The sequence below is a fragment of the Archocentrus centrarchus genome, chromosome 24 (genome assembly GCF_007364275.1).
Source record: "Archocentrus centrarchus isolate MPI-CPG fArcCen1 chromosome 24, fArcCen1, whole genome shotgun sequence".
Lineage (NCBI taxonomy): Eukaryota > Metazoa > Chordata > Actinopteri > Cichliformes > Cichlidae > Archocentrus > Archocentrus centrarchus.
In genome coordinates this window covers 34228768-34517125 of record NC_044369.1, presented here as the reverse complement: position 1 = coordinate 34517125, position 288358 = coordinate 34228768, and the positions used below count along the sequence as shown (strand labels likewise).

The following is a 288358-nucleotide window of genomic DNA, read 5'->3' as shown; positions in this document are numbered from 1 at the left end:
ATTTTCAACAGTGGCGACTCCAGAAATATTTTTCTGCATGTGCTAAGGGGGGGGCTAAGCATTTTACTGAGGGTGCTATGAAGGATCGGGGGTGCTATGACTTTTCCAGGGGGAGCTATAGCACCCCCTGGTACCGCCACTGATTTTCAAATTGTGGGTTTTATTAAACCCCCAAAAAGGCAAAAATGTCATGAAAACAAGCAATTCTCAAAAATCAATGATGTCAACTAAACAAAATTTACAGAAACCATTCAACAGAACTCAACTAACTGACCTGCCCAAATGAGAGACAGCTCAACCTATATAGTAATGGAATAAATGCCACGAGGGGAACCAAAGTGTAACTATATTTTAAAAAAAAACACAGGAAAGAACCCATTCCCCCCATGAGGTTACAACAGATGGTTAAGTCCACTTGATTGGCCTTAAACCAGCACTTAAACCAGCTCCACCCTCTGCATCCTCTTTTGCTCAAACAGGGAAGAACTGGAGCAGCAGGCAGGTAACTCAAGGAAAACAGAAAAGAATTACTGGAACTTATGAGTCACTGAAATCAATGTTAGCCAAGTATGCACCATTATTTAAGGTCTCACATTATAACAGCACAATAAACTACGTTCAACTTCAGTAACTATAAACATTAAGGTATAAAACCCTACTATATTAAGTTTATACAAATATAAATAAATATTTCAGTTGTGTGGGTGCAGACAACCATCACATGGCTGTACGCACTAATTGCAATCTATCCAGCTATTCTGAATTGATACGTGGTACGAGGCAGGGGTGCCCAGTCTCCCCACTTCTATTCGCACTTGAACTGCTTGCTGTAGCGTTGCTGCAAAGTTCGGTGATTAAAGGTATAATTCGGCTTGGCAGTGAACATAAAATTTCCTTACACCGACGATGCGCTTTTGTATATTTCATACTCTTTGTCTAGTCTTTGTGAGTTACTTATTTTACTTAAAAAATTTGGGAGAATATCTGGTTATAAGATTAATCTTCAAAAAAGCTTCCTGAGCTGCCTGTGGCATCTATAGATTGGAAGCCTATGAGCGCTGTTTCTTTTAAAATTAGTTCTAAAAAATTTAAATACCTAGGTATCTGGATAACTCGATCATATAAGGACCGTTATAAGGTGAATTATCTACCACTATTGGTGAATCTTAGGCAGGACACTGCTAGGTGGGAATCCCTACCTCTCTCCCTTGCTGGAAGAATTAATTCAATCAAAATGACAAAACTGCCTAAATTTCTTTATCTATTTCAGAGCGTGCCAATGTTCCTCACTAAGTCTTTCTTTTCTAATTTGGACAGCGAATTATCAACATTTGTTTGGAATAAAAAGCTCCCACGGATTGGCAGGAAGAGGCTACAATTACCTCTTAGTCTTGGAGGCATCATGTCATCTCCTAACTTTATGCACGATTACTGTGTGGCTAACATTAGAACCTTATTATATTGGTTAAACAAGGAAACTCCTGTTCCAAGTTGGGTGGCCTTAGAAAGAGGCTCAATTGTATCTAGTTTTCTCTCTGCTTTACTCTTCTCTAAGTTACCTTTTAACCAACCAGTCTCAACATATACAGTGATCCCTCACCTATCATGGGGGTTACATTCCAGAGACTCCCCGGGGATATGTGAAAAGCTGCAAAGTAGAGGTGTTATATTTATTTTATTTTTTATATATATTTTAAGGCTTTATAAACCCTTCCCACACTCATATAAACCTTTCCCACTCTCTTACTACAACGTGAATGATGAAGATGATGAATTTTGTAGCTGTGCAGTACTGATGGCGATGAAGGTGGTGCAGTATCTTCGCCCTCGGCCGTAACTTCTATTTCCACTATTGGCGTAGGTGTAACTGATCTCTTCATCTGAGTGATGAACATAGTTATGTGTTACAGAAATATCTATATACCGCAAAATCCCGCAATATAGTGAAAACTCAGCAGAAAAGAATTAGTAATTTTTTTTTCATCCACGATACAGTGAAGCCACAATAATTGAACTGTGATATAATGAGGGACGACTGTACTTCTAATCCAGTGGTAATTTACACAGTAAAAATCTGGAATCATTGTAGGAGATCTTTCAAAAGCACAGTTATTATTGGCTGCCCCAGTGTCAAATAATCACATGTTTATTCCTTCATTAACTGATACAGCTTTTAGTACCTGGGCTCTAAAAGGAATACATTTATTATATGATCTATATGTAGAAAATAAGTTTGCTTCATTTGAACAGTTGGTACAGAAATTTGACATTATTAAATCACAGTTTTTCAGATATTTGCAATTGAGACATTTTGTAATGTCCAACTCTGAGTGTTTTCTCTCTGCGCCCTTCTACCTCTGTTGTTGATACAATTCTGGAGTGTAGGTCCAACACGAAACGATCCATGAGTAGAGTTTATACACTGCTTAATTCATACCATGATACCATTTTGGATTCTCTGAAATACAGGTGGGAGACGGACTTGGAGGAATCCATATGAGATTCAGACTGGCAAAAGGTTATTCAGAATGTTTATTCTTCCTCAGTTTGTCTAAGGCAATAGTTCATTTCAAGGTGGTACACCGTCTACATTGGTCCAAAGATAAAATTTACAAGTTTAAAAAGGACTTGGATCTGACATGTGATCGCTGTAAACAAACTCAAGTCACACTTTTACATATATTCTGGACCTGTCCAAAACTACATGGGTATTGGCAATCTATGTTTAATACTTTATCAGAAGTATCTGGACAAATTATTCACCCGTCACCACTCGTCGCTCACTTCGGGGTGGCCCCAGCAGATGTTTTTCTCAGCAAACATCAGAGGAATATGATAGCCTTCTGCTCTCTTCTGGCCAGGAGACTGATTCTGTGTCAATGGAAAAATCCACTTCCTCTGGTATATGGACACTGGATATGAGAGGTTATGTGTTACATTCATGTGGAGAAGATTAGATACATGGTCAAGGGATCTTTTAAAAAACTCCACACAAAAAGGTCAAATGGTGGCTTCAAACCCAGGGACTTGTAGCTGTGAGGCAGCTGTGCTAACCACCACACCACCATGCTGCCCTGATATCATTTATTATTTATAATAAATAAATAAAAAGCTCATTTTAAATTTAATGTCAGCGAGATATCTCCAGCTTTAGGAGCAACATCTGCAACCATCCAGAAACATGTGTTAGAGGGAAGCTCTTCTTCAAGCAGACAGTAAACAAACCTCACTGAGCTGCAGGGCTCCGTGACTGACCTGAACACAGCCCAGACCTTCATTGAAACATGTGGAGCTTCATGGAACCAGAAACACCACAAAGGAGCAGCTGGAGTCCCACATCCACAGAAACATCAGCAGCTGGTCTCAGTTCAAACACTGACAGGTTCAAATAAGGGGAAATACATCTGGGGAGAAAAACGTCATCAATTTGAAATATTTTCTCTAGTTTATTTCCTGTGAATGCACTTTAAATGATTACTAATAACCTGGATAAACTGATCTGTAATTAAGCATCCACACTCTGATGCTCTGACGCTGAGGGTGGGGCCTGAGGACAAGCTGTGATATTTTGGTAAATGCAGATGTTTCCTGCAAACAGGAAGCAGTAAACAGGATTTTCAGGTCATTAACTGAGGCATGAAAACATGTGGCCTCTCCTCCTTCCTGTCAGACAGGAAGTGTTTCTCCACATCAGATTCCAGGAGCTCGGGGGAGATCTGACTGCATCTCTCTGCTCTCTCCTTTGAATCCTCGGCTTCATGAATCACAGACCCAAACAAAGATGGCTGCCACACAGATGGGATTTTCCAGAGTAAAGGGATGATCAGATTTCAAACATCAAACAGGAAAATTATATATGAACAGCTGATCTTTAGCACCTCTCGAGGACCCTGTTGTATATAATATACAACTCCAAAAAAGTTTGAATGAAGTCAAAAATAACAGAATGCAATGATTTCAAGTCCCAAACCCAGATTTTATTACAACATAGAAAATATATCAAATGTTTAAGATTTTAAGCAAAATATTAGCTCCCTTTGAATTTGATGGCAGCAAAGTTGGGACAGGAAAGGCTCCGGGGTCTCTGTCTCTGTTTAGCTCTCAGTTTCTGGGCCTTCTGCAGTTTGGGGTTCGTGTCCATTCTGACAGATTTCCTGATTGGTCTCTTTGTGTTTACATTCTCAGGCTTTGGTGGCAGTTTTCTGAAACTAGCTCTGAGTTCTAGTTTGTATTTAATCCCTGTGTTCCCATGTGTGTTTTGTGCTTTTCCTCTCTGTGTGCATGCCTCCTTGTGTGTCTGTGTTTCTGTTTCCTAGTTTACTCATTTCCTCTTTTATTCCCCTTTTATTCCTTTGTGTTGTACATTGTTTTCAGTTTGCTGCCCCTTCGCTCGTTAATTCTGTTCACCTGTTCTCCCCAGCTGTCTCTTTCTTAGTTTCCTTGTAGCTGACGTCTAACCAGCAATAAAAGCTGTACATTTCTGAGTTCACACTTTACCTGTTGAGTCCTGCATTTGTTCATCCAGCCAGCCACTAATTGAAGAAAATAAGAACAACCCCAGGTTTGATTTCAGCACCGTAGCCAGGCTGACAAAGAGTCAGAGCTCTGTAGAGCCGAGTATTCCTTTCACTTTAACTAGCAGTGACTTCATGGATTTCTTTACAAATAACATTTTAGACATTAGAGCACTGTTAATTTTGACAGAAAATTTTGATTTAGTTTTAGTATTAATTTAGTATCTGAATAGTTTTAGTTTTAGTCGACAAAATTATGGTAAGAATATAGTCGACTAAATCTACAGTCAATTTATTCGACTAAAATATAAAGGGTGTAAAATGTAAATGCTTTTTCTTCAGTTCCCTTGAATTAGTCATTATGCACACTTACACAAAATTAAACATTTATTAAAAGTTATTCAATATTATTAATAATATTAACGTTAGCGTTTTACCTGCTTCCCACACACCTGATCATTAACACCACCTTACTGAGATAATACGAGTGTTTTACAGCAGGACGCTCTGAAAGGTACAGGGCAGTGTTCAGGACTAAGATTATAAAGGCTAATCCACCGCGGTGTGGAGATTTTCTCTAAACACAAACTGGGAAAAACACTTTACCCTGCATGACATTAAAATGCTGACCTTTGCATGGAGATCTGGGTGACTGGTTTGCAGATGTTTAAGATTTGTGGTGTTTTTACCCGAGATAGTCGCCCCACATGGTTTACACATCGTTTTTCTTTGTCACTGCATCAAAGGACAAATGTGTCCATACATCGGCTCTTCTCTTTCTCCCTGCTGACATTGTTTACATCACTTAGTTCTAGTGGAAGGAACGACCAATCACAGGCTAGTTTGGTCTTCCCGGGTTTAGAGCAAATTTGTGCAACTGTGCATTTGATTGGATGTTTTCCTGATTTGTCCCGCCCTGTTACAAAATTAAATCAGTTCTGATTGGATTTCGTCCCCGCCAATCATTTTTGTCTCGTTTTCATTCGTTGATGAAAGTGTCAATTTCTTTATCGTTTTTATCACTTTAGGTAATTTTTATTTAGTTGTCGTCTCGTTATCGTCATGAAAAAAAGGGTCGTTGATGAAAACTATGATGAAAATATTTCGTCAATGAAATTAACACTGCATTAGAGAAAAAAAATGATTCATAACCATCTCAAAGATTTATCTTCATGTTCGGCTGCTTTCAGCACTGCTGGTATTTGTTTAGACTCTTTGGCTCCAGTTGATCTTTCAGAGTTAACTTCAATAGTAAACAAAGAAGGAGATGAGAAAACAAGTAGAACTTTTGAGGAAATGTAGTTAAAGTATGTTGAACAAGTGGCATTTCCTTGGGCAATTGCCCAGGTGCCCAACTGGACTGGCAAAAACAAGCAAAAAAGTCATCTATTTCACCCGGAACCCTTTTCTGAGTTCCTTAATTCCAATTTTATGCTTTCTACAGAGGTAATCTTCCCCAAACACACACACCTGTCCTGAAATAATAGGAATATGGCATTAAGTGGTCTCTGAGAGAGATCCTGGCATCATGGGAGGACTTTCAAATGTGAATTCTTTTATTGTCGCCTGTAAAAATATTGGTTTTTAAGGGTTAATAACTTGAGAAAGAGAGAAGATACAAGATTCTGAAAGTCTTGGTCAAAATTACCCCAGACACCAATTTTCAGGCTAAGCATATTATTCATGTGTTAAATATTGCCTGTTGAAATATTAAGAAATTGAAACCCATGATTCACAAGGTCAAATATTGGGCACGGCACCCAATGTTTGGAGGGCCATATCTCAGAAAACCTTTGGAGCTGAGGCCTATAATTTTGCATGTGTTCATTATATACATAGCGGTACACTCTAAAAGGTAATACCTATTCTTACTTAAATTACGTTTGTGTGCTTTACTTAAGTCTCACTATACTGTTGAGTTAACTCAAGCAATGTGAGTAATGTACATGTTTAGCCTGAGAAAGGTACAAGACTAAGTTCTAGTGTGTAAACTGGACTTGAATATTTTTGTTACTGGAGTGAATGCTGGGGTGAGTTCAGCAGTGCACATGCGCAGTACAGAAGTGCGGGAAGCTTCCAGAAACCCTGTGGACTTACACACTGGAAGAAGCTGATCTTCTCTAAAGGTGAGCTTTTCATCTTCATTATATTTTTATGTGTCATGACTTTATTATTCAATGTATTGTTACAGGCTAGTTTTGCATGATGATGCATAAACGTATTTGCAGACTAATGCTAATGTTAATGTTAGCATGGGCTTATGGGGCCAATATTAGCTAAAACTGCCATGTACTGTATTTTACTTGAGAGCCTTTAATGTTTTGTCCATGATAAGAGCTCTTAACATTGATTACCTGTATTTCAAATGCAGCACGTTAGCATGTTTGTAAGCGTAAACCAGGCCTGCTAACATTCGTGTAGCCTTAATTTCACTCGGTCATGCGGAGGGTAATGTGACGTTCAGGAACAAGCCTCGAGTGGAAAAACTGCTGAACGGTTCAAATACTGGCACCAGAACCCCGCCGGTGGAAAAGCGGCCAGTGAGAGCTGTTCTCTGTTTTTTTTACGACTTTGCTTGCTTATAATGCTCTGGACATGGAAGCGTGGAAGAAAAAAATACAATGCATTCCACTAAATAAGTGCTCTCAACGAGCTGAACAATTATTTTGTATCACTTATTGTGAAGAATGTGATTCATTTTCTTCAGAAGATGCTTTTGCTTACTTTTATTGTTTTTCCCTTCTTGTAGACTAATGATGTTGTTGCCATGAGGACTGCTGTCCTGCGATGTCTCTCGGTTTTCCTCGGGGGTGATGAAAGAGACTGCTACAATGTCTCTTTTGTACGTATTGCAATTTGGTTTGTTAGAGGTTCTGCACTTGGAAATCAAGATTTTCACCCCATTCTTTTTTTTTATTTTTTCTTAATATCCACAGGATTCAGATGCCGTGGCAGACTTCACCCAGGTTCCTGTGGGATTATTGCCTGTTATTCCTGAAGTCAGTCAGCAACCAGGTCCGAATGCTCTTCACCTTGAACCATCCAGCATGTTATCATTCTGGAAGGTACAATTGTCATGGTTGACACTGAACGCCACCATCAAGCTGTTTGTCTCATATTTGGGCTGATCTATGCCCTTCATATTTGGGCTGATCTATGCCCTTCATATTTGGGCTGATCTATGCCCTTCATATTTGGGCTGATCTATGCCCTTCAAATTTGGGCTGATCTATGCCCTTCATATTTGGGCTGATCTATGCCCTTCATATTTGGGCTGATCTATGCCCTTCATATTTGGACTGATCTATGCCCTTCATATTTGGACTGATCTATGCCCTTCATATTTGGGCTGATCTATGCCCTTCATATTTGGACTGATCTATGCCCTTCATATTTGGGCTGATCTATGCCCTTCATATTGGGACTGATCTATGCCCTTCATATTTGGGCTGATCTATGCCCTTCATATTTGGACTGATCTATGCCCTTCATATTGGGACTGATCTATGCCCTTCATATTTGGGCTGATCTATGCCCTTCATATTTGGACTGATCTATGCCCTTCATATTGGGACTGATCTATGCCCTTCATATTTGGGCTGATCTATGCCCTTCATATTTGGACTGATCTATGCCCTTCATATTGGGACTGATCTATGCCCTTCATATTTGGGCTGATCTATGCCCTTCATATTTGGACTGATCTATGCCCTTCATATTTGGGCTGATCTATGCCCTCCATCCTGACAGTCCTAAAAAGCACCTTTGACTTCATTCAGAGACTGATGCTCAGTCTGGTTTCTTTTTTATGCCATTACTTGTATTTCTATGTTTTTTTCATATTGTGTATTCATTTAATATATTTTTTTTAACTATCACATTTTAATTAGATTTTTTTTTTCGCACTGTATTATCAAATAAGTTGGTAAAGTTCTTATTTTGTATTTGTTGGATGCAATGTTTGGCACAGGAATTACTTCATCAAGCTATTTATTTATTTCTGTTTATTGCCAAGTATGTCAGAATCTGTCCTCCATATATAACTACTTAAATCACTTTTTTTCAGGTAAATGTTACAGTGCTAGAGTGCCTACTTGTTACAGTTCAAAATAAACTGTTTCAGTTGTTGCTCATTCAGCCTGTAAGCTGACTTAAGCATCTTTCTGGTATTACTGTTATTGAGCCCTGTGGAAGGTAAAAACGTATTTGTATTTGTTCATGTGTGGCCACATTGGCCTTTTGTTAAGAAGCTAAGGATAGTATTTTGTTAAAAATAAAACATTGAACCTTGTGAACTTATCATGTTTTGTTGTAGTTACTTCATTCATTTAAGGCAATCGGTTTCCTAGAGTCTGCTAAGTAAACTGTACTGTTCATGTAAGTTGGACTAACTTGATGTAGCTAAGTTTAGAACAGGTCAATTTACTTGCTATTTCTGAGTTGAACAACTTCACTAAACTAAGTTAATTTAACTTAACACGATTAAGTTGACACAACAAGGTCTTAAGTACACTGAACAAGTATATGTTAAGTAAACAAACATAAGACTTAATAGTTATACTTACTTACATTTTTCAGGGCAATCGGTTTCCAAGATTTTCTTAAGGTCAACTTGTCAAATTTTACAGTGTACTTTCAAAATAATTTTCACTCAAATCGGAGATGGTGACCTGGGGACCCATTGGTTGAGTTCATATAGAATGACCCAAAGACATAAAGGCCTGGATGACTTCTAATTTTCTGCTTCTAAATTCAGATTAAACTGATGTTCTTGTGCTCAGCCCCACAAATCTGGCTTACTTGTGGTTCCTCGGATACTTAAGAGTAGAATGGGAGGCAGAGCCTTCAGCTTTCAGGCGCCTCTTCTGTGGAACCAGCTCCCAGCTTGGATTCAGGAGACAGACACCCTCTCTATTTTTAAGATTAGGCTTAAAACTTTCCTTTTTGATCAAGGGTATAGTTAGGGCTGGATCAGGTGACCCTGAACCCTCCCTTAGTTATGCTGCTATAGGCTGCTGAGGGGGTTCCCATAATACACTGATTGTTTCTTTTCATTCACCTCTTTCACTCTGTTTATACCCCACTCTGCATTTAATCATTAGTTATTATTAATCTGTGTCTCTCTCCCCTCACAGCAGATGACTGCCCCTCCCTGAGCCTGGTTCTGCTGGAGGGAGTTTTTCCTTCCCACTGTCACCAAGTGCTTCTACTGTTGGGTTCTCTCTGTAAGTACTGTAGTGCCAGGTAGAGGATAGATGGTAAATGGTAAATGGACTAGTTCTTATATAGCGCTTTTCTACTCAGATATGAGCACTCAAAGCGCTTATACAGCACGTTCACATTTACCCCATGCACACGCATTCATACAAGCACTTCCATGATTAATTAATTAAGCTAAGTGCTTTAATCGTCTAACATTCACTCACATTCATATTCCGACGGAACGGTCGGAGAGCAACTTGGGGTTAAGTATCTTGCCCAAGGATACTTTGGCACGCAGGAATTGAACCACTGACCTTCCAATCAGTAGGTGACCTGCTCTACCTACTGAGCTACAGCCACCACTAGATAAAACAGGTTGTTGAGTTTTACAATTAGGGAGCATACAGTTCTTCTATTTAATGCTGTAATGACATGGGAAAACAGAAACATATATTGCCTCAAAATAAGAACACCACTGTTTCCCATCTTATTACCTTCAGTGCTTCAAACTGCTCTGTGGAACAGGGACTGATGGACGTCTCTGAGTTGGACTGAAGTAAAAGTTTTCCAGAGTTTGGTATGCATTTAACAAACACATTTAACTTTTTTCTCAAATTAAGCATAAAAAATTCATTTATGGTTATGTGTGTAAATGCACCGTGCACAGTCAGCTGGGTGCAACAAAGTCAGAAATCAAAAGAGCTTCAAACTGTTTATTTGATGAGCTGCACACAGATCTGCACTGCTTTCCCACTTTGTGTCTCCATCAGCTTCTTTATTCGAGAGCCTGACGGAGACAGAAGAACTCATTTAACCCCTGACCTACGAGCCATCATCAGTGACACAAACTTCACCAATCAGAACAGGATTTTTTTAAAATTTGGCAGTCAGGATAAAGATTTCCCTCTGACAAATCAGAGTCAAAAACTCTTCACCTTTTCCCACAAATACAGGCTCAGTTTTCAGGACTGAGATGCAGAAGAAGCTTCATCTTAAAGAACAGCAGTTTGATAAGATTAGATTTCACAGATTCAGCTCCTCCCTAACAGCTCATTGAACCTGGAGTTTATCTAACCTGGAGGGGATTGTTTAAGATGAGATTAGGGAGAAAAAGGGGAAGAATCCCAGATGGATTATTCTGAGAATGGCGAGGAGTAGGAAACAACTAAAAAGTGGATAAACGCTCCAACACTGAGGGATTAAAGGGCTTTACCTGGATTTAAAGTGTGCATTAAAGTCTATGTGTCCTTATTAAAGCTGTTTCTGGAGAAGAGTGTTGTGATGCATTCAGCTCAGTGAAAGTGTGCCTGATGGATGTCCTCCTGTGAGCTTCTTTGTGTTCAGCAGTTCATATTTCTCATTCATAATGCATTCATCCAAAACAGCTACAGCTCAGGCTCCTCAGCTGTAGAGTTTGTAGCCTGAACTCTGACCCCTGCAGACAGAAAGCAGGAAATGAGCAACATGAACCCAACACCTCCTCAGGAGCACCTGCCTCAGGTGTGATCACATGACACAAAAGGAGAGAACAGCGGGGTCCACAGAAAATTATTTATTGTAGAAATGCTGTCAGAAATCAAATAAACACAGCCTCGTTTTTTCTAAACTCTGACGATCAATAAAAAAACTAATCATCAATAAGCACAGCCAATATCAGGTGATAGGAGATCAATAAGTGACTGATGGAAGACTGCGTCCACAGAAGGTTTTATTTTGAAAGGGTTGACTAGTAGCCAGTAAAGTCCTCGGACCCGGACCCGGCAGAGTCCGCCTCCGGCCAGCCGGCAGGGAGCGTCGGGTCCCGGCCTCGGGCGGCGCGGTGGGTCGGCAGGTTGGACGGATCCTCCGCGGTGACAGAGGGCGGGTCGCCGGTACTCACAGCCTGCCCGGCCTGAGGGGTGCTCAGAGTGGTGCTCAGAGTGGTGATGGACAAGTGACCGTCAGCAGATAATCCGTTATCAGTGACGTCATTGTCCTTGTCGACGTCACACTCTGAGGGGTTTCTCCTGCTCCCCTCGGCACAGGTGCCGGTCCGGTTGCAGCTCGGTCCGGGTCCAGCTGCGGGCTTCCAGATGAGGCTGTAGTAAACAGCCAGGACGATGGCGGCCATGGACACGCTCAGCACGTAGGCCACCACTGTGGCCAGTCTCACCCACTTCCTGTTGGCGTTGGCCGCCAGCTGCGCCTTCTTCTCCCCGGTGTAGGTGACCGGTCTGCCCCGTTCCGCGTGGCCGAGCCTCCAGGTCCAGCTGCGGGGGTCCCGCATGGCGGCGGCCGGAGGAGGAGGAGGAGGAGGTGTGTGTGGTCAGTCAGAGGCGCACGGATCCGTTAGCCTCCGGGGCCCTCCATCATCCACATCTGGACACACAGCTGGAATCCAGAGGTTTATATCCACACTGCCAAGCTGAACCGAGGCAGCCGGGACCGGAAATAACACACACGCCTTCAAAATAAAAGCACGATGTTTGAAATTAAAGTTTGCGTGATTTTTGTTTCTGTGACGGATTGTTTGATGTTTTACTAAAACTAGAAAAGGAGAAAAACACATTTTACTGAAAGAGAAAAAATAAGGCAGACAGCTACAGCAGTGGCTCTCAAATCCAGGCCTCGTGGTCCGGTGTCCTGCAGGTTTTAGATGTGTCCCTGATCCAACACACCTGATTCAAATGGCTGAATTACCTCCTCAGTATGCAGTCAAGGTCTCCAGAGTTCTGCTAATGACTCCTATATTTGACTCAGGTGTGTTGAAGCAGAGACACATCTAAAACCTGCAGGACACCGGACCACGAGGCCTGGATTTGAGAACCACTGAGCTACAGACTGGACAATCATACTGCACATGCTCAGTTTGACCCTGAGAGCAGGTAGATGAGACTTGTACTGCTGCAGGTGTGGAGCCAAATCTCAGACAGATGAGCTCAGTGTGAATAATGCAGCCGAACACACACCATTGTTTTAGCACAGCCGTACTTCCCAGTGGGCACCGCTGATCCTCACTGCATAATGAAGACAGCAGTCGCACACGTTAAAGACCCAGGAAGGCCAAAGTGCTTCTGTGTTAAAATGAGCTCCTATATCTGTTGTGTTACTCTCTAAAAATGGAGAAAACTGAATGATGTAACCTCAGAGTTTGTGTTTAATCTCAGTGCAGCTGCCTTCATTATTACTGCCTCACAGAGGCTGAAGAACATCTGTAACATCTGCACACTGACTGCAACAAGCCTGCTGATCTCTGAGCAACAGCAAAGGTCAGTACTCAGTACTGCATTAAACCAGAAATAATACAGTATTACTGAGAACATGCATATTTTCAAAAAACTCACTGAAACAAAAACTAAAGTGAAAAACAAAAAAATGACAAAATAACAGAAAACAGCTGTAATAAAATAAATCTATAAAAACTGATGCTGACGCTGCGTGATTGATGAGTGATTCAAACAGGAAGTCACACACACATACACACACATTTAAAAGTTCAGTTTTGTTGATATGAGAAGGTTTCAGTGAAACCTGATTCTTACAGGATGCACTGAAACATCACAGAGCTGCTGAACATCAGATCAAATGAAACATGTTGAGTTAAAGAGACGTTTTTATTTCTCACAGAAAGACAGCATTTCATTAAAGAAAGCCCAGAAGCTCCACACCCTTTACTGACGGCCTTAAAGGGGCAGCTCACCCAAAGTCCTCTGTGGTGCTGTTCATCCATTCAGAGAGATCTGAGCATGATGTCTCTGCAGAATTCACGTCAGTGGATCGTTACTCAAGAAAAGCTCTGCAAAACTTGCTGTGAGGCTTTCATGGAGGCACTTTTCTTTCTACTGTCTGCATCCGCTGACCAAACTGCACCAGTGTGGAGACATGAGAGGAGAAACATTAACAGCCAAGCTGTTATCTGAGAGAGCTCCACAGTGGACAGAAAACAGTTCCCACATGCACATGCTCACTACAAGGCGCAGGGATGTTTTTAGTAACTGATTCAGGAAAGATTTTTGGAGCTCTGCAGTGACACTCACTGCAGAGCTCCATTGTACTAAAGAGAAGGCAGACCACTCTCACCAAGACTCCAGCTACAGGCCAGAGGTCAAAGTGTAACGAATGTTAAAGTAAAAAAGATCAGATCGGTAGATTTGATCTTTTTTGCACATCTGTAAAAGCAGATTTTCCTCTTGGAGTTGAGATGGAGCTCATTCAGAATAATTTTAGATATCTGAATTCTGGATCAATAACCTGATCCATGGATGGGTTTGTAAAAACAGAAATGTCATCGCACACTGATGGGTCTTAAATCAACAATAAAACACATTTATTAAGTTTCCAGATGTTTCTGTGTAAAAATCTGAACTCGTAAAGGAAAGAAAAGCTGTGAAAAAGTCACATTTTCGCCTCTGAAGTTCAGAAGAAATAAAAACATAAGGAAGTTCAACAGTTCTCAGCCGCAGAGCCACAAATTTAAAGCAAAATAAATAAATGGTGCTTGAGTGAGCATAAACATATCAAACATCACGTGAGTGACAAGCTTCAGATAACTGATGATCAGCAGAATAATTAACAGCTGCTGTTCGTTGATCAAAACGGTGATAAAAGAATCTTCGGTGTTGGTTCCACATCGACCGCAGGAACATCTGTCGGTGGAAACAGAGTCAAACATTAAGGACAGCAATAAAACATCTCTGTGCTGCTAACGTTCCACCGAAGAGATGGAAATGCTTTCAGTCACATCAAACACAATATTAAACCGTGTGTTTTAATGCGGTACATACATTTGTTTAAGATCACATGGTTTTAACTTAAAATAGAAAACTTCATGAAAAGACAGAAATAAACCCAGCAAGTATGATTTCTAACCCGTTACTGTGTATAAAAACATGCTGACTGTTGAAGCTGTGGATGAAAAAATCAAACATTACTGAACGTTACTGTAAAGCTTTACAATAACATGGAAACAAATGGTATACCTGTTAGGGTAATAGATGATTACTGGTAATAGCTGATTGGCTAATAAATGGATCATTGTTGCAAATGAAAACTGGTGTTCATAAAAATTTGTAAATGTTTGATTAAAACTGCATGAATCATTTCTAAATGTTATTTGGACATTACTGTGATTAATAATAATTGAGCACTAAATAAATTATATAAATGTTAATGTGTCCCAATCAGAATGTAATGTAATAAATATAATAAAAGATTTAATGCACAAAGTGACAGAGTGAATATTGAACATCATAATTATAATGTTATTGTGTGTTTACAATAAATTAACTTTTAATCTGAAAGTTTAATTAGCCTTCAATTTATGAGAACATAGTTTGTTTTTGAATACTTTGATTTATTTATTTTGGTGGGTCCATAAAGCTTCATAGACTTTTCTCACTGTGTTTACAAAGATTTGACTATGATGTCATCGACTCTTCTCACCTGTGATGTCGATTTCCTGTGATGTCATCACTCATCCAGGCCCTTTTTGGATGACCCGTCCCTGGTCTTTGCCCTCAGCTTGTTCACCTGCGACTCTGCGATGTCGGCTCGTTCCTCCGCCTCTTCCAGCTCATGCTGCAGCTTGCGAAGTTTTGCCATGTTGGCATTGGCCGCCTCCTCTGCCTCCTCAGCTGCACGCTTGTAGGACTTGACCTTCAACTGCAGCTTGTCTACCAGGTCCTGGAGGCGGGAAATGTTCTTGCGGTCTTCCTCGGTCTGGTAGGTGAGCTCTTTGATTCGGCGTTCGTACTTGCGAATCCCCTTTATGGACTCAGCTCCCTTCTTCTGCTCTGCCTCCAGCTCATTCTCCAGTTCTTTGATACGAGCCTCCAGTTTCTGGAGCTGCTTCTTGCCGCCCTTCATGGCAATCTGTTCGGCCTCATCCAGACGGTGCTGCAGGTCTTTGATAGTCTGCTCCATGTTCTTCTTCATGCGCTCCAGATGGGCACTGGTGTCCTGTTCCTTCTTCAGTTCCTCAGCCATCATGGCTGCATCCATGATGGCCTTCTTTGCCTTCTCCTCAGCATTGCGGTTCTCCTGTATTGCCTCCTCCATCTCACTCTGCAGGTGAAGGAGGTCTGCTTCATGCTTCTTCTTCTGGTTGATTAGGCTGGTGTTTTGGGCGTGCAGGAGTTGCATTCGTTCTGTTGCCTCGGTCAGCTCCTGTTCAGCCAGTTTTCGACTTCTCTCTGTCTGCTCGAGCGCGGCTCTCACTTCCTCCAGTTCAGCCTGGATCAGGTTGTTTCGGCGTTCGAGCAGAGCAATGTTTTCTCTCAGGTCATCGTTGCCATGCTGAGTGTCATCCAGTTGCAGTTGAGTGTCCTTCAGAAATGCCTGGAGGGTCTTCACCTGTTTCTGGGCTTCAGCTGCCTGCCTGTTAGCTTGGCTCAGCTGAATCTCCATCTCATTGAGGTCGCCCTCCATTTTCTTCTTGACTCTCATGGCCTCATTTCGGCTCCGGGTTTCAGACTCCAGAGAGGACTGGAGTGATTCAAGCATACGCTGGTAGTTCCTCTTGGCTTGCTCCATTTCCTCGTCCTTCTCAGCTAGCTTGCGCTCCATGTCAGCTTTCACTTGGTTGAACTCAAGTTGAGCTCTGAGGATCTTGCTCTCTTCATGTTCGAGAGAACCTTCAGCTTCCTCCAGCGCTGACTGCAGCTCAACCTTTTCTTGTTCAAGCTGCTTCCGGATCTTCTCCAGTTCGTGGGCACTGCGGCCACCTTCTCCCAGCTGATCAGTGAGGTCAGAGACTTCCTCTTGGAGATTCTTATTCTCTCTCTTCATCGTCTCAAGTTGATCCAGAGATTCTTCGTAGGCGTTCCTCAGTTTGAAGAGCTCAGTGCTTAGAGATCGAGCCTCCTTCTGAGATGCCTCTAATTCACACTGCGATTCCTCAAACTTTTGCTTCCACTCTGCCAACACTTTGTCAAAGGTTCTTTGTTTTTTGTCCAGCGCTGCAGATGCTGCATTAGATCTTTCAAGGTCCAGCATGAGGTCTTCAATCTCATTTTGGAGGCGGTGTTTGGTTTTCTCAAGGGACGAACACTTTGCGTTCACAGCCTCGATGGCCTCCTCAGCTTCCTGCAGTCTCTGAACCAGCTTCTTCTTTGCTTCTTCCAGCTCCTCTGTTCTCTGGATGCCGTCCGTTTCATATTTGGTCCTCCATGCTGAGACCTCAGTGTTGGATTTGGACAGAGCTCTCTGCAGTTCAGCCTTGGCTTCCTGTTCCTCTTCAAACTGCTCTCGTAGCAGATCACAGTCGTGACGAGCAGACTGTACAGCATGGGCGAGAGCATTTTTTGCCTTTACTTCCTCTTCCAGCTGCCTGCGCAGATCTTCCACCTGCTGGTTATACGAGTTCTTCCCTCGGGTCAGCTGTGATATCAGACACTCCTTCTCCTCCAGCTGCCGTCCAAACTCACCATTTTCAGTAAGAAGCTTGGCCCTCTGGGTTGTCAGGTCATTGATAGTCCGCTGGGCCTCCTCATATTTACTCTTGTACTCATTCATGTTGTCTTCCATTGTTCGACACATCTTCTCAATGTTTGCCTTAGTCTTCACTACACTCTCCATGTTTGAGCACAAGTCATCTAGCTCTAGCTTCAGCTCACTCTTTTCCTTCTCTAGTTTTTGCTTCACACGCTGCAGGTTATCAATCTGCTCTCCCAGTTCGGCGACGCTGTCGGCATGTTTCTTCCTCAGCGAGGCGGTGGTGGCCTCGTGTTGGAGGGTTGATTCTTCCAGCTCCCTACGCAGCTTCTGAAACTCAGCTTCTCTCTTCTTATTTAGCTCCACCTGAGCTGATGTAGCTCCTCCAGCTTCCTCCAGACGTTCACTGATATCCTCAAGCTCTCGGGAAACATCGGCCCGCTGCTTCTCCACTTTGGCCCGGGCTGCTCGCTCAGCATCCAGCTCCTCCTCCAACTCCTCAATTCTGGCCTGGTTTTCCTTGAGCTTCTTCTGGAGCTGAACTGATGCAATCTGCTCATCTTCCAATTTTGAAGTTATTTGAGTGATCTCAAAGTCTTTTTTCTTGACTTTTTCCTCCAGCTGCTGCTTGTCATTCTCCAAGTCCATCAAGTTCTCCTGGATCAGTTTCAGGTCTCCCTCGAGCTTCCTCTTTGAGCGCTCCAGGTCCATCCTGACTTTCTTCTCTTGCTCCAGCGAGCCCTCCAGATCATCCACCTGTTGTTCCAGCTTAGCTTTAGCTTTAGTCAACGTGTTCGCTTTGTCTTCTTCACTCTGTAGGTCATCCAGAGTCTGCTGATGTGCCTCCTGCAGCGCCCTCTTCTCTTTGGTCAGCTTCATGATGTTTTCATCCTGTGAAGCCATCTCCTCCATCAGGTTTTTGACTTTATTCTCTGTAGCATGTTTCTCTTTTTCCACCTTGGCTAAAGTTAGCTCCAGGTCATCTATGTCTTTCTTCAGCTCAGAGCATTCATCTTCGAGCTTCCGTTTCTTCGCTGTCAGATCAGCGTTCAGCTCCTCTTCATCCTCCAGTCTTTCTGTCATCTCTTTTAGCTTGGCCTCCAGTTGAATCTTGCTCTTTATCAGCTGTTCACAGCGTTCCTCAGCATCTGTTAGGGTGTCCTGTTCAGACTGAATTTGCAGGGTCAGATCGTTCTTCTCTTGGAGAAGAGTGACTATTTTCTCCTCCAGTTCCTTTCGTCTTGCCTCTGACTTCTCCAGAGTTTCCTTTAGCTTGTTGAATTCATCCTTCATGTTGGCTATCTCTTTCTCAGACTCGGCACTCTTCAGCAGGGGTTTAATCTTGAAGAAGAGCTTCATCCAGGGCCAGTTTTTCACCCCAAGGAAAGACCGAAGGTTCCATTGGATGACCATCAGGGCATCTCTACGTTCCACAAGTTTAACAAACTCAATTCTCATGAGAAGCCCTCGGGCATTGGCCTGGATCCTGGTGATGATTCGAGAGAGTTGTTCATCTCGCATCTCCTCCAGTGTACCCAGCAGGCCGGCTTTGAAGAAGACTTTTGTGTGGCCAAATTTGTACTGAGTGTGGTCAATGTCCAGTGAGCCTAACAGTTTTTCAGCACTTTTCTTGCAGTCTATGAACTGACCCTCTGGGATGGCAGATGCATTCAAGATCCTATACCTCTGTTTGAAGTCTCCATAGAGCACCCTATTTGGGAAACCCTTTCTACAGATCCTGATGCCTTCCAGGACACCATTGCAGCGTAGCTGGTGCATCACGAGGCAGTTGTCCATGACGCCTGGAATTTTCCTCTCATTAGGAATCAGACAGCGGACAAAATGTGGATGAGTGGTTTTCAAGTTTGTCATCAACTTGTTGAGGTTTTCTCTGTGAAGAGCAGACACTGTCTGAAAGGATGAGCCTTTCTTCTTGGCTCCTTTTCCACTTCCCTTGTCTGCTCCATCAGCTCCTGTATAGTTTGAAAACAGAAGACTCAGAAGCTTCAGAGAGGACTTCTGGTAAAGACCAACCACTGTTTCATTCAGGGGGTCTTTGTTTTTAACCAGCCAGCCAGCGATGTTGTAGTCCACCGTCCCGGCATAGTGAACCAGGGCAAAATGAGCCTCTGCTTTACCTTTTGCTGCCCTCGGCTTCTCAAACATCTTGTTCTTGCCCAGATGATTGTCATAGAGCTTGGCCTTGAAGGTTTGGTCGCTGGCTTTGGGAAACATGCATTCTTCCTCCAGAATGGACAGGATCCCTAAAGGCTTCTCAATCAGATCAATACAGGCCTGCAGGTCCATCCCAAAGTCAATGAACTCCCATTCAATTCCTTCTTTTTTGTACTCTTCTTGCTCCAGAATGAACATGTGGTGGTTGAAAAACTGTTGCAGTTTCTCATTAGTATAGTTGATGCACAGCTGCTCGAAGGTGTTGAAATCAAAGATCTCAAATCCAGCGATGTCCAGCACGCCTATGAAATACTGACGGTGCTGTTTGGTGTCCAGTGATTGGTTGATTCTCGCCACCATCCAGTTAAACATCTTCTCATACACTGACTTTGCCAGAGCACCAATGGCATAGTAGACTTGGTCTACATTCTGCCCTTTGGTGACATATTCATTTCCTACCTTGACTCGGGGGTGGCAAAGGCCCTTGATGAGATCAGCAGAGTTCAGCCCCATTAGGTAAGCTGATTTATCAGCAGCCTCGGTTCCATCAGGTTCAGCCTGCTCTTCGCGCTGCTTCTGTTTGAACTTCATGTTGCCGTAGTGCATGATGGCACCAATTAGCTTGTAGACACTCATCTTCTCCTCTGGAGTGAAGCCAAGCACATCAAAGGCACCATCGGTGGCCATCAGCTCCTCTGAGTCATTGATGGAGGGGACTGTTACCTCTCCTTGGGAGATGTAGGAGTAGTCGTATGGGTTGTTGGTGATCAGCAGCATGTCCAACAGCTCTGGCTTTTGATTGGACAGGATCTGGTAAAAGATGTGATAGTTCCTTTCTGCTTTCAGCTGAAAGGTAACTCGTGACTTTTCCAGCAGATACGTCTCTATGTCAGCAGATGACAGCTTGCCGCTCATGCCGAAATGGATTCGGATAAATTTTCCAAAACGGGACGAGTTGTCATTTCTTAATGTTTTGGCGTTGCCGAAGGCCTCCAGTGCCGGGTTTGCCTGAATGATTTGATCTTCAAGAGTTCCCTTGCTGGTGTCTTTTTTGCTTCCACCCCCAACTGCAGCAATGCTGGCAAAGTACTGAATGACTCTCTTGGTGTTCACCGTCTTTCCTGCTCCGGATTCTCCGGTGATGAGGACAGACTGGTTCTCTCGGTCTGTCAGCATGTACTGATAGGCGTTATCAGAGATGGAGAAGATGTGAGGAGGGGCTTCGCTCCTCTTCTTTCCCCTGTAGGCAGCCACCACTTCGGCATCATAGACGGGAAGCCATTTGTAGGGGTTGACGGTGACACAAAAGAGTCCCGAGTAGGTATAAATCATCCAGGCTGCGTAACGCTCTTTGAGGTTAAACAGCACGGCGGGCTCATGGAGGAACGTAAACATTGCCATGTCTTCAATTTTATCGAATTTGGGTGGATTCTGGGGGTGAACATCAGATTCCTTCACAGTCACCGTTGTTCCATCCTCCTTTTTAACAGTTGCCATCCCACCATCTTTGCTCAGGATTTTTCCTTTTACGTATTCCTCTTTATTGTCTACTACAAAACATTCGGTCTTAATGTCAAAGGGTCTGGTCTGAGCCTCCAGACGCTCCTTCTCAGACTTCCTCAGGTAAGGAGCAGCCTTCCCAAATTCCGCCATCAGAGAGTCACCCATGGTTTAGGGTGGAGGACGTCAGCAGTCAGAGGAGAAGAGAGAAAGTTTTCCTGCTGAAGCTGATGGAGAACTGCAGCCTCCTCGCAGTAGGTGGAGATTTATAAAGACTCCCTGTGGACCAAATTAGGAGATCACAGCTGAACTAAATCTGTCTGATCATGTGACCGGACTGTGAGGGCAGATTCAGGACCTTTGGCTGTTAGAATCCATTTTAGGAAAAGTGGAGTTTCACTGCCTATCTGCCTGCTGATACAGAATCCTGACACATCTCCATTTAGACTGTCTCCCCTCTGCAGCTCATCCAGCATGTCCTCCACTCAATAACATCCACCTTCAGTTAAAACAGTCACTCGCATACACTGAAGAATCATCAATCATCTTTATGCTGAAAATAATTAATTGCTTCAGAATTTCCATTTAACAACAATTTATGAGAACATTTTTAAACAGTTACAGAAACTGTTGCCATCTGCAGACATTATTATAAGATCACCAGAGCAAATTTATTTTACTTCAATCTACTAAATATCTCTCAGTAATGTGGGCGTCAGAAACAGCTTTACTTTAATATTTAAGCATTTACTTCTGATATTAATTTATTTATCTTTTGGTCATTGAACTAACATTTTACCACATCTTACATTTATGATTCCCTTAAACTTTCTTTCAGCCTGTTATGATGAAAAAAAATAATGTAGAAAATTCCTGAAATAAAGAAACAGTGAAACATGAACTGAGATTTGATTTCTTTAGATTTAAAGCAAACAGAAAAAGTTCAGTCTAATTTTAGTTATATAGCACCACTTCACATCAAACAGTCGCCTTGAGGTGCTTTATACTGTAAAGACCCCACTGCAATACAGAGAAAACCCAGCAATCATGTGGAAGAGAGGTTAATAATAACTAAGAGTGGAGTATAAACAGAGTAAAAAGAGGTGAATGTAAAGAAACATGGGAACCCCCAGCAGCCTAGGCCTATAGCAGCATAACTCAGGTAGGGTTCAGGGTCACCTGAATGTGGTCACTGGTCACTCTCCACCTTTACCCCGAGCTCAGCTCACCGCTCATTTATTGCTCTTTTCTGCTTGCATCTCTCACCGTCTCTCATTGGTCCTATTAATCTCTCTGAGCTGCAATCATCTTCACTCCAGCTCTCTCCCTCCGCATCTTCTCTGACCATGTCCCCATCATCCTCACCCTTCATCCTCACCCTTCATCATCATTCTTCATCCTCACCTGCTCTCACTTTCTGCTTTCACACCTGAGTCCCTGTGCAGCACATCACTCTGTTACTAGTGTGTGTGTGTGTGTGTGTGTGTGTGTGTAATTCTCTGACTAAGCAGCTGATCCATGCAGCTGTTTGTTTGTTTGTTTGTTTGTACTGAGGGCCACTTTGATTTGATTTTCTGTTGTCTCCATGACGTCTTTCAGATGAACACTGTTTGTTCTTCTTGGTTTTTAGGGCATTGATTCAAATTATTTCATTAGTCTGGGGCTCTAACTGTGATATGTCATAATGAAATGTTGACACTGTGTTAATGATACACATATGATAACAGTTACTGTTACGATGCACTTGCATTTTTTTGTGCTTCACTTCTGGCACAGATGCTCCTTCCACATGAATGCATATAGATCATCATTATTGTGATTTTTTTTAAGACCACAATAACTGAAGTGAGAACCTGAAAATGTAAATGAAATAACTCGTTTGTATATTTCAAAGCATGTTTAAGAAAACTTGGTGATCTGTTCAATAAATAAAACAGGAGATGTTACAACATATGTATATAAAGGTCAGTTTCTACAAATAAGAACTTTCTTGTCCATTAAGTGAGAAATCTTTACATCCACCAGAATTCCCAGTTTGATTCCCGTCTGTATCTGAGGAGCTTTTACAGAGCAGTGTGATCAACTATCATCTGGAGCCTGAAAAGGTTTCAGTACTTTCTGACTTATAAAGTCATAAAAATGGATTTTTGAAATTCACTTTGACTCTCATGACTAAGAAAGCAGATGAGTTTAGACAGAAACACCTGAAACAAATAAGGAGACACAATTCCTGAAATGTGTGCAAATAATATTCTACAAATTACATAATTAGAATAATCTAAAGTCTCAGGGCTATTTTTATGACAAACTTTTCACCTGTCCAGTCCAATCAGATAAATATCAAATGAAAACACCTGTCAAACAGGTCGACTCTGAATGGCACCTCACTTCCTGTTCGTGAGCCGAGGTCACAGAGGTCATTTTCATCAGCTCGGCTGTTTCGAAGAAGAAGTCAGGCCTTCGTCAGAGCCTCAACTTTGGCCACAACTCGAGAACAAAAAATCTCAGGCAAGTTCAAATCTCTGTGACCTTGGCCTCAAGCTAAAGGTCAGAGGTCAAGTTTTCTGAAAATTTTGTGAACCTGATAACTCCAGAGCGATCTCTCCTATGATGGCCAAATTCACACCGTATACTGTTCAAGCCGGACCCATCAAAGTTCACACACTTCACTGACTTTACTATAACGGCACTTTGACCCCACCCCACCCTGACCCCCACCCCTGTTACAAATTCAAAACAGCCGTGCATTGGCGCCCGCTCAGCGGTGCTCGTTTTATCGAGACAGTTAGCATCAGTGAAGCTGCCATTAAAGTCTAACAGCACGAATAATTAAATGTGTACTCTGAACAGGACTTTGAGGAGGAGCAGTGGAGAGGCAGGGAAATAAAATGATTCTGCTTTAATGTGACTGAACAGCTGACACAAAGTCCTGCAGCTGGTTTAACCTATGAACTCGCGGTTAATGGCCTGCAGGTTATGCTAATCTCTGACAGGGAGGTGAGCTGTGATGGGCTGAAGTGTGTGTCTCTTTATCTCTGACGGTCGAAGCTCCAAATAGAAACCGGAGACTCTGGAATCAGTTTTTATCTGTAACACGAGGACGGGGCAGCGTGAGGACTCGCTCTGAACCTCAGCGAGCTTTAAAAAGAACTGCAGAAGCTCACATTAACAATCCTGTCTGTAATGGGGGAAATCCAACACAAATCAACAGAAGTTTCCCATCGAGAGCTCCTGAAAAGACTTGTTAGATTTTTGTTTCAGAGCTACGGAGGCTTATAAAGGCCAAACAGCCACAGAGGAGGAAGGCACATGAGCTAAAAATCTGCATGAGGTTTGGCTCTGATTGTTTATGTGCCATGAACCGAAGCTCCGGCTGAAGAACGGTGTGCAGACGAAGCTGGAACGTTCAGCTTTTCTAACCTTTAAATCCTCACAGAGGAACGATAAAAGCAGCATCACTGCGGCTGATCACCTGCACGTTAAAACAGCTTTCAGCCACTGAACACATGAACTCATGAAATCACAGTCTTCATATTTTAGGTGTTTTTTAATCTCATCTGCTCTGATCTTTTCTCACATTTATGTGCTTTAAAGGTAATTAAACATTAAACTCATAATAAGTAGACTTCTTAGTTTTAGTCTTTGGCATAAAACTTTCTCTGTGGGAATGATTCTGTAACTAGGAAGAGGAGCAGCTGTTTGTTTTTCTGCACATTTATGAACACTGGCTGACAATTCAAGCTGCAGGAGGGCCTGCAGTCCTGTGTGTAAGGAAGCCTCTAAATATGACGCTTCTTCATTATGATTCAGCATTTTTGAGCCCGTCATAAATACAGGCGACGCCCACATGAAAGTTTCAGGGCTGAAAAATGCATTTAACCTGTGTTAAAACAAACTCACTCCAAGACTCTCAGTCTGAAGACTAACCCTCTGTGTGCAGCTGTGAGCATCAGTGTGATGATCCACCACAGTCTGAATGAGCTGCAGTTTGATGCCTGTGACGGAGAGCAGCAGGAACCAGCGTCAGTACCTGGATGTTTGATCTGCTTCTGATGGTTCATGGAGGAAACTTCACGGTGTTTCCATTAGTATCTACTCAGCGCGGGTCAACTCGACTCGCCACGGTCTTGTTCTGTTTCCATTTTAATTGAGGACGACCTCGACGTGGGTGGAGACGATATAGCACTGTGGGCAGTAGTGTCTTGACGTAATTTGTATGCAGCTCAAAACACAACACAACAATGGATGAGATAGAGGCAAGCTAACAGCTGATGCCAGTTTAATATCATCATCATGCATATGTCCCAATGTTTCTGTCATGGTCCGGGGTCCTGTGGACCCCATGTTTTGTTCTGCTTATTTTGTCTGTTCTGTTCGGGGTTTCTTTTGGTTGTGGGGTTTGGTTATGTTTTGTTTTCTGGTTCTTTGTGTTTCTCTGTGTCAGGTCTGCGTCTTTGTTCCCCCGTTTGGCTTCCCGTTTTATTTTGATAGTCATCAGGTCACCTTCAAACTGCGCCGAGTCAAGTCGAGCTGCGCTGAGTAGATACTAATGGAAATGCAGCAAAAGTGCATTGTGGGTAAATAAAGGACAGATGTCTGCTCAGAACAGGTGAGAGCAGATGAAAGGTTTTCTTTTTAACCTACACGTGACACCAGGACCGTCTTCCAGCTGTGATTGGCTGTATATACAGTAGCTTGAAAAAGTGTTCATACCCCTCAAACTTTCTCACATCTTGTCACCTTACAGCCACAAACTTAAATGTATTTTATTGAAATTTTAAATTATAGACCAACACAAAGTAGCACATAAGTTTGAAGTGGAATGAAATGATACTGGACACGATTTCCAAAATTTTATTCAAATAAAAGTCTGAAAAGTGTGACATGTATTCATTCCTCTTTTCTCTGATACCCCTAAATAAAATCCAATGCAATCAATTGCCTTCAAAAGTCACTCAATTTGTTAAGAGTCCAGCTGTGTGTGGTTTAGTCTCAATATAAAAACACCTGTTTGGTGAAGGCCTCAGTGGTTTGTTAGAGATCACAGTGAACAAGCAGCATCATGAAGACCGAGGAGCTCACCAGACGCTGTGGATCAGGGTTAGGTTATAAAATCGTGTCCCTAGCTTTGAGCATCCCAAGGAGTACTGCAAACCTACCAAGACATGACTGTCCACCTATACTAACAGCTCGAGCAAGGACAGCACTGATCAGAGGAGCAGCCAAGAGGCCCGTGGTCCCTCTGGAGGAGCTGCAGAAATCCACAGCTCAGGTGGGAGAATCTGGCCACAGGGCAACTAAAAGTTGTGCACTCCACAAAAGTGGCCTTTATGGAAGAGCGGCAAGAAGATAACCACTGTTGAAAAAAAGATGCGAGAAGTGTCATTTGCTTTTTGCCAGAAGCCATGTAGGGACACAGCAAATGTGGAAGAAGGTGCTCTGGTCAGATGAGACCAAAGTAGAACTTTTTGGCCCAAATATAGGTTCCGGTGCTGTGCCGGTATTTGAAGCATTCAGCAGTTTGTCCACCGTTAACTCACTCGGTGCTCGGCTGAAAAACGGGTTCTACTCCGGCCCCGCAAGCCAGCTGGATTCAAATCAAGAACGCGTGACGAAGGCGGCAGAAGGGCGTGACTCTGCCGTCTCAACATCCAGTTTTCTACCATATTACATGTGTATTACAGGAGAAAAGAGAAGCGATTTTCACAGCTGTGAATTAGGTTGGGCTCTAAGGCTGAACTTGCTGCTTTGTATCAGTTCATATCACAGATAGAAGGACACAAAGTGCGTACTTGTCGTCTAATCTCTGTCTGTGTTTCCCTCTGTGCTGCACACAGATGCTGCAGTAGTTTGGTTTGGACCCTAAAACGTATTCGCAGCACAGAAAGGAGAGCGTGTTCTCCCACGTTTGTGCGCTTCAGCTTCCGTGTCCAGACGAGGACCCGCCCACGCTCATACGTAAAGGAGCAGTTCACAAAGCGCGGTGGAAACGTGGGCCCGTTCTTAAGCGGATCGCCGGTTCATTGGAACCAGCACTGGCACGAGCACCAGCTCCTCAGCGGTGGAAACGTGGTCTGTGTGTGGTGGAAAAGTAACACTGCTCATCACCCTGAACACACCATCCCCACTGTGAACCATGGTGGTGGCAGCATCATGGTGTGGGAGGCTTTTCTTCAACAGGGACAGGGAAGCTGGTCAGAGTTGATGGGTAGATGGATGGAGCCAAATACAGAGCAATCCTGGAAGAAAACCTGTTGCAGGCTGCAAAAGACCCAAGACTGAGATTCACCTTCCTATGAGACAATGGCCCTAAACATGCAGCCAGACATGCAGTGAAAGGTGTCTCTACTGATACAGGGGGTGGATACTTTTGCACGTCACACTTTTTAGATTTTTATTGGATTAAAATTTTTAAAACTGCATATAATTTTCATTCCGCTTAATTATTTTGTGCTGCTTTGTGTTGGTCTGTCACTAAAAATTTCAATAAAATAAATTAGAGTTTGTGGTCGTAAGGTGACAAAATGTGAAAAAAGATGAATATGAATACTTTTGCAAACCTGTCCACAACTCTCACACACATGTAAAATATTCACAGTGAGAAGGTCAGCTTTTGCATGTGTCATAATTATGAAGAAAACAGACAGCCCTCCTCCTGCCGCGATGAAGCAACTCCAACAGCAAAGAAAGCAGCTGATTCGTTCAGGGTCCAACCAGGCTGTCTGCAGAGCTGCACACACACGCACGCACGCGCAACGCACGCACACACGCACACGGCTAAGTGTTGCCAGGTTGTGGTGACAGATGGCGTTTGTTTGTATAGAAACTTCGTGGGTTCAAGGGTCATGCAGGAGGTTTTCAGGAGAAATGAGATTACGGTTGCAGGCATTTCTCTGAGCTCCTCCCACCAAACACATACCTGAGCTTCACACAGCAGCTCCAGGAGATAATCCTGAACAACCTGATTCACCAGCTCCCACCTCTCCCTGAATCTGGTCTGAGGATGACCTCTGCTCAGTCTCCCACTTTTAAACGCTGAAAGCAGAGGAATCGAGGTCAACTCGTTATCCTGGAATGTTACTCAGGGTTCTTTGAATGGTGGCTGTATGTGGATGAAAACTGAAAAATCACTTTGTTTGGGAAAAGATGAATATTTAATCCTCAGCTGGTGTTTAAATTAAAATCATGGAGTTAATTTTTTTTGGTAAGAAACCAAAGAAAAGCATTTAAGGGTTATTAGAATATTACCGGAGCAATCCAGCCACTTTTATTTTCATTTCCTTTCATGATATTTTGAATCAGTGTGATTAGCATAAATGAAAAAGGTTAGTTGTATTTTCACATCTGAAGAAGTAAAAATGTTTAGAACATCTGGATCCTCCTGCGCTGTGTTTCATGATAAGCTTTAGTTTCAAAAATAGATTTTCTACCATTCAACCAGGAAACAAACAGAAACGAGGTTAAATAAAAATTTAATCTGCATTGTGTACAAAGTCACATTCAAACTGTGCAAAGCTTCAACAGGAATCCTGAGGAAGAGCTTCTCATCATCATCACAAGAGAAAATGATCCATCCATTAGCTCAGTACCAAAATGTGCCAATTCCTGATGAAGAGCTTTAAATCAGCAGACTGAAGCTGATTTCTGTTGGTCAGCAGTGACATAATGATCGATTCATTGATTGTTTTATTAGCTCTGATACAGAGAGAAACTTCCTGAAGTCAGAGGTTCGTCCTCGGCTCCGCTGAAACTAATAAATGTTTGATTTCACACGTTTGTGTGAAGCTGCTCTTTAAAAGGAGCTCTGAGCTGTGATTTTATGATAAAGGGTTGAATTTGTCTGCTGAAATGTTTTTATAAACAACAATCTTTGGAAACATGAAGGAACCTGAAAATGTAGCAAAGTTTGAATTCTCCATTTAAAAGCTACAGAACTGGAGGTCAAAGGTCAACCTGGGAGCAGAGACCAACAGGTATTCAGGAAATCTGACATCTGCAGCCAATCAGAGATGAGCTAATGTTTCACTGTGTGTTTCAGTGAGTTTCAGGCGTTCAGCAGAGCGACATGCGTTTGCGGTGCTGCTCCACCAGGGGCACGAGGCAGCGCGGTGACCCCGCCTGTAACATGAACGGGTGCTCCAGCAGGTCGGCGGCGCTGCTCCTCTGCACCGTGTCGCGGGTCAACATGCAGCCCAGGAAGTCCTTCAGCACTGGAGACACCTGGGCACAAACGTAGTGAGGACCTCATCAGCCACCGTCAGTATGGAGAATTATATCATCAGCAAATGCCATAACCAATCAGGGCCCCACAACCATGTGTTAGCTGGTTAGCTAGCATTTGAGTAACTGAGCTTCAGAAAAAAATCTGATGTTTTTAGATTTAACTTACAGAAAAATGAAGATCTGACAAATAAAAATTTGAATGACTGCATTCTAAAGTCCTCATAATGCATGTTCACACCTCGGGTCCTCCCTACACATAAATAAATATAAGGCTGAGTGTGTGTGTGTGTCTGACCCTTTGGATGTTCTTGACGCCCGGCGCTGCTTCATCTCGCAGCTTCTTCATGGCAGTGATGGGTGTGTCACTGAAATATGGTGGCTCTCCATCAACCATCTCCACCACCATGATTCCCAGAGACCAGATGTCCACCTGAGAACAGGAAACAGTAAGAATTCACCTGTATTAAGATATCTTAATGCTTTTATTTTGAAATAAGATCTAGATATTTATCTATTGGCTATTTTCCTTTTTTGTTTCTAGTTTTTATGCTAATCTGCACTATGATTTGATTGTTGATTGATGATTTGAGTGTGATTAATAGTTTGAAATGACTTAAATACTAATATATTTGTTTAACCTCATTTTCTAGATTGAACTCAGTTTGGACTCTTTTCTGACTCTTAAATAGTAAATTAGTTGGCAGGAACATCCTTGATCGTTGTTACCTCTGTGCCATACGGCGTTTTGGCGATAACCTCAGGAGCCATCCAGTATGGAGTCCCAACCAGAGATTTCCTCTTTGGGACTTCTTTGCTGATCTGAGCGCAGAAACCAAAGTCTGACAGTTTGATCTGCAGCAGGACAAAAGAAAAAAAAAGATGATAGTTTTACTAAGAGAAAACCATTCACTGAACTTCAAGAAGCTTTCTGAACCAGGAGCTGTCACTGAAAGTGAGAACTGGGCTCTAAACATCATCTTCCAGCTGTCTGCTTAGACTTCTGATCGTCCACATGTTTCTGTTACCGATAATCAGTCGGCAGGGTTTAAGTTGTATTTGACTGACATCTGGTATCTGTGGACAGGTTTAATCAGTCAACACTGGTGGGTTAGGATTGCCTAATAACCTGAATAAACTGAAAAAACAAGATGCTTGAACGTGACTCTCCAGCAGGAGGCGCTTTCTTTACTGTAAAGTGTTTCTTAATAACAGTAGTACTATCGGTCAGATGAAATCTGGTGCACACCATTAGGAACCTTTGTTGGTCAGGTAAAATATTTACTTTATTTATACATGTGTCTGACTTTGACATGATGAATTGCCCTTTATAAGTTTTTATTTATTTATTTTATTTTATTTTTTTACATGAAAAATAGGTTGCAGTATTTCACCAAAGGTGGTCTCCAAAGCTGGTTCTCACAAACACTAACCCCTCGGTCTAACCGTTTCATGGGTTTTATGAAAGGTGGTCCTCATCAGGCATGTAAAAGTCTAGGGTCCTCACCATGTGATAAACACAAGTTTGTGTGTGTAGGATCAGGTGGGAATTAATTATGTCAAAGAAGAAGAAAGGTGTTACCCTGCCGTCCAGTGTGAGCAGGATGGAATCGCTCTTGATGTCACGGTGGATGACGCCCTGAGAGTGGAGGTAGGACAGCGCCTGCAGGACACCCTCACACACCGTCGCTATCTGCTCCTCATTCAGCCTGAAGCACACAGAAACATGATGAACACTGAGAACATATACCAGACGACACATTTGAGTGACTTCCAGCTCACCTTGTCTCACTGACGATGTGGGTTAGAGCACCGCCCTGCAGGTACTCCATGATGACCCACAGCTCCTCCTCCACCAGAGCACTGCGGTACATCTCCACCACATTCTGATGCCGGTAGTCCCTCATGATCACCACCTGAGACATATCAAATCAAGATGAGTGACCCTGAAAACAGGTAAATTGCCGCCCATGTCCGCACGCCGTACCTCATTGAAGAGCAGCTCTCGCCGCTGCTGTTTCCTAAGATCCATCATCTTCACCGCCACCTGCCGCCCACTGTGCTTTTCCCGGGCAATGCAAACAACGCCTGTGGACCCCTCTCCAATTTTCACAAAGTTCTCCAGAGTCATCCTCGGGTCACCAGGGTCCACCACCATCTGCAGCGCCCCCTTGAACTGCTCGTGAGTCACTTTTGGAGGAGCGCCGTCAGGTCCCACCTGCTGGGGGGAGGCGGCGGGGTGACCTGGAGAGCTGGTGGGGGTAGGGTGGGGCTGGGAGAAGACGTCCTGAGCTGTTGGGTTTGGAGATTTCATAGGAGATTTCACAGTGAAGGCAGAGGATGGGTGGGGCAACCGCTGAGGTAAGGTTCTACCTGTGATAATGGGACTGCTGGTGCCATTAGGAGGGGGCAGCAGGCGGGAGGAGGGGGAGGCCAACTGGGGGAGAAAAAGAAGAGATGCCAAATTAATGCTTCTGTTTTTGATGTTTTCCTGTTTCCCTTTTTATGCTGAGCTACGCTAAGCTAGCTGTTTCTTTCCTGGATATATCTGTATTTTATATTTATGCTAAGTGAGCTGTTTCCTCTATTTGTTCTAATCTGAACTCATGAATATCTCTCATGTCCCATCTTTATGCTTAGCTTAGCTCTTTCACCTTGTTTCATGTATCAATGCTAGCCTTTTACTTCATATATTTCAATCTGTCCACAGGGGACCCATTCTGGATTAATTCATTAAAATATGGAAGCGTTCCTTTAAACGGTGAGTCTCACCTGGAGGTCGTAGGATGAGTGTGGCCTTCTGGAAGTTTCTCTGGAGGAGGACAGCAGGTCAGGTAGGTGACCCACACCTTGTCGTGGCCTCACCTGTGGCCTCCTGGTCTCTACAGTCTGTAGAATGTAGTGACAGGGAGTTTTCCTGTTTCGTAGTTCTGCCCCCTCACTGTGGGCATACTGTCCACTTGGTTCACCTGTCCTCTGAGGTGTCTCTGGTGTGAGGGGCTTGGCCTCAGATGGAGAGTCCACCTGGCAGGTGGACTTGGCTCTCTGCAGAGCCCCATTCAATTTAGGGCTGCTGCTCTCATTGCACACCTGTCGGATCCGGTCCTGCCAGTAGGTGGAGCTCCCACCAGTTTTTACGCTGCCGCCACGGCGAATCAGCTCCTGGTACTGGTATGACTCGTCCTCAGCCAGTTCTCCCAGCCGGCCCATTGAACGAGCACGTTTCCGTGCCGACGGACTGCTGCGGCGCAGAGAGTTGGAACTGCTGACGGACACACGGGTCATCTCAGAGATCACATGACTGATGTAGTCTCCATGACCGATGAAGCTGCCTCGAACGATGGTCTGCAGGAAATAAAACAAAAATAAATAAAATTGATTGTTTTTAGAAAATAAAAATCACTGCACACCTCACCACCGTCTCACTGTCCTCATCCATGACCTCCATCACAGACTCCTCTGCCACTCCTGACTTCCTCATGCAGGACCACAGTTCCTCTCTCAGCAGCCTATCACATGCTTTCTCTATCAGTCTGGCCCGTGACTGGCTGCTGACAGCACAGCGGCCATTTTTTAAATAATTGCTCAAAATTAAAATAATTCACACATTTTCCCTTTGATCATGTGGCAAATGCTCAATAATTCCTCATAACTTTCACAAAGGAAACTATTGGCTGGTTATGGCCTTAAAGTTCTACCACATCATCAGTTTTGACAGCTTCCACCACTGCTGCTGAAAAAGCCACCGCTGCTTCGCTGCACTTTGGAGATGGTAAATGGACTAGTTCTTATATAGCGCTTTTCTACTCAGATATGAGCACTCAAAGCACTTACACAACACGTTTTACATTTACCCCATGCACACCCATTCATACAAGCACTTCCATGATTAATTAATTAAGCTAAGTGCTTTAATTATTTAACATTCACTCACATTCATACTCCGACAGAACGGTCGGAGAGCAACTTGGGGTTAAGTATTGTAACGTTGTAAACACACTTCCACAGTCGCAATATTCACAACAAAGGTCGTCTTTATTAACAGAAAAACGGCTGCTGTAGGCCACAGCCACACCAACCACAACTACAACAGCGGAACAGCAACACACACACACAGGCAAGCTCTCGGTCTTTTCTCTCTCTCCATGCTGCCTTCACGAACCTCCCGAACAGTCCGAAATCCCACAACATCAACACGCTCTCTAACTAAGAGAATCGCTACATTATCTTGCCCAAGGATACATTGGCATGCAGCCTGCAGTAGCCAGGAATTGAACCACTGACCTTCCGATCAGTAGGTGACCTGCTCTACCTACTGAGCTACAGATGGCTGAGCTTGTGAAAGTGTGCACTTTGAGAATTATGGTGGAGATTTTGCTGGTGACAAACACAAAGATGACATCGTCACCTGTGAGATCAAGTAGCCCTGTTCTAGCTCCAGAAAGACACAGCGAAGCTCTTTCTGACCTCCTCCTTACTTCTCCATCAACACTTTGAAAGCAACATCACATCTGTAGTGCTCTTTCTCATCCCTCTGCAGTTACTACAGCTCTGCACATCAGCCTTGTTCTTAAATATCAATAGCATGCATGGTCAAAAGTCCACTGCCCTTGCTCTTTTAGACATCTCCAGACCTCCACAGGTGTGCCATTTATTTATGTATTATTTCAGGATTTAGGCATATTTAGCATCCCAGCACATCATAGCATTATTTTAAATTGCTTTTTATCCAGCAGAGCCTGATGATGTTAAAGTTTATGCTAAAGAGTTCTTTTAATGTTTCTATTTAGAGGATACCAACTGATAAACTACAACTACAATACTAAAGTAAAAAAACTCAGAGTACAGTGGAGTTTTGACCAGTTCAGGTTGGTACAAACTAAATTAAATTAAATTCCCATGAAACATGCAGGAAATTCTTAGAAACACTTCATTTACCGCCACTACACTGAAGTTAGAAAACATGTTTCCAACAAAAGGAATCAGGAAGTTTATTTGAGGATCTAAACATTTCCTGGAGATGACTGTTTGCGTTGCAGCTGAAAGACCTGCAAAGATCCAACTCGATCTTGAAGCCTTTGCCTTCAGGATCATTTCAATCAGCACCTTTGGTGGGCAGATGGCTGGAGTTCTTCAGGCTTGATTTTTATGTTCTGTGCAGAAAGCTGTGATCGTGTTTAATATCTCTTAGTGTTAAAATTTATTCTGGGCAGCTTATTATAAGTCGTTCCAGCAGTAATCACATGCTGTAATATCCACAGAACCTAGCTCCTTAAAGTTGTTCATCCCAGCTCATTAAAGTGGTCAGAACATCATCACTCCTTCTGTTCCACCTCCTGAGGAAGACCGTGGAACATGGTTGAAGGTCTAGCTGTTTTTTCACACATAAATGTGTCACTCCCACTGACCTGACAGTAAAAACAATAATCCACAAATCAGTTTTCATCTGTAGCTCTGACGTTAAAGTAGATGCAGATGTTGGGCCAAAACACAAACAAATGTGATCAGTAATTTCTATTCATCTGACATGGTGCTGGTATCTGCAACTGAACATCAGAACTGATGGTCAAAGCATTTCTACCATAACGTTTAATGATTTAGATCAGGGCTCTTCAACTCCAGGCCTCGAGGTCCGGTGTCCTGCAGGTTTTAGATGTGTCCCTGATCTAACATACCTGAATCAAATGGCTGAATTACCTCCTCAGTATGCAGTCAAGTTCTCCAGAGTCCTGCTAATGACTTCTATATTTGACTCAGGTGTTGAAGCAGAGACACATCTAAAACCTGCAGGACACCAGACCTCGGGGCCTGGAGTTGAAGAGCCCTGATTTAGATAATCCCTCTCACCTTTTTGGGTCCAAGTTCAATATCAGTGATCCTAGAGGGGTCCACCAGGGGGCGTGGCCTCCTCAGTTTGTCAATGACGCTCTGCCATTGCGGCGGCAGCCCCACGTAGCATCCTGTGGAGACATCAAATGATGTGTGGACACGATGCTGGAAGTCCTGTGGTGCCGAGATCTCCAGCCTGTGCTTCTTTTTCCTGCGCCGGAACATTGGTACAGCAACTTGGCGGCGACAACAGCTGCAGTAGCCAGGTAATGAGAGCTGAGGGAAACAGCAATGATACTGGTAATCAGACGGCAACATGATGGAAGTCTCCAAAATTCACACTGAGCACACACAAGGAGTCAGAACACTGATAGCTCCTCTTCCTGCTCAGGTGGATCACCTGAACAGAGTCATATGATCTACCCCTCCCTTTTCAGCAAAACACAAACCGACCAAACAGCCCAGGTGACATCTCACCTGCGTGCATCATTGACAGCTGCAATGTGATCAAACGGTACTGAGCTGAAACTAAATCTGAGTCTCTCTTCAGTTTAATTTGGTGAAACTTTATAACAACAAAAACATCTTTGTGCTGACTGCAATTTGTTCATGTAAATGGGGAGTCTTCTTCACACACTAAGGTTAATTATGGAGTTCCACAGGGTTCTGTGCTAGAACCAATTTTATTTACATTACACATGCTTCCCTTAGGCAGTATTATTAGAAAGCACTGCATACATTTTCTTTGCTATTCAGATGATACCCAGCAGGTTTCTTCCTATTAAAAGGGAGATTTTCCTTCCCACTGTCACCAAGTGCTGCCCATAGAGAGTCGTTTAGATTGTTGGGTTTTCTCTGTCATTATTGTAGGGTCTTTCATTTACAATAGAAAGTGTCTTGAGGTGACTGTTGTGACTTGGTGCTACATAAATAAAATTGAGTGAATGAAACTGAAAACAGATATTTTCTGCAGACAAAGGGTTAATTGATAAACGTTCATCCTCCTTCAGAGTATAAGAAGTGTTGGATGTTAACAGGCCAGCAGGACTGAGACTCCTGTAGAGATTATTGCCTCAGAGTCAGTGTTTTTTAGGGTTTGTTGTTCAGATATGAATGAATGTTCCTGCAGCCGTTATTTAACCCCTTAACTGGCAGCAAAAAAATCACCTGACAAAAACTACATAACACCCTCTGGTTATTATTGGCTCTGAACAACCCATTTCATAGCCTATTAACTGGCTGCGTCTGGTCCGCCGGCCGAATGAAGTGCATTTATATGGCAGGCTAGACCCGCCCATTTTGACTGACACCTCATTCGGCCAATCATGTTAAGAAATGGGTTTCCCAGAGCCAATAATACTCAGAGGGCGTCACGTAGCTTTGTCAGGTGATTTGGTGCAGCCAGTTACATGATTGGCCGAATGACGTGTCAATAAAAATGGGAGGGTCTAGCCTGCCATATAAAAGGGACTACAAACGGCCCGTCACCGGGCCCTTGCCAGTTAAGGGGCTACCAGGGTGTTCTTTTATTTTGGTGGGAAACTGTTCTAGGCTTAAATGTTCAGCACATGCTAATAAGAAGAAACTGGACTACAGTTCAACTGTTGCTCATTTGCAAGTTTTCTGAACTTCACATCAATAATAACTGGTTATAAGTCAGTTTCTGTGACTGTGTGCCACACATACACTCACTTCATTGGCTGCATATGTTCAAGTACTCATCATTCAACTTATTAATGCTTGTATATAATCATATATAGCCAAAACATGGCTGATTATATACAAGCATGGGGACTGTGGATGGCTCGGGTCCCCTTGGTCTTTTTCTTGCATTTTTTTCATATGTATATATTTTTCAGATGCAGTTTGTTTTGTGCAGAGACATTCAGTACCAGTCAAAAGTTTAGACACAGCTTTGAAATCAGTGTTTTCTCATTATTTAAAATATTTATAGATATACATATTTATAGATTTATACTAAAGTTATCCAAACTATGCAGAAATACATATGGAATTATTTAGTAAACAAAAAGTGTGAGAAACACTGCTTTTCTGCATGTGTCTTGGTCACAGGGGCAGCAGCTGCAGTGTAAATTTTCACTTTACTTTTATTTCCTCTCCCCGTTTTCTTTTTTTCTACCTGCTCTTTTCCTGCCTGCCAGCTCTGGTGCTGCCATATTACACTTGTGTGAACAACCGTGGATGAATAGAGAAAGAAAAACACTAACAAGAGGAGCCTACAGAGAATTTATAGAGCTCATCTTTGAAAAGCAAATATGTTTGGCACAACATTCAGATCATAATTCTGACTGCAAAAGCTGCCAGACAGGACAGGCTTAAAAAAACAAACATGCATGTAGACGACCTACTGAAGGTCAAACTGAGGCACAGTCCACACAGACTCACTGGTCTCAGTCTGTGCAGATACATTCAGATGTAGGGTCAGAATCCTTCCTGCCTACAGTTCAGGCTGCTGCTGGTGTGATGGTGTCTTGACAATCAAATTTTAACTTTAGTCTTGTTAAATTTGCAGAGGTTTTGTTTCAGTCTGTGAGTACACTGTCCCAGCAGATACCACCACGATGCAGTCATGTATGTACCATCCGATCGCCTGGTAAGACAGCACAAACCATAACTGCACAGATAGATTTGGTAGATGGCTCTTTAGATGCCCATCAGTGGCTGTGGCATAATCATCGCATAGGAAAGTTTCTGTGTCAGAAAACAGGGTCCACTGGAAGACTTACAATCAAGTTAAGGGATAAAGAAAGAGAGGAGGTTATGATTTTTAACTTTTAGGAATCATTTCAGATTCACAAACAACCTAACATCCTCCTTTAATCAACCTCTGACAACAAGGAAAAGAAAACTCCTGTTTGGTGGCCTCATACCTCAAGAATATTCTAACAGCCTCAGAGCCTCCTTCTAGATCCATCTAAAGACAATCACAGTAAACTAAAACCAAACTGAAATAAAAATAAAGGGCTGCATTTGTCAAATAAGTAAAAGCTGAACAATATTCTGCATTGAAAAAATAGAAAATAGGAAATAGAAAGCTTTTACTGTCATCACACACAGAGTATGATGAAAATCACAGTTTGCTGCCTTCATAAGAAACATAGTGTAACAGCAGTTTGTATGCACATCAAACAACACAAGGACTTACACAAATACACAAAAACTAACCAAAATTCTTCATTTTTAGTCTGATATCTTCAGATGTATGAGCAGATGGACCATCAGGAAGCACTGATGCAGATGCTGAGTGAAACTGGGATGCCTGCTTGGCTCAGACTCGGAGGTTTTTACTCCAGTACCTGATCTGATGTGAATGTCCCCTACGACAGTAATTAAAGACTGATGAACTGGCTCAATGGACAGAATTTGTGGCGCAGTGAAGTAGGCCTCAGGATCGTATATTTACTTTTTTCTGATGATGTGGTTCTTCTGGCTTCATCAGGCTATGACCTCCAGCTCGCACTGGGGCAGTCCACAGCTGAGCGTGAAGGGGTGGAATGAGAATCAGCACCTCCAAGTCTGAGGTCATGGTGCCCACTCCGGGTGGGGGAGGAGTTGGTGCTCCAAGTAGAGGAGTTTAAGTATCTCAGGTTTGAGTGGACTGACAGATGGATTTGTGCAGCATCTGCAGTGATGTGGATGTGTTACCATGAGCTCTGGGTAGGGAGATACAAGTGTCAGAAAAAAGCTTCCTCTGAAGGGTGACTGGGTACAACAAAACCCTTAGAGACAGGAGGACGCTGAGGACATCTGGAGTCATCCAAGGTGATGGCCTGGGAACGCCTCGGTGTCCCCCCCAGAAGAGCTTGAAGAGGCTGGGAGAGGGAGGAGCATCTGCTTAGCTTGCTGCCCCTGAGACGCAGGTACGCAGGTACGCAGGTACGCAGGTACGCAGGTACGCAGGTACACAGGTACACAGGTACGTAGGTACGCAGGTACGCAGGTAAACAGGTACGCAGGTACACAGGTACGCAGGTACACAGGTACACAGGTACGTAGGTACGCAGGTACGCAGGTAAACAGGTACGCAGGTACGCAGGTACGCAGGTACGCAGGTACACAGCAGAAAATGGACGAATGCATCACAAAAACTGCTAAACCTAAAATAAAATTAAACATTTTCAAAGCATAAAAACTAAAGTGAAACAAGTAAACCCACTGTGGAAACTAAACTGATTACATAAATGCTGTAATAACTCTACATAAACCATCACACTGTAGATCTGAATTTGGATAATCAGCATTCTCCAGGAAGGCCCGAACACTGAAATCCTTTTTTAATGATTTCACAGTGTTATAAATGTTATTTTTGGGAGTTACAGTTTAGTTAAAGGCCCTCATGTGTGTTTATTGGAGTTCACACAAAACTAAAACCAGCTCTAAACCCTGAGCAGCAGCATCAGTTTCATGGAACTATTATTTTTAATGAAAAATAATATAAATACAGAAATATAATAAGTATACAAACTGTTCTTTTTAAACAATATGTGATGTCATCAGGTTTATGTCTCTTTTATATTTGTGTTAATAAAGTTTATTGAATGGAAGCACAAGCAAAGTGGGTGTGACTCACACGGGTAATGTGGACATGATGAGGAGCAGCAGGCGTCCAAACTGACCCGACTCAACAGTTAGGTCACCTTCATCAGCCTCCTCATCATCACACATATTTGAGACTAATAATCACATCAGTTAGGACCGATCACAGGGTCCTCAGAGGGTCTAAAAGTCAAAGTAGTCTACACACACACACACACACACACACACACACACACACACACACACACACACACACACACACACACACACACACACACACACCCCTGTCTCACCTGTGTGTAAGTTGGTGTATCTCCACCTCAGGTAAACCAGGTCCGGTTCAGTGCTGATCAGATTGCTCCACCTCAGCCTGAAGGGAAAAGCAGAGGTGATTCCTCATCATCATCATCATCATCATTTGCTCACCTCCTCTGACTGACCGGATGAGATCACTCACATCCTCCTCCACACCCACTCAGCAAACAGCAGGAGGAGGAGTTGCTTATTAACCTGTCACCTTCCAGGTGTTCCTGTCTCAGAAAGGGGGTGGAGCTCAGGTTTGACCACGCCCACACAGAAAGGGCTTGCCCACTTTATAAAAGCCACCTGTACAGGTAATGTTTTAATACTGCCCTCTTTTATTATTCACTTGTTTCTTGTTTTTATTTTAAGTATTTCCTCTTTCAAAGCTGTTGAATGCTTTAAATTCTGTGAAGCACCTTTAGAAGTAAAGTCTGTTATCCTTCTTATCATTATTATCTTTGCTCTTCTTCCCAGAGGGGCCCATTTAAGCCACTCGGTGTGCTTGGTGAACAGAGCAGCTGCCCGCAGCCTGAGGTTACATTTCCATCAGGAAGCATCAGACTCCCCCCCTCACCAAATTCACTGGGAGTATGTCTGTGTAGGTTCCAGGTCGTGGTCGTCTCTAGAGCTTGAAAAAAGCATCTGTGATGAGAGGTGAAGGGGCTTCAAATAACTTGAATTGACTGCAGGTTTCTTCCTCTTAAAGGGAGTTTTTCCTTCCCACTGTCACCAAGTGCTGCTCATAGGGGGTCGTTTGGACTGTTGGGTTTTCTCTGTATTATTGGAGGGTCATACAAAGTGCATTGAGGCGACTGTTTGTTGTGATTTGGCGCTATATAAATAAAATTGTATTGAATTGAATTGAATCCCAACCTTCCATTATTGTAGTGTTGTGTAATAATGGTTTGAACAGACTGTTTTGTGTGTAGTAAAGGACTTCTTCCTGACTGCAGTCATCGTTCCTCCCATTTCTGAAGTGACATGCTCGCTAAGGGATCATTCACAATAATCGACATTTTCCAAAACGTACAAACTGTACGCCAAGGGGGAAGGGGATTAATAGCCAACGTACTCTTTTTAAATAGTTAGAAACTGTAGGTCAGTCTCTGGAATTTGAGCGCTGCTGCCTGGCTGCCAATGCGTGAGGCATCCACCCCACTGCGCCGTTCTGTGGTCTGCAGTGATATGGCCTCCGGTCTGGTCGATCAGTTCAAAGGCCTCATTGAATTCTCTAAAATAGGCCATCATTGATTCACAAAATGACTCTACTGATGATATTAGACAGGAACAAGCTGCGAGTGCGGCGCAGCAGGTGTGGAAAGCAGCCAAAGCCGCCGGAGATAAATTCAACAAGAAGCATTGTTCCAAAAATTTAAACCGTATGCAGTAAACTGCAGAAAACGATGATGGATTTATTCACAAGGTCTGTACCTTAATTCTACACGTCCCTGGTGTGTTTTCATCTATGCTGGCTCTTTGTGTGTAATCTAGTGATTGGTGGCTGGAACTGTTGCCAACTTTTGTGTAACAAAACTTGCTGTCAGCTGTCTCAAAAACCGCTAGAAGTTGCTAAAGGATGGCTCGAGGTCCGGGGGCGTGGGGGTTGGGATGTCCCCCTTGGTCCCAAAGAGAGGTCCGGGAGATGCCGTAGCACCCTCCTTGGCCAGCTCTCTCAAAAAAAAAAACACATTTTTAACGTCAGTGGTAGTTTTTAATCCTCAAGAGTTTTTATCCTCAGAGAGGACAAAGGAGGTCACACCAAACTCTGACTGTAAACTGTTTTTGCTGCTTATACTGCATGTCCATGTATGTTTGCACATAAATCTCTACACCTATGTCCCATGTTGCTGCCAAGTGTAAAGAGATAAGGATGAATGAAGACCTTTGTGCAGCAGCGTGAGTCTGCTGTGGATCGTTACATCACGGCTCCATCCATACAGAGAATATAAACCGGATTTTTTCTTCCAGAACCTCACTGGTGAGTTCCACCTTCCACCATCTTCCTGTACCACAGAAGCTAAAAACATGCTGATTTTTGTTAGAGAGCGCCCTCTCTGTTGACTTCCTGTTCCACAGAGGGCGCTCTCGGACTCATCCAGAATGGGTGGAAACAGGTGCCTGTTCTGAATCCTACACCCACCAATCAGCATGCATTGGCAGAGTCCCAGCGTTTTATGGGTAAAATCATCCTTCAGTGTGATTCACATCTTCATGAGTTTCTGTTCATCAGCTGCTCATTTCCTGGTTACCCTTTGGCCTTGTAAAGTGTCCGGGCAGGTGGAGCAGTTATAGTTTTATTTGTAGGGAATTATTTCTGTGTTGCTGTGAGTCCCTGTGACCTTTGACCTGTGATCCCATGTGCACTCTAACGCTCGCTCTACATTGATTCATTCTCATTAAGCAGCTCTCTGCCCACTCACTGTGAACACAGCCGTTAACGTGTGTGTTCCCACTGTGATTCCAGCTGTTTCAGCAGCTGTGTGTGTCAGGGTGTGACCGACCTGCTGACATACCTGAGGAAACAGACATGACCAGGCAGCTCCCCTGTGACTCCTCTCTGACTGGAACCACATTCATCCCCATCCACAGGCAGGCTTCCTGGAGACAGCGCCCCCACTGGCTGCAGGAACAATGACAGATCACAGCAGGAAGTCAGGTGACCCAGTCACACTTTTATGCAGGTACCAGGAAAACTCTAATATTACAAATTCATACTATATTTAATAAAACTGAGTAGTGCTAACTGCTCATTTATTAATAATCACAATAAAATTATTACAAATTAAAGTGAAATAAAAATAACAAAAAATTACAGGAAGTCAAATGAAACCACAGACACAATAAAACTGTTAAACACTGACAGAAATGAACCAAAACAGTCACATTTAAACACTCTGACTACAGTACTGTGCAAAAGTCTTGAGCCACGCCTCATTTCCTTCTTTGACTTTTGTGATTAAAGTGCTCTTGAGCAACAGTTCTCCAGCTTTGGGTTTGTTTAATCCCGGCACTGTGAATCATTCCAGCTTAAAAAGGCTCCAAACTCAGGGACGAACCAGTTCAATTCAATTCAATTCAATTTTATTTTATTTGTATAGCGCCAAATCACAACAGACAGTCGCCTCAAGGTGCTTTGTATTGTAGATAAAGACCCTACAATAATACAGAGAAAACCCAACAGTCTAAACGACCCCCTATGAACAAGCACTTGGTGACAGTGGGAAGGAAAAACTCCCTTTAAGAGAAAGAAACCTCCAGCAGAACCAGGCTCAGGGAGGGGGGGTCATCTGCTGAGGGGGGAGACAGAGATTAATAATAATTAATGATTAAATACATTAGTGGGGTATAAACAAAGTGCATTATGGGAACCCTCCAGCAGCCTAGGCCTATTGCAGCATAACTAAGGGAGGGTTCAGGGTCACCTGATCCAGCCCTAACTATAAGCTTTATCATAAAGGAAAGTTTTAAGCCTAATCTTAAAAATAGAGAGGGTGTCTGTTCCACAGAAGAGGGGCCTGAAAGCTGAAGGCTCTGAGTTGTTTTAGATTTGTGTTGACACATAAACAACTGAGCAAAGAACCAGTTTAAACTGACTGTTTATGCTCTTTGTTACAGCAGCCGTCACAGAAACACATCATTTGTTCACTTTAGCTGAATCTATGAAACATGCCAAAGAGAACTCAGACCAAACAGCGGTTAGCTGCTAACAAATCTCAGCACGTGTGCAGCGTGTCCTGATAAAATCAGAGGAAACTGGACACGAGGAGGACAGAAGAAGAAGAAGGCCTAGCAGAAAGTCCCAAATCCAGCAGACCTGATGCAGGACCTGAGAGACACATAGAAAATATAAAGAAATGAATGGAGAGCTTTGGACAGCAGTGAATGAGATGGAGCAGTAAAATCTAAGTGAAACATGAAGTGATGCTTAATGAATGCAAGCAAATGAAACTGCACAGAAATCCAAACGAAGTAAAATTAGTTGAAACAGTAAAGTAAACATTATTTTCATGAAAAATGATGAGCTTTAAATACTGCTGTATCTTTGCTTTGGTGCTAAAAGGTCAAAGTTCAAACTATAAGGTGGGACCTCACAGTGAGACTGATTGTGAGCAGGTCTGCTGAACCTGAAGTCAGAGTTTTCAGCCATGAAGGCGTCTTTCAGTTGCTGTGGCAACTGATGCTGATCAGTGGGTCCTTGGTTCGAGGGTGTCAGTGATTCAGATCCTCTCTGCCTGCATTAAATCCACTCAGTTATCTGACTAACAGCACCGAGTGAAGGTGAGCAGGAAACTTACAGCACCTTTCAAAATAAAGGCTTTTATGTTTGCTCCTAATCTTCTGCCAAACAATCAGCAGTCAGAGCTGAATCCACTGCGCACCTTTAATGTCTGAAAGATTCAATTTTAACTCAGGTCAGGTCACAGCATTAAAGATTTTCTCTTCCTCATATGTTTCATGTTCTTCAAAGATCTCTGTGCTCCTCTGAGAGTCTGACTGAAGCAGAAAAAGAGTGAGAAGATGCTTCAGATGCCTCTTTTTATGCACTCAGAGCCTGAAGCAGAAAGGCTTAATGGAGGACGTTAACTGCAGCACTGATCCCCATTATCCCTGCCTGGGCAGACACTGCTGAATCAGCTAAAGCAGTAAGAGCCTGGAGGTGGTGAACGTGCTCCAAAGTTACAGCCCTGCAGAGAGAGCAGAGGGACGCCATGTCAGCTGGACCATCAGAGGAGACACAGCATCACCAAAGACCTGATTCACTTTACAGTAACTCACATCTGAAGTCAAGATCCAGAAAACTGGAGCAACGTTTTTCAACAGCAGCAACACCAGACGGGCAACTAAACACCAGGGGGCAACTGAACGTCAGAGGGCAAAGAAACATCAGAAAGCAACTAAAAACCAGGGGGAAACTGAATATCAGAGGCAACTGAATATCAGGGGGCAACTGAATATCAGAGGGCAACTGAATATCAGAGGGCAACTGAATATCAGGGGGCAACTGAATATCAGAGGGCAACTGAATATCAGGGGGCAACTGAATATCAGAGGGCAACTGAATATCAGGGGGCAACTGAACATCAGAGGGAAACTAAACACCAGAAGGCAACTAAATTGGCTGTGGGCGTGTATGAGTGTGTATGAGTGTGTATGAGTGTGTATGAGTGTGTATGAGTGCGTATGAGTGCGTATGAGTGCGTATGAGTGCGTATGAGTGCGTATGAGTGTGTATGAGTGTGTTCTCGCAGTGTGAAGCGCTTTGGGAGGTCAGTGAGAGCAGAAAGTTAACTCCAGTTCATTTCAAACAGGAAACATGTTGCTGTTCACAGATCAGTTATCCTTTCACACCAAACCACCATTCATAAAGATCAGCTTACCACACACACACACACACACAGAGTCAGGTGCACGGCCAGCCTGTTGCCTTTAAACAGAACAGAAACGTTTCTGTGCTTCAACCAAACTCCACTCAAATATTGTCTGATTTAACACGTGTGTCAGACGTTCTGTCAAAATGGGCCTTCAAACCTGCACCGGACTAAATAAAAGACAAAGGAGCAGACCGATCCTCAGGAGAACAAAACAGAACCAAGCTGGAGTCGAGTCGGGAGTAAAACGGTATAAGTGAGTGACTCTTTAATAGTGTGAATAAAGGCAGAACTGAAGTCAGGTGTTGTTTTCAGTGTGAAAGCCTCCACCCAGAAAACCGTGTCTCAGATCTCCAACTGCAGCGGTGATCATGTGAATTCTGCTGGAATAAAACCATCAAAACTGGCCTTAAAGACGCCAAAGAGTCGAGTGAATGTTGTTCTCAGGTAAAAGGTTTCCACCTTAACTGTGTCTGCACAGCTCTTCTTTCAGCGAGTGTCCCCCTCTAGTTCTAGAGAGAATGCTTTTACGTAAACATTGAATCACCTGATATCACAGGGTTATGGTACCATGAGGAAACTTTAAGAGGGATCCCCTCCTGTTCTAAGGACTGTATACTGTGTCAGAAAGGTTCTATAGAGAACCCAAACCTGGGTTTAAGTAAAATTAGACTGCTGGCAGCAAGAAGGTCTTCACAGCTCAGGTAAAGTTCCACGTGGAACCTTAAGAACTGGGTTCTGTAAAGTACCTTTAGAACAGGTCTCTTTAAAGTCACAGTGCTGGTATTTGACACAGGCTGTTATCTAGAACGAGTGTGGATGAGACCTGTGGAGAACCGCTTAGTTTAAACTCAAAACACACACACACACACTCACCTGGCTGCAGAGTCCAGGTGCGTCTGGGTGAGTCGTTCCTGTTGTTGTCCTCCTCAGACAGACTCTCTCTCTCTCTGCTGCTCCTCTTCTTTCTCCTCCCACCGTGTCTTCCTCCCTCCCCCACCTCGCTCGTCCTTGTCTCAGCTGGTTTCAGGTGGAGGAAGGAGGAGTTTGAATCTTTCACATTCAAAGAAGCTTTATTGACAGGACACACTGCAGCAGCAGAGTGAGAACTGCAGCCCATCGGGGGTAAAACGGTATAAGTGAGTGACTCTTTAATAGTGTGAATAAAGGCAGAACTGACAGGTGAAGTCAGGTGTTGTTTTCAGTGTGAAAGCCTCCACCCAGGAAACCGTGTCTGAGATCTCTGCCTGCAGCGGTGATCATGTGAATTCTGCCGGAATAAAACCATCAAAACTGGCCTTGAAGACGCCAAAGAGTCCTAGAGTGAGGAGACAAAGAGGCGTTGAGGTTTGTGAGTGTGCAGGCTGCAGCACGCCTCGCTCTGCCCTGAGGCGGGGGAGGAGTGAGTCAAACCGCCAGACTCCCTTCACTTTACTCTAAACTCTGCCCCACAGGATCAAACAGGAACCAGTTTGATGTCACGTAAAGCCAGTTCACTGTGTTTAAACTGAGGTTTGATTCAGACTCACTGTGCCAACTAAACCAGGGTTCACATCATCTTCCTTCAGCTCAGTCACATGACACCAAGATCATCTCATTTACCTGCGCTCCCTGTTAGATTCTCTTTTAGCCATTTCAGGGTCATGGGGGGGTGGGGGGGTTTGGTTGTCCCAGCTGTCATAGGGCGAGAGGTAGGGTACACCTGTACAGGTCACCAGCCTGTCACAGAGCTAACACAGAGAGACAGACAACCATTCACACCTATGGGCAGGTAGCCTAACCCCACTCACTGCATGTCTTTGGAAAACCAGACATGAAGAGAACTTCTTTCAGAGAACAAATCACCAGTTCTCAGGGGAACAAAAATCTCAGCCTTTGAGATTCAACACTCAGATTTGGCTCAGATACACCGACACAATGAACCAGGCTTAACCCAGAACCTGAATCCACTTTAATTGCAGCAGTGTGTGTGCCAGCTGGGATTGATAACCCATCACACTGTAGAACAAAGTTTGAGAGGAAAAATGTAATAATCAGCTGTACAGGAAGAGCATGCAAGTATTTACTTTACTTTATTCATTTTAAAAGCACTTTAAAAGCAGAAACCCCAACAAAGTGCTGTACAATAAAACAAGAAAAACATCAAGAACACAAACAAACGCAATAAACAGACAATAAGAATCTCAATGTGTATTAAAAGCCAAAGAATAAAAATGTGTCTCAAGAAGGGTTTTGAAGGTTGACAATGAAGAGGCAGTCCTACAGTAATATGTAATGGCAAGTCATTCCATAATTCAGCCAAGCCAAGTTTATTTATAAAGCACCGACCAAAGTGCTGTACATAAAACACATCAGGACAAGAGAAGATAACATTTTAAAAAAGGTCATTTAAAAATTCATTGTTACGCAGATGATACTCAGCTTTACCTATCAATGAAGCCAGATGACACACATCAATTAGTTAAACTGCAGGAATGTCTTAAAGACATTAAGGCCTGGATGACCTCTAATTTCCTGCTTCTAAATTCAGATCAAACTGAAATTCTTGTTCTCGGCCCCACAAATCTTAGAAACATGGTGTCTAACCAGATACTTACTCTGGATGGCATTACTTTGGCCTCCAGTAACACTGTGAGAAATCTTGGAGTCATTTTTGACCAGGATATGTCCTTCAATGCACATATTAAACAAATATGTAGGACTGATTTTTTGCATTTGTGCAATATTTCTAAAATTAGAAACATCCTTTCTCAGAGTGATGCTGAAAAGCTCATTCATGCATTTATTACTTCTAGGCTGGACTATTGTAATTCATTATTATCAGGCTGTCCTAAAAGCTCCCTGAAAAGCCTTCAGCTGATCCAAAATGCTGCAGCTAGAGTACTGACAGGGACTAGAAAGAGAGAGCAGATTTCTCCCATATTGGCTTCTCTTCATTGGCTCCCTGTTAAATCTAGAATAGAATTTAAAATTCTTCTCCTCACCTACAAGGTCTTGAATAATCAGGCACCATCTTATCTCAAAGACCTCATAGTACCATATCACCCCAACAGAGCACTTCGCTCTCAGACTGCTGGCTTCCTTGTGGTTCCTAGGATACTTAAGAGTAGAATGGGAGGCAGAGCCTTCAGCTTTCAGGCCCCTCTTCTGTGGAACCAGCTTCCAGCTTGGATTCAGGAGACAGACACCCTCTCTATTTTTAAGATTAGGCTTAAAACTTTCCTTTATGATAAAGCTTATAGTTAGGGCTGGATCAGGTGACCCTGAACCATCCCTTAGTTATGCTGCTATACGCCTAGGCTGTTGGGGGGGGTTCCAACAATAGACTGTTTCTTCTCATTCACCTTATTTACTTTGTTTATACTCCACTCTGCATTTAATCATTAATTGATATTAATCTCTGGCTCTCTTCCACAGCATGTCTTTTCTCTCCCCTCAGCCCCCCCCCCCCCCCCCCTCTCAGCAGATGACCCCCCCTCCCTGAGCCTGGTTCTGCTGGAGGTTTCTTCCTGTTAAAAGGGAGTTTTTCCTTCCCACTGTCACCAAGTGCTGCTCATAGGGGGTCGTTTTGACTGTTGGGTTTTCTCTGTATTATTGTAGGGTCTTTACCCACAATACAAAGCGCTTTGAGGCGACAGTTTGTTGTGATTTGGCGCTATATAAATAAAATCAAATTGAATTGAAAAATTAAAAAAAAAATTTATACATTAATAGAATAAAAATAAATAAATAAATAAAAACAATAAAATACACAGTTTATCCTAAAAATAAATAAATAAAATAAAAAACAAAACAAAACAGTAGCTCATACTAGTCAAAGGCCAAATGAAAAATATAGGTCTTCAGAGCAGATTTAAAACTGGCCAGTGAGGAGGCCTGTTTGATGCCCAATGGCAGTGAATACCAGAGTTTAGGAGCTGCCACAGCAAAGGCTCCGTCTCCTCTAAGCTGTGTCCTCAGCACAACCAGGTGCAGTTGGTCAGCTGATCTGAGTGGCCGGGAAGGAGCATGTAAGTGCAGCAACTCGGAGAGATAAGGTGGAGTAAGGCCATGTAATGACTTAAACCAAATAAAAGAATTTTAAAATGGACTCTAAAATGGGCGGGCAGCCAGTGCAGTGAGGATAAAACAGGCAGTAAGATGCAGGATCTTACTGCCTTGTCAGCTGGGATAGGCTTCAGCCCCCCCCACCCCCACACAACCATGAAAAGGATAGGGGGAATTGATTGATCAAAGGACATTTTATTTTTTCATGAACTATAAAAGATAAGTTTGGTCAATTAGAACATGCAATTTAGTTCAATTGGAAATGGAGTAGTGCTTACTTAACAGGCTGAGTTAAATAAACTGTTTCTTTACTTAAAAAATTTAAGGCAACGAGTTACCTTGGTTTTTTTTAAGTAGATTCAACTTATCCGAGTTTACAGTGTAGTACTTTAGAAATAAAAGGCAGTTTAGAAATGGGGCTTAAATTTGCCAAGACAGTCTGGTCAAGGCTGGCTTTCTTAAGAAAAGGCTGCACCTCCACATGCTTAAAGCTCACAGGAACAGCACCTGACAACAAGCTACTGTTTACAGTATTAAGAATAGACTGACCAACACTAGAAAAGGCTTCCTGAAGAAAATGAGGACGAATAGGATCACGAGGTGAGATATATGACACAGTATTATTAAAAATAATAATTCTCAGTATTTTATTGATAACTTCATAAAGGACAGTGTTGCTGATGTGGTCGATAGTTTTTACAGTTATTTTGTAAGTTTTGGACCAAATCTGTCAATTCCTAAGCCGCTGCATCTGGAGACGGTGAGGACGGAGACAGACAGGAATCCTCAGGCAGCGTTCCTCACAGCAGGGAGGGAAGAGAAATAACAGACCGTCAATAAGCCTACATATTAAACACCCACCGACTGTAAGGATAAAACTGAAGAAGGTGACAGAACAACCACCAGGATCTGAGCTCAGCAGCAAACAAATGAGAGGATGAGTTGGGTGGAGGAGGAGGAGGACCAGAGTATGGGTGGGAACAGGTACTGAGGAGCAGGGTCGTTAACAGCCTTGAAAGAAAGAAGCTGGATCCTGCTGATGTTGCTGTATTTTATGGGAGCCGATGGATGCTGTAGGACAGGTGCCAGCTGAAGTTATGGATGAGTTTCTCAGGAGGACCAAAAGAAGAGAACTGCAGTAATGGAGACAAGATGTGTGAACGAGAACAATGGTGCCCAGTGTGACATTACTGACATGGATGATGGGGCGCCATCGAGGAATACATCTGCAAATGTACTTGAAGGCAGCATCCTGGCCTCTGAACCAGACTCCTCCAGACTTCCTGATCCGTACCACAAACCTGTTTGTTCTGCACGTGTGCAAAAGGGATTCTTCCTTCACAATAAAAGCCCTAAACACTGCTAGTGTGTGTGTGTGTGTGTGTGGGGGGGGGGGGGGGGGGGGTTACAGAAGTATGATGAAGCATTTTATGGCAGATTGAATGATTAAAATCTCATCTTTGGTTTTAGTAGTTGTGAAACAGAAATTTCATTTTAATCGATATATTTTCACAGGACATGCAGTTAGTGGGTTGACTGGTGATTCTAAATTGTCCACATGTGTGAATGGTGGTCCGTCTCTTTGTGTTAGCCCTGTGACAGCCTGGCGACCTGTACAGGTGTATCCTGCCTCTCGCTATGTGAGAGTTGGGATAGGCTGCAGCGGGGTGTGCGTTTATTACCCAGCAGGCCTTGCAGGATCCGACTGGAACTCGTCATATATGTGAAAGAAGACAGAGGGAGCGGTCCAGGTAAGGAGGCAGGAAGCAGCTGCAGGGAGAGCCACGGTTACTCTGAGTACTTTCATGTACTCGAGTACATCAGAGCCAGAGATTACTCTAACGTCAGAGGTCGTCAGCATTCAATCAGTGAACCCATGAGTCGAAGCTTGACGGCGCTTCATTTGCTCTCCTGCGCCATCAAGTGGACAGCCAATGCAAAACAGGCAGAGATTGTTTGAGATGATTTCGGCTGCTTTAGAAAATACCCTTTCACAGGGCACAGATGAAGCTGCGGTAATAATTTATTATGTGCGCACGTTATTAGGAGAGATCAGCTCAAATGTTCCCAGACAGGGAAATCTCCTCTTTCTGGCTGATCCCAACACTCAAAAAGGGTATCTCCTCCTCCTCCTCCTCTGGCAGCTCAGTTTCTCTGAAGACAAACATTCATCAGCTGATCATCTAAGACCTGCAGCCATTGAACGCTTCATGAACATTCTTGGTCAGTGAACGCACCCTCCACCTTCTCCCTTTTCTGGTTGTAATTTTCAGCCCCTCTCCTCCGCGCAGCAGCTCTCTGCAGTACATCACCTCCTCCACCATCACTTACCCGAGAGGTGGAGGACACGAGCCAATCAATAATCACCCATCAGAGCTGATCAGATAATCGATCGTTTGATTTTCTTTTAAATCAGTTTAAACTGAATATTTAGAGTTTTCATTTTAACACAACTGTAACTCAAAGAAACTCATCCGCAGACAGTGAAAGTCCTGCGGCTTCAAACAAGTTAATTTTGGGTGAAAGTCAGCTGAACTCCGAGCTGCCAAATCTGATCACAAAACAGTTCTGCGCGTTCTGACCGGCTCAGAATAACAGCAGCATCACATCTGCATCAGCGCTTCTTCGTGTCCGTGCAGTGTGAAATACAGAAAGAGTCCCGCTGTTTGATGCAGACCCCTGAAATGTGTCGTGAGTCACACGCGACAGCCTAGACTCACGTTTAACGGAAAACTCGATCGTTTCTGAACGGAGCTTGTCGGAGCTCTTAGGCTTCACCAGCGAAGCAAACAATCAATAATCTGATTTCTTACCTGAGAAATGCTGAAATACTCATTAAATATTAATGAGCATTAAATAATCATTAAAACCAGATCGATAAGCTTTCTTGCAGCGCCTCTCATTCAGATGCTGCTGCAGCGCCCCCACTGGTCGGAGAGTATAGAATAGAATGCCTTTATTGTCATTATACAGGATGTACAATGAGATTGGAGAAAATTGCACAAAAACTAACAAATAAGAAATACAAAAAGTACAAAAAAAGAGCACCGAAAGGAAGAGCCGTGAGCCGCTGCGTCTGTGAAGCGCTTTCTGACGGGACTGCACAGATTAATCGATAGTTCATTGAGAAACAATTTAAACTTGATTAGCGACTGAAAACTGATGCACTGACCTACACAAATATGATTATAAACATTAAAATGTTTAATGTCTGCTGTGCAGTTACAACAGGTTTGAATATGATGTAAACTGTGCAATATTATATTTTTCATACAATATCAATCACCCCTATAATGTGCAATATCCAATATTCATTCATTAGTAAAATACTCACCTATCTTCATTTCTTACTTACTTACCTATTTAGTTTTTTATAATATATTTTTTCATATAATCTCACTGATCCGTATCATTACCAGAAAAAGGTATTCAATTCTATTCTGTCAAATCTCAGAGTAAACACACACACACACACACACACACACACACACACACACACACACACACACACACACACACACACACACCAAAATTCCAGCTTCAGGAATGAAATTAAATTTCACTGGGTGGTTTTATTCAAACTTAATATCTGTTGATTTTTCTCAGCTTCGTGTTTTGTTGTTTTAGTTTCAAAGGTATTTGTTTATTTAGCCTGAATATTATTTGCATTTATTTGCTTATTAAAAGTTCCGCACAGGCGGGAGCTGGTTGTGCGCTTCAGGTGTGTGTCCGCATGGGAATGAGTAACGTCACGGTGCGTCAGCGTCACCTGTCTGAGGGAGGGTTGTCGTCCTGGTCTTCCTGTCAGAGAACAGGTAAGGCACACTTGAGCAGGTAGCTCAGAGTTCCGGGGAATTTTCTTCTGGAATCCGGACCAAAGTGAAGCGCAGCGCCGACGCGCTAGGCCGCAATAAACGGGCTTTCCTCCTCACGTTGAGACCGGCCGCAGCTGGACATGTCTAAGTTCTCCTCTTCCTCCCTCTTCCTCCTCCTCGCGCTCCTGCGGCCTGGCGCAGCGACAGAGGACGCGCACTGCAGCGGCGCGTTCCACTCCGGGAAGGACGACTTCGTGCTGTACACGGAGGACTCGGTGAAGGAGGGCGCGGCTCTCCTGGAAACACCAAGCTTCAGCACCGACGCCGAGTGCGAGCGCGCGTGTTGCAAGGACCCGCGCTGCAATCTGGCGCTGCTGGAACCGCGCGGCACCGCAACGCAAAACCGCACGTGCGTCCTGTTCGACTGCGTCCAGAGAAACCGCTTCGTGTGCAGGTTCGTGAGCCAGGATAAATACCAGAGCTACATCAGAGAGTCCGTGTTCCAGAAATTCCTGGGGACCCGGCAGAAATCAGGTGAGTCCGCACCCTTTACACCTGTAATCACCGGGCATCGGCGCTCAGGGGTCACGTGAGACCGCGCCTGATATCGGTGTGTTACAAAAATAAAATGTCACTCTTTGCAGTTAGATCTGAATCCCGTGCCGACATAAAGTGCATGGAAAAACTTGCATTTTGATATCGAAAGCACATCAATAGTCCCCAAATAACGAAGTTACAGCCAACAAATCCGCCTTTTCCCGACATCAATGAACTTTATGATCAAGAAAAGTGGATGAAACCAAGTTTTAGGCTGAAACATGAAGTTACCGTCCACGTTCATTAAATTTGTGTCCAAATGTGCAATCAGCAAACAGGTGAGCTCGGACCACCTCGCTGGCTGGTGATTGTAACGTAGCTGATCTCCTGTTCCACTGTTCACATTAACGTGACCAAAGGGTTGATGATGGCCTGTGTGTGTGTGTGTAAGTAAGTAAGTAAGTAAAACTTTATTTATATAGCACCTCTTGAGGCAGCTGCCACGAAGTGCTTCACAACAGTAAAACAAAGTACAAAGAAAACATTAAGCAAATGCAATATTAAAAAGATGAGTTTTTAACTGTCCTTTAAAAGATGCCACCGAATCCACCGCTCTCAGGGAGACAGGGAGAGAATTCCACAGACGGGGGGCCACAGAGGCAAAGGCTCTGTCTCCTTTCGTTTTGAGTCTTGAGGGATGTATAGCCACGAGACCCTGGTCACATGATCTCAATGATCTGATGGGAGTATATGGATGCAGGAGTTCACTGATGTAAGAAGGTGCTTGTCCATGGAGTGCTCTAAAAGTAAGAACTAAAATTTTAAACTGGATTCTGAATTTCACGGGGAGCCAATGAAGCTTGATCAGAAGCGGGGTAATATGAGATTAGAGGATTTCATAAGAAGCCTTGCCGCTGCATTTTGACCAACTTGTAAACGTTCTAAAGAGCTTTTGCTAAGACAGTTAAACAAGGCATCACAATAGTCCAGACGGGAAGATATGAATGCATGAATGACAATCTCAAGTTCCGAGTGTGACACAATGGGACTCAATTTGGCAATGTTCCTTAGGTGGTAGAAACAAGAATGAACCAAAGACTTGATGTGAGTGTCCAAAGTGAAGGCAGAATCAAATGTGACCCCAAGGTTCCTAATGGAGGACTTAGCAAATTTTGCGAGGGGACCTAAGGCTTCCATTATATTGGGCACAAATCTATCTGGGGCACAGATAAGTATTTCCATTTTATCCTCATTTAGTTGGAGAAAATTGTCTGCCAACCATGTTTTAATAGAGTCTAAGCACAAAGATTGCACCTGTAGCCTAGAAACATGTTCGTGCTTAAAGGAGATATAAAGTTGAGTGTCATCAGCGTAACAGTGATATGAAATTCCGTCAAAGGTACCCAGGATGTGCTTTAATGGGAGTAAGTATAAAAGAAACAATAAAGGCCCCAAAACAGAGCCCTGGGGGACACCACAAGAGAGATAAGCACAAGAGGACCTGAAATCAGAAATAGCCAAATGAAAGGATCGTTCAGATAAATAGTGTGTGTGTGTGAGCCTAAAGCTCAGCAGGTCAGTTTCTCACAGTTTTCCTGCTCCTGGATCTGTGTGATGTCACAGGTTCTGCTCACATTGCACGCAGAGGTGGAACTCTGACTTTTTGTGTGAACAGCTCAAACCGCAGATACTGTGATGTTCTCGGTCCTGATTGGGTGGTCCTGCATCTCTCACTGCTCTGACCGCAGTGGAAACGTACCAATGAGAATTCACAGGACTGCTCAACACAGACTTGCAGCAGTTTGTGAAAAACTCAGAAAATTTCAGCTGATTCAACAGGTGTCATATCTGCTCATTAGATTAGATGAAACTTTATTAATTCCTTTAGGAAGATCCCGTCAGGAAAATTAAAGATCCAGTAGCACCTTTTGCAGATAAAAACACAGCAGAAGTCACAAATAAACATATGTTAAAATAATAAGACAGACAACAAGGCAGAACGGTAGATATAAAATGTCTAGCAGATGTGCCAAACCAAGGTGCGTTACCACATTTTCCAGTTTTCTTTGTGTGGTGCTGTGGTCAGGCTCAGGCTGCTGCTCCCTCCCTTCATTCCTGCTCATTTCTGCTGATCCGTGTCCACGTGCAAGGAGTGAAATCTTTCCAGGTTTGAGAGTTTGTCCCATAAACCAGGAAAACATCTGTATTGATGGAGTTTTGAGGCACTTTGTTAGGTTTAGTCATTAAAAGCACTGAATGTGAAGGTTAGAGTGGATTTTCTTCTTCATTTTCTTTTCTTTCTTCATTTATGAATTATGAAAACACTTGTACAGGATACATTCTCAAATGTTATAGTTTATAGTTCCATAATTACATGCAGGCTGTGTAGAGCTGTAGGAGCTACAGAGGGATGAAGCTGATGGGCCACAGCATGAAGATCTGGAAAAGTGTTGTTGAGAAGAGAGCAGCAGGATGGCTTCATGCTGGGAATGAGTGATGTTTGCTTTGAGACTGTTGATGGAGAATTGCATCAGGGATCTGCTCTGAGCCCCCCCCCCCCCCCCCCCCCCCCCCCCCCCCCCCCATCTGCAGTGGGGATGGACAGGCTGACCGATGAGGTCAGCAGGAGTCTCTGTAGGTGATGTGATCTACAGTGAGAGTAAGGAGCAGGTGGAGGAGAGCCTGGAGAGGTGGAGGTATGCTCTGGAGGAATGAAAGTCAGTAGAAGCAAGATAGAATGTGAGTGAATGAGAGGGAGACAAGTGGAGAGGTGAAGATATGAGGAGCAGAGGGAGTGAAGGTGGATGAGTTTAAATACCTGCGGTCAACAATCCAAAGAGAGGTGAAGGAGAGAGTGCAGCAGGGTGGAGATGAATATCAGGGGTGATCTGTGACAGAAGGAGAGCAGCCAGAGTGAAAGGGAAGGTTTACAGGATGGTAGTGAGACCTGCTGTGATGGATGGTTTGGAGATGGAGGCACTGACACAAAGACAGGAGTCTGAGGTGAAGATGCTCAGATCTTCAGTGGAAGTGAGCAGGATGGACAGGATTAGAAATGAGTCCATCAGAGGGACAGCTCAGAGTCAGAGAGGCTGAGATGGTTTGGACGTGTGCAGAGGAGGGATAGGGTGAGATGGAGGAAGATGATCTGTGGAGACTCTAAAGGGAGCAGCTGAAAGAAGAAGAAAACCTTCAGTCTATCTCCCATCAACTATAGCAGAGAGGAGAAACAACCTCAGAACCTGATGGTGTAGATATAGCTGTCACCTGGATTACATTTCATTGTGCGTTTAGTGTGTATAACTGTGCATGTGGCAAATAAGGCTTATCTTATCTTAACAAAGCAGCTGGTGGTGCATTGGTCACCTCACAGTGAGAAGGTTCCAGGTCTGAATCTGTCCAAAGACCTCGTCAGGTCAGCAGGTGATTCTGCTGTATGTATCTGAGGACACGAGCCAATCAATAATAGGAATTCTTTGACTAAATCAGCAGCAGGTGGATGTTAAGAGTGTGAAGCGCACAGGGAACATATGGGGAACTTCAGCTGTTCTACTTTAAACCGAGAAGCAGAAGTTTTAAACCCTTAACGTCAGGCGAACACCGCTGAAGCGCCAGTTACTTAGCAGCAAACAGCTGATTAAGACGTAGCGTATCAAAGAAACATTGATCAGCTGGCTTCTTATCATAACTCCACAACCGTGTGTCCTGTCGGAAAAATTCAAATGGTTCCTGAAAGCACAGAAATTGCACTTCACAGTCCACGAACAACGGCACTTTTGAAGCACACTGTGTCGCATTCGACACGTTTAGAGGTGTAAGGTTGTCTTAGACCAGGGGTCTCAAACTCGAGGGCCACATCCGGCCCCGCCCCCAGGTTCCGGTCTGTGATTTGACGTCAAAAATATGAAACAATTTGGCCCTTTAAGTTACTTTTTTGACATTTTGCTAACTCATCTTAATTGGTGGGGAAAGCGAAATGTCAAAAAAGTAACTTAAAGGGCCAAATTGAGGTTGCTGTGATTAGGATGCCTCCTGGGCCCCTCTTGGGTGAGGTGTTCTGGACATATCCTACCAGGAGGAGGCCACAGGGCAGACCCAGGCCACGCTGGAGAGATTATACCTCTCGACTGGCCTAGGAATGCCTTGGGGTCCCCCTGGACAAGCTGGAGGAAATGGCTGGGGAGAGGGAGGTCTGGATGGAAAATGGATGGAAAAACTGAAAATTTGAATGGCTAATGGGAATTTTTTTCAAGGAATGACTTTAAGAGGGACAACATGGAAGCTTTGGTTTTTGTTTCCTCCAAGTTGGTTCAGTTAAACTAACTAAATAAATAAATGAAATCAATCAATAATACACACAGACACTGACCGGTACCTCCTGTATTAAGCCATGAGACAGCATGAGAGCTTAGCAGACTTTAAAATCTTTAATGAGCAGAGACAACACATTGTATATTTTTCCAGTTCTGTGATGAAAAAAGAGATTTTCTGCTTTTTGGTCCTTGGGGTTTATGCATCACCAGTGTAGCGCTTTGTTACAGTGTTTTCTTTTCCCGACAGACCTCTTCTCCTCTAAACTTTCTGATTGCAGTATCTGGCGCTCAGTTTTGTGTGAGAGGACACATCAAATGGTCCCTTTCATGTGTTTGCACTCAGAAAAAGTTACAGAGGAACCTGATAACCACCACCGAGACACCCGTTATTTGTAGTTGGGGTTTTAGGTTTAGTCAAAACCTGCTTGACTTTTGCTCTCACTGCAGTATTGGACCACTTCCTGTTCCTGCTGCAGTCCACTGCAGTGCTTTTGTTTGGAAGATGCTCCTTTAGCCTGGAAAAAGAGTTTGTTGCTCTATAAAAAAGCCCTCCGTAAAGCTAGGACATCTTACTATTCATCATTAATTGAAGAAAATAAGAACAACCCCAGGTTTGTTTTCAGCACTGTAGCCAGGCTGACAAAGAGTCAGAGCTCTGTAGAGCCGAGTATTCCTTTCACGTTAACTAGTAGTGACTTCATGGATTTCTTTACAAATAAAATTTTAGACATTAGAGAAAAAATTATTCATAACCATCTCAAAGATTATTCTTCATGTTCGGCTGCTTTCAGCACTGCTGGTATTTGTTTAGACTCTTTGGCTCCAGTTGATCTTTCAGAGTTAACTTCAATAGTTACTTCCTCCAAACCAGCAACATGTTTGTTAGATCCCATTCCTACTAGACTGTTCAAAGAAGTATTTCCAATTATTGATGCTTCAATCTTAAAAATGATCAATCAGTCTTTATTAGTTGGCTATGTACCACAGACCTTCAAGGTGGCTGTAATTAAACCTCTACTTAAAAAGCCATCACTGACCCAGCTGTCTTAGCTAATTATAGGCCAATCTCCAACCTTCCTTTTCTCTCAAAGACTCTTGAAAGAGTAGTTGTAAAACAGCTAACTGATCATCTGCAGAGGAACGGTTTATTTGAAGAGTTTCAGTCAGGTTTCAGAATTCATCACAGTACAGAAACAGCATTAGTGAAGGTTACCAATGATCTTCTTACAGCCTCTGACAGTGGACTCATCTCTGTTCTTGTCCTGTTGGACCTCAGTGCAGCTTTGATACTGTTGACCATAACATTTTATTACAGAGATTAGAGCTTGCTATAGGTATCAAAGGTACTGCGCTGGGGAGAGGTGGGAGACTGACTCACATGTAGCAATTGATCCAGAACTATGGTCTGAATTATGTCAAAAATGTGTAAATGTAACCATTAATAGTAGCTACAGGTTGACCCATTATAATTTTCTCCATCAAACCTATATTACACCACAAAAAATACATAAATATAAACCAGAGTTATCACATCTATGTTTTAGATGTGGCATTGAAGAGGGTTCATTCCTGCATAGCACATGGAATTGCACAAAGGTAAGCACATTCTGGCAGGATTTCTCTGATATTATGTCAAAACTTATAGGCGTGTCATTTCCATCTGATCCTCAAGTATGTTTATTAGGAGACTTTACAAATCTGGGTACACAATTAAGAAAATGTCAACAGAAGTTTTTGGAATTGGCTCTATGCATTGCCAGAAAGTGTTTAGCTATTACGTGGAGGTCTGACTCCCACCTCTCCATTTCCAGGTGGTTCTCAGAGATGAATAACTGTGTCCCACTCGAAAAGATTACCTACTGTCTTAGAAACGATTATAAAACCTTTGCTAAGATTTGGCAGCCTTATTTGACTCATGTGGGCACTATGCTAGTGCCTCTATTAGATTCTACATAGTACATTTTATAATGCTGTCAGTCCAGTCACCATGGTATTGTCTTGCTTTCCTGGAGATCTTTTTTTTTGTTTGTTTGTTTGTTTGTTTTGCTTTTGTTTTATGTGGGTTGGGAAGGGAAAGGTATATTGATATATTGTTTATGTTTGTTAATGTTTTGTAACTTCAAAACTTATAAATAAAGTAAGGGGGGAAAAAAGTGGTTTGAATCATATTTATCTCATAGACTCCAATTTGTTCATGTAAATGGGGAGTCTTCTTCACACAGTAAGGTTAATTATGGAGTTCCACAGGGTTCTGTGCTAGGACCAATTTTATTTACATTATACATGCTTCCCTTAGGCAGTATTATTAGAAAGCACTGTATCAATTTTCATTGCTATGCAGATGATACTCAGCTTTACCTATTAATGAAGCCAGATGACACACATCAATTAGTTAAACTGCAGGAATGTCTTAAAGATATTAAGGCCTGGATGACCTCTAATTTCCTGCTTCTAAATTCAGATAAAAATGAAGTTCTTGTTCTCGGCCCCACAAATCTTAGAAACATGGTGTCTAACCAGATACTTACTCTGGATGGCATTACTTTGGCCTCCAGTAACACTGTGAGAAATCTTGGAGACATTTTTGACCAGGATATGTCCTTCAATGCACATATTAAACAAATATGTAGGACCACTTTTTTGCATTTGTGCAATATTTCTAAAATTAGAAACATCCTTTCTCAGAGTGATGCTGAAAAGCTCATTCATGCATTTATTACTTCTAGGGTGGACTATTGTAATTCATTATTATCAGGCTGTCCTAAAAGCTCCCTGAAAAGCCTTCAGCTGATCCAAAATGCTGCAGCTAGAGTACTGACAGGGACTAGAAAGAGAGAGCAGATTTCTCCCATATTGGCTTCTCTTCATTGGCTCCCTGTTAAATCTAGAATAGAATTTAAAATTCTTCTCCTCACCTACAAGGTCTTGAATAATCAGGACCCATCTTATCTCAAAGACCTCATAGTCCCATATCACCCCAACAGAGCACTTCTCTCTCAGACTGCTGGCTTACTTGTGGTTCCTAGGATACTTAAGAGTAGAATGGGAGGCAGAGCCTTCAGCTTTCAGGCCCCTCTTCTGTGGAACCAGCTCCCAGCTTGGATTCAGGAGACAGACACCCTCTCTATTTTTAAGATTAGGCTTAAAACTTTCCTTTTTGATCAAGCTTATAGTTAGGGCTGGATCAGGTGACCCTGAACCATCCCTTAGTTATGCTGCTATAGGCCTAGGCTGCTGGGGGGGTTCCCATAATGTACTGAGTGTTTCTATTCATTCATCTATTTTGTTAGTCTCTAGTCATTATTAATCTGTCTCTCCCCTCAGCAACCCTGGATGTGAAAGTAAAAATGAAATATGACTTGCAAAACAAATAAAGAAATTTTGTTTTTCCAATAAAACCTTTGAAGTCTCTGCTAGAAACCTCCTCTTACAGAGAAATCATCTTAGGAAAGTCTGCAGGAAGCTTGAAGCCACGGGATTAAATGGAAAAGGAAAACCATCAAAGATTGATTTTAGGAAAATGAATCTTGTTCATGTGTAACATATTCTGTTATTTTGATACTATGGAACACGCTCTATGAAGGGTGCAGTGTAAAAACAGTTTATAGGTTTTTGTTTGAAATCTGGAAATGTCTTCAGGTCTAAACTCACACATGAATCACATTTTCAGATACAGTGACGCCTCCTTTCTGATGAGCTCATTATCTCTGGTGTCCATCAGAGGAAACCTCCAGAAATCCACTCAGGAAGCACAGAAGGAGTCAGTCTGATCGCTGTGACCATGTCTGAGAATCTGCCTGACTTTGGCTTTTCTTCACTGTGTCTCCAGATGAGAAGGATTCGCCCATCGCCAATGCAGGCCGTGATGTCACCGTTCAGCCTGGAGAGACTGTGACGCTCAACGGCACCGAGAGCCTGGCAAGGGGTGACGCCGAAATCAAAGACTACCGCTGGAGTCTGGAAAGTGGTGGCAACAATGTCAAGATGGAGGTAAAACCTCACAGGGGGAGGAGCTTAGCACCGGTAGATCAAAACAGCTGTGTTACAGGTAGATCTCACCTAGAGTCAAACAGGTAGTATCACTACAACAGTTACTTTGAACATGCCTTGTTCTGTTACATTCAGCAAAGCAGCATCAACCCCCTTCATTCATAATCCCTCCAGCTTTCAGTCTGCCTTGATTTTTTTTTTTTTTTTTTAATTTATTTTACTTTTTTTGAAGGAAGCAGTCACAGGGAGATAAAACTAGGCCCTAGGTTTCTGTACAGGTGTCTGCAGGTGAATCAGCATCTATGTGATTCTTCCCTGAGCTCAGGATGTCATTTGAGTGCATCTCTCAACCTCTGCAGCATGCAGAACCTGTTACTGAGAGTCATTTAACTTTCATATGCTGTTATTTTTGAATGGGATTCTGCAGAAGACAGATCTCCCTGACCAGGTGCAGCTCTCCAACCTGCAGCCGGGCTCATACGTCTTCAAGCTGACTGTCACCGACTCCAACGGCCAATCGGATAACGAAAAGGTCACAGTCCTCGTCCTCAACCCACAACAGACCAGCTGTGAGTGCTCATGAGAAATGCAGTCCAATGAAAAGCCTGCAGTGAGGAGCGCACTGTGCCAGAGTCCATAAAGAAATCAGTCAGGTTTAGTTTTAGAATAAATCTCATTAGTGTTTGTCTCAGAATCTGAGTTTACTGATCACTGAACTCCATTACCCTCACTTTATCAAATCCAAACTGCTGAATCATTGATGTATTGATCCCTTAACGAGTGTGGTAGAAGCAGAATGATCTGATTGGCTGTGTTGCTGTTCAGTTAAGTGTTTGTTTCTCTGATGATCTACACCTCCTCTCAAACGGGTCAGACTGGAATACCTGACACGTGCGCACACACAGGACACCCCCACACTCTCAGCAGAAACTCAGCTTCATTTCATTTCACCTCCTGCTTTCAGCTGATTTCAGGGTCACATGACTCACTCACTGATTGTGTATTGATCACAGCTCTGATCAGGGTCAGTCCGACTGTTGACTCTGGAAAACTGCTGCGTAACATGTGACTGTGTAAATACCACAAGTGTTGACACAGTGGCACGCCCTGTAGTGTAACACATGGACACACACACACACACACACACTGCTGTGGCTTCATGTTTATATTCAGCACACAGTGCAGTCAGCTGTATTTCTCCAGGTAGAAGTCTGACAGGAAGTGATGCAACTACTGCTGTCCTCCTCCCCCTCAGTGTACTGTCGGGCTCCAACAAAGGTCGGGCCGTGCCGCGCGGCGTTTACTCGCTGGCATTACAACGCCACGAAGGGCGACTGTGAGCAGTTTATGTTTGGAGGCTGTAAAGGAAACAACAACAACTTCCTGTCCAAAGAACAGTGTCTCTCTGCCTGCAGAGGAGTCACAGGTAACACGCACGCACGCACGCACACACACACACACACACGCACGCACCTTTAATCACTCTAACATCATTTCTGGGGTTTTTTTTCCATAGTGACGCCAGAGAGGAGCATCACTCTGCCATCTACAGGTCAGTCCTACAATGCACCTCATCAGTCGCTCCACAGTACAGCCACAATGCTCAGGATGTGTGTGTGAGTATGTGTGTGTGTGTCTGTGTGTGTGTTTACAGAGGTGTGTGACTCGCCGTGTGGTCCTGATCAGCTGACCTGTGACAGCGGCTGCTGCCTGGACAGAAGTCTGGAGTGTGACAACGTGAAGCAGTGCAGCGATGGATCAGATGAGAACCAGTGCAACAAATGTAACCCCCCCACACACACACACACACACACACTCAGTGTGTTTATGTGAGAATTAGACAGAGTGAGTGTAACACACCTTCCTCCTCCTCAGTGAATCAGACCTTGAGCCTCCTGCTGGACATCAGTGTGAACCAGAAGAAAGGTTTGTCTTTATTATCCAGTAAAAAAAATACACTCAAAGCTAACAGGCTACATACTAATTAACCCCTCCCCCCTTAGCTCAGTGCACGGAGCCCCCCCGCACCGGTCCATGTCGGGCAAAATTCACCCACTGGTACTACGACCCACTGAGCAAGAAGTGCCACCGCTTCACCTTCGGCGGCTGTGACGGGAACAAAAACAACTTTGTGAAGAAACAAGAATGCATCGAGGCCTGCGACGGCGTCACCGGTACCCAACACACACCTGACACTGCACCCTTTACAGGTTCACACCAGAGCTTCACTGCGGACCAACCGAACACGAGCCTCGTCCCGATTACACCGGTCTCATAAAATGAGTAGAGCTGGAGTCTCTAGTGACTCGAGCAACCTTTGCTCACAAAATGATGTAAGAAAACAAATCATCAGGGTCCTTCCTGAACACATCAGTGAACGGCAAATTCCACCAATCAGGGACAACATTCTGACCGCTGACAGGTGAAGAGAACAACACTAAATATCTCTTCATCATGGCACCTGTTAGTGGGTGGCAGATATCAGTGAACAACTGAGCATTATGTCCTCAGTGTTGATGTTGGAAGCAGGAAAAATGGGCGAGTGTGAGAATTTGTTTGTGATGGCTAGATGACTGGGTCAGAGTGTCTCCAAACTGCAGCTCCTGTGGGGTCTGCAGCGGTCCGTATCTATCAAATGGTCTAAGGACTGAACAGCGGTGAACCAGCGACAGGGTCATGGGGGGCAGAGCCTCAACGATGCACATGGGGATGAAGAGTGGCCCATGTGGGCCGATCTACTGTAGCTCAAAGTCCTGAAGACGTTCATGCTGTGTCAGAGTAGACAGAGCATTAGGGTTTATTGTGTGTGGGGCTGCAGACCAGTCAGGGTGCCCACGCTGTCCCATGAGTGCCAACAATGGGCTCATGAGCCTCAGAACTGGACCACAGAGCAGTGGAAGTGCATGTGTGTCGCTTACCTGGGGAACACCTGGGAGCAGGATGCACTATAGCAAGAAGGCAAGCTGGCAGAGGCAGTGTGATGCTTTAGGCCGTGTTCTGGCCTCAGATCCTGCCATCATGTTGATGTTAATACCACCTACCTAAGCATTGGTGCAGAACATTTTTCTCACAAGGTCTTGAGACCCCATAGTACCGTATCACCCCAAAGAGCACTTCACTCTGTTTCTTTTCATTCACCTCTGTTTATACTTCACTCTGTATTTAATCATTAGTTATTATTAATCTCTGTCTCTCCCCCCTCAGCAGATGACCCCCCCTCCTTGAGCCTGGTTCTGATGGAGGTTTCTTCCTGTTAAAGGGAGTTTTTCCTTCCCACTGTCACCAAGTGCTGCTCATAGGGGGTCGTTCTGACTGTTGGGTTTTCTCTGTATTATTGTAGGGTCTTTACCCACAATGCAAAGCGCCTTGAAGTGACTGTTTGTTTTGATTTAGTGTTATATAAATAGAAATTAGCTGAATTGAATAATTGAACTGTGTGCACCCTTTCATGGAAACAGTATTCCCTGATGGCTGTGGCCTCCTTCAGGAGGATAATGCTCCCTGCCACAAAGCAAACATGGTTCAGGAATGGGCACAGTGAGCCTGAGGTGTTGGCTTGGCCTCCAAAGTCCCCAGCTCTCAGTCCAATCGAGCATCTGTGGGATGTGCTGGACAAACCAGTCCGATCCATGGAGGCTCCACCTCACAGCTTCCAGGACTTAAAGGATGCTGGTAACACCTTGGTGCAGATACCACAGCACAGCTGCAGGGCTCAGTGGGGGCCATGCCTCGATGGGTCAGGGGGATCAGCACAATATTAGGCAGGTGGTCATCATGTTACGGATTAGGATATGTGTGTGTACATTTTTCGTCATGACGAGGAACAGGAAGTGAGAAGTATGAAGTAATTTCTGGGTTTTAGGACTCATTCCTGCTCCTTTTCTTCTCTCCCCACAGAAAGTGACGTATTCCCCAAAAGTTTGTTCGAACGCTTAGACCCCGAAGAAAATGAAAACTCAGGTCAGAAATGCACCCTTGGTTCTCAGATGCCAAATGTTCTACCAGCTGAAAAGGAAGTGACCTCACTGTCCTCTCCACAGGCTCCATCACGCTCGCCGTGATCCTGTCAGTGGGCATCATGGCTCTGCTGGCCATCCTGGCCTACTGCTTCCTGAAGGCGCGCAGGAAGCGCACTCACAGGCCCGTCAACAGCACGGCCCACGAGGCGCTGCCCGAGGAGGACACGTCCGTTTACAACAGCACCACCAAACCTGTGTGATGTCATCCCCGCTGTGACCAATCTGCTGCCTCCTTCTTTGCTTTGATTGAACTCTCCTTCAAATGTGTTTGTTTCTCAGCTGTTTTCAGTCAGAGCTGCTGCTGTCGATTACTCACAGTTCAGGTGACGCTGCTGCTGGATTTTTAATGATGTGTCAGCAGCGTCTTTACTGCTCTCTGTTTCAGTATTTATGAATTCAGTGTCTGGGTCTCAGGTTTTTTTAGTTTTTATGTAAATATGAAGTTGGTCTCAGAGTTTTAAGTTCTGCCGTCGTCATGTTTTTAAATTTGTTAATAAAGTTTGAGTTTTCCATCCATCCATCATCTTCTCAGGTTTCAGAAAGCGTTTGCATTTTTCTGATAAGACAAACTGTTGTGTAATAACAATAATACAAAGTGTGCCTGCACAGATGAAAGTCAACAGTGAGCTGGGTGTTAATATACTGTAAATGTGTGATTTTATTGGTAGTGTTGGTTTTACACCTCCAGTGGTGAGGTGACCTCAGTGTTCACGCTCAGGATTTCCAGAGGTGTTGCTGTGTGTGTGTGTGTGTGTCTGTGTCGTGTCTGTGACACACACACCGTGTGTCTGTTGTACTGATGCAGAAACGTCCCATATGGTGCACAACTTATAAATGAGTGTTCCTGTCGCGCGTGGATCACAGAACAAAAACTGAGATCTGATGACTCAAAATGTGAAGTCTGTATCGTATTAACTAAAACGAACCGAGGCTCAGTTTATATATAATAGAATTTATTGAACTAAGGTCGCGTAAGGTGCGTTTAAATGACGTCACTAACCGTAAGCCTTAAGCTCCTGTGACGTATCCTCCTCAGTCAGAGCCAACAGGCTGGAACAGCTCAGCCCTTTAAGTTTGCTCTGAGTCAAAGTTCTATTTTTAAAGCAAAGCCAGCTGCAGGAAGCAAACCCTGGACTTCAGGACAAACTCACACAGTGATGCTGCAAACCTTTGACAGAGGGCTGTTAATGAAGGGGTCATAAACTAAGACTGGGGGGCACTGCCCCCCTCCCTAAAGCGTTTGTAAAATCTTTAAAAATCAGTTTGCTGGTTTCAGATTGGGACCTTCATGTTCTGCAGATCTCAATCAGATCACGTCACTCCACCACAAAGTGAAAATATGTGATCACCGCTGTGGGCCTCTGCACTCCCGCGGGGACAGGCCGCGACTCGCCTCTCGTCTGAGGCTCGCTGTTGTGTAACTGACGGTTTTCTGACTCACACAGAGCAGATGTCCATCTGATTGTGCTTCAGACTGAAGGACCGGCTTTGAATGCACTGATCGTGTTTGTGAGGACTCTGAACCCACAAAGCAGCGAAAATAAACCATTTAAAAAGTTCAGACTTTCCCTCTGCTGCCCCCTGGTGGTCAGATCAGTGCACACGTTTACCCTGTGCGTGTGTATGTGTGTGTGTGAGACTGTGATTAATGACTGTGACCTGAAGCTGTGCTGTCATGTTCAATGTTAAGCACATTCATAGAAACTCGTTATTTTCAGCATTTCCACAGCCTGAAGTCCTCTTTGCTCTGTTTCACTGAGCTCGTTTCTCTGTGTCACTGAAGCTGGATACTGAAATCTTCTTCTCTGATGTCGAACTGAGATTAACTTCCTGTTTCTAGTCAAACATTTCAAAAGAAAAGCCCAATGAATCCGCGCTGATCTGCTTTGTGTTTCTGCCGGCGCTCCGAGGAGCTGCTTTGCTTTGGCAGCCTGATGTTTGCATGGACGTGTTCAGAACGCACCGCTGCGGTTTGACTGTTTGCTCCTGCAGGTTTATGCAAATGTGTTTTGCCTGCGTGCTCTGCGGAGTTTACCTGAGCTGTTTTACCTGCGGCGCTCTGCTCAGCTCGTCTTTAGTTCTGTGTGAATCCGCTAAAATAAACGGATCAAAATTAACTTTTAGTTTTTTTCTGACAGCTCTGACCCTCTGCTGGTTCTCTGGCGGACCTCAGACTTCAGGGCACAGCTTCAGTCGAGTTTCTACTTTTTCTAATTTTCAAAAGGTGCGCATGCGCAGTGGCCGCAGACTGAGGAAACCGTGCAGCAGTTTTTTTTTTTTTTCCTCCTGTGAAGTGCAGCGGCAGCTGGAGCAGTTCTGCCACCTGTAAATGAAGCTCAGGTGAGTCCACACTTTGACTCTTTTCTGCTCACACAGTCACAAAAAGTTCCGGAGTCCTCCGGGAGCGGCTCGGAGTCCTGTCCGGGTTCAGGTCACTTTCCCCGGCTGTGCTCCGTCCCCTGAGCCGTCTGTCCACACGGAAGTGTCTCTGATCTGGTCTGCTTCGCTTTTCACTCCAAACTCTTCATCAGAAGAAGAGCTGAGCCTTCAGCTCCGCTCCTCGTCATCAAAGCTGACTCGGAGTTAAATCGCATCACAGCGCCGCAAAGGCACAAGTTGAAGCTCGCACAGCGTGTAGGTGGGGCTGCGGGTCGGAGCTCCATTAGGAAATGTTCACATTTAAAGACGGCCTGATTAACGCGGTGTTATTAAAGGACACTCGGGGTTTATGATGGGGGGTCGGGCTGTAGTCCGGCGCGCATCACACGCACATTCCTGCGGGCTGCTTCGGGAGAGTCACATTGTTCCCAGTTTGTGCCCGAGAGGGTCTGAACTCCTCACAGATGGTGATGAAGATGATGCTGTCCGGTGAAACACCTGGAGCCCAAAACCGCAGCAGGCTCAGATGTTTCAGAAAAACCACGCGATCAAGTTCACGCGTGTTTCAAACTGCAGAGAGAAGCTGGAGATCTTTACACGGAGGTCCGTGCAGATCAGCCCTCATCCTCATCGCTGCCGTCTGTTTGTTTTAGTTACACTTTAGCTCATTTTAAAGTTTCAAACAGCAAAACTTTATTCAAATCAGGAAACCTGGAAAACCAACACAGGAAAATCAATCGGAGCGCGTTCACGTGTTGCCACGGAAACCAGTATAGCTCCTTACCTGAGCGGGGCTTCACTCTGCGCATGCCCAGAGTACAGCCTAGCCCGAGGCATTCCCACTCATTTTCTGTTTTATTAAGCATTTTATTGAAACTCATAGATTGTATTGTTTCTGTTTATTAACGAAGAGCCGTCAGTTCATTCATCAACCACCTGAGAGCGATTAAACAGATGCGTCATTAACTAAACAGAGTATTTAATTCATTTATAGAGGTTTTCTTAAAACAAACATGCATTCATTCAATAATTATATTTTTAAATTATTCAGTATTCATTAAAGGCTGTTGATTAAAAAACCTGAAATCAATAATTCAGTTCTTTGAGTAAGTTTTTCTTTAAATTCATGTTGTGGTGTTTGTAGGTTGAGCAGCTGTGAGCAGGTTTCAGAGCAGGTGGAAAACATTAAAAATAAAATCAGGAATAATTCTGCTGCAGTTTCTGAACAGGAAGCTTTGAACTTCAAATCCAGCAGGAAAACCCAGAGAGAAGTCAGTGAATGCATCACGGCTGAGCCTGAAGCGTGTCACTTCCTGTCGTCTCTGCAGGTTTCTGTCGGTCCGGTTCTTCGGTCCTTGCTCTGCACGGTTTCTGTTTTGCCCTCATCGTCACTCTGCACACTCAGGTGAATCTGATCACATGACCTCACTTTCCTGGTGCATTGGAGATGCATTCATTGATTGCTGCTGTTTACGTTAAACCGCTGAAGGTCTTCATCAGTCGTGTGTGTGTATGTGTGTGTGTTCAGGTGATGCCTGAAGGATCTCTCCACTCCTCCTCTGACGTCCCCATGGGTGAAGGTAAGACACTTCCCTTCCTCCTGGATCCTGGTTTTAGTTCTGAGTTGATTGGACTTCCTGTCCCATAGGGGACGCTCTCGAGCACATCCAGAATGAATGGAGCTCTGTGGAGCTGCTGGACCAAAATGTGAATTACAGTTTTTTCCTGTTTTTGATAAAAGGGTTCGAGACATTAGCTGTAGCTCCAGATTCAAATATCTTTGAGTGTCAGGGAGGTCACAGCACCACAGGCCTCTTTATGGCACACGCCACGATCATTTCCTGCTGATGGAAGATGGACCGATGGCTCGTTAATGAGCTGATGAACCAATCAGAGGGTTCCCTGCTGTCAGAACTGTGATTGATATGAGCTCCCTGCTGGTGGTGAACATTGGTGATGCATTTCTTCTTCTGTGGTTATAAAACAGTTCAAATTTCACTTGCAGAAACTTTATTTAACCTTCAGAGGGTTTGTCCCTGTGGGACTCCTTCAGGTGGACCTCAGGACTGTCTTCTGGTCCCGGTCCCGGCTGACCACAGATGAGCCTTTGTTGGCGAGGGTGGATGTGAGGCGTCTTTCTTCTGCGTGCTGGAGCGAGACGGCGGCGCTCTCGGAGGACAAAGAGCGTCTGTCCTCAGAGTGACGTCATGCCTGTTGTTTCCTGTTGAAGCTGCAGCCGGACGCTGAGACTCAGAGCTGCAGGAGCGTCGGCTCAGTAAATAATGATCGATAATCGATAAAAAGAAAGCAGAAGGATCAGATTAAAATCAGCTGAGTGCACAGCAAACACAAAACCCAAAACATCCTTTTCTGCTGTTTCATGATGACAAAGAAATAAATTTAAAAAGATGACGAGCACTAAAAAAAAATTCAAACATTAAAATATATAAAATAAACCTGAATAATTAGAAGAGCTTCAGAAATGCAAAAAGGATTTTATTGATTGTAAAGTTAACAAACTCTAAATGTTGAGCAACATAAATGTACATCCTTAAAATAAATAAAAAGTCTCAATAATGACAAATGCTTCAGAAATGTAAATAATTGAATACATTTTTTAAAAATTTAAACAAAAGCATTGGGGGCGGGGGGGCGGGGGTTCTGTGGTGTAGAGTCCAGCAGGTGGCGTCCCACCTGCTGGACTCTCTTAGGCTAATTGGATTAATTGGACTGCTGGGCGATCAGTGAGACCTGGACAGTCGTGAGGAGACTCGGTCTGCGGAGGTCCTGGTTCTGCTCTGCGCTCCCTTTGAGGTAGGCTGGGATTGGCTCAGGTGTTTCCTGCAGGTGACAGAAAGGCTGAGGCTGCTGGGAGTCGGTGCAGACAGAGATGTTTGTCCTGCAGAGGGGAATCAGCTGATCATGTTTGTGTACAGAAACCTGATCTCTGCCTCGGCTCAGCTGCGTGAAGGTTACCTTTTAAATGTTTTTGTTCTACAGCCAATCAGATCGCTCCGTGTTCTGGGATTCAGACCAGCCGAGTGGGACAGTTCTGCCCCCGAGGCTCATGGCAACTAAATTCTCTAAACTGTTTAATATTGATTATTGACTATTAATCAGTGTTGATCCCAGCAGCAGTAGGAAGTGTGTGCGTGTGTGTGTGTGTGTTTTGTAGACTCAAAGATGATCTCAGGTCACATGACTCTTAATCGCCATGGGAACCAGCTGATGTGTTACATAAGGCAGGTCGTTGCTGGTGGGGTTCTTCGCAGTGAGGTGACCTCATCACTGTATCGTTCACTCTGCGTTATACTGGTTTGTAACTGGTTTGAGGCTGTGCTGGTCTGCACGGGACTGGTTCACACTGGTTCCAGTCTCAGACTCTGGTGGTTTCTGGTGGTCTGGATGTGCTGGTGTCAGGACTCAAATCTGGACTTGATGAAAATGTAAAAATACTTCAGTAAAAGTCGCAAAGGTTAAATGCTACTTTAAAGTGGAGCCGTTTCACTTCCTGCTAATCTCAGCGTACAGGAAGTGGAACAGCATGGAAAGGACACCTCAGCAGCTCCTTCCTCCTCACTTTCCTGTGAGCTCGCTGTTAAACATGAGGAGGTGCAGAGAGTCCCGCTGCTCGCACTCAGACGGCTTCATGATGGTGGATGTTGCTGACGTGGGTCTGAGGTGGAGAAACTACAACATCCTGAAGATGGACTACAAACAGATCATCTTACAGACTTCAGCACATCAGCACTCACTGTGTGAAAGGTTAAAGGTCATGACAGCACAATTAGAAACCGACTGAACCAGTCTGGCTGTTTGGAAGCGCAGCAGCAGAAAGCCTCCTCTCTCTGAGAGCATGGCAGCACAGCTCAGGTCTGCAGAGCTGCATCTGAACAAACCACAAAGACTTCTGGAACTAACAGTGCAGATGTTTGTCCATCATGCAAAGCAGCAACACCTCAGAGCAGCTGTCAGCACGGTGGAGGAGGGAGGAGGATCTGGGCTCCTCGCAGTCTCTGAGTGGACCATGAACTCCTCTGTAGACCAAAGTGTTCTAGAGGCTCACGTGAGGCCGTCTGTCCCACAGCTGAAGCTGGGACCAAACTGGGTCACCAGCAGGACGATGATCCAAGCACAGCAGCCAGAATGAAGCTGCTGCGACGGCCCTCAGAGTCCAGACCTCAGTCTGCTGAAGGCTGGGGGGGGGGCTTCAGAGAGCTGTGCAGGAATGAATGCAGCAAACCTCACTGAGCTGAAGCTACGCTGAAGGAGAGTGGACCAAACTCCTCCACAGTGATGTGACAGACTGATGAAGCCACACAGGAAACATCACTGCAGCTGATTGCTGCTGGATCAGGGGAGGACTCAGCGTTTCTTTTCCACGAGTCCATGTGAAGTTCAGGTTTAACTATCGTTCAAACGCCTCAGCAGGTCAGGAAAAACGCTGACGGTGAACCTTCATGTTCCTGCGCCGCTTCTCGCTCGTGCTGACTGTTTGGATGGTGCTGCATCACTTTGAGCTGTGGGACTGCTCTCTCTTTCTTTCTCTTTCATGCAGGAAGTTTTGAAGCTCCTTTCCTGAGTATTTAGAGTTCATTCAGCTCTGAGTGTTTTTGCACAGACTTCAGGGAGATCCAGTATTCCAGCCACGACGGGTTTCTGTCATTGTGTTTGTTTAAAACAAACTGCTCTGAGAGGCCTCTGTGGAACAGTGTGCAGGGCCACTTTAATTAAATCCTATCATTAATCCTGTAGAATCACACATAAACATGTGCTAACATGTATTATTAATGTGTAATAGCTGGAGGCTGCTCCATAACACAAAATTAATATATCAGTTTCATCTCAACTACTAAACACTGATACATTTATAAATTATAAAATCTGACAAGATGGCTTTATTTATTTATTTATTTTTAAAAAAAGGAAAAATGTAAGTAATGCCATCTGAGGAGGGCCGTTATTGATCGTGTGTGCAGTGATAAAGGAGAAGGGAAATGACATCACAGCTCCACATCTGCACACGAGCACTGAGCAGCAGGCATTAATCACTGATGGCCTGTAAACACCTGATCAAACATCCTCAAGAGTCAAAGTCTGACCACAGCATGTCTGAAATATTAATAAGCAGTGGGTAAACATTAACGGTGTAGAGAAGAGATTGTTAATGACAGGAGAGCAGGCTCCGCCTGCTCAAACAAGACTGAGACCATTTTAATCAAAGTGCTTCATCAGGACGGTGTGAGTCAGTCAGTGAGTGATGTGTGTGTGAGTGTGTGTTAAAGGTGTTTGACTCACAGTAGCAGATAACCTGGCATTACGAGGCCCGCACACACCCGAGCAATGTGGCTGCTGTGCTGAATGCAGTGTTAGAGTCGCTCAGGTCTGTGGTGCTCAGGTCCGCGGCTCGTGTTGTTGATGTTGTTGTTGTTTCTAATGTGTAATCTGTGCTGGATTAACGCACAGCTTAATCCTCATTATTCCAGATTAAACACACACACACACACACACACACACACACACACACACACACACAAACACACACACACACACACACAGCCTGTAAACGTTTACAGTCTGATTGTTATTGGCTCTGAACTCTGTGCAGCTGCTGATCGATCACACTGACAGCTCGTATTGATTATAGATTGTTTGCCTCCTCGTGGTCTGGTTTATAAGGTTAAAGGGGCTGCTGGGAAACGAGGGGTTAATCCTGTCAGTGTGAAGCATTCGAGGCATGCGGGAACTCTGATGCTCCTTACTGATAATCCTTCTCCCTCCCCCACGGAGGGCGAGGAGATATGAATGTTTTGTTCTGTTTACCTGCTGTTTGACTCACCACACTGACAGGAAGTGATGCGTCTCCTCAGACACCACTTTATAACTTCCTGTGTGAAACCAGCCAGTCATGAGTCAGATGAGGGTTAGATAAGGCGAGAGCTGTGCAGAACTCAGTCCTGGTTTTACTCAAAATGAGAAACTCTAAGTATTAGAGTTAAAGGAAAATAAAAGGAAGCTGCTGCTACTGACACTACATGGCCATAAGTATGCAGACACCCCTGTTCATTTTTAATGAGAGAAAATCTTACAACATCAACAAGTACAAAAACATTTAGGGTAAATCTTATCTTAACCTGATGGGTTGAAGACCAAACGAGCAGAAAGAGCCACACAAACAAACACAAAGGAGGAAATCCATCCTGAGCCCACGCCCACGGCTTCATCCACACTCTGCAAACAATTCAGAGGCCTGAAAATCACCTCTTTGTTTCCACCAGGTTCATTTGAGCCGCTCAAAACAGGAGACTGAATTCATCAACCCCTTGAATGAAAGCTGAGAGTCTGTATTTAATTTTCAGTTATATTTTTATTGTGGAGCTACAGAGAGCAAAGATAAAAAAAAAAAAACGGCCTTCTTGACCTAGCTGTCTCATTTTCATACATCCGCTCATAGATATATTTTTATATGAAAATATCAGAGGACCCAGGACCAAGCCCTGTGGAATGCCACATGAGACGGATTCAGCCAATCACCTTGTCAGCATCCTGCACTGTCTTCATCTGTGACCAGAAGGGTTCCTCTAAAAAAGTGTTTTCTTTCTTTTAATGTTGACCCCATGCAGCAGCACGCCCCGCGGTGTGGACACCCACATCCAAAAATAACACTTGCTATTACAGCCAAAAACATTTTGAACATTTTTTTCATCACTGCATACAAGAAAAAATTTGAATTCCTTTCAGCTGAAGCCGTTAGTCTCTGTGAGCTTTACAGGAACATTTTAGGCCTCGTATAACCCATTTATACCCGTTTATGCAATATATACAGTTTTTATTGAATAATCACATGACTCCTCATTTAGTCTATAAAATGTAAAACATATTGAGATGATCCAACAGCTGAAGATTTTAATTTTAATTACACACACAAAGAACCAAAAATTAAATATTTGTGAAATCTGAGATGCTGGAAACAAAGTTATTATTAAAGAAAACTGAAGTCCAAAATTATTAATGGATATTAGTCGTTTCATTTATTGGCTCCATCAGTGTGTAACTGCTGTAAAATCTGCTTCCTGTGTTAATTATTTTTATGAAATCTGCTGGACGATCATGTGCCCACATACTTGAGGCTGTACAGTAACCACAAACCTCCCGACAGTCACATTATAAACCAGCCTTTTAGGATTCAGATGAACTTCATGTTGCAGTGAGGTGTTTCTGATATTTTGTCCACGCCTGCTGGTTACACACAGTGTGTGTCTGTGGCATCATGGCGAGACATCGTGGTTAAACAGCTCCGTTGTGTCTCAAGAACAGTCGGCCATTATTCTGGAGTGTAGCCCCGCCCTTCTGAGACGCTCTGGGACACAAACAAACACAGCCTGTACAATATGGGGGGGGGGGGGGCTGAAGCAGAAATACAGACATTCAAACTGGAGCCAAACCATCATCACTGAACGCGTCAGTAGCAGTTGTTGAGAGAAGCCTCACAGAGAGTGGAAGGACGGAGCCCCTCCTCAGCAGGTATACTGATGCTGATTCTCTGGGAGGTCCCTGCAGGTCGCATGGAGATGAAAACAAAACCAGACCACACCCACCTGACTGTGTGATGTCACCCTTTTTCTCGCTCTGGGCAGGTCACGGTCTCAGGTGTGTTCAGCAAGAAACGTTTCTGCAGAGGACTTTTGGGGCTGTTAAAAGGAAATCTTTGCATTGTGAGAATAAAGTTATAATTTAAAGAAGGAAGTGAGCTGTGAAGCAGGCGTCCCTCCACACAGCCCTGAAACCTCTGACTGCTGCAGGTCATCGTACACATCAGCACCACGCTGGCTGAGACTGTGCATAAAGACCTTCTGATGACACTGAAGTCAAAGTGTTCATAAAGTGAACTCACATATCGATAAAACGTGTTTCAATTCAGTTTTATTTATATAGCACCAAATCACAGCAAACAGTCGCCTCACGGCGCCTCATACAGTAAAGACCCTGCAATAATACAGAGAAACCCCAACAGTCAGAATGACCCCCTATGAGCAGCACTTGGTGACAGTAGGAAGGAAAAACTCCCTTTTAACAGGAACAAAAGTGTTTTATGACTCTGAGCACTCAGGTTTACACTTCAGGAACATACGCACGTGCAGCTGTGACCTTCGACCTCCCGCCCCCTGCAGTTTGTGAGTTCTCCTTCAGATGAGATGCAGTTTTATCTCCAGAGGCCTGAAAGGCCTCAGCGTGTTCTCCTCACTAAAATCAGGCAGCTGTGCACCAACAGCAGCACTTTATCCTCACAATGCATTCTGCTGTTTTCTCATCATTGTTGTGCTGTCCTGTCTTTTACTTTGAAAGGTGAAAAGCTCACAGAGCATCGTTGTGGTTTTGTGGCTCCGTCTCGGTTCGGGGTTTTGGGTCCCCCTCTGCCCTCTCCTGTCCTCCTGCTGCCGTTTCTCTCCTGCAGACTTCAAAGCTTCCTGAAGATCAATCAGGAAGTGAGTGAAGCTAAAGGTCACCAACAGCAGGAAGCAGCTCTTCATCAGAGGCAGAGGAGGGCGCCTTCAGTTCCTGTGGAAATGTAGCGGTGAAGCGGCTCGTGTTGGCTGAGCCTCGCTGTGAGCTGTGAACACTGATGGCTTCTGTCGGCGGCGTCTGCAGCTGTGATGGTGCTGCCCACCACACTTTCCTCTCCACACAGCTCACCACCATCAGCCCCACCTGTCTGTGTGTTCATGGGGTCAGTTGTTCCCTGAGTCTGTCCTGAAGGCAGAATGGTATGGAGGCAGTCGTCCTTTTTCAGGTTCATCCAAAAACTTTATTAAACTCCCTTTAACAGAAGAAACCTCCAGCAGAACCAGGCTCAGGAAGGGGGGGTCATCTGCTGAGGGGGGAGAGACAGAGATTAATAATAACTAATGATTAAATACAGAGTGGGGTATGAAGAGAGTGAAAGAGGTGAATGAAAAGAAACACTCAGTGCATCATGGGAACCACCCAGCAGCCTAGGCCTAGGTCTCATTTTGATTTTCGGTCGGTCGGTCGGTCGGTCGGTCGGTCGGGGGGGGGGGGGGTAGAGAGTACCGTTTCTTGAGATGCAGAAAAAGTAGTTTGGTATCAAACTCCAGCTGTTAAAGACGTTGAAGTCTGGTTCTAACGTGATCAATAACGTGATCAGAAACTGTGATAGTGTTTCTGGGCCTGGTTATAGAGGGACGGTTTGATATGAGAGGCTGAGAATAAGCAGTTTGAATGTGGGAGCCTATCAGAGCCGAGCTGAGCCGCTCCCACCGTGCTTCTCTGGCTTCCTCCTGGTTTTTTTATTCATTTGAAACCAAACAAAAAGGAGGAAGGGCCTTCGTCTTCCTCACTTTTTAAATCTCTGCCTCCTCTCTGTGACTCCTCCTCCTCCTGCTGCCCTTTCTCCTCCTCCTCCTCCTCTTCCTCCTCATGTTTCTGAACCTTCAGCTCTGCAGTCACAGCTGCACATGTGGGGCATTCAGGGGACTTTAAGGCTGCAGGAAAACTGAACTTCTTCCCCTTTTAGCCTATTTTTTTTTATTTGAAACATTTTTGAGGACATTTGTTCAGCAGGGATCATTCAGGGGTTGATGGGGTATCAGAGGAGCATGTGGCGCAGTCTGGCTGGAGGAGGAGGAGGAGATGTACCTGTGGTCAGGTGTTTATGCTCAGAGGAGCAGGTGAAGATCTCCTTTAGGAGCGTTGGGGACGATCGGCGGCTCAGACGAGTGTTTGTGCGCCGCTGGTTTGGTGAGTCGCTACAGCGGTGGTCAGTCAAAAGTCTTAAAGGTCATAGAATGATTGATAACATTTTTCCTGATGAATCTGTTTGGAAGCTCTGCACTCAGAGATGATATTTTCAAAGATGATAAAAGTCTGATTCTGTCTGTTTGCTGGTCTCAGAATCAAACATATGGCTAAAAATCCTTCTTGTATTTTATGATTGTTAAAACAGTGAACAGATTGGGTCGTAACATGATTTAATTTAAAAGATGTTTTGTTATCAGAAACATTTGTCTGCACAGATTTAGAGTCTGGAGGGTTTTTGCTGATATTCGGCTGTTTTCAGCAACATTTTTCTCCTGTTTTGCTTGAATTTGTTTTCTAGTTTCAAGCTAAAGTCAGTGTCATAGAAAAGCTGCACTTCCTGTTGGTCCAACGGCTACAGAGGTCAAAGGTCAGCCCTGTGTGTGTTTGAAGGTGTTTGAATGTAAACTCTGAGCTGTGACTGGCCCCCCGGCCCCCTTATCACATCCATAAACTCACTCCCTTCCTGCTGGGTCAGTGAATGCCTCACTGGCTGCAGACTGGCAGGAAGCCAAACGACTAACGGACCACAGAGTGTGTGTGTGTGTGTGTGTGTGTGTGTGTGTGTGTGTGTGTGTGTGTGTGTGTGTCTTTGAAGCTGTTTTCATTCAAGCACACTCTTCCATCTGAGGTTCCCGTCGTGTTGGAGCAGCCGCAGCGTGAAACCTCTGAGCTGCTCCCCGGAGAGTCTGTCAGTGACTCATCCTCGTGGTGACAGCTCTGCAGGGTTTATACATTTGGATTATTACCAGAAAAAAGTTTCCTCCAGCTGCAGCTTCACATTAAAAGCACTTAACTGACTTTTATTCTGAAGGGATCACAGGAAATGGGTGGAGTTTTCCTGTGAGCTGTGGCTCATTAAATATTTGTCTGTAAAACAGACAGCAGATCAGTTTGTGTATTAATTTAAGACTTAGTCAAACGTGACCTGACCTTTCATAATTCATGCGTGTTGAACACATTATGGTGAATACACAGTATATAAAGTAGGAGACTTTAATGGGGTTTCTGCCAGAGACGCGCTGCATCGTGAAATCATCTTAAGCTCAAACCCAACCCTGCCAGCAGCTCCTGTGTGACCTGCAGCTTCCAGTCACTGAGGAGTCTTTCTTCATGTGTGCTTTAGAGTCTCAGAGAAGAAACAGCAACGATGTCACATCCAGGCACACCTGTTTAAAGGTGCTGCACCAGAAATGTGTGCAAGGAAAAAAAGTGTCACTCTGATGCAGTTTGTTTAAACATGTCAGTTACAAACAGTTCAACATGAGGACAAATAATAGTCTAAAAATTATATTAAAGGTGGCGTACAAACAAAATCCTTCAGACGTTTGTACAGCAGGATCATCATCAGGAAGTTTAACAAAGTGACTGAGAGCCAGAAACATGCTGTGATCGGCTGTAACCGACTGATCTGCAGAGATTAGCTGCACACACACACACACACACACACACACCTTTAATGAGTGTGTGGGCAGCCAGGTTCTGATGAAATGTCTGTTGTGTTTCTTCTTCTTGGGTAACATCAGACAAACAGGCAGGCGGTGCTGCGTCAGCTGCTGTGTTTTTCCTTTTTAGAGCTGGTTCGGGCTTTCATGGGTGACTTTACAAACTTCAGCATGTTTAAGAGGAACATCTGAGAGCGTAACATCGTGTACACGACCGAGAACAAGGAGCAGAACCTTTCTGTGTGTAATGAACGCAGTGCTATCCTGTTATTACACGTGTGTGTTTGTGTTTTGTGTCTCAGGCGGACTGTCAGTGTCTCTGCTCTTCAGATATTTAGCTAAACCCTCAGAGGACTGGTTAGCTGGTATGTTCGCCAACACCGACCGAAATCTCACAGCACGCGAGTCCCAAAAATCTGTCAACGAATCTAAACCAATAAATCAAAGAGGAATCAGTCCATGTTATCCTGATCAGGACAATGATTGATCTGCTTCATGATTTCACTGAATGAATCTGAGGCAACCTGCTGCTTGGATGTGATTGGCTGATTGGACAGTATTAAACGAAGGGAAAATCTTGACTGAGATCTGATCTATCAGTCAAAGAGGCCACGCCCCTAATAATGCAAACTTTAAACAGGTGAGTTATAGAAGCATCCCCCCCCGTACAGCTGTTATGAGGGGGGAATTATCTCCAGAGAACAAAGCAGTTTCTGTATCAGGCTGTACACGTTTATGTTTTAACGTGGCAGTCTATGGGCACTGACTCACTGTGGCGCCTCTGCTGGACGGCAGAGGAACTGCAGCTTTGGCACATCCATGAAGAAATGGATGTTTCAGCCGTATTTCACGTTGAATTTGAGCCCCTGAGCATGAACACGTTGCAGCTCTGAATCACCCGATGCTTTAATTCCTGAACATTTGATTTCCTAACTGAGCTTAAAGCAGATGACCGCCTACATGTCTGTGTTGAAAGAAGGTCGTTTGGTTGCTTCACACTGAGTTCAAACTGTCTCCTCACTGTAAAGTCATCTGAACATGTCTGGATTCCTGACATTCCTCAGGTACAGAAACCTGAAACACAGAAACAGACTGCTTGGATGATTCACTGTCTGAGGGAAACTTAGAAATGACTTCATCAGGTTTAGATTCCTGTCAGGGAGGCTCTTCTCTGAGATAAAGCTATCACGTCCTGTCTCCACACGCTTTGATTCAGACTCATGGATCAAAAAACACAAACATCCATCGTGGTGTAATGTCCCCTTGCATGAGCTTTTGTTGTGAAAGTCTGCCCTCAGTCTGGCAGTGGAAAAAGCTGTGTGCTTTTATTGTGAAAGGGAACCTGACATTATTAATAAAGGCAGTGTGGTAAGAGTTGAAGTTCCTGTCTCACCTGATGGTGGCAGTGCCACTGTGAGATAGTGATGTAGAAGTTTGCTGTCAGTGACATCATTTCTCTGTCTCCCCTCCTCAGAGTCCCCCCGCCTGTCCACTGCCTCCATCAGCAGCGATGAGCGTGCTCCTTCGGCCACGCCCTCCGACTCCTCTGACTTGCTCGCATCTCACCGGCGCCCCGTGAGCCTGATCTCCACTTTGTCCTCCGGGTCCGGATCCTCCAGAGACGACAACCTTATCCCGCCTCCATCATTCACCAGTTCCTCCTCAGACCCTGACATTAACCTCAACCTGAGCCCCGAGGGGGGCGCCGCAGACCACCAGGGGCCGAGCCCCCAGCCCAACAGCAAGGGGCGGAGCTTCATTCATAACAAAAACAACAACAACAAAGACTGGAAAGCGAGTCGTGCCTCGAGCCGCCGGCAGCCGGCTTCACCATTTATCAGAGCCAGCATGGCGCCCAACCCGCAGCTGACCTACCTGGACCGTGTTGTCATGGAGATCATCGAGACCGAGAGGATGTACGTCAGAGATCTGCGCATGATCGTAGAGGTGAGTCAATTGACCATGTGACCCTACAGGTGTCAAGGTAAGAGGTGTGACCATTTTTGCTGAAAGGGCGTAAGCTCCGTCCACATATGAAGGGATTCAGTTATCACTACTGAACTCCAGTTGCCCGGTAACCCTCTGATTTTTACGATGCCTTATCCGCCAACTACAAGCATCATTCGCTCGCTCTGGTACTCACTTCAGTCGTTTGAATCTAAAGTTAGAAAGGTTTAAGTCAGGACTCCCCACAGTGCCACATCGCTGCTCGTCTCTTCCTGTGTTCACGCCCAGTTAACTGCTAATTGTTCATATCTTTTTTTTTTTTATGCATTTTATTTTAAGTTTTCAAGGTTAGAACATACAGACAAACAGACAGAACCCAGATGCACAGGGTATACATAAAACATTCCAGTTGACAAATGATGTACACACATAACAAATGTATACGAAGTCACATACATGAGAGTACATGCACCCATTAAGGGGCGACCGAGGGGAGAGTCCATGGCAAAGTATGTTCAGCTTAATCTAGTCTGTGAAAAGTGTTCCAGGAAGGGATTCCAGTAGTATGAAAAAGTGTCTTTGGAGCCTTTACGAAGTCTTTCCATCTGTATTATGGACATCATGTCCGTCACCCAAAGGGAAAATGATTGCTAATTGTTCATATCTGACAAAGTCCGGATGAAGGCAGGCGTAGGAAAACTCATCACGCTCTTTGTCTTTACGCTTCAGCCTGAGATTCAGAGATTTTAACGTAGCACATGTAGTCCCTAAAAATAATCCATCTTCTAGCTATGAGCTGGTTCACAAACGTCCAAGGAGGGATTTCTGAGGAAAAAATATATTAAAGGACACTTCGTAAGAACGTCCACAGAGGATGATGGTGGGGGATGATCACGGGATCCTTTCCATGGTAAAGAGAGAGAGTTACAATCATTTTTACCCACAGTCCCGTACCTTCAGCAGCTCAAACACAACTTGACAAATGACCATAAGTCTCAAAGAGCAGTTGGCCTTCAGCCCAGGTTGGCTTTCCTGCATCAGGCTGCAGCTTTCTCACTTGTTTGTTTGCAGCTCTAAAAGTTTGGTTTTAATTTGAACTCCCCAAATTAAAGCTGTCTGAATTCGAGGGCTTCATTTCTTTTCTATGAGCACTGAGAAAAAGATACAAACACTTCAGGTTCTGTTCATATGAAACGTCGTCCTGAATAAGTCTCCATGTCCGATCCAGTGGACAGAGGACACGTAAGAAAGCACAGAGGACAGCTCGTGGAGTTATCGCAGTAACCTGGCAGTGACTCAGACTATAATTAACAGGCTAAGACGCTCTGCAGCGATGGGATTAACTGCTTATGTAACAGGCAGAAACACAGACTTGGAGCAGGAGCAAAGACCTGGACTCACCTGAAACTTCAGGTCCAAAACGTGTTTAAATGGTTGAAGCACAACTCGGTAATAAAACCAGAAAATTACAATGTAATAAAAGAGCAACAAGCACGATAGAATATAGCTGATGATTCACTATCTGATGAATAAGGTTACATTAAAAAAACATATAACATATATACAAACACAAATGTGAGGATTTATTGTATATAAAAAACAATAAAATCCTACAGCACACCTGACACCTGCACGTGTCATTTAACATGAACTCTGTGTGAGGTCATGTACAAATTAAATACTGAATAGAAAATTCAGTAATCAGTAAATGTCTCAGGTTAAATCATGTGAGCGTTTCCAGTTTTAAAATATTTAGAATAAAGTGATTGTGAGAATGTGAGAGAGATTATTAGTATTGTTGCAATAAATATCAATGTGTGTATGTAGTAATCAGATTACTGTGGTATAGATCAGAGTGAGTTCAGTCCTCCTGCTGGACAAATGGAGACATTACACATTAAAACATAAATTGGTGTAATGTGATTTCTTTTTACACTTGAATCTAAAATGTATTTTATTTCTCTGAGGAGTTCTGATCTCTTCTCTCTCACCCCTGACCTTTGTATTACTTCCTTTTATCCTTCCTTCCTTCTGTTACTTGATCCTCTGTCCTAACCCCTCTTTCCTATCCTACAGGACTACCTGGCTCACATCATTGATCAGTCAGATCAGACGGATCTGTCGATCCACCCTGAGCGGGTCTGCGCTCTCTTTGGAAACATCGAGGACATCTACGAGTTCAACAGGTGAGGAAGAGAACGTTTAACGTGTCTGCTCTGAACCGTTTTTTCCCGAACCGTTAACGCTGATGTTTCGTCTCCTCCGTGTCAGCGCTCACAGTTTCCTGTTGGAGGGTGAGTTTGTTTTGCAGAGCAGCGCCGCCCTGCTGCCCAGTGTGAAGTGCTCTGTTTGCTGTGCCTTCATGTTTAAATATGGACCTGTTAAATGACCCGTTTTCACTCCTGAGCCGTGCAGTCAAACACACACGAGCTCTGTAGCACAAAGCATTGATTGCATATATAAAAGATGAACATAGCTGCCATGACGTCAGCCTTTGGTTGATGCTGGACAGACTCAGAGTATTAGGAGCGACCTGATCGTGGGGCCGTTGAGGGTCCAAAGAAACGGTGAGTCTGCGGTTGGACTTTTAGTGCATGTGCTTCCTCTGCGCTCCTTTCCCTCCTTCCTGTCTGCCTTCGTTATGACTGTACATCAGAACATCGTCCCTCACATCAGGAACGTGTTCAGGTGAAGGCTCTGTGGAAACTGCTGAAATGACAGAAAAGCTTTGGCAGAAGTTTGTTGCTGCTGTTGTCACGGTGATGGTGTTTCCTGTTGACAGTGAGCTGCTTCAGGATCTCGACCAGTGTGACAACGACCCGGTCGCCATCGCCAGGTGCTTCGTCATGAAGGTGAGACTGAGGTTTTGATGAGAATGTTTCTACGTGAGGCCGGTCACAGAGCATCGTAAAAATCATGATTTGTATTATTTCAGAGTGAGTACTTCGACATCTACACACAGTACTGCACCAACTACCCAAAGTAAGCGCCGACACTGTCACTCTGCTTTCCTGAATGCTTCATGATACACACACGTTTTAAAAACCTCATCTTGCTCAGACCTCTGATTTACCTGTTCACCTGTCCACGCCTGCCATTCTTCTTCTTCTTCCCTATCCCGTTGCAGTTCGGTAGCGGCGCTGACGGAGTGCATGAGGAATAAATCTCTTGCCAAATTTTTCCGGGAGCGCCAGGCATCACTGAAGCGTTCACTGCCTCTGGGTTCATACCTGCTCAAACCTGTTCAGAGGATCCTTAAATACCACCTGCTGCTCCAGGTACCACACCTGACACCCAGTCACACCTATATTTAAACCTGTGAAAACAGACCTGAGGACTCGCCGTGGACAGCAGAACTGAGATGAAGACAATGTGTCTGAATCTCACTGAAACATCACATTTTGTCTTCTGTTCTGTGCCAGAGTTTCACACGAGGTTTCAGACCGATTCCAGGAGGAGCCATCAGTTCTATTTCTGCCTTAAAAGCCTTCAAACGTGACACTGATTCTTTACATATTAAATAACTACTACAGCAGCATCACAAGTCTGACATTTATTTCTCCATGTCTGGATCTTAAGTGCAAGAAGTCCAGAAAAAGCTGTGAGGAGCAGCTCTGGCTGATGTTTGTTAGCCATGACAGTGTGCAACACTGCATTTCATGAAACTTGGTGGAGAGGTGACGCATGGACACAGATGAACCCAATAAATAAATCCAGTGCAGTGTCTGGAAAAAATGTGCAGATTTTGATGATGGGTTTGGCTGCAAGCAGGAGAGGTCTTTACTTTTTTAGACTCTATGCTCCCCTAGCGTGTGTTGGACAGTCTTTTCCAGATTTTTGAGTTATTATTGGGTTTGAAGTGTGTATCTTTTACATTTGCATAAAATTGCGTATTTTAAATTATATTTTAAACTTGTCCTTAGGCTGACTAGTTGTTGTTTGTGATGATCTTCTTTAGGAGATAGAGAAGCACTTTGACCCAGCAGAGGAGGGTTACGAGGTGGTGGAGGAGGCCCTCTACACCATGACGGGAGTGGCATGGTACATCAACGACATGAAGAGGAAACACGAGCACGCCGTCCGCCTGCAGGTCACCAGCAGCACAAAGCGTTTTACCCCACTCCTCCTTTCCAGTTAGTGCTAAAACACAACCTTAGTGGAAACATTCGGCTGTAACTTCTGTGATGGTTAAAGCTGATGGAGAATTCATCTCCAGAGTTCGGCACAACGATCCATCTTGTGTGGTTCCTTTAATTTTTTAAGCAGCATACAGTACATAACTTTATTTGAAAAACTGAATTAGCTCATTGGGCTAAATTTTCTGTGGAGTTCCACAGGGTTCAGTTATGGATCCTCTTGTGTTTCCATATAATTTTGTTTGTATAAGTTTGCAGATGACCTGCCGTTTTATGTTTCTGTGTCAGAGAGACAAAGTTTAAATTCTGAAATGAACGTTTAAATCATAACTGGTATTCTTTAAAATTAGGCTGTATGGGATGAAGTTCTCTGCACAGGGTAAATGTAAGAGATCCACGTACCAGATAAGAACTTTTTATTAACTCTGATGCCAGTGGTGATATGCTAAGACAAGAAATGTCCAGTGGAAGTCCTGCACTGGATTGTTTTGATAAAAGTAATTAAATTGGACGCGTGTCCAGTAAACCTGGAAATTTGAGCTTTCTTCTTTGAGGAAATCTTGGAAGTTTCAGCATTTCCTTCCTAAAAAAAAACTAACTAACCCAAAGCCAGGAGATGAATATCCACAGCATCGGACCAAACAGGTGTCTCAATGTTTTTGTCTGTTTCTTCAGGAGGTTCAGTCACTGCTGCTGAACTGGAAAGGTCCTGACCTCACCACGTACGGAGAACTGGTTCTGGAGGGAACCTTCAAGGTTCACCGAGCCAAAAATGAGAGAACGCTCTTCCTGTTCGACCGCATGCTGCTCATCACCAAACGCCGCGGAGAGCATTATGTCTACAAGACGCACATCTCTGTGAGTGGGGGCAGACTGAGTCTGAGAGCTGCAGGTTTTTGGTCTTAAACTGCTTTAAATGCAGATTTGTATTTCTCCCTCTGTTTTTTCAGTGCTCCACTCTGATGCTCAACGAAAACACCAAAGACTCTCTGAGCTTCAGCGTCATGCATTACAAAAATCCCAAACAGTCTCACACCGTCCAGGTGAGTCGGCCTCCGCCTGCCGGCCAACAGGTCAGAGGCTCAGCGTTCACACCCTGTTTCCTCTTTTAATGTCTCAGGCCAAGACAGTAGAGGAGAAGAAGCTCTGGGCTCATCACATCAAACGCACCATCGTGGAAAACCACCAAGCCATCATCCCACAGAAGGTCAGAGACCAGAAACCTCAGTATGCACACCAGTTAACCAGTGCAGATGGCAGTAACGTTTTGTTGTGTGTTTCAGGCCAAAGAAGCCATCCTGGAGATGGACTCCATCTGTGAGTAAACATCTTTTCTGCTTTATTTCTGCTAAAAATAAAATGTAATAAAAATGAAATGCATCTCTTTATCGTCACTGTTTCCCTGCAGACCCTTCCAAGTACCGTTACAGTCCTGAGCGCCTGAAGAAAGCCCCGTCCTCTCAGTCGGACGAGTTTCCACGAGATGCTCGGCATGGCCGCCGACAGTCTGGTAATCAGATTACCTGGATTATTGATCAGGGTGTCCTGTTTTTATTGATATGTAACGTTTGGCTTTGTTTTCTCTGCAGAGCCGATCAAACAAATCCCAAAGAGCAGCAAAGGTACGGACAGCTCACTTTTCCCCTCATCACTGATGTTATTAATGAGTGATCACAGCAAACGGAGCCCCGGCTGACAGTGGACGCATCCTGAAACATCAACAGGACTGCTTCATGCAGCAAACGTTATTCACACACCCCACTGGATCATTAATATATGGATTTAACATTAAAATATTAAAAATATTAAAGATTAAACAATGAGGAAGAAAAGACTGAAGGAAAAATAAAAGAGAAAACATGAGTGTTATGGAGCAGCTCACACAAAACAGGTCGGACTATGAATGTAAAACACCAAACGGTCAATAAAACACCAAACGGTCAATAAACAGGAAGTGAGTTCATGAATTAAGCGCGGTGGATCTCCCCACGTTCTCCCTGTGTCTGTGTGGGTTCTCCGGGTTCCTCCCACAGTCACAGACATGCAGTCAGTGGGGTTAGGTTACCTGCTGATTCTAAACAGCCCATAGCTGTGAATGTTGTCCGTCTCTCTGTGTTAGCCCTGTGACGGCTGGGATAATGCAGATAATGATTATTTTATAGATCGATCGATCAAAGTAAAATGTCTGAAAATGGCCTCAAATATGATGTGATGGAAAATGAAACAGCAGCAGCAGAAACAGAACAATAAAACATCTTGAATGAATTCATGAAAAGTTTAGTTGATTATTGGAGAATAAAGGTGAACTTAGAGCTGGTTATACGCTCGTCTTTCACTTGTTTGAGTATCACTGCAGCTAAATAAGGAGCTGGAGGAGACGAACGTGCTTAAACATGTAATTTAATTTCTTTATAAAAGCTGACAGCATACACCAAAAATCAGCTCTTCTTCATTGCAAAATTAGATTTTCAGAATAAAGGAAATGATTATAAACTGCAGTCAGTGAACCCACCGAAAATAACAGACATACAGATGATGAGCTGCTGTGCGCTCACCTGTACCCCACAGGTTTTACCTTATCAAAGCAGGAGCAGCACATATGTACACCATCATGTTCCAGCATGTTTATACCTTCAGGAGAAAACAGGACATCGACCCTGTGCTCTTCTTCGCTCGTCTCCATCGTTTCCCTCCCTCCTCTCTAAAATTCATACCTAACAGTGTCATATGAAGGAACCAGCTGACTTCAGGGTGCTGTAAACCGTTAGTGAGCAGGTTCAAGATAGAATAGAATAGGAAGCTTTTTTGTTATCAAATATGGAGTGTGATGAAAATGTGGCAGCTGCCACAGTTCAGTGCCTTTCTTTAAAAAACCTAAACAAGGAGGTAAAAAGCAGAGGAACCTGTGTATGTGCTGCAGAGAACAGTGTAAAGATCAAAGAAAGACTTACAGGGGAATAAATAAATGTAACAAATATACCAAATATTGCACAGAGACCAGTATGTACCAGATATTACATTGCACAGGGTTGAGGGAAATAAATAAACATATTTGCAGTTAACAGTGAGTTAGTGAAGCTACTGTTGTGTATTATTGTGTAGTGTTCAAGATTCTGATGGTCCAGAGGTCAAAACTGTTCCTCATCCTGTTTGTATTATTATTTACTTTGTAGTTGTTATTATTAATTTAAATAATGCTATGCACACGCACACACACACACACACACACACACACACACACACACACACACACACACACACACACACACACACACACACACACACACACACACAAAGCTGCAGATGGAGTCTTTAACAGCTCCTCAGATAAGCGTGTTTTCTCGGTCTAACCAGTCCTTTTGTCTGCTCTTCTTCTTCTTCTTCTTCTTCTGCTGCTGCTGATCATCCTACTGAACCCTCAGCACTCCTGGAGGTAAGTCAGAAAAACTCATTCAACACAAACTATAAGCCATCTGCTCACTGCCGCTCCTCCTCCTCCTCTTCAGATTTAAAAACTGTTTCCTGTTGTGTGTTTCACGGCTTTGTGAAGTTTTCTGATGTGTTCTTATTAGCGATGTTTCGTGAGGGTTACTGAGGCTTCAGTGGTGCAGCCCCGCTGTTAAAGCAACACTTTAGTTTTAGGAAGCAGAAACAGGATGACGGTGTGTGACGTCCTGCAGCACTCAGATGGGGAGTTGGTGTTACCAGCCGGCAGGCGCTCGCTGCAGCTCGCCGTCAGCAGCAGCACGCTGGGATCCAGCAGCCTGGGTGAGTCTGAGGGTCACCAGCCTGTCATAGAGGTGGAGGAGGAGGAGGAGCTTGGCAGCAGGAAGGACTCACTGGAGCACCTGTTGTGTAGCGAGGAAGAAGAAGAGGCGGGTCAGTTGGATGATGCTCTACTGGAGGATGAGCAGGTAGAGGACTTTGCCAGCTCGGTGCTGGCTGCCATCTCCTGCTGGCACATCCGGGCCTTCCTTTCCTCCACGGTGATGGTGAGGCTTTCTGGTGCCAGCCTGGTCTTCATCGCCTGCAGCACCTGTAACTTTTGAAAGGATGCTGCGCTGGAGCTCTCAGTAACTGCTGCATGGGCTTCACGTGTGGAACTAACACAGCCAAGCTGCATGTTTGGGTTCAACACACTAAACTACAGCAGAGAGACCACACAAGACAACGTTCAAAAGAACATTCAGATGTTTGGATGAAGCTTCTTGTTTTTTCTCCTTGAGAGTCAGAGCATTTCAGATGATCAGTTTCTTTCAATAGCTTTAGCCTAGCTTAGCACAAAGACTAGAAGCAGGAGCAAACTGTGAGCCCAGCTCTGTTAAAAACTTCAGCTCTATCAAATCAGGAACATGTTGAGGTCTTATTACCACTCGTGACCTTAATCAGCATCTCAAAAGTCTTGAATGCTGTGACTCTTATCTTCAGTATGTTGCTCTTCTGTCTGATGGCTAATTGGTCAGCTAACATTTGGAGTTCCACAGGGTACCATCATGGGTCCTCTATTGTTTGACTGTAAATGTGACCTTTGGGTTTTTATAGCAGAAAATATGCTATAAATGATATGCAGCTCCACATTTTCCTACAAGAGAAAGCAAAAATTAACCAAAGTGAGGTCATCCAAATGTTCATAAAAGCATGAAACACTTCCGGTCACGGTGGGCTCGGACTGTGAGGCTACCATAATATCAGTATCGGTACCAGACGCCAGTGCTGGATCGTGATGGTCGCAGCTGTACAAATGATTACATCAACAAGAAGAACAAAACTACTTTTACTCAGAGTGTGAAAACATTTTTAACTATGTTTTCCAAAATAATGAGATATTCAGTGTCCTACATTTTCGTATTGATAAATAGTGATTGATGTGTCTCCTTCAGCTCATTTACATTAACCGTAGAAGTCAAATAGAAACACGAACTCTGTCTCAGAGCTGTTACATAAGCAGGCCAATGAGGCATGCCCACAGTTTTTCCTGGATCCAGTGTCTGTGCTAAGCTATGGTTGTCTTGTTGTTGCACTGAACACACCTGACTCTGGAGAACAAAACCAACAAGCACCTCCTAAAATATGTTCCTCTGATGTATCAGGTTATGAATTAGAATGCTCTTTGAGTTTCTTTGGCTTTTTTTCTTTGCATTTAGTTTGATGGTCTTTTACTTTGTTTTTTCTGGGAGCTTCTTTGGAAATTCAGCCTTCAGCTTTTCATCCGTCTTTATTGCTGTGAGACTGAATATACTGCATAATCAAGTGTTTCCAGGTTCTCTCTTGATGAACTGGACATTTGCTGTTGCCTCTGAGTTTTGTTGCATTTATTTGCATGTTTAGTTCAGACTGACTCAGTTTGTGTTTGCAGTGAAGCTGATAATGAAACCTGCTGCTTATCCCTGATCTGTTGTTTAAAGTGGAAGATGGCTGCTCTCTGTTCTGTCTGTATTAAATAAAGGGTCAGTTCGCACAATAGAAATGCACTGTGGGTGAGGTGACCCTTTGAAATCAGTGAGCAGCTTTTCCACGAACACGACTAATACCGTCTGAGTTTTTGGTTTTAATCACATAAAAATATTGAAACTTTTCCTCTGGCATTTATTTGACTACCTGTTCGATTTGTTCTTTGCTGAAGGAGGCAGAGGAGGGCGGCGTCTCTTCAAACAGCTCGAACAAAGAAAATGGACGCCTTCCTGAAGTAGAAGAACCCGGTGGAAGCATGCTGACACCTGAGCAGGTAAATAACACTCAGTGGCTGACTCGCAGGTTTGAGGGCAGCTCCAGGTTTCCAGCTTTGCTCTGATTTACAAGAATAATTAGACAAATCTTTGGCTGTCAGGAAGTGCTGGTTGTTGTTTTGTTTTTTGGTTTTTTGGTTTTTTTTGGGGGGGGGGGTTGTTTTGTGTAATTTTTTGATATTGTGATTTTATTTTGCAAATTTAATTTAGTATATTTAGTTAAAAATGCAGCTTAGCATGACGGCTTGGAACTTCCTTCCTTGTTATTGTGTTGTAGAGTTCTGCACAGATATCAGTCATGTGTATGTGTTACTGTGGAAACCTGGCATTGTAGGGTCCATGTTAAGTACTGCAGCACAAAGCACCAGTCTGAACGTCTCCATTCCTGGTTTCCTCCTACCACCTCCTACGGCTCCGCAGTTGTGTCCAGTTTAAGGCCAAAGAAAATCCTGAATTTTTGTTTCCTTTTCACAGCCAGCAAGTGTGTGCTGGATGTGGAGAGAAGGAGCTTTAGTTGCTGGACTGATGGTGGCCGCTTAGAACAGCTCACCCATCCCTAACTGTCTCATAGTCCAGACATCACTTCCTGTCAGCTTCTCCTACTCGACAAAGTCTCTCAGTCAACATTTAGTACCAGTTAAAAGTTTGGACACACGTACACTCCCAACTTAACTAGTACTGTATATTACGGGCCGTTATTAAAAATGAAGCTTGTTCCTGGAGTTTTCTTTCCAAATTCTAAGAAAAACTGACTCCATTGCAACACTCACTCTGCACTGCTTATTAAATAAGAATTCAGAATCAACTGTTATGTATTTATTTTTCTTTTTTAGCCCACTGCAGAGAAGCTACTGCAGGAGAAGCCATCCGAACCAATCTCAGAACCAGAACTTTCCTCTGATCCAACCTCTGCCAGCATCCTCATTTCCCCTCAAAAGTCAGAAGACCTGAAAGCTGAAGTGGATCCAGAGCTCACAGAGGAAGCATCCTCTGCTACACCTGATTCAGATTCGAAGACCTTGAGCAGTGGAGAATCCTCTGAGGATGAGGAGGATGAGAAGGAGACGGGAGGGAAGGAAGGCAAAGCCACCAGCATCCTCCCGTCCTCTGTCCTGGACAAAGCCAGCGCTATTGCTCAGCACTTCACTAACAGCATCAAACGAGGCAGCACGGTCCAGGATGACACCCGCTCCCTTGGTTGTCCTTCACCTCGGTTACCCAGCAGGAGCGGCAGCAGTCTCAGCCTCTGCGCTGAAGCAGAGGACCGACCTCCTAGATTCAGCAGCATCATTGGTGATTCTGCAGAGACATTTGGTGGGATAGATTTGACCATGTTATCTCCTCGAGATGACAGCCCCTTTGACAATGACAGGGGTATTAGGCGAAGGCGGGACTCCACCCTGTCCAAGCAGGACCAGATGCTAATTGGGAAAATCAAGAGTTACTATGAAAATGCTGGAACTCAGGATGCCACCTTCAGCCTCCGGCGTAGAGAGAGCCTCACGTACATCCCATCTGGACTGGTCATGAGCTCCGTCAGCCGGTTCAACAGCATTCCAAAGGATAAAACTGTCCCGACAAATACCTCCACCTCAACCTCCTCTGCCACTGTGGACCCTACTTCTGATTTACCCCAAAATACTAAAGATCATATGGTCTCTAGTGACTCTCTAGACTCCTTAAAGTCTGATCAAAGAAGCACTGATCCAGAAGATTCAGAAAATAGCCAGAGGTCCAGGTCTCGAAGTGTGCAGGATAATCTCTCTGATGATGAAGAGTTTAGATCTTCATCTGAAATGATCAAGATATGGCAGGCGATGGAGCAAGAAATCACAAAATCCCAGAGTGAAGATGGAGGGTGCGATCGATCCAAAGAAGCTCCGGTAACCTCCAGAAGCATCGGCCTTTCTATCCCAACCAAGAGCTCTTCCCAAGAAAGCAGAGCTTCTGATCTCAGCACCATCAAAGAAGAATCGACAAGCCCTCTACCCCTCAAGCCCAAAGCCCCGGGGGTTAACCGGACAGGAAGCGTGAGGGACACTCTGAAGATGTTTGGGGAAGAGGCTGTCATCCTCAGGGCTCCAGTGCCTCGAGTCACCCAGCTGAAGGTGGAGGCAGAAAAAGAGAGGCCCAGTGAGGATTCAGGCCAGATGGATGAAGTGGACAAGGCGACGAGCAAAGTCCTCCATCTGGCTCGTCAGTACAGTCAGCGAATCAGAACCACCAAACCGATGGCCCGTCAGGGCATCCTGATCGGAAAGAAGAGCTTAGCCAGTGTGGTGGAGGAGAAACAAGGTTCAGGTACTTAACATCGCTTTACACACTGCTAACGTTTCCAACCAGCAAACCTCCATCCAGTGACTGACTATGTGACTGTAGGACCATTCAAAAATAATGTTTTCAAACATGTCATAAGACAGCTAAAAAAAAAAAAAGTCCTTGAAGCAACCTTCACAGTTCAGAGCCTGTGTTTAATCCTGTTCTAACCTCTTGCCATCCACCAGGTCACTGGTGACCTTTGTGATAGGGTTAGAGTTAGGGTTACATCTATCGAGCTTATATGGAATTTTCATTTAGAAAATCATATAGAAGACCTGGAAGAGGCTTGATTTTAAACAATATCATCTCCTAGTTTCTATGTTTTAGCTCCTCATTAAAATACCATGTGAGGGGTAGATGTGAGCCTAACCCTGAGCACACCCCCCAGTCCTGCACAGGCACCTGCTGGATGTTATTGTTGTATTTGTTCTGCATGTTTGGAGAAATGGGCAGATATTCAGTCCTGTTTAGCCTGAGCCTGTCCCACCTTCAGCAAACACTAAATCTTCAAATAATTATTTTCCTGTTGAGCAACCATCCAGTCCAACCTGCCTGCACATGCTCAGTCTGCTCTCACTAAAAGAAATTTAACAAACAACGGTACCAGATGTACTTATGGCATTTTGCTGCCACCTTCAGGTAAGCAGCAGAGCTTACTTCAGTGTGGGCCTGTTTATAATCTGCCCCTAAGGACTCAAATAAAGTCAAATGTGTTTTGGATTATTCTGGTTTATTGCAGCTTTTGTCTCACTGCTCATCATTCTATCAGTTATTAGAACATTGTGAAGAAATATGTGATATAATTTAAGATTGTTACAGTATAAGATGAAATAAGTGGAAATATACCTTAAGTATATCTTTTCTTTTGGCAGGTAAATCCAACCTGACTCTGCCGCTGGTTTCTCATAAGCAGGCGACTTCTTTGCCGCTGAGTCCTGTAGACCTGATAAGATCTCCAACCCTGGGCCTGACCTCCAGCTCAGCAGGCAGCTCCAGGGGGGTCTCACCGGGCCGCCTTCACTCTCGCAGCCCCCTCAGTCCACCTCCTCCCATTGAGGGCTTCAACTGGCCCGATGTCCGTGAACTACGGTCCAAGTACTCTGACCACGGCTGCTCCCAGAGGAGTGGAGTCAGTCGGAGTCGCTCCATCCCGGAGCAGTTTGACGGCAGTCTGAGGAGGCACTCCAGCTGCTCCTCCAGCCGCTCCCCCGATGATGAAGCTTCCAGCGGGGTTCCTTCACACAAATCTCACAGAAACCGGGATGCCAGCCGGGAGGAACGCAGCAAACGGCTCCTCAGAGCCAATTCTCTGGATCCTCGGCTGAGTGATTCCCAAATGACTGAGCTGCAAAAGCTCCAGGACCAGGTGGCAAATGCCAGCTATGGTTACTACATTGCAGCCGAGGCTCCCCTGACAAATGACCCAGAACACAAGATCATTGTCATGGAGAAGCTTCCAGAATCAGGAGAAACAGCCAAAGAACCTAAAGAAAAAGAGGACGAGGGTTACGTTCAGATCCGTTCACCAACCAGCAGGGAGAAGATCTCCATCATGGCCGTCATCGACCGGTGCCGGGCCTACCAGGAGTCCGATGAATACAAACAGAGGGAGGAACCAAAGGACAAAACTCAACAGAACAAGACATCAGCAGCATCTGCTGAGCAGGATGAGTCCCAGAAAACGAGATCAAACTCTGGACCAAAGGTGGAAGGCGGTCAGCAGAGCATCGTGAAGAATCTGAGGGAAAGGTTTCAGAGCATGAGCTGAAGACAGAGCAGCCCTGAACTTTCCTCCATCGGGACTCTGAATTAATAACCAAAAAGGGGCAAAATAACAGGCTGTTAAAGGTTTTAATTATGAGATTATTTAATTTATTTTGACAGGGAAACCTGTTATAGCATGTGGCAATGACACAACATGTTTAAAGGGGAGATGAAATATTAAAACAACCCAAATTATCAGGTGTATATATAAAGTCAGCAGTTAGAAGATGAATTGTTTGATTTTGTGCAAAAATCCAAGAATACCTTTTCCCCGTCTGCTGTCTCAGAAAAAAAAATCTAAATATCTGTAAATATCTTCATGCAAATCTTGATTGAAAGCACCTTCCTGTGCAGGTGTAGTACATCACTTCCTCTTCAGGTGTTCTCAGTGAAATCAGGACTACACTAAGGGATCGTTTCTGTTAGAGCTTCAGACTGCAGCCACTCTGTACAGATCCTCTGTGTGGACTGCCAGAGGACTAACCACTAAACCCGACATCCTCACCCTCACTTTGTTCACTCCCAGTGTCAAAAACACCCTGAAGGTTTAGTGTGTGCTATATTTAGAACATCTCACCCCTGTACCTGCTGTCATACCAGCCTTTGCAGTGAGGGACTGAAGCCCTCATGGCGCCTGCAGACTCCTTTGATGTAGAGGTCAGACTGATGCAGTGGTTCGGGTTTGCTCCAGTACTCGTTCAGTAGGTGTTTGATTTTAAATTTCAGGATATCTGTTTTTTTGTTTTTTTTAATGTGGAAATCTGCACCATCAGCACCGGACTCACCACGCTGCAGTTCACCTCTTTGACACATTTCTGTCTCGATGTTCCACAACAGCAACGGAGCAGAAGTAGCAGCATCAGATTTATTTATGGTGATTTTATCACACATCACAGTTCTAAAACACCCCACCCACCACCCCACCCACCTGACCCACCCACCACCCCACCCACCTGACCCACCCACGACACCACCCCACCCACCACCCCACCCACCTGACCCACCCACCACACCACACCACCCACCTGACCCACCCACCACACCACCCCACCCACCACCCCACCCACCTGACCCACCCACCACACCACCCCACCCACCACCCCACCCACCTGACCCACCCACCACACCACCCCACCCACCTGACCCACCCACCACACCACCCCACCCACCACCCCACCCACCTGACCCACCCACCACACCACCTGACCCACCACCTGAGCAGCAGGGCACCAGCACCTCCTGCGTTCTCTCAGCTTAGATTGCTGTTTGTGTTGACGGAGTCTGCTGGATTTGAAGGCAGCTACGTGGCAGCTTTAATCCCTTTCTGAGAAGGGCTGAGTAGTAACACACTATTGATAGTACCTCGAACAACACAACCACAAAGAGACCAAACATCCTCTTAAAGGAGCCGTCTGACATTTATCAAATTCTCTGTTGCTGGATGCATATACTGACTGTAGGAGGAGCTGCTCGCTCTCAGAGGAGGAAAACCACCCAAGTTTGTGTCATTCACACTTTGAACGTTGTTAAATGAGTATTTGTAGGAAGGACTTCATGTGTTGGTGCTGTTGTGTTTAGGGTTTCCAGTGATCAGATCTCACAGGAGCAGAAGTTTAATGAACCCAACATGAAACTCAACTCATGTTTCAGCCTGAATGTGCATCAGACTTATTGATCAGCAGCTTCTGGTCACATTGATTGATTGGTTGATTGATGTTAGGCTTTTCCTTTACTGTGACTTCCTTCTGATTTTATGAAAATCCAGTAATTACATATTTATAGACATAAACATCGTTCACGACAGTCAGATCTGTGAACGGAGCACCGAACCGTCTGATTAAGAGAAAGATCAATAAATACATGATTCAGAAAATCACATTATCTACTGAATTGAACAATACTGAAAATAGGTTTGTGGTTTCCACTGTTAAAAATGAATATCTTTTATTTTTCTCCCCTTAAATAGAAAAGAAATGAAATATTTTACAGTCACTGTAAAATATTCAGAGTAATTCTCGTTTTTTGTGCCTTTTTATTTTCTCATATGCTTTGGTCTCTGTAGACACTGGGAGTTCTCACTGTTTCTAGCACTTTGCTCAGAGGCACAGTGGCAGATCCGACCATCTGTAACTGCTGGTCCACCTGCACGTCCTGCTCCTCAGTCAGTCCACTGTTAACACTCATGATGTACCTGCTATTTATTTAGATACAAACACATCAACTGTCTTTCTGTAACTGTGTGTGTAACTGTGCGTATGTGTGTGAGTCTGAGTGTGTGTGTGTGAGTGTGAGTCAGTGTGTGTGTACAAATATGTTTGTATGGCGTCTGTTCTACATTAAAGCACATATATAAGAATAAATGTGTGTGCATTGAGTGTATCCAGTGTTGTGTGTTTGTATTGTGTATACAGTTCTCACCACTGAAACATTTCAAATGGTCAAACTCTCCATCCTGTTGGTCAGAAAAGACTCTGAGCTTCTTCTGCATGAAATGAACCCTGCACCCACCAGCTACAATAGAATAGAATAGAACAGAATAGAATACCTTTATTTGTCATTAAACAGAATGTACAATGGCCACTGCTGTTCAGTGCTATGCTGTAGAAAGTCACACTTTCTAAATATATATATATATTTTTTTAAATTCTAAAAATATACTAAAAATAAAATAGAATGTTTAAAAAAATATACATTATAAAAAGTAAAATAAATAGGTAATTGTATACATATAATAATGAAGATATGAGTATTGCACTTGGTGAATAATTATTAGATATTACATATTATAGAAGTGATAGATACTGTTCACTATGAATAATACAATACAGTGGGTACAGAAAGTACTCTTTGTTTCATTTTCTGTCAAGATGGGGTGCTGAGTGAACATTAATGAGAAATAAAATGAACTTTTTTGATTTTAGCAAATGGCTGCAATGAAACAAAGAGTGAAAAATTTAAAGGGGTCTGAATACTTTCTGTACCCACTGTATAGCACAGAGATGTGGGTGTTGCACAGTTACAGTGGGTGAGTGTGTGAGTTCAGGGTGGTGATTGCTCTGGCGAAGAAACTGATTTTGAGTCTGTTCTGGCTTTGATGCTCCTGTAGCTCCTGCCAGAGGGCAGGATGGCCACATCCATGGGTGTAAGGGTGCTAGGCCAGGGTCTTTCTGCACTCGTTGACATGAGTGGCATGATTTTGCTTGGTGCTCGATCTGGGAGTCGATGCTGGGCCACCAAACGTAGCTACGAGCTAAGCTCTTCATCCTTACTACACCTGGGTGTGCTGAGTGTAGCTCTGTCAGCACCCGGGGGCGCAGTTTTGGTGACACAATCACTCTCAACCCCCACAAAAGACATCCGTGCTGCACAGTGAGATCATGGCGGCGCTGGAGATAGGGAGACAGCTCACCTGCGTCCTTTGCAGCTGGAAAACGACCAGTTGTGACCATTTCCATGACACGGGACAGGGTGGAATCCGACATGGTGTGACGCTTGATCTCGGCGTTGCTGACTGGCAATGTGTCCAACTGTGACGTGTAGAACACCTCCACTGCATCTTGTTTCTCACTGGGGGCATGAGGGAGCGGTAACCTTGACAGTCCATCAGCGTTGGCATGTAGGGCCCCCTTTCGGTACTCAATGGTGTAATTGTGAGCGGAAAGCATGAGCGCCCAGCGTTGCATGCGAGCTGCAGCCATGGATGGTGTGCTTTTCACTGGACTGAAGATGGTTGTAAGCGGGCGATGGTCAGTGAGTAGCGTGAATGTATTACCATACAGGTACTGGTGGAACTTGCGTACTCCAAAGACTATCGCTAACGCCTCCCTCTCAATCTGAGCGTAGTTTTGTTCTGCTTTGCTGAGAGTTCTGGATGCATAGGCGATGGGTTTTTCATCGCCATCCGGCATGACATGCGAGAGAACAGCTCCGACCCCATAGGGTGAAGCATCGCAAGCGAGACGGAGCGGCAACTCAGGGTTGTAGTGTGTGAGCACCTCTTGTGATACCAGGAGTGCTTTGGCTTTCTGGAACGCTGATGCACAGGCTGACGTCCACTGCCATTTCTTTTCTTTGTTCAGCAGTTCATTCAACGGCTTTAGCACAGTGGCCAGATCAGGGATAAAGCGTCCATAATAGTTAAGCATTCCTAGGAAAGATCGAAGTTTACTTACATCGCCTGGTGCTGGTGCTTCCACGATGGCACGTACCTTCTCCGGTGACTTGTGGAGCCCAGCAGCAGCGATGATGTGGCCCAGGTATTCCACGGATTCCTGGAAGAAGAGACATTTCTCTTGCTTGAGGTGCAGGCCGTATTCCTCTAGCCTGCTGAGTACTGCATCCAGAGTTTTCAGGTGTGTCTGCTTGTCAGGACCACTGACCAGTATGTCGTCCAGGTAGCAGTGAGTGTGTGGCAGTCCGAGGAGCACCTGGTCCATTGCCTTCTGGAACAAGGCGGGCGAAGACGCTACACCAAACGGCAAGCGGTTGAAGCAGAACAGTCCTTTCTGTGTTGAGATGGTCAGCAACTTCTTGGAGCTCTCTTCTACTTCCATCTGTAGATATGCATTGGATAGATCCAGCTTACTGAAGCGTTGACCTCCAGCGAGAGAAGCAAACAAGTCCTCAATACGTGGAATTGGGTACTTGTCGATGCAGAGAGCTGGGTTGATGGTGACTTTGAAGTCCCCGCAGAGTCTCACGGCGCCGTCCTTCTTGTTCACGGGCACCACTGGCGTAGCCCAGTCACCATGCGCCACAGGTGAGATGACGCCAAGCTCAGTGAGGCGTGTCAGCTCAGCTTCCACTCGCGGTCGAAGAGCATATGGCACATTGCGTGGTGGGCAGAATTTGGGTACACTGTTTGGTCTTAGAGTGAGCCTGGCTTTCACTGCTCTCATGGTGCCTAACTTATCGGAGAAAACAGCGGAGTGTCTCTTTAACACTGTCTCTAAGCTGTCTGTCTGTCTATACTCAATTGCATGTACAGTCTTTAAGTCTCTCCAATTTAGTTGAATGGCTCTCAGCCACTCCCTGCCAAATAATGGTGCAGCATCCGCCTTCACCACATACAGTGGCAAGACAGCGTGTTGCTTGTTCAATGCCACTTGCACTTTAACAACTCCTTCTGGTGCCAAAGGCTCTCCTGTGTATGTCTTTAGTATGATATCAGTGGGTTGCAGAGGAAACTTATACAGCTTTCGTTTGTACAGTTCCCAAGGAATCAATGACACTGCAGCCCCTGTATCCAATTCCATCTCCATTTTCTTTCCGTTAACTGTTGGCACTACTGATATGCGTGAATATTTCCCTTTCTGAGACACTGCATACAGTCCCAAGTCACTGTCACTATCCGATTTCGTTCCTTCACTTTCACTTTCATTCGCCTCGACGTGATGGATCTTTTTCTTTCTATCTTTCACGCTGCATTTGTGTGCATGGCTTTTCTGTTCAGGCTTAATATCTTTGTGTTTATGTTCTCTTTCATGACTGCTTTTTGATTTACTCCTGCACATTCGTTTCGTGTGACCCTTCCTCCCGCACTGGTGACATTCGCGGTCTTTGTACCAGCAGTCATCATCACTATGATTTCCCTTCCCACAGCGGCGGCATTTTTCACCTTGCGAAAACACTGCGTTTACTTTCAGGGAATTACTTAACTGCTGTACGTCGCGTGCTGCTGTCTCTGCTGACACTGCATGTTCAACAGCTTTCTTGAACGTGAGGTTTTCCTCAGTCAGAAGGCGTTTCTGCACAGCTTCGCATTTCAATCCGCAAACAAATCTGTCCCTCAGAGCGTCCTCTAGGTAAGCCCCGAACTCACAGTGTTCCGATAGCTTCTTGAGCACTGCTACATACTGTGCTACCGTTTCTCCTTCCCCCTGATTTCGCTTGTGGAACCTGAACCTCTCGGCTATAACAAGCGGTTTCGGTGTGAAGTGATCTTTAAGCACAGTCACAGCCTGTTTGTAAGTCATTGTGCCAGGTGCCACGGGAGCTACTAAGCTACGAAGCAGTCCATACGTTTTAGGTCCCATCACACTGAACAGTACTGAAACCTTCTTAGCCTCATGAATGTCATTAGCCACCACGTAATGCTCAAAACGTTCAATATACGTTGCCCATTGCTCACCAGACTCATCGAAAATGTCCATATGTCCATATATTCCAGCCATCATACGTCTTTCTGGGATTACTTGCACTGTAGATGAACTCGAAGCACTCGATGTCCTTGTATCCGCAGATGTAACACTAGCTGCACTCGGGTCCTCCGATGATGGTTGGCTCATAGTTGATCAGCACATTAGCTATCCAAAAACGCGGGTGTTCATTTCGGTCCAAAAACTTGCACAAAGCTGACTTAACTTTCACAGCCAGTCGATGAAAAGTATTCCGAAATACACGACTCGTCGCCAATTTATGTTATGTTGCTCCCTTATAGTGTCACTAAGTAAACATTATTACTCGACACACAGAGCATGGAGGACAACTTCTTGCTGGTTCACTCGTTTGTTTATTATCCTTCTGTTGCTATGGTTACATTCAGAACCCCTGTATGCCCTAGTGGCGGTCTGCCCCTCTGGTGGTAAGTATTGGTAGGACATCTCTAGGTTCATACATCACACAGTACGTCAGCAGGCTCTCAATGGATGAGCGGTAGAAGGTCAGCAGCAGGTTTGAGTCCAAGTTGTTCTTCCTGAGGATCCTCAGGAAGTGAAGTCGCTGCTGAGCCTTCTTGATAACAGCTGTGATGTTATCTGACCAAGAGAGATCAGCAGAGATGAGGACACCGAGAAACCTGAAGGTGTGGACCCTCTCCACACGCTCGCCGTTGATGTAGAGGGGAGCTGGGTCAGTCCTGTGCTTCCTGAAGTCGATGATGATCTCTTTGGTTTTCATGGTGTTCAGTGCCAGGTTGTTCTCTGAACACCAGGCTGTCATTCAGGACCTCCTCTCTGTAAGCTGCCTCATCTCCCTTCGAGATGAGTCCGACCACTGTGGTGTCGTCAGCAACTTTGACGATGAGGTTGTTATTGTGGGCCGGACTGCAGTCATGGGTGTAGAGGCAGTACAGGAGGGGGCTCAGCACACAGCCCTGTTGGGAGCCAGTGCTCAGTGTGCGGGTGGAGGAGAGATGGGGGCCAAGTCTCACAGTCTGGGGCCGGTTGGTTAAGAAGTCCTTGATCCAGTAACATGTGAGAGGGGGGAGGCCCAGGGTGTGCAGTTTGGTGGTGAGAATGTCCGGGATGATTGTGTTGAACGCTGAGCTGTAATCCACAAAGAGCATGTGAGCTACACCCATGGTGTCCTCTGTGGATCTGTTTGCATGATATACAAACTGGTGGGGGTGTCACATCTGTCACATCACAGCCTCTGAAGTTTGTGATGTTCTGAATGCCCTGCCACACCTCTCGTGTGTTATTGCTGGACAGGTGGGACTCTTTTTAATTCCTCTTTTCAGGTGAGCTCGAGCAGCACTGTACAGAGCTCTGTCACCTATCCCAGCTGTCATAGGGTGAGAGGCAGGGTACGCTGTACAGGTCACCAGCTGTAGGGCCAACTCAGAGAGACAGACAACCATTCACATTCACACCTATGGGCAATTTAGAGTCACCAATTAACCTAACCCCAGTAACTGCATGACTTTGGACTGTGGGAGGAAACCCACGCAGACATGGGGAGAACAGAAAGGCCCGAGCCAAGGTGGAATCGAACAGAGCTGTGAGGTGCAGTGCTAACCACCACGCCACCGTGCTGCCCATATTTGTTTCTATGTTACACAAATATAAAGCGTGAACCTGCTTGGGTTAATATTTAGTTGGTAATCTTGTGATTATATGAGAGCTATAAACACAGCAGCATGAAAACTTTGGAATGTTAACGTCATAAAACTGAATGATGTGAATAACCTGACGTGCAGATGTGAGGACTGAGTGTCTGTGAGGCCTCAAAGGTCACAGCTCTGCTATCATATTCCTGTAAATTAGTCTCAGATTGAAGATTAATCCAAACGTCTCTGAGTGACGCTCCAGACGCCTGAAAACCTCCGGCTGTCGGTTCCATGTTGGTTCTTTATCTGCTTGGTTCTCTGCTGTCGACTCATCTCACCTTTACTTTGTAACAGCATGAAGATGATTTTCTCCATCAGAAGGTAACGTAACAGCAGCTTCCACCACGGTGCTGTCAGTAACCGTTAAACCTCTGAAAATGTACTTTAATGTATCAGATAAATATGTAATGACATTTTTAAAGCTTGCTCTTTGCAGTTTGTGGGATGTTGGACAGAAAGAGAAGCTGAAAGTGGAAGTTTGGTTTAGTTAGTGAGGATGTGAGGTAGGAAACGGCTGATAGAGCTGCTGCTTCTGTCCATCAGCACAGCTCGCTTCAGAGATGACTTAAAATGACATTAAAAACAGTTTGGTGGCATTCTCATAAAGGGAAATGACTCTGTTACAGTTACAGGAGAACTGTGAGCTGATCAGGGTGGGTACGGGAGCACAGGTCAGGATCTACAGTTAGAATGCTGCACATCTCTGTATGAGTGTCAGTGTGTTTTTAAAGGGTTACATGTGTCTGCATTACATTAGAAAACTTGTTCCATTCAATCATTGCTGTAAAGTAAACACAGCAATGATTTGCAGCCACTTTCTGTCATTTATGACTTAAAGTGTTGTTTGATTTCTGGGCTGCAGAAAGTGTCTGCTGTCTCTTCTGAGTGGTTTGTGCATCTGTCTAAATGTGTGTATCATCTGAATGTGATTTCTAACTCAATATGTTGCTGTGGGTTGAAAGCAGCTGCTCAGAACTGCTGTTAGGATGAGAGGAAAGAAATTCACGATGAGGCAGTTTTAATCACCTGCACAGAGCTGTGTGTACCTGTCTGCTGCAGGTGAGCTACAGAACGTTAATCACAGAGATTCACCTGCTGCCTCATTAAAGAAGGGACGGAGAACCTTTGCAGCTACATGCATATGCAGAGTAGGGTTTAATATTTTTCCCGAAAATGACATGAATCAAATCCCAGGAAAAGACGAGCCATTTCCCAGAATTATGGAATGGAATGGAATTATACCCCTTTAATCATCTCCACACAGCATTGATAAAGGCTCAGCCACGGGCGCTGTTGTGCACACTGTTCCACCAGTGGAACGCTGTAATAATCATTGAAAAGTGAACTACCGTACTACACTATAACATGACATAACACAGGGCTTGAGTAATGCACTACGACTTGGTCATTGCCATTCTGGCAACAACAAATTTATAACACCGTGTCTGAGGGTTAAAGTAGGTTCGTTGTGAATTGTCTTTTGAAAAACTGGCCTTATAGCCTAAAAAATATACATTTTACTCAACTCCATTTTAAAAGTGAAATATGTTAAAGCATCTATTTCATGATACTTTCTTCACACATTAGGCCCGTATCCTAATTCATGATTGTTAGTAAGTGACTGCAAACGAGGAAAAGAAACACTCGAAGTTAAACAGATATTTCTTTATTGTTCAGAGCAGCCATATTTTATAGGCTATATGATGCGACTTTTTTCCTGGCTTCCCGTCTTAATGTTTCCCGGGAAACGGGAAATGGTTCTGATCGCATTTCCGGGTCCCGGGATGAAACCCTAATGCAGAGTACCTTCAGTGTTCAATGATGGACAAACATTTACTGAAACATGTTCCTTTTTTCCATCAGCAGGAACTCTGGAACAAAAACTGACTTCCTGTTATCTGGGTTTAAGGACCATCGATAAATACACGGCTAAAACAGAAATGCAGAGATTACTTAAACCACACACCGGCTCCAGATGAAGTACTCAAGCTCACTCTGGTTCACTGAGAACAACATGATGTAACAACAGTCAAAGAAAACCAAAATCGATACTTTGAGGCTGATTTAAAATCAGTTCATGTAGTTCGAAAAAATGAAAAGAGCGACAAAAAGTGGACAACCAACAATTTTTCATTTTTGGTCCACAACACCCCGTGTAAAAAGCGGAAAAATCAAAATGAGGTAAATGTAAATGTATTGTTAGCTGATGAGTTAATAACTATGCTGCTGTGTATCAGACACACTATGAATACCTGTTCAGGTACTTTAGCTCCGTTAGACCTGCTGCTCCTAATCTGACAGAGTCAAAGAAAAAGAAGATAAAAGTGGTTATTTGCACACATGCGGCTCAGTACAATACCTGTAATATGTAATACACTAAACTCATTAACCAAGTATATAGTTTTACTCAAGTGAACACACACATAACATTTTATGTATTTAGTTAATAATGACTAATATTAGTACTGATAACAGGACTGAAGATGAGAGTCCCAGAAGGTCCAGGATGAGACTCGTTATATTTCAAACACATCAAGTTCAAACCTTTTTCTCTGCAGAATGTGTTTAATAGTAAAGACTGCATTAAACTCTCACATGCTCAGTGGAGAACAGACTGCTGTTTATTATATTTATTATATTTGGCCAAATTAAAACAGTTTCTTTAAAAGTTAAATGAGGGGCTGCAAAATTGGTAGTAAAATAAAACAGGTTCATGAAAGATATTTGTTACTGTTGGAAGAAATGTGAAAAATGTAAGCCTTTTCTTAATTGTTGAAGGTGCAGAGTAAATACAAAGAAAGTTAAATAAATACATAGTAAAAGCATTACAATGTATTTCTAATACAGTTAACCCAAAATCTCCTGAATCCTTTTAGAAAAGAAAATGATTTAATAAATTCAGTCATTTTCCCATTTTAGGCTGATGAATGAAATTCTTGTATTTTTGCCAGTTATATTATGGAGCCATGTGACTACCAGGGGACCCCAAGAGTGTGTGACATAATAAAACTGGCATTTAAAGGGTTAAAATCCTGAAAATGATTGATTGTTTGGTATTTTTGAGTAGGTCTGAAGTTGATTAAGTGATTTAGGAAAAAAGCAAAAAAAAAAAAATATTGATGTATGATGATTTCATAGCAGGTTTTAGGTGCGTGTACATTGTTGCCACAAAGGTGTCCAGAGGGTGCAAAATGCACCACGAGAGTATGAATGACATGTAAGAGTAAAAGACATTAGATTTCAAAAATGTCATGAAACAGATTTCCTGGAAAAAAATCATGCCACTAGATACACAGTCAAAATGATTACAAATGAAAAAAAAAAAGTTGGAAACAATGTACAGAAATGGCCAAGGAGGGCATAAGGGTTAACCCCCCCCCCCAACGTTGGACCCAAAGTTACGCCCTTGGATTACAGAGACACCAGAGAGTGAGGCAGCACTCACAGGAGTCTATGAGCCAGAGAGTGAACACTGTGGTAGATGTTTAACTGCCAGCTTCAAACTTTATTTTGGAGAAAAATCAAACTTTTTGACCATTCTTACCATATTTGTCTGGTAATTGTGCTCATACACTTTGAGGATTGCAGTGATTCATGACTCAAAGTTCATTTAGATAATCAGTGTCTGAATAAACTGGCTGCAGGTGTATGTGCAGCAGCAGCTGGTGTGTTAGCAGCTGCAACCTTGAAAGATCTTTTCCAATAACTACAGAACTATGTGGATATATTCCTCTGATCACAGCTGAGCTCTTCACTGTTTTTCTGCACCAAGCATCAGCCAAACAGACTGAACCACAGTTCTTTCAGACCAACCAGGAAGTAACAGTACAAACAATAAAACAACTATAAAAGATGAGGACGCCTGCAATAAAGAATACTGTAAGGGTTATGATTTACTCTCAGTATTCCATCTTACTGGCAGCACCAACATTAATGTGGGGGTTTCCAGTGTGTTTATTCAGGCTTTGAATATCAGAACATTTTTATATTCAGGCACTTCCTTCATCAGAAGGAGAACAGATAAAACAATCACCTGGATTTAAAAAGACTTTCCAGTAATTTTGAGATTTCAATCAACAATTGAGACTCATGAAAACTAGTGTGAAATCTAGATAAAGTACTAGTGTAATCAGTCTGATAGAATAAACTGATCTGGAACTCTGATTAATAACTGAATTAGTTTAGAACTCTGACATGAACTTTCATCCACTCTGTGTCCTTTGGCTGATGTCTTGTTGCATCAGCTGATGGTCCCTGACAGTCTTCTGCAACAATTCTCCACATACTTGTTCCTTAAATCACTGAAGGCATTCAGAGCCCGAGGCAGCAAAGCAGCACCAAACCATGATGGTACCACTGCTGTGCTTCAAAGTTGTGATGAGACTGTTGTTGGTGTACAGTCTCTTTGTTTGTCTCACGTGTCCACAGAACCCTGTTCCACTGGGACAGGTTAGATTCAGCTACAGGTTTCTGCAGGTGTTCTGTTGGTACCTTCTCCAGAACCCTTTCTTTGATCTTAACCCTGTACACTAGCACTCATTAGGCTCTTTAGAATTGCTTTTGCAGCCTTTTACAACATCTCTCTATAAAGCTGCATTTTCTAAGGTCTCAATAATAAAGTTGTTATTATTGAAGTATGGTCCAATGATATGACCCAGTGTTCTTCTATGGGAGGAGCAGGCTTCACATCTTTATTTAAAACTCGTACTTCAGGTAAAATGTTGTCACAGAGGTTCAGTGATGTTTCCCAGCCTTCACTGTGACTGATGGCTCTGTGTTCAGTACAGACATGCAGCTGTTTGTGTGTTATTATGTTCATTTAAATTATGAATAGATTAAGACTGAAACTCATCTTATTTAGTCACAGAGGAGTCACATACTCAGCAGCTGTAGTTATGTTGTTATGTCATTGTGGCCCATCAAGATTACAGTGAAACAGATATTGTAATCTGTGAGATCTCTGACACCTTTACTGTCCTGACTCTCTGCAGCTTCCTCCTGCTGTGGAGCTGAACTCTGCTCAGCAGATTGGAGCTTTTAATAGTTTACTGGCATCTTGTTTCCAGACTTTGACCGTGAAGTTCTGAGAGCGTGACACAGGCCTCAGTCCCAGGATGATGATGAGGGACTGATGAAGAATCAGCTGAGTCTGCAGCCAAAGGTAGAACCACTCTGTGACTGGATGTAAATCACACGAAAGGTGAGGATTATCTTTATTCTTCCACATGTATCTGAATATGTGACCAAATGTAGCACAGTGGTGTGGTGGCTCGTACTGTTGCCTCACAGCAAGAAGGTCCTGAGTTTGAATCCACCTTGGCCGGGGCCTTTCTGTGTGGAATTTGCTCATCTGTGTGGGTTTTCTCTGGGTACTCCAGACTCCAATTACCCTAACCCCACATGTCCAAAGATGTGTAATTTGTCACCGTCTAATGGTAGAAACCAGAATGACACTGTGACAGACAGCAATCAATGTTATGCTGACTGAGTGTGTTGCTGTGTGTGTGTGTGTGTGTGTGTGTGTGTGTGTGTGTGTGTGTGTGTGTGTGGTGTGTGTGTTTGTGTGTGTGTGTGGTGTGTGTGTGTGTGTGTGTGTGTGTGGTGTGTGTGTTTGTGTGTGTGTGAAGGTGTGCGCTCTGCTATGGATCAGTGTGAGGACAGAGAGAAGGGAGCCCCTCCCTCTAAGACCGCTCTGTGTGGGGAACATGAGAGCCAGACCAGAGGTCAGAGGTGAGATGACCATCTCTAACTGTCCATGACTCTTCTCCATGTCAGTCAGATCACTGCTCACTCATGATTCACATTCAAACCTCAGTGTGTTGTGTTAACAAACAAAGCAGAAGCACAAACTGAGGGATTTACTCTTTATGTGTTCTCTCTTCTTTCTTCCATCCAGAACCCACAATAACAACACAGACTCTGATGGACCTGAGCGCAGACTTAGCCATGTATCCATAAAAAGTCACGATTCTATGGATAAATACATTGATTTAAAGGGACAAACTTCTTCAAATAGGTACGTCTCCCTTTCTCATATCTAATATTGCTGTATGCACGCATCCTTTCCTCATGTCTTTGAGGGAATTCAATTCACTTGGTGACAGAGGAAAGGAAAAACTCCCTTTTAACAGGAAGAAACCTGCTTTCAAATAATACTGCCCATATATAATGTAAATGAAATTGGTCCTAGCACAGAACCCTGTGGAACTCCATAATTAACCTTACTGTCTGAAGAAGACTCCCCATTTACATGAACAAATTGGAGTCTATGAGATAAATATGATTCAAACCACTGCAGTGCAGTACCTTTAATACCTATAGTATGCTCTAATCTCTGTAATAAAATGTTATGATCAACAGTATCAAAGCTGCACTGAGGTCCAACAGGACAAGCACAGAGATGAGTCCACTGTCAGAGGCTGTAAGAAGATCATTGGTAACCTTCACTAATGCTGTTTCTGTACTGTGATGAATTCTGTGTAGCGCTTCCTATGTACCCCTTGAACTGAGATACAGCGCCCTGGGTCCGTTCCCTTTAATAACACACAACTAGGGAAATTTTCACTCTCTTGGATCTGACAACTGAACGTAAAATTATCTAGCAAATTGTTGTGTGTTTTTACCTTTAAGTTCTTGCGCTCACACTCAAATAAACCTCTTATTAATGCCACAAATGAACGAAGGAAATAGTGCCCAAAGTAGAGTATTTATTTACAAACGTCAGCGGCACATTAACAGGAAACCCACCCACTTAAACAAACTGAGGGTGAAACTCCATACAACTGCAAATATTTGTGAAACTTCAAACACATTTACCTGTGTGGGCCCACATGAAGTGAAAAACAAAAGAAAACATTAAAGAAAAAAGCCGGCAATACCCTAAAATAACCCGTTGCAGGCCTGATCGCCAGATAATGGCGGATGATCAGAGTTAGTGAGTTCACAGTCTTGGCTAGTGTACGCGATGTGAGCGTGCGGACAGGGTTACTCACTCTCGGCAGTCCATACTCCCTTGTTGCTGCTAGCAGTCCCACAGGCCACGTAGGAGCCTCGTGGTAAAAAAAAAACATTACCTCCACAAAAGCCCAGTCCTGTACACAGCGGCAAAAACTTAATCCAACTCTGCGTCGGCAAAAAGTAAATCCCAACTCTGCGTCGGCGACACAGTCCAGCTCTTTGTCGAACAAACCAACAGCCCCAGCCTCTTACTGACAGGAGAGGCTACTGTATGTGATGTCCTCAACGGGAAACAGTCTCTCAGCAAACTGTTAGCTAATCGCTATCAGTAGATATTTGACATGACACTTAATGTCCGCCGGAGAGCACGAGCTGCTTCTCGCTTCCCCCTCACATTCGCTTGCCGATCAGCCAATCAGAGTTCACAAGGTATAACTTTAGACCAAACACTTCACAAACATTAACTTAATCCATCACAAAGTAAATACTTGCAGACCAGTGGCGGATGCTGGTCTTTCAAGGAGGGGAAGCTCAATTTCGGCCTACATCATAAAATGTGTCGGTTTATTTATTCTACCCTCCGTTCCTTTTCAAGAAAATGATCTGTGACCCTGTCTACCAACAAGGCCTCTTTTCCAGGGACTTGACTAGTGTCCTCTCAATGGCCAGCAGAGGTAGGCTGCTTAAACGGCCTTGGCCCATGGTGTTGTGGGTGTAAGACTTGAGGAGAAGCTCCTCTCTACACCTGCAGATGTAGCTCCAATCGTTGCCACTAATGACAATAGTTTGTACACCTGAGGCATTGCACTGTCCAACTCCGGTCCACAACATTCAAACTGTCTGCCATTATGTGCAGCTTGCTACCCTAGCTAGCTTGCTAGCTGGGACTGGCGCGAGGCTAGTGTTCAGTGTGTCCGCCTGTGAGTGCTTTGTGACGGTGGAGGGGCTCAGCAGCACCCGCTGGACAGAAACTGCGATAGAAGTCAGAAAGAGTGACAGAAGTCAGTCTCCAAACACAAGCAGCTACAAAAAACCACCAGAAATAGAAGCTCGATTTGTCGCTAGTCGTTTTTAACAAAGAAAATGCCGCTAAGAGGGTTAGGAAAGTCTCCGGTTCAACTCAGAACAGAATGAAAATTTAAAAATGCTCCCACGGATGTTTACACCAAAAGATCGCTGATTCGCTCATTTCGCTGTCAATCAAAAAGGGATTCAGCCTCAGACAGATCATCCAATCATCATGCAGAAGCTGAGCGTCCGGGCCAGCCGAGGCCAGCCCACTGCCCCATAGACCCCCAGAGATGCTGAGCGTCCGATGGGCGGGACAAAGCCCAGCATTTATCCAATGACTCGTCTCGTTTCGCTGCACTCTTTGCTTTGCTACTGAACTCTGCGGACGCTCAGCGTCCACACTGTTTAAAGCACTGTGAAGCTGCGGGAATAAGAAAGAGGAAAGCCGCGTTGTTACCAGTGATAAGAAGCTGATTCTGAACAAAAGTTGAGCGCATTGTAGCGAATATTTAGTCAATGACATGTACGCACAACAGTATATGTTTGATCACTTATTTTTTGACATTTTAGGGGAAGCTGAGCTTCCCTTGCAGTCTTAGAGCAATCGCCTCTGTTGCAGACAGTATGCATAATACAACTTATTTTTATACATTGACACCCACTATGAAAAATGGAAAAATCTTAACACAATTTATTAGGATCTCAATCAAAATTTCACATTTTCACCAAAACTTTAACACTGGGGGGGTTTACCCCGGGGTTACATCTGAAACCTGACTGAAGTCACCAGTGAAATCATACAAACAAATCAAATCAAAACAAACATCTGAACAAATAGGGAACTAATAGAAAGAAGAAGGACTGGTCTGATATGGAACATTCTGATAAAGACAGTAAGAATTCAAACTAGCTGAAGATCAGAGTTTGACTTTTTATTAATATCAGAGAGGAGAGAAGTACAGTGACCTATTATTAATAAATTAAAAGCATGAAAACCTTTTTCCTGGTCTGAGAGTGTTGAGTCACTTGGTATAATTAAAAAAGGGGCCTAGGACACTTTCAAACTGAGTGTGCTTGTATGACTGAACAAGATTATTCATAACCTGTACAGTATCTTGTGCACAGCTACTTTCAATACTACTGATAAAATTTTAGTCATTAGACATTTTAGACTCTCTCTGATTGATCTTTCTGAGTTAACTTCAATAGTTACTTCCTCCTACCATCAATGTGTTTATTAGACCTCATTTCTTCTAGACTGTTTAAAGAAGTCCTTCCATTTAATATGATCAATCTGTCTTTATTAGTTGGCTGTGTACCACAGGCTTTTAAGACGGCTATAATTAAACCACTACTTTAAAAGCCATCACTGACTCACTACCAGCATGGCTTCTTCTCCTGTCTCTCCTGCACTTTCCTGCTCTGGGTGTCACATGTTTAGTTACTCCTCGGCCTCCTTTAGCAGTAACGGTACTTGTAATAAATGTAGTCTGTTTGTAGCTCTGGAGGCCAGGCTTTCTGAATTGGAGACTCGGCTCCACACCCTGGAAAATCCTGCATCTAGCCAGGCCCCTGTAGCGGGTGCGGACCATGGTAGCTTAGCCGCCGTTAGCTCCCCCCCAGCAGATCCCGAGCAGCAGGGAAAACAGGCCAGCTGGGTGACGGTGAGGAGGAAGCGTAGTCCTAAGCAGAAGCCCCGGGTACACCACCAACCTGTTCACGTCTCTAACCGTTTTTCTCCACTCGGCGACACACCCGCCGAGGAACAAACTCTGGTTATTGGCGACTCTGTTTTGAGAAACGTGAAGCTAGAGACACCGGCGACCATAGTCAAATGTCTTCCAGGGGCCAGAGCAGGCGACATTCATGGAAATTTGAAACTGCTGGCTAAGGCTAATCGTAGATTTGGTAAGATCGTTATTCACGTCGGCAGTAATGACACCCGGTTACGCCAATCGGAGGTCACTAAAATTAATATTGACTCGGTGTGTAACTTTGCAAAAACGATGTCGGACTCTGTAGTTTTCTCTGGGCCCCTCCCCAATCAGACCAGGAGCGACATGTTTAGCTGCATGTTCTCCTTGAATCGCTGGCTGTCTGAGTGGTGTCCAAAAAACGACATGGGCTTCATAGATAATTGGCAAAGTTTCTGGGGAAAACCTGGTCTTGTTAGGAGAGACGGCATCCATCCCACTTTGGATGGAGCAGCTCTCATTTCTAGAAATCTGGCCAAATTTATTAACCCTCCTAAAAACTGACTACCCAGGGTTGAGACCAGGAAGCAGAGTTGCAGTCTTACACGCCTCTCTGCAGCTTCTCTCCTCCTGCCATCCCCCCAAAACCCCATCCCCATAGAGTCGGTGCCTGCTCCCAGACCACCAAAAACCAAAGCTAAAATCAGCAAAAAGCTATTTAAGCATAAAAATTCAAAAACAATAAATAATACAGCTTCATCAACTGCACCAAAAAATAAAACAATTAAATGTGGATTGTTAAACATTAGGTCTCTCTCTTCCAAGTCCCTATTAGTAAATGATTTAATAATTGATCAACGTATTGATTTATTCTGCCTTACAGAAACCTGGTTACAGCAGGATGAATATGTTAGTTTAAATGAATCAACACCCCCGAGTCACAGTAACTGTCAGAATGCTCGAAGCACAGGTCGAGGAGGAGGAGTAGCAGCAATCTTCAATTCCAGCTTATTAATTAATCAAAGACCCAGACAAAGTTTTCATTCTTTTGAAAGCCTGACTCTTAGTCTTGTCCATCCTAATTGGGAAAATCAAAAACCTGTTTTATTTGTTATTATCTATCGTCCACCTGGTCCCTACTCAGAGTTTCTGTCTGATTTCTCAGACTTTTTATCTGATTTAGTGCTCAGTTCAGATAAAATCATTATAGTGGGTGATTTTAACATCCATGTAGATGCTGAGAATGACAGCCTCAACACTGCATTTAATCTATTGTTAGATTCAATTGGCTTCTCTCAAAATGTAAAGGAGCCCACCCACCACTTTAATCATACTCTGGATCTTGTCCTGAGATATGGCATAGAAACTGAAGACTTAACAGTATTCCCTGAAAGCCCCCTCCTGTCTGATCATTTCTTAGTAACATTTACATTTACTTTAATGGATTACACAGCAGTGGGGAATAAGTTTTATTACAGTAGAAGTCTTTGTGAAAGTGCTGTAACTAAGTTTAAGGATCTAATTCCTTCATTGTTATGCTCTTCAGTGCCATGTGCCAACACAGTGCAGAGCAGCTACCTAAACTCTGCTCCCAGTGAGGTCGATTATCTCGTCAATAGTTTTACATCCTCACTGCGTATAACTTTGGATACTGTGGCTCCTCTGAAAAGGAAAGCTTCAAATCAGAAGTGCCTGACTCCGTGGTATAATTCACAAACGCACAGCTTAAAGCAGATAACCCGAAAGCTGGAGAGGGAATGGTGTCTCACTAAATTAGAAGATGCTCATTTAGCCTGGAAAAAGATTGTTGCTCTATAAAAAAGCCCTCCGTAAAGCTAGGACATCTTACTATTCATCATTAATTGAAGAAAATAAGAACAACCCCAGGTTTGTTTTCAGCACTGTAGCCAGGCTGACAAAGAGTCAGAGCTCTGTAGAGCCGAGTATTCCTTTCACGTTAACTAGTAGTGACTTCATGGATTTCTTTACAAATAAAACTTTAGACATTAGAGAAAAAATTGTTCATAACCATATCAAAGATTATTCTTCATGTTCGGCTGCTTTCAGCACTGCTGGTATTTGTTTAGACTCTTTGGCTCCAGTTGATCTTTCTGAGTTAACTTCAATAGTTACTTCCTCCAAACCAGCAAAATGTTTATTAGATCCCATTCCTACTAGACTGTTCAAAGAAGTCTTTCCAATTATTGATGCTTCAATCTTAAAAATGATCAATCAGTCTTTATTAGTTGGCTATGTACCACAGACCTTCAAGGTGGCTGTAATTAAACCGCTACTTAAAAAGCCATCACTGACCCAGCTGCCTTAGCTAATTATAGGCCAATCTCCAACCTTCCTTTTCTCTCAAAGATTCTAGAAAGAGTAGTTGTAAAACAGCTAACTGATCATCTGCAGAGGAACGGTTTATTTGAAGAGTTTCAGTCAGGTTTCAGAATTCATCACAGTACAGAAACAGCATTAGTGAAGGTTACCAATGATCTTCTTACAGACTCTGACAGTGGACTCATCTCTGTGCTTGTCCTGTTGGACCTCAGTGCAGCTTTGATACTGTTGACCATAACATTTATTACAGAGATTAGAGCATACTATAGGTATTAAAGGTACTGCACTGCAGTGGTTTGAATCATATTTATCTCATAGACTCCAATTTGTTCATGTAAATGGGGAGTCTTCTTCACACACTAAGGTTAATTATGGAGTTCCACAGGGTTCTGTGCTAGGACCAATTCTATTTACATTATACATGCTTCCCTTAGGCAGTATTATTAGAAAGCACTGCATCAATTTTCATTGTTATGCAGATGATACTCAGCTTTACCTATCAATGAAGCCAGATGACACACATCAATTAGTTAAACTGCAGGAATGTCTTAAAGATATTAAGGCCTGGATGACCTCTAATTTCCTGCTTCTAAATTCAGATAAAACTGAAATTCTTGTTCTCGGCCCCACAAATCTTAGAAACATGGTGTCTAACCAGATACTTACTCTGGATGGCATTACTTTGGCCTCCAGTAACACTGTGAGAAATCTTGGAGTCATTTTTGACCAGGATATGTCCTTCAATGCACATATTAAACAAATATGTAGGACCGCTTTTTTGCATTTGCGCAATATTTCTCAAATTAGAAACATCCTTTTTCAGAGTGATGCTGAAAAGCTAATTCATGCATTTATTACTTCTAGGCTGGATTATTGTAATTCATTATTATCAGGCTGTCCTAAAAGCTCCCTGAAAAGCCTTCAGCTGATCCAAAATGCTGCAGCTAGAGTACTGACAGGGACTAGAAAGAGAGAGCAGATTTCTCCCATATTGGCTTCTCTTCATTGGCTCCCTGTTAAATCTAGAATAGAATTTAAAATCCTTCCCCTCACATACAAGGTCTTGAATAATCAGGTCCCATCTTATCTCAAAGACCTCATAGTACCATATCACCCCAACAGAGCACTTCACTCTCAGACTGCTGGCTTACTTGTGGTTCCTAGGATACTTAAGAGTAGAATGGGAGGCAGAGCCTTCAGCTTTCAGGCCCCTCTTCTGTGGAGCCAGCTCCAAGTTTGGATTCAGGAGGATAAATAAAATTGAATTGAACAATAAGATTTTTGATTCTGAGGTATTTAGTAAAATGGTGCTTAGGTAAATGCATTCTTTATGTGTTCTCTCTTCTTTCTTCCATCCAGAACCCACAATAACAACACAGACTCTGATGGACCTGAGCGCAGACTCAGCCATGTATCCATAAAAAGTCACAATTCTATGGATAAATACATTGATTTAAAGGGACAACCTTCTTCAAACAGGTACACGTCTCCTTTTCTCATATGTAACATTGCTGTATGGATGCTTCCTTTCCTCATGTCTTTGAGGGACTTCATCAATCTCTTATCAGCCTTATCTTCTTAGTGTTCCGATGGCAAAAACATTGTTAGATTTAAGCCTTAATTATAAGGCTGGGAACTGGATCATATAGGGACAGCATTTCTGCTGTGTAGCTCCAGAGTCAGTTATTCTCAAAAGTCAATTCAGTTCAGTTTTATTTATATGCAGCCAAATCACAACAGTCGCCTCAAGGTGCTTTATATTGTACCACTTGGTGACAGTGGGAAGGAAAAACTCCCTTTTACCAGGAAGAAACCTCCATCAGAACCAGGCTCAGGGAGGGGCAGTCATCTGCTGAGGGGGGGAGACAGGACAAAAGACACGCTGTGGAAGAGAGACAGAGATTGATAATAACTAACAATTAAATGCAGAGTGGGGTATATACACATAGCCGGTGAAAAGAGGTGTGTGAAGAGGAAACAGTGCATTATGGGAACCCCCCAGCAGCCTAGGCCTATTGCAGCATAACTAAGGGAAGGTTCAGGGTCACCTGATCCAACCCTAACTGAAAGCTTTATCATAAAGGAAAGTTTTAAGCCTAATCTTAACCAAATTGGAGTCTGCAAAATTATGAAGCATTTGTAGACCCCAATTTTATCCTAACAAATAGACAAAAAGCTGCTGCTTTAACTGAGTAACATGAAATTTTTTTTGTTAACTAGTCTCCAGTGCCTACATCATCTCAAGTCTAACCTAAAGAAGAAGTTCCAACATGTGTTTGAGGGGACTGATAAAGCAGGAAACCCAACCCTCCTGAATGAGATCTACACAGAGCTCTACATCACAGAGGGAGGGGCTGCAGAGGTCAATGATGAACATGAGGTCAGACAGATTGAAACAGCATCCAGGAAACCAGACAGACCAGAAACAACAATCAGACAAGAAGACATCTTTAAAGGCTCACCTGGAAGAGCTGAACCAATCAGAACAGTGCTGACAAAGGGAGTGGCTGGCATTGGGAAAACAGTCCTAACACAGAAGTTCATTCTGGACTGGGCTGAAGGCAAAGCCAACCAAGACATCCAGTTCATGTTTCCATTGACTTTCAGAGAGCTGAATGTGCTGAAAGAGAAAAAGTTCAGCTTGGTGGAACTTGTTCATCACTTCTTCACTGAAACCAAAGAAGCAGGAATCTGCAGCTTTGAAGACTTCCAGGTTGTGTTCATCTTTGATGGTCTGGATGAGTGTCGACTTCCTCTGGACTTCCACAACACTGAGATCCTGACTGATGTTACAGAGCCCACCTCAGTGGATGTGCTGCTGATAAACCTCATCAGGGGGAACCTGCTTCCCTCTGCTCGCCTCTGGATAACCACACAACCTGCAGCAGCCAATCAGATCCCTCCTCAGTGTGTTGGCATGGTGACAGAGGTCAGAGGGTTCACTGACCCACAGATGGAGGAGTACTTCAGGAAGAGATTCAGAGATAAGAAGCAGGCCAGAAGAATCATCTCCCACATCAAGACATCACGAAGCCTCCACATGATGTGCCACATCCCAGTCTTCTGCTGGATCACTGCTACAGTTCTGGAGGATGTGCTGAAGACCAGAGAGGGAGGAGAGCTGCCCAAGACCCTGACTGAGATGTACATCCACTTCCTGGTAGTTCCGACCAAACCAAAGAAGGTCAGGTTTGCAGAACAAGAAGACATACCCATTTGCAGGAGAAAGGTGATTGAGTCTCTGGGAAAACTGGCTTTTGAACAGCTGCAGAAAGGAAACCTGATCTTCTATGAATCAGACCTGACAGAGTGTGGCATTGATATCAGAGCAGCCTCAGTGTACTCAGGAGTGTTCACACAGGTCTTTAAAGAGGAGAGAGGGCTGTACCAGGACAAGGTGTTCTGCTTCATCCATCTGAGTGTTCAGGAGTTTCTGGCTGCTCTTCATGTCCATCTGACCTTCACCAACTCTGGAGTCAATCTGCTGGAAGAACAGCAAACAACATCCTGGTGGTCTAAAATATTTAAAAAAAAACCTAGACTAAAATATCTCCATCAGACAGCTGTGGACAAGGCCCTACAGAGTCCAAATGGACACCTGGACTTGTTCCTCCGCTTCCTCCTGGGTCTTTCACTGCAGACCAATCAGACTTTCCTACAAGGCCTGCTGACACAGACAGGAAGTAGCTCACAAACCAATCAGGAAACAGTTCAGTACATCAAGAAGAAGATCAGAAAGAATTCTTCTGCAGAGAAAAGCATCACTCTGTTCCACTGTCTGAATGAACTGAATGATGGTTCTCTAGGGGAGGACAACCAGCAGTCCCTGAGATCAGGAAGTCTCTCCACAGATAAACTGTCTCCTGAAAAAGGTCCTGAAAAAGCCTAATAATTACGTTGTAATTATTAGGCTTTATAACGGTTACATTCACAGTTTGAAGACCAGTTGGCAAACCTTTTGTATCTCCATCTCCATTTATCTTGTATCATCATATCTCTATGTGTGTATTCTTGCTCTGTCATTTATGTCTCGATTATATATATAATAGCAATATAAAATCTATAATCTATTATTATTATTTTTGATGAAATTTTTTTTCTCACCATTACCCTCTTCAGACTGAATCTCTGTAACCTCTCAGTGAGAAGCTGTGAAGTTCTATCCTCAGTTCTCAGCTCCCGGTCCTCTAAATTGAGAGAACTGGACCTGAGTAACAACAACCTGAAGGATTCAGGAATAAAGTCTCTTTCTGTTGGATTGAAGACTCCACAGTGTCGGCTGAAAATTCTTAGGTCAGTAAAAGGTTTTAATTTAATATTTGATGATTTAAGTGTTTCTTTATATATATTTTAATTTCATGGAATATGCATAATGTTTCTACATTTTATAGTTAAAGCCCATTCATATGTTATTTCCCCCTGCACTACATTCTAAAACATTGCAGCATTAACATTGTCCTGATTTCAGACTGTCAGGTTGTATGATCAGAATGGAAGGTTGTGCTTCTCTGGCCACAGTGCTGAACTCCAACCCCACTCATCTCAGAGAACTGGACCTGAGTAAAAATGAACTGCAGGATTCAGGAATAAAATCTCTGTCTGTTGGACTGATGACTCCACACTGTAGACTTGAAATCCTTCGGTCAGTAAAAGGTTTCAAATTAATATTTGATCATTGAAATGTTTCTTCATACATTTTGATTTCATGGAATATGAATAATGCCGCTACATTTTATAGTTAAAACCATAGGCGTAGGAACCGGGGGGGACAGGGGGGGGGGGTGGGGGGGGGGGGGGGGGGGTTGTGTCTCCCCCAATATTGGGGACAGGCGCATTTGTCCCACCCAAAAATTACACCACGGAGGAGATAAATACTTGATTTTGAAATCACTGCGCTCCCCCCACCCCCCTCTGAACGGCTCTGAGCAGGGGTCTCAAACTCGCGGCTGACGGGCCGCATCCGGCCCCGCCCCTACTTCAGATCCGCGATTAGATGTCAAAAATATAAAAAAATTTGGCCCTTTAAGTTACGTTTTTTGACATTTCGCTTTCCCCTCCAATTAAGAGGAGCGAAATGTGAAAAAAGTAACTTAAAGGGCCAAATTGTCTTATATTTTTTACATCAAATCGCGGATCGGAAGTAGGGGGTGGGGCCGGATGTGGCCCGCGAGCTCCGAGTTTGAGAGCCGTGGCTCTGAGTGTTTGGGAGGCGGAGACAGCGGCAGGAGACAGAAACTCTTTGAATGAGGTGAAACGGTCTGTCAGAAATGTTGCCGTGAATATGGCTTGTTTATAACGTCTTGTTGTCAGTTTACTTTCATATATAGGATAAAGTTGACTTACTGGACAAGAAGTCAGTTTGCAAGCTTTTGTTGCTGAAAAAGAGAGGTGGAAAAACATTTTGGCTCTTTTGCCTAGGCCAATGGGTGTAAAGTGCAACAGCACACTGTGTTGTCAGTGAGGCACATAGCTTGTCTATTAAATGTGAGAGGTATCACTTTTATTTATTTTGTTGGTTATTATTATTTTTTGATATTTATTTATTAGTTTTTGTTTTTGTTGGCCAAACAAACAGAATTAAATTTTCGACCAATAAAACATATCAAACTTTGCACTTGTGTGTACTACTAAATTATTTTTGTGCTACTGAAATACTTAGCTTGCTAGTTACCAGTGTGGCCACCTGACAAAGTAAGCATACAGCCCTGGAATGACATGATCATTATGCTTGATAAAAGACTCAAGCCATTGTGTTTGGTGGTGTGCCCACGTCTTACGATTATAAAACATATACATATGTAAATTATACATGCAATAATATAGGTGTACACAACACTATTTTTCCAAGAAACATTTGAAAAAGAAGAAAGTAAAAGATCAAATGGCATTTTTTTATGGTTTGTGGATCTGTCAGGTTTCCGATATGTGTCCCCACCAACAGTAAACTCATTCCTACACCCTTGGTTAAAACACTTTTATTTATTCTTTCCCTCTGCATTGCATTCTAAAACATTGCAGCATTAACATTTTCGTAATTTCAGACTGTCAGGTGGTATGATAAAAGAAGAATGTTGTGTTTCTCTGACCATTGTACTAAGCCATCTCTGAAGCCATATCATTAGTCGAACCTCGGTTTCAAGAGGAATAATGCGGTTGTTGCCCTGGTGGTGAAACGCTGGACCGCTGGGTGTTGGACTCTGCCCTTTGTCACAGATTCTGTTCATAATTTTTATGGACAGAATTTCTAGGCGTAGCCATGTGGAAGAAGGCTTCTGCCTTGTTGGCCTCAGAATCTCATCTCTGCTGTTTGTGGATGATGTGGTCTTGTTGGCTTCATCAGGGGGTGGCCTCCAGCTCGCAGTGGAATGGTTCACAGCTGATCGTGAAGCAGCTGGCATGAGAATCAGCACCTCTAAGTCTGAGGCCATGGTCCTCAGCCGGAGAAGGGTGGAGAGCCCACTCCAGCTCAGGGACAAGTTGCTGGCCCAGGTGGAGGAGTCCAACTATCTTGGGGTCTTATTCATGAGTCATGGGAGAAGGGAGCGGGAGATTGACAAATGGATTTGGGCTGTGTCTGCAGTGATGCGGATGCTGCACTGGGCTATCATGTTGAAGAAGGAGCTGAGCACGAAAGGGAAGCTGTCAATTTACCCATCAATCTACGTCCCTGCCCTCACCTATGGTCACAAGCTTTGGGTAGTGACCGAAAGAATGAGATTGTGACTACAAATGGCAGAAATGCGCTTCCTCCGAATGGTGGCTGGCCTCTCCATTAGAGATCGGGTGAGGAGTGCAGCCATTCGAGAGGGGCTCAAAGTAGAGCCACTGCTCCTCCACATTGAAAGGAGACAGTTGAGGTGGCTCATGCATCTGACTAGGAAACCTCCTGGGTGTCTCTTCGTTGAGGTGTTCCAGACATGTCCAACCGGGAGGAGGTCCTGGGGTAGACCCAGGACACACTGGAAAGATGATATCTCTTGGTTAGCCTGGGAACACCGTGGGGTTCCTATGGATGAGTTGGTGGAGGTGGCTGTGGGGAGGGAGGTCTGCGCTTCTCTGCTTAGGCTGCTACCCCCCACCCTGGAAGAATAGAATATACATAATGTCTACATTTTATAGTTAAAGTATATTCATGCTTTCCCCCCGCACTGCATTCTAAAACATTGCAGCATTAACATTTCCCTAATTTCAGACTGTCAGATTGTATGATCAGAGAAGAAGGATGTGCTTCTCTGGCTGCTGTACTGAAATCCAACCCCACGCATCTGAGAGAGTTGGACCTGAGTGACAATGACCTGCAGGATTTAGGAGTGACGTCTCTGTCAGTTGGACTGAAGACTCCACACTGTAGACTGAAAATCCTTAGGTCAGTAAAAGATTGATCATTTAAATGCTTTATTTAATATTTCTTTTGATCTCATCAAATATGCATAATTCCCCTTCATTGTGTAGTTATAGTTATTACTACATTTTGTAGTCAAATAATCCCATTATTTTCTTCCCTGGACTGCATTCTAAAATATTGCAGACTTTACATTATGCTAATTTCAGACTCTCAGGTTGCATGATCACAGAGGATGGATGTGCTTCTCTGGCCACAGCACTGAGGTTCAACCATTGTCGTCTGACAGAACTGGACCTGAGCTACAACCATCCAGGAGACTCAGGTGTGAAGTTGCTAACTGCTCAAATGAAGGCTTCGCACATCCTGAGGTATGAAAAAAGGCAGCGTTCACATCACTGACTTGGATTGAATAAACTGTATAAGAGTTCTGATTACACTGAATATGTCTAACTTCTCTAAATTGTTTTGATTTGCTTTGGAGTTATTATTATTATTATTATTATTATTATTATTATTATTATTATTATTATTATTATTATTATTATTATTATAACCTTTATTTATCCAGATTTGTCCCACTGAGATCCAAGATCTCTTTTGCAAGAGACCTGGCCAAGAAGGACAGCATATAAAGTTTCAACAGAGAAATTACATAAATATACACAAAGAAAAAAAATACAAATAATTGAATTTTCAAAATTAGTTAAAAAGAGTCTGCAAGACTAATCAAACATTTGCACTCATATTAAAAAACTTTTACACTCCTGGAGCCTGGTTGTAATGGAATTTATCATGGATTTGAATACATTCAGTGATACCAGACTTTGGAGCTTAAGCTCTGATTGTAAAAAGTTCCATGTACTTGGAGCAGAAAATCTAAAAACTTTCTTCCCCATTTCTGTTCCGACCTTAGGAACAGTGAAATGATAAAAGTCCTGGGAGCAGAGACTGTAGGCCCTATTGTTGATGATTAAAAGGGATGATAAATAAGATGGAGTCATCTGAAGAATAGCCTTATAAATCAACTCGTACCAATGGCCGAGCCGGCGCACATATAAAGATGGCCAATTTACTTTACTGTATAAGACACAATGATGAGTTAGAGCTCCACAGTTTGTAATAAACCTCAGAGCACCATGATACACACTATCCAACATGTGAAGAAGAAACAGCCTTTATTGTCCCACAGAGGGGAAATTTGGGTGTAACAGCAGCCGCAGTTATTATAAATATAAATAAAAATATAATAATTTACACTATTAAGAAAAGAATATATATATATATAAAATCAACAAACAAGATTAACCTTAATACTACTAATAATAACACTATATACAATGTACATGATGTGCCTGTGTGTTGAACCTTAACAGGCCGGACTATTTACAGTATATTATATATTATCCTACAATGTGTAGGTTATTGTGGTTTTTGTTGGGAGCAGTGATGTGGAGGCATTGAGCAGCAGCATTCGGGTACAACACATCACTGTAATCAATAACCGGAAAAAAGGTTGGCTCCACTAGTTTCTGTTTCACCCTAAAAGAAAAGCAAGACTTGTTTCTAAAATAAAATCCAAATAAAAGCTTCAGTTTTTTTACAGTATACTGAATACCGTATTTTTCGGACTATAAGTCGCTCCGGAGTATAGGTCGCACCAGCCAAAAAATGCATAATAAAGAAAAAAAAAACATATATAAGTCGCACTGGACTATAAGTCGCATATTTGATAGAATCCGAGACTCAGAGCAGAAATTCCATCTTGAAAGGCAATTTAAAATAATAATGGATTAAAGAACAGGGCGAACACGGTTACGCCTACGTTATGCTAATGTAACACATTCAGCTACATGACGCACAACAAATGGAGTACGTGTCTGGTATGTTAATGTAACATTAACAGTTATTCAGATAACCATAGCATAAAGAACATGCTAACAAGTTAACCAAACCATCAATCCATTGAATTCTTCATCCTCGGTGTCACTTCTAAACAACTCCACACACTCCGTACGTAGACGAAGCGCCGCTTCCTCTTCTGTGTCCCTTTCATCAGACTCGTCGTCAGCTGCAGTTCCAATTATTCCAGCCTTTCTGAATCCCAACAGGATGGTTTCGGTTGTCACTGAAGCCCATGTTTTGTTGATCCATCCAATGACTTCCAGGAAAGTTGGGTGGCACATTCTCCCAGTTGCCGTTAAGCTGTGCTCTCCATCCATCATCCACTGCGCCCACAGGTTACGCAAGACTGCCTTACAGCTGCAGTTCATGGAGATGTCAAGTGGCTGAGTATTTTGGTTCATGTGTTATAAATTTCACATATAAGTCGCTCCGGAGTATAGGTCGCACCCCCAGCCAAACTATGAAAAAAAGTGCGACTTATACTCCGGAAAATACGGTATGTGCCATAAAAGGCAAGTGGTCATCAGTCAGGAACCCCAAATATTTAAATGTAGATACAAGTTCAATTTGTTGACCTTTACTGGTGACAATGACAGACTGACTTGATCTTGCTGATTTAGAGTTAGTGAAGAACATAAGTTTTGTTTTATCAGCACTTAGAAAAAGCTGCAGTTGACAAAGCTGTTCTTGCACTTTGTTAAATGCATTCTTCACATATGCATACACTTCCGCAGGCGTACAGTAGGTGCAAACAATATATGACTGTGTCATCAGCATAAATATGAATTGCTGCATTTGAGATATTCATTCCAATATATTTATACACAAGGTAAATAACAAGGGCCTAGTACTGAACCTTGGGGCACCCCCTTGTGGACAAACTGTTAGTACAACCAGCACTTTTCACAAATAATAAAAACAGAAGAAAGAATTTCTTCTGTTTGTACCCCGACTTCCGTCCCCTACTCAGCGTTGGTTGGCTCAATCCTTTTGCAATGGCTGAGGTGGATCCACGTGGATCTCTCTGCTATTTTGACTGCAGTTGGTGTGGTCAGTAGTACTTTGTAGGGTCCGTCCCACCGGGGTTGGTTCCAGCACTTCTTCTTAATCACTCTGACCAGGACCCAGTCTCCCACTGCCACCGGATGTTCCTGTGGAGAAGCAGAAAAACCTTCCGGCAGTTTATTTGTATGAACAACATTTTTGCTTTGGAACAACTTTCTCATCCGATCACTCAAGTCTGTCTCTTCCTCTGCTTGTTGTTATTCTGTGTACACAGGGAGTCTAAAAGGTCGGCCAAACAATGCCTCATAGGGGGTTATCCCTGTGTTGTTGGGGGTCACATGCATGTATGTTTTTACTGTCTATGCATTCTACCCAGGGCCTTCCCGTTTCTGCCATACATTTCCTTAGAACGAATGGCACAGTAAAAAACAGACTTTCAACGAGTCCTGCGCTTTGCGGATGATAAGAAGTGATTTTTTTAGCTGTACCCCTGGGTTTTGCGACTAAGCAATACTTATAGGTCTTACTCACTATCCCCCCCTGTTGATACATGTGTTAAACCATGTATCAATATGGCTGCTGTTTTGAATAGTGACCTAGGAAGTTGTTCCACTTCAATTTTAGGAGCTTGCTGCTGCATATCATGCAGCACTTCGGGCCACAATGGTTCCACAATTGTTGTGTAATTGTTGAGGTGCCACATTTACCACTTGCAGACAGCTTTGCTGCTTTGTCAGCGTAGTTGTTTCCCAATACTATCAAGTCTGTGCCTGTTTTGTGTGCCGCGCATTTACAAATGTCCAGGGCTGATGGTAGTTTTATGGCTGTTAATAGGTTTTTTTAACAGTTCAGCATGTTTCACTGGCTTTCCTGTAGAGGTCAGCATTCCCCTTCTCGCCCACTGTGCTGCAAACGAACGTACGGCAGAAAAGGCATACTGGCTGTCAGTGTAAATCGTGACTTCTTTACCTGCATGATGCTTGCATGCTTCAGTTAATGCTCGTGAGACTGCATCTAGGCGTTTGGAGTAATAAGCAATTGGCCTCAATTTATCTCCAAAAGACTTTAACAGAGCTGAGGTCATAAACCCATCCTTGCAATCTACAGTCTGGACAAAATCTTTTTTGTAATTTGGAAGCGGCAGCACTAAGTCTGTTACCAGTGCTTCTTTTACTCTTGTGAAAGCTTCTCCAGCCTCTGTTGTCCATTGTATGACATCTGTCATTGCCATGGGGTTGTCGTATATTAGGAAGAGCAATGGTTGGGTCAGTTGGGCATAATTAGGGATCCATGCTCTGCAATAATTACACAGGCCTAAGAAGGCCATCGTTTGCTTCTTGGTTTGTGGCTTAGGTGTTTGTGCTAGTGCTGTTTGTGTGTGTTAGACGCCAGTAATGAGTGTGTGTGTGTTATCTCACTTCCCTTCTCTGCTGATCAAGCAACTTGCCCTCATCTGACTTGTCTGAAGTCCTCCTCTCCGATCAGTGTGACACAGGCTGGTTAGTCCGCGTTCCCTTCACCAGTTGTGGACATTCAGTTCACCAATGACCCGTCAGGCTGCAGTTGTAACATCTCTCATCTCGATGCACCTGGAAAAAAAAAATCATCCCTGTCTTCTTCCACATCCTCGTCCTCTCCCTTGGGAGCAGTGTTGAGGGCTCTTCTGAGGTGGAGCTGTTCTGCTTGTCTGCAGGTTGTGGTGCAGCAGCGACTCAATGAGGAGGTGGAGGTGGTGGATCTCGTGTTTACCGACGATCATTCTGGTCCGGACGATGTCTGATCGGAGGGCAGGAGTCCAGATCTGGGTCAGAGATTTTCAGCGCTTATAAATTTGCCTGCAAAAAGGGCATAGAAAGATGAGGTATCACAAGTAACAACAAATGGAGGTGGCCCCAAAACCGCCACTCCATTAATTAGGGCATCAGCTGTTCTGCCACTCAAAACTCCGCTAAGATCTCGCTCTACGCAGAGTTCTTTATTAATTTTCTACTCCTGAGTTCCCATCTCCATTTTTTCCTAGTGAGACGTCTCTCACAGGTTCTTCTACATGTAAGAAAACAGAGAAAAAGGACACGTTCAAGGAGGCCTAATCACCTTAGGTTAAACAACACAATTTGTCTTTAACCTCTTTTACATGCGACCGAGTCTGCGTGCCACCCATTCGCCGATGGGTGTTACCCTTTTAAGCAGACTCCCAATGTCTGTTTGGCTCTGACAGTGACAGATGCAATTTTTGATTTACCTTTTAAATCAAACTTTTTCCCATTTTAAATTATTTGGAATCTGTCTCACTCGATATGTGTTACGGCCGTGCCTCTAAGGCAGGGTCCTTGAATCCAGGCGGCTGTCCAGCAAAGGGTAAAAATTCGAGTTCCTCCGTAATTTGCAAATGCAGGAGGACTGAAGCATTTTTTTCTTCAGCTTGGCCAGAAACTCGTCACTTCTTTGTGGAAGAACTCACTGGATCCTAATAACAATCACCAGAATTGTTATGGAAATTTATATATATCAAATGAGAGAGACAAGATTCCTTTCCATGGTTTATTACTCATGTAAGGAGAAGTCACCCCGTACCCCCAGAGGGGCATGAGTGAAGTCTGCATTCTACACAGAAACACAATGTCCTTTATACCCTTTTACACCTCCCTGTTGAGGCATGCCAAGGCCCAGGACTCAATAATGCTACAGTTTTTTTAAAAAAAAAAAAGATAGATATCATCCTTAGATGTCACCCCATCCTTCCTGCTGTTAAATTTAATTACTGCACTAACTCCCCCTCCTCCTCAACCTGTGAACCACCAACTGCCCCCTGTAGCTGCGGGGGAGGTGGTTGAGCTGGAAAAGGTGGTTGAGCTGGGGGAGGTGGTTGGTCTGGAAGAGGTGGTTGAGCTGGAAAAGGTGGTTGAGCTGGGGGAGGTGGTTGGTCTGGAAGAGGTGGTTGAGGTAGGGGTTGCTTGGTTCTGCACTTTCAGGAATGCCACTGTGGGCTTTAAAAACTGCTTCCAGGCGACCTTGGTACTCGTACACATCTTCACCCTCTTTTTGTCTGCATTGGTTAATTTTGTCATAATTTGGGGGTGGCACTAGGGTTTGTTTTGTTCTCCAAATTACTCCTTCCATCCCTTGCCGTAAGATTTCTGAATTATGCCTTAAAATGTTGCCGCCCTCATCTCTTCCTGTGAAGGTGTCCCTTACCCACTCGTGTTTAAAATGGTTGCGGAACACACGGAACATTTCATCTCCATTCAGGTTAAACGAGGTTTGTAATCCCCTCACATCTGTCGCCCATTGTTCTATGTCAATTTTGTGTGGGGTTAAGCCTTTAACGGCCTCTTGCATTTCAGTTTCAGTCCAAGGTTGGTAAACCAAAATAGTGGGAGGTTGAGGGGTGCTTGCTGTCCCTGTGTTTGGGTTCGTGACTTGGAGCATGGGGATGGTTTGTGCCACTGGTTCTAGTGGAGGTGGGGGCCCTCCACAATTGAAACAATCCCTTTCGTGCCCGTACTCTGATAAAACGGGATAACCTGCTGGCTTAGGTGTGGCATGCACATCTATGTGCGCCAGTGTTTTAAGTTCCCCATTTCTGGTGCGGCTCGCAATGGGAGAAAAAGCTGTGGGAGAAACAGCTGTTAAGCCTTCCCTTGCTTGGGTCTCATGTTGTTTTGTCCCACTAGCTCCTCCCCCCTCTAAACATGGCGCAGCTCCGGGTGCCGCAGGGTCAGGCCCCCTACGGTCTTGCTGTGGTCTACATACAATGTGAGTTTCCTCATCTGCCTTTATTACAGCTGCATGCACGTGTGTTGGTGGTTTTGCCGCTGTGGCTTTTGCCTTCCGCTGTTCCTATCGGCGTTTAGCCTGTAACAGCCAAAACTTTGCACACTGCAGTTCCAACTGCGCCTTTTAGCAAAATGCTGTTTTTTGTTGCAGCTGTGTTACTAAGTTTTCACATTCTGTCACTACCAGCTTTCCCTTAAACCCATATTTTTTCTTCCATTTATTTATATATTGAGTTGACCCTTGTTTATGCCATTCCATAAATTTTACATCGCCCTCTAATACGGCGGCCTCGCATTTCGAGGAGGACTTATCCATTGTTTCTGACGTACAATCAGCTATTGCTTTGTCTCGTACAGACCACGTGTCTTTATTGAGACCTAAACCCAAATCCGCCCTTCACTGTGTACTTCAACAGACCATGAAGGTGAGAACCGTTAGATTTTCTTCATGCTGCTGCTTCCACTTCAATGGCGGCTTTCACTCTCTCAGTCACTCACTTTCACACACACATACGCGTATTTATGGCGCCTATTTTAAATCTTTGTTTACGGCGAGAACACCAAAATTCCGAATTAAGGCCAAATTACCAATTTACTTTCTCCTTTTTGCGAGAACACCTACGGTACCGTTTTATACTTTATTTTTCTATGCTTTTCCCTGAAAAGCTAACTTTCCCTGAACGTTACTTCGGCCGGTGCCCCTCTTGAACCCTGTTCTGAGGGCGCTTTTCCCTGAAAAGCGAACTTTCCCTGAAAGTTACTCCGGCCGGTTACCTCACGAACCCGGTTCGGAGGACGTAGACTACAGTTTTCCCTGAAAAGCCAACTTTCCCTTAAAGTTATCCTCGCAATCGGACCCAGTCCGACTCAGTAGTCTACGATTTGTCCTACCTGGTTTCTGTCGTCTTCACGTTGGTGGATCGGGTCTCGAGGAAAGCGTTTCCAGCGACCGCGGAGAAACCTATGAAGCCGGGCCTGGCAACGAATTACACGACCCAGGTCTTTGAGCAGCGCCTCTATTGCAGCTGGCTGTCCGGACAGGCTTGCCGGCGTCCCTCCGTAGTCTTTGGAAAAACCTCCTCACTGCCCGCCCGGCTCTCGAAGGACCAAAAAATGTTAGGTTCGGACCACCGTTAAATAAAGAAAGACACAGAAACCCGTAGTTGATCTTTTAACCTGCAGGGAGAGTCTCAGTCAGCTAACACTCATGTGTGGGTCTGAAAGAGAGTCTGACTTCTTTCTTCCTGCCGGCTCTTTTATTTTAGCGTCACGTGAGTGTGTGGGGGTGTGTGTATGTGTGTGTGACGTCAGGAAACAGGCGTTACCTGCTTTCCTCACCTGGAGGGTCCGGGTGTGCGTGAGTATGTTTTGTGCTTACAATCTGATGGTCATGTGCATGTTTATGATGAACACATTGTGATACACAGAAAAACAGTTAAACGTTTATCTATTCTAACAGCTTGGATTAGAGCTGGGCAATGAAATGATAAAGAATTATTGTGAAATGACCTTTTCCTCAGTAATGTTAGCTGAAGATCCAGTTGTTAGTGGTAGCTAAGGTTTCAAGGCAGCTTCTATTTAAAAAGGAGCATTTGATTAGACAGATCCTCTGTCTACCTTCCCACATGGTCACTCATTCACAGGTACTCACACCAGGGTCCAAAAGGCCTGTCCAGAAAGGAGTAAGAGGTTAGAGATGATTCTTTTGCTGGAGAGAAGCTAACCTCCCTGGACCCGAGAAAAATAAGTGTCATCAATTTTTTTTCCTTTATTATTTCCTACTGCCTTGGGGTCAAAGAACTCCCAATTTAGACTGTAAAATTTATTTTTAAATACATTTTTTCACCATGTCTACTGTAGTGGACAATGGGACGATGTTCATAGAAAACAAACAGCTGAAGTGAACAATTTAACTAATTATGGTCATTACACAATATAAAATAAAAACAAAAACACTCCATAGGGCAAAAGAATGTGTGATATTTTATTCTGGACCCCTACAATACACTCAGATACTTCTTCAAGACACTGAGGCTTACACAGCCATGACCCACAGCTTATCCACAGAAAACAGCTGGGCTGGTATGAAGTCACTGATAGCTTAATGGGTATGTGTCTCTGAGTGACCTTAAAGCAAGAGAGATAGTCTCAAAGAACCAAGGTTACAACATAACCATAGATTCTTTATCTCTCCACTCTCTTACATATTCCATATGTACAGGGTAACTCTTTAAGACACCCTGAGAGTAGTTGGTGCAGCCCAATATCCTAACCACCACAGCTTAAGTAAACGAGCTACTCATGATGCAGCTTCAACTCTGGGATCAAACCATCAAACTCTCCCTGCTGCTGATTCCTCATGAGAGTTGGATGAACGCTGAATCTCCATTTCTTCCTTTTCCTGTTTAGAAACATCATGACCTCATCACATCATCGTTTGGTGTCGACTTTGTCTTTTTCACGGTGCTTTTTATGAGGATGATTTATTCACAAAAAATGGAATGTGTCTGGTGTGTATATAGGTTACACAAGTTTGCATCCAAACGATTCAGAGTTTCATTTTGTGTTTTTGCAGTTTGTCTGGTGTGTAAAGGTCATAAGGCTGAAAATATGGGGACATTGTTGAAAAGAAGGGACAGAGGAATTTAGTACTGTAGAGATATTTTGGCTATTTGAAGTCTGATAAAGAAGCAGAGCAACATAAACTGCAAAAAAGCACCTTTTCACAAAAGGCAGGTAATGCTACAAATTATTTTTACTATCTGAATCAGTGCCATTCTTGCACAGTTCACCGTTGACTTTTTACCTACACAATGCAATGCAAGATTTTACAGTCCCAAATGCTTTCATTACCATTCATTATGACAGAAACCAAGGCCTCTCTGATATACTGTCTACAAAGTTTTCACTAAAAGGTATGAATCCTGTTGAGCCCAGCCTGCCTGATATTTTTAATAGCTCTGTATCAGATGGATATGATTATTTTACTTTATAAAAGTATAAAAGGTATTTTAAGTACCTATATAAATCCACTGGGGAAAGAAGTATAGATCAGATTGATCTCTTCCCCAAAAACTATAGACCAATTTATAAATTATGTTTTCTATCAGCACTGCACTGCATTTTAACAATCAATCACAAATTTTTACTGGGCAGACAGATGCTGGGTTAGAATATCTGTTGCAGTTTTAGAATAATCATATTTGTCAAATAAGAAGCTTTGTGTTTCTCTAAATAACTTTTTGTCTTTAAGGCTGCTCCTTTTAGGGGTAACCACAGTAGATCATCTGCCTTCATCTCACCCTATCCTTAGCACCCTCCTCTGTCACACAATCTTTATTCTAGTTGTGTTAGTTGTGTTTGGACAGTGTGATAGATGTTGTCATATACCAATTAGAGGATTGTTGGTTTGATGTCTGGCTCCTCCAGTTAGTGTGTTGAAGTTTGCCCAGGTGAGATATTGAGCTCCAAATTGCACCCGATGCATCCACCATAGAGAAAGTGCGTGCATGACAGAGTGCTTAAAGACATAGCATCAATGTGAATGTGGTTTGTCCATCTGGGTGTTAGATGTGCTGTTTGGATGGATGAAAAAGCAACCTGTTTCTTCTAAGGGGTTAATGTCCTGTTCACCTTATAACCTTATCAACAACTGCTAAAACCAAGCAATATTCAAACAACTAGCTTCCTGTCTGGCTTTTCTTCATCATGAAGGGCATATCAGCTCCTTTTCGCTTTCTTTACCTATGCTTATCCTTGTGAAAGGGCATAATTAAAAGAACACCGAAATCTAGCATCTCTCAGCATGGTGGCTTAACAGTTAGCAGTGTTGTGGTCTTTACTCAAGAAAAGTAATGTTGTACAGATTGCTTGTTACTTTTCTTGAAAGTAATGCATTGTGTTACTTAATTAGTTGCTGGAGAAAGCAGTTCATTCCACCACTCGTTACATTACTTTCTTGTTACTCCATAAAATGACCTGAAACGCATTATTGCATAATTACAGTTAAGAATAGAAACCTTAGGCTGCAGTCCCACATACCAGCACAAATCCCTGTCCTAATGAGGACACACATATGATCTCTTAGTGTTTGTTGTGACAGCTCCGACCTTGTTTCTGTTGGTGGGCTTGTTTTTTGGCTTCCTCATTTTCAGGGCCTAATTAACAGTTGCTTCCATCTAATAACATAAATGCCTTCACCTGTGTGGGAGCCTATCAAAATCAATAAAATCAATAACAGACCTGCTTGGCAAAAAAAAAGTGAACAATAAAAAAGGAGGCAAAGCAGCAGCACTTCTGCAATGTAGTCCAGAGCAGCATTGTGGTACCTCGATAAAGTGATCAACCATCTACTCAGGCACAAAGTCCCTACAACAGACAATCAAAGTGATGTTAACGTTAAAATACGAGTGACTGGAATAAAACCCACAGCATGACACGCTAAAGTTACATATAGTGAGTTGAGGATGAAGATGGACCCATTATTTTTTTATTTAATGTCACCTGCTCTTTCTCCAGTTCATCATTAAATAGTTTCAATAGTTTTCTTTTAATCACAAGTTTGCAGATCTCAGCTGTGAGGGAAAAACAAGCATCCATGTTCTTGGTGATTTCTGGAGTGGAGGTGCAGTTGCGTCTAATGGACTCATAAGATTGGCACACTGTGTCATGCTTCACCTTTATGTTTTGTTGAAAATTGTCAAGGTTATGCAGTGAATAGTTCCTTCAGTTTTGTCCTGGAATCTCAGGAGTGATGTGGCTTTATGAAAGCTTTGTCGTGTTTATCTCCTGACCCTTATCTGTTAAAATTCTTTCATGAGAGCTGGGCCTAAGTGGTTGATCAGTAAGATCATCTCTCATGATTCAGGTGACATTTTTAACTTATTTGCCTTATGTGTCTGAATATAGAGTTCTGAGGTATAGGTTACAAATTCAACAAGTGATGCATCAACACATTTGCAAATTAACATTAAAATTGAAAGATTTAATTTCATCAGTTCACCAGCTTCCCTACTCATACCAAAGGTCACACTCTGGAACTAATTTATTGCTCTGGCCTCACCCCGTCCAACTGCTCTGCAGATGAACTTCCTTTTACAGATCATTTCTTGCTCTCATTCAGTGTTTCACTCCGTCTCTCCCTAAATAAAGAACCATAGCACATCTCATTCAGGAACGTCAGCGACATCAGCTTGCATATCCTCTCTGCTAATATTGCTAGTGCTCTGATTCCTGAAGATGTTTTAGCTGCTCAATATAATGCTTGTTTAACTGGCATCCTAAATTCTCTCGCCCCAGTGAAAACACGATCTGTTACCTTCTCTCATTCTGCACCCTGGTTTACCCTTGAACTCCGGTCATTGAAAACCAAAGGCCGTCAATTAGAGTGTCTCCATACAGTGGTATGAAGAAGTTTGGACACCCCTGATAATTTCCACGATTTTCCTTTATAAATCATTGGCTGTTGGGATCAGCAGTTTCAGTTAAATATGTCATATAGCAGATGAACACGGTGATATGTGAGAAGTGAAATGAAGTTTATGGATTTACATAAAGTCTGCAATAATTATTTAAAGAAAATTAGGCAGGTGTATAAGTTTGGGCCCCCTTGTCATTTTATTGATTTGAATACATTCAGCACTAATTATTGGAACACTAAATTTGTTTTGTAAGCTCATTGACCTTTGACCTACATACACAGGTGAATCCAATTATGAGAAAGGGTTAAAACAACTCTCAGATGAGCTGAAGACAAAGATTGTTCAACATCCTGGTTTAGAGGAAGGATCCAAAAAGCTCTCTCAAAGATTTCAGCTTCAGTTTCCACTGTGAGGAACATAGTGAGGAACTGGAAGACCACAGGCTCAGTTCTAGTTAAGGCCCGAAGTGGCAGGACAAGAAAAATCTCAGATAGGCAGAGGCGAAGGATGGTGAGAACAGTCAGAGTCAACCCACAGAGCAGCTCCAAAGACCTACAACATCATCTTGCTGCAGATGGTGTCACTGTGCATCGTTCAACTATTCAGCGCACTTTGCACAAGGAGAGGCTGTATGAGAGAGTAATGCAGAAGAAGCCTTTTTCTGCACACACGCCACAAACAGAGTCTAAAGCACATTTGGACAAGCCAGCTTCATTTTGGAATAAGATGCTGTAGACTGATGAAACTAAACTGAGTTATTTGGACATAACAAGGGGTGGTATGCATGGTGGAAAAAGAACACAGTATTCCAAGACAAACACTTGGTACCCACAGTAACATTTGGTGGTGGTCCCATCATGCTGTGGGGCTGTGGGGCCAGTGCAGGTACTGGGAATCTTGTTAAAGTTGAGGGTCACATGGATTCCAGTCAATATCAGCAGATTCTTGAGAACAATGTTCAAGAATCAGTGACAAAGTTGAAGTTGTGCCAGGGCTGGATACTTCAACAAGACACCGACCCCAAACACTGCTCAGCATCTACTGAGGCGTTCATGCAGAGGAACAAGTCCAACGTTCTGGAACGGCCATCTCAGTCCCAGACCTGAATATTATTGAAGATCTGTGGTGGGATTTAAAGCGGACTGTCCATGCTCAGAAACCATCAAACCTGACTGAACTGGAGATGTTTGGGAAAGAAGAATGGTCCAAAATACCTTCAGTCAAGGGCGTAGGAAATAGTTTCCTACTGGAGGGGACACATCGGAAACCTGAGAGATCAGCAAAGCATAAAAAATGCTATTTGATCTTTTACTTTCCCCTTTTTCAAATGTTTTTTGGAAAAATAGTGTTGTGTACGCCTATATTATTGCATGTATAAGGAGGAGATCAGAGGACAGGTGGCAGCATTTCATAATCGTGGACAGTCAGATGTTGGGTGGTGCAGCAGCTCCTGATTCTGAATGAATACAGTATGATATCATTTTCTTTCAGGCCCCTCTTCTGTGGAACCAGCTCCCAGCTTGGATTCAGGAGACAGACACCCTCTCTATTTTTAAGATTAGGCTTAAAACTTTCCTTTATGATCAAGCTTATAGTTAGGGCTGGATCAGGTGACCCTGAACCCTCCCTTAGTTATGCTGCTATAGGCCTAGGCTGCTGGGGGGTTCCCATGGTGCACTGAGTGTTTCTTCTTTACTCACCTCTTTTCACTCTGTTTATACTCCACTCTGCATTTAATCATTAGTTATTATTAATCTCAGTCTCTCTCCCCTCAGCAGATGACCCCCCCTCCCTGAGCCTGGTTCTGCTGGAGGTTTCTTCCTGTTAAAGGGAGTTTTTCCTTCCCACTGTCACCAAGTGCTGCTCATAGGGGGTCATTATGACTGTTGGGTTTTCTCTGTATTATTGTAGGGTCTTTATCTACAATCTAAAACACCTTGTGGCCTCAGTTTGTTGTGATTTGGCATGAATTGAAATTTGTTTAAGTTGTGTTTTCTACCTACCTTGTTGTTGTTTGTTTTTGCACATGTCCAGCCATTGATTTTGAAGGATATCACAGTACCTTTTTACATGAAAACACCAAGACAGCTAAACATTATAGAGAGCAGTCAAAGTCACCACAGTGTGACTCTACTTTAGATAATGACTGAGCAGGATGGACATCTTCTGAGAAAATGAAATAAATAAAGGAAATTGCCAGGTCACTGATGCAGACAGACTTTCTGTCACACTGAAAAACTCATTTTTTTCTCTTCCTTGCAGGGTGGACCATTGTGGAGAGCACAGGTTACAACCCGGAGTAAGAAAGTGTAAGTGCAGATTCAGTTTCAGAAACATTAAAAAGGAACAAATAATCAGTCCAATTTTTTAAATCCACAGAGGTCATGCCCAGCAGATATAAAGTGTTGTTTTGTACAGTTATATGTTTCTGTTTCTCTCCTTCAGTTGCCATTGAACTTGAACTGGACACAAACACAGCACACAAAAATCTGAAACTGTCCAACAATAGGAAGAAGGTGACGGCTGTGGATGAAGAACAGGAACACCCATATCACCCTGATAGATTTAAAGATTCTCCTCAGCTGCTGTGTAAAGATCCTCTTCCTGATCGTTGTTACTGGGAGGTCGAGTGGACTGAATCCGTCGTGTTAGCAGTGACTTTCAGAAAAATCGAGAGGAGAGGAAACGATTATGACTGCCAATTTGGTTTGAATGATCATTCTTGGAGTTTCTTCTGCTCATCTGATGGCCGTTGTTATGTCAGTCACAGTAAAGAACGCACAGTAATCTCCTCCTCCTCCTCCTCCTCCTCCTCCTCCTCCTCCTCCTCCTCCTCTGGCTCTAACAGAGTAGCAGTGTATGTGGACTGTCCTGCTGGCACTCTGTCCTTCTACAGAGTCTCCTCTGACACTCTGATCCACCTCCACACCTTCAAGACCACATTCACTGAACCTCTGTATGCTGGGTTTAGACTCTGGACTTCTGGTTCTAGTGTAACTCTGTGTTAATGGAGTTTCCTGCTGAAGCATCTCTAGCAGAGCATTTCCACCGGCTTCCTGCTGGATTGTTACCATTGTGTTGTACCTGTGTGTTCCAGCAACCTGCATCAATGAAACCCTGTCCACATTGTCACTGACGTATTACAGATTACGTATTACAGAGTTTCAGTAACTGAAGATACTTAGTTTGAGCAGTCATTCACCACCCAGTTATTTAACTCAACTTGTTAAGCAAGCACTACTCCATTACCAGTTCTACTAAATTGTATGTTCTAATTGACCAAACTTATCTTTTATAGTTTGTAAAAATTGAAATATGTCTTTTAACCAATCAAGCTGGCTAAGTTAAAAATATACAAACATTTTTATTAAACATATCTTTTTCCATCCACCCTCTTCCCATATCCTTTTCCGGGGGTGGGGTGATATCCCAGCTGACATAAGGTAAGAGGCAGGGTACACCCTGTACAGCCAGCCCATTGCAGGGTTAGCACAGAGCGAGACTGTCCTGGGCCGATGGCCCAATGTTTTATGTTCTTGTTGTATATCCATCCATCCATCCATTTTCTTCCGCTTATCCGGGGCCGGGTCGTGGGGGCAGAAGCCTAAGCAGAGAAGCCCAAGCTTCCCTCTCCCCAGCCACCTCCTCCAGCCCATCCGGAGGGACCCCAAGGCGTTCCCAGGCCAGCCGAGATACACAATCTCTCCAGCGTGTCCTGGGTCTACCACGGGGCCTCCTCCCGGTGGGACATGCCCGGAACACCTCACCCAGGAGGCGGCCAGGAGGCATCCTAATCAGATGCCCGAGCCACCTCAACTGGCTCCTTTCGATGTGGAGGAGCAGCGGCTCTACTCTGAGCCCCTCCCAGATGGCCGCACTCCTCACCTTATCTCTAAGGGAGAGGCCAGCCACCCTTCGAAGGAAACTCATTTCTGCCGCTTGTATTCGCGATCTTATTCTTTCGGTCACTACCCAAAGCTCGTGACCATAGGTGAGGGTAGGAACGTAGATCGACCGGTAAATCGAGAGCCTCGCTTTTACGCTAAGCTCCCTCTTCACCACGACGGACCGGTGCAGCGTCCGCATCACTGCAGAAGCAGCCCCGATCCGCCTGTCGATCTCCCGTTCCCTTCTCCCATCACTCGTGAACAAGACCCCGAGATACTTAAACTCCTCCACTTGAGGCAAGAACTCGTTCCTGAGCCGGAGATGGCACTCCACCCTTTTCCGGCTGAGGACCATGGCCTCAGACTTAGAGGTGCTGATTCTCATGCCAGCCGCTTCACACTCGGCTGCGAACCGTTCCACTGCGAGCTGGAGGCCCCCCCGTGATGAAGCCAACAGAACCGCATCATCTGCAAAAAGCAGAGATGTGACTCTGAGGCCACCAAGGAAGAAGCCTTCCGCCACCTGGCTACGCCTAGAAATTCTGTCCATAAAAATTATGAACAGAATCGGTGACAAAGGGCAGCCCTGACGGAGTCCAACACCCACAGGAAACAAATCCGACTTATTACCGGCTATACGGACCAAGCTCTCACTGTGGTTGTACAAGGACTGAATGGCCCGCAACAATGGGCCAGACACCCCATACTCCCGCAGAACCTCCCAAAGAACACCCCGAGGAACACGGTCGAATGCCTTCTCCAAGTCCACAAAGCACATGTAGACTGGTTGGGCAAACTCCCACGCACACTCGAATATCCTTGAGAGGATAAAGAGCTGGTCCAGCGTTCCACGACCAGGACGAAAACCGCATTGTTCCTCCTGAATCCGAGGTTCGACTAACGGACGCACCCTCCTTTCCAGCACCCTGGCATAGACCTTACCGGGGAGGCTGAGGAGTGTGATCCCCCGAAAGTTGGAGCACACCCTCCGGTCTCCCTTCTTAAAGATGGGGACCACCACCCCGGTCTGCCAATCCAATGGCACTGCCCCAGATCTCCACGCGATGTTGCAGAGGCGTGTCAACCAAGACAGCCCTACAACATCCAGAGCCTTCAGGAACTCAGGGCGAATCTCGTCCACCCCAGGGGCTCTGCCACCAAGGAGTTGTTTAACTACCTCAGTGACCTCACCCCCAGTGATGGTCAAGTCATCCCCCTCATCCCCAGACTCTGCTTCCACTACAGAAGGCGTGTCAGTGGGATTCAGAAGGTCCTCGAAGTATTCCTTCCACCGTCCGACTATAGCCTCAGTTGAAGTCAGCAGCACCCCCCCCGCACTATAAACAGTGTGAGTGAAGCACTGCTTTCCCCTCCTGAGTCGCCTGACGGTTTGCCAGAATCGCTTCGATGCCGTCCGAAAGTCTTTTTCCATAGCCTCACCGAACTCCTCCCACACCCGAGTTTTTGCTTTGGCCACTACCCGAGCTGCATTCCGCTTGGCCTGTCGATACCTGTCAGCTGCCTCCGGAGTCCCACAGGCTAACCAAGCCCGATAGGACTCTTTCTTCAGCTTGATGGCTCCCTTCACCTCCGGTGACCACCATCTGGTTCGGGGGTTACCACCACGACAGGCACCAACCACCTTGCAGCCACAGCTCTGAGCAGCCGCCTCAACAATGGAGGTGCGGAACATGGTCCATTCGGACTCAATGTCCTCAGCCTCCCTCGGAATGCTGTCGAAGTTCTGCCGGAGGTGGGAGTTGAAGATCTCCCGGACTGGGGCTTCTGCCAGGCGTTCCCAGCGCACCCTCACAATACGTTTAGGTGTGCCAGGTCTGTCCAGCATCTTCCCCCGCCACCTGATCCAACTCACCACCAGGTGGTGATCAGTTGACAGCTCAGCTCCTCTCTTCACCCGAGTGTCCAGAACATACGGCCGCAGATCTGATGATACGATTACAAAATCGATCATCGACCTGCGACCTAGGGTGTCCTGGTGCCATGTGCACTTATGGACATCCTTGTGTTCGAACACGGTGTTTGTTATGGACAAACTGTGGTTTGCACAGAAGTCCAATAACAAAACACCATTCGGGTTCAGATCGGGCAGGCCGTTCCTCCCAATCACGCCCCTCCAGGTCTCACTGTCATTGCCCACGTGAGCGTTGAAGTCTCCCAGCAAGACTATGGAGTCACCAGATGGAGCACTCTCCAGCACCCCACCCAGCAACTCCAAAAAGGGTGGGTACCCTGAACTGTCATTCGGCGCATAAGCGCAAACAACAGTCAGGACCCGTTCCCCAGCCCGAAGGCGCAGGGAAACTACCCTCTCGTCCACCGGTGAAAACTCCGACGTACAGGCAGCAAGCCGGGGGGATACAAGAATACCCACCCCAGCTCGCCGCCTCTCACCGAGGGCAACTCCAGACTGGAACAGAGTCCAGCCCTTCTCCAGGAGACTGGTTCCAGAGCCCAGGCCATGCGTTGAGGTGAGCCCAACTATGTCTAGCTGGTATCTCTCAACCTCACGCACTAGCTCAGGCTCCTTCCCCACCAGAGAGGTGACAGTCCATGTCCCAACAGCCAGTTTCGATAGCCGGGGATCGGTCCGCCAGGGCCTCCGCCCTCGGCCACCGCCCGACACACATTGCACCCGACCCCTACGACACCTCCTGCGGGTGGTGGGCCTGCAGGAGGGCGGGCCCATGTAACCTCTTCGGGCTGCGCCCGGCCAAGCACCACGGGCTAATGCCTGGCCACCAGACGCTCTCCCTCGAGCTCCCTCCCCAGGTCTGGCTCCAGGGTGGGGCCCCGGTAACCCTATCCCGGGCAGGGTAAACTGTTCCCTTGTTTTTTCCCTCATAAGGGTCTTCTGAACCGCTCTTTGTCTGGACCCTCACCCAGGACCAGTTTGCCATGGGAGACCCTGCCAGGGGGACAAGCCCCCAGACAACATAGCTCCTGGGATCACTGGGACACACAAACCCCTCCACCACGATAAGGTGGCGATTCACGGAGGAGTTCTTGTTGTATAGTTCTGTTTTATTATGGTTTCTGTGTTTGTCTTCCTGTGCTCATGTGTTGTCCCCAGGGCCCTATTCCAGGGAGCAGGTTCAACAAACTCTGAGTGTAAAAACAAACTCTGAGTTGATCAACTCTGAGTTTCCCGTTCCAGAACAGCTGAGCAGAGTTATTTTAATCAACTCTGAGTATGTTCACCCTGATTTAGCGCGTGCGTGAGTAAGGAAAGAAAGCCATCATCAATGGAGCGCCGACACCATGATTCACCATGATTCACCATGGCAATGGGTAAATAAAGGGCGGAGCCTCCATTTTAATCTGATGATGGAGGATCGCACGTGTCAGTGTGAAGCGTGAGGAGTCACTTTAATCAGCCTGACCCACTCTGACATCATCATAGACAGAATAAAAGTTTGTTATAAAGTCTGTCCATGCTGTCACCATCTGTGAGCCCAAACCCCCCAAACTGTCTGCTGCTTCCTCTGGGATTAAAGAAAGTTGGAGAAAATCACATATAGAGGTTAAAAGATTATACTGCTAAAGATTAGAGCTCAGCTTTAGATAACTTTAGATCTTCATTTCAACAGACAGACAGGAGATCAGAGGACAGGTGGCAGCATTTCATAATCGTGGACAGTCAGATGTTGGGTGGTGCAGCAGCTCCTGATTCTGAATGAATACAGTATGATATCATTTTCTTTCAGGCCCCTCTTCTGTGGAACCAGCTTCCAGCTTGGATTCAGGAGACAGACACCCTCTCTATTTTTAAGATTAGGCTTAAAACTTTCCTTTATGATCAAGCTTATAGTTAGGGCTGGATCAGGTGACCCTGAACACCCCCACCTCCCCTAGTTACACTACTATAGGCCAAGAATAAGCAAAAACCAGCATAGTACTAGAGAGTAGGGTACCGAGGCGGCCACACGAGGCGCATCTTGAAAGAATTATGAAGATCATATTACAAAATTGATTTTATATTGCACCTGTTCATTGCACTAAATAAACAGCAAACCTATCTGAAATGAGGTATACTGTACAGTGATAGTGAACACAGTAGACCACTTCTATTTGTGGGAGCAGTACTGGTTAAAAAGTCTATGTTCAGACTCATGTTCTCTGCCTTTGTGTTCATTATATGTGGAATAAACGTGTTTTAAACGTGCACGCACTGAATGGACAGGACACCATTTCTTTCTGTCTTGAATGGCCCTTTAAATGAATGAACATGTGGCTCTCAGCCAATGGCTGCTTAAAATCACACACAGCGCAATGAAATTCCCAATTCATAGTGAAATCCTAACTACCTCTGCCTGCCACTCTGATCAGAATGTGCTTGTGACAAATGTCCTTTCAGTGAATTAAAAGTACTAAATGTACACAGGCAGCTGACACTCAGATACGTGAAGGTAAGACTGAAATACTGGCCATGGTATATGTCTCAGTAACTAGTAGTTACTTTGTAACTACCTACAAACAATTTTTAAGTCAGTGGAAAAAATACACAATTTACCTTTGTACATGATGTCAGCTGTGTGGTGATGGTGGTCAGCCTCATCAGAACATTTAATCAGAATTAATAGGCCCTATTCAGCCCTATTAATTATTCCTTGTTTATATATGAATGAATGCATATGGAATGTTGAGCTCATGAGGAACTCTTATATTGTTACAATTGTTACAGCAGGAGAAACAGACTAGAAGCCATTTTGTTTGCAGCATTCACTTTAGCAGCAGTCAACAGTTTGAGATCGATTAAGACACGTTTGGAAACATCTGAATCTGTAGCAGAGTCAATCAATCGAGATCACAACATGTCTCTGCACCCAAGAGAGCACGGTAACACCGACTCCCTTGACTGTGGTGATCAGCCAGAAGTCCCATTTGACTGTGGTGAGCTGTTAGAAATTCCACTTGAGTGGGGAGATCTACCAGAAATCTCAATTGACCCTGCCACAGATATCAATTACTGGGGTTATCAGCCAGATGTCCCACTTGATACTGATGCTGAATCCCTCAGAAATGCATCAGACCACAGTGTGCAGGAGGAGAAATGTCCTCTGGAAGAGACAAAAAGAGAGATGGAGGCCCAAAATGAGCCACCAGGAGACATCTGCTATGAACTTCCAGTGAAAACACAAGACCAAGAAGTTCAGAATATGCATAACCAGGTCAACGTGCAGATCTCAAGTGAATGTTATTGGCAAGAAATGTTTCGTCAAGCACAGCAACACATTGCACACTTAAACCAACACTGCAATGTTGTATTCAAGGATATGTTCAAAAAGCTCCAAGTTTCAGAGCGGAAAAATCAAGAGCTGCAAGTGTTGTTTAATGAAACGCTGCAAAGAAATACAGACATGCTTAAAGAAAAAGATGAACTAGAAGCCAAACACAGAAAGCTGCAGTGTAAACTTCAAGAAAGTGAGAAAAAAAATGAAGGCTTGAAAGTTTTGCTTGACGAAGCTTTGAAAAGAAACACACAAATACTGAATGAGAAGAGAGAAGAGCAAATGAAACACACAGAAGTCCAATGCAACTTCTATGAGTTGAAAAAGATGAACAAGGAGACGCAAGGCAAGCTCAAAGCCATGAAGGAAGAAAATGAAGGGTTACATGTAATGTTTAACTACGCCCTGAACAGAAATACAGAGCTGCTTAAAGAAAAGGAACAACTAGAAGAATTGCATAGAGAGCTGCAAGAGGAGAGAGGACAACAGGAGAAAATACATACAGACATGGAGTGTACGCTGCAAGAAGTGCACAGGAGAAATCAAGGATTACAAGAACAAGTACAGCAAAGTAATAAAAACATGCGCGAGGCACAGGATGTACATCAAGCCAAGTACAAAGAGCTGGAAGAAAAGCATGCTGAGAAACAGGAAAAATGTGAAGAGCTCGAGAAAAGGTGTGAGAAACTGGAGAAGCAGAATGCTGAGAGCATCAGTGACCTCCAGAACGTCATACTGCAACACAAAAAGCTGCAAGAACGCATCCTGAGAAAGAAAAAGAGATTCAAGTTTTTCTGGAGAAACTTTGCTGGACAAAATTAGCCTTGCCTTCATCGACCTTTAACCCCTTTAGTTTCCCCTCTCCTCTCTGCCTAAGCACATCTTCATTATCCCTTTCTTCTCTCTCTCTCCTTTTTCTCCCCCCCCCAAACTGGTTTCAGCAGATAACTGCCCCTTTACTTTTTCTTTACTTTTCTCTTTCCAACCTGTTTGTTTGCCCTTGAAAACAAAGTGTAATTAGATATGGTGATAATAAAGGCCATCTAAAATTACTGCTGTGTGTATGTTGACTTATTTCTCTTTGATTACAGTCTCTGTTAGGCTAAATGTTTACCACACAAATATGAACATTGCAAAAAACCTGTGGCTACTTCTGGTCCAGAAAGTCAACTCACCAAAACATTAGTGGTTAGGTTAACTGATGATTTTAAGTACCCTGTAGGTGTGAAAGTGAGTGTGAATGGTTCACCTGGACACTCAAAACACTAAAAAGTCACGTTATTCACTGGGGTGGCTGTGGCTCAGGAGGGTGAGCAGGTCATCTACAAATTGAAAGGTTGGTGGTTTGATTCCTGGCTGCTCCAGTCTGCATGCCAAAGTATCCTTGGGCACGATACTGAACCCCAAGTTGCTGCCACTGAGGACTGTATGACCTGTGACAGTACTTTACTAAAAACAAAATGAGTTGAATTTAAGGTAGGCTTTTCTTATTTTTGTCCGTTTACAGTAAATTAGTACAGAAATTGATCAACATATTGATTTATTCTGCCTTACAGAGACCTGGAACAGCAGGATGAATGTTAGCTTAAATCAATGTTTCTCAGAGTGTGGGGCGCAGGGTCATGGCAGGTGGGGTGCCAACAACCTGGGAGAAAACACACATTTAAAACAATGGTCATTCTTTTTCAGAGTCTTCATTTCATATTTAATGGTTTCTTGTCAGTGCCTGTTTTTTATTCGTGAAGGAAGACACCTAAAACACTTCAATGATAAAATGATAACATTTCATATATTAAAGAATGAGAAGATATCACATGTACATGTGGGCAGTCTTGTTCAGGGAGACACAGGCCTTCCCAGCCAGCTGCCTCCCCAGAAGAGCGCAGCTCTAAGCTAAACATAGCATCTTTATACTGCTGCTGTCCTCTGTGACTCTTCCTCTGGCCTCTTGGTGAGAAACTCCAGGAATTTGTCATCCAGAAGCCGTGCAGCCGCTGCTTCTCTAACACGGTAAGTGGCTGACCCCTGGAGCACTGCTCCATCGTCTGAGAGCAGTGTCTGACCAGCCAACAGCAGCATGTGACCCTTTTATTTACATTTTATTTGATTAATAAAGGACAATGGTTTGAAAACTGCCCACACAGTCTGTGCTTTATTCAATACATTAGTTGTTGCAAAAGTAACTTATACCACATTATTTTGGACTCGAACGCACAAGAAGGCAAACTTGAAGTGGTCCTGATTCCTGATAGAAATGTTTGGGTAGCCCTAAATCATATACAGTGTTAAAAAAATGATTTTAGTTCCCCCTCCTGGTATGTTTGCAGACATGCAGAGTGAGACAAAATCAACATAAACTTGTTTCCTGTGTACAAACAAGCTGTTAACAGAGTGGTAGTACACTCCCCTCCAAAAGTACTGCAACATATCTGTGAAACACAGTGGAGGTGATGTCATGGCTTTTGTGGCTTCTTTTGGGATGGGCTCATTAATCTTCATTGATGATGTCACGCATGATGGCAGCAGTACAATGAACTCAGAAGTCTACAGAAACATTTTGTCTGTCAGTGTAAAGAGAGATGCAAGCAGACTGATTGGGTGATCCTTCATCATTCAGCATAACAGCCCAAAACACACAAAACTACAAAGGAGGTCATCGGGGACAGGAAGTGGAGGTTTTAAGTCTGGAGACTTAAAACCTACAGAGCATTTTACCTGAGAAAGAGGAGACTGAAGGGAGGAACCCCCCCACCCCACACACACACACACACACACAAGAAAAAACAAACAACTGAAAGAGGCTGCAGTGAAAGCTGGAAAAGCATCACAAAAGAAGAATGCACATTGTTTAGTGATGTCAGTGGGTCACAGGCTTGATGCACTTATTCCAAGCAAAGGATTTTCAGCTAACTATGAAGTCTTATTCACTGTAATCTATTTTATCTATTTCAAAACATTTGCTCACAAGACAAATGGCTGGCTTCAGACAGAAGGGACTATGAAGTGTGTATCAGATCCAGATGTAAATACCTGGAAATAAAAGCTGAGATGTTGCTCTTTTGTCTCATGTTCATCTTTTAAGGTCAAACCCGAATGTTTCCAGTCTACACAAAAAAAAAAGGGAATGGCCTCACTGTTCCAATAGTGTTGGAGGGGAATGTAGCTGATGAGACTGACCCTCCAAATGCATCAGACCGTTGCAGCACCAGCATATGCCACAACTCCCGGAGCGGCAAACCATTGGCCACTTTTGAATCTCGGCGTCTCTCCAGTTCGAAGCAATTCAGCCACTCACCTCTGACCTCTGGCATCAACATGGCATTTTTGCCCAGAGAATTTCCACTCACTGGATACTTTAATTAACAGAGATTAATAATAATGATTAAATACAGAGTGGGGTATAAACAGAGTAACAAGAGGTGAATGAAAAGGTCATCACCAGGGTCACCTGATCCAGCCCTAACTATAAGCTTGATCATAAAGGAAAGGAAAGGTGTCTGTCTCCTGAATCCAAGCTGGGAGCTGGTTCCACAGAAGAGGGGCCTGAAAGCTGAAGGCTCTGCCTCCCATTTTCTGTGGGCCTGTACATTACAGGAGCTATAAAAGTATTTAACGTTTATTTATCCAAAGCAACGTTGGGCTTAACCATCAGGTTGTGGGTGTAGATCAAACATAGGAGAGATGGATGGATCCTGGGCTATTACAGAAGATTGTGGTATCAAGAGGGCATCATTCAATGTGCACAATGGTTGAAGCGTGTGTGCTAACACATATCTTTAATGGTTAAAGGCTCTTCTAACAGTCCTCAGTGTTTTAGGAAAACATTGTTATTCAACTCCACCTGTCAGGGCTCTTGTTGAGCTTACATTGATCAGAGGGACGTTATTAAATAGTGATTCATGACGTATGAAGTTATTGTTTCCTTTATGAATAAAAACATTTTACAGCTTACATGCAGGTGTAGCATGCTTTGTTTATATACAGGGCTTGGACAATGAACCTGAAACACCTGTTATTTTAGTGTGGGAGGTTTTATGGCTAAATTGGACCAGCCTGGTGGCCAATCTTCATTAATTGCACATTGTACCAGTAAGAGCAGAGTGTGAAGGTCCAATTAGCAGGGTAAGAGCACAGTTTTGCTCAAAATATTGCAATGCACACAACATTATGGGTGACATACCAGAGTTCAAAAGAGGACAAATTGTTGGTGCACGTCTTGCTGGCGCATCTGTGACCAAGACAGCAAGTCTCTGTGATGTATCAAGAGCCACGGTATCCAGGGCAATGTCAGCATACCACCAAGAAGGACGAACCACATCCAACAGGATTAACTGTGGACGTAAGAGGAAGCTGTCTGAAAGGGATGTTCGGGTGCTAACCCGGATTGTATCCAAAAAACATAAAACCACGGCTGCCCAAATCACGGCAGAATTAAATGTGCACCTCAACTCTCCTGTTTCCACCAAAACTGTCGGTCGGGAGCTCCACAGGGTCAATACACACGACTGGGCTGCTATAGCCAAACCTTTGGTCACTCGTGCCAATGCCAAACGTTGGTTTCAATGGTGCAAGGAGCGCCAATCTTGGGCTGTGGACAATGTGAAACATGTATTGTTCTCTGATGAGTCCACCTTTACTGTTTTCCCCACATCCGGGAGAGTTACGGCGTGGAGAAGCCCCAAAGAAGCGTACCACCCACACTGTTGCATGCCCAGAGTGAAGCATGGGGGTGGATCAGTGATGGTTTGGGCTGCCATATCATGGCATTCCCTTGGCCCAATACTTGTGCTAGATGGACTACCGACTACCAAACCATTCTGGAGGACCGTGTGCATCCAATGGTTCAAACATTGTATCCTGAAGGCGGTGCCGTGTATCAGGATGACAATGCACCAATACACACAGCAAGACTGGTGAAAGATTGGTTTGATGAACATGAAAGTAAAGTGGAACATCTCCCATGGCCTGCACAGTTACCAGATCTAAATATTATTGAGTCACTTTGGGTGTTTTGGAGGAGCGAGTCAGGAAACGTTTTCCTCCACCAGCATCACGTCGTGACCTTAAAATCCCTCTGACCACTGTGCAGGACTTGTATATGTCATTCCCAAGACGAAATGACGCTGTATTGGCTGCAAAAGGAGGCCCTACACCATACTAATAAATTATTGTGCTCTAAAACCAGGTGTTTCAGGTTCATTGTCCAACCCCTGTATCTTAAAGGGAATTTTGACTAGTCAAAATTACAGTTCTAGATATCTCTAATTTAGTTTTGCCTAGTCATTATTTGCTTTCAAGATATCTAGAATTTAATTTGCACTAGTCAAAACTATTTATCGCCTATCTAAAAATACATTTAAGATATCTTGAATTACGGTGTCATTCTCAAATTAACTTTATGACTAGTCATAATTCAATTGTAGATATCTGAAATATGTGTTTCGAATAGTCAGTAAATATCTTGAGTTGAAGCCTCCATTCAACTCAGTGGTAAATCTGACGTCATTTCTACTAGTCAGAATGTAATTAGAGCTATCTCAAATAGGTTTTTTGTGTAGTCAAAATATAATTATACATATCTTAATTTACTAATACATCTAGTAGTGTTGTAGTATTTAAGACCGGTCTTGGTCTCAAGACTGGACCACTTTTTATGGTCTCAGTCTTCTCATGGACTCGACTGCATTTGTATTTGGTCTTGTCTTGGTCTCGGGCATTGAGGACTCAGATGAATTGTCAATACGAACAATTATTTCTTATTCAATTACTTAATTAATTGATGGAGTAATCAATAGAATGCTCAATTACTACAATAATCGGTAGTTGCAGCACTACTTGCATTCAGAAAGCCATAGTCAAACATTAGTTTTCAGCTCCAGTGGAGCTATGAAAGGACTTCAAGAAAAAAAATACAGTTCCCAGTAAGATGATGTCACTTCCTGTTTTTGCATTAAAAAGGTGATAGTTTATGCTCACAACATGGTGGCTGATAGTCAAATGTGGGAAATGCTTTTAGCAGCTGATTGTTAAAACATCTGGATTATGTTTTTGTTGTGTATACTTTTTGTGTGATTTCTGCAAACCCATTAGTGGAAGGAAACAGCACTCTGGGACACATTAAATGCATGATACGTAAGTGTAACTCTTCTGGATTATATGAAAAAATTATTACTCTATCAATCTTATAAGGCCTGATTTAGAGTACTGCTTCAGGCCTATGTACATAACTGAAAATCCTCTCTGAACCAAACCTGACAGTGTTCATTTTGACAGCAAATTTTGATTTAGTTTTAGTCATAGTCTCTTGATGAAAATGTAATTTAGTTTTAGTCATAATTTAGTCATCTGAATAGTTTTAGTTTTAGTCTAGTTTTAGTCGACGAAATTATCCTGAGAATATAGTCGACTAAATCTACAGTCGATTTAGTGACTAAAATATAAAGGGTGTAAAATGTAAATGCTTTTTCTTCAGTTCCCTTGAATTAGTCATTATACACACTTACACAAAATTAAACATTTATTAAAAGTTATGGAATATTATTAATATTAACATTAGAGTTTCACCTGCTTCCCACACACCTGATCATTAACACCACCTTACTGAGATAATCTGAGTGTTTTACAGCAGGACGCTCTGAAAGGTACAGGGCAGTGTTCAGGACTAAGATTATAAAGGCTAATCCACCGCGGTGTGGAGATTTTCTCTAAACACAAACTGGGAAAAACACTTTACCCTGCATGACATTAAAATGCTGACCTTTGCATGGAGGTCTGGGTGACTGGTTTGCAGATGTCGTTTAAGATTTGTGGTGTTTTTACCCAAGATAGTCGCCCCACATGGTTTACACATCGTTTAGTTTGTCACAGCATCAAAGGACAAATGTGTCCATACATCGGCTCTTCTCTTTCTCCCTGCTGACATTGTTTACATCACTTAGTTCTATCGGAAGGAACGACCAATCACAGGCTAGTTTGGTCTTCCCGGGTTTAGAGCAAATTTGTGCAACTGTGCGTTTGATTGGATGTTTTCCTAACTTGTCCCGCCCTGTCACAAAATTAAATCAGTTCTGATTGGATGTCGTCCCCACCAAGCATTTTCGTCTAGTTTTTATTCGTTGACATAAGTGTCAATGCTGTCATAATTTTTATCATTTTATGTCATTTTTATTTAGTTATCGTCTTGTTTTGTCATGAAAAAAAGGTCATGATGATGAAAATATTTCGTCAACGAAATTAACACTGTAACCTGACATGAACCTTGAGTAATGTAATTACACGTCCATAAAGACTGTGATTACTGCCTAGGCTTCAGACGTGCTTTCCAGTTATGTACGTATTAACAAGCGGGAGCGGCATTTAGCGGTTAGCATTAGCTTACCAATTAGCATTAACATTAGCGCTGGGCTGAAAATTTTTCTGGCTGGAACCCTGTAGTTAGCATGGCCACCAGTGACGACAAATAAGTAAGTTGTTTCTCCTCCATTAGTACATTGAGCAGTGTGTACACGAGGGGTGATTGACAGTGCTAAGACCCTCCTCCTGGCTCTGATTGGTTGTTTTTGACTGGGAGAGGTTTAGGAACTTGATTTTTTTTTCTGATTTTTTGGTGTGTGTGTATTTAAGGTCTTAGTTATAGCAAATTACAATTCCTTCCAATTCCTTATTTAAAATGGATCATCCTTTCAGAACAATACTGAAATATTTTACATTTCTAAAAGCTGAGACATTTCTAACTTTCCATTCATCACAGATTTGGAAAGCTGCCTTGCATTTTTACTGTGACTGACCTCTGACCTTTATCAGGACCCCAGTGAAATAGCTCTGCTGTGGCTGTCAGAGAGCCTTCATCTATCAGTGAAGCTGAGATTAGATCACATTAATGTTCCTGGTATGAGTGTTTCTAAAGAATTAAGTGTTTAAATCAAACTCATTGAACATTTTTATCCAGTAATGGCAGAAATAATCCTTTTTTTTTTTTGCCTGTATGATCTACCGAACACTTAAACAGACAGCAGCAGTATGTGCCTCATGAGGAGTGAGTCTCCTCAGGGTCTCTAGCTGTTATCGTTTTCAGTCATTAATCCATTATCACTGATATTAATTATTAATTATTGTAGGGTCTTTACCTCACAATACAAAGCACCTTGAGGCAACTGCTTGTTGTGGTTTGGTGCTATATAAATAAAACTGAATTGAATTGCTATCCATTAGTCTCAAGCTTGATTTCACAAGCTTGGTGTTGGCTCTCACTGCGGTATTGTATCACTTCCTGTTCCTGTTTCGGAGCACAGTGTTTTGCTGTCTGTTAGCTGTTATATCTGTATAACTAGATTTATCTGGATAATAACATATTTTAGTGTAATCTTCACCTACTTTAAATAGCATACTCTTTGCTGAATCACCTGTATTCACATTACTCACTTTATTTGTTTTTAGAAATTCGCTAGCTTAGCTTAGCTAGTAGCTTAGCCCTTAGCCGACTCACTACCAGCATGGCTTCTTCTCCTGTCTCTCCTGCACTTTCCTGCTCTGGGTGTCACATGTTTAGTTACTCCTCGGCCTCCTTTAGCAGTAACGGTACTTGTAATAAATGTAGTCTGTTTGTAGCTCTGGAGGCCAGGCTTTCTGAACTGGAGACTCGGCTCCGCACCCTGGAAAATCCTACATCTAGCCAGGCCCCTGTAGCGGGTGCGGACCATGGTAGCTTAGCCGCCGTTAGCTCCCCCCCAGCAGATCCCGAGCAGCAGGGAAAACAGGCCAGCTGGGTGACGGTGAGGAGGAAGCGTAGTCCTAAGCAGAAGCCCCGGGTACACCACCAACCTGTTCACGTCTCTAACCGTTTTTCTCCACTCGGCGACACACCCGCCGAGGAACAAACTCTGGTTATTGGTGACTCTGTTTTGAGAAACGTGAAGCTAGAGACACCGGCGACCATAGTCAAATGTCTTCCAGGGGCCAGAGCAGGCGACATTCATGGAAATTTGAAACTGCTGGCTAAGGCTAATCGTAGATTTGGTACGATCGTTATTCACGTCGGCAGTAATGACACCCGGTTACGCCAATCGGAGGTCACTAAAATTAATATTGACTCGGTGTGTAACTTTGCAAAAACGATGTCGGACTCTGTAGTTTTCTCTGGGCCCCTCCCCAATCAGACCAGGAGCGACATGTTTAGCCGCATGTTCTCCTTGAATCGCTGGCTGTCTGAGTGGTGTCCAAAAAATGACGTGGGCTTCATAGATAATTGGCAAAGTTTCTGGGGAAAACCTGGTCTTGTTAGGAGAGACGGCATCCATCCCACTTTGGATGGAGCAGCTCTCATTTCTAGAAATCTGGCCAAATTTATTAACCCTCCTAAAAACTGACTACCCAGGGTTGAGACCAGGAAGCAGAGCTGCAGTCTTACACGCCTCTCTGCAGCTTCTCTCCTCCTGCCATCCCCCCAAAACCCCATCCCCATAGAGTCGGTGCCTGCTCCCAGACCACCAAAAACCAAAGCTAAAATCAGCAAAAAGCTATTTAAGCATAAAAATTCAAAAACAATAAATAATACAGCTTCATCAACTGCACCAAAAAATAAAACAATTAAATGTGGATTGTTAAACATTAGGTCTCTCTCTTCCAAGTCCCTATTAGTAAATGATTTAATAATTGATCAACGTATTGATTTATTCTGCCTTACAGAAACCTGGTTACAGCAGGATGAATATGTTAGTTTAAATGAATCAACACCCCCGAGTCACAGTAACTGTCAGAATGCTCGAAGCACAGGTCGAGGAGGAGGAGTAGCTGCAATCTTCAATTCCAGCTTATTAATTAATCAGAGACCCAGACAAAGTTTTCATTCTTTTGAAAGCCTGACTCTTAGTCTTGTCCATCCTAATTGGGAAAATCAAAAACCTGTTTTATTTGTTATTATCTATCGTCCACCTGGTCCTTACTCAGAGTTTCTGTCTGATTTCTCAGACTTTTTATCTGATTTAGTGCTCAGTTCAGATAAAATAATTATAGTGGGTGATTTCAACATCCATGTAGATGCTGAGAATGACAGCCTCAACACTGCATTTAATCTATTGTTAGATTCAATTGGCTTCTCTCAAAATGTAAAGGAGCCCACCCACCACTTTAATCATACTCTGGATCTTGTCCTAACATATGGCATAGAAACTGAAGACTTAACAGTATTCCCTGAAAGCCCCCTCCTGTCTGATCATTTCTTAGTAACATTTACATTTACTTTAATGGATTACACAGCAGTGGGGAATAAGTTTAATTACAGTAGAAGTCTTTCTGAAAGTGCTGTAACTAAGTTTAAGGATCTAATTCCTTCATTGTTATGCTCTTCAGTGCCATGTGCCAACACAGTGCAGAGCAGCTACCTAAACTCTGCTCCCAGTGAGGTTGATTATCTCGTCAATAGTTTTACATCCTCACTGCGTATAACTTTGGATACTGTGGCTCCTCTGAAAAGGAAAGCTTCAAATCAGAAGTGCCTGACTCCGTGGTATAATTCACAAACGCACAGCTTAAAGCAGATAACCCGAAAGCTGGAGAGGGAATGGCGTCTCACTAAATTAGAAGATGCTCATTTAGCCTGGAAAAAGAGTTTGTTGCTCTATAAAAAAGCCCTCCGTAAAGCTAGGACATCTTACTATTCATCATTAATTGAAGAAAATAAGAACAACCCCAGGTTTCTTTTCAGCACTGTAGCCAGGCTGACAAAGAGTCAGAGCTCTGTAGAGCCGAGTATTCCTTTCACGTTAACTAGTAGTGACTTCATGGATTTCTTTACAAATAAAATTTTAGACATTCGAGAAAAAATTATTCATAACCATCTCAAAGATTATTCTTCATGTTCGGCTGTTTGCAGCACTGCTGGTATTTGTTTAGACTCTTTTGCTCCAGTTGATCTTTCAGAGTTAACTTCAATAGTTACTTCCTCCAAACCAGCAACATGTTTGTTAGATCCCATTCCTACTAGACTGTTCAAAGAAGTCTTTCCAATTATTGATGCTTCAATCTTAAAAATGATCAATCAGTCTTTATTAGTTGGCTATGTACCACAGACCTTCAAGGTGGCTGTAATTAAACCTCTGCTTAAAAAGCCATCACTTGACCCAGCTGTCTTAGCTAATTATAGGCCAATCTCCAACCTTCCTTTTCTCTCAAAGATTCTTGAAAGAGTAGTTGTAAAACAGCTAACTGATCATCTGCAGAGGAACGGTTTATTTGAAGAGTTTCAGTCAGGTTTCAGAATTCATCACAGTACAGAAACAGCATTAGTGAAGGTTACAAATGATCTTCTTAGAGCCTCTGACAGTGGACTCATCTCTGTTCTTGTCCTGTTGGACCTCAGTGCAGCTTTTGATACTGTTGACCATAACATTTTATTACAGAGATTAGAGCTTGCTATAGGTATTAAAGGTACTGCACTGCAGTGGTTTGAATCATATTTATCTCATAGACTCCAATTTGTTCATGTAAATGGGGAGTCTTCTTCAGACAGTAAGGTTAATTATGGAGTTCCACAGGGTTCTGTGCTAGGACCAATTTTATTTACATTATACATGCTTCCCTTAGGCAGTATTATTAGAAAGCACTGCATCAATTTTCATTGTTATGCAGATGATACTCAGCTTTACCTATCAATGAAGCCAGATGACACACATCAATTAGTTAAACTGCAGGAATGTCTTAAAGATATTAAGGCCTGGATGACCTCTAATTTCCTGCTTCTAAATTCAGATAAAACTGAAATTCTTGTTCTCGGCCCACAAATCTTAGAAACATGGTGTCTAACCAGATACTTACTCTGGATGGCATTACTTTGGCCTCCAGTAACACTGTGAGAAATCTTGGAGTCATTTTTGACCAGGATATGTCCTTCAATGCACATATTAAACAAATATGTAGGACCGCTTTTTTGCATTTGCGCAATATTTCTAAAATTAGAAACATCCTTTCTCAGAGTGATGCTGAAAAGCTCATTCATGCATTTATTACTTCTAGGCTGGATTATTGTAATTCATTATTATCAGGCTGTCCTAAAAGCTTTCTGAAAAGCCTTCAGCTGATCCAAAATGCTGCAGCTAGAGTACTGACAGGGACTAGAAAGAGAGAGCAGATTTCTCCCATATTGGCTTCTCTTCACTGGCTCCCTGTTAAATCTAGAATAGAATTTAAAGTTCTTCTCCTCACATACAAGGTCTTGAATAATCAGGCACCATCTTATCTCAAAGACCTCATAGTACCATATCACCCCAACAGAGCACTTCGCTCTCAGACTGCTGGCTTACTTGTGGTTCCTAGGATACTTAAGAGTAGAATGGGAGGCAGAGCCTTCAGCTTTCAGGCCCCTCTTCTGTGGAACCAGCTTCCAGCTTGGATTCAGGAGACAGACACCCTCTCTGTTTTTAAGATTAGGCTTAAAACTTTCCTTTATGATAAAGCTTATAATTAGGGCTGGATCAGGTGACCCTGAACCATCCCTTAGTTATGCTGCTATAGGCCTAGTCTGCTGGGGGGTTCACATAATGCACTGTTTCTCATTCACCTTATTTACTTTGTTTAAACTCCACTCTGCATTTAATCATTAATTGATATTAATCTCTGGCTCTCTTCCACAGCATGTCTTCCTCTTCCCTCAGCCCAACCGGTCGCGGCAGATGACCCCCCCTCCCTGAGCCTGGTTCTGCTGGAGGTTTCTTCCTGTTAAAGGGAGTTTTTCCTTTCCACTGTTGCCAAGTGCTTGCTCATAGGGGGTCGTTTTGACTGTTGGGTTTTCTCTGCATTATTGTAGGGTCTTTACCCACAATACAAAGCGCCTTGAGGCGACAGTTTGTTGTGATTTGGCGCTATATAAATAAAATTGAATTGAATTGAATTGAATTTCTAGTTTCTGGAGCGTTTCCGTGCACTGAGGGGCACAGTGTATCTGCATTGCTCTGCTTTCACAAGCTGTTTGTGTGAGACTCGGCAGCTTTTACTGGCTCTTTGTGGATTGTGGGAACTTTGAAACAAGAAGAATTGCAGAAACCTACATTGGCATCTGTTGCATCAGCATGGTGAGACTTTTCAGTTGTTGCAGTCTGTGTACATTTCTGGGAAGCTGCACCATAGATGTAACAAAGTGCTATGAATTGATCTGAAGATCAAACCCGCTCGGTTTTCCTGGAAGTTCTGTGCTTTTAATCATTTTAATCACCACTCCAAACAAGTCTCATGTGCTTCATTTCTTAGGGTCTCCCTCTTTGAAGTATCATAGAAGAGAATAGAAAGCTGTATGTATGATGAAAATGTAGCAGCTGCCACTGTTCAGTGCCTTTCTCTATAAAACTTAAACAAGAAAATTAAAAAAAAAATACTGTAAAACCAGTATGTATATGTATATCAAACAACACAAGGACTTACAGGTGAATAAATATGTGACAAATATACCTTTATTGCACAGAGGAGGGTTATGGTATCCTGAACATAGCTCAGTGAGGCAGTAGAAGAAGAAGTGAGCAGTGAAGCTACTGTTGTGTATTATTGTTGGGGTGGCTGTAGCTCAGTAGGTAGAGCAGGTCACCTACTGATCGGAAGGTCAGCGGTTCGATTCCTGGCTACTCCAGGCTACATGCCAATGTATCCTTGGGCAAGATACTTAACCCCAAGTTGCTCTCTGACCGTCCTGTCGGAGTATGAATGTGTGTGAATGTTAGCTAATTAAAAGCACTTAGCTTAGTAAAACATGGAAGTGCTTGTATGAATGGGAGTGCATGGGTGAATGTAAAACATGTTGTATAAGCGCTTTGAGTGCTCTGACTCTGAGTAGAAAAGCGCTATATAAGAACTAGTCCATTTACCATTTACCATTGTGTAGTGTTCAAGAGTCTGATGGCCCAGGGGTAAAAACTGTTCCTTTGTGGGACCTGAGTCTCTTCTCTGATGGCAGCAGGTTGAACAGGTGTTGACCAGGGTGGGAGGAGTCTGCCAAGAGTTTCTTTGCTCTGTTAATGCAGCCAGAGCTGCAACGTTCTCCAGGCAGACCTGCTGACCCTCTGCAGAGCCCTCCTGTCTGCAGCAGAGCAGGCAGTGAACCAGACAGACACACAGTACATCAGCACTGGCTCTATGGTGGCTCGGTAGAAGGACACCTGCAGCTTCTCCTCCAGGTGGTTCCTCCACAGTGGAGTCTCTGCTGGGCCTTTTTTACCAGCGCTGCTGTGTTGGTGGTCCAGGTGAGGTCCTCAGAAATGTGGGTCCCCAGGAACTGAAGGAGGCTGCTCTCTCTACACAGACTCCATTGATGTAAAGTGGAGCATGGTCCCCTCTCTGCCTCCTGAAGTCAGTGACCATCTCTTTGGTCTTAGTGGTGTTCAGCTCCAGGTTGTTTTTGATGCACCACCCTGCCAGCTCCCATATTTCCTCCCTGTAGGCTGATTCATCACCCCGTGTTCAGACCGACCACTGATGATGGTGTTCGAGGGGTGGATGGGGGCACAGTCATACATGAACTGGCGAACCGCTTAAGAACAAACCTGCGTTTCCACTGCACTTTGCGAACTGATCCTTTATGTATGAGTGTGGGCAGATGCTCATCTGGAAACGGAAGCCGAAGGGCAGGGAGGTGTTACTGTCTAGGTGCGACTCCACTTTCCTCCTGTACTCCTCCTTAGCAGCCTTAATGTCTCTCCTGAGGTCAGACCTGGCTGTGCTGTACAGAGCTCTGTCACCCAGGGCTGGACTGGTAATCGTCCGTAACGGGCATTTGCCCGGTGGGCCGACCGTCCTCAGGGCCGACGCTGTTGGATTTTTTCAGAGACCGGCCCACAATTCAGAGGGGGCGGCCCATTGGCCCATCTTCAATATAGACAGTGGATGGAACCAATCAGGATATAGGATGAAAGCGTGGTGCCCTGTAGCTCCCGCTAGTAGTTTCAGTGTTGAGCGTGTGTTAAAGAAGAGGGAACATGGAGAAACCGAAGCGGCAGAAAGAGGTGAAGAGAATTTACGTGCGATGAAAGTGAACCGTGTCACTGTAGATGCTACAAAATGTGTAAAGATCACAGACATGTTCGCTGCTGTAGCCTCCACATCCTCTGTAATAGCAATGCTCCACCAACAGCAGGTTGTAGGCAGAGCGGGCCAGAGGCATAGGCGACATATGTGGCTGACCACCAGGGGGCCCCCAAGCTCATCCACATTTGTCATGAAACTTTTTTGGTTTGTTTTAATTTTTAAAAGAAGAGACTATTCTAACTGTCCAGATTTGTACACTTGTAACAACACTAATTTAATGAGTAGGCTACACTCTAATATTTCTGTCTCAGAGTGATGCTGAAAAGCTCATTCATGCATTTATTACTTCTAGGTTGGACTATAGTAATTCATTATTATCAGGCTGTCCTAAAAGCTCTCTTAAAAACCTTCAGATGATCTAAAATGCTGCAGCTAGAGTACTGACAGGGACTAGAAAGAGAGAGCAGATTTCTCCAATATTGGCTTCTTTTCATTGGCTCGTAGTACCGGATCACCTGATTAGAGCACTTTGCTCTCAGACTGCTGGCTTACTTGTGGTTCCTCGGATACTTAAGAGTAGAATGGGAGGCAGAGCCTTCAGCTTTCAGGCCCCTCTTCTGTGGACCCAGCTCCCAGTTTGGATTCAGGAGACAGACACCCTCTCTATTTTTAAGATTAGGATGACTGTTGGGTTTATTCTGTAATTATTGTGGGGTCTTTACTTTGCTTAGGGCCCCTCTGCTGTAGGTGAAGACAGCAGCAGCAGAGAGGAGCAGCCAGAGATGCAGGCTTTGGAAACCGAGGGACAGAGTGAGGGGAAAGTGTAGTACGTACGAAGGTAGTAACGTTAGGATAATACAGGGACTTTGAGATGATGGAGGTAACATTAGCTCTATTACATGAGAATGATGAGCAATGGCAATTGATTAGTATCAATATTTATTAGTATTTGCATACTTCCCAAAATCTGGCAGCCACGGCACCTTAATATGATAAAATAGCAAACAGTCAAGGCCGAGAAGTGTTGGATCAGCAGCAAGTGTCTATTTTAGGCTACATCATAGCATTTTAGATAATTAGGTTGAAGGTTTGTTGAAAGGCTGCACAGTAGTTTGAATTTGTAGCCTCTATGCTGGTTAAACATGTTTTAAAAAGCACTCCAACAAGTAAAATAACAGATTTTTAAAAAAAAAAAGTTAACTAAGTAAAAGCTTTGCAATGTAAGCATTACTAAACTAAGTGTAAAAAAGTATAAAAGTATTATTAGGAAAAGGTATGGCCACATTGAATAAGAGTAAGACAGTGTCAAATGCTATTAAGACATAATTGTGGGCTGGTCTAAGCCAAAAATTCCAGGGCCGATTTTTTTTGTCCCAGTCCAGCCCTGATGTCACCTCTGAGGTCATCCATGGTTTTTGGTTAGGATAGACCCAAATCTGGTTATTCAGTGACAGTGTCTGTGCAGTATCTGATGTATGATAACAGGGTATCTGTGCGCTCCTCTAGCTTCATAGCATCATGATGTGTTTTTCATTTTCCTGAATACTACACCATTGATGTAGATTTAATTAACATCCTTACAGAAGGAAAGCAATAAAAACTAAACTGAATGGAAAGCTAAATTTAAAGTGTGTCCTCATGCGTAATCTGAGGGCTTTGTTCCAGCAAGGATCTCAAGCTGCTTCCTGCCTTATAACAAATCAATCTGTCAAGTGTTCTGATTCTGACACTGGTGCTTCATCTCGTGTTTCTATGCTGGTCTTTAGTTGGTCACTTTCCTCCACGTACAGGACTAAAAATTGAATTACTAGACTGGTTTTGATGTCACCAGGGCTTTCAAATTGTTTTGGAGTAGCAGGGGGGCATGCCAAAGTAGCAGGCACCTTATGACCTAGACCTTTGCTGTCCTCCATGGGCGTCTTTTCCCATCTGTTTCACTTTTATGAGTACAATCCAGTGTTGCCAGATCTCGTGATAGAAACAAGCAAACAGCTCTATTAAAACAAGCCCAAAATAAGCTCAACTGGCAACCCACAACATTGTGTAAAACCGAGGCTGCTTTTAAACAGTATAGCTCTATAACAGTATAGCTCATTTCTTTGTTTTGTCTCATTGTGTTTTGGAGCAGTGAAACCCATGGTTCTTAGCCTCATAGAAGAGAAGGGTGCACAGTTTTTTTGGTGTGTTTCTCTGTATTAGCATGTTGAATTAAATCAGCATGGTGAGCATATATTTCAATTCAATTCGAGATCAGACGAGATCGGGCGCGTTCAGGCCATAAGCAATTTCACACTTGCAAAATCTGCAGAATGCCTTTGATACGTCTCTCATCAGGACCACAGCTGCTTTCTGAGGAAACCATTTTAGCCCCCCCAGAACACACACACACACACACACACACCCTCTCAAGGTTTACTGTGTTCTAGGGCTGCAACTAATGACTATTTTGATAGTTGATTAGTCATAGACTATTGAAACGATTAGTCGACTAATCAGATTATCTATCCATCCATCCATTCGCTTCAGCTCATCCCAACTAATCATAATCCTAATCAGATTATGAATCACATAATTCTGAAATGACACTTATTTAGCTATCAGCTTTTACATTTAGCATAATGTTATCTAAAATGTGGTAGTAAACACACAGAAGATGGGTTCTTCATTCAGAAATTTTAGCCAGGTTTGCTATGTGATATGTGAGGTCCACTTTGCAAATGTTGCAGATATGTTTATTTTTTCCTTTATCGAGGGTGAAATTTTCCCAAGCCTTGGGTCGTTGAGCACGCCGTGTTATTTCACCAGTAGCCGCCATGACTAAACATGCCGCTGAATGGTATTGCGCATGTGTGAAGCTCACCAGAGATAGACAGGAATACATCTCACTCCATTTAAAAAAACAATCATCAGTAATAAACGACTATTAACAACAATTAAATTCGTCATCAACTATTTTTATTGTTGATTATTGCCGACAATGTTGACTAATCATTGCAGCCCTACTGTGTTCATGCCTGCAGATCTCACCTATTCATTGATTTATAATATACAAGATTTTTATTACAGGCTTTTATTTTCTATCAATCACAAACAAAAAAAAATGTTTGTGTGTGTCTAAGGGGCGACAGGAGAAGGGGAGGTGCCTCTGTTATTGATCATATCATATGCACAGCTGTTAAATACAGAAAATGCAACTAGATAAATAATTTTTGCCACATCTTTGGTGCCCCCCTCTTGTGAGGCGCCCCGATGCATTGCATATAGTGCATACCCACTTTTTGTGCCACTGTCTCCCCTCTGAGCTCGGATCCATTCTGTAAGTGTGCTCTCTTTCTCCCACTCTTTATTTTTTTTTTTTCTATATTTCCCGCACTTACTGGAGCTCGTTCTTACGCTGCCTCCTCACTCTGGGCTGTTATGTTTGTTATGTTTGTTTGGGTGTGCGCCCGGTCAACATGGGCGGGAACGATGAACAGGAAACGGGGGTTTGGAAGGGACAAACTACCTACCACTCGTCTTTTGCTTTATTATAGGGTGCCGAGAGATAATCAAGGAGTTTCACTAGGAAAGAAAGTCAAGCCCAAATAAGCAACTCCACGTTCAACAACAAGCCCAAAAAACCGCAACCCACAACTCACGAGATTTACAAGCGACTTTAGAAAAAAACAAGCCCAAAGTCGCTTATAATAAGCAGACTTTCCAACACTGGTACTATCCCCTAAATTTTACTACTTTTTAAAGACTTTCATTCAGTACTCCTATAAATATATCAAAGTTACTATAAATGAACAACTTCTACTATGAAAGGAAGATGTGTTCACAAACTATTACTTATATGCAATGCATCTCAACAATGTTATGGTTTAATTTTAAATAATTTTGAAAGTTAATCTTCAAAAGTACAGAAGCTATGCTAATGCATATTATTTTATTGTCAAACTTGCCCCTGAACGAACAGCATGGTCAGCTATGAAATTCATCATCAAATGATGCAGATGATCGCATTCCATGAGGCCGCGACCTTTCTCTCAGCTGATCATTAGAATTCTATTGTTCACATTGATCATGTATACCTAGATTACTTACTTACAACCTCGGACGTGGGCTTGAACCATTTCTTAAGCCCAATCATCTGGTCCCCATGCCTGGCGGCCACTTGTGACAGCTGCTGTTTTCTCTTATTTCTCTTACATGCATGAGAAGCCATGATGGCAGCAGACGATATGAATAGTCACATGACAGTCGTGAGCCAATCAAACAGCTCAGATTGAAAGAATGTAAATATTGCTACGTGCATCGACATGGCTCTGGAAATGGAGACGGCAGGCGGCGCAAAAAAAATTTTTTAGGAAAATGTAAAAAGTAGACGGCGCAGAGAGGTGGAGTAGGTGGAAAATGCGCCTGCTGCCGGCATAATTTGAAAGCCTTGAGTCACTCTGATTTTTTTTAGACTCTGAAGTTCTGAGGATTCTCAGATCAAATGCTCACTGATTCATCAATATTTTTGTTCCTGAAGTTGTCCGTAATCTATGAACAAACTGAGAAGGTGCCTCAGACCATGTGTTTGAACAAACAATGAAGGTCTGGCAGTCTCGGGAGATTTAAACACAAGTCTTTAAAATATTATTATTATTATCCAGTTTCAATGATTCATTAACATATGCACAGTGGTATTTATGCAACAGTGATATATGCTGTGCTGTAAATGTTGTTTTGCTGACTGTGTGCTCTGTGTGTGTGTGTGTGTTTGAAGGTGTGTGCTCTGCTATGGATCACTGTGAGGACAGAGGGGAGGGAGCCCCTCCCTCGAAAACCAATTTGTGTGGGGAAGGTGAGAGCCAGACCAGAGGTCAGAGGTGAGATAGCCATCTCTTGTGCATGTCCAATGTTGGGTCAGTACTCCAACAAAAGAATGTAATGTTGGAATTACTTGTTGCTCTTCTTGAAACAAATGAAGTACGTTACTTAAGTACTTACTCCTGAAAGTCATTTGTTACACTACTTATTACATTACTTTCATGATACTCCACATCTGAAATGCATTGTTACCTAATTATCAGTTAACTCTATAAACCAGAGGTCACCAATAGGCAGACCTTGGTCCTGATCCGGACCGAAATGATGTCTCATGCGGACCCGAACCTAATACTGAAACAGAAATGACCACTTAATTAAAATCTTGAGCACTTTCTGGTTTACCGGCGCAGCTTTTACAGTCGTTATGGTAGTGGTGAAGTGTCCAGGGAAACCCACTGACCAATTACATACGAGTTTGGCTATACCACGTGATACCACCAAGCTGGTTCCTGCTTTGTAGCAAACGGGGTTATTACAGTCAACGAAAACGAACGAAATAATGAAAACTGAAACTGGAAAAAACATTTTTGTTAACTGAAATAAATAAAACCTAATTAAAAGGAAAAACCAATAACTAACTAAAACTGTATTTTGAGTTTAAAACTAACTGAAATTATAGATAAAATGACCTTTGTTTTCTCTGGAGAAATGCGACTACTCACCAGGTCCACACAGCCCACATATATATATATATATATATATATATATATATAAAATCTCAAGATGACCTTAAATAGTTGAACTTCCGGACCTTGGCCTCATGACATTTTGTCTGACTGGACCTCTTTAAATTTATTTGAATACCCCTGCTATAAACCATAGGCTACAGACCCACACACTGATACAAACCTGAATCCTAATGAGGACAAAGACAATTGTTGTTTTAGTGTTTATGTTCGAGCACAATGGAAAGTTGGAAAACAGCCCAGAGAGACTTCAGAGCGACGTCACACTGATTCTGCTGCAGAAAATGGAACAGGTATCAACAGAGGCTGTAGGCCAACTGCTCATCTCTGCTCATCACTTCCTTTGTCACCTGTTGAAGTTGAGGTTCTGCTCCTGACTTGGGGCAGGGTTATAATAGATTTGGATTTTACATTATAGTTTTTATTACATTTAAACTTTTTTCTCTCTAATTGAGTTAGTTTTAGTTTTTATTTTTGTTTTTGTTTTATTTTTATTTTTATTTTTTTATTTTTGGTTTCATGCATAGTTATCCCCTCCCAAAGCAACACCTCCATCGTCAAGTTTGCTGACGACACCACCGTCATTGGGCTGATTACTGGGGGAGAGGAAGCAGCTTACAGGGAAGAGGTGGCCCAGCTGGTGTCCTGGTGCCAGGAAAATAATCTCTCCTTAAATACAGAGAAGACTATTGAGATGATTATTGACCCGAGGAAGAGAAGAGACCAGCATGCTCCATTATTCATCAACGGGACTCAGGTGGAGAGAGTGAAGACCTTCAAATTCCTTGGCACCCACATCAGTGAAGACCTCACCTGGACCTACAACACAACACAGACTGTCAAGAAAGCTCAGCAGAGACTCTTCTTCTTAAGGAAACTGAGGAAATTCGGATTATCCCCCAAGCTCCTCAGCAACTTTTACAGATGCACTGTGGTAAGCATCCTGACAAACTCCATCACAGTGTGGTATGGAAACTGCACCAGTCAGGACAGGAAGGCTCTCCAGCGTGTCATCAAAACAGCACAATTCATCTGTGGAGCTGCCTTCCCATCACTGCAGGACACTTATAATACCCGGGTAATAAAGAGGGCACACAACATCATCAAGGACCGTACCCACCCACAGCACACACTGTTCACACTCCTGCCGTCTGGCAGACGTTACAGGAGTGTAAAAGCAAGAACAACCAGACTAAAAAACAGTTTCTATCCACAGGCCATCAGGCTACTGAACCACTGACTGATTACCAAACTGTGATTACCTGCCTTTCTTTCATCTGTATATATCTGTATATATTGGACTTGCTTTATTATTTATTTATTTTTATTTTCTACTTTTACTTTCCTAATATACTACTTCTTAAATTTTATTTTAACTTAGTTGCTTATTTCAGTTGTTTGTAAAGCAGTCGCAAGTAAGAATTTCATTGCTCAGCATAACCACAGTGTTTTGCGGTGTACATGACAATAAACTTCTTGAATCTAGTTTTAGTTTAGTTTTCGTTAGGTTTGCTTTTTCATACTTTGTCAGGTACAAGAGTGACTATTGTGTAATAAAAACTTGACAAAAGATACCATTTAAAAAATTTTATTCAACAACCAACTGTTCAAAAAATAGCAGCGCTACATAAGAAAAACATAAAGAAAAAGAAATTCCAAAAATCAATAAACTTTACAATGAAGTTTGGTGTCCGTGCAGTAGATTAACAACACCTACATGTGGTGTGTAACATCAGAACACAGTGAATGTTTGACAACAACAAACTGAACTCTTTGAAGGAATCAAAGCTCAGATCCAGCTGCATCCTGATGTTATCAAAACATGAAGCTGGCTCTATTTAGGAGCTGCTCAGTGAGCTAGCTTGGTTAGATGCTTGCTAATTAGACTTGCAGGGTCTTTGCGGCCTCTGTACACAACCTATGGAAGTAGCTGTTGTCCTGTTATGCTTGTATAGCTGGATTATGTGTGTTAATTACCTTGTGGTCACATGCCACACTGCACGAAAAGAAGCATATTCGTCCCCGTATACTGACGCGGGCGCACCTAGATATCGTCAGCTTTCGTCAGCATACGGGGCAGCGCATATTCGTTCGCCTGAGACGGATATGGTCGTTTACGTACCACCAGAAGCAGCGGGGGGTAAAGGTACGGGGGGAGCCGGCAGGCGCGAGGTGTTAACGCCTCTACTTTACATATGAATAGCAGCGCTGCAAGCCAAAGCAGCGGCAACAGACCCACGTGGCTTCTCTGTCATTGGATAAAAAAAATGACATTAAAAGTCATCATTCACATGTGATTGGCTGGTAGATCTGTCCCCCATTGGCCTTTATAAAGACAGGCCTGGGTAAGCCCCTCCCTAATAAATAATAACCCAGTAATACAAATTATTTTTAATTATTATTTCTGTGATATACCTTGTATGTTATGTTGCATTCATGCCATGCTAATAACCTCAACTAAAAGGAATTCAATTAAGAGAAACAAATTGTGAGGCACAAGTTTGAATTGAATAGTCAGTCTTGCAGTTTGGCTCAGAGGTCACTGAGCTCCTGGCTGGGGAAGCTTGGGGGGTCTTAATCCAGCCCGACACGCCCTCTGAGACGCCATCCTCCTCATCCAACATGAGGTCAGTGGTGACACCGTCCCAGAAGGCAACCTCCTTCACTGCCAGGTCACTCGTCCTCGCCTCCAGCAGCTGTTGACACAGAGCACACATTAAGTCATTATGAAACTAAATGAAATATTGTGAAAAATCAGGAAACTACACTGAAAGTTTGAGTCTCTTGACTTTGAATGCACACATAGCAGATAAGACCCTGAATGCAAAAAAAAAAATTAATCAGCCCATCTTTGTCATCAGAAACAATGGTTATGTGACAAAGTACCAACTCCTGCATCCTGTGAATAAAAGACAAATGAACAAGTACTTTGAAAAAATTTAACACTGATAAAAGTACTTCAGTGATTTTGGTCATTAACCCTTGAGGCACCTTTAAACTGATTATACACTTTTTATCTTTTAGGTCCCAAAATGTTACAGCTGCTAAAACTATAAACATTCAGTGTTAATTATTTTCACCTTCACTGCATCATCTTTTTATAGACATTTTGGGTTGTTCAAAAGAAGCCAGATTTTATATAAAGTTAAAAAAAACAATAAGTAATATTTCCCAAAAATAAAACTGCATTTCCAAGCTAACTACACAAATACAGCAGACCAACAATCCAACACGTCTTACCTGCTTCCTTCTTGCACGTCACCGGGCAGGATTTTTAATGGCTGCTTTTCCTGAACGTGAGGCTGACTGTAGCAGAAGCTGCGGCGGACCGTCTGTAGGTTTAACCAGAAGCTGGAAAACATTTTTGTACATTGTAAATAAAGAGCATAAACACAGTGTATACATAAACATATCCAGGCAAAAAACACACAAACAACACCAATAGATACTTACACACAATTATATCACGGTCCACGCATTAGGAACACTCACACTCGCGTTGTGAGGCGAACACAGTCTGTGGAAAATAAAGGTGAAAATAAATAAGAGTAGAAACATTTGAAGTTCTTCTCTCCTCCACACATTGAATACTGCTGCTTTGTTTCTGATTCTTACCTCTGCAGAGGATCATACCGGCTTTTACTGGATTCAGAGTTGTGCAGGAACTGCTTCCTATAAGATGAAACCAAATAAAAATAAGAAACCACATCACAATACGTCTGTCAGCTTACTGTGACCATTCCTCCACTCTTAGTATTTATGTTTTAGAAACGACCAAGTCTTACCGCAGTTTTCGGATCGTGCTGCCGTCTTTTCTTTGTTAGAGTCCAGAGCATCGAGTCTCTACACATTAGACGCCATCTTGTCTTTAAGTTGCGCTACAAAAAACTTGGGGTGTTGAAAATATAGATGACCTCCATTGTTGTACCAGGAAAGCAGCGTAGACAAAGAACGCCATTCAGTTTGAACGGAAGAGAACGACCGCACTGGTTTCCTTTGGTCATGCAATAACTTCAGCGTCCAATCATAGGCGAAGAAGCTGCTACATGGTATTCAATTCAATTTTATTTGTATAGCGCCAAATGACAACATAAAAATCACCAAAATCAAGTTATAGCCTTTGTTTATCTCCCTCAGTCCACTAAAGTTCAGGGTTCACAAAAAACTCCATGACAAAGGCTCACAGACAGAAGCTCACAGACAGAAGCTCACAGACAGAAGCTCACAGCCTTATTGGACAAAGGGACAAAAGCTGAAAACGTCCAAAAGTATATTTCTAACTAGATAATACTAATTTATAAATTAGAATGACTTCTTCTGAGTTTAGTCTTGTTTGAATGTTTCGCTGTATAATTTATGTGTAGTCACATTGTAATGGAAAATGGGACATGTTTCGCAGCAGCGCGGGCGGAGATATCGAGGAGTTTACGGAAACTGTTGTGGGATTTATTGGGAAAGTTGTTGATGACACTGCACTTAGGAGGACCATCCGGACTTTTCCCAACCAGAAGCCGTGGGTGGATAAATCTGTCCGCGACGCCCTGAGGTCCCGCACCGTTGCCTACAACTCCGGCCTCGCCTCTGGGAACATGGAGGACTACAAGGTTGCATCATACAACGTCCGCAGAGCGGTGAAAGAGGCAAAACATCGCTACGGCCGCAGACTGGAACAGCAACTACAACAGTCTGACCCCAGGGGACTGTGGCAGGGACTACGCACCATCACGGACTACAAAGCACCACACACACACCCGGTGAGTGCCGACGCTTCTCTGGCTGATGAACTCAACATCTTCTTTGCGCGCTTTGAGTCGGGAAGCCGACAGCCCGCTGCGCTCCCGGCCGGAGGGGCGGAGACACTCACTGTGACGGAGCGCGACGTGAGGAGGGCGTTTAGACGTGTAAACACCAGGAAAGCGGCTGGACCAGACGGTATTAGTGGACGTGTCCTTAAGACCTGCGCTGACCAGCTGGCACCTGTGTTTACAGTGATATTCAACCTCTCACTGAAACTGTGTGTGATTCCCACCTGCTTTAAAAAGTCCATCATAGTCCCAAAGAAACCACACCCCAGCAGCCCCAATGACTTCAGGCCCATAGCACTCACCTCTGTGGTGATGAAGTGTTTTGAGAGACTCATCAAGACATTCATCTCCTCCTCACTGCCCACCACCCTCGACCCACTACAGTTTGCATACCGGCCAGACAGATCCACAGATGACGCCATATCCTTCCTCCTCCACAAGACCCTTTCACACATAGACACTGGTAAGGGGAACTATGTGAGAGTGCTGTTTGTAGATTACAGCTCAGCATTCAACACCATAGTTCCCTCCAGGCTGGTCTCTAAGCTGCTGGACCTGGGCCTGGGCCCATCCCTGTGCAGGTGGGTTCACAGCTTCCTGACCAGCAGACCACAGGTGGTACGAGTGGGTCACCTCACCTCATCCTCCCTCACCCTCAACACTGGATCCCCCCAAGGCTGTGTGCTCAGCCCTCTGCTGTACTCACTGTACACCCATGACTGCGAGGCCACGTCAGAGTCCAACGTCATCATCAAGTTTGCTGACGACACTGCTGTTGTGGGACTAATCTCTCACAATGAGGAGACAGCCTACAGGAGAGAGGTCTCCCGCCTGGAGAACTGGTGCCAGGAGAACCACCTCCTGCTCAACGTCAGCAAAACGAAGGAACTGATCGTGGACTTCAGCAGGAAGCAGCAGAGGGACTACCATCCACTTGTCATCAGTGGTGCTGAGGTGGAAAGAGTGGACACCTTCAAATACCTGGGAGTGACCATCTCACAGGACCTGTCCTGGACTCATCACATAAACATCACTGTGAAGAAGGCCAGACAGCGTCTCTACCTCCTCAGGCGGCTGAGAGACTTCAAGCTCCCACTCAAGGTGCTCAGGAACTTTTACACCTGCACCATTGAGAGCATCATGCGTGGGAGCATCACCACCTGGATGGGAAACTGCACCAAGCAGGACTTCATGGCCCTAAAAAGGGTGGTTCGTTCAGCTGAACGGACCATCAGAACCACCCTCCCCAACCTGCAGGACATTTACACCAAGCAGTGCAGGCTGAGGGCCATGAAGATCCTAAAACAGCCCAGCCACCCCGGACACTCTCTCTTCTCCCTGCTCCCATCAGGCCGGCGTTACCGCTGCCTGAGGGCTAAGACTGAAAGGTTGAAGAAGAGTTTTTACCCACAAGCCATCCGTCTGCTCAACTCTGAGCCCTAACTGGACCATTATTGCACAATGTAAATATTATAATTTAAAAAGTGTGTATAGTGTATAGTATATAGAGTATAGTGTATAGTGTGAATTACTACTTTTTTTTTAATTTTTATTCTTCTTATTTATATGTGTGTGTATATATGGTTGCAGGTACAAAATACATTTCACTGTGCATTGTACTGTGTATAACTGTGCATGTGACAAAACACTATCTTATCTTATCTTATCTTATCTAAAAAGGCTTAAAAGATGATAATGTAAATTTGATTATATATATCTCAAAAATATGTTGGTTACAACTGTTGGGAGGGGTAGACCACTGGTGAGTACTGGTGACCACTGGTGAGTACTTGATTTGCATTTGTATGACTCACAGAAACCTCCTTTACATATGAGAGCCTGCCCTAGACCTGAGGAGAGGGGGGAGCTGAGGGAGCACTGACACAGAGAGTCCACGGCAGTTTCCCTACAGTTTACTGTTCTGGCCAAAGCCTCCTGCTGAGAGCCCTAAAGCTCAAGGTGCGCAGCAATATTACATACAAGAAACTGTCGAAAACCCACTTTTCATGCAGTGTTAGCTGCTTCGTGTAGGTGGAGCACAGCCTGTAAGTTCATGAAAGTGTTTATTTCTCATGTAGAAGCATATCTATGAAGGTAAAGCTAATTTTGTTCTTGGAAGAAGTAGGTCATGATATTTTCGGAGCAATGGAAATGCTCTTTATATGCATCTTATCTGTTAGCATATTTAGCATTTAAACTAGTGGCAACAAACTAGTGGCATTAGCTTCATATGTTGATTCAGCATCCTGATGTGCTGTATTTTTTCCTTTGCAGTTTTACTCCAACCAATGGAGTGTTGAATAAAGCTCAGTAATGACAACTACTCATGCTTCATCATTGGGAAGAATTATCTATCTGTCTAGCAACCAGAGCGAGGGCAGAATAGTAAAAGGGGTGTTCCAGAAGGAACTGACAGGTAAACAGGCTGTTTATGAAGGAAGACACCTGAAACACTTTAATTAAAAAAGTAAGACATTTTATATATTAAAGAATCAGAAAAATCCCACATGCATATGCAGTGACCTGGAGGAGACAGCAGGCCTGTGTGTGCTCTCTCTCTCTCTAAGCCCGTGTGCCTGTCTAACCATCTTTATCCTGCCTCTTATCTAAACGTGAACAATCTCTGGGCGCTACGAGTTGACCTTCGTCATTCAGTCTTGTTCAAGCTGGTTTTTCATGGCCCAGATTCCTCAGCTGTGGAGTCATAAGCACATCATCTTCCTGATGTTTTAATTTGTCATAGAGAAATCTTGTCCAGATTAATGACAGAACATGGTGACGTTGGTGATGTTCTAATTGTACGTTCTTGTGGCCGAGCCTCAAGATAAGATGCACTGAAGTCAGTCAGCACTTTCTGATCTGTTGCTCTCACTCTGTCTAATGTATTATTTAATTGTTTATTATTTGGTTGATCTACCTTTTATTAATTAATTTACTGGAGTTTACCTTTAAACATTTGTCCTTTATTCATTGAGTAAAAAATAATTCCTAACAGAAGAAAGTACAAGGCTGCACTGTTTGCTACGCAGAAGATTGATAGTTCAAGGGGATATAGCAGAGAGGCTTCTCCACAAGCAATGGTGGACACCTCAGGGGTTACAACAATGAAACAGCCATCTGAGGAGGACAAGCTGGACATCCGGTCAGTCTGCTTGGGGTCAGTCAGATCATCTAGCTCGAGAATTGCAATGGCAGCAGTCGAAGCACATGCAAAGGCTGAAGCTGCACGCGTTCAACCAAGGCTTCCTCCTCACGTAACAAACACAGTTACAGGCCCAGCACAACCAGGTGAACATGAGCAGCATACTTCAGTACTCATCTGCCTCCCTTCATGCCCACACAGGCATACAACTATGAGAATGTGAGTACAAGACAGGTTCAACTAAAAGGCTCCCTTGCTCCATACAGTCCCTCACGCCAGCCGAATCTGTATGACACTTTACACGGAGACTGTGACATTGTTAACCTGGCTAGATATTTAGCAAAAAAGGGATTTAGTCACAGATGGCCTGACAAGGTTTACAGACAAGGCACAGGACTACTGGGCTTGGAAAGCTTCTTTCAACAACACAATAGAGGGGTTAGGTCTGAAGCCTAGTGAAGAATTAGATCTGCTCACCAGGTGGCTAGGAGACGAGTCCTCTACACATGCTAAACGTATCCACTCAGTGCACTTCAATAATCCAACGGAAGGTTTATGCAGGGTTTGGGCTCGATTAGAGGAATGCTACAGTACCCCAGAGGTGATAGAAAGGTCTCTTCTAGAAAGATTAGAACGCTTTCCCAGAGTTACAAATAGGGAACCACAAAAGTTTAGAGAGCTTGGCGACTTGCTGTTGGAGATTGATGTAGCAGTTAAGGATGGCATTTTGCCTGGCTTAGCATACTTAACCTGTTAACTGGCAGCGGCCCACTCGCGGGCCGTTTGTAGTGCTTTCCGAATTTAAAGCCTCATAGCATCACAGTAACGTTGCAGTCCGCCCTTACGATGCTTTTATATGACAGACTAGACCCTCAGAATTGGATTGACACCTCATTTGGCCAATCATGTTATGAAATGGATTTTCCAGAGCCAATAATAAGCAGACAGCGTCATGTGACTTCTCTGGACATGCCCCAAATGTTCTCCAATCGTTCTGATTGGTCAACTCTGACCCAAAATCCAAAACCACAGATGTATAGCCAATAAAATTCCTTTGTTTTCACATGAATGCACAAACTCCCTGCGTAGTCAGTGCATCCTCTGTGCGTGAAACTGAGCAGGAAGTAAGAGTCTGTGCACTGTCGTGCGTAAACAGTGTTTACAATACTTTTTCTCACCAACGGATTGTCAGAATGCATCAAAAACAGGCTATATTGGGGTGCCTGGGTGGCTCAGTGGTGAAGCTGGCGACTACATACATATACCGCGTTGCTGTGCGGGCGGCGCAGGCTTGAGTCCTGGCCCGTCGCCAATCTGCTCGCGTGTCCTCCCCTGTATCCTTCCCCCATTTCCCGTCTCTCTCCACCACCGATAAAAGCCGCTGTGGCCAAAAAAAAAAAAAAAAAAAAAAAAAACAGACTATATTTATTCAAAGAAGTGACTAAATAACTCACGAGAGTGGATTATTATTTATTAGAGGATTTCATCACTGATTCGACCGGTTGTGTCGCAGCAAAATCCCACGAACAAGCAGCTGTTACTCAGAAGGCGATTCATGGTACGTGTAACTTTTTATTCTCAGCTTGTCCTCATATTATATGCTGTTTAGATGTAAATATGTATGTAATGGTGAGCTTGACATGCACCATTACACAGAAAATATCACCGTACGCTGGTGTTACGCCACTTATAGTGTGTGTGTGTGTGTGTGTGTGCACGCGTGCGCTTTACATATGGAACTTTACAAGAGCAGTGTTGGGGTGCAGGGAAGGTTGTTGTAGGTCTCGATAAGGCTTTCACGGAGGTCTTTATTACGCTTATTACGGCAGGATGAGGAGGACAATGGCTCAGAGCTTTTTTTGACCAGTAAGTGTCTCAAGTTTTACAAAAAGCTTTATGCTTTGTGGTTGGCTTTGAGCTATTTTGTGTTTGTGGGGGTGTGGGTGTGGGTGGGGGTGGGGTTGGGGGTAATTGTTTGGGAGGCGTTGGTAAGTTGTGCATCCGAGAAGGACTATTGGGAGGATTGGGGGTTTTTATTTTATGTGAATATGTAGTGTTTGCATTTACTGTAACTTTTGATCAATATACAAATTATTTATTTTGGGTGTGTGAAGGAATCACTGAAAATAGACCGGAGTTTTTGTGAATGAAGGCCTAACATTTTCTTTCTTTTACAAATTAGGGCAACCTCTGATTTATATCTATATAATTATAATTAATTTATACAGTAAATTTGTGTATTGCAGACTATTCCTCTGGGTATTATCTTTCATTACAGCCTTGATGGATGACTGTATGTTGAAGCATTGAGGAGTTACAGCCATTTGAAGTTTGTTTTAGGGATGGCATAATACCACTTTTTTATGACCGATACCGATATTTTACATTTGGATATCGTAGATACCGATACAAATCCAATCTTTTTTGTGTTATTATTTTTAAAATTTGTTTTTAAATGCCTGGATCAATTTTACATAAGTCAACAGTCTCTCACACAACAAAATTGAAATGTTTTAGTTGTCCCACATACAAGACCAGGAGGCAGAGTTTTTCAGGCAGTGGCACCAAAGCATGTCAGCGATGATCACTCAGTGTCAAAGGGAACCCATCGCAGCGATGGAGAACTTTATAGAATCTGAGGAGGGTTTTTTCTAACTCCTGATCCTCCACTCCATTCAAGTAGGTGGTGGTAATGCAGCTCTAAGCCGCTTTAGTCAACCGCAGACCCACAAGAAGAAGACGATGACCGAAAACTGTAATGCAGCTAATGTGTGTCGGATCGGATTGCATTTTTTATTTGTTTCCGATATCCGATCCAGTAATTAAGGCCAGGATCAGAACGATACTGAATATTGGTTCAGCGCATCCCTAGTTTGTATATCAGGCATTGTCCCATTGGTGCCACTTGGAGTCTCCAAATGGCACCAGTTGGACAATGCCTGGACATCAACACACAAAAACTTGTCCAAAACATTAAGTTTTTGTGCTATTTTTGATAAAATTTGAAATACAAGTAGACAAGACTTCATTCTACAGTTTGATTTCATTTTCCAGTCCATACCTTCAACACTCAGTGTGTAGTTACATAAAAATAAACATGAAAAATCTAGGCAAGGCAAAAATTGTCTAACTCTTCTGTGTTCCAAACTTAATAGCTACATACTAATTACAGTTAAAGGATTTTTGACTGCAAAAATTAAAAATATAGCTTGTCATCTTCACAAAGAGACCAAGCTTTTGCATGTACTGCAATAGTTCAAGACCAGCAGCTGATTTAATTTGGGTATGCTTTTCCAGGCATTTTTGGTGATTTTGGTGCAGCTAGTTAACAGGTCAAAGAAGCCTAATCTTGATACCAGCTGTATTGCAATTATCGACCTATTTCTAAACTGCCATTTGTTAGTAGATTGTTTGAGAAAATTATACATAGTCAATGATGTTTTAATGGCTTCTGATGCAGGGAATTGTTCTGTCATTGTTTTACTTCATCTCAGTGCAACCTTTGATACCATTAATCATAACGTTTTACTTAACAAGCTTAAGGTTTTGGCTGGTATCTCTGGCTCAGCACCGGTCTGTTTTTCTTCTTATCGAATAGGACGTTCTCTGTTAGGACCAGTAAATTCAGTTCCAACAGTACCTCCTTAAATTGTGGGATTCCACAGGGTTCAGTCCTGGGTCCATTATTATTTTCTTTTTACATGCTCCCTTTAGCAAGCATCAATCTTTTGAGGTAATTTCTTACCATTTATATCCTGATGATATTCAGCTACATATGTCTTTTAAACCCCAACAGCTGGATAGGTTGTCCACCCTAGTCCAGTGTTTAACCCGGATCAGTGAGTGGCTCTCCAGTAATTACCTTGTTTTAAACACGGTTTTTGTTATTTACCATATACAGTGCTTAATAAATAAACTTTACTTAATTACTTACTTACCTCCTCCTGTCACTCATGACCAAGACCCCAAGATAGTTAAACTCCTCCACCTGTGACAGTACTCGTCCTTGAGTGGGAACTCCACTCTTTTTTTGGCTGAGGACCATGGCCTCAGACTTAGGGATGTGAGCCATTCCACTCTGAGCTGGCGGCCACCACCTAATGAAGCCCACAGGACCCCATCATCTACAAAAAGCAGAGATGAGACTCTGAGGCCACCAAGGTGGAATTCCATTTTATTCAGTTTTATGTATAAATCACAACAGTCAGTCACCTCAAAGCACATTATATTGGAAGGTCAAGATCCTACAGGAAGCCTTCTGCCACTTGGCTCCACCTAGAAATTCTGTCCATAAAAATTATGAGCAGAATCCATGACAAAGGGCAGCCCTGGCAGAGTCCAACACTCACAGGAAACAAGTCCAACTTATTGCCATCAATACAGACCAAGCTCTCGCTGCAGTTGTACTGGGACTGAATGGCCCGCAACAATGGGCCAGACAGCCCATACTGCTGTAGCACCCCCCACAGTATACCCCAAGGGACACAGTTGAATGCCCCCTCGAAGTCCACAAAACAAAAGTGACAATTCACAGATCTAGTTGAGTTTTGAAAATTCAAATGAGTCTTATTCTTTGGACGTTTTTATTCCTTTTCACATGAAGCAATCTTAGAAAAAGTTATCTGAATTTCACTGACAAACTCAAACTGCAGTTTGGATCCATGTTGGATAGAAAATCATTGTGTTTCTTCCTCCAGGCTGGACCATGGTGGAGAGAAGAGGATAAAACCTGGTCTGAGGAAGTGTAAGTTTGACAAAACAGAAATTTGTCAGTCTTTACAGTGGTGATATTTGTTTTATTTATCTATTACATTACTGACACGAGATGCCTGAAAATTATAAATAAACTTAACACTAAGTAAACAAATAATAAAGCCATCAGGTGTGTGAGATAATAAACTGCAGCTGTGCTGTGTCTGTCTTCTACATCAGATTTCTGTCAGCTTGAAGTGGACACAAACACAGTGCACAGAAACCTCAAACTGTCTGACAGCAAGAAAACGATGACAGTAGTGGATGGCGAGCACCCGGATCATCCGCACAGATTTGAATACTGCTGGCAGCTGCTGTGTAAAAATCAGCTGACTGGTCGTTGCTACTGGGAGGTCGAGTGGGGAGGAGGGATTTATTTATCTCTGAGTTACAGCACAATCACAAGGAAAGGATATATTGATGACTGTAGGTTTGGATGGAATGATAAATCTTGGAGTTTATTCTGCTCTGATAATGGGTACCATGTTTGGCACAATAATACAAGAACATCCATCTCCTCCTCCTCTGTCTCTAACAGAGTAGCAGTGTATGTGGACTGTCCTGCTGGCACTCTGTCCTTCTACAGAGTCTCCTCTGACACTCTGATCCACCTCCACACCTTCAGCACCACATTCACTGAACCTCTGTATGCTGGGTTTGGATTCTGGCTAAGACTAGGGTCAGTGGAGTCCTCATTGTCTCTGTGTTCTGTGTAATACAGAGTGCAGCACCTACAGTGATGTGGTTTACTGTTGATTGTGGATGAAGAACTGATTTCTGCTAATAATATATTTATAATACTTGTGGAAAACTGGTGACAATGCAGAAAATGTGTATTGCTCAGATTTACCTTTTAAGGGTTTTAAAGAACCTCTTGCCCTTAAGTTTTTTTTATAGCCCATGTATTTGATCTGTATTATTTTTTCCCTTTATCTGTGTGATCTAGGTTTCCACATTGTTTCCCATGGGAGTACTGCACTGTTGATTCGCTCTTGATTAACCAACACACAATCCAGTTCCAACACTGTACTTTAGGTTGTTTATTTGCATGTTTTAACCATCCACACTGCAGTCAAGCCCGAGCACATGCAAGCTACTTCTTGGCACTCCATACAAGGCAAGGCAATTGACATGCACATAAAAAGCGTGAAGAAAGTGCTTCAGAAGCACTACTCACCGATACTCCATGCCGCCACACCGGTGACCAGGTGATTATATTTCCTACCCATTCATTAAACACCTCCCACGTGACGTACTTGCCTATCGTAATCCCAGGCGTAAACGTGCAACACCCTGTGACCAGCGTAACACCACTAAGCTGTATATGGCTCGTATACAAAGCTTCTGTTCTGCAAAGGCAGGCAGGGCCCACAGAGAGGCTTCTGGGAATATTTCTTTGAACTCGAGGCTTTGGAGGTTGTTTAATTATTCACATTTTATTTATTGCATTTTAACAAATTAGTTTTGATTTGTAATTATTTTTTCAAAGCCAGAAAGGAACTTCACTTACGAGGAGAAATTTTTTATTCCTGTATATCTTAAACATATTTTACTTGGAGAAAAAAGGAATTTGCTTTAACTGTTTTATAACATTTGTTGCAGTGTGATGACTTTGTACAGTTTGTTTATTTAAGAAAAAATCCAGAAAAGGAGTGCAATGAAGGGATCATTTTTATTTAATTTTTGTATAATTTCTGAACACAATGTTTTAATTTGTTGTTGAGTGATCATTTTGTGTATGATACCAAATTTTGCAGTATCACACACCACTAATGTCTGGACATTGTATCAGCAGAAGAATATACTTTCCACTTACTGTAATTTCTCCTTTTATTTATATACAACCTAAATGTTGCAGAAAGGATGTATGAAAATTTCTAAATCTTTATACCCCGTAAATTGTTACCAAAAATATTGTTAAAAATCAATTATTCAATTTCCCTCCCAACTGCAAAATGGGAGCAAGATCTTTCCATCAACCCAGATGAAAACTTCTGGACACAGATTCAATTCAATTCACTTTTATTTATATAGCACCAAATCACAACAAACAGTCGCCTCAAGGCGCTTTGTATTGTGGGTAAAGACCCTACAATAATACAGAGAAAACCCAACAGTCAAAACGACCCCCTATGAGCAGCACTTGGTGACAGTGGGAAGGAAAAACTCCCTTTAACAGGAAGAAACCTCCATCAGAACCAGGCTCAGGGAGGGGGGGTTATCTGCTGAGAGGGGAGAGACAGAGATTAATAATAACTAATGATGGAGCTGGTTCCACAGAAGAGGGGCCTGAAAGCTGAAGGCTCTGCCTCCCATTCTACTCTTAAGTATCCTAGGAACCACAAGTAAGCCAGCAGTCTGAGAGAGAAGTGCTCTGTTGGGGTGATATGGGACTATGAGGTCTTTGAGATAAGATGGGGCCTGATTATTCAAGACCTTGTATGTGAGGAGAAGGATTTTAAATCCTATTCTACAGTGGTTTGCAAAAGTATTCACACCCCTTGAACTTTTCCATATTTTGTCACATTACAACCACAAACAAGGGGTATGAATACTTTTGTAAGCCACTGTAACAATGGACAAAATGCTTTGAATGGTAATAGAACAAAGACACATTGAAACTTTAATTGCTGGTGGTACAATGAAATATCTGCTTTCCCAAATGGGTGAATTATATTTATTGTCTGCCATGAGATGGCTTTTATTTCAAATTTTCACTAGTCAGCCCCAGAAACATGAACCTCAGTGGCTGCCACTATTACGATCTGAAGTTGAATATGCTGTGCGTAATAATAAAAACATCTGGAAGATTGATCCTTCAACATAAAATCCTCTTCACTTTGCTTCAGTCCAAATACTTCCATGAAATCTGGAGCTGATCACACCCATTCAGGACAATTCACACAAACTGTATTAAGTTGGGCAGTGAATGAAAAGTAGAGGAAGTCACACATAGGAATGGAAGAGAACATCCAATACTTTTCAAATAACAGACACCATGTGCAAAAATGCTTCTTTGCTGGTGATGGATCAGATTGGCGCTGGTCTGAATATTGAACCTCTGGAGAGCCGCTTCCTCTGAGTCCTGCATGTCTGACTGTTGAACTATCAGGCTAATTGCAATTTAAGTGTGTGTTACTTTAGTGGTTTACACATTTGCCTCACAAGCAAAAGGCCCCTTTTTTTTGATCCCAGGAGGATGTAAATTGTTTTGGTGTTGTGTCAGGAAGGGTTTCTATTGTAAAAAAAAAAAAAAAAGCCAAATCAGACATGCAGTGCTATCCACTGTGGTGACCCCTTGTGACAAGGGAGCAGCCAAAAGTAGCTTTGACCTAGATCAGGGCTCTTCAACTCCAGGCCTCGAGGGCCGGTGTCCTGCAGGTTTTAGATGTGTCTCTGCTTCAACACACCTGAGTCAAATATAGGAGTCATTAGCAGGACTCTGGAGAACTTGACTGCATACTGAGGAGGTCATTCAGCCATTTGATTCAGGTGTGTTGGATCAGGGACACATCTAAAACCTGCAGGACACCGGACCTCGAGGCCTGGAGTTGAAGAGCCCTGACCTAGATGTATTTCTATATTGTTGGAAATCAGCTTTGATTTTTGCTATATCAATTCATTAATAAAGCTGTTACTTCACAGACCCTAGTTAACATAGAATCCATTCATTTAAATTGTACAAAATCCAAATGCCGCCAACTCTTCCATTCCCAAAGAATATGTGGCTGAAGGTCTCTTCCATCCATGTTCATACACTTATCCCTGTCAAGGTTGTGGCAGGGCAGGAGCCTATCCCAACAGTCATAGGGCGAGAGGCAGGGTACAACCTGTACAGGTCACCAGTTTGTCACAGGGTTAGCACGGAGACAATCATTCTTACTCATGGGCAATTTAGCACCACCAATTTACCTAACCCCAGTAACTGCATGTCTTTGGACTGTGGCAGACATGGGGAGAACATGCAAACTCCACACATAAAGGCACCGGCCAGATGGTGAATTCAAAGCCAGGACCTCCCTGCTGTGAAGCAGCAGTGCTAACCACCACACCACTGTGCTGCTCAAGGTTTGTCTTATGGAATCCTAATTTGTAATCTTAAGTAATAATTGGAAAAATTACTGAGTATCAGCATGAAAAACCACTTCAAGTTCTCAATTATCTTTTTAAAAAGTTTATTTGCAATGATAAAAGTTAATACACAATTCACATCAGACTTCACACAACTACAAACAAACAAAACACAAGGTTACAATACCACCTTCCTTTGAGAAATAAAGGAAACAGAGTGATGAGTTTATGGGCTTTGTTGCTAGTTTGATGTCATACTGAACACAACAGGATATTCATTTTGTGAATGATACCCCCCTATTATTGTTGCAAAGACCTGGCTACACAACAAAAAAAGGTGCTGTACAATTAAAGCATTTAACATCAGATTCCAGAAGAATTCCTGTCAGTACCAACACAGAGGACAATGATTTTTTCATAAAACAAAATGCATTTAAACAAGTATAAATACATGTCAGACATTTGTAACAATCAAACCACTTAAAAAGAACGCATCTTTTCAGTGAACAGCATAAACCAATGTGGTATCTACACGTGTGGATCTTTGGTTCCACAGATTTTTGACAATGTTCCCAGGAAACAGTACACAAATACAGTTTGCAGATATGGAGATCCAAATTTGTTTGTAACATGAAAAAAAAACTACCAGCAAAATATCATGCAAAGAGCTGTTCGCTGGCTGAAGGAGGCGGCACTTCGGACACGGCAAAGTGATGGTGAAACTGACCGGCAGGCTCCCACGTGTCATCCCAGATTTTGCCACTGGAAAATATAAATTTTGGAACAAAAGAACACCAAGAAGTTTAAAATCAAGTTGGGAGTTACTTTATGCACATAGAGGCTTTGCTTAAACCAAGTAGTGGGACATAATAAAAACAGATTTACTTAAGTACTGCACTAAGAATCATGATTTAAAATTTTATAGATCTTTCCCACTTCTACTCCACTACACCTCAGACTGAAATGGTGCACTCATTAGTTCTTGTATGACAGCTTTAGCTTTTCACTTTAACTTTTCTTCAGGTCCTTTCTGTGAAGTTAAAACAAAGTTTCTCCAAATGGGATTTTCTGAAGTGTTCTGCTGTATGCTGTGAAATTCTGCTTCCTCAGTGATTTTCTGTTAAAGGCATCAAAGAGACAGAAACAGGATATTTTTCTGAGCTTTTTAGAGATGCACTGTTCTCACACTATAATAATGCTGCAAACACAATGTAAACCAGGGAAAACTTTCAGTGTGAGATTCGTGCTTCTTTTATAAAGAACTTGAGTACTTCTACTTCTTAACCACTTCAGGTGTGTTCACACAGAAATCTTTGTCAGACATGAACATCTGCTCTCATGCTCACAGCACGATCCTGCTGGAACGATTCCCAACACTATTCCATCCAAGTGAGACACAGCAGGTATTTCCCCACAGTTCCAAGAAAACCTCTCAGCTACCAACGTCATACTAAAAGTGTATCAACTACATTACTTGTTGTGTAATACACTTATGATTCCACAATGACAGGAGGAAATTTTCACAAAATACACATTTTCACAAAAATTTAGATGGGAGGAAAAATAAAGCCAATTTAATCTTTTAATTACTGCCTATGAAAAGCCTGTAAATCCAAATAGTGAATGCAATAGGGAATTTTTTTAACTCACTTTATTAAGCTTCAGACATGAATATGCATATTGCAAGTATATCAAGTATAAACAGAACATTTAAATACAGAACCTCTCCTGGTGGGAAAATCTAAAACAGCTGAAGAAAAAAGGAAAGAAAAAGAAACTGACACAAATTCTTCAAATATACAATTAAATTAGTCCTCTTTTTTTTCTAAATATATCCTAATTGGTAGCCACCTCCAAACAAAATGTCTTTCCTCAATCTCAATTGTGCAGTCAGTTCTTCCATAACATAGATGTCTTTTACCCTTTTGATCCATTGGGCTATTGTCGGTGGTGTCGTTTGTTTCCAGATTATGGTTATCATTTTCCTAGCAGCCAAAAGCAGAACGTTGAGCATGCTGAGTTTATCTGCAGAGAGATCTGGCAAGTCCTTGGGTATACATCCCAATATATAATATTCTAAGCATAGGGGCAGTTTCACCCCTAAAATTACATAAATTTCCTCCTTGATATCCGTCCAGTACGCCTGCAGGTACTGACAGTCCCAAAAAATGTGAGCATGATCTCCAGTCTCCCCACATCCTCTCCAGCATAATGGAGAACATGAGGGTATGAGGCCAGCCAGCCCCCTTGGAGTCCTGAAAAACCTAACCTTTACTTTCCAATCAAATTCCTTATACGTATATTGGTACTTTTATGACTAGATATAAAACTACTCTCGCAATCTGTTTCTCCAATTAAAATGTTGGCCTCTAGCTCCCACTTTCCTTTAATAAAGCCAGTGTCTTCATTACACTGCAAAATTTGATATATTTTAGATATGCAGTGTTTTGGAGTTGGTTTTTTTCCATCAAATCAATAAAATATTGTTCAATCTCGGAACAGAGAATTTATCAACTACTTCTTATCAAAAAGAGCAGGGGACCCAATGCACTTTCACTTCTGCTTTCCCCTAGACAGCAGAAAAGAAGGATTTTAGCTTAATCATTATTGAGCATGTAGGTGTCTTTTAAAAGCTCTGAATGGCCAATGGACTGGTTCTTATAGCCTTTTCTATTTTATGTTGAGCACTCAAAGTGCTTTATACAACATGCCTCATTCACACGCATTCATACAAGTACTTCTTTCTAAGCTTAAATGTTTTCTATCTCACATTCACACACATTCATACTCCAACTCCATCTGAGAGAAACTTGGGGTTCAGTATCTTGCCCAAGGATACTTTGGACTGGAGCAGCCAGGAATCAACCTCCAGATTAGTAGGTGGCCTCCTCTACCTCCTGAGCTACAGCCAGTGAATCACTAAATGCATTTTCAGATATGAATTTTGGACAGTGAATGAAGAATCAGGTGATGACACTGTTTGAAGTTGAACTTTTTCATACTACAGTTAGTCCACCGTATTCTGACTACTACAAATACTAACTCACAACAGACACAAATCTGGCTTTTACCAAAACATTATTATGAACTTCTATTCTGAAGTAGACAGTGACTAGGGGTTAGTTGATTTTTGAGCACTTTCTCATGTACATCAACAGCTGAATGTTAATATCACACAGGCATTTCTGTGTGATATTTGGGACATGTAGCTTTGACTCATTAGTGCCTTTTTGTTTATACCTTTTGGGAAGAAAAAATATTGAGATATATATGTATATCGCCATTCAGCTAAAAAATATCGAGATATTACTTTTGGTCCATATCGCCTAGCCCTAATTACAAATCAGGATCATCACAGACTGGGATCATCAGCTGTGGAAAATTATGAAAATCAGCAGACTGTAAGGTATGAATGAGTCTGTGAAGATTCGCTCCACCCAAATCCTCACATTATATTCATGTTCATATATCTCCTTTCACAGTTTACAGCTGTACAGCTGCACAGAGCTACAAATTCTCACCTTAAAACCCTTTCATGCATGAATTATGAGAACCTTAGTCAAGATTTTTTTTTTCTGAATGTTTTTATTTCTCTTTAGGCAAGAAAAAAATGCAATTAAAATTTTGTTTATGAACCAGTTTTTCATGGAGTTACAAATATGCCCACTCAGCTGGACACCATGCATTTGACTTTTTAACCAGAGAAATGTGTATTTAATGCACCAATAACAGAAAATGATATTGCATCCTCAGATCGACTGTCACTACAGCTGATATTCACTAATCCTGATTCTGTTAATTAAATCCAAATAACAAATAAAAATTTAAAAAAGCAACTCCCCGTGACTGGCCAATCGGTAGCAGTGTATGGGACAATCATAAGCATCCACTGTGTTGACTGATATGCAACTATAACAACAAAACACAGGCAGATACAAGAGAACAGCTTTGAACAGCCGTCCACTGTAGTGACCGCTATGCACGAAAGGGTTAAACTTTTCATGACTGTCAAACTGATTTATGTCAAAACTGTGTTTATAGTGTATCTTAATGTGGAGTTTGAGCATCTTTCAGTCTTTCTTTAATCATGAATAATTCATAAATGAACCAGACCAAAATGACAGATGGCATTTTCTTGTTTGAGGTATGAAAACCGGAGGTCTGGTCCACCCAGAGAGCTCTGCAACCATGTGAGAGGGAGTGGATGTGGACTCTGTAACAGAAGTCCTGCTATCATATGAATGGATTTCAACAATTGGAGCATAAACAGTTTAAAAACAGGCCTTTCAGGTAGAAGGTTCAAAGCTGTCTGACCAGTTCACTCAATGCTCCTCATGCAAACTCTTGTACACCTGTGAATCATAACTAAAAAATATTCATATCTTCAGAGGCCACATGAAATCTTTTAAAATGCCACACACTTTCCTACAGTCCAGCCCAGCACACGGTGTGCTGGGAATCACACATTTCCAGGTTTCTCTGGTGGGACCTGCTGAGCTTCCAGAAACTTTCCAGCTTCATGTGTGGAGGAGACATTTGGTGAGAAGCAGCTGCTCGTGCTCCTCGTCAGTCCTGGTGTCTGATCTGAGGTCAGCGTCACATGCTCATAACTGCAGAGTCCAAAACAGCACGAGAGTGACATCAAAAGCAGTCCAACCTAGAAAAACCCCAGCGAGTGTGAGAGAAGACTCACAGCAGATGATGGAGTTCTACAGTCTGTCCACTAGATGGCGCTAACAGACAGTTAAAAAAAATCAGTATGAGAAGATGATGAAGCAGCAGCACCAGCGATACAGTCGATACAATTTAACCTTTAACCTACAATTTAACAGAAGATCAGCTGACTTCCAGGTACAAACCAGATCAGACCACATGACCTCAGAGAAGCCAATCACAGAAACCAATCAGAAAAGCAGACAGAGAATGAGGAGCATGACCCATTTATTCCCTTTGACCAAAAAGATTTTCTTATTCCTGCACATGTCAGTGTCAGCATCAGTGTAAAGGTCTGTATTTCAGTCGGTCCCTGTCCTTTGACTCCAGGGAAAACAGCTGCATCCTGGTTTTTTCACACTTATTAATTAATATCTCAGAGCAGCTTTATTCATTATTTTCATCACTCAGTGAATATTCATATTCTGCTCCTGTCTTCTGATTTTACCTTTTTCTTCTCTATTGTTTTAGGTCATTTTCTTTGTGACTCCTGGGTCTGTCATGGTCTTCTGGTTCTCCTGGGTCTTCCTGCCTGTTGCCCTCCCGTGTGTTTGTGGTCTCACGTCTGGTATTCAGGGGCGGGCCTGGTCCAGCCTCTGCCCTCTGATCATCCTTCTCAGCTGGCAGTAATGAGACAAACTGACATGCTGCAGTTTGTTTTCCAGTTAATGATGCAGCAAAGACAATCAGTCCTGCTGACTCCCTGGTCGCTGTTGTCTTTGTTCTGCTCACCGTTCTGACCTGACCACGTCTCTGTGCCCAGGTTCCCTGGAGAAAGAGTGGAGATATTTTGGAGTGGCTTCACAGATACCTGGGAGCTGATTACAGCACCGCTGGAAGACTGCTGCAAACTGTTTTTCTAAGATCAAGATAGACACTGTTCCCTTTTCCCCGGAGTTCTGCTCATTACAGATCACCTGTCCACTGGTTATGACGATGTCTGAAGAACACTGTATAAATATGTCATAAAGATGAGGAGTGAGGGCCCAAAAACAGAACATGAAGCAGTTTGAGTCAACAAAAATCAATTTATGCTGATAAAAGTCCAGAAGCAGCAGAGTTCAAACAGAGTCCGTGATGAAGTCCAAAATACAAAAATAAGGTCAAAAGAATCAGATGGAACAAGAAGAAGAAGAAGAAGAAGAAGAAACAGCCTTTATTGTCCCACAGAGGGGAAATTTGGGTGTAACAGCAGCCGCAGTTATTATAAATATAAATAAAGATATAATAATTCACACTATTAAGAAAAGAATATATATAAAATCAACAAACAATATTAACCTTTATACTACTAATAATAACACTATATACAATGTACATGATGTGCCTGTGTGTTGAACCTTATTAACAGGCCGGACTATTTACAGTATATTATATATTATCCTACATTGTGTAGGCTATTGTGGTTTTTGTTGGGAGCAGTGATGATTATAAAGTCTTACAGCTGCTGGGAGGAAGGATCTGCGGTAACGCTCCTTTGTGCATTTAGGATGCAGCAGTCTGTCACTGAAGGAGCTCTCCAGCTCAGCAACAGTTTCATGCATGGGATGGGAGACCTTGTCCATCAGTGATGTTATTTTGGTCAGAGTCCTTCTGTCTCCCACCACCTGCACTGAGTCGAGAGGACATCCTAGGACAGAGCTGGCTTTCCTGATGAGCTTGTCTATCCTCTTCCTCTCAGCTGTAGACAAGCTGCTGCTCCAACATACTGCTGCATAGAAGATGGCTGATGCCACCACAGAGTCATAGAAGGTCTTCAGGAGTGTCCCCTGCACTCCAAAAGACCTCAGCCTTCTCAGCAGGTAGAGTCTGCTCTGACCCTTCCTGTAGAGCGCATCAGTGTTATGAGTCCAGTCCAGTTTATTGTTTAGGTGAACACCCAGGTACTTATAAGAGTCCACTATCTCAATGTCCGCTCCCTGGATGTTCACCGGTGTCCGTGTGGTGGGTCTGCGCCTGCGGAAATCCACCACCAACAAACAGAAAAAAGTATGACAGAAGACTGAGAGCGGGTTCCAAAGTCCCTCCTGTCTCCTTTTTCTAACCTAATTTCCTTCACCTCAGTGAAAACGTCATCGAGGTGAAGGAAAGGTGGGTAGGAGAGTTAATAAGGAGTTAGGAAAAGAGCAGCATGATGTCGGCCCTGTTGAAACTACAATGTGGAGGAGATGAAATGTTCATTGTAGGTCACAGCATGTTCTAACCCTGCTTTTCTCTGCAGGTCATTAAAAGGAGAACCGCCACTGGAGGAACATTTAGGGTCAGATTCACTGCAGCAGCTCAGAGATGGTCTAAAGACGTTCCAAAGCTGCTGATTCACTGACAGGCTCAGCGGCAGGTTGGGACAGGAAGCTGTGGACAGGAGGATCTCTGCAGCTGGACTTCTGCCAGATGAGTTTGTGAGAGTTGCTGCTGCTCGGAGAGTTTATTTTTAGGAGGGGGAGGTGTTATCAGGAGTTATCAGGTGTTGTTAGGAGTTATCAGGAGTTATCAGGTGTTGTCAGGTGTTGTCAGGAGTTATCAGGTGTTGTCAGGTGTTGTCAGGAGTTATCAGGAGTTATCAGGTGTTGTTAGGAGTTATCAGGTGTTGTCAGGAGTTATCAGGTGTTATCAGGAGTATCAGGTGTTGTTAGGAGTTATCAGGAGTTATCAGGTGTTGTCAGGAGTTATCAGGAGTTATCAGGTGTTGTCAGGAGTTATCAGGTGTTATCAGGAGTTATCAGGTGTTGTTAGGAGTTATCAGGAGTTATCAGGTGTGTCAGGAGTTATCAGGAGTTATCAGGTGTTGTCAGGAGTTATCAGGTGTTATCAGGAGTTATCAGGTGTTTTCAGGAGTTATCAGGTGTTATCAGGTGTTATCAGGTGTTGTCAGGAGTTATCAGGTGTTGTCAGGTTATCATTGTTGGAGTTTCATGTTATCAGGAGTTATCAGGAGTTATCAGGTGTTATCAGGAGTTATCAGTGTTATCAGGTGTTATCAGGTGTTATCAGGAGTTATCAGGTGTTATCAGGAGTTATCAGGTGTTGTCAGGAGTTATCAGGAGTTTCAGTTGTTATCAGGTGTTATCAGGTGTTTATCAGATGTTGTCAGGAGTTATCAGGTGTTGATAGTTATCAGGTGTTGTCAGGAGTTATCAGGTGTTATCAGGAGTTATCAGGTGTATCAGTGTTTACAGGTGTTGTTCAGGAGTTATCAGGTGTTATCAGAGTTGCAGGTGTTGTCAGGAGTTATCAGGTGTTATCAGGAGTGTATCAGGATTATCAGGTGTTGCAGGAGTTATCAGGTGTTGTCAGGAGTTATCAGGTGTTATCAGAGTTATCAGAGTTATCAGGTGTTTCAGGAGTTATCAGGAGTTACAGTGTTTTCAGGAGTTATACAGGTGTTATCAGTGTTATCAGGTGTTGTCGGAGTTATCAGGTTGTTACAGGAGTTTATCGATGTTGTCAGAGTTATCAGGTGTTATCAGAGTTATCAGGAGTTATCAGGTGTTATCAGGAGTTTATCAAGGTGTTTGCAGGAGTATAACGTCAGTGTTATATCAGGAGTTATCAGGTTGTGTGCAGGTTATCAGGTGTTACAGGAGTATCAGTGTTTATCAGAGGATTATCAGGTGTTGTCAGGAGTTATCAGGTGTTATCAGGAGTTATCAGGTTGTGTCAGGAGTTATCAGGTGTCAGGAGTTATCAAGGTGTATCAGGGTGTTAGCAGGAGTTATCAGGTGTTGTCAGGATTAAGTGTTATCAAGTTATCAGGTGTTGTCAGGAGTTATCAGGTTGTTATCAGGAGTTATCAGGAGGTGTGTTTCAGGAGTTATCAGGAGTTATCAGGTGTTTTCAGGAGTTATCAGGATTATCAGGTGTTATCAGGAGTTCAGGTGTTGTCAGGAGTTATCAGGTGTGTATCAGGAGTTATCAGGAGTTATCAGGTGTTATCAGGAGTTATAGGTGTTGTCAGGAGTTATCAGGTTGTTATCAGGAGTTATCAGTGTTGTCAGGAGTTATCAGTGTTATCAGGAGTGATCCAGGAGTTATCAGGTGTTATCAGGAGTTATCAGGAGTTATCAGGTGTTTTCAGGAGTTATCAGGTGTTATCAGGTGTTATCAGGTGTTGTCAGGAGTTATCAGGTGTTATCAGGAGTTATCAGGTGTTGTCAGGAGTTATCAGGTTTATCAGGAGTTATCAGGAGTTATCAGGTGTTATCAGGAGTTATCAGGTGTTTTCAGGAGTTATCAGGTGTTATGAGGAGGTTATCAGGTGTTGTCAGGAGTTATCAGGTGTTAATCAGAGGTTTATCAGGAGTATCAGGTGTTGTCAGGAGTTATCAGGTGTTATCAGGAGTTATCAGGTGTTGTCAGGAGTTATCAGGTGTTATTCAGGAGTTATCAGAGTTATCAGGTGTTTTCAGGAGTATCAGGTGTTATCAGGTGTTATCAGGTGTTGTCAGGTGTTATCAGGAGTTATCAGGTGTTGTCAGGAGTTATCAGGTGTTATCAGGAGTTATCAGGTGTTATCAGGAGTTATCAGGTTGTTTTCAGGAGTTATCAGGTGTTTATCAGGTGTTGTCAGGAGTTATCAGGTGTTATCAGGAGTTATCAGGTGTTTTCAGGAGTTATCAGGTGTTATCAGGAGTTATCAGGAGTTATCAGGTGTTGTCAGGAGTTATGCTATAGGCCTAGGCTGCTGGGGGGTTCCCATAATGCACTGTTTCTTCTCATTCACCTTATTTACATTGTTTATACTCCACTCTGCATTTAATCATTAATTTTTATTAATCTCTGTCTCTCCCCCATCAGCAGATTCAATTCAATTCAATTTTATTTATATAGCGCCAAATCACAACAAACTGTCGCCTCAAGGCGCTTTGTATTGTGGTAAAGACCCTACAATAATACAGAGAAAACCCAACAGTCAAAACGACCCCCTATGAGCAGCACTTGGTGACAGTGGAAAGGAAAAACTCCCTTTTAACAGGAAGAAACCTCCAGCAGAACCAGGCTCAGGGAGGGGGGGTCATCTGCCGCGACCGGTTGGGCTGAGGGGAGAGAAAGACATGCTGTGGAAGAGAGCCAGAGATTAATATCAATTAATGATTAAATGCAGAGTGGAGTATAAACAAAGTAAATAAGGTGAATGAGAAACAGTGCATTATGTGAACCCCCCAGCAGCCTAGGCCTATAGCAGCATAACTAAGGGATGGTTCAGGGTCACCTGATCCAGCCCTAACTATAAGCTTTATCATAAAGGAAAGTTTTAAGCCTAATCTTAAAAATAGAGAGGGTGTCTGTCTCCCGAATCCAAGCTGGGAGCTGGTTCCACAGAAGAGGCGCCTGAAAGCTGAAGGCTCTGCCTCCCATTCTACTCTTAAGTATCCTAGGAACCACAAGTAAGCCAGCAGTCTGAGAGCGAAGTGCTCTGTTGGGGTGATATGGTACTATGAGGTCTTTGAGATAAGATGGTGCCTGATTATTCAAGACCTTGTATGTGAGGAGAAGAATTTTAAATTCTATTCTAGATTTAACAGGGAGCCAATGAAGAGAAGCCAATATGGGAGAAATCTGCTCTCTCTTTCTAGTCCCTGTCAGTACTCTAGCTGCAGCATTTTGGATCAGCTGAAGGCTTTTCAGGGAGCTTTTAGGACAGCCTGATAATAATGAATTACAATAGTCCAGCCTAGAAGTAATAAATGCATGAATGAGCTTTTCAGCATCACTCTGAGAAAGGATGTTTCTAATTTTAGAAATATTGCACAAATGCAAAAAGCGGTCCTACATATTTGTTTAATATGTGCATTGAAGGACATATCCTGGTCAAAAATGACTCCAAGATTTCTCACAGTGTTACTGGAGGCCAAAGTAATGCTATCCAGAGTAAGTATCTGGTTAGACACCATGTTTCTAAGATTTGTGGGGCCGAGAACAAGAATTTCAGTTTTATCTGAATTTAGAAGCAGGAAATTAGAGGTCATCCAGGCCTTAATATCTTTAAGACATTCCTGCAGTTTAACTAATTGATGTGTGTCATCTGGCTTCATTGATAGGTAAAGCTGAGTATCATCTGCATAACAATGAAAATTGATGCAGTGCTTTCTAATAATACTGCCTAAGGGAAGCATGTATAATGTAAATAAAATTGGTCCTAGCACAGAACCCTGTGGAACTCCATAATTAACCTTACTGTCTGAAGAAGACTCCCCATTTACATGAACAAATTGGAGTCTATGAGATAAATATGATTCAAACCACTGCAGTGCAGTACCTTTAATACCTATAGCAAGCTCTAATCTCTGTAATAAAATGCTATGGTCAACAGTATCAAAAGCTGCACTGAGGTCCAACAGGACAAGAACAGAGATGAGTCCACTGTCAGAGGCTGTAAGAAGATCATTGGTAACCTTCACTAATGCTGTTTCTGTACTGTGATGAATTCTGAAACCTGACTGAAACTCTTCAAATAAACCGTTCCTCTGCAGATGATCAGTTAGCTGTTTTACAACTACTCTTTCAAGAATCTTTGAGAGAAAAGGAAGGTTGGAGATTGGCCTATAATTAGCTAAGACAGCTGGGTCAGTGATGGCTTTTTAAGTAGAGGTTTAATTACAGCCACCTTGAAGGTCTGTGGTACATAGCCAACTAATAAAGACTGATTGATCATTTTTAAGATTGAAGCATCAATAATTGGAAAGACTTCTTTTAACAGTCTAGTAGGAATGGGATCTAACAAACATGTTGCTGGTTTGGAGGAAGTAACTATTGAAGTTAACTCTGAAAGATCAACTGGAGCAAAAGAGTCTAAACAAATACCAGCAGTGCTGAAAGCAGCCGAACATGAAGATCAATCTTTGAGATGGTTATGAATAATTTTTTCTCGAATGTCTAAAATTTTATTTGTAAAGAAATCCATGAAGTCACTACTAGTTAACGTGAAAGGAATACTCGGCTCTACAGAGCTCTGACTCTTTGTCAGCCTGGCTACAGTGCTGAAAAGAAACCTGGGGTTGTTCTTATTTTCTTCAATTAATGATGAATAGTAAGATGTCCTAGCTTTACGGAGGGCTTTTTTATAGAGCAACAAACTCTTTTTCCAGGCTAAATGAGCATCTTCTAATTTAGTGAGACGCCATTCCCTCTCCAGCTTTCGGGTTATCTGCTTTAAGCTGTGCGTTTGTGAATTATACCACGGAGTCAGGCACTTCTGATTTGAAGCTTTCCTTTTCAGAGGAGCCACAGTATCCAAAGTTATACGCAGTGAGGATGTAAAACTATTGACGAGATAATCAACCTCACTGGGAGCAGAGTTTAGGTAGCTGCTCTGCACTGTGTTGGCACTGAAGAGCATAACAATGAAGGAATTAGATCCTTAAACTTAGTTACAGCACTTTCAGAAAGACTTCTACTGTAATTAAACTTATTCCCCACTGCTGTGTAATCCATTAAAGTAAATGTAAATGTTACTAAGAAATGATCAGACAGGAGGGGGCTTTCAGGGAATACTGTTAGGTCTTCAGTTTCTATGCCATATGTTAGGACAAGATCCAGAGTATGATTAAAGTGGTGGGTGGGCTCCTTTACATTTTGAGAGAAGCCAATTGAATCTAACAATAGATTAAATGCAGTGTTGAGGCTGTCATTCTCAGCATCTACATGGATGTTGAAATCACCCACTATAATTATTTTATCTGAACTGAGCACTAAATCAGATAAAAAGTCTGAGAAATCAGACAGAAACTCTGAGTAGGGACCAGGTGGACGATAGATAATAACAAATAAAACAGGTTTTTGATTTTCCCAATTAGGATGGACAAGACTAAGAGTCAGGCTTTCAAAAGAATGAAAACTTTGTCTGGGTCTCTGATTAATTAATAAGCTGGAATTGAAGATTGCAGCTAATCCTCCTCCTCGACCTGTGCTTCGAGCATTCTGACAGTTACTGTGACTCGGGGGTGTTGATTCATTTAAACTAACATATTCATCCTGCTGTAACCAGGTTTCTGTAAGGCAGAATAAATCAATACGTTGATCAATTATTAAATCATTTACTAATAGGGACTTGGAAGAGAGAGACCTAATGTTTAACAATCCACATTTAATTGTTTTATTCTTTGGTGCAGTTGATGAAGCTGTATTATTTATTGTTTTTGAATTTTTATGCTTAAATAGTTTTTTGCTGATTTTAGCTTTGGTTTTTGGTGGTCTGGGAGCAGGCACCGACTCTATGGGGATGGGGTTTTGGGGGGATGGCAGGAGGAGAGAAGCTGCAGAGAGGCGTGTAAGACTGCAACTCTGCTTCCTGGTCTCAACCCTGGGTAGTCAGTTTTTAGGAGGGTTAATAAATTTGGCCAGATTTCTAGAAATGAGAGCTGCTCCATCCAAAGTGGGATGGATGCCGTCTCTCCTAACAAGACCAGGTTTTCCCCAGAAACTTTGCCAATTATCTATGAAGCCCACGTCATTTTTTGGACACCACTCAGACAGCCAGCGATTGAAGGAGAACATGCGGCTAAACATGTCGCTCCTGGTCTGATTGGGGAGGGGCCCAGAGAAAACTACAGAGTCCGACATCGTTTTTGCAAAGTTACACACCGAGTCAATATTAATTTTAGTGACCTCCGATTGGCGTAACCGGGTGTCATTACTGCCAACGTGAATAACGATCTTACCAAATCTACGATTAGCCTTAGCCAGCAGTTTCAAATTTCCATGAATGTCGCCTGCTCTGGCCCCTGGAAGACATTTGACTATGGTCGCCGGTGTCTCTAGCTTCACGTTTCTCAAAACAGAGTCACCAATAACCAGAGTTTGTTCCTCGGCGGGTGTGTCGCCGAGTGGAGAAAAACGGTTAGAGACGTGAACAGGTTGGTGGTGTACCCGGGGCTTCTGCTTAGCACTACGCTTCCTCCTCACCGTCACCCAGCTGGCCTGTTTTCCCTGCTGCTCGGGATCTGCTGGGGGGGAGCTAACGGCGGCTAAGCTACCACGGTCTGCACCCGCTACAGGGGCCTGGCTAGATGTAGGATTTTCCAGGGTGCGGAGCCGAGTCTCCAGTTCAGAAAGCCTGGCCTCCAGAGCTACAAACAGACTACATTTATTACAAGTACCGTTACTGCTAAAGGAGGCCGAGGAGTAACTAAACATGTGACACCCAGAGCAGGAAAGTGCAGGAGAGACAGGAGAAGAAGCCATGCTGGTAGTGAGTCGGCTAAGGGCTAAGCTACTAGCTGAGCTAAGCTAGCGAATTTCTAAAAACAAATAAAGTGAGTAATGTGAATACAGGTGATTCAGCAAAGAGTATGCTATTTAAAGTAGGTGAAGATTACACTAAAATATGTTATTATCCAGATAAATCGAGTTATACAGATATAACAGCTAACAGACAGCAAAACACTGTGCTCCGAAACAGGAACAGGAAGTGATACAATACCGCAGTGAGATCCAACACCAAGTGACAGCCGGATGACCCCCCCTTCCTGAGCCTGGTTCTGCTGGAGGTTTCTTCCTGTTAAATGGAGTTTTTCCTTCCCACTGTCACCAAGTGCTGCTCATAGGGGGTCCTTCTGACTGTTGGATTTTCTCTGTATTATTGTAGGGTCTTTACCCACAATATAAAACACCTTGAGGTAACTGTTTGTTGTGATTTGGTGGTTTAGAAATAAAATTGAATTTAATTTAATTATCAGGAGTTACTAGGTGTTATCAGGTGTTATCAGGTGTTATCAGGAGTTATCAGGAGTTATCAGGTGTTATCAGGAGTTATCAGGTGTTATCAGGAGTTATCAGGTGTTGTCAGGTGTTATCAGGAGTTATCAGGAGTTATCAGGAGTTATCAGGTGTTATCAGGAGTTATCAGGTGTTATCAGGAGGAGCCCAGATCCAGAAGTCTTCTCTCAGTCCTCACACTGACTGCTGCTTCCTGCTCCTCAGTAATGCTGATTTTACTGAGGAGCAGTAAACCTGGACCAGTAACAGTGACTGTAAAATGAATGAACCCCTGTTAGTGTGTCCGATTCACGCCTGAAACTGCAGCGTGCTGTTAAAGTGATGCGGCGGTAATGCGGGAACGAGCTGCGCTCTGACCTGACAGGAAGTGATGTCGATGCTCAGTTTGGAATGATGCAGCTCCTGAGCTCAGTCCTCAGGACCCTCTGCAGCTTCTGTCAGCATGCTTCTCCCCATCACACCGATCCTCCTTCGGCCTCCCATCATTGATCCGAACCGCCTCGCTGCTTTCACACACAAACTGAGCTCGCCCTGGATTTCTGTGGCTCACAGGCCTCCATCGCTCTCTCCCTCACCTCCCTCCTCAGGTCTGCTGGTTTCTGAGCTGCTCTCAGCTGGTTATTACTGAAGTGAAGTGGCTGCATCTTTGTAAAGAAATCAGATTGTTAGTGGATCCGTCCTCCTCCTCTCAGTTCAGGATTTCTGACTGCAGTACATTTCCCTCCATCCGTCACGGATCCAGCAGATCGGAAGTGAAAATGAATCCATGACAATCCTGAAGGCTGCAGCACAGCAACATTCCTCCCTGATTATACAGAAGCTGAAACAGTTTGATCTAAATTGATATAAATCTGTGTTCTTCATGCACCAGCAGCTCGACTTGAAGCAGTTTTTATTCCAGGAGCTTATTTATTATACCACATGAAAGGTCATCGCAATGAATTATGGGACGGCATGAAGGATGGTTCCAGTGTCTCCTCTCCTAAAGGAGGCAATAAAGGAAGCACTGAAGCTCCTTTCCTTGGTGGTTGGAGAACTGGAACAGCTGATTATGGAGCTAAGCAGGTACTTCCGGGTCACCTGTAAGGGAGGAGCCTTCCTCAGAAAAACGCACTGTTGGATCGAGACTTCACACACACAGCCTATCGGGGGAGCATAAACAGAAGCACAGGTGAGGACATTCAAGCCCACGAGACAAGAGGAGGAAAGTCAAATTAACACAGACACACACACAGGAGGAAAACTGGGAACACTGAGGGGACAAATAAACTAACACAGCTGGAACTAAAACTAGAAGCAGAAGCAAATACAGATGAAAATCAAACCCAGACTAGAACCAGAGCTCCTGAACAGACCAGTGACCACTAAATCCTGCATGCTGCTCGTTACTCAGTCCAGAATACTGATCCCAGCTCTCATGTGAACCTCAGAGAACACGGGGTCTCTGTTTTCATGATGAATCAGAAACCATCTGCTGGGACTTACACGAATTTTCTCTCTGCTCAGATCGGCTCAATTATTTTCATCGTTATACGATTCTCTGATGGGAAGACCTGCGGCCACACAGCTCAATGATAACCGCACTGCAATAAAGTTAAAATTGTTGAGAAATATAAAGAAGTATTTATCTTAATAATTCAACTACCCTACTACATAATGTTTATTGAATAATGTACTCATTTTTGATAGTGTGTAGCTGATTCAGGAGTTGGGGTTGTTATAGGGAGTTGTCCTTCAGGACTCCACAAATAGCTCTGTATTGGGGATGGACAAGGTTGCCTCAGTCTGCATGATGATCATCTGTTTGTAGTAAACATCTGTATCACCCCACCACTCTATATTGTGTTCAGACCGGGAACCCCAGGATTGACCAAACTAGGTGGGGTGTGGGTTCGATGCAAAGTGGATACCTCGAAGGTTCACTTGTGGCCAATGATGTGATGCTCGACTTACTATTAAGAAACTTAAATCACACACTGTTTACAATAAAACTGACTCAGACGACTCTTTAACTCCAAAACTGAACATTTACTGAACGTGAACTCAAGATAGAAACCACACTTTTAAATGCAAAATGTAAGACACAAATGAAACACTAAAACACTTGTATTCTTATAATACCAGTAAAAACATTGAACTCAACCTTAGCTGTTCCCAATCAGTCCGAATGGATTAGGCTTATAAGGGTTAATTCTGACTACTCAGTCATTCAAATATACACAGTCACTTAACAGTACTCATACATGGGCCCCACACACACGCTCGCATTCACACAAACGCTGGAGGCCTGATTGTTGCGTGCTGCAGCACAGCGGCGAAACTCCTCTTCACTCCCCGATAGCTGCACCAGAAACGTCTGACTTACAGTTCCGCGTTGCGAACCAGCTCATCCTCTCGTCCCCTCCGGACGACAGTCAACCAGTTCTTGTCTGCAGTCTGTTTCCGCTCACCACTTGCCATCGACAGGACAAAGAAGATGGCGCTCGTCACCGCGACGAACTCCTGCTAGCCGTTAGCTGCTAGCCGCCGATGCTGATGCCTCGCTCTGAATCACCGTCGTCTGCGGCTGCACAGCTGTCGGGCAGGTGGTTTCCAAACGCCTCCTACTAACAGTCACTGGGTACTATTTACTAGTCAGTTCTCTTTTTGGGTGGCTGTAGCTCAGTAGGTAGAGCAGGTCACCTACTGATTGGAAGGTCAGTGGTTCAATTCCTGGCTACTGCAGGCTGCGTGCCAATGTATCCTTGGGCAAGATACTTAACCCCAAGTTGCTCTCCGACCGTTCCGTCGGAGTATGAATGTGAGTGAATGTTAGACGATTAAAGCACTTAGCTTAATTAATTAATCATGGAAGTGCTTGTATGAATGCGTGTGCATGGGGTAAATGTGAACGTGTTGTGTAAGCGCTTTGAGTGCTCATATCTGAGTAGAAAAGCGCTATATAAGAACTAGTCCATTTACCATTTTGTTAGTTTATCGTGCGCTAGCGCGCTCCAAGCCAACACTGCTGCGTCCGTTCTCCGTTTCTCTCTCGTTCTCCTCTCCTTCCTCTCTCATCACACCCAGCCAAATACAACAGGTAGACATGCACAGACCACCTTCACTGACCACTCAGAAAATACGAACAAAGAGTGTTAGCTCTGTTACATTCAGCCACTTTTTAGGAAAACATATTATATTTACATAACATTATTCCTCTTCCATTACACAATACACATTATATGCAAAGTACATTACACTCCTATTAACTTTGCTTTTATGTCCAAAGGAATTAAGCTTATTTAATCCCCATTTTTCCATTCGGGCTACACCCTCCCCCTTCTAGAATGTTTTGATGTACCCATCAAACCAACAGCTTAGCTAATTTGAATCTCCATGCACTGTCTAGTGAGATTCAATTTAACGCAAGAAGGGCATAAGGCCATAGGGTGACACCAGAGGGTCTGGCAGGGGTGGCATCGTGAATCTCTGTACGTGCCGCTTCCAACCAGCACTCCCTGGCTCAATACAGTTAAGGGCTGATCAGATGGTCTTCCCAGTTCATCATAACTCAGTCTGACAACTGGCTTCTTGACTGTCTTTTTGCGTTCCGCTGGAGGGTCCCTGTCTTCCAGTAGCACCTCCCTCTCCACTGCTACTGCCTGTAAGTCAGTAACTGTACCTTCCTCAGGATTTTGAAGCAGATTTGGGGAGTCGAGAGCTTCTGGAGTTGAGTCACCCTCCTCCAGTTCAGGGGATGAAACTTCTAGGGGAACTACGCTTGGGGCTTGACCTTGGCCTCGGCCTCGGTCTCTCAACAACAGACCTGGTCATGTCAGAAGTTTCTCACAGTCCATATGTAATGATCGTGATGGGCCTGCATATTCACATTCAGACTCTGATGAGAACATGGCATCTTCCTGGTCTACAGTTTGTTTGGTCGTTGCGAGTCTCCTTTGGGATCTTGTGACCGGTGTCTGAAATGACTCGGGCTCAGTGTCGTTCGGCAGTCTCACTAGATAGCCAATCGGTAGTAAGTGGTTGCGGTGTACTGTCTTTTCTACCCCCAGTCCCCTCTCAGGTTTTACTCTGTAGACTGGTAGGTTGGGGAATTTCTCCACCACGACATATGGTGTAGGTCGCCACTTACTTTTCAACTTGTGTTTGCCGGTAACACCCAAGTTTTTCAGTAGTACTCGGTCTCCTTTTCCCAGAGTCTGCTCTTTCACATGTTTATCATGAGCTTTCTTGTTTCGCTTATAACTCTTGTCAGATGCTTGTGTTGCAAGGTGGTATGCTTGACGCAGATCAGCTTTCAGCTTAGCCACGTACTTGTGATGTGACAAACTCTTTTGATCCTCATACAGTGCACCAAAACAGATGTCCACAGGTAGACGTGCCTCCCTGCCAAACATGAGCAGGTAGGGCGAGTACCCTGTTGCTTCGTTTTGAGTGCAATTGTAAGCATGCACCAAATGACTGAGACTCTGACTCCATTTCTGCTTTTGCTTCGGATCTAGCGTTCCGAGCATAGACAGCAGCGTACGGTTAAATCTCTCTGGTTGTGGATCTCCTTGAGGATGGTAGGGCGTTGTCCTAGACTTCCAAATCCCCAACATTTTGAGAAGATCTTGAATGAGTTTGCTCTCAAAATCCCGACCTTGATCAGAATGTGCACTATGGACTTCCGGCACGGATACAAAGTATTTCTCACAGAGAATCTTGGCAACTGTGGATGCCCGTTGATCTTTGGCCAGAAAAGTTTGGGCATTTCTGGTAAAATGATCGGTTACTACAAGGATGTTGGCATACCCCTGGGAATCTGGTTCCAAGGACAGAAAGTCTATGCATACCAGATCAGGTGGTCCGTTACTGGTAATCTGGTTTAATGGTGCAGCCCTTTGGGGCTGAGCTTTACGCGTGATACATCTACCACAGTTTCTTATGTACTGCTCTACTTCTGCACACATTTTGGGCCAGTAGAATCGATCCCGTATGAGTTTAACAGTCTTGTCCACTCCTAGATGACCGGACTCATCGTGCAGCGACTTCAGAACCATGGCAACAAGCTCCCTTGGTAACACTAGCTGATATACCTCATTACCAGATTGCCTCTGCACCTTTCTATAAAGCAGATCATCCCGGATCACCAACTTATTGGCTTCTCTCTGAAGCAGTACGGCTTCTGAGTTGGCCTCCTTGTCTGGTGAAAACAGGAATTCTCCATTCACAGATTTCTTGACTGGAGCAATCACTGGATCATTATTTTGTGCTTTAATGAGTTCTGCCTTACTTATCTGGGTCAAAGCACTGTGGTCCAATCGAGTGGGAAAACAAAACACTCTGGGAGTGCCTCAGGGGAAACCCCTAATTACTCAGCATATCCCATGTTCCCTCCTGCCGACTTTCTGCAGGAGATTTGCTTGCAGAGGGCTTTGACACTGTCGAGGGGCATTGTTTTCCATTCGGGGCTCTCCGATGGCAGAGGATTGCGCGACAGTAAGTCAGCATCAATATTAGTGCTTCCAGGTCGGTACTGTAAAATGAAATCGTAAGTTGAGAAGGCAGCCGACCAACGATGACCAGTGGCATTGAGCTTGGCTGTGGTCAGAATATACGTGAGGGGATTATTATCGGTCCTCACCGTGAACTGAGCACCATACAAGTATTCGTGAAACTTGTCCACTACTGGCCATTTCAACGCCAGGAATTCAAGTTGGTGCACTGGGTAGTTCTTTTCCGAGGAACTGAGCTTTCGGCTAGCAAACGCCACGGGTTGCAAACTTTCAGGATGTTCTTGATTGAGTACTGTGCCCAAACCGTGAAGGCTGGCATCTATGTGTAACACATAGGGATTGGATGGATCGGCGAATGCCAGAACGGGTGCATTTGTGAGACAGTGTTTAATCTTTTGAAAAGCCTCTGTGCAAGCAGGACCCCACCTATCTCCAAAGGGTTCATTTACACTGTAATAGGTCTTTTCTGGGACTTTGGCAGTTTTCTTCTTTCTCTGAGTGGGTGGGTAACCTTTGCAGAGCTCGGTGAGTGGTCTGACTTGAATAGAGTAGTTTTTTATAAAGCGACGGTAGTACCCACAGAACCCCAAGAATGACTGCAGTGATGGAAGGTCAGTGGGTTGCTTCCAGCGAGTTACTGCTTCCACTTTGCTTGGGTCGGTGGCAATACCACTTTCAGACACTATGTGTCCCACATATGTCACTTGAGGTCTGCAGAACTGACATTTGTCTATTGCCAACTTCAGTCCAGTCTCTTCCAGTCTGTCAAGGACCATGAACAGTCTTTATTCATGTTCTTCCAAGGTTTTTCCAAACACTATTAAATCATCCAAATACACTATGACCTTAAGCATGTGCATGTCCCCATCCACTTTTTCCATTACTCTCTGGAAGGTTGCTGGGGCTCCTGTTATCCCTTGGGGCATCCTTTCGAATTGGTAAAATCCCAAAGGGTATATGAAAGCGTTTTTTCCCTTGTCGTCTTCTGCCATTGGGATTTGATACTACCCGCTGCGCAGATCCAGGACTGAAAACCATCTGCTTCCAGATAAACAGTCCAAGGCCTCGTCAATTCAAGGAACAGTGTACTGATCAGGAATAGTTCTGCAGTTCAGTGTTTGATAGTCCACGCACATCCGCAACTTCCCCGTTTTCTTTCGTGCCAATACGATGGGTGAAGCATAGGAACTCCTTGATTCCTTTATTACTCCTGCAGCCAGTAGTCCTTGAAGGTGACGGCGCAAATCATCCAGATCAGCAGGGGCCACACGGCGAGACCGTTCTCTGAAGGGGGTGTCGTCATTTAGTCGTATATGATGGTGCACTCCTTTAGCCAATCCAACGTCCCAGTTGTCGGTTGAAAACACATTACTTCTCTCTGCAAGTTTCTGTTTCAGCCTCTCTTTCCATTCAGCTGGTACAGGGGAATCCCCAAAGTCGAACAGTGATGGGTCCAGCTGAGCTGAAGCTCTTGTGTGTGTGCCAAGGATGTCAGTCAATATATCCACCACATGCAGGTGTGCAACCACAGTACCCATTGGAATGGCAGTGTCTTTGAGGGACTCATTGCGCATGAGAACCAAGAACTTGTCTTTGTCAAGGGTCTTGGAGAACAACACCGTTGGCTGCACTAACACACTTGGGGGAAGAGCATGTGAAGGTACACGTTCTGTGATCAGGATACTGTCTCGGATCATGTGTGTTTCTTTGACTTTACAGATGGCTATATGGTTTTTCCCAGCCGGAATAACCAGTGGTCCAGGACCAGTCCACTTTACTTCGGCTACCGAAAAGTCATCATCTGTAGGCAACTCGGACTTAATGGTAGGTAAGGGCTGAGACTGCGAAACGTTCACCTTGCTGGTGCGAACAGTTTTTGGGCTCCCCTCTTTCTGAGTTGAAGACAGAGGTCTAATTTTGTGAACATTGGTGCCAACTAGAACAGGTATGGTATCTGAGCAACGAGGATCTGGGCACACTAAAGCAAGAACTGAGACAGCCTCCACCTTCCCTTGGGTCTTTCCAGGCAACTCCAACTCAATTTGGATGTAGCCTTGGTAGGGGTAGCTGGTCTCTGACTCACTTAGGCTCCAAATATCTAAACCAGTGACAGGTTGGAGAGGCACATGAGATAAGTACCTTGAATACCAACTGTCGAAAACTATCGTTACCTGAGACCCGCTGTCTAATAGGGCAGTGCAGGTTATGCCATCCACCTTCACACAGGCAGTGGAGGGTGGCCCTACAAGTCCTTCTGGGACACCAGCTGTGTGGACACTCACAGCGCTCCGGTTGACCCCTACATTTGTGGTAGTTTGTTCTTTTGCAGTACCAGGAGCTTTCTAGCTTGCTTTCAGTTTCCGTTGGGCATGAAGGAGTTTCTGTATCACTTTTGGGTAGTTCTCTTGGAATTTACATTTGGTGGAAATGTGCCCATCTTCGCCACAGCGATAACAGAAAAAGTCACTGGGATCTCTGAGTGCCGTAGCTCTCTGATGCATGAGCACGGGAGAAGTCTGGTTACTGAGTGGTGATACTACGGGCTCTTTGCTGGGTTTAACAGACATAACTGAGATCTGCTTTCTTAGTTTCACCACTTCTTTCTTTAAAGCTTGAATGTTGTTGTTCTCTTCCAAGCTGTTGGGCTCTGCCTCATCCGTGGGTGGAGACTCAAGGGAAAGGACACATGGAGCCCCTGACGCAGCCGTGAGCCCACTGACTTGGGTTTTGAGTTCTTGGAGCTCAGCTCTAAGATCCTGGACATATGCCCCTGTGGGTACAGTAGCACTTTTGACATGCACAGCTTTTGTGGGGTTAAGTCTACGGCGGGAGGCTTCATACTCTTCTTCAATGCGCACCTCATTCAGCATCTGCAAGAAAGTAGGTGGATTATCTCTTCGCTCCCTCAACCGCAAACTTAATAACATCATGTCAGACCTTGTGGCTCCTTTAATGAGTTGATCAAGGCGGGCTTTGTCTATGGAAGTGGGGCAGAGGCCTCCTTTTTTCACTACTTTGTTCAGGGATCTTTCCATCCTTCGCAGAAACTCAGAAAGTTTTTCACCGGGATGCTGGCATAGCATTCTGAATGAGAAGTACAGTTCCTCTCCTGTCTCTGGTGTGTCAAAGGTGTTCTCAATCACATCCACGTACCCTTGGGGTGTGGCCTCTGGGTTATTAAAGCGGACGGCCTGCAATATCTCCAGAGCAGGACCTTTTACACTGTGTTCAGACCGGGAACCCCAGGATTGACCAAACTAGGTGGGGTGTGGGTTCGATGCAAAGTGGATACCTCGAAGGTTCACTTGTGGCCAATGATGTGATGCTCGACTTACTATTAAGAAACTTAAATCACACACTGTTTACAATAAAACTGACTCAGACGACTCTTTAACTCCAAAACTGAACATTTACTGAACGTGAACTCAAGATAGAAAACCACACTTTTAAATGCAAAATGTAAGACACAAATGAAACACTAAAACACTTGTATTCTTATAATACCAGTAGAAATATTGAACTCAACCTTTGCTTTTCCCAATCAGTCCGAATGGATTAGGCTTATAAGGGTTAATTCTGACTACTCAGTCATTCAAATATACACAGTCACTTAACAGTACTCATACATGGGCCCCACACACACGCTCGCATTCACACAAACGTTGCAGGCCTGATTGTTGTGTGCTGCAGCACAGTGGCGAAACTCCTCTTCACTCCCCGATAGCTGCACCAGAAACGTCTGACTTACAGTTCCGCGTTGCGAACCAGCTCATCCTCTCGTCCCCTCCGGACAACAGTCAACCAGTTCTTGTCTGCAGTCTGTTTCCGCTCACCACTCGCCACCGACAGGGCAAAGAAGATGGCGCTCGTCACCGCGACGAGCTCCTGCTAGCCGTTAGCTGCTAGCCGCCGATGCTGATGCCTCGCTCTGAATCACCGTCGTCTGCGGCTGCACAGCTGTCGGGCAGGCGGTTTCCCAACGCCTCCTACTAACAGTCACTGGGTACTATTTACTAGTCAGTTCTCTTCTGTTAGTTTATCGTGTGCTAGCGCGCTCCGAGCCAACACTGCTGCGTCCGTTCTCCGTTTCTCTCTCTTCTCCTCTCCTTCCTCTCTCATCACACCCAGCCAATTACAACAGGTAGACATGCACAGACCACCTTCACTGACCACTCAGAAAATACGAACTAAGAGTGTTAGCTCTGTTACATTCAGCAACTTTGTAAGAAAACATTATATTTACATAACATTATTCCTCTTCCATTACACAATACACATTATATGCAAAGTACATTACACTCCTGTTAATGTTACTTTTAGGTCCAAAGGAATTAAGCTTATTTAATCCCCATTTTTCCATCCGGGCTACACATCTACTATAGGTGGGTACTGGGATCTGCTTTTTTTTTTCTAAACCCCTGGTAGATACGGAGGTTGGGGAGAAAAGAAAAACACGTCCGTCTCTCCTGAGAGCAGGAAGAGAGATTTGGTATCACTTTGATATGTTGTGACACAAGCCTCTCAAAGCATTTTGCAGTCACTGGTGTTAGTGCAATAGGCCTGTAGTTAGACTGCTGGTGAGGGAGTTTTTTGGGATGAGATTATGGTGGCTGTCTTGAGGCAGAGTGGGACTGTGGTGTGTGTCAAGGAAAGGTTGAAGATGGTAAATGAACTAGCTCTTATATAGCGCTTTTCTACTCAGTCAGAGCACTCAAAGCGCTTACACAACATGTTTACATTCACCCATGCACTCCCATTCATACAAGCACTTCCATATGTACTAAGCTAAGTGCTTTTTAATTAACTAACATTCACACACATTCATACTCCGACGGGACGGTCGGAGAGCAACTTGGGGTTAAGTATCTTGCCCAAGGATACATTGGCATGTAGCCTGGAGTAGCCAGGAATCGAACCGCTGACCTTCTGATCAGTAGGTGACCTGCTCTACCTACTGAGCTACAGCCACCCCCAAGATCTTAGTGAATACTGCTGAGAGCTTGTTGGCATGGGCTTTGAGTACCTTTGCAGGTACTCCATCAGGCCCAGCAGCTTTCCTCACACTCACAGTTCTGAACACCCAACTCGCTTGATGTTCCTGGAGGCAGAGTGGGTGAGTGAATGCAGACTGGGTGGGCCTCTACCTCTACCAGTGAGGTATTGGGCAGGCAGTAACAGAGTTGTAATTGGTTATGTTTTAAACCCAGCCACACCTGACATGGATTGTTATCAGAGACGTTGCTCCACTCTGTCTATGCAGGCCTTTTTTTGCAGCTTTAATACATCTCCTCAGGTTGGCTCTGGCTAAGAAGCTCTGTCTCCTGACCTGAAGGCAGAGTTGTAGTCTCTCAGGACTCATTGTACTTCATGTCATCCATGGTTTCCAGTTTGGATAAACACAATGTGTTTATCAATCATTACATTGTCCATACAGAATTATAACAATACCATGTCCAGCTCCTCTCCCCCTCACTCAGGAGCAAGAACCTGAGATACTGAAACTCATTCTCACCTGGAGAGGCTGAAGAGACGGAACTCCAGCAGAGGAAATGCAGCACTTACTGCAAGGTACCAAAATTCAGTTCAGTTTTATTTATATAGCATCAAATCACAGCAACAGTCACCTCTTTAAAGGGTACAGACCTACAATAATACAGAGAAACCAACGATCAGATGACCCTCTATGAGCAGCCACTTGGTGACAGTTTATTTAGATTTATTTGTTTAATACGTGCAGTGGAGTCAGACCACCATCACTGTCCAAGTAGCTCCACCGGCCTCGCTGATCAGCTGTGTTATTGTGTGTCTTCACACTGCAGTTATGTAAGCCGGTGTCAGAGCAGTGGATCTCATCTGAGCCTTTGCTGTCCCACAGTCTGAACGTTCACGCTTCAGCGGCACCGTTCCCCTCCCACAGTCCACGCTCGCTCGGCTTCTCGCTGTAATCGAAGCAGAGATCTCAGCAGAGGCTGAAGCTGCGCCTCAGATGAAGGAAAGTCAGCATCGGTGGGAGAGCTGAGCAGACCTCAGAGTGTTTATTAAAGGGCGTTAACGAGAGTTCATTAACAGACATGTACTCGCAGTACTGGAACACGGCTCGGGGCCGCAGGCCGGACTACAGGAGATACACAGTGAGTACCACACACTTTACTGTCTTCATGTACCGTCTGTCTGCAGGTCTGTCAGCACAAACTCTGAACCCTCACATTAAAGTATAAAATCAGTTCTGGGTTTTATGGTTCACTTTCCTGCAGTTTGTCTGGCTTCACTGTTAAATATATTCAACATTGTGCTCATTTTACAAGTGTGCCAAGCTGGCTTTGATATGCTTTTATTTTGAAGGCACATTGACTTTCCTGTCTCTGTTTGGCTTGATGGAAGCTTCTGTGGCATTGTAGGTGGGCCTGAGGGCCCGCCCACTTCAACACCTGTGACGAGGGTTTGCTTAGATTTTAATTTCAATTCTTAAATTAAATATTTATAGAAACAAAAGATTAAAAGTGTTTTTCTTTTTTAAAAAAAAAAAGCGAGCCGAGCTGTGAGCAGCAGCACAGTTCAGAGGCTGCTCAGCAGAGGACACTGAGCTGCATTCACACTCATGTCTGTGGGTCAGGTATGATGTTTGAGCCAGTGTGAGTGTGGGCCTTCTCCTTCATCACATATTCATACACCTGAGGTCTCAGTGGAAAAACACAGTCACCTGTAATAAGTGCTTGCATTTTTATTCAGGCTTCCACACAGTTTCACTGCATCACTGTGGCTGTGCAGAAGGTGGGAAACAGCTTAGACTGAGGTCATTTAATGCAGCAAACATGCTTTCTGCTGCAAGTAGAGAACAACAGAGAACAGACAAGATGAAAGAACTGAAATTTTCTGCCTGTTTTATTTTCTCCTTGATAGTAGAGGCAGTTTCTATTGAGAATTTAATGAATGCACAGCTCAGTGCACTGCTGCTAAGTCTGTGTAGCTCAGCCCACAGTCTCTGTCTCATCTCTATGACAGCCATTATTCAAATTACTGTATTTTTTTAATGACCCTTTTCAGTGTTTAAATGAATGGATGGCCTACACTGGTCTTCACAATCCACAGCATAAATAAAGATGCTAGATTGGTATTGTTTTAAATGTATACATGCACATATACCTGCAGGTATTAAAGAAGCTGCAGCATTAAAAACATGAGCTTGTGTTAAAATGACTGTAGCCCATCCAGAATCAGTCCTGCTGTTGTGTCTGGATGGAAGTGAGACTTCAGTAAGGAGCAGCTTATGCTGCTGATCTGTTGCTATTATAACATGAAGTATGAAAGGCTTCATCCTGCCGTCATATAAAAAACCAGAAGCCAAACTGAGAACAGACATTAATAAATATTATGAGCATGATGTGCAAAAGAAAAGCTTGAAGCTTCTTCTCATAAAGTTAATAAACCATTTCCTGACAGATAACTGAGCCTGTGACTGAGGGACACATCAGGAGACAGCATGATGCTGATTATTATTAAAGCTGCTTCCCTTCTGTGACGTGTTTGAAAAAAAAGTGTAGTAAAAAACACTACCTGTACTTTGTTGAAAGTCTCAACAGTTTTCTACAGAGTGCTTTTATTATAAAGGCCTGTGGGTTACTTTTATTTTGGGATTTGTTATTGTAGCAATGCTGCAACTGTCCACTACAGCGAGTAGTAGAACTGCTAAGTTGTGCTGCATCACCTCTTCCAGTCCCACTCAGCGTCCTGGTTCACTTTCATTTTCGGTGAATCGTTGAGCAAACATTCTCAAACATTTGCTCTTCACTTTTCTTTACAAATAAAATTTTAGACATTAGAGAAAAAATTATTCATAACCATCTCAAAGATTATTCTTCATGTTCGGCTGCTTTCAGCACTGCTGGTATTTGTTTAGACTCTTTTGCTCCAGTTGATCTTTCAGAGTTAACTTCAATAGTTACTTCCTCCAAACCAGCAACATGTTTGTTAGATCCCATTCCTACTAGACTGTTCAAAGAAGTCTTTCCAATTAGTGATGCTTCAATCTTAAAAATGATCAATCAGTCTTTATTGGTTGGCTATGTACCACAGACCTTCAAGGTGGCTGTAATTAAACCTCTGCTTAAAAAGCCATCAGTGACCCAGCTGTCTTAGCTAATTATAGGCCAATCTCCAACCTTCCTTTTCTCTCAAAGATTCTTGAAAGAGTAGTTGTAAAACAGCTAACTGATCATCTGCAGAGGAACGGTTTATTTGAAGAGTTTCAGTCAGGTTTCAGAATTCATCACAGTACAGAAACAGCATTAGTGAAGGTTACCAATGATCTTCTTACAGCCTCTGACAGTGGACTCATCTCTGTTCTTGTCCTGTTGGACCTCAGTGCAGCTTTGATACTGTTGACCAGAACATTTTATTACAGAGATTAGAGCATACTATAGGTATTAAAGGTACTGCACTGCAGTGGTTTGAATCATATTTATCTCATAGACTCCAATTTGTTCATGTAAATGGGGAGTCTTCTTCACACACTAAGGTTAATTATGGAGTTCCACAGGGTTCTGTGCTAGGACCAATTTTATTTACATTATACATGCTTCCCTTAGGCAGTATTATTAGAAAGCACTGCATCAATTTTCATTGTTATGCAGATGATACTCAGCTTTACCTATCAATGAAGCCAGATGACACACATCAATTAGTTAAACTGCAGGAATGTCTTAAAGATATTAAGGCCTGGATGACCTCTAATTTCCTGCTTCTAAATTCAGATAAAACTGAAATTCTTGTACTCGGCCCCACAAATCTTAGAAACATGGTGTCTAACCAGATACTTACTCTGGATGGCATTACTTTGGCCTCCAGTAACACTGTGAGAAATCTTGGAGTCATTTTTGACCAGGATATGTCCTTCAATGCACATATTAAACAAATATGTAGGACCGCTTTTTTGCATTTGTGCAATATTTCTAAAATTAGAAACATCCTTTCTCAGAGTGATGCTGAAAAGCTCATTCATGCATTTATTACTTCTAGGGTGGACTATTGTAATTCATTATTATCAGGCTGTCCTAAAAGCTCCCTGAAAAGCCTTCAGCTGATCCAAAATGCTGCAGCTAGAGTACTGACAGGGACTAGAAAGAGAGAGCAGATTTCTCCCATATTGGCTTCTCTTCATTGGCTCCCTGTTAAATCTAGAATAGAATTTAAAATCCTTCTCCTCACCTACAAGGTCTTGAATAATCAGGCACCATCTTATCTCAAAGACCTCATAGTATCATATCACCCCAACAGAGCATTTCGCTCTCAGACTGCTGGCTTACTTGTGGTTCCTAGGATACTTAAGAGTAGAATGGGAGGCAGAGCCTTCAGCTTTCAGGCCCCTCTTCTGTGGAACCGGCTTCCAGCTTGGATTCAGGAGACAGACACCCTCTCTATTTTTAAGATTAGGCTTAAAACTTTCCTTTATGATAAAGCTAATAGTTAGGGCTGGATCAGGTGACCCTGAACCCTCCCTTAGTTATGCTGCTATAGGCCTAGTCTGCTGGGGGGTTCCCATAATGCACTGTCTCTTCTCATTCACCTTATTTACTTTGTTTATACTCCACTCTGCATTTAATCATTAATTGATATTAATCTCTGGCTCTCTTCCACAGCATGTCTTTCTCTCCCCTCAGCCCAACCGGTCACAGCAGATGACCCCCCCTCCCTGAGCCTGGTTCTGATGGAGGTTTCTTCCTGTTAAAGGGAGTTTTTCCTTCCCACTGTCACCAAGTGCTGCTCATAGGGGGTCGTTTTGACTGTTGGGTTTTCTCTGTATTATTGTAGGGTCTTTACCCACAATACAAAGCGCCTTGAGGCGACAGTTTGTTGTGATTTGGCGCTATATAAATAAAATTGAACTGAATTGAATTGAATTGAACTTTAAGCCAAAATTCCTCAGGATTGGTTGTTACAGAAAAATGTGACAATCTTTTGTCTGCCCATTGGTCAAAGAGACTGTCAGACTGTTACTGACTGAACCTGGTGTGACTGAATGACTCTAAACTCCCATCAGACTAATGTGGGTGAATGAAGGTGATGTTAAAGAGGTTTCCTCTGTCTGGCTGCAGGTGGTGGAGGGGGAGACTCCTCTTCCTTTGGCTTCCACCGGTCGTAGGAAGCGCCTCCATTCTGCAGGAGAGGATGAAGAGGAGGAGGTGAGGAGGAGCTGTGCGTCTCGACCAAATCCCGAAGGCTCACTCTCGGCCAGCGAACTGAGCCACTACAACAAGCCTGAGGAGGAGGAGCTACGGAGGCTGTGTCAGCGCTGCCACATCATGGCGTCACAGCTGAACAGACAAGCCGCTGCTCTGGCCGACACCACGGCGCTGAAGGTCAGAATCACATCTGTGAACATGTGAAAGCATTACATGTGTTTCATAAACAGAAGAAGATACTGCATCATTAAGGAACAGCATGAGAATTACTTAGCTTTTGACTGGCACTTTATCAGATATATGACAGCACCTGAGGACCTCTAGCACCTCTATTTTTGACCAGGATATGTCCTTCAATGCACATATTAAACAAATATGTAGGACCGCTTTTTTGCATTTGCGCAATATTTCTAAAATTAGAAACATCCTTTCTCAGAGTGATGCTGAAAAGCTCATTCATGCATTTATTACTTCTAGGCTGGACTATTGTAATTCATTATTATCAGGCTGTCCTAAAAGCTCCCTGAAAAGCCTTCAGCTGATCCAAAATGCTGCAGCTAGAGTACTGACAGGGACTAGAAAGAGAGAGCAGATTTCTCCCATATTGGCTTCTCTTCATTGGCTCCCTGTTAAATCTAGAATAGAATTTAAAATCCTTCTCCTCACATACAAGGTCTTGAATAATCAGGCCCCATCTTATCTCAAAGACCTCATAGTCCCATATCACCCCAACAGAGCACTTCTCTCTCAGACTGCTGGCTTACTTGTGGTTCCTCGGATACTTAAGAGTAGAATGGGAGGCAGAGCCTTCAGCTTTCAGGCCCCTCTTCTGTGGAACCAGCTTCCAGCTTGGATTCAGGAGACAGACACCCTCTCTATTTTTAAGATTAGGCTTAAAACTTTCCTTTATGATCAAGCTTATAGTTAGGGCTGGATCAGGTGACCCTGAACCATCCCTTAGTTATGCTGCTATATGCCTAGTCTGCTGGGGGGTTCCCATAATGCACTGTTTCTTCTCATTCACCTCTTTTTACCCTGTTCTTCTGTAGGATGTTTACCTTACAGTATAAAGCACCTTGAGGCGACTGTTTGTTGTGATTTGATGCAGCTGAATTGAATTGGATCTTTCTTCTAACATATCTTAAGTCCAGTCTCTTCCTGCAGGGGTGGTACTTGATTTGGAGCTATATAAATGAAACTGAATTGAATTTATTGTTTCCATTTTTGCTGGAAAATATCTTTGAATACATGGAGAGCCACTTCCCTTCTGGAGTGTTTGATGCTGAATTCCTCTGTCAGGTTTTTTTGTATCAAAGCGTGAACATCAGAGCTGCTCTCGTCTCTGCTGGGGCGAGCGAGCTTCACTCTCTTTGTTCCACAAAACGAGTAGCTGTGATTTGTCTGATGCTCTGGCTTCACTGCCTCTCTCTAGTCACTGAGTCGCTGCTCGCTCTGCTGAACGCACCATCGTCACAAAGTGTGAGCAATCTGCATAGACAGAATAATTCTCCTTTCCTTCACTGGACTGTTTAAATTCATTCTTTCCTTCATCTTGTTATTATGCACATGTTATGTTTGTACTACATCTAGAGAAAACTATTGAAAAATAATGAGAATATTTTCTAATACAGGATCTGAATGGCCAATATCCTGTGCAGGAAACATTCAGATTTATTTAAGTAAAATCATAAATTATTATTTATTTATTGTCATGGTCCTGGGCCGTATGCCCAGTATTTTGTGTTTAGTTCTGTTTTCTCTGAGTTTTGTTATGTCCTAGTCTGTTTTGGTTTTGATTATTTATCTCAGTTTCCTCTCTTGTTGTTAGTTTTGGTATTTTGATCTCCTTGTTCCATTTGTTCCTGTCTCCCCTGCATCTCTGTCCTGTGTCTGTGTGCTTCCTGTTTTATTTTGACAGTCTTGTGTTCCTTGTGCTTTGTGTTTAGTTTTGCTTCCTCTGTTATTAGTTTCACCTGTGGTTCCCTGCTGTTTCCACTTGCCCTGATTACCTACTGTGTGTATTTACCCCTCAGTTTTTCTCTGTTCCTTGTTGTGTCATCTATGATCTCAGCTCTGTGTCTCCCTGTTTCATGAGCCACTCAGTTTTAGTTCTGGCACCCGTCCAGTTTGTTGTAGTATTTGTCTTTCATCTCAATAAATCATCTTTACGTTCAGTTTGCCTGTGAGTCCTGCATTTTGGGGTCTGCCTTCACTTGGCACACAGCACACCATGACAGTTAATTGCATATTGAGCTCAAAGAATAAGTGCAAATCTTTCTAAATGAGCACCAACTGTCAGTTTCTGTTAGCTGACTACTTGTTAAACTGACTTGATAGACCCTCAGATTAACCTGTTTCCAGGACGAACCTCTCGTCTTTTTAACGTGCTGCAGGTTTTTGTCAGCGGTCGTTCTCGGCCTCTGCAGCTGGTTATCAGCTCCGTTTATGTGCAGCACATCTTTAAGCTCAGAGTTTAAAGCTCACAGTGTAACTGCAGCCCACAGGCTCCCGATGTCCTGGACACCACACACCCTCAGAGTGAACCCCTCTCAGTGTGGATGGGAAGTTCAGGACTTTTTCACAGTAATCCAAATCTCACAGCAGCATTAATGACTGATCTTGTTCTGTAGACGGATCATCTCAGATGTTCTCTGTTTTAGGCCTCTTCTTCCTGCAGTATGATGGAGTTTGTCTCTGCCCATCAGGGATGCTCAGCATGAACTTTACTGAGAACACTTTAACCTTCATCCTCCAGCTTCCTGCTGATGTGTTTATAGTAGCCTGACCACAGATGTGTAGCTAGCCACAGCACTGTTGCCAAATTTTATGTAAGAAAACTTGCTGTCAGGGGGGTCGGCAGAGGATTCCAGTTTTCCATGCTAAGTCAACAGAAAAAGTTGTTGCTAGTCACTTTTTGGGGGAAAAAACTCACTGGGGGATCTGAAAAGTTACTAAATCTAGCAACAAAGTTGCTAAGCTGGCAACACTGTGCACCAGCTAGCACACTGTTATCTGGCAGCTAACCCAGCTTCTTTAACCCTTCGTTTATGTCCAAAGTTCTAGCAGAGCTGTGTTCTAGTTTCTTTAGAAGTCCTTCAGTCAGATTATGGTGGGTCATCTTTAAATGGAAACTAACTGGCTAACTTGTAACTCATTTGAACCTCATGAAGCCTCTTTTTCATGAACACCTGGATGTTAAACTTTATTGTAACAGCCACACTGATCCCTTTATGGCAGCTGAAAGAAACTGACTAGTTTTCTCTCAGAGTTTGTTTGTTTATACGGCCCTGCTGGTTCAGCCTGCTCCCCAAACCAGAGTGGAAAGAGGTGAATGAAAAGAAACACATCATGGGAACCCCCCAGCAGCCTATAGCAGCATAACTAAGGGAGGGTCCAGGGTCACCCGATCCAGCCCTAACTATAAGCTTGATCATAAAGGAAAGTTTTAAGCCTAATCTTAAAAATAGAGAGGGTGTCTGTCTCCTGAATCCAAGCTGGAAGCTGGTTCCACAGAAGAGGGGCCTGAAAGCTGAAGGCTCTGCCTCCCATTCTACTCTTAAGTATCCGAGGAACCACAAGTAAGCCAGCAGTCTGAGAGCAAAGTGCTCTGTTGGGGTGATATGGTACTATGAGGTCTTTGAGATAAGATGGGGCCTGATTATTCAAGACCTTGTATGTGAGGAGAAGAATTTTAAATTCTATTCTAGATTAAACAGGGAGCCAATGAAGAACAAGGAAACAATTTTATCAGCTTCTTTTGTGCTTTGCGTGTAAATCTGCCAAGTAACTAAATCTCTGATAGTTTTCACATTTGCTTAAATCCTGTGTTCATGGTCAGAGTTACAGGTTACATCAGTGCAGCAGAGATGAGTTTGAATCAAAGCTGCTGATGCTGAGATTCATTCACTGAATCCAACATTTCTACAGCCTGTATGCTGTCAGTGTAGGGGATGGAGATCAGCTCAGAGAGCTGTGAAATACTGGGTTACATCTTTGTGAGTTCAGTTCATCCACACAGAGCAGTAAACCTCAGAGCAGCAGCAGCAGCAGGTCAGCTGATCACAGCCTGCACACCAACATCATTTACTGCAGCTACAATAGAAAGCTGTGATTCTTCTCCCCATGCAGAGCCACTACAGCTGATCCTAGGGTTCCTCCACCTTCTGAATCCCACTGTAACCCCTGAGTATCCTCATGTTGGTGTTTAGGTGGAGGCACATTCACCCTCTACTATGGAGGACACAGAGAACAGAGCTGGGTTTAAATTCACTTTCACAGTTTGTGTCCTACAGAACAGATTCAAGCTGAGAGCATTCATTAGGATTAAAATTTAGACTGGAATAAAATTTCTATTCTCATGTATTATTTTATATTATTACAATAATATATAATGAGGTTCAGTTAGCTTTACACAAAAATAGCAGGTAGAAATGTCCTCCAAAGAACTACTTTTACTTTCTTACTTTGAGTACATTTCAGAGCCTGTACTTTTTTACTTTTACTGCAGTAAAGAAGTTGAACCAGTACTTCAACTTTTACCAGAGTATTTTTAACACAAGTACTTGTACTTCTGCTTATCCACGTAAAAGTGTGTATAGTGTATAGTATATAGAGTATAGTGTATAGTGTGAATTACTTTTTTTTTTTTTATTCTTCTTATTTATATGTGTGTGTATATATGGTTGCAGGTACAAAATACATTTCACTGTGCATTGTACTGTGTATAACTGTGCATGTGACGAATAAACACTATCTTATCTTATCTTATCTTATCTTATCTAAGTACAGAATGTCAGTACTTTTGCCACCTCTGGAGCCTGGTACTGAGAAGATTTTATAGAAGATTGCAGTGTAGAGACGGCTGAAGGTACCAAGGTCACCAGAGCAGGAAGGGAAGGTCCCGCTGCAGTAAAAGCCCAGAGGATCTGCTGGGACAGCAGAAAGGTGACAGTCTGCAGGAGCTTTATGAGCCCGAGTGTCACTTCTGAAGTCATTCAGGCCCTTTATTATTCTGATCATTACCACAGCACTCATCCCAGATGACGGTGGTGATGGTGATGGTGATGGTGATGATGATGGAGCTGGCAGGTGTTGCAGTAGAGTGTAGGGGAATTATTTGAATTATTAGTCTTCACTTTGATTTAAATCATCATCTTCCTTTCTGATTGATAAGTTTTACTTTTGTTCATCTTTTCTGTTCACCTCTGAACTATTTAAGCATCACAGGATCACGGTTTAATTAGACACTGGTACCAATAACTATATAAACACAGATGACTTCATTCTTCTGTATGAAAGTACTGAATGAACTGTTTTCACTGAGGGTAAACAGCTGTGTTGCAGCAGCAGAAATAAAAGGATGAGTGTAAGATAGTTTGAGTCATTACAAATCAACAGCAGCACTTTCAGATATTTACAGGCTGCAAATCAATTCTATGATTCAGGTCATAGTTTTGATTCATGAGCAGCTTGTTTCACATGTAAGCATGCACACACCAGGGGGCGCTGCTGCACAGAGAAGCTGTTCTGCTTCTATCATTTTCATTGCATAAACAGACAGATTAAACAGAAACATTGAGCCTCTTAGTCCATTTTTATACTTTGTATGCTGTACATATAAATGGAGCCTGTTTCCATCACAGTCAGGGCGCCTATTCTCAGAGCCAAGTCAAAGTTTTACTCTCCTCCACCTGCTGAGGACTAAATAAGCATCAGAGCCAGCACAAACTCCAACCTGCTGTCAGACTGCAGGGAAACAGGGACAGAAGCATAATGTGAACTGCATACAGCATCATTTAAATTCTGACAGCATCTGAAACCCTGAGGAGCAGAGGCCTGCTGAAGATAAATGACTTTGTGTGGTGGAGGGCAGATGAAGTTCCACCTCCTCAGAGGGAAGCCCCAGATCTGTTTGAGACAACAAATCGAGTCCGAGCTGAGCTGTTTGCTAATGCAGGCAGGCAGCAGACTGAGACTGATGATGCTCTGCTCTCTGCAGGACCTGCACACCAACTCCATCCTTCAACATGCCGCTGCCTCAGACACGTGCAGAACATGCAACATGTGACCTTCAAGCAAACAAGCTTCTTTTCAAGGCTCTGACCTACCAAATGAGAGCAGCTGATTTTTCTCTTTTCTTTCAAAGTACCAAAAGTACTGAAAAGGCTGAAGCTGCATCTGTGTGAGAATTTACATTCATATCCACCTACAAAGTCCAGGAGATGTTCCTGTAACCTGTCCTCTCCTCTGTGTCCACACTGCAGCAGCTGAGGATGACTGCAATTCTTGGGGCTGTATTTTAGGCTCCGACCACGGAGTGAGAACTTTCCCTGAGTAAAAACCTTTCATGGTGTAAGTGTGCAGCGGTTGGTCCAACACACGGATGCAGCAGCAAAACAAAATCATCCACCATGAAAAGATCAGCGTTTACTGTGACCTTTAGAAACAGAAGCAGGCTCAGTGACGAGAACAGAAGAAGAACTCTCAGCATATCTGCGTTATGTTTGTGGGATTATCATTCCCACTGATGCTCTGGTACCATTAGCAGCAGTGCTGCTGGTTGATCAGCTCATCCTGAAAACCTTCTGAGTGACTGAGCGAACCTTTTGACCCACGGTGCCCTCTGTGTGACTCCGCCCCTCTGTGTGACTCCGCCCCTCTGCGTCACTTCACTCTGCTGTCAGTTTTCATTTCTTCACTTTTGTGTTGAACTCACTCATGTGTCACAGTCTCTGATTAATCTGCCAGTTACTCTTAATTAACCAGTGTGTGCGCGCACGTGTGTGTGTGCGCGTGTGTGTGTGTGTGTGTGTGTGTGTGTGTGTGTTCTTGCTTATTAAAGAGCAAAAAGCTTCCTCAGACTGCAGCTCTGATTCATATTTTGCTCAGCAGAGGACGCTCAGGACCACGGACAGAGACTGTGACTGTGAGATTAAACCAATAAATACAACACAAAGGACGACTGTCACACTCAACAACACAACAAATGCTGAGGTGTTTAATGGTTACAGCAGCAACGTTTGCAGATCGCAGTTCAAATTTCTTTTGTCACAGAAATGTTTGAAACTGTCAGTAAAATAAATTCTGTTTCATTTCTAATAGACCAAGTGGAGAATCTGGTTCTAATACAGAGGAAAAATTGTATTGGCACTGCTGACATAAAACCTGCAGCTTAATAAAGATGATGTATTTAAGAGAACAAAGAGACATGGCAGCAGGCTGTAACACACACACACACACACACACACACACAGTCCCTCAGTAACAGTAACACAGCTGATAGGTTTGGAGCAGTGAATATAAATCTATATAATCTATAAAAATGGTGGAAAGTGAAATCAGATCATTTCTCATTTTAAACAATGAGGAAGTTCACACAGTGAACACTCACCAACGGTCAGAGAATACATGATTGTGGCTTTTTGCATGGCTTTTTGCAACCAGCATTTTATTACCATGGTGGAGATCTGTCTGAGCATTGACATTGCTTTGGTATTAGCTGTGAACTTTGCAGATCCACCTCCTCCTCGAAAACATGGATGAAAAGTAGGAGGCTGTTTAAGAACCAATGAGGATTTCTTCTCACTCAGAGCAGTTCAGATCACACTGTTCAGCTCAGGATGCTGAGCACAAATTAAAAAGAAAGTCGATCAGTGATCAAATAGTCTCCATCGTCCTCATGTCGCTCTGCCACCACGCATCACCTTCAAAATGGCCATCCAGCAGCTCAGGAGAGGACCAGCGCAGCTCTGTGCGTCAGTCCTCGCTACACTAACGAGCATCAGAGGAGCCCGGGTGGGCTTAAAGGCTGGGAACATGGCGAGCAGCTCGGAGCAGAGCTCCGTACAGACGAGCTGGAGACGCCACAGAGAGCTGCAGTGAGGATACGATACAAGACAGAGTGCAGTTATATAGTTAGATGGCATCCCTTACATATGACGGGTTAGAGGACACACTTTGACAAAGGAGTCTTTAATATGTCTCAACAGTGTGCTGAAGACTTTCAGTCAGGTGGTCATTTTAGGTCACACTGAGCATCACAGTGTCCTCATTCACCCATATCATTAATATCTGACTCCTGAAGCTATCCTAAACACCTGAGCTGCTCCAGGCTCAGCTGCAGAATCACAGGATCTGTCACCTGCTGTGTGGATGTCTCTCTCCTCTTTCTTTCAAGCAGCTTTTCCTCACTTTTGTCACAACTTCCTGTTTGGTGCAACAACAGGAAGCACAGCGCTCTGCTTCTGACCTCGAGATCATCTGCTAACAGTGACTGTTAATCACAGAGCGCTTTGTTCACCAACAAGGACCAGGATCCTCTGAGCAGGTCCACATTACTGCTGAGTATAAACCTGGGGGGCAGAAAAGGTGGAGGGAAACCAAGCTGATGAAGCAGTTAGCAGCACATCCATCCTTCCCTCACCGTGCTGAAGATTGCTCTTTCACAGGTGAGAGAAGCTGCCCCCACTCACCTGTTACCATCCACTGCAGTCAGGAGTGAGCGAGCGCTGTGTGTGTGTGTGTGTGTGGACAGGGGGTGCTTAATCTCTTTAATTAAAAGTGAGGATGTGTTTGGCAGGGGCAGTCTCTGAGCACACAGCTCATCAGGTCCTTTTATTCTGATGAAGACATGAGAAGGTCTCTGAAGGTCTCACGTTGGATGTTGGGGGAACATGAGCATGGAGGCCATAGAGCCTCACAGGAACAGCAGCTGTGGGAGGTTTGTGTGTTAGGGTGACCGCCTGTCTCCTCCTCCTCCTCCTCCTCTGTTTGCCTGCTGCTCTTGTTGTTTTTTTATCCATTTCTCCTGCAGCTTTGATAAATCATCAGATCTGCCAAAGGTCACGCTGCCTCCTGTTCTGTATTCAGGCTTCAGGTGTGCTGCTGCAGCTCAGATCTGGAGATTTTTCTTTGGTTTGATCTTCGCACTGATTTCCTCTCACTGTGTTTTTAGCGGCGGGGCTGGCGTCGGGCACTCAGGGGGCAGATTTAGTACTGTGCAGAGCCTCAGAGGATGCTGACCCAGCACAGATAACACTGCCTATTAGACCTGCAGCCACTGGGCTTCTCTTCAGACCTGCAGGCCTGTAATGAGCTGCAGGATGTTTTATAGACGCATTTTGTTGCCAAAGTCTGCATCAGCTTCCAAGAATGAGACTTTCCCCGACTCTGTGGTTGCCTCTAACAGTCTGTGGACTCATTTCTACATGAAGGACACAGGATGAATTGTTACGCTGCCAGGGCCTCTGTTAGCAGCACAGACACAGCTATGACTGAGGCTGGGCAGCTGCTGCACTGTCACTTTAAAAAAGCAGATAAATGGATGAATATGATTGTCGTTTCATCAGTGTGGAGGGAGCAGACTCTATTATCAGTATAAACGTTGACTTTTATCGCTGATCTGGATCTGTAGTGATGTTTCCTCGTGTTGCTGCCGAGCTGGAAGCCTTCAGTGACTCATCAGCATCAGCTTATCTTCCTGTGACGGTCCGACTCTCATGTGGAGGATTTGGGATGAGGCTGCTGGCATTTGGAGAGGAAGCACTTGGATGCTGTTTAGGGCTGATAACAGCAGGTTTCTGATGATGATGCTGATGCTGACGGCCGAGCCTGTTTGAATCTAAAAGCATGTTTGTAGCTGCAGAGTTTGAAACATGAGGAGATGTCTCCCCTCTGACTGAGCTCCTGGCAGCAGACAGACCTCTGTGAGGGGCTGGAAAAACAGATTTCCTGGTTTTGAAGTCGGAGATGAAAGAAGCTGTCCTGTCCGTCATGTCCTCCGTGCTGCAGCCCTTAGGTTCCCATGAACCTCAGCGAGGAGACGTTTGTCTGCCCGCCACACTCATGATTAATGAGTTAATTAGAGCTGAGGGAGGAGAGTTCAGCTCCCACCTTCAAACAGGCTTTAAAAGAGCCATTAGCTCTGAAAACTCTCTCCCATCCGGGCAGGAGAATTAGAGCGCTGATTAATGTGAGCACCGCAAAAAAGAAATCTGTTTTCCCTCAGCAGAATAAAAAAGAGACGCTGGTTATTCAAAAACCCCGAGGACACGAGCCACAAGTATGTGGACAGGCCTGCACATGACAGACTAAAACATACAGTGAAGTCACACAAAGAAAAACATGAAGACTTTTCTTTTATTCAGTGATTTCCAAATGAACAGAACTCCAAACACTGCAGCGAACACACTGAATCCATCGTCACAGCTGTGACGCCTGTCATCAGCTCCCGTTCTGCTCCAGCAGCAGCTGATGTCACAGTAGAAATGTCCTGATGTGGTGTTGGGGTGCAGTCAGGTGTGTTTGTGCGTTAAAGCCTTGGCTGATGTTTTAGCTCTTACATGGGGACCGCTGATGACGAGTGGAGCATGAAGTGCTGCTTTTAGCATGAATGCTAGCTAGGAAAACAGGACAGGAGATGTTTTATATCTTCACCACCTGATGCAGGGTTAGGGTTCTGCCCCAGCTTCTCCTTCTACGTGCTCTACAAAACCGGTTCCTTGTTCTCAGCCCTCCACTTCTTTCAGACCAGGTAAACATCCATGAAAGGAGTCCAGATCAGCTCTATCTGGTTTGACTTGCTGTGACTGAAGCAGCAGCAGAGAAATGTTTGAGTCTGGTTTGTTGAAGCTGAAGTGCAGCGTGCTCACAGTCATGAACGTGTTGTATAAGCGCTTTGAGTGCTCTGACTGAGTAGAAAAGCGCTATATAAGAACTAGTCCATTTACCATTTACCATGATCGTGAGAGGTTTCACACACGAATTAATCTTCTTGTCGGAGGGGAACTCAAACAGCAGCAGGAGGTTTTAATGGGAGAGTTTCTCGGCTGGTATTATACCAGGACATATCCCAGCACATAGCCTCAGCCCCCCAAAAGAAGCTGGTCGGGGAGCTGAGCAGCAGCTGCTGCAGCTTCAGAGTTCCTGAACCAACACCTACGATGTGAATGTGTTTCACTGTGAGATCTCAGGTTGTATCTGGCTGCTTCTTCAGAGGAAAACTTTTCTCCCAAGATACAAAATCTTGGCACCACAGACCCTTTAAAGTTTTTATTCTGTAGTTTTCTTACAGATGCTGAGACTCAAGATGAAACTGTGGGATGTTTAAAGTCTCTCAGGCCTGAGCTGGAGTCTGGGCACATGGTTTCATTCTAACATATTTCCTGCTGACGAGGTTCCTGCTCTGTAATCATGTCAGTGTGTAATCGCTGCAAAGCAAGTCCAACATACTCAGGATAACCCAACATCATTAACCAGTGAGCATGTTCACCTGCAAGCATCCGACCAATCAGAAACAGGGATGTTTTACAAACAGAGTGAACTAAAATAGAAAACAATAAAGTGCTTAAACAGAAGCGACTGTAACCACAGCTGTGCTCTGACGCTCTCTCTGTGTGGACGTTTCAGCCCCGTCGATGTCAAACAGGCTCCTTTCCTTGCTGCTACTTGTTTGTGGATCACTGTTTGGACATCAGCTGTTAAAGCTCATTTTTATTTGAGTCATTCAGCCGCCTGCATTTGGATCCTAACCTGTAACCTCCACCTGCTGTGACAAGAAGAGGATGTTTGAACTTCATGGAGAGGTGGAGAAGGTGATTCAGTACATCATCTGTTCCTAAACAGGTGAAACAGTTCAAATGTGTCTTTTTTTTTTTGGGAAGAACAAACGATAAAAATTAGTAACAGTAAAGAAAGTGTGTAGATCGTGTTCAGGTGAAGGCCTGTAATGTTGCAGTGTGATGTTCTGGAGAGCAGCACATGCTCCGGTGGGCCGGTCTGAAGGAGTTAATTTATGTGTGAGGAGGCAGCAGGAGGCTGCCGTGTCAGCAGGACACTTCATTACTGTTTGTGCTCACTTTAATTTCTGCTCCTGCCACTCAGCCAATTGGCCGACAGCATCGCCGATCGGCTCGGAGACGCTGCAGACGGCAGCTGGGTGTCAGGGCGCACCTCCACTCACTGTTTCTGAAAAGCAACCAAAGATATTCATAATCTGAAACATTTGATTCGATGTTTTCACTGATATTAAAGTGAAGCAGTTTGGCTTCATGCACAGACAGCACCTGTGCTGTTTGCTTTGACAGTGGATGGAGAAGGTCAGAAGGAGCTTCACTGTGTCTGTGAATGCAGAGAAAGATGCTCTATATTTAAACCAAAGATGGATGTTGCAACATCCATCAGGGGAGGAGCTAACTGTAAAACAACCCTCCTCATGCCTCCTCCTTCCTGACTCTAATAAGAGCCAAAACTTGCACATTTCTTTCTGTTGTATTCAGTGAGACTGAGCCCATAAACCACCAGCAGAGCTCCCAAACACGACTGCAGGACCAGGAGGCCTTTTAGAACCACAGCTATCGCCTCCTGGTGGCCATCTGAAGAAATGCAGGGTTACAGAACCTCCCAGCTGGGTTAGGGTTAGGTTATGAGAAATGAGTGAGCATGCTCAGATAATCAAGGTCCTGTCCCAGACCTCCGTAAGCTCCACAGCGCTCCTGGTGGTTGATAAGAGAATGTAGTGAAACACTTTGAGGGAAAGGGGCTTTTTGTTTCCTGTTCACTGACCTCACCTGAGCACATCTCAGCTCCACCTCAGCACCTCCAGCACCTTCACTGCAGCTGCTGGGGAAATACCCGAGCACCCTTGAAGGGATTTCATGCATCCTGTGAGAGACTGCAGCCACACTGCTGTGAAAGACCACAGTGAGGGGACAGGAAGTGACATCAGGACAGGGTCTGCTGCAGGGTCCCAGCTGGTGGGAACGCCCTTCTGTCGGGTGTGTGAATGAGAAAGATTTAAAGGGAGGAGCAGGCTGCAGCTGTGCAGACTCAGTGTGGGAGCAGCTTCGGGATCAGACCGCACGACTCGGACGTCCAGGTAACCAGTGCCAGCTCTGACCCTCGGTCTGTCTGCAGGTGTGTCTGCGCCTCGTCAGCTCCACCTCCTCATGTTTGTGAGGACCACATCAAACAGGTAGCAGTAACATGGCAAAGCTTTTCTTTAACATTACAAACACTCTGAGTTGCAGATGAGTTCAGTTATGATCTGCAGCTCCTGCTGTGCATGTTTCAGAGTCAGAGGAGATTCATGAGCCTGGTGTCTGTTTGAAATGATGACCTTATTCTGGTTAAACTCCGTCTCCTGGAGATGACTGCTCACAGTGAGGGAGAGCTTCAGACTGAGCCATCTTTTTCAGTCATGGTTGTTCTATTTTTATTAAAAATGTTCATCTCATCACTTCTTCCACTTTTCCTCATCTGACTCTTTCCACCTTCCTTCCTTGTCCTCTCCTCTGGTCCATCACTTTCTTTCCTCTGATGAATCCTGCTGGGCTTTCAGTTTTTGCTTTGGAATAAAATTCTCTGGATGTGGCTGTAAAAGTTGGAAAATGGATCCAGTTTGTAACCTGAGGTCTTTGCCGGCTGCAGAGACGTGCTGCAGGCGTGAGGAAGCATGCATACCTTTGATTTTGGGGTGAACTGTCCCTTTAAAGCTTCAGCTCGGGGTTGCAGGCATCTGGTTGGTCATGTGAAGTCATTCCGTTCCTGCAGGGCGCCGACCTCCATTGGTGACACAGTGACTCAAGTCAACAGGAGGTCACATCCTGACACATCCCACTGTAAATCTGAGGCTGGCTCCACGCACGCTGACGGCTTTAATGTCCTGCTGCTGCTGACCTGTGTGTGTGTGTGTATGTGTGGGATTACTAGGCTGAGCAGCTGCTTGTTGATGCCACAGGTCAAACTGTCAAGTCTTTGTGGTAGAAGTTTAATGCTCTGCAAACAGAGCAGCTGTGTGTCCAGATGTTCACGTGTTTTTACCCGGCCGCTGCATCACTTCAGGATCGTAATAAACTTTGTCCCCCCAGTTGTAGCAGCAGTAAGCTAACATGCTCATTAATAAAGGGTAATGGCAAAGTTGCTGCTGAAGGCAGATGATGTGAGAGAGGTGGGAGGCTGAGGGTTCAGATCTGAGTTTGAAGGCACAGACGAACGTGAGGACAGATGAAGCCACGGTGTTTGTTCGAGCCTCCGGACAGTCGGAGTTTTTGCTGGTGGGGAGGGACACAGCTCCAGTGAAATGTGTTTGAGGTTTAGAGGCTTCAGCTGAGGTTCCAGAGATGGGAGGAGCAGTCAGAGGGGATCTCTGGAGAAACTGCACCTCATTTCATATATTTAGGGTTTCATCTGGAGCCCATTTTGTGGGAGAATTTAAAACTTTAGGTAAAGAGATCTCAGAATATTCAGGATGTGTAGAAATACAGTGAATGAAAAGAAACCCTCAGTGCATCATGGGAACCCCCAGCAGCCTAAGCCTACAGCAGCATTTATTACTTCTAGGCTGGACTATTGTAATTCATTATTATCAGGCTGTCCTAAAAGCTCCCTGAAAAGCCTTCAGCTGATCCAAAATGCTGCAGCTAGAGTACTGACAGGGACTAGAAAGAGAGAGCATATTTCTCCCATATTGGCTTCTCTTCATTGGCTCCCTGTTAAATCTAGAATAGAATTTAAAATCCTTCTCCTCACATACAAGGTCTTGAATAATCAGGCCTTGAGGTGACTGTTTCTTCTGATTTGGTTTTATATAAATAAAACTGAATTGAACTGGTCTCAATCCTGGATAGTCATGTTTGTTTTGTATTTTTTTTTGTTTTTGTTTTTGTTTTGTTTGTTTGTTTGTTTGTTTGTTTTTGGGGGGGGGGGGTGAATTTGGCCAGATTTCTAGAAATGAGAGCTGCTCCATCCAAAGTGGGATGGATGCCGTCTCTCCTAACAAGACCAGGTTTTCCCCAGAAACTTTCCTAATGAGCTATAGCAGAGGTCCCCAACCCATGGGCCGCAGACCAGTTCCGGTCCGTGTGTCATTTAGAACCAGGCCGCACTGAAGGAATACATAACTTACATTATTTCCATTTTATATACCTGAACAATGTTTTGAAAAATGTCCAGATTCTCTCATCGTCTCTCAGTCACATGATGTTACAGATAAAATTAAAGTCACTGCTGGAGATGACAAATGAAGGCGGCCTTAAAAACTGTTCCAGACAACAAGTCTGCCGGTGTTCTGGATAAAAGTCATGGCAGAATACCCGGAGATCACCACAGCAGCCCTGAAAACCCTGTTGCCATTTCTGACATCATATTTACGTGAAGCAGGATCAGCATCATTGTCTCCCACTCCCCCGATGGACTCGTCTCCCTGCGGAGAAACAAGCTCAGGACTCACACTGATTCAGTGTTATGATGAGTTGTATTTTTCATGCACTTTATATTTGTTTTTGTGGTATCTTATTTTGAAGACATGTCTAAATGTTCCCATGGTGACATGTTACTCATGTTGTGTGGATGCTGCTGATAAAGTTGCATTTGAGTACACAGTGTTGTATTTATCCACCACACATATCGTTCAACATTGTTTTTGCAAAGTTACACACAGTTCAATATTAATTTTAGTGACCTCTCATTGTCAGAGGTGGGAAAAATCTACTTACTGTACCTGAGTAGATTTTTCAAGTATCTGTACTTTACTTGATTCTATTTATTTTTCTGACTACTTTTTACAAAACAAACTGAGGTATGCTGACTTTGTGTTATTCAAAGATTGTATGAAAATACTGCAGTTTAGTGCAGGATAAACAGGTAAGCCTGCTGTACTGTATTTACAGTAAAGCTCTGTGTTCATGGTCAGAGTTACAGGTTACATCAGTGCAGCAGAGATGAGTTTGAATCAAAGCTGCTGATGCTGAGACATCATTTCTACAGCCTGATACTTTTACTTTCTTTGAGTACATTTCAGAGCCTGTACCTTTTAGGTTTACTTAAGTAAAGAAGTTCAACCAGTACTTCAACTTTTACCAAAGTATTTTTAACAGAAGTACTTGTACTTCTACTTAAGTACAGAATGTCAGTACTTTTGCCACTTCTGCTGGTGTAACTGGCTGTCATTACTGCATTACTTGAATTATGATCTTACCAAATGTACGTTTAGCCTAAGCAGCAGGTTCAGATTTCCTTGAATGTCGCTCTGGAAGACCTTCAGTATGGTCAGTGATGGAATGATGAGGCCAGCTGATTCACCTAAAGCCTGATCACAAGAAGCCCCGCTTAACAGCTCATTTAAGAGTGCTGTCACCTGCTGGACATGTGATGTACAGCAGTCCTGCTGTTATGTTACATGTTGACTGGTGGACCCTTTAGCAAAATTATGCTATTATTATGTCAAAATATCCATCTGAGGTATTGTAAAACCAGATTAAATGACTCTACGCTGATCGTGGTATATCGAAGAACCAATAGATCAGCTATGGTATATCAATAAAGTATTGTTTATAGACACTGGGGTCAATAACACTTCCTCTATCTCCCGCTGCTTTTTCAGCAACTCGAATAATGCATTGAGGAAGTCACGTGATTTCAGAAAACGGGGACTAGGTTAGCTTTAGTCACGTGATATTCTGAAAAAACGACACAGGCTTCGTTTGGACACGCCCCCTCTGCTCGACACAGGTTTCGTTTGGACACGCCCCCTCTGCTCGACACAGGTTTCGTTTGGACACGCCCCCTTTGCTGGACACAGGCCTCGGGACTTTGGTACCAGATGTAACGGCACTGCTAAAGGAGGCCGAGCAGTGACTAAACATTTGACACTCAGAGCAGGAAAGTTCAGGAGGGACCCGAGAAGAAGCCATGCTGCTAGGAGCTAAGCTAACAGCTATGCTAAGCTAGTGAAGAACGTGTAATTTAGAGCTAATTCAGCAGAGAGCCACATGGTGGCCTCCCTCCTTTGCACTAACAACTCTTTGGGCCTCCTATTTAATGTTACATTAAAATTACAGGGAGCAACTATAAAAGACAAATTCAACAGTTTGAGTCAGATCTTCTGTCTGCTTCAGTTATGTATTAGAGAGGGATCAGCCTTACCTGAACATTAAAAACATTAAACTGCTGTCAGTCAGTTATAGCCTTAATTTAGAGCCTCTGAAAATAAGAATGTGTATAAAGTCATTCTTATTTAATCCCCTTGAATTAAAGCTGAAAGCCTTCCCTTCAATTGCAGATTAATGACTTGATTTACAGCCCACTGTGGTGGTGCACAGAGGCAACAACACAAAAGCTGTGTTTTTGTCCCTAACAGTACGGAGGCCACTGCATGCTCAGTTTTTTACTGGCATGAATCTGGTTTATAAAATGGACCATAGTACAGCTAGCTGACACATTCAGGCTGCTGGGAGCTTCCTTTGTGTTCAGCTGTAATCAGAAAGCATTATTCTGCTTTACTTAATGTTTGATCGCTTCATGAGGACCCAACTGTGTATATGAACACGCATTTTCCACTAAATTAAAGCCTGTCACACCATGTGTGTCCGCTCCTTAATGTGAACAATGTTTTTAAGTATGACCTGCAGCAGATGTCTCTTAAACCATACTAACAGTGTCCTTATGAAAGGCGTGCTGGGATGGAGGAGTTCTCCTGAAATGCATTAAAGTTAGTTTGTTCTGTGAAGCTGAATCTGCATGAATCACTTCAGATCTAATGTAGAGATTATTTCTCTCAGCTGAACCCCCCTCCTGGAGCTTTCGTGTTCAGCTCAGCATCATTCTCAGGGTTTTGGTGTTCCTGTTATTTTGTCCGCCCCTTCTGTAGCCCTGTCATCTTTCTCTTTGCCTCCTCCAGGACCCGGCCTACGCCTCCTTCCTCTTTGATAAGCTCCAGCGTCTCCAGTTGCCTCGCCGCGGCCGCCATGCTTCTGTCGACGCCCGCTGTGATGTATGCGGCGCCTCTTTCCAGCAGCTGAGGCGCCTCGCTCTGCGTCGGGCTCTGGGCATCAGCAGGGAGATGGCGCCACGGCCCGCCACCCCCAGCGCCACCTCGGAGAGCAGCTGGGTCCACGACGAGCTGCCGGTGAAGCAGCAGAGATGGACACAGGAGGAGCAGCAGCAGGGGGGAGGAGCTCCGTGGAGATGGGGTGGAGTACAGAGCACCTATCTAGGTGGGGGTGGAGCCAAAGGGCTCGCCACAGTAACGCCCCTTCCCCTGAACCCAGCTCAGTACCTGGAGGGGGTGTGGAGGGTCTCCTGCTGCACACCTGAACTCCAACACAGTACGGTAAGCACTCTCACATTTCATTTCTGAGAAGCTGAGAGGTCAGAGGTCACCTGGATCTGAACTCAAGATTCAGGGTAGTATTTTTTTTCAAATGTCTGCTCTCCACACGGACTGTTCACCTGCATACAAGCACATCCTGCTCAGACCACAGCACTCAGCAAAACCGGCAGCTTCAACCACACGTTCCCTCTGAACGCAGCCTCAGGTTTTATGAAGGCTTCAGGTTTGAAGAAAACATCCTTATTTTGTAAAAATGTTCCTGATTTGTGAAAAAGCTGAAAATGAAGCCTTGTTTATGTGAACGTTGTGAAAACCTTCACTCAGATAATGTATTTGCTTCCTTCACTGATGGACTTTGTCTTTTACTATAAAGAGACGTTTCTTCCTTCATTCTGAGGAAGCCTCCACAGTTCGCTGCCTTTGCTTTGGTGGACGCCCACAGAGTCCTCACATGTGTCTCAGCTGCAGCAGCTTCCTGTGTTTCTGCTCACATCAGAGCAAACTCGTCTTCAGACTCTGACGAGGCGTCGATATTCCTCTCAGTGATTGGACTCGTATACCCTCCGCAGGTCCGCGCTCTCAGTAATGCGGCTGGAATGAGGCGCTGCGATCAATGAGTCCTGATTACTGATGCTAATTTAATCTGAGGTCACTGCTGGGAGACGGGGAGGTTATTGATCAGAGCAATGGGGTCGCCTGCAGACGTCACATCACATGAAGACGATGAGACTGACGGGATCCTCCTCAGTGCTGCTGGGAAGTGACTCAGAGGGGAGGATGAGGAGGAGACACCAGCAGGCTCAGGAGAACGAGACGATGGCAGATTGAACTCACGTATTTATTAGCTTCTGCTGGGACAGATAAAACACAGATCCCTTTACCAAAGTCACCATTAAGACCAGAGATTTTGTGTGTGTGTGTGTGTGTTCTCATTTGGGTTGCAGCAGTATCCGTCATAACTGGCGGTGACAGTCACGGCTCTGAGGAAGTTTCCTTCCTTCCCAGCACACCTTGCTGCTGTCTCCGCCCCCTGGACTGCACTTGTAGACCAGACTCTGATCCGGTTCAGGACAGACGTGGTTTTAACCTCATTAGGATCCAGCGAGGCGCGTTTTCTGCAGTGAGAGCTGAGCATGAGTGAAGGAGTGACGGATGCGACTGAAACTTCCAGCTGCTCTGAGAGTCCCAAATGACCACAGTGACCTCCAGCAGCTTCTTACATAATTCATAACACTGCATATGGATTTATCACCTCAGCCGCATACCTGACAACATCACCCGTCCTTTCACCTCCACGCTGTGACATCATTATACACGGTGTGTCAGGCTGGAGTTCACTGTGACCTCCACTGAGTGCTAACAGGCTGACACGTCGAGCTGCTAAAGATAGAGTGATGAGGGGGTTTGTCCCTGATTCCTACAGATGGGTGAACTCTTTCTAAGAGCAGCTGTGATGGTGACAGATGTTTTTCTCTGTGATAGTCAGATTGTGGCAGCGGCGCCTGCAGGAAGCTCCATCTTCATTATGTGCCTTATTATTCCCCGCCAGCGCACTGACAGGAACCGCGGCGGCCTCTGATCCTCCACCGGCTCCCGGCCCGCCGACGGCAGGGATGGAAACCTGCGTGTGACACGTTCACTTCCTGCTTTCTGCGCTCTGACGTCTCACTGAGGCCGTCGTCGTCTGCAGAGCTTCTCAGAAAGTCACTGTAAACAGACCAGCTGTAAGCAATCTCAAGAATATATGAGTGCCATTATTGGGCATTCACACTGAGCTGTGCACAGTGTAAATATAGCTGTCAGTCACTTTGTGAGGAGCTGTTGGTGTTCCTGCACGGTGGGACTGTAACGCCTTATCTCAGCCTCTCACTGGCTGCTCCTCTTTTCTGCAGCACAGGAGGAGGAGGAGGAACAGGTGGTACTGAGCTGATTACTGTGCTGTCAGCCAAAAGGGTGATCACATGACCTGCACTCTGGCACGAGAGAGCTGAGTGATACCCAACATCGCCGAAATGTAACCATGCTGAGCTGAGCCAGAGCACACACTTTAGATCAAACCAATGCAACCGTAAACTAAAGCAGTCAGTCTCAAATCCACCGACCCCACCTGAACCAAACAATCCCACCCGCAGCCAAACTGAACTTTATCACCCCACAGGAACCAACCCAGGACAGACCACACCCACCCAGCCTGCTCAGAGAAAACCCCAAACCAGCCCAAACTAAACTGAATCCAACTTCAACAAAGCCAACACAAAAGTACAGAAGTGTTGGAGACGGTCTGCTGAGAGCTCTGCATGGAGCATCAGCTTGGACCTGAGAGCTGGCGTCACGGTCACACAGGTGTACTAAGCTCCTGTATCTGTTTCATGGTAAAAGCCCCCAGATCTTCAGTAGATCAGGCTTTTATTGTGAAAGGGTGAATGCTGCTGTATTCAGTAACACAGAGAGAGAGGCTCTGAGGTGAGAGTCATGGGATTTTATGGCATATTGATAAAGCTGAATGATGGATGTCAACTTTACACTGTGGTTACACACAAACAACACCTCAGGCACGCACACACATCAGAACACACCTCTGAAAGTGAACCAATCACATTCTGGTGGTGTGTGTGAAGGATCACTGTGAGGTGGAGCCGCAGTAATCTCTGCGTGCTGCTGGTTCTCAGGCTTGTGTTTTGGTCCTGCCGCCGGCTCGCTGCATAATCCTGTTAGCTGGTGGAGCGTGCCGCGGTCATACTGCCGAATAATGGATCCTCCCCAGTTTACCGCTTCCTGTTACCATAATAATCCACTGTAACCAGGACACGGATCTGAGGCCAGGGTCATGATGCCGCTGTTTCCTGCAAACAGCTGGAGTCATAGGCGTAGGAACGGGGGGGGGGGGTATTTACGGATCTGTCAGGTTTCCAATATGTGTCCCCCCCAATAGTAAACTCATTCCTACGCCCTTGGCTGGAGTTTATATTTCTGTGACCTCACACTCTGATATATGGCTTCATTTTTTCATTTATTATCTTTTCTTTGGAATAAAAACACAAAAGGACAAAATGAGCTGTTTTGTATAAAGAAAGGTGATAACAGCCCCCCAGCCCTCTGCTTTGCGGTCATTAGCACTGCCCAGCAGGATTAGCCATTAGCCTCAGAGAGCCACAAAAAGCCTTCAGTTGGTGAATAAGCGGCCGTGTTGTGACTGAGCAGAATGGGACACTGGATGCCAGCGATCAGGATAATGACCAGAGCTAATTAGCTAATGACCTCCTCGTCCAGAGCTTCCTGCTCCTGCCGCTAATGGAGCCACAAGCTAACGGAGCTCCAGCTTTGCTGCTGTCTGGGGTGGAGGAGCTGCTGGGTGTGGGCCCAGTTAATCTGCAGTTTATGATAAATTAACAGCTCGAGTCCGGGCTGAGAACAGGGCAAATCCTGTTTACACAGATTTATTTAAGAGGATAAATAATGAAGTCACAAACAAAGCAGACGGAAATCTTTGCAGCCTCTCTGAAAGCCAGCGTGCAGATGCTTCTCTGAAGGAGTCTTCTCTCTGTATCAGCTTAGCTTCTGTAGCTTTGTGATGATCTAACAATATTAGAACAGGACATTAAAATGAGGCGAGTTCCTAGTCGGCTCCCTCGGTGAAGGTGGTGCTGCAGTTCGTGTTTCGGTGTAAAGACCTCGTCTTTGTTTGTCTGTCAGGGTTTGACTTCAGATGGAGGTCATGTGACCGTGAAGCGTTCCACCCAGGACGTTCCTGCTAAACCAGCAGCCCACAGCATCGGCACCCAAACCAGCCAGCCGCCGTCTGCTGCAGCCGCCTTCTTCATCAGGTCAGTGAATGCAGCACTCCTCTGGTCAGATTGGATGTGACTCAATGAGCTCAGCTGATCTGAGCTCAGTGAAACCTTCCTGGTGAGCTTATGGTCCCAGTGTCAGTCAGGTCTCAGTGAATTCATTCATTCATTTATTTTGAAAGTGTTGGTGCTGTCCCAGAGGAGCAGGAAGCAGGGAGGCTTTAGGGCGGGGCTACATATGACTGACACACAGCTATCGTATGTGTGTGCAGTGTGCCAGGGTTTCTCAGTTAGCCTGGTAACTCATCCATGAACAGTTTATTTATAATAGACAATCCCCTGGCTCTTATTTTGAAGGTTCATTTGCTGTTAATCAGCTTCCTGTCATGTTTTCCCAGCTGGTTGCTGAACCAGGTCCCCTGCGGGCAGACAAACTTGAGCTCAGCCAGCTTGGACTGCAGCTGCTGATGGTCCTGGTTCTGTTCTGGAGATCCTCTGTGAGCAGAACCTGCAGCAGGTGCAGAACCAGCTAATCCAAGTGCAAGAGGCTGCAGAGCAGAACAAGGACTACCGGCCGCAGTTCAAGATGAAGATGGAGTTTGTCTGTGGTATGAGCGATAAAGTATTTACACGAGCTGAGCTGGTGCTCGTGATCACAAAGGCCTGAGGGAGAGGCTGCTTTCAGACAGAGATGCAGAAGTTTCCTCCTTTTATTTTCACTGAAGGTTTGTGGAGATCCCTATAGTGTCTGTGGTTTAATGTTTCAAGCATCACGTCCTTCTTTACTTTAGAGATTTTAAAGGGAAGCTTCAAACAGTCTGAGTTTGGCTCTGAAGGTATTTTTACTCACACAGCTGAACTTCATGTGTGCTTTCAGCAGCAGCGATTAAAAGTGGAAATCCTGGTGCTGTACAGGAGCCTGAACCTCCCCCTCAGGGATCAATAAAAGCATCCCTGCCTCCTGATTCAGATTCAGCTCAGAGAACAGAAAGGCTGTTGGCAGAACACAATCTAATTGGCAGCTTTCGCTCCTGTGTGAGTGTCGGGGCTGTCGGCTGTTCAGGGTTCAGCAGAGCTTCGACTCCACCCGTCTGCTCGTGTTTGGCGGTCTGACCCTGAATATAACCGAGCATCGGAGAGTGAATGAAGGCAGCGCGGCTTTCCGGGCTGATCCGAAACATTTTCCAGCTGGCTGCTCACGGCTCAAATTAAACATGCTGTCAGACTGAAGGGACACACAGAGAGTCCTCACGCTGGCACTTCCTGCTCTCGCAGGCTCACAGCGTTTGCATTCAGATGGCTCAGTGTTGTTTTTCAGGTATTCTCATTCTTTGAAACCATCATCATCATCATCATCATCATTTGAGTCCTCACAGGGAAAACCTGCTCCTGTCGGCTGAGAGCCGGGTCCCTCTAAAGGGCGTGTCTCGAATCAACGCATCTCTGAAAATATCCTAAAAACTCTTTTCTGTTTTCCTTCTTTGGGATAATTTGAAGTCTGTCAGGCTCAAACTGATCTGTATGATCTGAGCCGGTGTGTTCACTGAATGTAAGCACTATGCACCTGTTGTTTGGGGATGAAGTCACCGAGAGTTGGAAATGGATTCAAATCTCTAACTTGAATCATGAAGTAATTAAAGCAGCTTTGAGCACATCGTTAGAGGGAGACGTGGCTGTTTCATCAGCCGAGACCTTCAAACGCTCTCTGATGTGTAAGAAGTTCAGTTTGCTGTGGCTCCGTGTTTGCAGCAGGATGATGATGTTCAGAAGATCCTTTTAGCACTTTTATCCTTCTGGTAAATGATGTCTTCAGACGGCGTAAACACCAAGGATCAGACGGCTTTGAGGAGGACCCACAGCTCTGTGCTGCTCTGTGAAAATAAACTGAGATCTCCCACACGAAGCAGGCGAGCTTCAGAGAACACCGATCTCCCACTTTGTTTATCACAAAGTGTTCTCTGTTCAAACACCTGAGCTCAGCGGACACCCTTCAGACGCATCAGGGTCGACATTACCCAGAATTCACTTCAAAGGCTTCCCAGCGTGCATCTGTAAGAGGACGGCGAGGGCCGAGGGGAGCGAGCAGAGCGTCTCTGCTTTTCTCTGAAGATCTTTGAGGCTCGATTGGCCTGCAGCTCCCTGCAGAGCGAGCTCACACGCCTCAGTGCGTCGTGCTGACTGTTCCCATTGTCTCCCTGTGGAGCAGGAGTTCAGGCTCAGCCAGAGGGACTCGCTCCATACAGTGATGTCATACTGAATCATTTTTGGTTAGCTGTTGTCATCACAGCCCTCCAACATAAAAAAATGCTTGTCTGCACCAGGGTCTACATTATGATGTCACTGCGACAGACACCTGTACCTGTACCTGAGTGAGGCAGTGGAAAAGTGACTCACTGTACTGTATATAAAAGATGGACGTAGCCTCAGGTCTGAAGAGTAAATCCGGTGCTGAAGAACCGACATTCTTTCTCATGGCCAGCAGGGGGCGACTCCTCTGGTCTAATTTTATGAGAAAATGAGCCTTGTGCTGAGCTGATCTGAGCTCAGTGACTACAGCAGTCATGCAGTCATGGTGGTTACATCAGTCAGCCTATGGTTACAGCATAATTGAACATCTTTTTAGACAGAAAAATGAAAAAATAATATATTTAATATATTTTGTTGCTAAGGAGCTGAGGTTCTTCATGGAAGAATAAAACTCCAGAACAGTTCTGGTCCCAGCTGGACACATCTGTAGGTGAGCATCTCGGCTCCTCGGCAGCTGGTGAAACATGACGCAGCGTGTGGAGATAACAGGCTCACAGCTGCTCCAGATGTTGACCTGTGAACACAGAAAGCAGCAGCAGCTCTGAACACGTGCGCGTGTGTGCGCGCGTGTGTGTGCGCTGCCTCCGTGTTTGGTCTGTTTGGAGCTCGGAGTCGGTCAGCGGGCCGCGGCAGACTTCCCGCAGAGAGCAGCAGGATGTGTAATTGGTGCTGAGGAGGCTGAAACAGTTCGCTGAGCAGACGTCATTTCTGCCTTCACACCTGCAAACAGGCCAAATTAAAAACACTGGGCGGGGTCACAAACCTCTGTGGAGGCTTTGAAGTGTTTTACTGACTCACTGCTGCTGATGAAATCAATTAGTGGAATTCTCTTCTACAAACTCCGTGAAATAGATTTCGTTTTGTTTGTATTGATCAGTGTGAGTGAGCGTGGTGGGTTTTGGGTGGTGTTGTGCAGATGGAGGTGGATACAGCTGGTATGATGTCAGCAGGCTCCTGCGGGGCTGAGGAAGGATGTGAAGGAGGGTTCAAACAGTCTCACTGCAAAATCATCTCCTCTCCTTTATAAAGGATGCTCATCTGCTAAAGGAGGTAATACAGGAAGCTTTGAAGCATCCTTTTTTAGGGATAAGGGAATTCATCCAGTTCTCTTAGGCTGCCCCTCAGATGCTCTGGGGGACCTTTGAGGCTCTAATTTTATCCTGTCACACAGATTCATTCCAAACATTCCTGGATCCGGACCTAGAGCTACTCCAAGCTCAAGATCCAAGCCCCATCTCTGATGGACATCCATCTGGGGCTTTTTAATGAATTGTGCTAACAAACAAACTGATCCAATCACATCTTCTTCTTGAGTTCCCTGCTGTCTCCAGTCAGCAGCTGCTGCTTTCATCTGGATCTCATATCTGCACCCCCACCCCCACCAAAAACACCCTGACATGGTGGATGGAGACTCCTCCTCCACAGCGAGGACTCCTGTAGCTCTGTCCTCTGAATTTGAGCCACTTCTTCTCCTCTTTGTTCCTTTGTGTTTCTGGTTGTGCTGGAACTTGAAGCTGAATATGGGATGAGCTTTGTTTCTCTGGAGTCTCTGTTTCATGTGAGAAGACACTGAACTTTAATATTTCCACCATCTCAGACACCCTCAGCTCCTCTGCATGAAAGCCAGATGAAGTTCTGAGAGGAGGAAACAGATTTTTTATCCTCCCTGTTCAAAGGCACTTTGTCCTCTGTGCTCTCTGTAGCATGAACAGCATGCAGCAGCTAATGCATACCATATCAGCGGGGGGGGGGGGGGGGGGGGGGCTCTGCAGGGTGTGTCACTGATAATTACAGCTGAAGCCCAGCAGCCTCCAAACTCCTAACCTCCTGAAACAGCCAAACACCAGTAATCCCAGTATTCCCAGTACCCTTCCAACCACGCCCCCTCAGTGATGACCTCCATGCTTTCATGCAGCATGCGGCTCATTTTAAACTAAACTCACCGCCTGCTGTGCAGCACAAACACATGAAGCTGTTTTGTTGCAGCATCGCAGGGACCCACACTGAAGGGACCGACCCCCCAGTAACCCTCCGTGTCCACACCTGAGCTCCAGAGCTGAAAATCTAACAAAAAGAGGTTCCTGGAGTTCCTCTAATGCCACATGAGGCAAAACTGATGATGGAGAGAATCAAACTGTTTTTGGCTGAAAGTGTCAGCAGGTTCACAGAAGTCTCTGTTATAAATGTGGAGATAATGGAGATGATGCTTTCTGGGCAGCAGGAGCTTTTTTTTTTGTTGAGTTTCTTCTACACGTCCAGCATCTGAACTTCTGCTCAGGTCTTTATGTCCATGACTGAATCAACATTTGTGTGATGGCAAAAATCAAAGTGTGAGTCAGGATGATGCTGTGTGAGCAGCTGAGACCTTAAACTGTCCTGAATCATTGACAGTGCTCACAGCCATAAGTCATATTCAGAGGTTTGTGAAGTCTGCTCAGGATTAGAAACACGTTTCTAATCTTTGCAGCTCCATTAAACTGTTTTCTGAGGGGATTGTGGGATTTCTGAACATGGAAACAGCTAACTGACAAACAGATGGAGTAAAAATGGAAACACTGCCATATTGTAATGAGCGGCGCTCCGCTGCTAGTGTTTTCATGTAGCTCTGCTAATGCGGTCGTCCCCTGTTGAATCTCCAAATGTCGACTCCTCGCCGTCTTCTGGCACGAAGCCCGAAACCTCCGCTCGCTCTCTGGCTTCTTTCCACGCTCAGCGTTTCCTCCTGTGGGGCTTTGACTGACTTCCTGCTCCTGCTGCGGTTCTGCTTCCTCATTCACAGCTGCCATTTTAATGTTTGGTGTGCACGTTCTCATGTGGTTTGGTAATGACTCAGCAGCGAGGTCTGCTCCTGCTGGGACGGCACTGAGGTCAGACTTTGATGTACGGTCAGTTGTCGTCTGTGGCCTTCAGTGTCACAGAGAACCTCACTGCACAAACCAACTGACGACATCCAGTTAGTGGTGAAATGTACTCACGATCACACCTTAAAGATAAAGGTCACATTTGAGCCCCTGCAGCTTCATGTTGTAACATCCACGGGGTCGTTTACCCGTCCTGTGGGGTTGGGGCTCAGGGCTGGTTCATAGGACATTAGTGCATTTGGTTTAACCTCCTCAGTGTTTCCAGCTCCTTCTCGTTCCCGAGGCTCTGCCAGTGTGCAGGCTGATGCTGTGAAGAGCTGCTTAAACCACCGTTTTCTCCTACATCTGACCAGGTAACAGCAGCTGGAACCAAAAGAAAAAAGTGACTTTTTTTTCTTTTTAAAGAGCCAGAGAGTGTGCCTCCGCTGCCTCTGCAAGCTTCAACAGACTCTGCAGGTCTCTTAGACGGGAGCCACAGGATGCCTGCACACAGCAGCGAGGCGCAGGGAGCATTTCACCTACCAGGCTTTACTTTGTGGATCTCCCTGGTAGCTAAACAGCCACTGAAGTGTGTTTAGAGACTTTTTTCCATTTTTAAACCAAAAAAGCATCATCTGCAATAAATTCAAATCAAACAATCCCCTCACTCTTATTTTGAAAGTTTGTTTAGCTGAACTTCCCCGGTCACTGTTCCACTGATCCTCGTCATCCAGCAGCTTCCTGTTCCGTGTTTGGACCAACTCCAGCTCCACCATGTTGGACTGCAGCCGTTGATGGTAGTCCCAGTCCTTGTCTGTAGATCCTCTGTGAGCCGGACTCCAACCAGAACCCGCAGCATGACCAGCTGAGCAGAACCAGGACTACAAGCTGCAGAACTACATGGAGGTGGCGGGGACTCAGCAGACCTGTGCTCGATGAATGAAATATCTGCAGAGGAGATGGTGTTAATAAGAAACATGATCTTTAGCCTATACGCTGCCCTGCTCTGCACTCACTTCCTTCTCTCAGCCCTTTAATAGCACAGTCTGCCCACCTGCAGGTTTCTCTGTGTCCAGGCCTCAGTGTGAGCGTCCTGCAGCTCACATTCAGAGTGAGATTCCCAAAATAAAGTGAGTATTAAATCCCAATCCCCACTGAGGCGAGTCGAGTTCCCCAAAGTGGATTTCTGGCTTGTGGCCCGAGCTTTTTTTATCGACTTCCTGCCCAGAAGAGAGTCTGTCCCAAATTCTTCAGACCCAACAGAGGTGCTGCAGGCCTCCTCAGCCCTGCTGCAGATGCCTGAATGAGCTCCTGGTGCAGCAATGCACCAAAATATGACCTGAAAATGGCTGCTTATTAACCATGCAGGGTCCAGTGTCAGTGAAACCCAATCAGAGCTGCTGCTGACTTTGAAAGGTTTCAGGAAAGTCATCGAGCACAGAGCTGCTCTGCTACACAGGGAGCTCTGCCTCATGCAGACTGGACCAAAAGGAATATCTCAGGAAGTCTGCACACACACAAACCTCAGTGAAAGATGGGAAGACATCTCATGGTTTCTCCTGTTTATGGATCATAGTGGACACCTGATGCTGCATGTTGGGCTCCTCATGACAGCCTCACAGTTTATTCAGTCTGTTCCTCCATGGCTCTGTGATGTTGACCAGCAGGAGCACAGAAACTGGAAACAGGGCAAGAAAAGGCCACATCCTGGGTGTAGACCGCTGGTGGATGCATGCGCTGTTTTGCTTTTGGTTTAAAAGGAACATCTGGTGCCACTGAGGCCTTCAAGACCCCTCCACAGGTGTGTGGAGACCTCAAACTATCTTTAAGACATCTGGGAGTCTCCTTTCACATCTTTAACACTTTCTCGTGTGCACGTACGACCTCTCACTGCGCCTCTTTGGAGACATCCAACTGTCCTTAATTACCTCTTGAACATCCTTGAGAGCTGGGAATGCCCTGAAGGATCAGCATGCACGGCCTCTGTAACTTCCTCAAAGACACAGCGACGGTCAGACACCACTTTGCCTCAGATGCTGTTAAATGTTTCCATCCGAGGAGGTCCAGGAGGAAGTTCTTTCCTCCTCAATAAAGGGTCCAGTTACAGCGAGAATTTCTGCAGTCAGTGAAGTCTCCAAAAATGTGGGTTAACATCACCTTACTGTCTCCTGGTTTGGTAAAACCGGACAGAAGCATCACAATAACACATCAGTGAGCACACGCAGGTGGTACCTGCATGTATCATCCTTATACCATTTCATATAAATCAGTCAGATCTGCTGCTTTGTTATGAATGAAACTACTGAAGTCTCAGCATTGAGCCATCAGTCATTTAGGAGATCATCCCAGGCTTTTTTTATATTTCCTGAATCACTGAACATATTTTTAACCATTTGGGTTTTTGTGGGACCACCCAGTGTTTGTAAATGGGTCACTTTTCACTCCCATCAGTAACTGGGAAGCAGAGTGAGTTTGTTTTTCCGTTTTTCCTTTCATTAGAAATGCTTCCCTCTCCTCAGACGTTTCCCTGAGCTGCAGCCTGTGTGGAGTTTTATAATAAAATATTTAATCTGTATATTTGCTGTTATACTGTCAGTAAATGTGTTTTTGCATATCCAACCTCTTTATGTCTGCATGCATTTCCACCTGATGAATTCATTAAAAAAGTCTGCATGATGAGTCGGAGTGAAAATCAAAAAGTGAAATAAACCAAATAAAATCTATTTGAAGAGCAGAGAATCAGCCTGAGGAGCTCTGCTGGGAATCAAACCTTCAAACGTATGAGGACCACTGATAGATGACCGTAGCCGTGAGAGGAGAGCTGAGGAATAACGTGACCCACATCCACAGAGTGTGCCGTGGGCGTGAGCGCCTCGGTGAGTCGGCCGTCCTGGCGAGAAACAAAGCCGGAGGTTTGATTTCCAGAACGCAGCTTTGATGAAAGCCTGAAGGGGCTGAAGATACCTGCTGCTGCCCGCCCCAACACATTATACTGCCCATCGAGAGGATTACCTTCATACTTCCTCATGTGACAGTGAATTACATTAGATTGCTTTATTGTCACTGAACGTTCAGCGAAATTTCCATTGCAGCTACCATTTAAAAAGACATATATACACTATAAATAGACAAAAACAACAGTAAAATACACAATAAGTTAAAATTAGAATAAAATAAAATGTGCAGAATAGTGCAGGAAGGACGTAATTTCCAGCCTCCCCCCTTATTAAGTGGATGTGTGTACGTCCATATCAATCACTGACAGAATGCAGTGATTTGCAGATCTCATAAACCATTTTATTGGCAGTAAGACAGAAAAACATCACGTTTAAACATTTAAAGAAGCTCATTTTGAATTTGGTGGCAGCAGTACGTCTCAAAGAGTTGGGACGTTAAAAATGTGGAAAAGTTATTGGAGCTAAAGAAGGAGGAACGACTGTGTCAGTGAAAGAGCATCTGAGCTCTGAGGTGAAGAGGATGCAAACTGGAACTCTTCCAGAATAAAAAAACTGTGAAGACTCTGAACGTCGCCTGCAGACGTCACTGCAAACACCGACTCGCTGAGATAACAGGTCCTGCTGTGCAGGCCCATCACCTGTTTAAAAGGCTGAAGTAAAAGAACTCATTTTATGGTCATTTTCATGTTTTGTAAAAGCTTTATTGATCTCTCACAATGAAAAACAAAGTGTCAGGTGATAACAGGGGAACTGTCATAGCTTCATGTATCCAGATCGTATCCCATATCCCCATCCAGTGTCCATGTCCGTGGATAATAGTGAGACGCTTCTTTTTTTTTTTTTTTTTTCTAGCCTGTCATGTCTGGCAGTTTTCGCACTCAGAATACGATCCGAATACGCTGGTGTACCAAACATATTTGCTTTTCCAAGAATAGCTCTTTAAGTTTTACAATAGGCTACTCTTGTTAGCATGTATTTAGTTTGTATTTTGATTTTTTTTTATTTATTTATACCAGGCGTGACAGGCAGAAAGGAAAGGGTACAAAAAGGAGTGAGAAAGAAAAACAAAAACAAAACAAAGGTGAGAAAAGAATAATCAAAGAATGATATCCACATATCTACACCTGCACACACATACGCATACACCCATACACACACATAATCCTGCTGTTGCTTGCAAGTAATGTGTGTATGTGCCTCTGTCATGGAACGTACTCACCAATGGAGGCAAGAAACTGCAATCCTGCCCCCCGTGATCCAGAGGCGAAGGACCCAGGGGACGCGGCCTATCCACGGCCCACCAGGACATCAAAAGACGAGAGGCCACACATCCCGATGGCAACTGCGCACACACCCCAGAGGAGGAAGGAGGGAGACCCCAGACGGACCCCCCCACGGCCAAACGGCAAGAGTCCAGACAGCCAGAGGCAATGAGCAGCCAACCCCCACCGCGGGCCGGCACCCCCCGCACGAGCCGCGAATGCGGCCCCAGGGCCCCAGGCGCCCGAGAACCGCCCGACACCCAGCAGAGCCCCCCCCACGCCAAAGAGGCCCGAGCCACCCCCAGGCCACAACCGCCAAGGGAGCGGGCCAAGAACCACGCCAAGACATCCAGCCGCGAACCCCGGGACCCACGGGCACCCGACACTCCAGGGGCAGCAGTGGCAACCAGCAGGAAGCAGCAGGAAGCGATAGGGAGTGATAGGGAGGGGGGACTCCCACCCTCCGCAACCATGTCCCACAGGTGCCAAGGCTCAGTGAACCACAGGCCCAGGCCCTGCTGTCCATACACTCACACACATGCACACACACACACACACATGTACCACACACATACATACGCACACACATGCACACACACGTACCACACACACACACACACACACACACACACATGCACCACACACACACACACAAATGCACCACACACACACACACAAATCATATATTCATACTCACACATATGACTGTCGTGAGACGCTTCTTACTGCAACACATGAGGGTGATGTGTCTCTGTTCAGTTGAGTTATGGCTAAAATATGGAGTTTCCCATGTTCAATTCAAGTAGCCTGCTGATCCAGAATCTGGATCCGATCCAGATGGCATTCAGTTTGGAAACCAGTTCTTGGCCCTCCACATCTGTGCACCGAATGTCAGATGAATCTGGTGTCATAGAGGGAGCTGGGAGAGGGCGACAGGATTTGTTTTGTCCTGTGTCAGAGCAGCATGTGCTCCCGCCCAGAGACGTCTTCTTCAGGGAAGGCCTTCGTACTTCAGCAGGACAATGCTGAACCGGCCTGCGGTCCAGACCTTCCACCAGCTGAGAACATCTGGAGCATCAGGAACCAAAAAGAGCACAAAGCAGCCTCAGGACTGCTGATCAGCTGGAATCCTCTGTCAGAGCGGGACAACCTTCCTCTCCCAGAGTGCAGCAGTTACGGATGCTGCACATCGGGAAACACGGCCCTGTACCGACTTTATGAGACACGTTGCTGCCATCCTGCTCAAAATGAGCTCATATTTTTATTAAAATGGTGCATTTTGTGAACAGCTGACATGTTTCCTGTCACAGTTTAAAGAGCAGCAAACCTTCTTGCAGCTGCGTGTGTAGAAAGGACCCAGTACTTAGTTATAGCACATGTTCAGCAAACATCTGTGTCAGTAGTAATACTCAGACGCTGCAGTCTGTGTACTTAGCATCAGCAGGAGAGTGAACCTCACAGCTGCCCTTTTCTGTGCTCACAGGTGCAGTGCATCCGCGAGACCACTGAAATATCTGAACGATTACACAATATTTCATCCTTGTTTGTGAAGCACACACTGTTGTTTCATCGCTGCTGGTTCCCACTGGCAGACCTCAATGCCAGGCGCAGCACTCAGTCATAAAATGAGCATGTTTCATTTCTTTGGTGCATTTTGGTAATGATATCATTCCCGGGATCAGCTGACACAGCAGCCTGCTCCATCCTGAGTGCGCAGGTCTGATTCCTGTGAAAGGTGATTCAGTGTCAGTGGACGCTCCAGCACCGGGTTTCACAGCGAGCACCGAAGCTCTGCACACGTCTGTTTCCTAACTCAGTTTGAGAGCCTGAGGAAAACCTGTGGACTTCAAAATGAGCCGTTAATTGGTGCCTTTCTGTGTTTGAACCTCAGAGCTTATCCAAGCCACAGATCTCTGAGGGTCGCTCCCCGTCAGAGAGTCTAACTTCAGATCTGTGGACAGTCTTCTGTGTGGCAGGATAATCAGCAGGAAGATAAAAGCTGACGGTGCAGAGGTGGAGCTGCTGACAGGCTGTCCAGGCTAACGAGGGCTGAACCTGACGTCTGATGCAGCGCTCTGAGAAGATGTTGGGCTGAAGGAGCTCAAACCCACGCAGACCAAACTGTGACAGCAGCAGCCCCGTGTCCTTATTCATGACTGAAATCTGTTGGCCTGATCGTCTCCAGAGTCCACAGCTGTTTCTAATGTGAGGAAAAACTGTCCATGTTTAAAGCAAACATCAGCCTGTGTGTTACTCGCCCCCCCTCTCTTATGAAGAATGAGCTGGAAGAGCCGCAGCTTGGGTCAAAACCAACCATCAGCCTCCAGGCCTGATAAAAGCTGGACAGCTGCAGTTCCTCTGCTGTCCAGCAGAGGCGCCACGGTGAGTCAGTCCCCATAGACTCCCATGTTAAACTTTTCCATTAGAAATAAACAGCCTGATACAGAAACTGCTTTGGTCTCTGCAGCTAATCTCCCCTTTCATAACAGCTGGACAGGGGGAAGATGTTTCTATAACTCACCTGTTTGTATTATTAGGGGCGTGGCCTCTCTGACTGACAGGTTGATGGTGACACAGGTGGCTGTAGCTGCTAGCTGCCTGCTAGGCTTTACCTCAGCTAACTATATCCCTGAACTGGACCTTTAATGCAATTATCTGACCAATAATATGGCTGCTGTGGCTTCATTGGACTAACAGACCGTCCAAGAAGGCGGAGCTCCAGTTTGCTGGGACTCTGGGATTTGATTGGATGTTACTGATTAGCAGGGATCTGAGTCTGTGTAATGCTCCCATACAGTCAGGGTGATGTCATGCTCTCTATGTCCATCATTTTTAGAATCTCTGATCCAAGTTTGTGTTGTTGTGATTGGTCAGAAGGGGAGTGATCATCATAACTGAAGTTAAACTAACAGGAAGTGAGATTACATTTGGAGACCTCTTGCAGTGGTTTGAATGTGAGCATCATTTCCAGCTCCCTGACCTTCACGCTGTGGTTCTTGTGCCCAAAGAGTCCAAAGGAAGAGTCAGAGCAGACACAGACGTGGTAAAGCAGACACAGACGAGGTAAAGCAGACACAGACGAGGTAAAGCAGACACAGACGAGGTAAAGCAGACACAGACGAGGTAAAGCAGACACAGACGTGGTAAAGCAGACACAGACGAGGTAAAGCAGACACAGACGAGGTAAAGCAGACACAGATGAGGTAAAGCAGACACAGACAAGGTAAAGCAGACACAGAAGAGGTAAAGCAGACACAGACGTGGTAAAGCAGACACAGACGAGGTAAAGCAGACACAGACGAGGTAAAGCCTCCACGGTTTCATACAGACATCTTAAAAATGCTCTTACTGCTGTTCAGTGAGTGGAACCCTAAACCACAGCCTGACAGACACTGATAAGTGAAAAATGAAGTTTAAGCTGGTCTGGAATCAGTTTCCTCTGCTGATCATCACCTCCCTGCACAATAACTCTGACAGATTGCCTCAGGCTGCTCACCTCTCATCGATCGGTGTCTGATTCAGAGTATTGATCAGAAAATGGATCTGAGGATCTGCACTGACAAACCAGCTGGGGATACATGGCCTCACTCTCTCTGCAGCAATAATACACTTTCTTTTCCAGCGATCAATAATCATCTCTCCAGTCACATGTTGCATGTTGTTCTCTGGGACTGCATTCAAAAGTATCCCCAGAAAACAGCAGCAGGTAGGAACTAAAACTCCTCCTCCACGCTTCGGCAGGTCTGGCTGGTCTTAAATGGCTTGAAGTGAAGTGACTGATAAATGTGATTGCACACACCAGCTGAGCTCCTTCAGCTCAGCCCCTGCAGAGGAACCGAGTGTTAAACACGAACTGTCTCAGCTTCTCAGGCTGCTTTTTTCATCTTTGATTAGTTTTCACACTTTTCCCTTTGGGAGAGAACGCCACTGTCATTTCATTTCCTGCTCAGGAAAACTTTTCAACCAATCAGCAGTCGCTCAGAGCAGAGACGTCTTCACCTGTCTTTGTTTTCACGTTTTCCTCTTTAACCTCCACACAAACAGAACTCAGCTGCTCCTTCAGTCACTCACAGAGGGCACTAGAAATGAGGCTCATGCACGTACGTGTGTATAATTTTGTGATGAGGTTTGATAGCAAAGAGCTGCATGTGTGCACACAGCTGTGTGAATCTCATAAACACACGCGCGCACACACACACACACACACACACACACACACTCCTGCCTGCGTGCACAAACGCAGTCTGAAGGCTCCTGGACTCGGTTGGACTCCTGTAACATGTTGGAGTTTCATCAGTAAGAGCACAACAACAGTTCACACACTCAAAATGCAGAATTCTTTTCTTTTGTTCTAGAAAACCCAATTAATCGATTATTGAAACAGTTCCAGATAAATTTGTGCTGATTGATCAGATTGATTGCAGCTCAGATGTGAAGTCTCCTGTTTGCTCTCCTCAGTAAATCTGTAGTTTAATATCAGTGATCCAGCCTGCAGGTTCTCAGAGAGGTTAACACACACACACACACACACACACACACACACGCTGAGTGTCTTTGAAGTCCAGCAGTGGGGGTGTCTGTCATCTCATGAAGTATTCATGTAGCATGTCAAGTATGTGTGTGTGTGTGTGTGTGTGTGTGTGTGTGTGTGTGTGTGTGTGTGTGTGTGAGAACAGTGGTTTTCACGGCTGCTGTGTGTCGACACGGTGAGAAGGCGGGGCAGTGAAAAGAGAGAGAGAAGGGGTGAGCGAGAGCAGGGAGGGAGGGAGGGAAGGTGAGCGAGGCAGACGGACCAACGGACGGAGGGAGGGGAGGTGAGGAAGAGGAGGGAGGAAGGCTGGAGCTTCGCCAGTGTTTCCCGGCAACAACAGCAGCGAGAGGCAGGAATCCACCCGCTCCCATTCACTCGTTTATTTCCACCTCTTGTTTCAGTCCTTTATTCCTCCTCTGCTGCTGCCACTTCCTTTCATCCCCCTCTCTCTCTCCTGGAGTTAGAGGAGGAGGAGGAGGCGGAAGAAGGTGGGAGGGGTGGAGAGGAGCAGCATTGCGATACTGCAGGAACAGACTGAGGAGCTACAGGAGAGAAGAGAGGGAGAGGAAAAGGAGAGGTGGAAGAAGGGAGGGAAGAAAAGAAAGGTAGAATTAAAGAAGTGAAGCTTTCAAAGGGAAGAGATGAGGAAAGAGTAGGAATCAGTGGGAGGAGAAGGAAAGAGATGGATGGATGAGAAGACAGAAGAAAGAAAAGCAAAAAAATGAAGAAAGGTGGCAGAGGAGGATAAGGAAAGGAAAAGTGAAAGTGGAGTAAGGAGAATGAGTTGCCACAGGGTTAGAAAGATGGAAAAGACCATTCAGTAAGAAAAAAGGAAAGAGTGGAAGGAAGGATATCCAGCTGACGGTCTTCATTTGGGACTGAAGGAGGGGACGGAGAGATGTGAGTTTAGGGCTTACAGGTGGAAATCTGCTGCAGGGATGGGCTCAAGGATGCAGGCGGATGGAAGGATGTAATGATGGAGAGATGGGTGACTTTGTGGAGGATAAACTGGTGCTGACGGGATGATAAAAATCCTAAAACAAACTGAACTAATCCTGCCTGAATTCTGCAGAACTTCACTCCAAACATGCTTCAACGTGAATCTCGTTTTTCCCTGAAAACTTCCTGCAATCGGATTTCCTGTCAGAGATGAAACACCAGGATGGATGGATGGAAAGTTCACCCATGCGCGACAAACTGAGATGTTGGGATGTTGCTTTACAGACGGTTACTGATGGAGCTATCTCAGCTGTTGGATGTATTTTTGATCAGTCTTCTAGAGAAACCGTCACATTTTCTTAGACTTTGGTGAGAAAAACTCTGATCACCTAAATATCACCGAGGATAAACCGAGGAGTGCGAGGTCCGTCTGATGAGAGTTTAAGGATATATTTGGACTGTTGAAGTGGTTTTCGAGGCAAAGACAGAAGAATGTTGTACATAAAAATGAATCTGTTTCTGTAACAAAGAGCAATCATGAAAACTTGAATGATTTATTTGGCTTCCTGACTTATTTTTCATTAATGGACAGAGTGAAATCGTCCTTTATCCTTGACAGCAATGACTCAGACTGCTAATCTGCTGAGAGCTAAAAATGATGCTAAATCTTGGCGTGCTAAATATGGCTGATTGATGGAAAATCACATTACTGATATTTTTTGCATTGAAGGAAAGTTCAGTAGTTCAGGTTGATGAACATAAAAAATCTTTAAATCTCCAATATTTCTGTAGAGATTTAGTAAAAACCAACTCTGACCACATGTTTTGGGGATATTGACAGACAGAGTAAAGTCTGTATTCCTTAAAATATTTGGCAGGAACAGTTGGAAAAACCACTAATGTGAAAAATCTCCACATTGAAAACTTCCAGATTTCTCTGTGAGTTTAGGAAAAGCTCCGTTAGAAGTCACGTTATCATCACGTTATCATCACGTTCTGGATGTGTGGACAGTTTTCTGCCACTCTAAACATCATGCTGGACATTTGCTGGCAGCAGTACGAGAAAGCTTTATATAACTATATAAATAAATGATACACATAAAGTCAAGCTGATGGACAGATGAGAAGCTTTTGTTTGTTGGAGCATGAAAATTCATTTTGATTAGAACCTTTGGGCCACCTGTTCTACCTGCTCATGTTCCAACCAATCCCTGCAGGGTTTACAACCCTAATCGAGGCTGCAGGTATACGGCTGGATGTTTGCTGGTGGATGCAGAGGCAGAAAAACTTTGAGAAGCGGCCAAACTTTGATTGAAGAATTCTTCTAAAACAGGAAAACAGTGACTTGCTGCAACAGTAAAAGTTGGATCTCATCAACATTTCTCCTTGAACGATTGACTCTTGATTGGTTCCCGGTGGATTCTGACCTTTGGATTTTAGGGTACAGTTGGTTTGAGCCTCTCTGAAGACTGTCTGGCTGACTTAGATCTTTTTTTTGAATGCCTTCAGGCTCTTTGTGCAGATTTTTTCTCCTTGCCATGTCCCACAGTTGAGGTTTTAAGTCTTCTTGCTGGAATAAATCTGGTTCTTTACGATGGTGAATGAGGGCGAGAACAAGCTTGGACCTGGTTCGTCTTTAAGGCAAAGAAGTTTGAGCAGATAATGGATTGGAGGGAACTGTGAGTAACTATCTTCACGTCTTGTACAATTTCAAACTAACTTTATGTTTAAGGGTGCTGACGGGCTCAGTGGAAGACAAGAGCTGAAAGCAGAGCAGTGCTTACGGGGATAAATAAAGTCGAAAATCAATACTGTAGAAGACTGAACCATAAAGTGGGTTTATTCAGGCAGCCGAGGGATGTTAACATTTACGCTGGGTTGTAACATGTAAAGTTTCAATGAGTCTCTGGTGTCTCTTTGTGTTATTTGACTACAGTTTCTCCTTCAGAGGTTATTAACTATATCACACTCATGGTGTAACGTGGAGGATCACCTGTGGAGTCACACATAGAAGTAATCCATTCACAGCAGATGGAGGATAGACCCCGATTCATCCTCATTCATGATGCTAAAATCCCAGTGCAGTATGGACAGGCTGGTGGTCTGATAGTCTAAGCTTTCCTTTAATTGAGCTGCACCATGCTGCATTAAAATTTATAGGTAATTGAAATAAATGTGTGAGCTGCAGGAGGGTGTAACCTGCTGATGGTTTCCTGTTAGAGTCGCTTACTGTCCTCCTGTGATGTTTATACCAGCATGTCAGGTGTGCTGTGGGATAATACAGGTCAGAATGTGCCTGATTAAACACAGAACATCAATTTAAACCCCCACATCAGTCTGCCAAACTGTGCTCAGGTTTGCCTCAGCAGGTATGAAGATGATCTGATTCCAGCCATGCACCACTGATGAGGTAACGAATACCTTCATCACCATGGTTACAGTAACTCCTAGAGTGGCAGTCACAGAGTGCATCCTCCACCAAGGTCAGTAACACAAGTGACAAGAAAAGCAGTCCAGATCTGCAGCAGAGGCTAATGGCTTCTTCCTCTACCCATGCTCCTCCTCTCCACGAGGGTCATGAACTTCATCCCCATAGACCAACAGAAAAATAGCAGTGACCCTCCAGCTCCAGGTCCTTGGAGGGAGAAAAGAGGGCGTTTATGTTAACGAGCTGCCAAATATAGTCAAAATTCAGCTCTTTGTAACCCAGCCGTCCACCCCAGCATCCTCCCCTCCATCATCATTATTACAGCCACTAGGGGCAGCGGTCCATCGGGGCATTAAAGAGGGTGTGTCATTGAGTTGAATGAAAGTTTGCTGAGCTGCAGAAATCTTCAGGTTTTCTGGATATTCTGCTCACTTTTTTAACTCTGGGCCCACAGAGCATGCTCATTAGCATCCTTCTCAGCTGAGTGTAGAGTGAGCTGCACGAATGGGATCAAATTAAAGTCAGCTGAGGGTGTTTGCTGAAACAATGAGAGAGAACTTTGAACTGTAATCAGCTGCAACAGCTTTACAGGAAAAGCATCCATCAGATAATCAGGTGCAGGCTGCCTCTAATTCCATCCAAAGGGCTGCTGTCTCTTTGGTGGGGGCAGGAGTGGGAGCAGTGGGATTTTTGTGTGTTTTTGTTTTCTTTGTGTGATGGAGCGACTTTTAAAAGTCTAAAAACCCCCAAACTCACAGGTTCCTTCATCGTCACCCTCATCACAGTCGGGTCTGCTTTCCCAGAGTCCTTTGTGCTCTCATTTAGATGCTTTTGTTCTGGGTGGTTAAAATTCTCTGCAGCGCTGCTGTAGATCCAGATAAGCTTGGTTCAGCTGAGTCATGGCAGCAGTTTAATGGGTGCAGGAAGTTTCTAAGCCTCTTTCCTTCTTTCTCTTCCCATACTGCCGTTCTTCTGCTCCCATAGTTCCCTTCTTTCTCCTACCTCCATCTCCAAACCCCACCTGGAGACAAAGCTGCTTTGCACTCAAACCTTCTGCCATATGTTACTATGAGCTGAAGAGATCATGTAGAAACCTGTGGGGACTGTGGCTCACATCCTCTGATTCAAACAACGTTTCTGTCTCTGTTTTGCTTGAATTGACATGCTCAGTTAGCAGAGATGTGGAGTAAATGTCAGCATTTTCACACACACACACACACACACACACACACACACACACACACACACACACACACACACACACACACACACACACACACACACACACTTCTGTGCTCACCTTGCAGTGCTGCAGTTTGTGTTTCCTGAGTTTGTTGGTGATAAATGTGACAGTGGCTGAAATAACACGCACTCGCAGTGAATCCCCGCCGGCTGTTCTGCCGTCCTTCATGGAGGCTGTAATTACACGCTCTGTTTTCAGATTTTCATTCGGGGAGGAGGTGGTGGGATGAAGAGGAGGAGGAGGAGTGCAGAGAGACTCTTTCCCTTTCTAATAACTTGAGGCTGAGCCTCCTAAACCCTCTGCTTATCCAGCTACTTTCTCTCTCCCTGGGTTTGACATTCAGGTTAAATTCAGCTGTTAATAAACAGAAACAGCAGAATTATGACAGACCTGAGCTTGAAGGTAAACCAGAAATAAACAGCTTCTCCTGCCTCTGTTTGGTTTTCAGGTTCGTGTTTGATTTTTAATTGATTGTTCTGTTTGAAACTTTAATGTTTCTTCTTTACATATCTTATATTGTGTGATAAATGATGTGTAGCTGTGCAGCAGCAGCTCGGCGCGCTCTCAGACTGTTGGTTTTGTGTCTTCAGGGCAGCTCAGAAGCTCAGTCTGTCCCGCAGGAAGAAGTCCCCGCCCGGCCCCACCTCCCCGCCCCGTGAGTCTCCGGGGTCGCTGCTGTACACCGGGGGCTTCAGTGGGGCCCTGCAGCTCTCCCCACCCGCAATCCCACCATGCCTCCTTCGAGCTGGGTCAAAGGTCAAGGATACACCAGGGATGGGGAAGGTAAGATCTTGCATTGTTAGTCTGGATGTGACGGGTGGCGTAGCTGCTGGGACTTTACCCACTAACTGTTGGAGTACTGTTTTCAAGGCTTGAAGTCAGCAGTTAGGATGTAGATGGACATGAAGACCTGGGGAGTTTTCAGGTTGGCCAGCTAGCTAGCTTTGTTAGCACATTTTGTCCATAATTCACATTGGTTGAGAGGATGGGCGACACAGCGGTGTGGTGGTTAGCACCGCTGGAAGAGGGTCCTGGATTTGAATCCACTGGACAGGAGCATGTTCTTCCTGTGGCTGTGTGGTTCTCCCTGGGTGCTCCAGCTTCCTCCAAAGACCTGCTCGTTAGTTTCATCGGAGATTCTGAATTAGCTGTAGGTGTGGATGGTTGTCTGTCTCTCTGTGTTAGCCCTGTGACAGATTGGTGGCCTGTTGAGGTGTACTCCATATCTCACCCCATGACAGCTGGAAAATATGAAGAGCAGCTGCAGAAGAGGATGGATGGATGGATGGATGGATGGATGGACGGACGGATGGATGGATGGATGATCTGAAGGACATTAGACTGTTTGCTCAGTCCTGATCTTCTGCTTGTCCTCACAGCTGAGGAAATGTTTGACTTTGTCTCCACACTCAGGCTGTGTGGGTGTAGACAGAGATCCATGTGTGGGTGGTAGTAGTTAATTGCTTATTTAACTGTTGTGTTAAAGGCCAGCTGTAATCACTGAGAGTCTGTCTTTCTGCAGTCTCAAAGGAACAGTTATGCCTCTGTAGGACATGCAGAGGGATACCAGGCGCTACCAGGACTGCCTCCTGACATGCTGTAACAGGTTTACGTATGTTGGTGTTTGGCTGCAGATCAGATGCTCGGCTGTCAGACTCAGTGATGTTGCCAGATCTGCTGCAGACTGCTCAGTGTGGAGCGATTAATGTCTGAGCTCAGAGCAGGTCTCCCCCAAATGACCCTAATCACTCACTTAACCTCCCCACAGCACCGCAGTCCCTTCAGATATCCTCATCATTAACCTCACAGAGCCACATGTTCTCATAGCTGCTCCTCACAGTGTGAACCCGGTTTTTCTGGCACAAAATCAGCTGGAAGCACATCAAGAAAAGCACGAGGTTAAAAAGTCTCTGTGTTATTTATATGGATGGCAGAGCCTCTCTCGTATCTTCTGCCACAAAGAAGCATTGACCTGAAGCCCCTCTGCAGCAGGACTCTCAGACCTTCAGTCACATCAAGAGCCAAACATTTATGGTTCACTGCTTACATTTGATGAAAAATATACATTTCCATAGAGTCTACACAGCGACTCTTCTGTCCATCCCTTCCATCCCCCAACGTCTCATGTGATCAAGCTTATAGTTAGGGCTGGATCAGGTGACCCTGAACCCTCCCTTAGTTATGCTGCTATAGGCCTAGGCTGCTGGGGGGTTCCCATGATGCACTCTGTTTATACTCCACTCTGGATTTAATCATTAATTATTATTAATCTCTGTCTCTCCCCCCTCAGCAGATGACCCCCCCTCCCTGAGCCTGGTTCTGCTGGAGGATTCTTCCTGTTAAAGGGAGTTTTTCCTTCCCACTGTCACCAAGTGCTGCTCATAGGGGGTCGTTTTGACTGTATTATTGTCTTTACCTTACAGTCTAAAGCACCTTGAGGGGACTGTTTGTTGTGATTTGGTGCTTTATAAATAAAACTGAACTGAATTGAACACACAGCCTGTTTCGCAGCCTGAATAGCAGCTGCTGTCAGTCTGTAGCATTAAATTAAAGCTGATTCCTGTGAGAGGAAAAGGAAGTTTCCCAGCAGCTGTCTGCTGACAGTCAGATTTCCCCTGATGGTACCTTTTCCAGCAGGGAGGAACCAACATCCAGGATCTCTGTAGAGGTCCTCACAGGACTGAATGTGATTGTTAAGACTTTTAAAGACCTGCAGACTCCGTGTGGTTCTTTAAGAGGAAAACTGTTCCATCTCCTCCTCCAGCTTCCCACTGCAGCTGCTCATCACCACCTGTCTGCAGTTCAGCTTTAAAGGCTTCACAAAGCCATTGGGAGTCTTCTTCATCTGATTCTCCTTCATCTCAGATCCATCGTGCAGCTGCAGGAGTTCAGATCTTCCTGCTAATGGAACATCTGGGCGTCCGTTAATGAGGCGAGAAAAGACATAAAACAGCATTTTAAAGGAGCCGAACAGACATGCTCAGATTTGTGCTGCTCTTCATCCAGAGCTGCAGCTAATCGGCTGACTTTAGTTCCCTCTTCAGTGTGTTTTTATGGTCTGAAGTGATGAACAGAGGAGGATTATACATGCTGCAGGTTAAAGTGAACCAAGAGTCACAGCTGACAGAGTCACTGGAAACACCGACAGACTCCCCATAATGCACCACGCTCTGCAGGAGATGGAGCTGCTCTCCATGCAGACAAACTCCTTTCAGAGGAAAATATCCTCTTTCATTCAGACTGATGCAGTAACAGTGTCCAGTTTAAAGGCCCAGTGAGACCTGAGAGCATTTCAGCCAGCAAAGGAAAAATGGCACTCTTCCTCCTCCTCCTCCTCCTCCTCCTCCTCCCAGTCGTTTTATTGTTGGTCATAAACTGAAGCACTTTGTATTTACAGCAGAGGAAACATCCCTGTGTGACTGCAGCATCGAGTAACAACCATGTGATTTAAAGCTGCTTTTAGTCCACATTTCTCTGCTGCTCCATGAAAACAGTAATTACACAAACTTAGTCCACAGTTAAAGTGAAAATGCATCATGTGATCATCAGCTGTCCAGACATGGATGTACAAGGCTGTGCAGCAGGACGCTGTGAGTCTGCCTCTCATCCCACCACCATGAAAGAGCAGATTCACAGGATCAATAGACCTTGACCAGGACAGCAGAGCAAAGCTCAGTAAAGTTTTCCTCACAGTGAAACAGGAGAAAAAGCTTCTCACCTCTACTCACACACGTTGTGTTATTTTCAAGTATTAGCTCAGCTAACTCCACAGTTACTCTGATTACAGCACACAGCAAGAAGAGCTGCGCACAGGGGAGAGGCAGAAATCTCATTGAATTAACCAATCACAGGGCTCCACCTGTGCTGGCATCATACCTGCCCACACAGCACCTGAGGGGAGGACAGAGATCTGCACACACCCACACACACTGTCTAAACACAGGACGGCTGCAGCGAAGCCAGTCACACTCAGATGTTCCACTCGAACACTGACACCCACCGGAGGAGCTCTGGAAAACTTTGAATCATAAAAATATATCATGCTGTTGTTCAGTTATGTGCATGTGGAGGCTCTGATCCCGCTGTGATCCGAGGGTGCTCCCATGGTCTCGCGGTTATTCCTGTTTCTTAAAGCTCGTCTCCGGCTCAGGTGAACATCTTCAGAGTGGACCGTACACTTAGACCAGTCATTTTTAGAAATATGACTTATTATGGGGTGCTGTCCCTGCTCCAGACTGACGAGGATCACACTGGGCTGTATGTGTGAGCTCAAATGAGTGAGCAGAGCAGAGAACTGCTCACTGCAACTACTTTGAGCTGGTCACAGACTGAACAAACTGATTTTTCCTCGTTACAAGGAGGCGTCCTACTTTTCCTCCGGTGTGACTGAGCCGTGACCAACATCTGCATCAGCAGGCACACAGCAGCCTTCATGATCTCCTCCTCTTCCTCTTCCTGTTAATATTCAGACCGTGGAGTCCAGCTGCTGCTAATATCATCATTTCTGTGTAATGAAGAACAGTGACGAGCTGCAGCATCTTTACTGGAAACAGAAGCTGAATAAATATCATTTATCACAGATCAGCAGTTCACTGAGCCCAACACCACAGCTTTGTGTCTTTGGATCTAAACGGTGTCCTCTCCCTTTATCACCCTGTCTTTGCTTTTTCTCAGCAGTCTGTTTGAGCTGAACCAAAAGAAGAAGGTTTTTTTTTTTAAACAATTGCTGCTCATCTTCTTTATCTCCTTGCACCTGGTGCAGTACCCCCAGCATCCTCCTCTGTCACACCAACCCTCTGTATGTCCTCCTCCACTACATCCATGAACCTCCTCTGAACTCTTCCTCTTCCTGTCCTGCCTGCAGCTCCAGTTTGTCTACTCTGCCTCCTCTGCATGTGTGCAAAAATACAAACTGATTGCATCCTTTAATTTTGTGAGAACACTGCAGAATTTAGTGACTTTAGAAAGAAAGTCCATGGAAACAGGATGAAACAATCAGATGGAGGAGTTTAATGACTCTAAATGTTGTCTCTCCTCTCATTTACATTCAGAGCCGCCTTCCATCCTTCTGAACCAGCAGTTAATGAGTTTAATATCTTAAAACTTTTCGCTGTGGACTCTGGCTGCTCTCTGTGTGGGCGAGAGAGCCTCAGCTGCAGAGAGGAAGCTGCATTATGGGTGTAAACACTTCAGAATCAGAGAGAAGTCAACTCTGAGTTCAGACTGAGGTCAGAGTCATTTCTGATGTTTGAAGCTGTGCAGGAGTTTTAAAGCAGCCCTTCAAATTTCACTCCTGTTCCTGCTTTACTTTTTATCAGAAAAGATCACAGGGATGATCTTATCCAGGCTGCGCCTGTGTTTTCCTCTTAATACCAAGCATCGACACCGAGGCAGCAAAGCTGCAGCTAACGAGGGCTGAACCTGACGTCTGATGCAGCGCTCTGAGAAGATGTTGGGCTGAAGGAGCTCAAACCCACGCAGACCAAACTGTGACAGCAGCAGCCCCGTGTCCTTATTCATGACTGAAATCTGTTGGCCTGATCGTCTCCAGAGTCCACAGCTGTTTCTAATGTGAGGAAAAACTGTCCATGTTTAAAGCAAACATCAGCCTGTGTGTTACTCAGGAGGAGAAAAACCCCCATGAAGAATGAGCTGGAAGAGTTAAAACCAACCATCGATGTCCAGGCCTGAAAAAGCTCCACAGCTGCAGTTCCTCTGCTGTCCAGCAGAGGCGCCACAGTGAGTCAGTCCCCATAGACTCCCATGTTAAAACTGTCCAGCAGAAATAAACATGTTTACAGCTGATACAGAAACTGTTTTAGTCTCTGTGGATAATTTCCCCCTTCATAACAGCTGTACGGATGTTTCTATAACTCAGCTGTTTGCATTATTAGGGGGCGTGGCCTCTTTGACTGACAGGTGGATGATGACACAGGTGGCTGTAGCTGCTAGTTGCCTGCTAGCTGTAGCTCTGGACGGTGTTTGTGCTGTTGGAGCCTTTTGGAGCATCGTTAATGGAATTATCTGACCAATAATATGCCTGCTGTGCTTCATTGGACTTACAGACCGTCCAAGAGTGATCCTCATATACAGTCTCTGGATGCTGACTCATAACCAAGCTAGCATTTAGCCCCCCAGCTGGTGGACCAAGTATGGACACTTTCTGAAACCAAAAACTAAGATCGAAGCTTCAAAAAGGCTTCACAGCCCACAGCAGCTACATCCAACCATTATAAACCATTCATGACTGACAGCAGTGGTTACTCTGGTAACTGCAGCACAACAGGAAACTGCAGTGAAGCAGTCGCACATGACAACCCGAAGATAAATGTGCTTCCTTAGACTCTTTCACAATAAATGCCAGTTTGGTGGTGGAACTCACTGTCGGTGCAGGTCGTCCAGGAAAAGATGAAAGATCAGTTCAAAGTCTGCAGACGTCAGAGATGCATCCTCTAAAATATTTGTGGCTGCTCATAAATGTGCTGACTGTTTAAAAACAAAAAACACAACGCATCAAAAGCAGCTTTGATTTGATGTGTGTCTCACATGTGTGTCTCACATCATCAGCTCCGCGGTGACCGAGGAGCCGATGATTCGCTCCGCTGGCTCGCAGCGACCCGTTGTTTAAAACTGCTGCGTCTCAGATTGTTATTGGCATTAAAAACCTTACCTCGTCACCACCAGCTCAGCAGCTCTCTGACAGGCCAATAAAAACCCTTCAGAGGGTCACACCTCAGCACAACAAGGCAGGCCCCTCAGGGCTGAGTGACACAAACTGCTGCAGGTCCAGCAGAGCCAAATATTCATGACTCTCTCAGCCTTTCTGGTCATTTGCTCAGCACTCAGGGTTAATTTAAGTATAGTGGGAAAGTTAGATGATAGCATCTTGCTGGGTGCTGTCATCCACCCTGAGGCATATAAACTACTAAAGAGCTCCAAACTGCCACTGTGGTGTGCCTCACTGTGGAGCCTGATAAAAAGCAGCAGGTAAACACAGATCCCTGCATGTGAGTGTCCCACTTCTCTCGACTTGGCTCTATTACGGACTGTACTTCCTAACCTGGTTTTCTCTGATATGGGCTTCCTGTCTGTCCTCAGGTCAGAGTGATGGTCCGGATCTGCTCGGTCCACAGCGAGTCCTCGGAGTCCATGTCGTTCCTGAAGGTCGACGGCAGGAAGAAGCAGCTCACTCTGTGCGAGACGTCAGCCGCCGGACTCTCCGCCGCCGCCCAGAGACGATCCTCGGCCTCGGCTCCAAAGACATTCACCTTTGATGCCGTCTTCTCGCAGGACACCTCACAGGTGGGTTCCCCAACAGCATCGATAACATCTCCCTCCCAAATGAATCAGGGTGAATTTACTGCTCCGTGGCTTCGGCTGGATGTTCTTGCTTGGTCGTTCTGCTGTAGGATGAATCTGGACCAATCAGATACCTGCTGGTGGTGATGCAGAATAATCTGAGTGTTTAAAGAGACTGAAACTTTCAGAGAATCAAAATCTAAATTCAAGGCATGCAGGCAAAGTTTGAGCTCTTCATCAGCAAAGTGTCAGCCCTGCAGCATGTTGTTTATCCCAGGAGACAGACGACAGCAGCAGATGCACACAGATCACAGCGCTGTGTGTGTGTGTGTGTGTGTGTCTGTCAGTGAAGAGTGTTTGTGATTATCTGTGATGTGACATGAACCTGCAGATGGATTCATAAAAACATGTTTACGATGTTTAGATTTCAGCTGCTGATTCTTTCTGCAGCATTTTGGTCTCTAACTCTGAAACTCATCATATCCAAACAAAAGGTGAAGATGCTGTACAGGCTTTCCTTTTTAGACACCTCTGCATCACAAATGTAATCATTTCCATATTTAATATGAGCTTTATGGGAGTTTTTAATTATTCTTGCAGGTTCCTTATGATTGTCTAAGGTGTTCCTTCAAAAAGCACGTAACTGTAACTATGAAGCCAGATTACTGTGTTAATGAGCTGTGTGGAGCTTAAACTCAGAGACACAAGTGTGTCTCGTTTTACCTGATAGATCACCATGGTAACTGATGCTGAAGGCCTCACCTGGTCAGCAGCAGGTGATGTTCAGAGCGTCAGTTTAAAATGAGCTGGCGTTTGTTTCCAGCGTGTTCTCAGAGTGATGCAGACTCTGCTGGGAGCACGTTTCTATGAGCAGCTCGTTACTGAAGCTGAATGAAGCTGTGAGGTCACAGCAGCTCAGACTGAACCTGCACGGATCCATATGCTGATGCAAACGTCTAAATGCTGTTCTGCTTGGTTCTGACCTGCTGCTGAGTCTCTGCTGGAAACACAGACCGAGAACAGCCGCTCAGTCACAGCAATCCCACTCTGATCCTCCACAGACTGCAGCCATTTCCACGTCTCCCTCATCAGGCTGTGGGAGGGAAGCGTTAAAGTTTCAGCTGTGTGGCCTCAGAAACAAACAGCAGCGCTGAGAGCGCCTGAAGCAGAGAGCCCGCTCTAACAATACAGAACCACAGTACAAATTTACAAAACGAGAGAAAACCTAAATGTCCCACAAACCCTGATCCCCAGACCCAGAAAGCATCACATCAGGGCTGTAAGCTCGGCTTTAAAGAGCCGTCCACATATAGACACTATGGTCACTTATGGTTGGTCCTAATGACATTTCATGCTGTGGTTACCCACATTAGGTCACAAAGCCTTTAACACATTAACCACCCTGTCATAGATGTGTCAGCAGTATCCTTCAGTCCCACTGGCAGCTACCTCACTGCTACACAGGATTGCGGCTCATTTTTATGTATGATACAGTTTGATAGTGGCACCTCTCTAAGGTGATGGCTGGTAGGCGACAGTCCCATGATGCACTGTTTCTTTTCATTCACCTCTTTTCACTTTGTTTTTACCCCACTAATAATATTAATCTCTGTCTCTCCCCCCTCACAGCAGATGACCCCCCCTCCCTGAGCCTGGTTCTGATGGAGGTTTCTTCCTGTTAAAGGGAGTTTTTCCTTCCCACTGTCACCAAGTGCTGCTCATAGGGGGTCGTTTTGACTGTTGGGTTTTCTCTGTATTATTGTAGGGTCTTTATCCACAATACAAAGCGCCTTGAGGCGACAGTATGTTGTGATTTGTTATATAAATAAAATTGAATTGAATTATCAGGATGTCTGGCGTGAAAGCGAGGCTGTTTTCATATGTGGTCTGAATGTGGTAGAAAAAATGGTGAGCAAACTTTTTAAGGACAAAATCAAGGTTTATACAGCTTTCATAGACTGTTGGATTTTCTCTGTATTATTGTAGGGTCTTTACCCACAATACAAAGCACCTTGATGTGACTGTTTGTTGTGATTTGGCGCTATATAAATAAAATTACACTGAACTGAATTGATGGCTGGTTGGTGGTTCTCTCCTGATAGGCTGAGGTGTGTTCAGGAACCGTGGCAGAGGTCATTCAGTCGGTGGTGAACGGCGCAGACGGCTGCATCTTCTGCTTCGGACACGCTAACCTGGGTAACGACGTGATACGCCATCCTCACACGCAAACACGTCATTCCCAAATGTCACATGATTGTTGACCTGACTCCGCCCTCCACAGGTAAGACATACACCATGATCGGTCGGGACTGCTCCACCCAAAGTCTGGGTGTGGCTCCGACAGCAATCTCCTGGCTCTTTAAGGTAATCGAAGAGCGGAAGGAAAAGTCCGGAGCTCGTTTCTCCGTCAGAGTGTCGGCCGTGGAGATCTCCGGTCGAGAGGAGACGCTCACCGACCTCCTGGCTGAACTCGCAGCAGGTGACCACCAGGAGGTCCCAGGCCCTGCCGTGGCTCTGAGAGAAGATCCAGTCTGTGGATCCCAGGTACAGGAAAAAACTCTCAGCAGAGGAGATATAGGTACCAGATATTCAAAGTAAAAGTTGACACACCTAAAAGATGGAACTTCAAACCATCCTGCTACTAACTGAAGCGTTGGCACTTCGAGTCCCATCCGTCTCACATACTAACCTTTGCACCTGCCACCATCAGTCCATCAGATGATTGCTGATGTACTCATGGAGATGTATTTGTGTGCTGTGCAGTACAACAGCTGATATATTCATCCAGTCCTCCAGCCCCACTCAGGCCAGTCAACTCCTCTCCTTGACTCCTTTCCTTCACCTTGTCTCTTCCCGACCTCCTCACTGACCTCCTCTTCACTCCAGGGACTTCTGCACTGTTCACAACTGTCCAATTAGTCCTGACCTTCCTCCTCCTCGTTCAGTCTGTTTTATCTCCCCGAGCTCCTTCTGTCTGCCACCTTCTATCTGCACTCACTTTAATTTTTCTTTCTCTTTTTCTTGTCTCATGCAGACATCCTTCTTTTTTTCCTTTATCAAACCTCATTCTGTCCTAGTTAAACTTTTATCTCACTCATTTTATCTGTGAGAGGGGAGAAGGACTTCTGCTCTGAACAAAAAGAAACAGACCCCGGTGGAGCTGCAGACAGCAGGAAGATGCTCGCAGAATTATTCAAAGCTTCACTTCAGTCAAACTAAACTGAGTTAGAACCAGGCTTAGCAGCATCTGCCCGACATGAATGATATTTAATAGAGCCAACATGTTTGGCAGCTGCAGCAGCCTCCCGTTACCTCTCTCTCCATCAGCTGCAGAACCAGACGGAGCTTCGGGCGACCAGCGCTGAGCGAGCAGCATCTTTCCTGGATGTCGCCCTTGCAGCAAGGAGGAGCAGCCAAATGCCGGATGACCAGGAAGTCAGAAGGAACTCCCACTTCCTGTTTACCCTGCATCTCTCCCAGGAGAGGCTGGACAAGAGCAACAAGGCAGCAGGTGAGTGTATCTGTGGCTGTAAATGAGTGTTTATCACAATTATTAAATGGAGCATTATGGCGTTAAAATTGGCCAGCAACCAAAAGATGAGAAAAAACTGCTGAGGTGGAGGTCAGTAACAGCCCTCAGATGGTGTCTTCTGCTCAGGAACCTCCTGAAAAAATGAACTTCACTGTGGTTTAAGAAGAAACTGGTTTTAAAGATCATCAGTAGGAGTGACAAAGCTGGGAGTCACTGACAGCGCAGAGAAACACCTCTTTGCTGAGGTCACAAAGAAGATGATGACACATTTCTTCTTGTTACTGATGATGCTGTCCTTTTAATCACTGTCACACAGCTACACCCAGGGTAGCTCCTTGGTGTAGTGGTTAACACCTTTGCTTTACACACAAATGATCCCCAGTCTGAGACTGTGAGGAGGTGCATGCCCAGCTTCAGGGGCTCGTGAGCCAGTGCACTCCTAGTGCTGGTCCCAAGCCCAGATAAATGGGAAAGTTGTGTGAGGAAGTGCATCACACCCGGTGTCAAATCAAAAACATGCATGTAGCATACATGGGTGGACTGTTTGAAGCTGATTGTGAAGTTGCTGGTGTGCATATCAACACCTCCGAGCCCATCGTTCCCTTAAAGACAAAGATGTTTCACCCCGTCCAGGTGAGAGGAGAGAATTAAGTATCTTGGGATGTTATTAATGCCTGAGGGGAGAAAGGATGGGGAGCTTAATGCACACAGTGTGGTGGTGAGAGGGGAGATGAGCTGTGAGGCACAGCCCTCTGTTTAACAGTCAGTCTACATCCTTCCCTCACTTATGGTCATGAACTCTGGGTAACGACTGAGCATATGATTGCAGATACAACACACCCCCTTCACATTAAGCAGAATCAGCTGATGTGGTTCAGGCAGCTGATTAGTGCCTCCTCTTAGAGATCTAGAGACCCCAGTGTTGGCCCATGACTCCACTCCACAGATGCATTTATGGACCAGTGTTTCTCCTGCTTCCTCTTTTCAGGATGTTTGTTATCAGGAAGCAGGACAGGTGCACATTTTCTGCTCAGGCTAAACATTTTCAGCTTTACTGGTTCCTGTTTCTTGGATGTTCAGGTCGGTTCTGCTGTTTTCTTGGAGTTCTCTGAGTTTGTAGTTGAGAGCCACAGACTGAGCAGAGATGTCAGAAACAAACTGCTCTCCTGTTTGGGATGTTCATGGGCAGCTTCTGAAGGTGCAGCTGAGGTTGGTGCTGAGTGAGAGGAGGTGTTTTGTGTGAAGCTAGAGCTCTTTGAGGAGAAACTGGTACTCAGCATGACACAGTAAACCCTGAATGAAGCCAGTGAAAGAGAAATGTGCTTCATTCATTCTCAAACTTCCCAGCAGTGAACAGACCTGTGCACAGTGAACAGACCTGTGCACAGTGAACAGACCTGTGCACACTACAGCTGCAGACACATTGGTTCAACAGAGACTTGGAGAAGGAGCAGCAGGGTAGAGACTCTGACCTCTGAGACGAGAATAAAAGCCCCCCTTAGCGACCGTGCAGCTGTGAAACCTGGCAACTCAATTAGCTGTTAGCTCTTTTCTGCTCTTCTGCTCCAAACATGTAGCTGCTAATTAGCTTTGTGTTGAATTGCCAACATGCTCAACAAGAGCGTTTACAAGCAGAGCGGCTACACTAACACTGTCGCCACCCACATGTACCTGTCAGCAGAGCCACAGTTACTGGAGTTTTACTGCTGGAATAAATCTGCATGGCTAATGAGGCCTGACGGCTCAGTGTCCTGCAGTGTTTATAGACCGGCGGGTGGAAAAGCGTCCACTCAGCCGCTCTCTGCAGTTTCTAAATCTTGCTGATGCGGCCGGTTGATGGTTCCCGCCATCATTACTCTGAATTAATGAAATGAGCAGGCAGTTAAAATGAGCAGAGATCACACTGATACTGAATCTTATCAGAATATTTATTAGGACCAGAATCAGGGAAGAGATGCAGCCTGGATGTATTCAAATGAACCATTTTTAATGTTTACACAGTCCACGTAGGCATAAATATGTTTATACATTTGGTTAGTGATGTAGTGGCGCCATGAATCGGATGACTTGACTCGAGATTTGCTGCAGGACTTTGACTTTACTGCCAAAGATTTATGGCTTCAGCTCCAGCTCCCTCACAGCCCAGGGTCCTGTCATATATATATGCAAGATATCCAGAAGATTTCTGTACACTAATGGCTGCTTTGATAAATGACTCCAAGCAGCCAATAAGTTATTACTAAAGGCATTGATTATGTTTCTGTCTATAAACTAATCAATAAATTGTCATTTCAGCCCTAATGAGCAGTTAAGGAGGTGGTGTTGTATACTAATGTCCTCCTTTTCAGTGTCGGGGCGGAGTCGCCTCCACCTCCTCGATTTGGGGAGCTGTGAGACGGACATCAGCAGGACCAGAGAGGGAGGTGGGGGTCAGTGTCTGTCCCTCTCCGCACTGGGAAACGTCATCCTCGCCCTGGCCAACGGAGCCAAGCACGTTCCCTACAGGTAGGAGCTCACACTCTGAGCATTTTCATGAGCCTGACAGGGGTCAAAGGTCATAGCGACCAAACAACAGATGGACCAGTGATCCCTGTGAGGGCAGAGGGGAGTGAGGGGGGGACACGTATGAAGCGGGCAGGCAGCATGTGATGTATTTTTAATGAGCTTTCAGTCAGTGTTAAATGCTTGTTTAGGCTGATGAATAAGTCACTTTGTGATGCTAATTGATGTGTCTGTTCTGTCCTCTGGGTGCTTGTTATGCAGCCTGAGCTCAGTCTTATTTTCAGCCTCATATTGGGTGTGTTTTGTTTGCTTTAATGCTTCACTTTTGTTTCCTTTTGGTTTTAAGCGGTTTCATTTTGGGGGTAGGGTGTAATCTTTTCTTTTCATTTCATTTTATGCCACAAAAACTCTGAAATTGTAAAGTGAAACAGCTAATGAGCTGATTTGAGTCATAAACTGTTGATTTACTGACTATATAGATGTTTTTATCTGTTATTTGTTCTTGATCGGTGACCTTTCCCTACAGTCTTTCTCCTTTGGCCCCATTTCTGCTCATTTATGAAGCCATCAACATCACTATTGTTCTATTTATGGATTGGATATCTGCACCAGAGTCTCACGTTACCATCCATGGACTTGAGAGACCTTTTTATGAAGACCTTTAAATTGCCTGTTAATAATAAACCAGCCTTGAGTTGTCAGACCCAGTGATCACTGATTCACAGTGAAGTGAGTTGAAGTCGAACCAGAAGAACCAAAGAAAAGCCCAAAAGGAGGAATAAGTAGTAATATGTGGGGGTCAGTCCGTGCTGCAGTTCAGGCTTGTTGAGTTAAAAAGCTTAGATTGTAGTATGTAAATTCTCTGTTTGATCCGTCTTCTGTAGCATTAATCCAGGTCTTTTCAAAGGCGAGATTTCATGAACACTTCACTCTGTCTCTGCCGACAGATCACATGTGGCGTGTAGTTCAAAGTGGGCTTCATTAATGTGAAACGAGAGATCGCTCCTATTCCTTTTTGCCTGTCTGTGCCCAACTGTTGGTGCATGGTGTAATGAATGGTATCTGCAGGCCCGTGGGGATTCCCCAGCCCGTGGTGCGTCTTCTTTTTTTGGGCTAACGAAGGGTTTCTTAATGTATTATTCAGGGACAGCAAGCTCACGATGCTCCTCAGCGAATCCCTGGGCAACATCAACTGTCGAACCACCATGATCGCCCACATCTCCGACTCCCCGGCGAACTACGTGGAGACGCTGACCACAGTGCAGACGGCCTCCCGCATCCACCGCATGAGGAAGAAGAAGTCCAAGGTGCTTCATCCTTTATTCAGGTTTTCTTTCTAAAGCTCAGTGTGGTGGAGTTCATGCATCTCTGGTACAGGGTTCAAAAACAAACTGTTTACTCACTTGTCAATGACATAAATAAGGTTCTGATTTATTTTTTTAAAGCACAAATTTAAACAACTAACAGTGAAGGTTTAAAGGTTGTTATTGGTTGTTAATTAAAGTCTTGAGATTGTTCTGTGGAAGGTTTTGACCTCTGAATGAGTTTTCACTGATTTCCTGAGGCTGCAGTCCATAATGTAAATAGGTCAGGGAGTCATATGGACATATTTCATTGAGTTTATCCACTGCCATATGTTAGATAATCAATAACAGAGTTTCTACGGGGATGGGAGTTTCTGTCTTGAGATGGAATCGCCTTGTACCCTCATTAGTCAGGCTGACATGCTGTATGATATAGATCAGAAACCAGAGTGACCAGCGTATATGTCTCATTGACATTAATTCTAATGTAATCCACAGAGTGCACTTTTAACCTGAGACACGGCCATTCAAGTAATGATTTCCCTTCAGGTTAAGCACTGCATACTTTAGCTCTCTTTAGCATGTCAATTCAGTGTTACTTCTTTTTTATTTGCAGTATGCTTCCAGCTCATCTGGAGGGGAGAGTTCCTGTGAGGAAGGCCCATCCCATCGACCTCCTCATCTTCGACCCTTCCACCCTCGGACCGTGGCCCTCGACCCAGACGTTCCCCTGCTACTCTCGAGCGATCCCGACTATTCCTCCAGCAGCGAGCACTCCTGTGACACCGTCATCTACGTTGGGCCTGGAGGGACAGCAATCTCAGACCGAGAGCTGAGCGATAATGAGGGTCCGCCTTCATTCGTTCCCATCATTCCTTCCCTGAACAAAAGGCGAGTCAAAGATGCACCCAAGTCTGATGGTGATCACTTCAAGTGTAACACATTTGCAGAACTGCAAGAGAGACTCGACTGCATAGATGGCAGTGAAGGCCCGGCCACGTTCAGCACAGAAGGCACATCAGTAGCACCGAAGTCTCAGAGTGGAGCTACTAAACCCACAGAGGCAACCTCACCACCCAGATCTGATAAAAATACCTCCCAGAGTTTCTCTGAAAGCGCGCCAACACCATGCACAAGTAAATCTGATCACAAACAGTCTGAACTACCTTCAGCTGGTGGCCTCATGGACACTTCCAAAAGGACAAGCGCAGATGGAGAGAAACTTTTAGCCACCCCCTTTCAGCCATGTTTGGTAAAATCAGGGGGTGCTCATACCTGTGACTCAGAACCTGTGGTTCGAGAGAAGGTCTACCTCAAAGGAGGTGTACCCAAGCCATCAGCTTCACCATCCTTACCTCGGACAACCAGGACAGTGCCTCAGCCTGGAGAGGCTCTCGGCAGGACTCCCCCTGTGGGTATGAGCCAACAAGTAATGAGGCAAGACCAGCCACCAGGGTCACCTAACACAGACAGAGCAGCTCATACAAGCAGATACCCCATGGAGGTGAACACCCTCCGGGCCTCTCTGTTAGGACGTTGCCTGGACAGGGATTTTCTGAGGACTACCATCACTCTGCAGCAGCCTGTGGAGTTGAATGGAGAGGATGAGCTTGTGTTCACAGTCATAGAGGAGCTCCCTCACGGTCTTGTCCCAGATAACGGTCGTCCCTCCAACCTCCTCAGCTTTAACAGTGACTGCTTTCCGCAGACTTTAGCTGCTAGCTCTCGCCCAGTCAGCATCATCAGCAGTATTAATGATGAATATGATGCTTACACATCTCAACAAGGAGCTGTGGGACCAGGCACTGATGTTGGCACCGACCGCCAAGAAAGTTTGTTTTCCCAGCAAGGCAGAAAGCACCCATCTGTTGGCTCATGGCCATACGAATCACCTGAAAGTGACGGTCTTCATTCACAAAGCAGGCTTTACTTGAGGGATAAAACAATGGAGAATGCCTCCTTGCTGACCTCACCGAGTATATTCCATAAACAGCCATTTTTACAGCATGGCATTAAGAGCTCCTTAAATGACAGCGGTGTCTGTTTCTCAGAGCTGGACAGCGACCCTGCTACCCCAAACAAACCATCTTTTACCAAGTGCCCTCCCTCCCCCGAGTCAACCAAAGCCTCTCCCAAAGGCTATCTAAAGGTGAGAGCCAGTAACCTGAACACATCAGTGTCAGCGCAGGTTTCCCATCATGCCACCCATTCCAGTCTGCCCAGGAAAACCAAGCCTACCTCAACCGTAGCTGTGGGCTGCAGTGGACAGGAAGGCAAACAGGATGAGTTTTTGCTTCAGGGAAGCAGTCATTTTGATCCCAGAGAGATGGATTTTCTTTCTGCAGGTAAGCCAACAAGAAGTGGTATGACTAATGTTTCCTCCAGGAGGTCCGGAGGGAACAGCAACAGCGTACCTCGCCCACCAAAGGCACAGATGTCTTCTTCAGCTCACAGGGTTGTTGATGGTTGTGAGAAGTCCAGCAGCAGGAGAGGAGACACTCTCATCAAGCTGCCACGACTCACTCGGGGTGCAACAACCCTAGGGACTGTTTCCACCCCCCAGAGTTCAGAATCGAAATGGGCTCATGAAGCTGCATCAGTGATTGGTACAGTGAGGTTTTCATCCCTGGGAAAAAAGGCAAATGGACAAAAAAACAGCACAATTTCCAAGTCTGGATCTGGAAACATCTCTCCTTCTGTTCCTTTTGTCAGACAGTCGAGCCAAGAACAAAAGTTAAGAATTGCGCTCTCTCCAAGTGCCTTAAAAACAAGCAGCGACACTGGAAAGTCTTCATTCCCTAAAACATCCGCCTCAGAGGAGGAATTCCACATCAGGCTCAGAGCAGATTCATTCAGCCACAGGACATCTAGTTTAAAAACTGAACACAGTCCTGCAAGAACATCCTCAAGCCTGAAGACACGTGGAGCCAAAGCAGATTCCTCTAGATACTTCGGGAGTCTGATCTCCCTGGAGAAATGTGACAGTCAAACCTTAGCTGGGTCCAAACCTGAGCTCTTCAGAGAGAACAGTGGTGCTGCATCCGGAAGCAATGGCAAGTGCAACCGATCAGTGCCAAGACTTGGTGTTCCAGCATCCACCTCCACATCTGCCTCTCCCTCCCAAGTGTTATCTGGTGTCTTTGCAGCTACTAGCAAACTGGGGCAGGTCCGCAGTGGCAGCGGATCAAGAGCAGCAGCTTCTGGTGGACTGAAGGTTCGAACGCTGTCTGCCAGCAGTTCCAAGAGCCTGAGCTCTTCCCCAAAGCCTCCCGAAAATGCAGCCGGACGCAACACCAACCTACCTCCGAATGGCAAGTCCCCATCTCGCTCTGGAACAGGAGTCAAGACAGGAAGAGGCACTATCATGGGCACAAAGCAGGCCATCAGCAGGGCAGCTAACAGCCGGGTTAGCGAGCTAGTTGCAGGTAGCCAAAGGAAGCAGCTTGGCAGTGGTGCTGGAGTAACAGGAACTGATGGCACCAGCAGCAGGACTAATAGCATCATTGGGTCATCACTCAACATACCGCTACCATCACCTTACAGCAAGATCACCGCGCCTCGGAGGCCGCAGCGCTACAGCAGTGGGCATGGCAGCGACAACAGCAGCATCCTCAGTGGGGAGCTGCCCCCCGCCATGGGCCGCACTGCCCTGTTTTACCACAGCGGGGGCAGCAGTGGCTATGAGAGTATGATCCGAGACAGCGAGACAACCGGCAGCACCTCCTCAGCACACGACTCCATGAGCGAGAGCGGAGCGTCCTCATCAAACAGGAGCAGAGTTTCTAAATCGCCCAAGAAGAGAGGAAATGGTGAGTCCATGTTGCACAAAATAAAAAGGTCCTGGAATAATGTAACTGAGAACAGCTGACCGTTCAAGCACTAAAAATGTTTATTTTACTTACACCTACTGGGGGACACAGTTACGTTCATATTGATATCATCTGATGATGTGATGCATAACCAGTTTCTTCCACAAATGCATGTCAGTGTTTGTATTTTTCATGCAGCCTCTTCCCTTCCTTTAAGGTGATTGGAGCCCACTGTCCTCTTTACTCACTATAGAGGGACTTCTATGGACTATATGAAAAAACACTATGTTGGTCATTTTCTCATTGTTGTCATTGAATTCAAATGTGACAGATTGGCATATATATTTTTTCATTTTTGCTAAGGCTAAATACAATAAGCATAAATGGAAGCTGAAGTTAGTTTTCAAGGTTTTTTGTGAGTCATTTGTTCTCTATTTTTCTGGCCCAAAACTATTACTAAAACCATTAACTGACACATCACCTGCTACTCTGTCTGCTAACCCTCGCTGGGTTTCAGTGGACAGATTGGCGAGTTTTGTAGACTAGAGCCAGTCACACTATGGGGCAAGAGATAAAAATGCCACGAAGGGCCATGTAAACAGAGACATCTGACCAGCCTGCCCTCCCTCCTTCTGTGCCAGTCAGCAAATCTGGTCCCAGTCACTCACAAGTTCACCTTCGTGTTAACCTCATGGCAGCTGACACAGACATAAATGAGTTATAAATGAGCTGCGCGGTTTCCTCTCTGAGCGGCTGTAATTATGCAGTCATAGAGGGAGGACGGTAGCAGAGCAGCAGCTTGGAAATTGCACTTCACTCGCTTTTTCTCATCTGAGAACAGAAACAAAAACATGCCAGTAAAAACAGCTTTTTGGAAACTTGGTTGTAGTGATTGTAATCCCAAAGCAGCACAGCATTTATCCCACCTCAGAAAATACAGATCTGATTTTTCATGGGCAGCTCAGAGATCTGGATCTGCCGCATTTACATTCCTACTTTGTCTGTTGACAGGAAATAACTTAGCTTTTTATAAAAGGCAGGAACAGAGGAATGTGGACGCTGTATAGCTTTTTCATCTCAATGAGGTTTTATTTAAATAAGCTCTGAAATCATTACAGTTAATGGAAAAAGTTTAAAGCTCAAATTTGACATTCAGCAACTATTTCTCCATGTACCGACTCAAAGAATCAAAGAGCCATAAAACTCATCTCTGCTGAGAAATTAACATATTTATGGCTTTTTCCAACATCCACCGGTGTTTGATGATGGGATGAGAGTGGCTGCTCACTACAGTATTCCCATGAATGCTGAGCACATTGAAGAGTACCGGTGCTATTGCTGTGGGAGCATCTATCAAAGGCAGCGTGTGAAATTATCTCTCAGCCCAGCATTACTGTACAAAAACTCGACATCCTCGCACATTATGTGGCAGGCTGTTGCTGTGTATTCCACCTTACAGCAGCTGATTGGGATTCAGGCGGCGCGCGGGCCGGACAGCCTGATGCATATGGAATCGGCGCTCGTGTGATCTCCCTGCCATCAGTCTGTGGATCTTGGCTCATTTCTGCCTCATGAATATTTCATGAAGCCACGGCAATTCCCGGTGTACATATCCAACTCCAATTATCACCCACACACCCCCCCATCCACTGCACAGCACTCCACAGCGGTCACACCCACACTCACTCCTCCTCGATCTGTCACCATTTCGGAGTCGTCAGTCAGGGAGCCGGGATGTTTTTAATAATCCATAAAGGTTTTTTGTTTGTGGAGCACGTAGCTGCTTTTGCTTTTACTCTGGAAGTTAATGTGACAGCTGCGTGTAGGAAGTCATTAAAAATACGAGTGAGGTCTTTAGGTTGACAGCAGTGGTGTTAAAACCCGATCAGCAGCACAAATGGATGTTGACACAGAAGGAGGGCGCTGGAAGCACCACAGAAGAAGACGAGGCTGATTAAAAATAATGAGCTGCGTAGGCTGTCTGCTCATATCAACAACCTTTATCAAGCTTAATATAATATTGTTTCAGGGACCTGCTTGCCTCTGGACAAACAAACAGTTTTCTGTTATAGTTTGGTCAGATTTTACGCTGTACCTGTGATTTGCACTCTAATTTCTATCATAAATCTTTAAAATTTAAAAGCAGCTTCGTAGGATTTTACATGTAAGAAATATTTTTATTGCCAAAGTTTGGACAGATTTTAATGTAACTGAAACAATAAGGCTGCTGTTGGACTCATTTCTATGTGAAGGATGTGACGCCAAGTAGCCTCCAGGCCTGTTTGTGCTCTCCTACGCTGCTGACACACAACCAGCTCCCAGCGTAACACACTCCAACACAAACTCCACGTACAGACAAAAACTAGCTCTGATTCAGGAGGATTTTGCTACGTTTGCAGGCTAGCTGGTACCCTGAGTACCTAATAATTTGTCCACATTGGCTCACCTGTCTGTCTTTCACACTTTCAGTATGTCAGTAACCATGCAGGCGACACGTGCACATTTAGGTAGTGCCAGTTCACAACAACAGTCACCTGAAGGTGCTTTATATTGTAGCACGGTGAAGGTGGGGAGGAAGAACTTCCTTTAACTGGAAGAAACTTCCAGCCATCTGCTGCAATTGGCTGTGGGGGGGGGGACAAGGACACACACTATGAGAGCGACACAGCGGTGATGTATGAATAGCTGGGGAAGGACAGGTGGGAGTGTAGGAGAAATGCTCAGTGCATCATGGAAAGCCCCCCAGCAGCCTGAGCCTATAGCAGCAGAACTGAGGGAGGGTACAGGGTCACCATCAGCTACCATTTTGGAATAACTCACCATCAGGGTCACAGTGTACTCCCAGAGCTGCTCCCAAGCCCAGACAAATGAGAGGGTTGCATTGGGAAAGGCATCCGGTGCAAAAACTCTTCAAATCAGTCATGAGGATCCATCCACTGTGATGAGCCGCTGGGAAATAAAGAACCTTTATAGTCGCGTGGTGCAGCTAAGTTCCAGGATAATCCTGTTTGCTGCTGTTATTGAGCGCTGAGGCTGTGGCTCCATGATGCTGTGTAAAGTCACAGTGCTGATTGTAGCAGCAGTAAATGAGGTAACCGTGTGATTTCAGTCATTCTCTCAGCTCTGCGTCTGCTTTGCTCACAGTGTGAACACGAGCTGCACAGAAACGAGTACCAGGATGCGACTGCAGAGCTGCTGGTGAGCGTTTCAGATGAAGGGAAATGAAGCAAACACTGGGTATCTACAGGATACAGTGCTGGGAAACTTCATCTGAATTAGCCTCAGCTGCTCAGTGATGGATGTGACTCTTAATTAAAATAATAATTCCTGTAATCCTCATTAAAGATGGGCCACGATCCAGCCGAAGCTGCTTCTGTGTCTAATGTTCAGACAGCAGCAAGCTTCCACAGCTGAGCACGCGACAGAGGAAAGATGGTTTTGTGCTCGTCCTCCTGTAATGAGCTGCTGCAGGGCAGGAGCAGCATACCTGCTACAGCCCACGGCACCGATGTTTAATGAGAGAAACTGCAGTTTGAATGTTCCAGACAGTCTGTCCTCTGTTTACTCACACAGCAAGAAAGAGTCAGTGACCACCCTCCATGTTTCCTTCCACTGCAGGAGCCAGTGATGATCAGCGCCTCCATCATACCAGCACAGAGCGTACCACTGTCTTCATAGTTTTCATTACTTTCTTTCATTTCCCTGCCTCCAGGTTTCTTGCGGCGGCGGCTGATCCCCGCTCCCCTGCCGGACACCTCCTCTCTGGGCAGGAAGGTGGGTGGTCAGTGGGTGGACCTGCCCCCGTTGGGTGGCACCCTGAAGGAGCCCTTTGAGATAAAGGTCTATGAGATCGACGACGTGGAGCGCATGCAGAGGAGGAAGGAGGTGCTGACAGGATCAGAGGTGAGGCAGACTACACCTGTTCAGGAGATGGTGGTATGATAACAGCCTGCTAACTCACAGGTGTCATTCAGTTTTACAGTGTGCTGATATAATCCCCACAAACAGAGGTCAACATTTCAGAGCTCCATCAGCAGCTCCAGGAGGAGGTAGAGTAGATGATGGCTGCACAGAGACGTCAGAGTTCCCATCCGGACTCCCATCTGTGGTTGTGGTTCAGGAAGGACGGTGGCTTTATGGTGGCTTTATGGTTCAGTAACATCCAGTGTTAGATTTTCTTCAAGGTTCCTTTGTTTGTACATTCTACTTCATTAGAGTCCGTCTTTACTGACACAAGTGCATGAGGAGAAAAAATGTCGATCCAGAGAGAGATCCATGTTTCCTGAACTGGTAACATGGCTTTCCTGCTCAGACATTTGGAGATGACTCTAAGAAATAAGTCGTTATGTAAAGGTTTGCAACTAAACGAGCTACACAAAAACACGAGTGTGTGCAGCAGCAGGAACGGCCCGCAGAGATCCCAGTTTGAGTTTTCATGTATCAGTGAGGCAGAGGCATCATAAACCTGAGCATTGATATTCATCGCTCTGGTGCCTGCTGACCTGCCGTGTCTGCTGTCTCACAGCTCTGAGGCAGCAGTTTGAGACATGAAGGTTTCTGCAGGAGCACGTGAAGCTCGCTGCTTCACTGAGTCTGGTTCAGCCTCAGCGCCCCGCTCCATCCTGAGCTCAGAGTTAATTGCTCAGCCAATTATAGCTCAGCCTTAACTGGTTTAGATGTGAGTGATGTGAGGAGGAGGAGGGATGAGTGAAGGTTGTCCTCGGCCGGTTGCTCTTTACGACAGTCGCTCCTCTCAGGGTTAACGGGTCATTAACCTTCAGCATCGACGGAGCGGGGTGCGGGGGGAGGGAAGGAGCTCAGATTTATTTTCAATTAGAGGAAGATGATGCGCTCTTCATCTTCCACAGTCAGAGTGCTGCTTTGATAAATAATCCGTCTCCTCTCTCTGTTTCTGTGTCAGCAGCCGTTCCACGATGTTGAAAAGGTGAGTTTCTGCAGACTTCACGCCTTCATGTCTGTCCACATAAAGATCTCCTAACCCTGCACACATGAGACCACAGGCTCTCTCCCACAGCTCATCCACACTGAAGGATGAGCTGTTTGTGGTTCTTTGCTGGCTGGTTTCTCTGTTTGTTTCTACAGCACACTTTAAAAGAACAGCTGTGTTTGTCTACAGTCATCAAATAACATGAAGCACAAATCAGAGCGCTCAGATCTCCATGTGGTCTAAAGCCAGAGAACAAAAATGGGAAAGTGTCTGATGCTGCACAGGTCCTGATTTGTTCCACAGTGCTGATTATTCTGCACATTGTCAGAGTCCCACCGAAACAAGATCAACCTAGATAAACTAGACGGAAGCGAAGACACTGAGACCCTAAATACACTTAAGGATAACGAGAGGATGGAAAATAGGTGGGCACACGGCTGGGAATAACATCATTCTTAAAGGGGAAGTTACACAGAGCAGAAGTAGTACCAAAATAAAACAGGAAGGGAGCAACAACTGATTAGGGAGACAAACTCAGCACAAAACACAGAAGATAACAAAACCCTAAAGCTCTGGATCAAAGCTCCAGAGACCCTGACAGGTAAGGAGACGCTAACCGTTAAAATAAAACCTGAAGGCAGATCTGAATGAGACTGGCAGCCAGTGCAGGGACGCAGTTTGGACCAATGAGCCGAGCAGAGGCAGGCTGAATACTGACAGCAGTGACGTGAAGGTGAAGTGAAAGCACAGAGAAAGGCTTCACCTTTGCCAGCAGCCAGAAGCTCGTTTTAATGAGAGCATTCATGAAACGTTGGATCACTGTCAGAGATCACTCCCAGGTTCCTGGCACTGGACCCAGATGCTGAGTTCTTTTTGTTTGCCTTTTTAAAAAAAAAAAGGGGGGGGGGGCATATAAATAAATTTAAAAAACTGGGCCAAGAACGGAGCCCTGGAGGACCCCAGGGGGCAGGGTTTGAGGATGACTGTGAAAGCTCTGTGGCTTAAATAAGTCTGTGTGTGTGTGTGTGTGTGTGTGTGTGTGTGTGTGTGTGTGTGTGTGTGTGTGTGTGTGTGTGTGTTCATTTAGCTTCTCTTTCTTTGTTTCATGTCTCCTGTTCATTGTTTGTGTGTGTGTTGCTGTTCTCAGCAGACGTGTAGTTTTGGTCCGTTTGTGTCAGTGGTGGTTTTATCTGTTAGCACTGAACTCAGATCAGTTCATTGTTTCATCTTTTCAGTCAGTTCTGACACTTTCTGGTTAATGTGCATTTGTTTTGGGTTATTTTGTGTGTCTGCTTATTGTTTTACTTCTGTTTGTGTTCCTTTTGTGTGTCTGCGATGATGTAGCAGTGGCTGCAGCGGGTTGTGTTTGCTGATCAGTTTGTGTCTCTGTGGTTGATTTGAGTCTGTGCAGCATTTTGATCTCGTCCTTTAGTGTGTGTGAGGAGCAGTTTTATGTGGTTTTTTGGATCTATAGTCCTGCTCATTTCATCTCTGAGCTCCTCTGCTGTCCGTCGCTGTTCTGCTGCAGTCATTTGTTTTCATTTGACATGGTTTTCAGGTGTCTCAGCAGTGGTTTTATCTGTTTGCATCTCATCATGGAAAATATATGAGATCATGCCCAACATCCCAAAATTTGCTTCCTGGGTGCATTTTAAGTCTTATTGCTCACCTCAATCATTTTTGTAAACACATTTATATCACGATTTATCAAAGAGGCTCTGAAACCAGCAGGAACGCTCTTCATGGGAACTATTTTCCACTGCGGATTTATACACATTTCTGTGGTGTTCAGTGAGATCTGATGATAGAAGAAAAACACTGAAGATCATGTTGGTCAAAGCAGGATCTGTGGTTGTGCTGCCTCTCACTGAGACCTTCATCCTGAAGTAAACTGATCAGAGATCAGTGAGCAGCTGGAGCAGGTCTGATGTTTTCTGATGGCAGGAGGAGAAAGTGCTGATCACGGTAAACCAGCTGATCAGAAACATGTGACTCTCATTTCACTGGTGCAAATCCTGTAGTCCACTCAATATTTTATTATTTGTAGTTCTCACAGTTGTGTGTGCAGCGGCGAGCACAAACACAGAAAAAAGCTTTCAGTCAAATGAGCCACGGATATGGAGCTAAACTGGGGCCATAAAGTTTGTTCAAAAAAAAAAAATTTGAAACTGAAAAATTATTTTGAACTCGAAAAAAAAATTTAAACAGGAAAAAAATTTTTTGCAACTGAAAAAAAAAGATGTGACTAAAAAAAAAAATTTCAAAACTACTTTTCAGATTCAAGATTTTTTTTTTGCACTTTCAGATTTTTTTTTTCGAGTTCAAACTTTTGGCCCTGTTTTGGCGTGGGGGGGGGGGCCTCAGATGACGGGGGTGTGGAATCATGACTGACAGCTCAGCACAGCGGCTGAACAACATAGTCCCAGCTGTTGCATTCAGGGACCGTGGGAACTGGAAATGTCTCTAACGCATCATCGATATTCTATATGTATGTGATTGGTTTTGAAAGATAACATGCTTCACTGATACAAGCAGCTTATATGATACATGACTCGAATCTCAGAGGAAAAAATATGATCTTGACAGATTTGCACAGCATTTTAAGTCCGTGTTGGAGATTTCCCATGCTCTCAAAGTAAAGCAGAAGCCTCGTCTTCATAAACATATGCTCGTCTTCATCTGCGGGTGCTAGCAGTGATCAGGTAATAAAAAGAGATGGAGAGAAAACAGACACATTCACTGTTGATACCTGAGCAGTTTACAGAAACAGCATGACATGGACCGTGTCACTGCGATATGTTCGCCATATTGGAAGTGGCAAGTCAGCCTTAAATCAATGAAACCACATGCAAAGGAAGTGGATTTTCTGAATAAAAACGACTGACGTTTAAATTTAATTTCATATTTTGGATAGTCCGACGCCCATTGAAATATTTACCGTGCTTCGGGGAGGGTCCTTGGGGCCGTGCGAGTGAGAGGGCCAACAGTGAGGGTATCAACAACGAATGGGCCAAGCAGGGCCAAAAGTTTGAACTCGAAAAAACAAATCTGAAACTGCGAAAAAAAAATCTGAAAGTGCAAAAAAAAACTTGAATCTGAAAAATAGTTTTGAAATTTTTTTTTTTAGTCACATCTTTTTTTTTCAGTTGCAAAACTTTTTTTTTCCTGTTTAAATTTTTTTTTCGGGTTCAAAATAATTTTTCAGTTTCAAAATTTTTTTTTTCGAACAAACTTTATGGCCCCAGTTTAGCGCCATACACGGACACCTGAGCCGAGCAACGAGCCAGCCCCCTCCAGCTGCTGCACATCGCTCTGTAACATCCCCGTGGCTGAGCTCAGGTCAGCGGGTCACAGCCTTTATGAGCTGTCATCAAATCTAACTTCAGACTCTGAGACCCCCCCCCCCGCGGTGAAGCGGCCTCGTCCCTTTTTTTGATATTTGTGGCTTCTGGTGCAGAGTTATTATCTGCCTCACAGGATTTTATTTAAACTCACTGAATAAAAAGTCTGAATTTTGAACTTTAGCTCATGTTAAGTGATCACATGTTCAGTTTGGTCTCCAGTGTTTCCATGTGGGCGGACCCTGAGGAGCAGTGCTTTCATCAGCTCTAATAAAACATCTATCGAATTATATTGAAGTCATTAACACAGATTTGGCTTTTAGTGACTCTATCAGCTGGATGATGAACTCCTCAGCATTTCTCACACTTCTTCTTAAAGACTGTCAGTAAGAATATCTCAGGTTTTTCACAATAAAGCGCTGATGAGAGCAGTAAATAAAATAAAGTGGCAGCTGGATTCTTCCGTTGTGTATTTTAAGAGCTGTAATTAAGTGCAGCCGAGAGGCGCCCGCTGATCCACCTCTCTGTCACCTGCTTGTCCTCAGCTGTCCTTAATCCTCCTCTGAGCGCAGATTAAGTCTACAGCCAGCAGATTAGCGCCCTTGCTAATTTTATCTGCGGCTGACTCCTAATTAAATCCAGCAGTGGACACAGATTGGAGTCTCAGAGCAGGTTAGGAGAAGCCTCGCGCTAATCCCCCCCTCCTCTTCCTCACCTCTATAAACCGCTGTGCTGCAGGTTTGTGGCTCTGACTGTGTGTTTGGTCCTCAGGGTCTGCTCTACTTTAACGCCCGGCTGAGGATGCTGGAGAGGCGGCAGCAGCAGATCAGAGAGCTGAAGAGCAAACACGAGAGGCTGAAGGCGGAGCTGGAGGAGGCCAAGAGCCGGCTGATGCTCCACCCGAGCAAATGGAGCGGAGAGTGTGAGTACAGGCTGAGAGCCGCTGCTATTCCGAGAGATGGATTATTATCAGCTCGACACGACTGCGGTGTTGGTACTCATGTAATGGATTACTTATTAACACCCTTTACAAAGTCATTTGTTGCATCATTAACATCACTGCAGTGTTTTTCTGCTGAGCATGCGTGATCACCTGTTAGCAGGATAAAGTAGGATGAGTTTTTGTTTGGCGTCAGCGGGAACGCCACACATACACTGATGGTCACACTCAGCTCAGGTGGATGTAGCTCGCCACCTGTTTGTGAGCTGGAGGCACTTCCTGCTTTGGGCAGGTTTAAACCCCGAAACACTGATCCTGCTCAGAACAGGATCCAGGATCACCGCACAGAACAGGAATAAGATAATAAGATTTGTTTGTGAGGGAAATAATCTCTATAATTGATGCAGTTTTTATGGTTTGAAGCAGCCAAAGCCGGCGTCACCTGTGTCTGGTGTTTATCCACCTGTTCCTTCCTCCTGTCAGGGAGGAGACTCTTTCCTGTGGTCCATGAAGCAGCACAGACCTGCATGATCTTTGCACTTTATGTCATCTCTGTGGTCCAGCTTTTGTTTTCATGAGCACGTGTGAAAAGGCACCTATTTGAGGCCCTTCAGTAGGCTTCCACAAGTCACCCAATCGGAGCTTTTTAAAATGAGCTGGAAATGAGCCAATGGGCTTTTAGAAAGGCAGAGGATGACCTGAAGGGCTGCAGGGGCTCCTGATGAATGAGGATGGTTTTGAACTGTGAGCGCGGCGCCTCCTCTGGAAGTGCTGCTGTTCCTGGGAGCCTCTGTCGTCTCCTCAGAGGTGTCCGAGCTCACAGATGATCCTCTTCTCTCTGCACTGCCATGAACTGCTGAGCAGATTTAGGAGCTGCCTCCTCCTCTTTCAGCCCTGAGCAGCTCCTGACCCCAAACACCGAGTGGACGAGCAGGGTGTGTTTCCTGCTGAGTGCCGGCGGCAGCCTGAAACCTCGCCCATTAAAACCTCGCCGCTTCATGCTTCTATTTCTGGACTGTGGGAACAAAGGAAAGAGCTCGCGGTGCTCCAGAGACGAGAGCCGGGGTGTTTATTTGGAGAGGAGCGCCAAAGAGCCGTGAGGGGAGAAGGGATTACATGAACATGTTTTCTTTATTTGTCTGTCAGCAGGGCAAACTCTGAGGTCACCTCAAAGAAAGCCTCCCATCCTTCTCACAAGAAACGCTGGACTCTGCAGCAACACGATTAGAGAGCTGGCAGCAGAGGGCCGAGTGGGCCCAGAGATCAATGAGGCATTAGCGTGGCAGGTCTGAGCCTTACTGGCTGTATATCCCAGCATGCCCTGCACCAGCAGAGGCTGTTAGTTCACCATCAGTCATAATATAAAGGCAGGAAGCCGGCCTCCATCACTGAAAGGGGACAGCACATTGATTCTATCATCCCTTTCATTATACAGTAATTCCCTGGATGCTGACAGCAAACAGAAATAAGAGGCTCTGCAGCCTGAGTCAAAAACAGCAGCCCTTCTTCTTCATCACTCAACACAGACACGTGTGATTGGCCCATCTCCTTCTTGTCATTTCCTCTGGTGACCATAAATGTCCATAAATCAGTGTAGAGATCCTAGAAAGCTGCAGGAGCTGCCGAGGAATCGGTTTGAGCCTCCTTCAGCCTGCCGGAGCTGCAGCAGGAGTTCAGCTCTGTGTGTGATGATGATATTTGTGTCAGGATGTGCCTACACTGTTCACTCTGCTTCATGTGATGGTGTCAAACACATGGATCAACTCTGGCTGTTTACTGTTAGCTTCACACCTGTCCCTGTACACCCAAAGCTGTGCGGGCTGACCCTGAGTCTGTCTCCTCTGCAGTGTGCACACACGTGCAGGCCCTGCATGTTTTTCTGACCGCTGTCTCTGTGTTTCCAGTTGATGTGGACCAGGACCTGGACCGGGAGTCCCAGGAGTACCTGGAGGCTCTGGCTCAAGTCACGGGGGAGCTGGAGTACTGCGTCAACCTGTGCAAGTCCCGCGTCATGATGGAGACCTGCTTCGACATCACGGTGACGACGGCGGGCGCCGCCGCGCAGGGGGGCCAGCAGGAGGTGGAGGTGTGAAGGGAAACTCATCATCTCACAGCAGGGGACTGAAGACAGCTGGACATACTTCATTCATTCATTCACAGGAAGACTCGACTGCAGCAGGAGAAGAAGACTTCCTGTCAGAGCAGAGCAACAAACTGCTGATCAGAGATCAGATCTCACAAAGGATGGAAGCTCTGGAAGTGCCTTTCTATTTATTATCTTATTCATTTAATATTATCCTCCTCATTTACTGTGTCATTTATTTTTATGGTGCTGATCTCTGAATTTATCCGTTATGCAACAGGAACAGATGGAAGTTTAATAATAGATTATTTTGCTGCCTTGGACACCAACACGGACTCAGTGTCTGTGTTTAACCTGTAACTCCTCAGTTCAGAGCGTAGGTCTGAGAGGGACCAACCATAAAGAAATCAGAATAAGACGTCAGCTTTGAGCTGCCTGAGAGTCTGTTTTCAGGACATGCATGTGTACAGACAGCCTCCAGCTGCTTTAAACTGCCTGAGCATCAAACGTTACTCCTGCCTTTACCCCGGCTGAATGACCGCACACAGCCTGAACTAAAAGACTCGAGTGGAGGTGAACAAACACCAAAACAAGCTGGTTGAAAGACGCCCCCCCCCCCCCCCCCCCCCCCGCCTCGCTCTCAGTGACTAAAACTGATCCAGGCTGTGGCAGCATTCAGCAGCATAAACCAAGACGTCATCTGCCTGACACATCAGCCGCTAACACTAATGTATCCATATTTCCATTTATAACTGCAATACATGAAAATGGAAAAGGTAAAACAGAGACGGGAGAAACGGCCTTTAACTGTGATGAGACTGACGTCCCATAGTTTGTCCACTAGAGGGCGCTCTGCAGCTTCCCTCTTGGACACAGGACAAACAACCAGCTGATTGCAGCAGAGTGTAAACAGTGATCCACGTGTGACAGTGAAGTGAGACCATTCAAGCTGCCCTGTCATGTTATCGCAGTGACTCATCAATAACTGTTCCTGTTTCCTGTCTCTGTCACTCATCTTTGATTTGGGACCCGCCCACTTCACATCACAGCGGTTAATTGGCTCGTTAACACTCGGTAACAAATTTCCACCTTTGTCTCATCTTTGGGTTTAAACGATGTTTTTTTCTAGTTCTGTGCATGAAAACAAACTAAAAAAATATATTTTGATCCAAAACTTTGCTTTGGTGGTTCAGACAATGATAATCCAGTGGTTTAGGTTTGGACCTTTTTAAGGCTGTTTTCTCTTCAATAAAACTGGTAAAAAATATTCATTTAAAAGAAAAAATAAGAAATGAATGTAACAAAAATTCAGTTTGATCAAATCATCAAGAGTTTAGAAGAATTTGCTGAGATTTCAAAAAGCTTCTCAAATACTTTCCACCAAACCCTCCAAGAACACCAAACCCTCCAAGAACACCAAACCCTCCAAGAACCTCGTAGAACTTTCTAGAAAATGCAAAATATGTAGAAATGTCAGGAATCTTCCAGAATCTGTGGAATTCAATGGTTTCCGATCACCACGGCGCTGCTTCCTGTTCAACCCTGAAACAGCTCATGAAACCATCTGAGTCCTCTCAGTCCATCAATCTGACACACACACACACACACACACACACACACACACACACACCGTGAGCAGGAGGGCAGTGCAGAGTGCACTTACACAGTTCACTGATGTACAGCAGCCTCATGTTACTCTTTAAAAGATTACATGTCCTATAAAAACAGAAACTATCTAACAGAGACAGACCAATCATCTGAAATGAAGCTCAGGCACAAGTTCAATAAGGAAGCTCTGGAACCACTCACCTGCCGGCTTTCCCATCACTGATGTCACTTCCACTTTCCCGCTCTGTCAGACTGTCATCATCGCTTCTAGTCCAATCATCTTGCTGCCCGTCTTCTTTGAGCCAATCAGCTCAGCGTACTTTAAATATCACCGCTCATCTGTCATCCTCCCTTTCAGACTCGTTGATGGTATCCACCTCCGTCTCTTCTCCACCACCCGAGCCTCTCACAGCTCTTTCCAAGCCTCCATCGTTGTCTTCACCACCCCATTGTGTAGACCCCGGGGGGGTCGCGCCCTAATTCTGCTACGATCAGAGTCTGATCGCCAAATAGCTCATTTAATCCCTTTTCAGTAAATCATGTTCAGGGTGGCTGTAGCTCAGGAGGTTAGAGCAGGTCATCTACTAATTGAAAGGTTGGTGGTTTGATTCTTGGCTGCTCCAGGCTGCATGCCAAAGTATCCTTGGGCAAGATACTGAAGCCCAAGTTCTCTCTGATGTATCCATCAGTGTGTGAATGTGTGTGAATGCAGACATGTTGTATAGAGTGCTCTGAGTGCTAAGAACATTCAGCTCTCCTCACTGCACTGTGGCTGCAGGATGAACTCTGCAGGGTTATGAGTTTGGTGTAAAGACAGGAATATCCATCATAGATGTGGTGTGGTGTGTGTGGGGTGTGTTTGGGGTGTGGTGTTGTGTGTTTAGCGGTTTGTCTGCCTTACTCTGCTGCATTTGTATCCAACAAGAGTTCAAAATCAGCCGTCCAGAATAAAGTGAGTCCCTGAGTGCAGACAGTGTCTGTGTGGGTGGGTGAAACCTTCTCAGGCTCTGCATGAAACGTTTCCTCTGTGATGTTCCTCTTTTTGTTTCTCAGGTTTTTCTGTCACCACCAAACTCGTGTTGTGTTCATTTAATGAAGTCGTTCTGCTGATGTGAGACTTTAATCCTCTGTTTTCTCTTCTTTTGTTTTTCTACTGTACAGTTTTCTAATCATTTGTAAAGAAAGAGAAGCGTGTGGATGGGAGCAGTAACGAGTGGATGTGTCAGAAACCTGAATAAAGATTCAAATCTGTGCTTCAGTCATGCTTTCTTTATTTGGTGACCTTTGTTTCAGGACGACGTGCACGTCTCTCTTCGATCCTTCTGTTCCTCAGGTTTATGAAGGATTGTGTATTAAAAGTGTGGAGAGCTGACAGATCAGTTAACAGCCTCGAACACATCACAGTTCATCCGGCTGCATCAGCACCACTGCAGCCCTCACGCTGCCTCCACCATGTCAGACAGGTGATGGTGTGCTTCAGATCATCAGCTCTTTCTCTCCTCCTCCAAACTCTTCATCGTTCTACTTCATCCTGGTTTCCTCGGCTCTTCGGATGCTCCTGGTCTGTCCTTCCTGTTCCTGAGTGTAACCAGTGGTTTGCACCTTGTTGTAAACTCAGCCATGAAGGCGTCTCTTGGTTAAACGTTATGAAGTTGTTTTTGTAACCATGGAAGTTTCTGCTCTCTGATTGGCTGATTTGGGTTTCAGCCTGATGATCTCTTAGAGTGAAAAACTAAAACTAAAAAATAAAAGTGGCTTTAATTCCTCAACAGTTAACATAATTCTTCAGTTAAAGCCTTTCATAGATTTCATTAATAGGTTTTATTTTACACTCACCAGGCTGGATTATAACATCACCTTCAGGGTCAGTAACACTTTCTCCCAGCAAGGTTTCTATTGTCCTGAGTATCACATGATGACATGTACGGGCAACAAAGGTCAGCAAAGGTCGCATTAGTGCCAGACGGTATCAGAGAGAACATCCACAGACTGCATTATTAATGCATGTTCACAAATGAAGAAACCACCTGCAGATCCACATAAAGAAAACCTTTGAAAATGTTCCCATCAAATCCGAGCTTCCTAGATTTCCTGCAGAGCTTCCTAGATTTCCTGCAGAGCTTCCTAGATTTCCTGCAGAGCTCCCTAGATTTCCTGCAGAGCTCCCTAGATTTCCTGCAGAGCTTCCTAGATTTCCTGCAGAGCTCCCTAGATTTCCTGCAGAGCTTCCTAGATTTCCTGCAGAGCTTCCTAGATTTTTGTAGCTTTTTGCTTCAGTGAGTGAGAAGAGCGGCTGAGGTCGGCACGAGCAGGAATTATTGGATTTAAACAGTCTGCAGTAACGACTCCATGCTGCTTTCCTCTGAGGACCATCATAGTGATGGTCCAGATGAATATCCCATAATCACAGGTCGTGTCACAGACCAGTCACAGCATCTGACATCATAGGCTGACCCAGTCTCAGGCATCACTGAGCCGCTGAACAGCTTTTATTAATAAAGTAGGGGAACTTGCACACAGGCTGAATTAGAGCAGTTTCCTATTTTTAAAAAAGTCTTTCTCAATCCCAGATGCTCTGAGCCTTCTGGAAAAGATCTCGTTCTTCTCGTCCTCAGACTGCAGAGAGGGTTTCTGCTCCTCCTGGATCTCCAGCTTTAGGTTTCCCTCAGTCACTTCCATCACTTCACACACCTGACATTTCTCTTCCCTCTCATCTGATTTCACAGCTCAGTGACGGCGGCGGGCGCTCACGCTGACTCACCCGACCCTTAAATCCACCACAGTCGAGTCTGAGGAGATAAACTGCTATCTGAGTCTGCAAATGTCAGGCGAGCGGAGACACGCAGAGCTGAACGCTTCATCCAGGAACCGAAGGAGACGATATCTGAGATTAGAGCTCCAGCATAGACAGATGGAGGCACACTGAGCAGGCCCACCGGGATGAAGACAGGTGTTAACGGCTCTGCTCAAAAATCAGTGTGATAAATAAATGCATGAGTTTACAGACAGGTCTATATCTACTCAGCCCCAACTCCACCAACAAAGATTGCAATCAGGATGTGACTGAAGTGCAGAATCGCAGCTTTAATCCAGTGTTTGTGGCCACGAGCTGTGAGCAGTGACGGAAAGAATCAGATCACAGCTTCCTGTGAAGGCTTAGAGACGGTGAGTAGCTCAGTCATTCAGGAGGCCAGCAGGGACATCAACACCGCTGCAAACTCCTCAGACCTTCCTCTTTTCAATCAAAAGGAAGAGATGTCAGCCCTGATGCCGTAAACCATCTGCTCAGTGGATAAACTCGAATTCGTGTCTGAAAATGTACTCATTTCAGGTCTTTGAAGGCTGAAAGGATGACTTTACAAAGGCTGACCACATTTAACAACATTCATTAATCTCCTGGCTGCTGGAGGCTTTCCTGTTTCCTCCGCTTTACCTTTCAGGAACAATCTTCCTGCTCTGAATGAAACGCTCCGCTATCATCACATGGCCAGGCTTCACGCAGCCATGGCAACACGGATGAAAAGGCTTTTCATCGACTCGTTTGCGGTAAATTAGCTGTCATTCAGAAAAGGAGGAAACATCTCCTCCTCCTCTCTCTCTGATGGCTCTTAATTAGTGTTTGTCAGCTGGCCTGTTTGCCATGGAAACGCTCGCTGTCAGCTGACTGTCAGCTGTGACCTTGACTCACCTCATTAGTGTTTAAGATCTCATGCTGAACCTGTTCCCCCGCAGCGTTAGGAAGTGATGCAGCAGCAAGATTATTAACAACTTTTTTCTTTCTCCAGTCATGGACAGATGTGCAGGTCCAGATGTACAGATCTGGTGGAGCTGATACCTGAGGAGAGGACAGCCTGGATTTAAAAGTGAAACATGAATAAAGACGTGCCTGTTTGCTGTGTTTCTCTTTCACCCTTTCAGGCCTCAGTCACGCAGGCTTACAGACCACTCAGTGGCCCCCACTACAGCTCACTCTGGAAACATGAAATCTGTCACAGAGAGGGAGCTGCTCCCCCAGTCTGCATGGAACGTGCTGAGCTGTCTGCAAACACTCGCCAACCTTCAAATGTTATCGGTCCATTAAATGCACGTTATCAACAGTTATCAGACCCATAGTTAAGGGCCAGGAGGGGCCGTCTCCACCTCCTAGCCGGTCAAAAAGGTTGTTATCATTAGTCACACTCCACGTCACACACTGTTGTGTGACGTAGAGTGGAGTGGATCTGGATTCATCGTAGTCCCTCCCAGCAGCCAGCTACTGCTCTCATTCAGCCGATTTGAATGTTATCAGTCCTTAAATGCGCTTTATTAACAGTTATCAGTCCCATCAGTGTAGTTCAGACTGGCCCTGCTGCACCTGCTAGCTGTCTCAGTAGGCCGTTATCACTAACACTACTCCAGACATCCACTCCAGACATCCACTCCAGACATCCCCTCCAGACATCCACTCCAGTCCACGTCACACTGAAACAGTGATCCTCGATTAGAACGATAACAAGCTTTTTGCCGGTGGAGACGGCCCCTCCTGGCCCTTAACTATGGGTCTGATAACTGTTGATAATGTGTATTTAATGGACTGATAACATTCAAATCGGCTGTGCCAACTACTCGCTGTGCTGGAGTGAAGCTTGAAAAAGTGTGGTGCTCAGTGTGTCTTTTGTCCTGTCTCAGATGACCCCCCCTCCCTGAGCCTGGTTCTGCTGGAGGTTTCTTCCTGTTAAAGGGAGTTTTTCCTTCCCACTGTCACCAAGTGCTGCTCATAGGGGGTCGTTTTTGACTGTTGGGGTTTCTCTGTATTATTGTAGGGTCTTTACCTACAATATAAAGCACCTTGAGGTATTGTTGCTGTGATTTGGTGCTATAGAAATAAAAATTGAATTGAAAAACTGAATCTTTTTGTTGCTGTGTGCTTTTGTGGCTCTGTGGTCCACTTTTAGTGCATCAGCAGACACATGTACGTGTTACAGTAAGAAGACTGAGGGATGTTTACTCTTCATTAACCTGGTGGGAGCTGTAAGGTGTTTTTAAACCTGATTTTGTGGTAAAAAACGTAGGTTTTGTTGTAGTTTTTTGTGTTTGTCTATCAGAATTGAATGCGGTCTGTAGTTCTGCCTCATTTTGATAAAAACTGTCCTCTGACCTTTGGTGCTGCCCCGAAGCGCTGAGCTTCAGCTGCAGTGTGAGGAGAAGATGCTGTGTCCTAAAAGTGGTCCTGTTGTGCTTCTGTGTCGGTGATTTTGTGGCTTTTCTGGCTCCTTTGTTGGCTGCTGTTGTTTGAATGTCTTCCTCTTTCTTTTTGAGCTTCTTTAATCTTTGCGCCTGTGAGGCTGGGCCGAGTAACCATGTGTTGTATCTCCTGTGTGTTCTGTATGCTGATGGGAGAGGGTTTCATCTGAGACACTAACAGCTCAGGTCGGTGTGTTTGCTATCAC

The 288358-nt window shown here is 44.3% G+C and overlaps 6 protein-coding genes and 1 long non-coding RNA gene across 9 annotated transcripts; 5 read left to right on the top strand and 2 right to left on the bottom strand.

Moving 5' to 3' along the window:
- Positions 1-9661: 9661 nt before the first annotated feature.
- Positions 9662-11102, top strand: LOC115774211 (uncharacterized). Its single transcript, XR_004019176.1, has 3 exons — positions 9662-9739; positions 10217-10293; positions 10487-11102. It is a non-coding gene; the product is annotated as an uncharacterized LOC115774211 (long non-coding RNA).
- A 2251-nt stretch (positions 11103-13353) lies between these two features.
- LOC115774184 (myosin-6) lies at positions 13354-20969 on the bottom strand. Its single transcript, XM_075074351.1, has 2 exons — positions 15138-20969; positions 13354-14341 (listed from the first exon to the last, which is right to left on the bottom strand). Exon 1 carries the CDS (start codon positions 20967-20969, stop codon positions 15165-15167), a length of 5805 nt encoding a protein of 1934 aa, XP_074930452.1. The 3' UTR covers positions 13354-14341; positions 15138-15164.
- A 7314-nt stretch (positions 20970-28283) lies between these two features.
- LOC115774191 (serine/threonine-protein kinase PAK 6-like) lies at positions 28284-46202 on the bottom strand. The gene is made up of 11 exons (XM_030721343.1): positions 45956-46202; positions 42224-42330; positions 39701-39777; positions 34869-35126; positions 31794-32366; positions 31009-31458; positions 30804-30937; positions 30604-30730; positions 29751-29876; positions 29320-29454; positions 28284-29021 (listed from the first exon to the last, which is right to left on the bottom strand). The coding sequence occupies exons 4-11, from the start codon at positions 35073-35075 to the stop codon at positions 28854-28856; spliced, it is 1920 nt and encodes a 639-aa protein (XP_030577203.1). The 5' UTR covers positions 35076-35126; positions 39701-39777; positions 42224-42330; positions 45956-46202; the 3' UTR covers positions 28284-28853.
- Positions 46203-52901: 6699 nt separating this feature from the next.
- LOC115774198 (kunitz-type protease inhibitor 1-like) lies at positions 52902-66304 on the top strand. Its single transcript, XM_030721352.1, has 10 exons — positions 52902-53475; positions 61621-61781; positions 62209-62350; positions 63037-63207; positions 63298-63333; positions 63436-63564; positions 63657-63707; positions 63785-63955; positions 65679-65741; positions 65822-66304. The coding sequence occupies exons 1-10, from the start codon at positions 53082-53084 to the stop codon at positions 65998-66000; spliced, it is 1497 nt and encodes a 498-aa protein (XP_030577212.1). The 5' UTR covers positions 52902-53081; the 3' UTR covers positions 66001-66304.
- Positions 66305-67844: 1540 nt separating this feature from the next.
- Positions 67845-96255, top strand: LOC115774187 (pleckstrin homology domain-containing family G member 3-like). 3 transcript variants are annotated; one of them, XM_030721335.1, is made up of 19 exons: positions 67845-68140; positions 69508-69584; positions 69708-69759; positions 80915-81387; positions 83464-83573; positions 84170-84239; positions 84323-84369; positions 84515-84665; positions 85346-85477; positions 86199-86381; positions 86474-86566; positions 86644-86730; positions 86807-86840; positions 86932-87033; positions 87113-87145; positions 88946-88956; positions 91150-91248; positions 92083-93550; positions 94441-96255. In XM_030721335.1, the coding sequence occupies exons 3-19, from the start codon at positions 69711-69713 to the stop codon at positions 95334-95336; spliced, it is 4038 nt and encodes a 1345-aa protein (XP_030577195.1). In that variant the 5' UTR covers positions 67845-68140; positions 69508-69584; positions 69708-69710; the 3' UTR covers positions 95337-96255. The 3 variants fall into 3 exon arrangements, with proteins under 3 accessions (XP_030577195.1, XP_030577193.1, XP_030577194.1); XM_030721333.1 differs by having other exon boundaries at positions 67850-68140; positions 91147-91248; XM_030721334.1 differs by lacking the exon at positions 67845-68140 and having other exon boundaries at positions 69484-69584; positions 91147-91248.
- A 20211-nt stretch (positions 96256-116466) lies between these two features.
- LOC115774028 (protein NLRC3-like) lies at positions 116467-177608 on the top strand (the record flags this gene model as incomplete). The annotated part of the gene is made up of 8 exons (XM_030721036.1): positions 116467-116477; positions 116522-116641; positions 117383-119034; positions 119332-119455; positions 121600-121803; positions 122355-122528; positions 176937-176983; positions 177172-177608. Coding segments are annotated over exons 1-8 (2769 nt in total), but the record flags the coding sequence as incomplete, so codon positions are not given.
- Positions 177609-207055: 29447 nt separating this feature from the next.
- Positions 207056-281943, top strand: LOC115774185 (kinesin-like protein KIF26A). The gene is made up of 17 exons (XM_030721328.1): positions 207056-207115; positions 211076-211339; positions 228837-229268; positions 232962-233092; positions 252154-252346; positions 258662-258865; positions 260965-261058; positions 261144-261406; positions 262190-262373; positions 264743-264899; positions 266041-266203; positions 266817-268870; positions 268913-270009; positions 273722-273912; positions 274931-274954; positions 279070-279220; positions 281143-281943. The coding sequence occupies exons 1-17, from the start codon at positions 207056-207058 to the stop codon at positions 281328-281330; spliced, it is 5850 nt and encodes a 1949-aa protein (XP_030577188.1). The 3' UTR covers positions 281331-281943.
- Positions 281944-288358: the final 6415 nt, after the last annotated feature.

What these genes read in the sequence shown, in the direction of transcription:
- LOC115774184 (XM_075074351.1), bottom strand. Translation starts at nt 20,969, where the DNA reads ATGGGTGACTCTCTGATGGCGGAATTTGGGAAGGCTGCTCCTTACCTG.
- LOC115774191 (XM_030721343.1), bottom strand. Translation starts at nt 35,075, where the DNA reads ATGTTCCGGCGCAGGAAAAAGAAGCACAGGCTGGAGATCTCGGCACCA. An exon ending in CACATCGTCAGTGAGACAAG is followed by an intron (nt 30,731 to 30,803) that starts GTGAGCTGGAAG and finishes TGTGTGCTTCAG; the next exon opens with GCTGAATGAGGAGCAGATAG. An exon ending in AAACGCCGTATGGCACAGAG is followed by an intron (nt 29,455 to 29,750) that starts GTAACAACGATC and finishes TCCTGTTCTCAG; the next exon opens with GTGGACATCTGGTCTCTGGG.
- LOC115774198 (XM_030721352.1), top strand. Translation starts at nt 53,082, where the DNA reads ATGTCTAAGTTCTCCTCTTCCTCCCTCTTCCTCCTCCTCGCGCTCCTG. An exon ending in GCAACAATGTCAAGATGGAG is followed by an intron (nt 61,782 to 62,208) that starts GTAAAACCTCAC and finishes GGGATTCTGCAG; the next exon opens with AAGACAGATCTCCCTGACCA. An exon ending in TGCCTGCAGAGGAGTCACAG is followed by an intron (nt 63,208 to 63,297) that starts GTAACACGCACG and finishes TTTTTTCCATAG; the next exon opens with TGACGCCAGAGAGGAGCATC.
- LOC115774187 (XM_030721333.1), top strand. Translation starts at nt 69,711, where the DNA reads ATGCCTGAAGGATCTCTCCACTCCTCCTCTGACGTCCCCATGGGTGAA. An exon ending in AACAGTCTCACACCGTCCAG is followed by an intron (nt 86,567 to 86,643) that starts GTGAGTCGGCCT and finishes TTAATGTCTCAG; the next exon opens with GCCAAGACAGTAGAGGAGAA. An exon ending in CCTGGAGATGGACTCCATCT is followed by an intron (nt 86,841 to 86,931) that starts GTGAGTAAACAT and finishes GTTTCCCTGCAG; the next exon opens with ACCCTTCCAAGTACCGTTAC.
- LOC115774185 (XM_030721328.1), top strand. Translation starts at nt 207,056, where the DNA reads ATGTACTCGCAGTACTGGAACACGGCTCGGGGCCGCAGGCCGGACTAC. An exon ending in CTGAACTCCAACACAGTACG is followed by an intron (nt 229,269 to 232,961) that starts GTAAGCACTCTC and finishes TTTGTCTGTCAG; the next exon opens with GGTTTGACTTCAGATGGAGG. An exon ending in TCTCGCAGGACACCTCACAG is followed by an intron (nt 258,866 to 260,964) that starts GTGGGTTCCCCA and finishes CTCTCCTGATAG; the next exon opens with GCTGAGGTGTGTTCAGGAAC.